The 233,842-nt window shown below is 41.4% G+C and overlaps 9 protein-coding genes and 1 long non-coding RNA gene across 24 annotated transcripts; 7 read left to right on the forward strand and 3 right to left on the reverse strand.

Moving 5' to 3' along the window:
* The first annotated feature begins 5,761 nt into the window (after positions 1-5,761).
* Positions 5,762-13,379, forward strand: LOC139825591 (C-type lectin domain family 2 member B-like). 5 transcript variants are annotated; one of them, XM_071799006.1, is made up of 7 exons: positions 5,762-5,798; positions 6,749-6,970; positions 9,968-10,321; positions 10,561-10,656; positions 11,068-11,240; positions 11,627-11,727; positions 11,886-13,379. In XM_071799006.1, the coding sequence occupies exons 3-7, from the start codon at positions 10,222-10,224 to the stop codon at positions 12,007-12,009; spliced, it is 594 nt and encodes a 197-aa protein (XP_071655107.1). In that variant the 5' UTR covers positions 5,762-5,798; positions 6,749-6,970; positions 9,968-10,221; the 3' UTR covers positions 12,010-13,379. The 5 variants fall into 5 exon arrangements, with proteins under 5 accessions (XP_071655107.1, XP_071655118.1, XP_071655108.1 ...); XM_071799007.1 differs by lacking the exon at positions 5,762-5,798 and adding an exon at positions 7,500-8,001 and having other exon boundaries at positions 6,675-6,970; XM_071799017.1 differs by lacking the exon at positions 5,762-5,798 and having other exon boundaries at positions 6,673-6,970; positions 11,071-11,240.
* A 7,328-nt stretch (positions 13,380-20,707) lies between these two features.
* LOC139827129 (uncharacterized) lies at positions 20,708-26,591 on the forward strand. The gene is made up of 7 exons (XM_071803844.1): positions 20,708-21,206; positions 21,431-21,562; positions 24,431-24,784; positions 25,024-25,119; positions 25,531-25,703; positions 26,090-26,190; positions 26,349-26,591. The coding sequence occupies exons 1-7, from the start codon at positions 20,708-20,710 to the stop codon at positions 26,470-26,472; spliced, it is 1,479 nt and encodes a 492-aa protein (XP_071659945.1). The 3' UTR covers positions 26,473-26,591.
* Positions 26,592-36,465: 9,874 nt separating this feature from the next.
* Positions 36,466-62,157, forward strand: CPSF6 (cleavage and polyadenylation specific factor 6). 6 transcript variants are annotated; one of them, XM_065838349.2, is made up of 11 exons: positions 36,466-36,625; positions 44,658-44,867; positions 46,772-46,875; positions 47,503-47,648; positions 48,361-48,534; positions 49,651-50,155; positions 51,348-51,440; positions 52,440-52,555; positions 52,891-53,044; positions 53,901-54,095; positions 61,728-62,157. In XM_065838349.2, exons 1-10 carry the CDS (start codon positions 36,566-36,568, stop codon positions 54,088-54,090), a joined length of 1,752 nt encoding a protein of 583 aa, XP_065694421.1. In that variant the 5' UTR covers positions 36,466-36,565; the 3' UTR covers positions 54,091-54,095; positions 61,728-62,157. The 6 variants fall into 6 exon arrangements, with proteins under 6 accessions (XP_065694421.1, XP_065694430.1, XP_071655132.1 ...); XM_065838358.2 differs by having other exon boundaries at positions 53,904-54,095; XM_071799031.1 differs by lacking the exon at positions 61,728-62,157 and adding an exon at positions 56,580-58,714.
* Positions 62,158-71,911: 9,754 nt separating this feature from the next.
* On the reverse strand, positions 71,912-102,020 carry LOC139825608 (uncharacterized). 2 transcript variants are annotated; one of them, XR_011735773.1, is made up of 3 exons: positions 101,822-102,020; positions 76,046-76,107; positions 71,912-73,794 (listed from the first exon to the last, which is right to left on the reverse strand). It is a non-coding gene; the product is annotated as an uncharacterized lncRNA (long non-coding RNA). The 2 variants fall into 2 exon arrangements; XR_011735762.1 differs by having other exon boundaries at positions 71,912-74,255.
* Positions 78,087-82,241, forward strand: YEATS4 (YEATS domain containing 4). The gene is made up of 7 exons (XM_065829309.2): positions 78,087-78,249; positions 78,406-78,525; positions 79,121-79,187; positions 79,289-79,383; positions 79,954-80,046; positions 80,124-80,211; positions 81,632-82,241. Exons 1-7 carry the CDS (start codon positions 78,199-78,201, stop codon positions 81,799-81,801), a joined length of 684 nt encoding a protein of 227 aa, XP_065685381.1. The 5' UTR covers positions 78,087-78,198; the 3' UTR covers positions 81,802-82,241.
* A 64-nt stretch (positions 102,021-102,084) lies between the features above and the next one.
* FRS2 (fibroblast growth factor receptor substrate 2) lies at positions 102,085-157,764 on the forward strand. Of its 5 annotated transcripts, none has more exons than XM_065846003.2 (8): positions 102,101-102,225; positions 115,242-115,310; positions 139,723-139,829; positions 142,282-142,373; positions 144,199-144,385; positions 147,472-147,630; positions 148,513-148,676; positions 150,266-157,764. In XM_065846003.2, the coding sequence occupies exons 4-8, from the start codon at positions 142,308-142,310 to the stop codon at positions 151,214-151,216; spliced, it is 1,527 nt and encodes a 508-aa protein (XP_065702075.1). In that variant the 5' UTR covers positions 102,101-102,225; positions 115,242-115,310; positions 139,723-139,829; positions 142,282-142,307; the 3' UTR covers positions 151,217-157,764. The 5 variants fall into 5 exon arrangements, with proteins under 5 accessions (XP_065702067.1, XP_065702075.1, XP_065702081.1 ...); XM_065846009.2 differs by having other exon boundaries at positions 115,242-115,278; XM_065845995.2 differs by lacking the exon at positions 115,242-115,310 and having other exon boundaries at positions 102,085-102,225.
* Positions 157,765-161,697: 3,933 nt separating this feature from the next.
* Positions 161,698-174,958, forward strand: CCT2 (chaperonin containing TCP1 subunit 2). Its single transcript, XM_065844521.2, has 16 exons — positions 161,698-161,855; positions 163,102-163,176; positions 163,651-163,716; positions 163,815-163,926; positions 164,833-164,909; positions 165,880-165,992; positions 166,512-166,714; positions 166,917-167,017; positions 167,104-167,231; positions 169,097-169,200; positions 170,963-171,082; positions 171,666-171,794; positions 171,882-171,985; positions 173,049-173,148; positions 173,823-173,964; positions 174,635-174,958. Exons 1-16 carry the CDS (start codon positions 161,853-161,855, stop codon positions 174,663-174,665), a joined length of 1,608 nt encoding a protein of 535 aa, XP_065700593.1. The 5' UTR covers positions 161,698-161,852; the 3' UTR covers positions 174,666-174,958.
* A 1,210-nt stretch (positions 174,959-176,168) lies between these two features.
* On the reverse strand, positions 176,169-178,422 carry LRRC10 (leucine rich repeat containing 10). The gene has a single exon (XM_065829733.2). It carries the CDS (start codon positions 178,327-178,329, stop codon positions 177,493-177,495), a length of 837 nt encoding a protein of 278 aa, XP_065685805.1. The 5' UTR covers positions 178,330-178,422; the 3' UTR covers positions 176,169-177,492.
* A 1-nt stretch (position 178,423) lies between these two features.
* LOC136108635 (cathepsin E-like) lies at positions 178,424-192,402 on the forward strand. The gene is made up of 9 exons (XM_065850666.2): positions 178,424-183,046; positions 183,216-183,393; positions 185,387-185,504; positions 186,003-186,121; positions 186,541-186,740; positions 187,365-187,487; positions 188,197-188,341; positions 190,970-191,068; positions 191,162-192,402. The coding sequence occupies exons 1-9, from the start codon at positions 182,991-182,993 to the stop codon at positions 191,339-191,341; spliced, it is 1,218 nt and encodes a 405-aa protein (XP_065706738.1). The 5' UTR covers positions 178,424-182,990; the 3' UTR covers positions 191,342-192,402.
* A 3,515-nt stretch (positions 192,403-195,917) lies between these two features.
* On the reverse strand, positions 195,918-218,937 carry BEST3 (bestrophin 3). Its single transcript, XM_065853728.2, has 10 exons — positions 218,809-218,937; positions 214,995-215,164; positions 213,202-213,296; positions 212,298-212,531; positions 206,311-206,465; positions 205,534-205,611; positions 204,978-205,130; positions 201,642-201,755; positions 200,179-200,330; positions 195,918-198,041 (listed from the first exon to the last, which is right to left on the reverse strand). Exons 2-10 carry the CDS (start codon positions 215,144-215,146, stop codon positions 197,135-197,137), a joined length of 2,040 nt encoding a protein of 679 aa, XP_065709800.1. The 5' UTR covers positions 215,147-215,164; positions 218,809-218,937; the 3' UTR covers positions 195,918-197,134.
* Between the last annotated feature and the right edge of the window lie 14,905 nt (positions 218,938-233,842).

Below are 233,842 nucleotides of genomic sequence, written 5' to 3' on the forward strand. Positions count from 1 at the left end.
TTCATTTTTAGTTGCCATAGAAACAGCCATTAGAACCATTTTATATCTGGCTGACAAACCTCATATTTTATGATCTTGCTTTTCTGATTTCCCTTGCTTTTCTTTCTTTCTTTTTTTTTTTTTTCCTTTCATGTCTGATTTTTATTCCAATGCTAAATGATTGACAGAAATATTACTTCTTCTACCTGTAAGACAAATAAAATTTAATCTTTTCATCCATGAAGTTCTCCATTGCTTCCCATATATAGGTGTTCTGTTCATAATAAAAATAGATATTTCTAATTAAAACAAACAAAAAAAGGAATAAAAACACACACATGAAGTAAAATTACAATTATGGTTACTTTTCCTTTGCTTTTCCTTTTCCTTTTCTCCCGTCTAATTAGTTTAATATAAATTCTCGCTTATTCTCCTAGGTTGCTCATCTTCAATCATCCCAGATAGGTTACAGACACAAGACAGTGATTTGTATTTACTTACTTGCATTCTAAATGAGTCAAATTATGTTATTTTTGTGATTGTTTTCACCCATTGAGACGCTCATCCAACATTTCTGAAATTTTCTACTTTTTTTTTGTCTGTTTTAGTGATGATATCTTGTAACTTCACACCTGCAGGAAGAGAAAATCAATGTATTTTAAAACGGCCACTGAATCTGAGCAGCTCAAATACAAAAAGGTGCTAAATTCCATCAGTATTTGCCAGCTTCAGCTGTACTGCACACTAAATGCCAGATTCTCACAAATTCAGCAGGTAGAAATTTGAACCCAAATGTTTCCTTTCAATTAAAATAAATATCATGGTATATGTACCTAACTTGCAGAGAGAGAGTTCATGAATATATTTTAGCATTTGTAAACTATGTAAAAAACTCAGATTGAAAGTGTTGGGAAAATAGAAAATAATTACAAGCACTTCATGTATTCTCTGTAACACAAACATACATTGGGCTAAAACTGATTTAGAATGAGACCTTCCACACCAGAATTATTACATAGGAAAAGTATTTATTCCTGAAATACCACTAGAGTTCCTAAAGAAATAGCTTTGTCGAGGGATGACACAGTATTAGAATCATAGAATCATTTTGATTGGAAAAGATGCTCAAGATCATCTAGACCAACCATAACCTAACTCTGGCACAAAACCATGTTCCTAAGAACCTCATCTACATGTCTTTCAAATATCTCCAGGGATGGTGAGTCTACCACTTCCCTAGGCAGCCTGTTCCAATTCTTCACAACTCTTTCAATGAAAAAATTTTTCCTAATATCCAATCTGTACCTTCCCTGGTGCAACTTGAGGCCCTTTCCTCTCGTCTTATCATTTGCTACTTGGGAGAAGAGACCAACACCCTCCATGCTACAACCTCCTTTCAGGTAGTCATAGACAGCGATCAGGTCTCCCCTCAGCCTCCTTTTTTCCAAGCTAAACAGCCCCGGTTGCCTCAGCCACCCCTTATAATTCTTGTGCTCTAAACCCTTCACCAACTTCATTGCCCTTCTCTGAACTCTCTCCAGCACCTCCATGTCTTTCTTGTAGTGAGGGGCCCAAAACTGAACACAGAATTCAAGGTGGGGCCTCAGCAGTGCCAAGTACAGGGACACGATCACTTCCCTACTCCTGCTGGCCACACTATTGCTGATACAAGCCAGGATGCTGTTGGCCTTTTTGGCCACCTGGGCACACTGCTGGCTCATGTTCAGCCGGCTATACACCCAGGTGGCACAGGTATTTCTATAGGACTGTGTACCTCTGCATCTGCAGAGCCTCCTTCCTCCCCTTCATGCTTTCAGCCAAGTCCTACCCACTGCCCCAAACCTCTTTCCTTCCAGATACAGATATGGCTCCTGCATCTCCTTTCCACTCCCCCCATCTCTTTTTTTCTCCAGCATAGTAGCAGAAAATGGCCCAAGACACACACACGGCCTGTGTGGACGCAATGCAGACATGGACAAGGTGCTGCAGGTGAGAACGTCCTTGCTGGGACAGTCCTCAGGAGCAAGAAGGGGAGCTGCGTTAGACACAGCCAAGGAGCGGCGTGAAACGAGTTGGCATGCTGAATAAGATTGCTTTCTAGTTACAGACAAATTCTGCTCATTTGTAACACTGTAACCATAGATATTGCCACTCCTAAAATCTGCAAGTGCAGAAGTTTAAAAAAAACCCAAACCTGAACGTGAATGGAGGGAGCTTCTCTTGAGGAAGCCTGGAGAACAGTGTTGTACCTGCCTGGGCTCAGAGTGCGGCGATGAGGAGCAACACATCCAGGTGCAGACAGAGACCCACAGAGCTCTTGTTCGTAGCAAGAGCGGAGAGAGCTGAGCCAGGCTGAGCTGAGCTGACTTTTACTAACAGTTCTCAATTTATAGGTTTATAGACATGGGTCTGGACCAAGAGATTAGACAGGATGTTTTTTCAAAAAAAAAAGTTACCCAAATGCACCACACTCACGTTGTGTCTGTTTTCAGTCATGTTCCCATGCACATCTTGTGGGCAGCATTCCGACCCGCTCATTCACACACCCAGGCCCAACACTCACACATCATACACATGGGGGCACTTCTCTGGCCTGAGATATCATTCTCACCGGCCTGGGCTATCGCTCCTTACACTCATAAAAATCTTCTGTATAACCTGCCCAAGGCCCTTTAGCTGGAATGTCAAGTCCTGCTGTTCCCACACACAGTGCTCCGGTAGGTGCAATATGTGAATGAATAGTGAAGATTTTTTTCAAATTCGGAGTGATTCCTGATATCAAAAGTAGACAGAAATCAGAAAGGAAAAAGAAAATTAACAAGACCCCATGCAATTCTGTTATCCCAGAGCTTACATTCTTCAAAACATCAAAACCATCTGAAAGAGGTCTTGGGAGAGTTGTTCCTTTGTTTGTATAAGCATATAGCCCATTCAGAAACATATGTTTGATGCGTTTAACACGTCTAGGAGGCTTCAGTCATTTCAGAAGAGGAGATTAACTGCAGAAAGGTATTGCAAAAAAAAAATAGATTAGTGCTGATCATAAGGGTAAAACTGAATTTTAAGAGAGAGGTTTGTAAGCAAAGAGACAGCGAAGCCATTAAAAAAGTGTGTGATTTAAAGCTGACGATCCACTTTTATACTTTTTCTGGAGGTAACTGAGCCTTCTGATTAACAGCTCATACAGAAATGGATTCAAACGGGGTACCTGAATTTATTATCACCTCTTGCACTACACTCACCTCTAATATACCTTCCTGCCTTGAGGGCTGGGATATTCATGCCATTTACAAATGATCTTCTGATTACCTCTAATTTTCAACCTGGCTCTGAACCACAGAGTGAGCAGCTGAACCAGGAGAATTAACAGGCTGATGGACAGTTATGGGGGGGAGAGGGGGAGAAAAGGAACACTATGGCCACAGGTATGAGCCCAGAAAAACTGAATACCTACACAAAGACAACTCTGGGCAAAAGATGACTAATACCAGCTATTTTCCTTCTGCGACTGATAGCGGCGGGGCAGAAGGTTGAACTGCGATTAATGGCGGTGACGCAGACGGCGGAACCGCGATTGATGATGGTGGAGCAGACGTTTTAGCCGTGATTAATGACAGCGGAGCAGTCGTTTGAACGCGCTGCTCTGACTGGTGCTCCGAGGGCCCCTCCCGAGATCATATATAACCCAACGCTGGTTTTTTTATGTGAGTCTTTCATAGCTTTTATCTGATCTCGGGGCCACACGTACGCTCCTCCTCTATTCCTTTTAACTTTCCAAGAAAGTGTTGCAGATCCTTATCCGTAGCAGGTAATATGGACTTGGGTGGTGTTGACGAATCGTTAGTAACAGGGGAGGTCAGAGTAGTACTTAATCTTGCCTTTTCCTCCGAATCTGGCCCAGGAGAGCCAGGAAGACCATCCCTCCCTGCTATTTCTGCATGTTCCCGTTGCTCTTTTAATCCTCTGAAAGTCTCTATCAACAAGTGACATGTTGTTAACAGTTCAGTTGTTTCTTTGCATCTTTCACTAGTGCTTTGCCCCATAGTAACACAGTCCTTCCTTTGTAAAATCAGTTCCAGAGGGCTAATACCCTGCTTCTTCAGAAGCAACTTTCATGTAGATAATATAATACCCTCTTCTTTAGATAAGTTCCACCCCCACCCTGTTCTCGGTAGCTCACCAACTCTTAGTGTGGTGTCTTTTCAATGATCCGGATCTTCGGCAGCTCTCCTCGGCTGCTCTATCAGCTGTACCGGGCTCCGTCTCCACAGCTCTTCTTTGGCTGTCACAGCTTCATGCTGTCTCCTCTTCATGCGAGATCCTCTTCAGGCAGGATCACGTCGGGGTCACCATATGTCGTGGCTGAGACGGACAAACGACATGGACCAAGTTCTTCCAGGATGAAAGTAGGAGATGCCATTTACTGCCACAAGTGCATTTTCATACAGTTTCACCAATTCATGTGTCTCTTCGCTATTGGTTACAAGTTACAGCAGTAACATCTCATTGGCTAATTTTGCTATCATCAGTGTTACTCTTCTACTCCCTTCTCTCTCATGGGTACATCCTTACATCTCCGGATACTCCTTTACGCACAGGTAGGCCTTCATATCTTCAAGGCTAATGTCTGTTCCCATGCCCTCCGTCAGGGAATCCACGGACCCACCGTAGTCCCCCACAGATCAGTAGAATCCTGCTCTCAGCACAGGCAGAGACTGCGGGATGTTGCCGAGATTGTCCGCATTTCTAGATCCAGTGTGGAAATTGTCCAACACTCTCAACACAATGCACATTGGAGCTGTGCCAAGGAGAGAGGCTGGAAAATAAGGAAAGTTTTTCCTGTGTGTGAGTTTACGTCAGGCAAGCTGGCACTCTCAAATTTGTTTTTACAGCATTTTTTTTGACATCCTGTAAGGATTGAGCTACCACAACAGTGTCACTCACGAATAACACCCACACAAAGAATTACCTCGCAAAGTCACCCTATTTATGTATATTCTCACTGCTTGTCTGTTGATCCCCATGTGCCTGGGCTCCATCTTGCTGTAATTAATTCTCAACAAGGCCAGCAGCATTTCGAAGGCATATCAGAAGACCTGATGGATACACACCCTTCCCCACCACCCCAGTCTGATTTAACTGAATTTATTTGTCCAGGAAGATTTTTCGCTGAGTAGATACGACCTGCTTGCATGATACAATCCTATTAATCCAATTGCATGATGCAATCAGAAAGAACTCACCACCACGGCACAAAAAAACCTCCTCTTTACCCGGAGACCAAGTGGACATACGCACAGTGGTAACCCAACACCTCTGAGTTACCTTTGAACTCCCCTGCTGCCCAGCAGGTGGGGACACGTAGTTGCACAGGTGGATCCTTTATCCTCCATGTGCAGCTCCAAACTCCTGAGAGCACAGCTCTTATTTCCAGGGATGTGCCACTCTTCAACTTTCTTTAATAAATACCAGAATCTCCAGGACAAATCTGCTACCCCATTGCATGGCAGCACAAAACGTGAAATAATACGTATTGACAAAGGTAATACGCTTTGGAACTCTAAAGGCCGACTGATATAGAGGTGAGGGAAGGGGATTTTCATAACGACTCCCCTTTTCCCCGCCAGCTCAAGCAGAACCCGGAAAAATCTGAGGCAAAAACTCTAGGAGTCCTGCTGATTTATGCTGATTGGCCGGAGCGCTGGGCGGGCTGTGCAAGTCTCTATGAGGGCGGGAACAGCATAAAATCCGCTGACTTGCGTGGTGCTGTGGAGCGTGCTGGTGTCTGTGCAGAAGCGGAACGCGGGTGCGGACCTCCGGTCGGTGCTACTCGGGTTCGGTCGCTCACTGAGGCGCTTGGCCAGTGCTGTCGGTGCGAGGAGAGGCAGGGGCGGGTCGGGCGCGGTGCTTGGCGCTCCTTCTCCTCCGTGCTGCCGGTCGGGCGGTGCGCTGCCCAGCGCAGTGGTGGGCGCTGCGGGGAAAGGACCATGACGGGCTCGCTCTCCTCTTGGCCCTCCCTTTTCCTCCGTGGGGAATGGCGTTTTCTTCCCCCTGGTGCCGACGGAGAAGCGGTTGTTTGTGCCCCCCCTACCCTTCCCCCCCGCGTTGCCCCTGTCCTCCCAGTGGTGGTACAGGGAGGGTGAGCGGAGGGAAGGGGGATGCTGCCAGCCGCTGAATGCCTTGTGGCCGGTCTGGGCAGGGTGCGTGCAGGGTGGTGGAGAGAGGAGAGGGAGAGGAGAGGCCGGGCTGGGTCGAAGGCGACGACGACGAGCGGGCGGGTTGCGGCGACGACGACGACGACGAGCGAGCGGGTCGGGACAACGACGACGACGAGCGGGCGGGTCAGGGCGACGACAACGAGCGAGCGGGTCGCGGCGACAACGACGACGAGCGGGCGGGTCGCGGCGAGGACGACGACGACGAGCGGGCGGGTCGCGGCGAGGACGACGACGACGAGCGGGCGGGTCGGGGCGACGACGACGACGAGCGGGCGGGCGGGTCGGGGCAACGACGACGAGCGAGCGGGTCGCGGCGACGACGACGACGAGCGGGTCGCGGCGACGACGACGACGAGCGGGCGGGTCGGGGCGACGACGAACGGGCGGGTCGCGGCGAGGACGACGACGAGCGGGCGGGTCGAGACGACGAGCGGGCGGGTCGGGGCGACGACGACGACGACGACGAGCGAGCAATGCTACCCCATTGCGTGGCAGCATAAAATGTGAACTAATACATATTGATAAAGCTAATATGCCTTCGTACTCTAAAGGCCGACTGATACACTGCTGAAGGAAGGGGATTTCCCTATCCACCACCCCGTTATTTGGTTTCTGCCCAAAAATGGGGAAAACCACGTGAGGGGGCGGAATTTCCGTGGGCCGCCCCTCCAGCACGAGCCCTGTAAAAGCGATAACAGCACTAAGGCATCTGATCTGCGTGTGGCTGTGGAGCGTGGTGGTGTGTGGAAGTGCGCCGCCGGTGCGGATCTCCGGTAGGTGCTGCTCGGGTTCGGTCGCTCACTGCGGCGCGGGGAGAGGCCGGTGCTGCTGCTGGCGGCGCGGGGCGGGCCGAGTCCCCGCTGGCTGCGCGCCTGCCGCTGCCGGGGCTGGTGCGGTGCTTGGCGCTCCTTCTCCTCTGTGCTTTTCTCCCATTTCTCCGTGTTCCCGGTAGGGCGCTGTGCTGCGGGGGAAGGGCTTTGACGTTCTCGCTCCCCTCTTGGCGCTCCCTTTCCTCCGTGTAGGATGGCGTTTTCTCCCGCTTAGTGCCGACGGAGGAGCGGCTCTTTGTGCCCGCCCCGCCCCCCCCCCGTTGCCGCTGTTCTCCCAGCTGGGCAGAGAAGGGAACTGTGATGAGCCAGTCGGTGTTGTGAACTGTGGGAGATCTGAGGGATTTTCTTGAGGTTGTTGTGTGGATAGGTTTCTATTAGATGGAGACTTATTTATGAACTAGCCAGGCTCAAAGGAATTTCAAGGTCAGCTCGAAAGCTGAAAACAAGGTCTCAACATTGCTTCAATCAACAGACTTATTAGCAGTGAGACTCGGACGCTTGGACAGCTCATGAACATGGACAATATCCAATCAGCTAATGCATGCTTGGAGCGTGGACACGTGATCAGGAAATAACTGCATATATAAGGAGGCTTGTTTCTGTAATAAATGGCTTCGCTTGAATTCATATTGGATTGTGTGGAGTCCATGAGTTTTCGCTCTCGCAAGTGGTGATTCCGACGTGATCCATAAGGAGAGTTTACAGAAGGGGGACGACTGCTGTGGGAAGCGAGCCCCAGCTGGAACGGCTCAGCTGGACCGTGACTGCGACGCAGTCTGCGGGCTGCGCGACTCCTGATTGATCGCTACAGAAGTGACAGAGGAGGGATAAAGGATCCGATATCATTGCAACGGACACCCAAAGCGATGAGCAGCTGGGGGTGAGAGGAGATGGGGCAGAATATTTTTCAAGAAGAAGAAGAAATACTGCGGCTCCTCTCGCATATTCTCTCTAAGAGAGGGGTGAAGTGTGAGGTGAGTAACCTCAAAAGACTATTAATTTGGTGCAGAGGCAATGGGTTTCCTGCTGACCTGTTAGGAGTTTTTCAAACAGAGACTCGGGAAAAAGTGGGAACTGTGTTGTGGAAGGCAATTAGTCACAGTGAAAAATATATTCTCGGCCTTGTAACCACCTGGAAACTGATAATTACTGCAGTGAAGCAATTAAAATCTGAAAAGACTGTTACGAGCATTAGTGACTCAAAACTTGAACTTTTTGATGATATAGGGCAGAAATCATGAGATAAAGTCAGCAATGGAGATAAAGAAGCTAAATCATCAGTAACTACATGGAAGTTTATAATCTCTACCTTAAAAGATCCTAAGGCTGAACGGTCTGCCGGAATTTTTGCAGCGTTGCAGCCTGATAAGTACCCTGAAAGCCGCTGTGAAGTTTACCCGGTTCGTGTCTTTGATACCCTCCCTATTCCATCCCCTGCTGTGCTTTCGGCACCCCCGACAGTTCAGCACTCCGGGGCGAGGGGAGGAAAAATGCCGAGCGGGTGGCCTCCTGTACCGTTTCCCAACCGTGGTGAGAACAGCAAGTCCAGAGGATTGGAGTCAGACAACTTGCCCAAAGAACCTGTGAAAGCTGAGAATACTAAAGTCGTTAACAAGTGTACTATCAGTCCTTTTACCAATTTGTATCTGCCTTTAACGTCTTTTAACCCTCCAACTTCCACGAGAGAGCAGAAGGAGTCACTGGATAAGAACTGGACAACAGAACTGTGTGACAGATTAGATCAGCTAATAGCGAGTGAATCCAGCAGTCGGTAATACGGTCTTGATGATGGTGCGCCTGGGGACTCAGGTAATACGGATAATTGTGATGCTAGAAAGTATTGGCAAGACTGTTCACTGTTCCGAAGCCCCTGTTACCAACGATTCTACAGCACCATTCAAGTCCGCGTTATCTGATGACTTGGATGAGGATGGGGGTTTGCAGCTATTTTTTTTTTTTTAAACCTAACAGGAAAACGAGTATGTGTACGTATTGCCCCAAGATCAGATAAAAACTATGAAAGACTCAAGCAAAATTAGACCTATGCAATGTAACAGCTCTAGATCATTTAGGGCGGAACGATGGGGACTCGTTGAAAGGGGCAGGTATCCCACAGCTCTTGGAACAGACACTAACTGACACACCACAATTACAGGCGCTATTAGTTTCTGAAATCCTGAGGCAGTCAGCAGATCTTGCATATCAAGCTACAGTAGAGGTATCTGAAACCAACAAAGCAGCCAAATCTTTTATAACTACTATCAGGGTCCCAGTGAGAATTACATGCAATTCATTGACCGTCTTCAAGAGGCCATCAATAAGCAGGTTGAAAACTTAGAAGCTAAGGAAGCACTGGTGTTGAAATTAGCAGTAGAGAATGCTAATGTTTGCTTTCAATGTGTTATTTGTGAGTTTTACAGTACATATTGTATGCTTCTGTGTATTGCCCCTCTGAAAATCAAGCAGCTTGTCAGGAATGCGAGTTAATTGTTTTACTGGTTGTTGTCAGAATTGTTTCTTTGTGGTGTAAGTACACCGTAAAACTTTCTCCCCACTTTTCCCACTCGCACTGCAAGCAGCCCTGTGCTTCCCCCCCTTCCTCCCTGTTCTCTCTTGGCACTCCCTTTCCTCCATGTAGGGTGGCGTTTTCTTCCTCTTAGTGCCGATAGAGGAGCGGCTGTTTGTGGGCCCCCACTGTTGCCACTGTCCTTCCAGCTGGGCCGAGAAGGGAACTGTGATGAACTACTTCATATTGGGAACCATTACAGAAGAGGGCTCAGCCCTGGAGCCCGCTTTCCCATGCAGGGGCGCTGCTGCCGGTGGTGGTACAGGGAGGGTGAGCGGTGGGAAGGGCGCTGCTCCCAGCCAGTGAGTGCCTTGTGGCCGATCTGGGGTTCAAGGGCTGGTCCCTCAGATCACTGACTCTGTTTATATCTCCAGGTGCTGGGAACTGTCTGCAGTGTCACAGGCAGAGCAGAGACAGAGTAGGGTTGTGCAGGCAACACCTTCTTGAACCGGTGAGTCATCCAGGACTGGCTGTGGCTGATATTTGTGGCCCTGCTAGATATGCAGAGTTAGACATCTGGATCTACTGCATCATCATTGTGTTCTCTGCAATCCGCCAAGACAAGGATAACGACTGTTGTCATAGAACTGTGTCCAAGCTTGACTGGAAAGAGGTTTTGCCATCAGTTATGATGCCTTGGACACAAGACCATGCTTCCTCCCAGGAAGAACTGAAGGAGGCCTTGGGTTCCCAGGGCGAAGGGGCGTCCGTTCACCAAGAGATGCCAGGTAATGCAGGCAGAAGGGTGTGCAGGGCTCTGGGTGAGTACAGGCCCTTATCAAGTAACCTGTAGCAGCCCTCACCACATATCTATCCCTCTGGCAGCTCTCCTGTGGCTGGTTGTCCCCTGGGGCGGGTCCCTTCTGCCTCCCTAGGCAGCTGGTGTTGGGGATGGTGGGGATGTGAGGGCCAAGTCAGATCTGGGACAGCACGGTTCCTCACTGCTGGTGCTTTTTTCCTCCTCCAGACAAGTGGTGCACGCTCCATCCAGTGTATGTTGTGGTGCTGGCTGTGCTCGTGGCTTTGGTCCTGGCTTTGGCAGTGGCTGTTGCTGTGCTGTCAGGTAAGGGATCAGCAGCTGCCTCTGTGCAGCCCCTCAGCACAGAGCCGTGTGTGCTGCCAGGCTGGATGTGGCCCCTTCCCCTCTGGGCTGGAGCTGGTGTTGCTGTGTGAGGTTAAGGCTGGTGGAGGGGAGCGTGGTCGGGTCAGACCCTCAGGCTGGCTGTGCCAGAGCCTCAGGCTTGCTGTTCCCTTGCCCTGTCCCAGGGGTCCTGGGGAGGGGCAGGGACACCCCCAGCTGTGCCCTGGGGCAGGCTGTTAACCTCTGGGGTGTCTGCTCCCTGTGGGTCCCTCGCAGCAAATGAGGGATCCCCATGGTGGGAGTTTGGGACTGCCCCCTTCCTTGCCCTATAGAGCTGTGTGCCCTGGTCCCTGTGGAGTGGAGTCCTCTGACCTTTTCCACTTCCCTCTCTAGCAGGAAGAGATGGAGCGAGTGCAGCTGCGGGGCTGTGCTGTCCTGACAACTGGGTTGTGTACCGCAATGTCTGCTACTACCTCTCGAGAAAAGAGGGGAGCTGGGAGTGGAGCCAGGAGCGGTGCTCCTCGCTGGGGGCTTCACTGGCTGTGATCAAGAGGAAGTGGGAAATGGTGAGTGAGGGGCTGCTGTGGCTATGTGGGGGGTCTGGGTTGGGTGCAGACCTCAGGGTTGGTGCTGGGAGGCTGGAGGTTCTTCTAGGGACAGAGATGCAGTTCTGGCCTGTGGCCTCAGAGGGAGGGAGGCACAGGGTACAGTGTGGAGCCCAGGGAGCGTGTCCTCCCGCATGGAGGCCAGGGGGACCACAAGCACAGCAGAGCTCCAGCAGAGCAGGACCAGCATATCTGGCCAGGCTGGGGAACTCTTGCAGAAGCTCTGGAGCTTGGTGGAGCAGCTGTTGGGTGGGAGGTGCTGCTGTCTGGGACCTCACATGGGGCCGGGACAGGGACTCTGGGGCAGCAGCAGCTCCTGACTGTTGTCTTCTCTCTTTCCTCTCCAGGAGTTTCTGTCACACCTCAGGGGCAACATTGATTACTGGGTTGGGCTGCGCAGACAGGATGGGCGCCCAGAATGGGTGGACGGCAGCAGCTTCAACGACACGTGAGTCCCATTGCAATCCAGGGTCCCGGGAGACCATCTGGTGGCAGGGACCTGGTTACAGGGACTGTCACTTGCAGGCAGCCCTTGTCCCCTCCAGGTGCTTATGGGGAGAGCTGCTTCCCCAAGGGTACTGACAGTGTCATTGGTTATTCTTGCAGGTTCCCTTTGAAGGGCCGAGAGCCTTGTTTCTTGCTGAATGACCATTATCTCTGGAGTTCAAACTGTTTCCGGAGCCACCATTATCTCTGCAGCAAGGCCCAAGCTGTGATGTCAAATAGTTGATGGGGAGAAAGGACCTTCTCCGTGCTGGGAACTCCACAACTTTGCCACTTCTAGTTTTATATTTATATTTACTAGTGGTGTATTACTATTTTTAGTTTTTTAAACTGTATTTATCTCAATCCAAGTTTCTCCTGTTCCTTTTGATTCCCTGCCCTGTTGGAGGGGTGGAAGAGAGAGTGTCTGTCGAGGTTGTATTGCCAGTTCGGGTTAAACCACGATGGGGGAAAGAAGTTTTTTTCCTAACTTCTCCTTTTCCTTGCAAGCAGCATGCCTGTACCTTCATTTTCCTTTCTCCAGAGGAAAAGCACCCCTGTGGCTTTTACCAGGTGTTGGGGCTGTTCTCCATGGCAACTGGGGCTGTGTAGCTGCAATAGTGGCAGGAAGCTCTGGCCCTGCTGACAGGTCATACCTTGAGAGTGGTCATCAGTGGTTTGGTTTCCTGTTCGCCCCTCCATGTCCTCAGCCCTGTACCTTCCTGGTTCTTCTGTGACATGGAGGATGAGGATGGTTACATGGTCTTGGGGAAGCGGGGAGTAATGGGGAGCTCAGGTTCTCTCCAGGATGCAGGTAATGGCGGGTTGTGTCTGTTGGTTTCCCCCTGCAAAAGTGGTGTCAGAGAGAGAAAGTATGGGAGGCGGGGTGATAATGGGTGTGATGAGAGAAGCAGGGTGATGCCACTCATCCTTTCTCCAAGGGCTGCTCAGGACAGGGAAACTGAGGCCTGGGGCTGGTGGTACCTGAGAAGGGGTGGAGCCTTGCCCCAAAATATGGGGTCAGCAACCAGCCCTGTGCCCAAACCTCTGCAGGGCCTTTGCTGGTGTCAGAGTGTGGGGGACACCTGTGGGGCTTGGTCCTGGGATGGGTCTACATGGGGATGAAGATGGCCATCAGTGACACTTCAGCATTACCACCTGCCCTCTCTTCCAGTACAGGATTTCCTAAGTAAAATCCTCCAGAATCTCACCTGCTACTTCTGGATTGGCCTCTCCATGCCCTCCGCTGGGAAGGGCTGGGTTTGGCTGAATGGCTCCTGCCCATACCAGAGCCGGTGAGCACTTCTGGGTGTTGGGGTGGGGACATCCCCATCACCCAAGTGACCCTTGTGGCAAGGCACATGCTCACACATTCCCACCTGCATCCCCAGGTTCCAGCTGAGTCCCTGGGATGCAGGCAGCAGATGTGGGGTGCTGAGAGGGGACAGGATCATCTCTGATAACTGCAGATGGGCCTGTCAGTGGGTCTGTCTCCTGGTTTTGTTAAAAAACAAGTTTCTCTTTTAGTGAATTTTGCCTGTCAGCTAAAGCCTTCATCTCAGTTACATTTTCCTGGAGAACTCAGAGATTTATGAATAAAAGGTATGAATACAGAGACCCAAGGGAATGCCGTGCAGATGTGCCAGGGGAGGTTTAGGTTCAACATTAGGAAAAGGTTCTTCCCCCAGAGGGTGGTGGAGCACTGGAACAGGCTCCCCAGGGAGGTGTCACGGCCCCAAGCCTGGCAGTGTTCAAGAAGAGACTGGACAAGCCCTCAGACGCATGGTGTGAACTGTGGGGTTGTCCTGTGCAGGGACAGGAGTTGGACATGATGATCGTTGGGGCTCCCTTCCAATACAGGACGTTCTGTGATAAGCAGAAGGGACATCCAGACTTACAGCAACAGAGTCAGAACATGCTATGTCACAGGACACTGATAGCACATGTTTGTTAGACCAGCAGTTACTATTTTCCAGAGACCCTCTACCTTGATGCAAACATGTAGCTACATCACATAGCACTATGAAGAAAAAGGTGCTAGCACTGCCTCTGCATCAGGCTTCCGTTTTCTAAATGCAAAGAAAGAAATCTTCACTCCAAAGAGTGAGCGAGCATTTGTAGTCTTGGATTTCTCTTCATATTTCAGACAACATTAATTGAGAGGTCATCTCCTATAAAGTCTGGTGCGAGGCAGTTGTCCCTCAGATGTGGCTTCCTATGGATTTAATTTTGCATTAGCCAGCTGAGTTTGACACAGGGCATTTTAGTAAGCCTGTGTGAAAACACTTTACTTTTGAAGGCACTCTTCTCTGCAAGTCCTTAGTTCAACACATTTATAGCACACACAGCTGGGAAAATGGCTATTTTCCACTGCGTACAGCACCAGAACTTCTGGAAGCAAACAAAAAAACCCAAACAGACCAAACCGAAGCCAACAAAACCATGTAAAACCCCTCCAACCTTTAGCAAACTAACAGGCAGGTTAAGGTGCTAAGCAAGGCCACAGTTCCAGGGATTTTTTGAAGTGGCATACACCAGAATTGCCGCAGAAAAAGGTCACCCTGTCCTTCCCCAACCCTTGCGTACCATGGCCCCCACCACTCCCGTTTGCTCACACAAAGGCTCATACGGCCTCATGTCAGCTTTATGCTTTTTACTATGGCAATTTCAAGCCAAACCAGTGCTCTGACTGCGTTTGCCATGGTCTACATGGGTTATGACTTTATCACTAATTAAGAGAGTGCCAAGCGGTGCGGAAGGACTTGCAGCTACCCTCTTCCCAGCTGGTCACCTCTGGAGAACGGCTTCTTCCCCCCAACAAGCCACCTGGCCCTTGGTCTTCTATAGATCACACATAGTGCCATTGTGGCCCCAAAACACAATTACTCTTTCATGTGCTTATTTTTCAGTTCAAAGGCCATGAAAGAATGGGTTTGGCGTAGGTAAAAGATGAGTGGGCACTGCTGGGCCCACTCCACTGGTTGGAGGGTTCAGAAAAGAAATGGGTCAGGGCTCTGGTTACGGCTCAGGGCAGAGCAGCTGGGGCTCAACCAGAGACTGGGCCCTGTCCATAGAAGTTGTTGCAGGTCATCTGTGTGAAATTACATGATGGTAATACCGAACCTTTACACGCTCAGATTTGGGGCAGAGAGCATCGTTTGGAGTGTGCATCAGTAGACAGCAACGTCCCTGCTGAAAAAAAATTAAGGAGTTCACCTTCAGAGCTATTCATTTTTAGTTGCCATAGAAACAGCCATTAGAACCATTTTATATCTGGCTGACAAACCTCAAGACAGTGATTTGTATTTACTTACTTGCATTCTAAATGAGTCAGTTTATATTATTTTTGTGATTGTTTTCACCCATTGAGATGCTCATCCAACATTTCTGAAATTTTCTACTTTTTTTTTTGTCTGTTTTAGTGATGATATCTTGTAACTTCACACCTGCAGGAAGAGAAAATCAATGTATTTTAAAACGTCCACTGAATCTGAGCAGCTCAAATACAAAAAGGTGCTAAATTCCATCAGTATTTGCCAGCTTCAGCTGTACTGCACACTAAATGCCAGATTCTCACAAGTTCAGCAGGTAGAAATTTGAACCCAAATGTCTCATTTCGATTAAAATAAGTATCATGATATATGTACCTAACTTACAAAGAGAGAGTTCAGGAATATATTTTAGCATTTGTAAACTATGTAATAAACTCAGATTGAAAGTGTTGGGAAAATGGAAAATAATTACAAGTACTCAGTGTATTTTCTGTAACACAAAAATACATTGGGCTAAAACTGAATCAGAATGAGACCTTCCAAACCAGAATTATTACATATGAAAAGTATTTATTCCTGAAATACCACTAAAGTTCCTAAAGAAATAACTTTATTGAGGGATGGAACAGTATTAGAGTCATAGAATCATTTTTATTGGAAAAGATGCTCAAGATCATCTAGACCAACCATAACCTAACTCTGGCACAAAACCATGTCCCTAAGAACCTCATCTACATGTCTTTCAAACATCTCCAGGGATGGTGAGTCCACCACTTCCCTAGGCAGCCTGTTCCATTTCTTCACAATCCTTTCAATGAAGACATTTTTCCTAATATCCAAACTGTACCTTCTCTGGTGCAACTTGAGGCCCTTTCCTCTCGTCTTATCATTTGCTACTTGGGAGAAGAGACCAACACCCTCCATGCTACAACCTCCCAGCCTCCTTTCAGGTAGTCATAGACAGCGATCAGGTTTCCCCTCAGCCTCCTTTATTCCAGGCTAAACAGCCCCACTTCCCTCAGCCACCCCTTGTAATTCTTGTGCTCTAAACCCTTCACCAGCTTCATTGCCCTTCTCTGAACTCTCTCCAGCACCTCCATGTCTTTCTTGTAGTGAGCGGCCCAAAACTGAACACAGAATTCAAGGTGGGGCCTCAGCAGTGCCAAGTACAGGGACACGATCACTTCCCTACTCCTGCTGGCCACACTATTGCTGATACAAGCCAGGATGCTGTTGGCCTTTTTGGCCACCTGGGCACACTGCTGGCTCATGTTCAGCCGCCTATACACCCAGGTGGCACAGGTATTTCTATAGGACTGTGTACCTCTGCATCTGCAGAGCCTCCTTCCTCCCCTTCATGCTTTCAGCCAAGTCCTACCCACTGCCCCAAACCTCTTTCCTTCCAGATACAGATATGGTTCCTGCATCTCCTTTCCACTCCCCCCATCTCTTTTTTCTCCAGCATAGTAGCAGAAAATGGCCCAAGACACACACACGGCCTGTGTGGACGCAATGCAGACATGGACAAGGTGCTGCAGGTGAGAACTTCCTTGCTGGGACAGTCCTCAGGAGCAAGAAGGGGAGCTGCGTTAGACACAGCCAAGGAGCGGCGTGAAAGGGGTTGGCATGCTGAATAAGATTGCTTTCCAGTTACAGACAAATTCTGCTCATTTGTAACACTGTAACCATAGATATTGCCACTCCTAAAATCTGCAAGTGCAGAAGTTTAAAAAAAACCCAAACCTGAACGTGAATGGAGGGAGCTTCTCTTGAGGAAGCCTGGAGAACAGTGTTGTACCTGCCTGGGCTCAGAGTGCGGCGATGAGGAGCAACACATCCAGGTGCAGACAGAGACCCACAGAGCTCTTGTTCGTAGCAAGAGCGGAGAGAGCTGAGCCAGGCTGAGCTGAGCTGACTTTTACTAACAGTTCTCAATTTATAGGTTTATAGACATGGGTCTGGACCAAGAGATTAGACAGGATGTTTTTTCAAAAAAAAAAGTTACCCAAATGCACCACACTCACGTTGTGTCTGTTTTCAGTCACGTTCCCATGCACATCTTGTGGGCAGCATTCCGACCCACTCATTCACACACCCAGGCCCAACACTCACACATCATACACATGGGGGCACTTCTCTGGCCTGAGATATCATTCTCACCGGCCTGGGCTATCGCTCCTTACACTCATAAAAATCTTCTGTATAACCTGCCCAAGGCCCTTTAGCTGGAATGTCAAGTCCTGCTGTTCCCACACACAGTGCTCCGGTAGGTGCAATATGTGAATGAATAGTGAAGATTTTTTTCAAATTCGGAGTGATTCCTGATATCAAAAGTAGACAGAAATCCGAAAGGAAAAAGAAAATTAACAAGACCCCATGCAATTCTGTTATCCCAGAGCTTACATTCTTCAAAACATCAAAACCATCTGAAAGAGATCTTGGGAGAGTTGTTCCTTTGTTTGTATAAGCATATAGCCCATTCAGAAACATATGTTTGATGCGTTTAACACGTCTAGGAGGCTTCAGTCATTTCAGAAGAGGAGATTAACTGCAGAATTTTAAGAGAGAGGTTTGTAAGCAAAGAGACAGCGAAGCCATTAAAAAAGTGTGTGATTTAAAGCTGACGATCCACTTTTATACTTTTTCTGGAGGTAACTGAGCCTTCTGATTAACAGCTCATACAGAAATGGATTCAAACGGGGCACCTGAATTTATTATCACCTCTTGCACTACACTCACCTCTAATATACCTTCCTGCCTTGAGGGCTGGGATATTCATGCCATTTACAAATGATCTTCTGATTACCTCTAATTTTCAACCTGGCTCTGAACCACAGAGTGAGCAGCTGAACCAGGAGAATTAACAGGCTGATGGACAGTTATGGGGGGGAGAGGGGGAGAAAAGGAACACTATGGCCACAGGTATGAGCCCAGAAAAACTGAATACCTACACAAAGACAACTCTGGGCAAAAGATGACTAATACCAGCTATTTTCCTTCTGCGACTGATAGCGGCGGGGCAGAAGGTTGAACTGCGATTAATGGCGGTGACGCAGACGGCGGAACCGCGATTGATGATGGTGGAGCAGACGTTTTAGCCGTGATTAATGACAGCGGAGCAGTCGTTTGAACGCGCTGCTCTGACTGGTGCTCCGAGGGCCCCTCCCGAGATCATATATAACCCAACGCTGGTTTTTTTATGTGAGTCTTTCATAGCTTTTATCTGATCTCGGGGCCACACGTACGCTCCTCCTCTATTCCTTTTAACTTTCCAAGAAAGTGTTGCAGATCCTTATCCGTAGCAGGTAATATGGACTTGGGTGGTGTTGACGAATCGTTAGTAACAGGGGAGGTCGGAGTAGTACTTAATCTTGCCTTTTCCTCCGAATCTGGCCCAGGAGAGCCAGGAAGACCATCCCTCCCTGCTATTTCTGCATGTTCCCGTTGCTCTTTTAATCCTCTGAAAGTCTCTAGCAACAAGTGACATGTTGTTAACAGTTCAGTTGTTTCTTTGCATCTTTCACTAGTGCTTTGCCCCATAGTAACACAGTCCTTCCTTTGTAAAATCAGTTCCAGAGGGCTAATACCCTGCTTCTTCAGAAGCAACTTTCATGTAGATAATATAATACCCTCTTCTTTAGATAAGTTCCACCCCCACCCTGTTCTCGGTAGCTCACCAACTCTTAGTGTGGTGTCTTTTCAATGATCCGGATCTTCGGCAGCTCTCCTCGGCTGCTCTATCAGCTGTACCGGGCTCCGTCTCCACAGCTCTTCTTTGGCTGTCACAGCTTCATGCTGTCTCCTCTTCATGCGAGATCCTCTTCAGGCAGGATCACGTCGGGGTCACCATATGTCGTGGCTGAGACGGACAAACGACATGGACCAAGTTCTTCCAGGATGAAAGTAGGAGATGCCATTTACTGCCACAAGTGCATTTTCATACAGTTTCACCAATTCATGTGTCTCTTCGCTATTGGTTACAAGTTACAGCAGTAACATCTCATTGGCTAATTTTGCTATCATCAGTGTTACTCTTCTACTCCCTTCTCTCTCACGGGTACATCCTTAACATCTCCGGATACTCCTTTACGCACAGGTAGGCCTTCATATCTTCAAGGCTAATGTCTGTTCCCATGCCCTCCGTCAGGGAATCCACGGACCCACCGTAGTCCCCCACAGATCAGTAGAATCCTGCTCTCAGCACAGGCAGAGACTGCGGGATGTTGCCGAGATTGTCCGCATTTCTAGATCCAGTGTGGAAATTGTCCAACACTCTCAACACAATGCACATTGGAGCTGTGCCAAGGAGAGAGGCTGGAAAATAAGGAAAGTTTTTCCTGTGTGTGAGTTTACGTCAGGCAAGCTGGCACTCTCAAATTTGTTTTTACAGCATTTTTTTTGACATCCTGTAAGGATTGAGCTACCACAACAGTGTCACTCACGAATAACACCCACACAAAGAATTACCTCGCAAAGTCACCCTATTTATGTATATTCTCACTGCTTGTCTGTTGATCCCCATGTGCCTGGGCTCCATCTTGCTGTAATTAATTCTCAACAAGGCCAGCAGCATTTCGAAGGCATATCAGAAGACCTGATGGATACACACCCTTCCCCACCACCCCAGTCTGATTTAACTGAATTTATTTGTCCAGGAAGATTTTTCGCTGAGTAGATACGACCTGCTTGCATGATACAATCCTATTAATCCAATTGCATGATGCAATCAGAAAGAACTCACCACCACGGCACAAAAAAACCTCCTCTTTACCCGGAGACCAAGTGGACATACGCACAGTGGTAACCCAACACCTCTGAGTTACCTTTGAACTCCCCTGCTGCCCAGCAGGTGGGGACACGTAGTTGCACAGGTGGATCCTTTATCCTCCATGTGCAGCTCCAAACTCCTGAGAGCACAGCTCTTATTTCCAGGGATGTGCCACTCTTCAACTTTCTTTAATAAATACCAGAATCTCCAGGACAAATCTGCTACCCCATTGCATGGCAGCACAAAACGTGAAATAATACGTATTGACAAAGGTAATACGCTTTGGAACTCTAAAGGCCGACTGATATAGAGGTGAGGGAAGGGGATTTTCATAACGACTCCCCTTTTCCCCGCCAGCTCAAGCAGAACCCGGAAAAATCTGAGGCAAAAACTCTAGGAGTCCTGCTGATTTATGCTGATTGGCCGGAGCGCTGGGCGGGCTGTGCAAGTCTCTATGAGGGCGGGAACAGCATAAAATCCGCTGACTTGCGTGGTGCTGTGGAGCGTGCTGGTGTCTGTGCAGAAGCGGAACGCGGGTGCGGACCTCCGGTCGGTGCTACTCGGGTTCGGTCGCTCACTGAGGCGCTTGGCCAGTGCTGTCGGTGCGAGGAGAGGCAGGGGCGGGTCGGGCGCGGTGCTTGGCGCTCCTTCTCCTCCGTGCTGCCGGTCGGGCGGTGCGCTGCCCAGCGCAGTGGTGGGCGCTGCGGGGAAAGGACCATGACGGGCTCGCTCTCCTCTTGGCCCTCCCTTTTCCTCCGTGGGGAATGGCGTTTTCTTCCCCCTGGTGCCGACGGAGAAGCGGTTGTTTGTGCCCCCCCTACCCTTCCCCCCCGCGTTGCCCCTGTCCTCCCAGTGGTGGTACAGGGAGGGTGAGCGGAGGGAAGGGGGATGCTGCCAGCCGCTGAATGCCTTGTGGCCGGTCTGGGCAGGGTGCGTGCAGGGTGGTGGAGAGAGGAGAGGGAGAGGAGAGGCCGGGCTGGGTCGAAGGCGACGACGACGAGCGGGCGGGTTGCGGCGACGACGACGACGACGAGCGAGCGGGTCGGGACAACGACGACGACGAGCGGGCGGGTCAGGGCGACGACAACGAGCGAGCGGGTCGCGGCGACAACGACGACGAGCGGGCGGGTCGCGGCGACAACGACGACGAAGAGCGGGCGGGTCGCGGCGAGGACGACGACGACGAGCGGGCGGGTCGCGGCGAGGACGACGACGACGAGCGGGCGGGTCGCGGCGACAACGACGACGAAGAGCGGGCGGGTCGGGGCGACGACGACGACGACGAGCGGGCGGGTCGGGGCGACGACGACGAGCGAGCGGGTCGCGGCGACGACGACGACGAGCGGGCGGGTCGGGGCGACGACGAACGGGCGGGTCGCGGCGAGGACGACGACGAGCGGGCGGGTCGAGACGACGAGCGGGCGGGTCGGGGCGACGACGACGACGACGACGAGCGAGCAATGCTACCCCATTGCGTGGCAGCATAAAATGTGAACTAATACATATTGATAAAGCTAATATGCCTTCGTACTCTAAAGGCCGACTGATACACTGCTGAAGGAAGGGGATCTCCCTATCCACCACCCCGTTATTTGGTTTCTGCCCAAAAATGGGGAAAACCACGTGAGGGGGCGGAATTTCCGTGGGCGGCCCCTCCAGCACGAGCCCTATAAAAGCGAGAACAGCACTAAAGCATCTGATGTGCGTGTGGCTGTGGAGCGTGGTGGTGTGTGGAAGTGCGCCGCCGGTGCGGATCTCCGGTAGGTGCTGCTCGGGTTCGGTCGCTCACTGCGGCGCGGGGAGAGGCCGGTGCTGCTGCTGGCGGCGCGGGGCGGGCCGAGTCGCCGCTGGCTGCGCGCCTGCCGCTGCCGGGGCTGGTGCGGTGCTTGGCGCTCCTTCTCCTCTGTGCTTTTCTCCCATTTCTCCGTGTTCCCGGTAGGGCGGTGCGCTGCGGGGGAAGGGCTTTGACGTTCTCGCTCCCCTCTTGGCGCTCCCTTTCCTCCGTGTAGGATGGCGTTTTCTTCCCCTTAGTGCCGACGGAGGAGCGGCTCTTTGTGCCCGCCCCGCCCCCCCTCCGTTGCCGCTGTTCTTCCAGCTGGGCAGAGAAGGGAACTGTGATGAGCCAGTCGGTGTTGTGAACTGTGGGAGATCTGAGGGATTTTCTTGAGGTTGTTGTGTGGATAGGCTTGGACAGCTCATGAACATGGACAATATCCAATCAGCTAATGCATGCTTGGAGCGTGGACGCGTGATCAGGAAATAACTGCATATATAAGGAGGCTTGTTTCTGTAATAAATGGCTTCGCTTGAATTCATATTGGATTGTGTGGAGTCCATGAGTTTTCGCTCTCGCAAGTGGTGATTCCGACGTGATCCATAAGGAGAGTTTACAGAAGGGGGACGACTGCTGTGGGAAGCGAGCCCCAGCTGGAACGGCTCAGCTGGACCGTGACTGCGACGCAGTCTGCGGGCTGCGCGACTCCTGATTGATCGCTACAGAAGTGACAGAGGAGGGATAAAGGATCCGATATCATTGCAACGGACACCCAAAGCGATGAGCAGCTGGGGGTGAGAGGAGATGGGGCAGAATATTTTTCAAGAAGAAGAAGAAATACTGCGGCTCCTCTCGCATATTCTCTCTAAGAGAGGGGTGAAGTGTGAGGTGAGTAACCTCAAAAGACTATTAATTTGGTGCAGAGGCAATGGGTTTCCTGCTGACCTGTTAGGAGTTTTTCAAACAGAGACTCGGGAAAAAGTGGGAACTGTGTTGTGGAAGGCAATTAGTCACAGTGAAAAATATATTCTCGGCCTTGTAACCACCTGGAAACTGATAATTACTGCAGTGAAGCAATTAAAATCTGAAAAGGCTGTTACGAGCATTAGTGACTCAAAACTTGAACTTTTTGATGATATAGGGCAGAAATCATGAGATAAAGTCAGCAATGGAGATAAAGAAGCTAAATCATCAGTAACTACATGGAAGTTTATAATCTCTACCTTAAAAGATCCTAAGGCTGAACGGTCTGCCGGAATTTTTGCAGCGTTGCAGCCTGATAAGTACCCTGAAAGCCGCTGTGAAGTTTACCCGGTTCGTGTCTTTGATACCCTCCCTATTCCATCCCCTGCTGTGCTTTCGGCACCCCCGACAGTTCAGCACTCCGGGGCGAGGGGAGGAAAAATGCCGAGCGGGTGGCCTCCTGTACCGTTTCCCAACCGTGGTGAGAACAGCAAGTCCAGAGGATTGGAGTCAGACAACTTGCCCAAAGAACCTGTGAAAGCTGAGAATACTAAAGTCGTTAACAAGTGTACTATCAGTCCTTTTACCAATTTGTATCTGCCTTTAACGTCTTTTAACCCTCCAACTTCCACGAGAGAGCAGAAGGAGTCACTGGATAAGAACTGGACAACAGAACTGTGTGACAGATTAGATCAGCTAATAGCGAGTGAATCCAGCAGTCGGTAATACGGTCTTGATGATGGTGCGCCTGGGGACTCAGGTAATACGGATAATTGTGATGCTAGAAAGTATTGGCAAGACTGTTCACTGTTCCGAAGCCCCTGTTACCAACGATTCTCCAGCACCATTCAAGTCTGCGTTATCTGATGACTTGGATGAGGATGGGGGTTTGCAGCTATTTTTTTTTTTTTAAACCTAACAGGAAAACGAGTATGTGTACGTATTGCCCCAAGATCAGATAAAAACTATGAAAGACTCAAGCAAAATTAGACCTATGCAATGTAACAGCTCTAGATCATTTAGGGCGGAACGATGGGGACTCGTTGAAAGGGGCAGGTATCCCACAGCTCTTGGAACAGACACTAACTAACACACCACAATTACAGGCGCTATTAGTTTCTGAAATCCTGAGGCAGTCAGCAGATCTTGCATATCAAGCTACAGTAGAGGTATCTGAAACCAACAAAGCAGCCAAATCTTTTATAACTACTATCAGGGTCCCAGTGAGAATTACATGCAATTCATTGACCATCTTCAAGAGGCCATCAATAAGCAGGTTGAAAACTTAGAAGCTAAGGAAGCACTGGTGTTGAAATTAGCAGTAGAGAATGCTAATGTTTGCTTTCAATGTGTTATTTGTGAGTTTTACAGTACATATTGTATGCTTCTGTGTATTGTCCCTCTGAAAATCAAGCAGCTTGTCAGGAATGCGAGTTAATTGTTTTACTGGTTGTTGTCAGAATTGTTTCTTTGTGGTATAAGTACACCGTAAAACTTTCTCCCCACTTTTCCCACTCGCACTGCAAGCAGCCCTGTGCTTCCCTCCCTTCCTCCCTCTTCTCTCTTGGCGCTCCCTTTCCTCCATGTAGGGTGGCGTTTTCTTCCTCTTAGTGCCGATAGAGGAGCGGCTGTTTGTGGGCCCCCACTGTTGCCACTGTCCTTCCAGCTGGGCCGAGAAGGGAACTGTGATGAACTACTTCATATTGGGAACCATTACAGAAGAGGGCTCAGCCCTGGAGCCCGCTTTCCCATGCAGGGGCGCTGCTGCCGGTGGTGGTACAGGGAGGGTGAGCGGTGGGAAGGGGGCTGCTCCCAGCCAGTGAGTGCCTTGTGGCCGATCTGGGGTTCAAGGGCTGGTCCCTCAGATCACTGACTCTGTTTATATCTCCAGGTGCTGGGAACTGTCTGCAGTGTCACAGGCAGAGCAGAGACAGAGTAGGGTTGTGCAGGCAACACCTTCTTGAACCGGTGAGTCATCCAGGACTGGCTGTGGCTGATATTTGTGGCCCTGCTAGATATGCAGAGTTAGACATCTGGATCTACTGCATCATCATTGTGTTCTCTGCAATCCACCAAGACAAGGATAACGACAGTGGTCATAGAACTGTGTCCAAGCTTGACTGGAAAGAGGTTTTGCCATCAGTTATGATGCCTTGGACACAAGACCATGCTTCCTCCCAGGAAGAACTGAAGGAGGCCTTGGGTTCCCAGGGCGAAGGGGCGTCCGTTCACCAAGAGATGCCAGGTAATGCAGGCAGAAGGGTGTGCAGGGCTCTGGGTGAGTACAGGCCCTTATCAAGTAACCTGTAGCAGCCCTCACCACATATCTATCCCTCTGGCAGCTGTCCTGTGGCTGGTTGTCCCCTGGGGCGGGTGCCTTCTGCCTCCCTAGGCAGCTGGTGTTGGGGATGGTGGGGATGTGAGGGCCAAGTCAGATCTGGGACAGCACGGTTCCTCACTGCTGGTGCTTTTTTCCTCCTCCAGACAAGTGGTGCACGCTCCATCCAGTGTATGTTGTGGTGCTGGCTGTGCTCGTGGCTTTGGTCCTGGCTTTGGCAGTGGCTGTTGCTGTGCTGTCAGGTAAGGGATCAGCAGCTGCCTCTGTGCAGCCCCTCAGCACAGAGCCGTGTGTGCTGCCAGGCTGGATGTGGCCCCTTCCCCTCTGGGCTGGAGCTGGTGTTGCTGTGTGAGGTTAAGGCTGGTGGAGGGGAGCGTGGTCGGGTCAGACCCTCAGGCTGGCTGTGCCAGAGCCTCAGGCTTGCTGTTCCCTTGCCCTGTCCCAGGGGTCCTGGGGAGGGGCAGGGACACCCCCAGCTGTGCCCTGGGGCAGGCTGTTAACCTCTGGGGTGGCTGCTCCCTGTAGGTCCCTGGCAGCAAATGAGGGATCCCCATGGTGGGAGTTTGGGACTGCCCCCTTCCTTGCCCTATAGAGCTGTGTCCCCTGGTCCCTGTGGAGTGGAGTCCTCTGACCTTTTCCACTTCCCTCTCTAGCAGGAAGAGATGGAGCGAGTGCAGCTGCGGGGCTGTGCTGTCCTGACAACTGGGTTGGCTACCGCAATGTCTGCTACTACCTCTCGAGAGAAGAGGGGAGCTGGGAGTGGAGCCAGGAGCGGTGCTCCTCGCTGGGGGCTTCACTGGCTGTGATCAAGAGGAAGTGGGAAATGGTGAGTGAGGGGCTGCTGTGGCTATGTGGGGGGTCTGGGTTGGGTGCAGACCTCAGGGTTGGTGCTGGGAGGCTGGAGGTTCTTCTAGGGACAGAGATGCAGTTCTGGCCTGTGGCCTCAGAGGGAGGGAGGCACAGGGTACAGTGTGGAGCCCAGGGAGCGTGTCCTCCCGCATGGAGGCCAGGGGGACCACAAGCACAGCAGAGCTCCAGCAGAGCAGGACCAGCATATCTGGCCAGGCTGGGGAACTCTTGCAGAAGCTCTGGAGCTTGGTGGAGCAGCTGTTGGGTGGGAGGTGCTGCTGTCTGGGACCTCACATGGGGCCGGGACAGGGACTCTGGGGCAGCAGCAGCTCCTGACTGTTGTCTTCTCTCTTTCCTCTCCAGGAGTTTCTGTCACACCTCAGGGGCAACATTGATTACTGGGTTGGGCTGCGCAGACAGGATGGGCGCCCGGAATGGGTGGACGGCAGCAGCTTCAACGACACGTGAGTCCCATTGCAATCCAGGGTCCCGGGAGACCATCTGGTGGCAGGGACCTGGTTACAGGGACTGTCACTTGCAGGCAGCCCTTGTCCCCTCCAGGTGCTTATGGGGAGAGCTGCTTCCCCAAGGGTACTGACAGTGTCATTGCTTATTCTTGCAGGTTCCCTTTGAAGGGCCGAGAGCCTTGTTTCTTGCTGAATGACCATTATCTCTGGAGTTCAAACTGTTTCCGGAGCCACCATTATCTCTGCAGCAAGGCCCAAGCTGTGATGTCAAATAGTTGATGGGGAGAAAGGACCTTCTCCGTGCTGGGAACTCCACAACTTTGCCGCTTCTAGTTTTATATTTATATTTACTAGTGGTGTATTACTATTTTTAGTTTTTTAAACTGTATTTATCTCAATCCAAGTTTCTCCTGTTCCTTTTGATTCCCTGCCCTGTTGGAGGGGTGGAAGAGAGAGTGTCTGTCGAGGTTGTATTGCCAGTTCGGGTTAAACCACGATGGGGGAAAGAAGTTTTTTTCCTAACTTCTCCTTTTCCTTGCAAGCAGCATGCCTGTACCTTCATTTTCCTTTCTCCAGAGGAAAAGCACCCCTGTGGCTTTTACCAGGTGTTGGGGCTGTTCTCCATGGCAACTGGGGCTGTGTAGCTGCAATAGTGGCAGGAAGCTCTGGCCCTGCTGACAGGTCATACCTTGAGAGTGGTCATCAGTGGTTTGGTTTCCTGTTCGCCCCTCCATGTCCTCAGCCCTGTACCTTCCTGGTTCTTCTGTGACATGGAGGATGAGGATGGTTACATGGTCTTGGGGAAGCGGGGAGTAATGGGGAGCTCAGGTTCTCTCCAGGATGCAGGTAATGGCGGGTTGTGTCTGTTGGTTTCCCCCTGCAAAAGTGGTGTCAGAGAGAGAAAGTATGGGAGGCGGGGTGATAATGGGTGTGATGAGAGAAGCAGGGTGATGCCACTCATCCTTTCTCCAAGGGCTGCTCAGGACAGGGAAACTGAGGCCTGGGGCTGGTGGTACCTGAGAAGGGGTGGAGCCTTGCCCCAAAATATGGGGTCAGCAACCAGCCCTGTGCCCAAACCTCTGCAGGGCCTTTGCTGGTGTCAGAGTGTGGGGGACACCTGTGGGGCTTGGTCCTGGGATGGGTCTACATGGGGATGAAGATGGCCATCAGTGACACTTCAGCATTACCACCTGCCCTCTCTTCCAGTACAGGATTTCCTAAGTAAAATCCTCCAGAATCTCACCTGCTACTTCTGGATTGGCCTCTCCATGCCCTCCGCTGGGAAGGGCTGGGTTTGGCTGAATGGCTCCTGCCCATACCAGAGCCGGTGAGCACTTCTGGGTGTTGGGGTGCGGGCATCCCCATCACCCAAGTGACCCTTGTGGCAAGGCACATGCTCACACATTCCCACCTGCATCCCCAGGTTCCAGCTGAGTCCCTGGGATGCAGGCAGCTGATGTGGGGTGCTGAGAGGGGACAGGATCATCTCTGATAACTGCAGATGGGCCTGTCAGTGGGTCTGTCTCCTGGTTTTGTTAAAAAACAAGTTTCTCTTTTAGTGAATTTTGCCTGTCAGCTAAAGCCTTCATCTTAGTTGCATTTTCCTGGAGAACTCAGAGATTTATTCATAAAAGGTATGAATACAGAGACCCAAGGGAATGCCATGCAGATGTGCCAGGGGAGGTTTAGGTTCAACATTAGGAAAAGGTTCTTCCCCCAGAGGGTGGTGGAGCACTGGAACAGGCTCCCCAGGGAGGTGTCATGGCCCCAAGCCTGGCAGTGTTCAAGAAGAGACTGGACAAGCCCTCAGATGCATGGTGTGAACTGTGGGGTTGTCCTGTGCAGGGACAGGATTTGGACATGATGATCGTTGGGGCTCCCTTCCAATACAGGACGTTCTTTGATAAGCAGAAGGGACATCCAGACTTACAGCAACAGAGTCAGAACATGCTATGTCACAGGACATTGATAGCACATGTTTGTTAGACCAGCAGTTACTATTTTCCAGAGACCCTCTACCTTGATGCAAACATGTAGCTACATCACATAGCACTGTGAAGAAAAAGGTGCTAGCACTGCCTCTGTATCAGGCTTCCGTTTTCTAAATGCAAAGAAAGAAATCTTCACTCCAAAGAGTGAGCGAGCATTTGTAGTCTTGGATTTCTCTTCATATTTCAGACAACGTTAATTGAGAGGTCATCTCCTATAAAGTCTGGTGCGAGGCAGTTGTGCCTCAGATGTGGCTTCCTATGGATTTAATTTTGCATTAGCCAGCTGAGTTTGACACAGGGCATTTTAGTAAGCCTGTGTGAAAACACTTTACTTTTGAAGGCACTCTTCTCTGCAAGTCCTTAGTTCAACACATTTATAGCACACACAGCTGGGAAAATGGCTATTTTCCACTGCGTACAGCACCAGAACTTCTGGAAGCAAACAAAAAAACCCAAACAGACCAAACCGAAGCCAACAAAACCATGTAAAACCCCTCCAACCTTTAGCAAACTAACAGGCAGGTTAAGGTGCTAAGCAAGGCCACAGTTCCAGGGATTTTTTGAAGTGGCATACACCAGAATTGCCGCAGAAAAAGGTCACCCTGTCCTTCCCCAACCCTTGCGTACCATGGCCCCCACCACTCCCGTTTGCTCACACAAAGGCTCATACGGCCTCATGTCAGCTTTATGCTTTTTACTATGGCAATTTCAAGCCAAACCAGTGCTCTGACTGCGTTTGCCATGGTCTACATGGGTTATGACTTTATTACTAATTAAGAGAGTGCCAAGCGGTGCGGAAGGAATACCCTCTTCCCAGCTGGTCACCTCTGGAGAACGGCTTCTTCCCCCCAACAAGCCACCCGGCCCTTGGTCTTCTATGGATCACACATAGTGCCATTGTGGGCCCAAACCACAATTACTCTTTCATGTGCTTATTTTTCAGTTCAAAGACCCTGAAAGAATGGGTTTGGCATAGGTAAAAGATGAGTGGGCACTGCTGGGCCCACTCCACTGGTTGGAGAGTTCAGAAAAGAAATGGGTCAGGGCTCTGGTTACGGCTCAGGGCAGAGCAGCTGGGGCTCAACCAGAGACTGGGCCCTGTCCATAGAAGTTGTTGCAGGTCATCTGTGTGAAATTACATGATGGTAATACCGAACCTTTACACGCTCAGATTTGGGGCAGAGAGCATCGTTTGGAGTGTGCATCAGGAGACAGCAACGTCCCTGCTGAAAAAAAATTAAGGAGTTCACCTTCAGAGCTATTCATTTTTAGTTGCCATAGAAACAGCCATTAGAACCATTTTATATCTGGCTGACAAACCTCATATTTTATGATCTTGTTTTTCTGATTTCCCTTGCTTTTCTTTCTTTCTTTCTTTTTTTTTTTTTTTTTTTCCTTTCATGTCGGACTTTTATTTCAAGGCTAAATGACTGACAGAAATATTACTTCTTCTACCTGTAAGACAAATTAAATTTAATCTTTTCATCCATGAAGTTCTCCATTGCTTCCCATATATAGGTGTTCTGTTCATAATAAAAATATATATTTCTAATTAAAACAAACAAAAAAAGGAATAAAAACACACACATGAAGTAAAATTACAATTACGGTTACTTTTCCTTTCCTTTTCCTTTTCTCCCGTCTAATGAGTCTAATATAAATTCTCTCTTATTCTCCTAGGTTGCTCATCTTCAGTCATCCCAGATAAGTTACAGACACAAGACAGTGATTTGTATTTACTTACTTGCATTCTAAATGAGTCAAATTATATTATTTTTGTGATTGTTTTCACCCATTGAGATGCTCATCCAACATTTCTGAAATTTTCTACTTTTTTTTTGTCTGTTTTAGTGATGATATCTTGTAACTTCACACCTGCAGGAAGAGAAAATCAATGTATTTTAAAATGTCCACTGAATCTGAGCAGCTCAAATACAAAAAGGTGCTAAATTCCATCAGCATTTGCCAGCTTCAGCTGTACTGCACACTAAATGCCAGATTCTCACAAGTTCAGCAGGTAGAAATTTGAACCCAAATGTCTCATTTCGATTAAAATAAGTATCATGATATATGTACCTAACTTACAAAGAGAGAGTTCAGGAATATATTTTAGCATTTGTAAACTATGTAATAAACTCAGATTGAAAGTGTTGGGAAAATGGAAAATAGTTACAAGTACTCAGTGTATTTTCTGTAACACAAAAATACGTTGGGCTAAAACTGATTCAGAATGAGACCTTCCACACCAGAATTATTACATATGAAAAGTATTTATTCCTGAAATACCACTAAAGTTCCTAAAGAAGTAACTTTATTGAGGGATGGAACAGTATTAGAGTCATAGAATCATTTTCATTGGAAAAGATGCTCAAGATCATCTAGACCAATCATAACCTAATTCTGGCACAAAACCATGTCCCTAAGAACCTCATCTACATGTCTTTCAAACATCTCCAGGGATGGTGAGTCCACCACTTCCCTAGGCAGCCTGTTCCACTTCTTCACAACTCTTTCAATGAAGACATTTTTCCTAAATTCCAGTCTGTACCTTCCCTGGTGCAACTTGAGGCCCTTTCCTCTCGTCTTATCATTTGCTACTTGGGAGAAGAGACCAACCCCCTCCCGCTACAACCTCCTTTCAGGTAGTCACAGACAGCGATCAGGTCTCCCCTCAGCCTCCTTTTTTCCAAGCTAAACAGCCCCAGTTCCCTCAGCCACCCCTTATAATTCTTGTGCTCTAAACCCTTCACCAGCTTCATTGCCCTTCTCTGAACTCTCTCCAGCACCTCCATGTCTTTCTTGTAGTGAGTGTCCCAAAACTGAACACAGGATTCAAGGTGGGGCCTCAGCAGTGCCAAGTACAGGGACACGATCATTTCCCTACTCCTGCTGACCACACTATTGCTGATACAAGCCAGGATGCTGTTGGCCTTTTTGGCCACCTGGGTACACTGCTGGCTCATGTTCAGCCGGCTATACACCCAGGTGGCACAGGTATTTCTATAGGACTGTGTACCTCTGCATCTGCAGAGCCTCCTTCCTCCCCTTCATGCTTTCAGCCAAGTCCTACCCACTGCCCCAAACCTCTTTCCTTCCAGATACAGATATGGTTCCTGCATCTCCTTTCCACTCCCCCCATCTCTTTTTTTCTCCAGCATAGTAGCAGAAAATGGCCCAAGACACACACACGGCCTGTGTGGACGCAATGCAGACATGGACAAGGTGCTGCAGGTGAGAACTTCCTTGCTGGGACAGTCCTCAGGAGCAAGAAGCGGAGCTGCGTTAGACACGGCCAAGGAGCGGCATGAAAGGGGTTGGCATGCTGAATAAGATTGCTTTCCAGTTACAGACAAATTCTGCTCATTTGTAACACTGTAACCATAGATATTGCCATTCCTAAAAGAGAGTTTTGTAAGCAAAGAGACAGTGAAGCCATTAAAAAAAGTGTGTGATTCAAAGCTGAAGATCCAATTTTACACTTTTTCTGGAGGTAATTGAGCCTTCTGATTAACAGCTCATACAGAAATGGATTCAAACGGGGTACTTGAATTTATTATCCACTCTTGCACTACACTCACCTCTAATATACCTTCCTGCCTTGAGGGCTGGGATATTCATGCCATTTACAAATGATCTCCTGATTATCTCTAATTTTCAACCTGGCTCTGAACCACAGAGTGAGCAGCTGAACCAGGAGAATTAACAGGCTGATGGACAGTTATGGGGGGGAGAGGGGGAGAAAAGGAACACTATGGCCACAGGTATGAGCCCAGAAAAACTGAATACCTACACAAAGACAACTCTGGGCAAAAGATGACTAATACCAGCTATTTTCCAACAGTAGCTGTGTCAGCAGGAGTTTCTGTAGGTGCCCTTCGGATGCAGTTTCATGTTATGCTTAATCCAGGGGTGTCAAACTCATTTTCACATCAGCCTCACAGTTGCCTTCAAAGGGCTGAATGTAATTTTAGGACTGTATAAATGTAACTACTCCTACTAACCTCTGACTTAATCCAATCTAACTGTGAGCCACAACTAAAAGAAGAAGTAATATTCCCTCTTTCCCAGCACAGGCTTTGCTACCTTTCTTTGGGAGTGGGAATGTGACTGTCCCTCTCCTTGTCAGCCTGCAGTTACATTAAAGGTAATAAAACTTGACATTTCAGCCTTTGAAAGCAAGTACATAGTCAAGGATTTGTGCCTATTTGCCACTTTATTTGGAACACAGCATGTTTTCTCAGTTGTACAGAGACACTTCAGTGGAAAAGACAATTTGTTATAGTTGGGAGCATACAGACTTTAACCATTTGGATTATTTTATTATTCTTTGGGTTATTTAGAACAATAAAAGAATGTATACAGTGGCTCCAGGCAGCTTTGGATAGACCAGAATCTTCACGACTACAACTAAAGAAACAAAACATATCCAATGCAGTTGGACTAACATACCTAGGACATAAGTTTATACAACAAAACATGCATTGCAAACCTCAGCTAAGCTGAGGCCTCTTCTGATTTTGAGTACTATCCTGATTAACACAGTATTTTTTCTTATCTAATATCTTATGCTTTCATTTCGTTGTCTACAACATTCATGCATGAACAGTTTACTCTGATATTAAAATAAAAAGTTCATTTTAAAATTCCTGTACCATTCTCTGTCTCGATTACTCAGTGAATTTTCTAACAAAAATTTATTTTTAATATAATTTTTGTTTGTTTGTTTTCAGCAAAAATAGATTACTTTTTAAAAACGTTGTTATATTGAAACTGGTTCTGCCACTCTTACTTAAAGCAACACACTTAAATGTATTTTGAAGTAATCAAATACAATACAAAGGAGTGGGAACTGCATTCTGCTCCCCTTTGTCTTGCAGCAGTAACTTCCTAGCAGAAAAGGTTCCAAAAGGCCTTGGAGAGAAAGCATGGAGAGGTCTTGTGGGCTAACACAACATGTGTTATAAGATTCTCAAAGCACCAGCTGCTGCTTTTATGTTCAAAATTAGGATTATACTTGAAATTCCATTGTTACAGCACAAGAGACCAAGGGAACACTATACAACTAGAGAGGCTCTTGTGGATACATGAGAAATGGGAACTTAATGTATAGGCCACTTTCTTCTGCAGAGCTGTAAGCATCCCTTTTTCCTCCTGCTTTTTAAATTGAGGGAGCTCCAGCTGTTGCTGTCACATGAAAGAGCATCTTGTGATGTGAAAGAGGAACTGGTAGAAGACACCAATTCATCTGTTGCCACTTGTTCTTCTGATGGGCTGCGGCTTTGGAAGGTGTGCAATTACTTCACAGCTCGTGGCTTCTGCTGTCCCAAACAACCCTTATCAGGACCCTTCTCCCAGACCAAACCGTACCACCAATAACTCTCTCATGACAGCACTTCTATTTTAGCTCATACTCCACCTCGGCTTTCTGAATTTTTCCGGGTGAAGGCAACATACAGTCTAAATAATCTTGATGTGTGAAAAGCATGAAATATTAATATTTTAACTGGAGTGGATCAACTCTTACAATGCTCCATAGTGAGATAACAGACCACAAAGAAGCTATTGCTGCTCACAAGAAAGATAAAGATATATTCAGTAGGTCTACTGGTGAAAAGAACGAAAACACAGCAAAAAGTAAATAGAGCAGCTTGTGTAATATTTAGTCTGCTGCACTGTTTACAGAATTTGCTTAATGGCATTTATACAAGAACAAAAATGATCATAGCCTCTTCTGCAAATGCCCCTGAGCAGTAAATCTAGCCAGTCCGACTATTTAGCAAGGCTCCGAAGTGGAAAAGCCTCCTGAGTACAAAACACAACAGCGGGCTGAGGGTCTAAGGGATTTGCTGATCTCCCTTCATTATCTTACAGAGCAAAGAAGAGGCCACATCTTTTCCTCTTCAAAGACCCCCAGCGGGGTCCTTTAAATGCTAGTGGCAATCCCCGGGATGGTTTCTGAGGTGACTATAATGACTTTCTCATTCATATTTTATTCCTTTGCCCTTTTAAGCACCACTACAATCCATGTATAACTTTAAGATATTCAGATGCATACAAAACAATCACCTGCACACAACCTGCAAACTCTCCTGTGAATTTTTGTGAACTCACTCAGGTAGTAAGGGCTAAGTTTTCTTGACTTCACCAACTTTATTCAGTGCAGGAAGAAATATTAAGTGCCAAAGCGCTTCATTTCATTGTGTAGAAGACTAGTCACTTAATCAGTTCATTGTTAAATAAATACATGAACTCAATTAGATCCCAATACTTCAACGGTATCTGCAGGCGCGGTGGCAAATCCAGCAGTGAATCTTCCTTGCAAAACCAATGAACCATTTAATTCACGTGACTTGTGCATTCATAGATATGAACTTGTACTTTTAACCGGTGATCAAACACAGTATTGTCAATCACAATTGTAAGCAACACTAGAAGTTTAATTAAGGCTATTTGTTTGTTCCTGATTATCATCTCTAAAATGTTTTCTTCAGGTGATGCTCTGAACTTTTCTGAAGGGTCAGAGAACTGCTAGTTTCTCTAACAAGGAAACTGCAATGGAGTGGAAAACAAACTCAGTTACAGAATTTCTGGCTTCCATTAATACCAGTAATGACACAAAGTCTGCAGCGGATAACTGTTAACACGACACAAGCCAGATAAGAACTCCAGGAATAACGCCCAAGCATCTCTATGCCTGAGGTAGATCTGGACTGTCAGCAGGCATGCTCCACAGCATATCCGTTGTTGTGGTTCTCTGATTTTTCAGCTCGTTTCCACTCTGTTCATCTTTCCTTCCAGTGGAGACTACAATGTGGGGGCAGCAAGTGGGACAGAGATGGTCTGCACCCAAGTCCTGGAACTAACGTGAAGTCAGGACAGTTTGGGACATGGATGCTGATCCAGGAACTAAGTGCTCCCAGTCATGGAAAAATAAGTTTAGAGTCAAGCTAAAAATAACACTTAGCATTTTTATTCATTGCAGTGATGTGTTTACATTATTTTAATTCAGCCTGAGAAAGCCAAACTTCTTATTGTCAGGCACAAAAGCAGCTTTATTTTTGGATGTGCAACATAATGTACAACACAGAACATAATCTGTGGTGTCAAACATCATGCACATTTCTCATTATGCTCCAGGAGACACTCACTGGTTTTGAAATCAACTGGAGCTTAAATGTGGATCTGGGTAAGAGGAACATTCATCCAAAAATAATCCAAAGCTGTCTTTGCAATCCTAACAGATCTGAGTGCATGACAAAATCCTCTTCAATGCTAATTTTCTTTACTTTGTGATGTTAAAACTGAGCTCTGCAACAGCAGTGTATTTTGGAGTCTAGATAAACACAGAACAGTGTGTGCTTGTTCATGTCCTTTCTGCACAGTATGGAGTGCTCCTGAGACCAGTGTGTGCACTCCTTGTGTGATGATCATAGCATCACAGAACAGTTTCGGTTGGAAGGGACCTTCAAAGGTCACCTAGTCCAACCCCTTGCAATGAGCAGGGACATTTTCAACCAGATCAGGTTGCTCAGAGCCTCATCCAGCCTGGCCTTGGATGTGTCCAGGGAGGGGGCATCTACCACCTTTCTGGGCAACCTGGGCCAGTGTTTCACCACCCTCAGTGTAAAGCATTTCTTCCTCACATCTGGTCTGAATCTTCCCTTTAAGTTTAAAACCATTACCCCTTGTCCTATCGCAACAGGCCCCACTAAAACATCTGTCCCCATCTTTCTCACAGGCCCCTTTTAAGCACCGAAAGACGACAATAAGGTCTCCCTGGACCCTTCTCTTCTCCAGGCTGACCAACCCAACTCTCAGCCTGTCCTCACAGATGTAGCACTCTGCTCCGCTTTACAGACGTTAATTAAAGTCCTCGGCTATTAAGCAATCAACACACTTTCCCTCCGCTGGGTAGCACTTTCCTCGGAGCTGAGGCCTCGAGAAACACGAGTGAGCTCCCAGCATGAGCCCCATCCCTGCAGGCAGAAGAGGCCCTGGCAGCCGCCTACCCCCTACACCCGCGGGGCTCAGCGACACCGGCACCCGCGGTGCTCCCGTCCGCTGGGGAGCTACGAGCCCGCGGCCCAACATCGCCACGGAGGGGAGGGCAGAGGCGCGGCGGGAAACAGCGAACCATGAGCCTCAAACACCGGGAGCAGCCCTGGGGCGACCCCGGCGGGGCGGAGCAGGAGAGACCCCTACCCACAGACAGCCGCCACTTCTGCGGCGCCGGAAGCCTCCCCCTCCCCGCGCGGAAGTGACGGCTCGTGTCCCGCCCCCTCTCTCGCTCCGTACCTCCCTCCCTCCCCCCTCCCGGCGGCGGCGGCGGCTCCGGAGCCGGGCGCGGTTGGCGACGGCCCGAGACGCGGCCGGGCGGGATCATGGCGGACGGCGTGGACCACATCGACATCTACGCCGATGTGGGCGAGGAATTCAACCAGGTACGCGCTGCCGGCGGGCCCGGCGCGGCCCCTCCCCGCCTTTCCCTTCCCTCGCCCGCCTTCGCCGCCGCGCCGCCTGCAGGGCCCTCAGCACGGCGGCCGCGCCGTTGACGCCGCCATTGTTCGGCCGGCTCCGCCGCCGGGCCTTCCCGCCGCCGCACGCTGCGCGGCGTACAGGCCGCGCCTCGGGCCCGTCCTCGCCCGCGGGGCCCCTCGGGGAGCGCCGCCCGGCCGCGGTCTGTTAGGGGAGGCGGGCGGGGAGCGAGAGTGGCCGTGGTGCGCCGGGGCGAGCGGCTGCCCTCCCTCCTTCCTTTCCTCCTCAAGCGCCCGCACAGGAGCGGCTCCGGATCCCGCTCCTACCGCGGCGCGGGCCCGCCCGCAGGGGACGGGGCCCTCCCGGATGCTGAGGGGGGAGCAGCTCCTTCCCGGCGGCCGAGGGGAAATACAGCCATTGTTCGCAAACGGGGGAAAAAAGCCGCCGAGCGGTAGCGGTTTCTCGGTCGATCTCTGCGGGGGAGGCGGAACTAGTGCAGCTTTATTCTTGCAGCGTTGGAGAAACTTATCTTCCTTTTTAATTTTTTTTAATTTTTTTTTTTTTTTTAATCGTAGTTCTCCACTAGTTAAAAGTTACGCGGCCCTTCTTTAGAGGAGGAGCTCTATTTTGGTAAGGAAGTGAGGGTGAAATAAACAGAACTTCCTTGTATTACAAGCAGTCTACTTTTCTAGTTTTTTTTGTTGTTTTGTTTTTTTTTTTTTTATCCCTTATTTTTTTCCAAAAAGCTTTGTGCCTACTTTCCTACCAAAACCTAAAACCTGATGATCGTATTGGTTTTGTGTGCCATCTGTCCTGTTTGTGACTCTTGCACTTGCACGATCCAGTCGTGTTGCCCCAGATTGCATTGTTCCTGCCCTAGAACATAAATAACCGAGAACAACTGCACTCACACGTTTACTGGGAGATAGGTAATAAGTTATGGAAGTCACAGTTAATTTGGATAGGAACTTATAACGATCTCAGGAAACTTTAATTCTTTAAATATCTATTGATAGAGCAATTCAGAAGTACTCTCAGGAAGGTATACTGTAAAAGAATACCAAACTATAGAGTAGATGACTGAGTAGGACTGAGTTGCTCTTAGTTTGTCTACCTGCTGAAGTTTCTCCCTTACAGTTGAAGACCCGTTATATGAATCTAAATGGGGGTGAACCGTAGCACAAATATCATTTAGCGTGAGAGTTCAGCTCTTCAGTTTTTTTAATAACTTGGTTTTATTTTGATCAGTTCCAGGTAAAACACTGATAACAAGTCAAGTCTTTCAGGGAAAAAACCTCATTTGAATCCAGTCGTGTTTGTGTATATTCCTGTGTGCAGAAGCCCTCCGCGTAGAATAGCGTTGTGCAATGAGTATGGTGCAGACAGATGCTGCTAGAACAAAAGTGTCGGGGATTCTGTTTCACTCACATGCTTCTGGTCTACTCAGGTCATGGTTAATATTAAAATTCTGTGTAGCCACGATGCACGGAAGGATGGTGGTACGGATGAGGGGCTTGTAATAATTTGGTGTTGCTTATTCCAGGAGTTAGAAGAGCCTTTGCTCTTTTCGCTGTATTCACTACTGTTGCTGTCCTGCTGCATCTGTGTTTCTGCATTCTGCTTCCTCAGTTTGTGAACATTGCAAAAATATAGGGCAGAAAAGCGAGAAGAGGCTAGTGCCCCTTTTCCCTTAGCTCATGTAGGTTGTTTTTATTTTTCTTTTTTCTTTTTTTTTTCCAAAATTTTGCTCTTTGTTTTTCGTGGCTTTCATTTTGCCTCAGGACCTGATCAGTTGAACTATATTACTTAAAAATAGAAAGTTTTACTGGGAGAGGCTGACACCTCTGCACTTACCTATTTCCCTCTGTCAAGCACAAAAGAAGGCTGGTTGTTACTGTCTATGGTATTACTTACTATTCTAATTCTGACATCTAGAAGCTTCTATTTGTGAATTACTGTTCCTGATTTGAAGATGACAGCTTAAGTTGATAAGGCAGCCATGGTTCTGCATATCTGTGGATAGCTGAAGATGACAATTGAGAAAATGCTGTAGAGAGAAAGTGATTGGCTTTTTTTTTTTTTTTTTTTAATGTAGCAGACAGGAACACATATTTGTAAGAAAAAAATAGCTTTATGTGTAAAGCACTAAGCTATTGTTTTTTGATTTTGTTGCGCTGTGTTAATTCGACCTGCCAATATTTGTTTGAGTTGGACTATAGGAACCAAACTTTCCATTAGTTTTACCAGTAAGCAGGGACTGAAAAATATACTGTGTAGTTTTGTTGTTCTTATGGGTACAGTATAACTGTATTTATACCCAAGCTGTGACAAAACTTTTGTTTGCATCTGTAGCAAATGTGTCATTCAAGACTAGAAGCTGGATGAGCTTCCCTTCGTTGTTTTGTCTTGTTCTGGGCCTCAAGGTACTCATCCTTGATGTTCTTCTGGGATATTTGTAAAGCCTTTTTCCAGGAGAAGAGGGGAAGGGGTGTTCTGCTTGATTAGCGCTAAATGAATCATAGGTTGTAAGGGTGAAATAATGACCACAGAGCCATGGATTTACACACTGGCAAAGATGGATGACAACTGAGAACTGTCTTGGTTGCAGTGAGCTGGCTAACTTGACTGGAAGTCAGATCTTTTTAGTGAGACTGCATCTTTCCCATTCCATCTGGAGCTCATCAAAACTAGTCTGTGTTGCCTCTTACCCGTTCGTTGACTTACTGTTCATCAGAATTGTATTCTCTGTCCTTAGGCTTACAGCCTTACTGAAGTTGGCTCCCACTAGTTTTTTTTGTTTGTGCGTTGTGGTGTTTTTTTTTTTTTTTTTTTTAAATTGTGCTTTCCTCTTTTTGTTTTAAGAACTTGGTTGAGTCATTTTCCATTTTCTTCTTCTAGGCTGGCTTCCCCATCCAGTGATCTTTTGTATTTAAAGTCTTGTTTTAAAGTAAATTAAATTTAATTTAATGCTTCCTGCATGCATTGCTTGTGACCTGTAAGAAATAAGTATTGCATGGTATGTTTTACTTTGGCCATATCCCTACACGTTGTACCTCTTGCTCTTCAAGAATGAGAGATAATGTGCTGCACATGAGAACTGCATTATCTGCATACAAGTGGCTGACGCTGGCATTCTCTTGATGCCAGAAGACCACAGACAGATTACCAGATTTTAGGATGTCTCTGTACATGAAACCTGAGTATATCCGTGCATGATACAAAGATAATGAGGAGCCTGTGCATGAGGCCAGCTTGGGTCTCAAGGTTGCCTGCATCTTTGGCCAGTAAGCTCTGCTACTTTCCTACAGTCCTAACAATGTGAACCATCAAGTTCTCTGATGCTCTAATAAACTTTATATTTCCCAGTGTTTTTTTTCTTCTTTCACGTGCACATAACTAAATGATAAAAAACCGCTTTTATTATGCATTATAATTTACTGTCATCTTATGCAGTAAAATAAATTTTATATGTATACATATGGGAAATTTTTTATGGTTTCGTATCCTCTGCTTGGTCAGAAGGATCTGTTATTTTAATGCTATGGAAAAAGTGCTTGCTTTAGTTTATAGTCTAGTGAGTACACTCGCATAGTTGTGTTGTGGATATGTCTAAACATGCCTGTAGTGTTCTAGTTTGATATTTAAATACTAACAAATTAGAAATGAAAGAGCTTTGACTTTGTATTATGTAACTGGATAATAAAAGTGATTTAGATGTAGTAACCAGCGAAGAGGCTAATTACCTGGAAACCTCTGTGGCTACAGATTCTTAGGAATTTGTTAGTTACTCTCTTGATTTCTTTTCTAGAACGCAGAGGGGAAAATATTTTTGTGTAATTAATAATAAAAGCTAGCATTTAATTACCACATAAAACAAGCTGTTTTAAATGGCCTTTATATCAGAAAGACAGTCAAGTCATTATGGAAGGTGATGTACACGTTGTGGTATAATAAATTTCCCCTCAGATGGGCAGAGCTGTCCTGGTCATAACAATCATAAACTGGCAGACCTGCATTTATTATAAAATGTATGTGCAATACCTTATTGCACATGAATTTCGTCAGTACTGTTTATCTACTGAAAGGGGCCTGGGAAAGAGATATCCTTTATATATTTGCAAATATCAAACTACAAAGAAAACCTGAGACCATCTCATCTGATACCTCTTTGCTTCATTCTAATGCAAACAGCAATACTACTTACATTTAATCTATGCTTTTGACTACTCGTGAATTTTTAGTTACTCTATTTGGCAAGGGATCTGATTGCTTAAATTTTAGTGGTGTGCCAGTTGCAGAGCTGAGGGCCTTTGGACTTAAAGAATAAATGTGAATCTTATGGCCTAACAAACTTCTCTACCGTGGTGGATGTTTCTGCTACAGGCAGTGTGCTATTTTAGAAACATCAAAGGCCCGCTGTTCTGTTAAAGGTTCCAATCTGTGTATACAGACAGCTAATTGAGACCAGGAGTAATTTTTTGCTTATCTCTTTAACTTGTTATTCTTCAGGACATACAAACATTTTTTTAAAAGTTAGGATGCTAACAAGCATTTAGAGTTTTTGGTCACATATATTGTAACTTGAATTTTAAAAGTGTTAAGGGAAAAGCTGGATAATTTGCTTCTTCTTGACTAGTTCTCTACAACTCAGAGGAGTATGGCAGCTAAGTTTGAAAAAAAAAAAAAGCCAAACAACAACACTCTTAATTTGTCCCTTCTGGACATGACCATGATGTTCCATGTGTTTATGGCTTTCATATTTGAATGTTGCAAAGCACTGCAAACAGTAATTGAAATACAAAATACTGAGGAAGGGTGTAGTAACTGGAAGTTAATAGCTAGTCTGGCATCAGTCTTTGAGAGCTTCTTTTCAGTACCCTTTTGATTCATCCAGTCCCACTTAATAGCACAGGCTGTAGTATTTCAGTCCTGATTTTCCAGAGCAAATGATCTAGTATTTCAGACAGTACTCAAGTTAAAACATGGGCTTTTGAAATGTCTTGCTACTCTGAGTCAATTGTGGAGGGGGCTGGAATAACGATGCTAACTTTGTTTCTTAACAGGTTGGTAACATTGTGAATTACTATAATCGAGCAGAAATAATTTCTCTTTATGCTTGATGGTCTTCTCTTAACTAAGGAAGTCAGAAGAGGTCAAAACTAATTCCTGGTACGGTCAGAAAATTTGTTGAAATAGCTAAGACTAGAGAAGTAATGCTTCCTGTATTTTTCATGCTCTTCTGCGTCTAGGAAAGAAGAGTGTGTTTAGGTAAATTTCCATGGTATACGTGTGAAGGAGGAAGGGTTGTTGGGTCTTGTGCAACAGCCATTGAGACACCTCTCTTCCATCTGCACTTGCAGTTGCTGACTCAGATCATTCTTAATCATTGAACCACACACCTTGTTGATGATTGGTAACTGAATTAATTCCATGCATGATGTAGGAAGAGATTATGGGGAACAACATTAGGTTTTCTGTTGTCTTTGTTGATTTAAATTAAGACACTTAGGTTGTTGGGCATTTTGGGCCCCCAAAAAATTATATGCAGATCATGCTGCCCTAATAATTCTCTCCTTCCTTCGATCATGACCTGAAAGTTCATGTGATAGAAACTTGATCTGTTTCAGAGGAATTTCTTGCCACTAGGGAAGTGCAGGAGAGCTGTGGACTGCTGCCTGCTCTAGTATTTTGGCAATTCTGACCTCAGCCTTTTCAGAGACATAGGTTAGTGTACAACTGCTCTAAGACCTGTAGCTGCCTACTTGGATCTGTCTTCCAAGACTAAATTCTACTTCTCTGAAGTCATCATCCATACACATAGATGACTAGAATCACTGCATGTTTAGTAGAGGATTTCTTAAATTGCCTTGTGACATCATCCTTAATCTTGCTGTAAGATGTCGTGTTGCAGCTTGTCCCAGGCAGTTCTTGGAGCCTGCTTTCATTAGCTAAGATGATAGGAGGAATCAAACTGAGACAGAGAACAGGAGAGATGAGGTGAAAATATGAAACTCTTACTTAATTTAATGATGATAAACTCGCATTAAGAGAGATTAATTTTCAGTTGAAGTTTAGAGTGTATTGGGACAGTACAGTTTACTGAGGATCAAATCTATGTAATTAACAATGCCAAAACTTAGGTTATCTGGTTTTTTTTGTGTGTGTGTGTGGGTTTTTTTAAATTTTGTTTTATTTTAATTTAATTATACTTTATGAGTAGCAGTTGATAATGAATGTGTTAGTATTTTCAAGACAGTGGATCATCTGATGGCTGCTGTAGATAGGTTGGGTTTTCAATCAAGATTGTTAACTTTGCAGCCTGTGTTCTGTGGAATCCAACTTGATTCTCTCTAGTCACTTTATCTAGTACCTTGAACTATTGAGGATGCTTGTTTGGGTTTCTAGAGACATTTTCACAAGATGCTGAATGCTGAAATACGCCTTGATATCAAAACTTGATGAGGGGGTTTCTGTTCTGGATCAGGATGGAAGAGTCCAGGAACCCTCTGCAGGCTTTTCAAGTCTCACCTTTTGCATGTGGCAAAGTCAAGATATAAATGCTTTGAAGGTTAATGTTAAATACTGCTTGTTCACTGAGAACTTATTGCTTTCCTGTCAACAGAAATGTAAATAGTGCCTCTTTTTCACACAAATTGGGCTGGTCTATCATAAGTAGTTGCTATGGTACTAGAAAAGGGTAGCAGCATCCTGCTGCAGAGTTGATCACCATTAAATATGATGAATGACAGTGTCTATGCTGAAAAATGACAACTATCAAAAGTCTTTGTTTTAAAAATAGTTTCTTAATGCAAATATATAGCACCCAACTTAATTCATGTTTGGAATTAAGCAGTCCTACTGATTAAGATTACACTGTTTTAAAAAGGTTTTTTGCATGTTTTTAAGGAGATTGTTGTCATTTACCATCAACGTTTTACCTTTCTCCTAATGGTCTGTCATCTGTGATGATAGTATAGTTGTCTCTAATAAAAAGTAATATGATTTGGTAATAGCACATCAGCAGATCAAGGCAGTCAGTGCTCAGGCCCCTCTGTCTGCCTAACACACTGTTTGCATAGTCTACTTCAGACTAAATTTAGTCTGGCCTTTTGGACCAAATATTCCTAGCACACTTACAAATCGAAGCTGTCTGAAGCATGACTGATTGATCTTGACCTGTCTGTTCCCATTTAGGAGCTAGGATGCAGTTGTTGAGTACATGAAGCAGAACTTCTGGAAGGAAACTCTCATTTCCATTCCCTCCAAAAGAATTCTTCTTCACTTGGCCAGAACTGTCCTGTAACCTGTACCAGCCCAAGGGAGAAGGGAGTGATTCACTCCAAAACACCTCAGTGCTTTTCTGAACCAAAATGTTTCAGAGGCAGCTGTGATGCTGTAGAATAGTCTCTCTGTAGCCCAAGTTGTATTTAATTCAATGAAACAAAATGAAATTGTGTCCCTGTCTTGTCCCTCTGTAAATGAGGATATAAAAATCAAGTTAGGAATGCAGTAGAAATCTGAAATATAAAGAACTGTGTTTGTCAGTGGGGCTCTTGTTGAAACTTGATCTGTTCACTCTGTTAAATGTTTTGATGGAAAGGTTTGCTTGAGAGTGGATGTTAGCCTCTCAGTTTGCACATCGCTTGCACTTGCTAATGTCTATAATTCTGGGAGTAGGGCTAGTGCATTTTGGATTTCTGTTTATGTTACAAGGGCAAAAGTATTGCAGTGCAAAACAATGACCAGAGGTATCTTTGTTTTTGTTTTGTTTTGTTTTTTTTTTCCCTGTCAGTTTAGGATATAATAGAAGTCATAAGAATCTTATATACTTTTAATGTGGATGAAACTGGGGGTTAGCTTTTCAGCGGGGATGTTATGTAGGTGTTGTATCAGACTCACCAAGTCTGTGGAATGTGGCAGTTATCACAGCATTTTGTTTCAATTAAGTTTTAAGAATGTGTAATGTTAAATATAATCAAGGTGGTTTTTATATTTTAGGAAGCTGAATATGGTGGACATGATCAGATTGATTTATATGATGATGTAATTTCTCCATCTGCAAATAATGGAGATGCCCCAGAAGATCGTGATTACATGGATTCTCTCCCACCATCTGTTGGGGATGACGTAGGTAAAGGAGCTGCACCAAATGTTGTCTATACATATACTGGAAAGAGAATTGCCTTGTACATTGGAAATCTTACTTGGGTAAGTGTCTTATTACTATTTAGGTATAGCCAGGAATTTTAAAATTATGAATGTAGTTCTTTGTAAATACTTTTGGCTTACAACTTAGTTTATATGGAATATTAAGAGTACAGCAAAGCAAGTTGTGTGTTTTGGTTGTTTGTGGGTTTGTTGTTTTTGTTTGTTCGTTTTCATTTTTTCCTTTTATCTGAAATTTAGTAAGCCTGTCTGGAGCTGTCTTAGTATCTAAAAAAAATCAAGGATCTCTTCAGTAAATATGAGCTGTGAAGTTTCCTGCTGCGTTTGAAGTATTATGAAGGGGTGTTTGTGTTACCGTCTTGTTAAGGTTTTCAGAGAACTAAATGAAAGAGAACAAGCTTAAACTACCAAATACTTTCTGCCTGCAGATACTTTAGGGCTAGTGAATTAACCCATTTATTAGTAAACCCTTGCTGAAGTTTTGTGTTTGAAAAGGAACTAGAAGGTTCTCTGGGATTTTCTCGAAATTACTTTTCCCCTTCTTCCAGGGCAGTGACTCTTGAACAAAACTGTTTTCAGGTATTTGCCTTGAGGCTTATTTCTGCTGTTCTAGGAGTAACAGGTCAGGGATAACCCACTGAATTACAGTTGTGCTTAAGACAATTACTTTTGTTAGCACTATGGCATTTTAAAACAAAGTGCAGTTAAGCAAAGTGCAAGAGCTGGTCTGTAGTTGAATTGACTGGAGTTTATGTATCTGTTTACCTGAAGTCAAATTCTTCCAAGTCCATGCATGGAAAGTTCACATTCAAGGTTTTTTTCCCACCTGAATTTCTTACTATCACTAAACTTGGAAAAGAATGCTTTATGGGTGCTTAGGTGTCTTTTCATTACTTATTACAGTATCCTAATTTTGGGAGCTAATAGGTAAGTAAAGGAGCAGTTGACTTAACAGTTGTACCATTTCAAAATACGTGAATGGAATGGGTAAAATGCACATGAAGTAGCTGAACTCATCCAAGTCAAGTGTCAAAATTCCTAGAGCTGGTGGCCCAGTGTGCAGCGATATGTACTTATTGCTCATTATTTGGCTTCACAAGTGAAGTTGTCCACAAAAAGTGCATTTATTTACCTTAGTGTTGCTATTGTGTGGGGTTTTTTTGCATGTAGGTCTCAGGAAAGTAATTTGTTGAATTTTTTAAAGAAGCATTCGTTTGAGAGAGAGCAGATAAGTTTAGAATCTTAAAAGCCTGATTTGCACTTCCCATATGAAATTTAAAGAGGTAATGGAGTTACAGAAGTAAGAAGAAAACTATAAGTATTGGTCTATTACTGTACCATCAGATATGAGTGAAATTGTTGAATGTTACATAGTAATTAATAGGAAGTTACAGCAAGTAGGTATGGTTAATTGGAAGCAGTTGTTTCTAACCATAGTTTCTGTTTTAGTTTCCCTTCTTTTGTCTGGGAATTGTGCTATTTTTGTGAAAATAATATGTAGTTCACTAAACTCTCATTTGTCAAAGCTCTCATAAAGAGCACCTAGTTAACGAGGCATTTAAAATTTACTTTTGTATTAAAATAATAGAATCAGTGGGATAAAAAATGGTTTGGGTGTTGAAAAAGTAATTACTGAAGTAGTTCTGTTGAAGCCTTGTGCTCTCAGCAGACAAGTGTTACTGAAATACAATGTTTTTTCTTTGGTAAACTATAGCTGGTAAACTGTGTGGAGGGGTTGATGCAGTATAACAAATGAAGAAGTGTGTATGTTTTTTAAATTAATTTTCTGAGAGTTGTAAAATATAAATGACTGCTCTCCAAAAGTCAGAAAATATTGACAGCCTGAATAAAATATTGCTCTTGACCAAGTTCACACCAAACATAGTTGCCCTTTTCATGGTGTTGTAGATAAGCTTTCATAGTTGAATATTAAAAATATTTTTCAGTGGACAACAGATGAAGACTTAACTGAAGCAGTTCATTCACTGGGGGTAAATGATATTTTGGAGATAAAATTTTTTGAAAACCGTGCTAATGGCCAGTCTAAAGGGTAAGAACTTGTCATTTGTTTTTTCTCTAAATGGACTGAAGTTTGGGAGGGTAGAAGAGGGGAAAGGGTAGTCAATTTTCATAACTGTCAGTACTGATAATCTTTGTTTATTCATATCCAGCAATGATTTGGTATATGGTTTCATACTAATGACTTAAATTTCAGGCATAAATTTTTATGACAGTATTGTGTGTCTTGTTATTTTGTGAGTCAGATCTTGTTGGCCCTCTTGTGAGTCTATTCCTTGATTTCAGTTAGTATTTTTCACTGGCAACTTAATCTTCCTTGCATGAATGTGCCTTTCTCTCTCTTTAGTAGTAATGAGAAAATAGTGAATGCTTATGATAACTTGGTCGTATGAATTCAGAGAGAGAATATTGATACTCTACTAAAAAACTGTCTTTGTTGTGATATATGTTGATGTGTCTTGTACTTGTGGTGGTTTTAATATGTCCTAGAATTAGTTATTGTATCCGTTCTGAAAACTGGACTAAGACCTGTGAGACAATTTCTGTATTTTGTTTTCAAGTATTCTTTTGCTTACTGTGTGTAACCTTTTTCATGGTCCATCAGGATATCCAAGAAACAGAAAAACTGGTCTAATTTTTTTTTTCTTCATTATTTCAGGTTTGCCCTTGTGGGTGTGGGATCAGAAGCATCCTCCAAAAAGCTGATGGATTTATTGCCCAAAAGAGAATTGCATGGGCAGAATCCTGTTGTGACTCCATGTAATAAACAATTTCTGAGTCAGTTTGAGATGCAGTCAAGGAAAAGTAAGCTTTTCTCATGTGCTGTCTTGGAAAAATAGGAGATTATTCCAACTGTTTTTCTCTTAGCGTCCCATAATTTCTACACAGGTTTAAAGTAGCTATAGAGTACTTCCAGTAAGGTGAATAAAGTTGCAGATTTATTTAAAGATGATCCTCTTAAAAGTAAAAATTAAAAAAAAATTAAAATACTGAAGGTCTTTTGTTTTAGCAGGAGAGAGCACTCACTGAAAGAAGGTTGCAGCTTTCTGAAACTCCTGTTTTACAGTTGGAGAAGCTTTCTCATCTTCTTGCAGATTTAATTAATTTTTTTAGAAATTTAACATTAGTAGACAAATTGGACTAAATTCTGATGTCTGGTTAAGCTGTGCTTATGATAAAATGAGGAAAGGGATTCTGTGGTATTCTTTCATCCAGCACCTTGTCTTGTGCATCCCAGTCCTAATGTGTGAATATGTTCTGTTGTGGCCTTGGGCTGCATTGAAGGAAGGACTGATGGTCTCCCCAGATGCTGTTCCATCAGTGTGGGAGTATTGGACCACTGCCATATTTTAGCAAAGCACTCTTTCCTCCCGAGATAGCTTTGGGTTTGGTTACTGAGGAACAAGTTGATGCTCATAAGATCATGCTTTAGCACTGAAGAAAATTTCAGGTGAAGAGTTGAAAAGCTGTAGCCTATTTTGATTCATATAATTACACTTTTTTTTGCTTTTTGCAGCCACACAATCTGGCCAGATGTCTGGGGAAGGTAAAGCTGGTCCCCCAGGAGGAAGCTCACGAGCAGCATTTCCACCTAGTAATAGAGGGCGAGGTCGTTTTCCAGGTGCCATTCCAGGTGGAGACAGATTCCCTGGACCAGCAGGGCCAGGAGGGCCACCACCGCCTTTCCCAGGTACAGTAATTCATTTCTGGATTTAGAGGTTCATTTGCACTTTCTTGTATTAATGTGGCATTATTTGGGGAATTACAAAGATCAACGCAATCCAGTAATGTGCTATAATCAGTGCTCTCAGCTGGATTGTAGGATTCTACAATACTACTTTGTCAATATTCAAACAGGGAGTTTTACTTACTAAATTTGATAGCGATGTAATAACATTTTTAGCTACAGTCTTTGCAATGTGTCAATGTATGTATTTTCAAAGTATGGAAAAATTAAGATCATGTTAGCAAGCAGACTTGTTTTTAGTGCAGTGTAGTTCAGATTTTCTGATCTGCTCTATGGGGTGAGAATGTGTGTTTCACAGAGTGCAAATTAGTGATTTTTCTTACTGCATTACAAGCTTGCACATCATCAGAAATTCGGTTTTGATTCATGCCCATTGACAAGCCAGTTAGCTGGCACTTAGAATACCACAGATGTGAAGAGGAGATGTTCATGTTCAGTCAGGTATCTGATATGGGAGAAATCTCTGTTAAACAGTCAGGCTTGCACTGCAGTGTAATTCTCATTTCAGCTTAAGTATTTTTAATAAATGTTATTCAGTAGTAGATTGTCTACTAACAAGCAAAGGGATGTGGTCAAATTGAAAAAACACTGATGAGGACCTAAAAGTATGTTTGGATGCTGCATTTACCTTCTGCAATATAGCTTTCCCCATATTTTTAATGTATATTCCATCTTATGCCCTATATGAAAGACTAGCTGCAGATATAAGTAGGGTGCAACATTTCCTAGTTTTTGTAAGTTTTTTGGGGGGTTGATAAGAATAGCAGGTGATTAAATTAGTGAGTGGGGTGGGTTGTCAGTTTTCCAGTTAATGTTGTTCACTTTAGATATTGTTAGTTAAGCAACTGTTAAAAATTTTCTAAGCTACTGGAGCCAAAGTGGGACCATGCATGTCTTCTGTAAGTTGCAAATTATTCAGTGAGGGTTGTTTTCAAGTTTTTTGTTGTTTTTAAGCATTTAAAAAAGGCAAAAATTTTAATTATTCTGCTAAGTCTTTTATTTCTTTATATTTCTTAACTCTGTTTTTTAAAAAAATTATTTTATTTCTTTATATTTTAGCTGGACAAACTCCCCCACGTCCACCTTTAGGTCCTCCTGGCCCACCAGGCCCACCAGGCCCTCCACCTCCTGGTCAAGTCCTCCCACCTCCATTAGCTGGACCTCCTAATCGTGGTGACCGTCCACCACCACCAGTTCTGTTTCCAGGACAGCCCTTTGGTCAGCCTCCACTTGGGCCACTTCCTCCAGGCCCTCCACCACCTGTTCCAGGCTATGGGCCACCACCAGGTCCACCACCACCTCAGCAGGGTCCACCTCCACCTCCAGGTCCATTTCCCCCTCGTCCGCCTGGTCCTCTTGGCCCGCCCCTGACTCTTGCTCCTCCTCCACATCTCCCTGGGCCACCTCCAGGTGCTCCACCACCTGCACCACATGTGAATCCAGCTTTCTTCCCCCCACCTGCCAATAGTGGCATACCTACTTCAGACAGCCGGGGCCCACCTCCGACAGACCCGTATGGCCGACCTCCACCCTATGACAGAGGTGACTATGGGCCACCTGGAAGGTGAGTGCCTTTGTAATGTGCTTGGTAGCAAATTTTACTTCTCTTCTAGGAAGCATTTGACTTTCCTTTTGAAAGCAAATCTTAGAAATAATGGAAAATAGGGCTGGAAGGGATCCAAATGGTCTTCTGATTTGTCCCTTTTCACTTCTCTTGATGAAATATCTCTCAAACGCATTTGTAGCAGTAAGAAAATCCTGAAATGCAACATAAGTAATCTCATTTTCCCTTTTCAGCTCTGAACTGTTTTGCCTTCACTGTTTGTATTTGCAGTGTCATCATTCCATTTGTCCTGTAAGCAAACGTGTCACTTCTTATGCAGCAGCTTCTGGTTGTGCTTCTGTCTTAACTTGAAATTCTGACCATACCATTACCATTGTGCTTTGCGCACCGTCGTTTTAGAATGCTCTGGAGTTCTGCTTTTTGAATGTGTGTGTTGAGTACAGTGCCACATGAAGCTTATACCATTTTCACCTTCCAGCAACTCTGCTTGTCCCTTTTGCTTTTGGAATTCAATTCAAAGTTAGTCTTTGTCTCAAGAGCCAGGTGTGAATTTACTGGAAGATATTTGTCTTCCTTTCCTGTCAAGATGCTTCTGCTCATTTGGTGCAGGCTTGTAGCGGTGGCTTTTCCTTTGGTGAATCCTGTCTGGGATAGTGGTTTTTTTGAGTTTCTTTGATTTGACTCGTCAAGTTTTTCATATCTTGGTTGAAACATCTTTTACATCTGTGCTTTCAGGAATCTCTGTCTTGCTCCTGTTTCTTGATTTTCACTGTATTTGTATTCATCACAGAAAATTTTGGGATAAATTGTAAGAAAGACACTTTATACGTAGTTACATTTGGATTTTTCAGTTGTATTTTTACTACTAGCGTGAGAGACACTTCTCTTGCTTAAAATGTTTTCTGCAAAGGCACTTTCGTTCTTTTATGAATTTTAAAAACCCCATGCATCTGTACCTACTGTGTTCATACAGAAACTATAGAAATTCAAGAGTTTGGCTTAATTGCCTGAAATAAAATGATAAGGTGTTGGGATTTTTTTGATGGACAAAATTCAGGTTGTCTGCAGTTTGTAGAATGTCTGGGGAGGGAAGGAGTGGGAATAGGACAGTATAACTTACTGTCCAGTATTTTCATTAATGTTAAAGCTATTATCCATAACTATTTAAATTGTCATTAATTATATATCATAGGCGTTTCACTGGAAATAACATGTCCATAAGAGAAAAATTACATATTCCATTCTATGGGAGGCACACGAAAAATAATACTCAAAACTCAGGGAGGTATGAATTTTTAGACATTTCCTCTTATGCTAAACTGGCTATAGGATCTTGTTCCACTTCTTGCAATTAAGAGGATAGCGTTGCTTATTATTCTGCATTTTCCTTCTACCAGAAGAACTAACACTGTTCTAGAAATATCACGCAGTGGGCCAGTTTAATAGTCTGAACATTTGCCTCTAACACATTTCTCCAAATTTTCTGTGTGATAAAGAGACTGGCTAGTAGGACACTGCAAAACTTTTGGGAAAATTTTTGGATAGGTTAATTTATGTTACTTTGGAAGCTCTGTATAGGTAGCTGATAGTTAAAGTAAGAAAGTGTAATGAGTATGAGGATTCTGCTTTATCACTTCCTCCTTACTGTGACTGGTTTGGAGATCAAATTAGAGAACCTTGAATTAAACCAGAAAGTTTAAAAAAAAAAAAAAAAAGAAAAAAAAAATGAAGGAATTAGCTGTGGAATGTTGAAGTATCGTTCAGAAAATTGAGTGGTTTAGAGATTATGGACTATATTTGCTTTTTATGAGTTATAGCATTCTGATCTTAGTTAGAATCTGGGAAACAGGATCATATAGTTCTAATTCCAGTATTGTTATAAAAATTATCTCCAATTTTCCTCGAAGTCGCGTTGCCTACGTACACGTATTTCGATATCCATTCAATTGGGATAGTATCTACTTACATACCTTCAAGGACTTTATGAAAATTATAAATATTTGTAAAGCACAGTAGTAAGTGCTGCTTGAATCTTCAAAATAGATGGGATAAACAAAAATAAGACTATTTATACAGCAATCTCTTAATTGTTTTTTACCTTTCTTTAAATTTTATTTTTAGCTTTCAGGATTTTATACTTGTAACATGGTCCTTAACAAAAACCAAAACCAAACCCAGATCCCCAGATCCTGCTTTCTTTTCTGTTTGTCACTTTGCTTAAAGTTGCAATATCATCTTCTGAAGTTTTTCTTAACCTTTTAAATACAAGTTTCATTGCTTGCAGAGAAATGGATGCTGCAAGGACACCTCTAAGTGAAGCGGAATTTGAAGAAATCATGAATAGAAATAGGGCAATCTCAAGCAGTGCCATTTCGAGAGCTGTATCAGATGCCAGTGCTGGTTAGTAAAACTTGATCAACATGCTTGCTATTCTACCGTACTGAAAAGAGTTTATCGTTTTTTCTATTACAAAATTGGTAGCCCTGAAGCTACATTTTCCTAATACGAGGCTGAATTTAGGTACATCCTGTGTCTGGTTTTGTAATGTGCTCCAGTTAGTTTCTGATAGTGCCCTCTGAGTACTGATCTGGACAGTATTTTAATACCTGGTTCTACAGTAAATTATCTGGATGGCTGTTGAAGAGAAGATGCTCAAAATGGTAGTACTATTTACAGATAAAAACCTTTGGTTTAATTTGCATAATTTTCTGATTGTGATCTTATGTAATTTTCAGGGGACTATGGAAGTGCTATAGAGACCTTGGTAACTGCAATTTCCTTAATCAAACAGTCCAAAGTATCTGCAGACGATCGCTGTAAAGTGCTCATTAGCTCTCTTCAGGACTGCCTTCATGGAATTGAGTCCAAGTCTTATGGCTCTGGATCCAGGTAAAACTTTCCTCTTCCATCTGCCCTTAGTTATAAGTGCAGGACTAGTTCACAGGGAAGAAACTAAGTCATATAAGAAGCTTAGTGATTTCCTGAGCTGCACAAGGAAGGGGTGAAAGAACCAAACAGGGGTTTCTCAAGCTACCTATTAATTAATGCTCTTTTCATTATTGATCTGACTAGCTTAAATTTAATCAGTTTAATTTAGTATCCTTTCCTACATGGTACTCTTGCAATGTGTAATCTTCAAAAAGAATGATCTTTCCTCAATTTAGATGTCCAGTGCATAATTTTTATTAGAATTTGCTATTGAAAATTAAGATTGAGCATATTTATGCCATTTTTCATTTTGTTTAAAACTAATTTTCTCCACACTTGTCACAGTAGAAATACACTTGAGTTGGGGAAAAAGATAAAGTTGGGCAGAATTATTTTGCCTGTTGTCCTTCGTCATACAATTTAAAATTGAGAGTAGGTAAATTTGAAATTCATGGTCTCTTCTACCTAGTACAAATAAGAGATGGGTATTTCTTTTAAAACTTAAATAATGCCCCTTTCAGAGTTGGGACTGACACTGATCTTCTGGTTCGTTTGGATACTGTAGGAGTGGCGTAGTTTGCCTTGAATACTAAAAACATAAAGACAGCTGGTTTTGGCACATACTTTCACTATGCAGATTAGCAGCCATGTTATAGTGATTGTTTGGGGTTGGTGCATATACAAAAACATATCTGCGTCACAGTGAACAGATATTTCTCTCATATAATTTTTTGATACAACTAATAAACAGAATACAAAATCGACATACAAATGGCTTGTATTTTGAAGAAAAATTTAATGAAGTAATTTCTTTTAGAAGACGTGAGCGATCCAGAGAGAGGGACCACAGTAGGTCACGAGAAAAAAGTAGGCGCCACAAATCACGTAGCAGAGATCGTCATGATGACTATTATCGGGAAAGAAGCCGTGAAAGAGAGAGGCATCGTGATCGCGACAGAGATCGCGACAGGGAACGAGACAGAGAGAGAGAATATCGTCATCGTTAAAGAAGGTGAGCATTTGTTTCATGTTCTTGAGCTTTAACCACAAGTAACTACTCTAGGTTGGGATTATTTACACCGTTAATGTCTGTATTTCAATGGTCCTGCAGTATATACTGAATCACTTTCTTCTTGCAGCATCTGACGTGAAAATAGGTAAGTAACAACAGGTAACTGGTCTCGGGAGGGTAAGAGTATTTTGTGTGATTATCATTTGCAGTTCAGATGCCACCTTTTTAATTTTAGGTGGTATTAGTGTTTGCAGTTTTTATGAAATATGATTAAACCGATTCTTCAAAAAACAGTAAGCCAGACTGAAAAGTCTACTCATTGTAATCATAGTAGATTATATAAAATTTATGGGTTTATTTCTTATTTGTATTTTAAAATACCAGTTTTGTATTTTAAAAGCTACTTGTGTAAGGACTACAGAATTTATACCTTCACATGTCATGTGTGGATTATTTCAGTTTACGGAACACATGTACCTACAGGTGCTGTCCTTGCACAAGTACAGTGGTGGTTTTGTGTTTGTTTTTGGTTTTGTTTTGTTTTTTTTTTCTGGTTTTGTTGCCCCCCCGTTCCCCCACCCCATCCCATGAGTTTTACTCAAATACAAGAAATACAGCGAGACTTTGCTCTTTATTTTACGAAATGTGACCTGTCAGTATCTTCTGCCTTCTGGCTAAATTCAGGTGTTATATTCAACAAGATTTACGATCAGTTGTTCCCCACCACCCTGATTTTTTTCATTCCTTTCCGCCTCTGATAGCCAAGTCACTCTCTGAAGACTAGTAAACAAATGTATGACACAAGGATTGTTTCTTTTCTGGTTGTTCACAAGCTAATGTGTTGTTTTATTTCTTATATCTGCAGTCTTGAATGCATCAAATGTCTAGGTAGCTACAGAGTAGCATGCTAAATAGTATTTTTTTCATTGTACTGCTGGGAGCTTTAAAATACATAGAAGTGTTCATCACATTACAAAATATATCATTTTAAGGGTTAGGAATTCAAGCTACACATGGTTCTCTATATTTGAGAATTGGAAAAAACACACCACACAGTGATATTTTCCCTTTTTGGAAGAATTTCCCACTACATCTACAGTAAAACTGAAGATTGCAGGCTTGCCTGTCTGACCAACTCCCATTTCTTATGTTTACCTTCAGATTTAATTTCCAGATTTGTATGTGGTATTTATTCATGGAAGTTCATTTACAGAAGTGAAATAGAGCAAAACTATTTAGAAGTCATATAAAATGGAATGTACTCCTAAGTGAAAATATTATTTTGTATTAGTTAAATGTCAGTTTTTCAGTCAGGCTTTTGTGTCACTGATTCCTTTGGGGCAGAACAAATTCTGATACTGAATGCTCTAGTCTGTTGAGTGTTAAGTGGGATGTTGTCTTGGATTCATATACAAATGGGACACACAAAGCAGTAACCAAACTAGAGAAAGGGGAATCAGCAGCTTAAATAGGAAGGTGAAACGTGGCAGCTGAAATAAAGTTGGCAGTATGTATCTGTTAATGCCACTTTTTGTCATAAAAAATGGATTGGTAGAAATATTGCTGAAATTGCATAAAAATAGCTGCTCTTGTTCTTAATTTGTAAAGTATAAGAACATAAAAATGCAGATTTAACAATAGCAAGTGTTGTTTCTTGTGTTGAACTGGATTTTTACCTTTTATGATAAATGAGTATTTGTGATATTTGCAAATAGGTGTTATTAAGAGGAGGTAACTATTGAGCTGAGTGATGGGTGCATTTCCAAAGTGTTTTCCTTCTGGTGGAGATAAGCAAGCCATACTAAAAATCAATAATAACCTTGAATTTAAGATAACTTCTTTTTGTCCTTGGCATACTTTATTAATCTAGCTTCAATTTTTGTGTGTTTAACGTTGTGGATGTAGATGCAGAGTTTCTGTGCCGTGTACAGATCTCCTACCCTGTCACCATACCAAATAGCATTAGGTCATGTTTTACAATTTCCAAAGCACAGTTTTAAAAATAAACTGTGGCTTCAGTCTCAGTTCAGGTGGGATTTGTATATGCAACATCCTTCTCCTTTGTCGTGTGCTGGGACCCCTCTTTCAGAGGGGTTGCATGGGTAAAATTCCCTTATGCAAAAAAGAAAATAGGTCCTAAGAACTTGATTTTTAAGGGCAAATTTAGTATTCTGCATGTAAATGAAAGCATTTGGTATTTTTTTCAAGTTAAGTTGTAAACATTTTGTCTCGTTGCTGTCTTAATGAAGAAAGGCTTTATTGTAGTTTTGTTTTTATATATTTATACACACACGCGTATAAAAGAAATACAGTTATCTCCTGGTTTGTGTGTTTCATTTTCACTAAGATGTATGTTGCCATACATTTTTTTGTTTCATTCTTTACATTGATTAATATTCATAAGTGGATTTAACAGTCTCAGTCATTTAATAAATATCAGTAATGCTGAAAAGAGTTACTCCCCATATTACTGTGTTTTGCCAGATAACATGAAGTTGCTTCTGTGCCTGCACCCTATGAATGGCACCTATACTTCTCCTTATTGTGTACCTATAGTCATAACTGTGATACTGTACTGGCATTTTTTAAAGTGTTACACATTTAGTTTAGAAGGGTTTTAAAGATCCATTGTGAACATTTTTGTATACAGCAAAATTCAGTTTGTACTGTATTACGTTTATAGAGACGGGTTAAATTGGAATAACTTACTAAATGTGTTTATAATAATAAAACTCTATTAAAAAGTTTAGATGTACCTACCTTAGCAGGTATTTACACTTCTGTTTGTACACTTCATGATTTAACATTAAATTATTGTAAGATTTTTTGTACCGTCACCTGAGTAAGGCTTCATGTCCATTGATAATCCATTTTCCAGAATTACTGTAAGCTGAACGTTTCCTTGAAACATCTTGCCTGCATTTGCTTGTACAAAGCCTATAGATAATAAAATAGAACAATGGATTTAAGACAAATGTCTAACCTGTATTAGTCAAAACCAAAGAATCCAGTAGAATGATATTTAGAAGGATTAACAGCAAAAATATTGTGTACAAACAGAATAGTAATGTAACTTAATCAGCATGAGTCCTGACTCTTTTTTAGACAGATTTTTTTTTATTTTAGTATAACTGATACTGGATGTATTTCTAGCTGATACATTGTCCCAATCTTAATCTGTCTGAATTTCTATAACTGCTGAATGTTAAATTTTTCATTTTATGTTTTTGTTATTGGGTTGATTATTTCCTATTTAAACTGGATTTGGACTGAATTGCAAAGACAAAACCACACTAACGTTGTAACATTTGATATGTATGTAGACTTTGTACTCCATATTTCATGTTTTTTCTCTGATTTTTCTGCTCTCAAACCACTGTAAGCAAAATAATTTCAAATCTAATGCACTTCTGAGGCTCATATGCTTCTTTCAAAACTGCTCTCAGCTCTTCTGAAGTAGTTTTAGTTTTGGAGTGATCTAAGAACTAACATGGTGGGAATATTTTTGATGTCAGTAGGAGGGGAAATGGTGCTGATAGTTGAAGTGAAATTCATTATATTTTTGCTTGGATAAGTGGGAACTGTCCTGTAACAGTGTGTTGGCAACCACTTAAACATCAGTCGAAGTATGAAATTAGCCTTTTAAGAAACCTTGTAAATTAATAGGAAAATGCCTATTTTTGTAAGTTATTTTAATAATAAGCTTTTAGTCAATAATGCAATTTTAAATGGATCATAGTAGCATGGTTTAAGACCTGGGTATATGTACCTGTCCAGGGTTGTTTCAGATCTTCTTAGTATTAAGCTATTATGAATGTTATTTACCTAATCTCTCTTTAAAAAAAAAAATCTGTATTATTGAGGAAGCACATATTTGGGGCTGGCACTATTCTATTGCATTTAGCATTCACTAGAGAGATAATGACTTGTGCATCTGTTTTGGTATTGGAAATCCACCACAGAGTGGAAGAGGCGAGCAGTGCCCTTGTTTTGTGTGCTTCTTAAAATCTGTTTTGTGGCTACTCTGGTGCGTTACAGAAACATGTAGTTTGTTTCTTAATGTTCAGTAATTTCTTTCATTTTATCGAGGGTAATAAGATGATTGAAAAAATGAACTGAAAATGTTCTGCTCTTACTTTCAAATGCAAAATTTCCTAACCTTTATTTTTTTTCTGTGGACATGGTGTTGTAATTTTTTTTTTTTTCCTGGGATGTCTTTAGACACTTTTATATTTTTCTGTTTACCACATCCTGTGCTTTTTTCTTTTGTTTGTGAAATCAGTAGTTTTGACAAAATTGAACTGTGTGAAAGTTCCCCGAGAAACCTTAAGGCTTCATGTAGCATTTGAAAGAGAAATAATTTACTTGCAAGTGAAAATGTTGGCTCGGTGCAGTGTTCTGCAAAGAATGAACAAATTCATTTTTCTCCTTTTGCTCATTGTGGTTTGAGAACTAAGATTTCATTTTATGAAAAAAGAGAGAAATGAGATACTCATTTTTATGTTTTCCTGTGGCAGCCTGACCTACCTTTTTGTGTCTTCCTCATATATTAATGTGAAAGATACTTGCCAATAATTCAAATATTTTAAATTTGTAAGCTAAAGACTGAGTTTGCTGAACACGTCTCTGTTCATCCATTATTTTTGGTGAATAGAAAGGCTGGGATAGTAGGAGAAAGACATACGATGAATGAAACTAGTTTGGGGGGATTCTTCCTTTGTAAAATTATATATAAAATCAGCGAATTGTTCTGGTGTTGATCTTAAATTATACACCAAGACTTGAACAAAGGTACCAGGTAAGTACACTAATAATAGGGGGGAAAATATATGCAACAAATGGAAGAAGGTGCCAGTGGTGTAAAATAGTCTGTTTGTACGTGTATGATGAACAAAATCACATATATATATATATCTCAGCTTACATGCAGAAAGACACATATAGAGTCAAGCTTAAAATTCATTCATTCTTGCTGTGTTATAGCTAAAGCATCACAGTATTTGGAGGTGTGTGGTGTTCTGGAATGTAGGTTAACTTAAAACAAATTTTGGCTTTCAAACTGATACTTTGTGTGGGATTTTTACTTTGTGTATTTTTTTTCTTTATGTATAGAATAAAATAAAAATAAAGGAGAATTACATGAAGTAATTCTTAGGAGCTATTAGGATATAGTGACAAATGTTTATCGTGCATTTTACTGAAATGTGAACATGTTGGGAGATTTAAATTTGGAGTCTGAAAATAGCAGAAATTATACTACTATAACAAAGCTTGATGAGTGTATGCACATACAGCTTTAAACTGCTGTAGAATTTTCACACTTCTAAAAGCTGTTTAAAGCTTTTAGATACTTATTTGGATAATTGGAATTAAAGGGAAAAAACAGAGTTGCCACTGCAAGATGCTTTATATAATAAGAAATCTGTTGGATTTTGTTGTAAGAGACTGTCTTCATGAAAAAAAAAGCTTAAGTTCCATCTTGCATAAATACAAAAATACTTGATCACTTAAGTTCTTGGATTTCATTTGTGAAATGTTCTGGCATAAACCCCTAATTTTTAAACCACAAAATAATTATTTAAGAGATAAGCCTGAAATTTGGGGTTTATTAGTAGAAATGCTGAAAAACTGATTGCTGTATGGTATTAAATTGTACAAACCTAACACGCTTGGGATGGGTAGCTTACATGAGCTTGAGGCAGATGGGAAACAGCATCACTGAGAAGTACTGACCAGAGATTTAATCTTATTTTTTTCCCCCTTAAAAAGTTGTTTCTTGCTTCAATATTCTACTTGCTCGTAGAATACTGAAAAGGGCTGAGCATTAAGGTATAATCCATACAGATTTATTTCTTCCTTATGGAACCACAGAGGTTTGCAGTTTTTCCAAGGTGCAGTGGTAGAATACTTGGAACCAAAATGTGCACCACTTTGGATTTTAGTTGCTCGTGTTCTTTAAAATGAAGGTTCAGTGTGGTGCTGACCATCTTAAGAGCCCTATAATGAAAAGTATTAAGTCCAGTTTATCGTGCATTCTTTAAAGTTCCTGTAGTTCTGTTAAGCACCCTTATGGAGCTAGTGAGTGATTCCCAGGAACTGTAGCTGTTTTATGCTAGTATTATAAATCATATATATGGTGCTTTGGATCTGTTAAGTGTTGCCATAGAAGTGATGAAGGTCCTTAACTCTTGCCACAGCAATTGTGTATGATGAGAGCAGCAAATTCTGACACGCAGTCTCACAGCTGTCACATACTTACATTCTCCACTAAAAAAACTGAGATTGTCCTGTCTGTGCTGACTTGGCTCCCAACTCCGAACACATCTTGTGGAGGCGGCACTGCGTCACTTGGCTACTAATTAACTTTAAAAGTGCATAACACCTATGGAAATTTGGGTTTCTGGGGAAGGAACTTCTGAGAACTTTCCCAGAATTAATTACTGGCTGATACATTCATGACTTGGGAACAAAGGGAAAAGAAATTCCAGTCAGTACTTTCAATGTGGATTACTTTATGTGCATACTGTAGTGTTTAGAGCCTACTTGGTTATACATTTCTGAAAAAAATATTGTTAAAAGTCACGTTGAGGAAAGGAAGAAGAAATGTGTTGGTTGCTCATGCAAAAATTGAGTACTTAGTATTTCCAACTGCTTTGAAATTATTATACTAGAAGAAGAGTATTTGACAGCTGTGTACCGATGTGTGTTCATGAAATTGCTCCTCTAAATGTCTTGTTTTTCAAATGAACCATTTAATGTGTTGGGTTTTTAACCGATTTGATTTAAGCTATTTTGAAATTATTGAATGTTGAAATTGTTAATTATTAATGAAATAAAGATAGCTAATTTGTTTCGTAATGGAATTCAACTGAAATCCAATGTATGGAATTATACCATCCCGAGTATTTTGTGAACTCTTAGAGTAATTAACACTGGTGTGGTTCCTTAATTTGCCAAAAGAGATGAGAGTAGGAAGTAGGGCTTGGGTTTTTTTTTTTCTGGGGCAAGTAGATGAGGAAACCTGAATATCTATATTGTATTACTTGAAAAGTGGGTTCTTGTGATTGAACTGCAAGCGTGTATTTTTAGATGCGAAGCCAATTCTGCTTGCCACTAGTCTGAAAATTCTGAAGTACTGGTATCAGATTCTGTGCACTTCTAAATGTTACTGAGCTGTGAGCCATCCACTTCATTATACAAATCAGTGCATTAATTAAATATCAGACCAGCTTAAAACTTCTGTAAGTGGGCAGGTAAAAATGTAAAAATCTAGTGGCAAAATTACCTGGTGCACTTGTCTGTTTATTCTTGCAGAATGCATACTTTAGGAAATGTTCTCTATAAATGTTTCCATCAGTCACAGGAACAGTAGCTATTTCTTACTTTATCATTTGATAATTCAACTGCGAAATGTGTATTCTTTCAATTTTGTTGTACAACATTTATTTTAACTATTGAATTGGAAAACTATTTCATTCACAAACAAGTAGCTACTGCTTCTCGGTATGTTGTGTTAGTTTACATTTATGGTGAAAGTAGATGCACGACTTGTGTATGTATAGATAAGCCAACAATTTTCTGTGTATTATGGGGACTAGCAAAATCTACATCACAAATTTTGACACATTACAGCTGAAGGAAGAGGAACAGCGTCCAAGACAAGATACGTTCTTCAAGGAAAGATGCTTGTCCAGCAGTTTGCTTCATGTGATTGAACTGAGCCTGTAAGGATTCATGGATAAAATGAACAGGAATAGATCTGAATAAAGCAAATCTGCATACATGGTAACCAGTAGCTCTTTTACTTTTTTATGTTGCTTAACTGTTTTATTTGAGGGAAACCTGTGTGATTTAAACCTTATAGCTTTTGCAACTTTATTACTGGTTATATACATTTGGCAATTATAATGTGCAAGCAATTGGAAAACGTCAAGTAAATGCTTGTTTTTATAGTAGTTTGTTCATGTTAGACTGTTCATATGATAATGTCTGTAAACAGCACCACTCTGATTACAGTAGATGTAGTGTTGTAATAAACTGTTTAATGGGGCTGATGTGTAAAGCTGTTCAAGTTATTTGATGTTTACACCTCAGGGAAAGTCTTGTGTTCAGCAATATTTAAAGATAATGTTACGATGAAAACATTGATGCTGTCTTTAAAAACATTGCAATAGTTCTTGCATATGCCTCAGCCTAATCTTGCATTCGGTGAGTTAAGCATACTAATGTTGCTCTCACACATTCAGTTTTGATATGAAAATAGGTGGTTACATAAAACCTTTAATGCTCTTTTGCTTTCTAGCAGTGTTTACCTAGGTGGCTTGTGAATTTGCGAATTGACGTGTAAAACTGTAAAAACTGCAGCTCTTTGTGGTCTGTTGTTTGGAGGAGAGGTGGTCCCAGGTCTGTGGCTTCAGCATGCTGAAAATTCTTTCTTTCACACAGTCTTGATCCCGATCGATGCTACAGTTTATGTAAACTTGAACTGTCCATAATAAGGGGTGGAAAGGTTAGGTTTAACGAACAAACCAAAACTCTGCAGTTGTTTACAGTTTTATAGGAACAGTGCTTGTGTGTGTTCCCCTCTGCCTCCAAGGCCGTAGCAGTCTGTACATAGTTGTATATTAGAAATGTGCCAGAAGAGACCAGGTGTTTCCATTTTTCAGACTTTATGGGTTTGGTATTTTCTTAATACTCCGGGGTTTATTCACACGTGCATATAAAAGAGAAGGTGCACTTGTATGTCCTTGTTTAGTGATGGGCAATATTTAAATGTCTTAGCAAAAAGCCCTAAATCTGTCAGATGAGGTTTTGTAAATTTACCTAAAAACAAGTTATTGGATCTCACAGTGGAAGCTGACTTCAAATTTGAGAATTGGTTTTAAATTTCATCAAGTGTGAAATGCAAGCGAATAGAAAGTTCATACGAGTTGCAAAAACTTAGTTTCTGGCAGCCTTGCACAAAGGCTCACTCTTAGTATGTTGTAAATCGTTATGTAACGGATTTATTCTTGGAGTTTTCAGTTGTTCAAATAGCTGCACTTAATGTTTTAAGTTAAGTTTCAAGACCTCAGATGGCTTTAAGAGGCAACTCTTAAGACAACTCTTGATTTCTTTTTTCACCCGTTTTGAAGATTTTTACAGCAGACCTGAAGTGTTACCCTGTTCAGGAAAGCACTTAAATGCAATTGTTTTTTCCAGAGCATTTAAAGCAAGTGCTTACATTCCATAGATTTCAGGGAATGTAAACATATGCTTGAAGTACCTCATTTGCATATGTGAGTGATTTTTATGCTTTACTGAGTTGGGACCAGTAGCCTGTGCAACCACAAAAGTTTTGCCTAAGTCTGAAATTGTCTAATATTTTTGTCACCTACGACTCAGCCAGGTTTCCTGCAGCCAGGTTGATGCTGTTGGACTTGGTTACAACTTCAGCCCCCATCCCCCTTTTTCTTTTTCCTTGAATTGTGTACCTCAGTTCCTCATGCATGGGATCACTGGTGTTTACTGAACTATTTGCTACTGAGAAGCTATTTGACATGTTTGTTTAATCCTGTTTGAAAGTGGAAAACTGCCTTTTAAAATTTTGTAAAACTGAAAGTTGTATCGAACAAGTCATGACTCATTACCTGCCTTTTGTGAATAGGTGTTGGTTACAAACAGTACTGTTGTAATTAGTTTGGGTTTTTTTACTTAAAAACATTGTTTATTGCTGTGTGTAATAAGTTTAAGGAAGAAATAACCTGCCTGTAGCTGTTACATGGGGAATAGCTAATACTGGAGAGGCAGCAGGTAAGTAATGTTCCATTGCATAGATATATTAAATCTTAAAATTAAAAAAAGTAAATTTACAAGCATTTTATGCAGGAACTGATATTTTACTCCACACTGACAAAGATTTAAGGAGACTGTTGCTCCTTTTACACAGAGTGTATTTCTCACTCACATCTAGATTTCCATTGCTGGCAATGGAAATAGGGAGGGAATAGCAGGGGGAAAATAACATAAGTTAAACTGAGCGATCATTGTGACTTGAGAGATGAGGTCCCTGTATGAAGCCCCTTATTTCTGCCTGTTCTCTGAACACTTAGTTTTAACTGATAGATGTACCGTGTTGCAATTTAGATAATATTCCCTTGTTATAGTGAATTTCATTTGTTAGATTTTTTTTTTTAATGAAACAAAGTGTACAGAAAAAAATCCAAAGACCTTGACAGACACCAAAAAGGAACATGTCTAATGCACATCATGTATAACTGGATCTGTAGTAGAGTTTTTACCAGCTTTTGGTTTATTAAACATTACTGGCAATTTCCTGTGCACGCTCAGGATATAGCAGTTTGGTAATTTACTGACTGGTGATGATGCCACGATGGCTACTGCTGTCCTCTTTGATATTCATCCAGTTTTATTTCATCTCCTTTTGCTGATGGAAGGACAAAATAGTCTGTGAGGAAATACTTTGATTTCTTCTAAATATTGATTTTTTTTTTAATAAGTAACATTGAAAATAATATTTTAAGGCTGTGTCCTTTATCTTGAAAGACAAAATCAACAAGCGTGGACTTAAGGGTGGCAATGCTTTAGCAACAGAAGTTGTTTTACTGGAGGTTTGTTTTTTAGCAGTAGAGTTGATTGGTTGGGTTTTTTAAAATAAAATTTCTACTGGACTGTATGTTTTGATAGGTCAAAAATACTTGTCCAGAAGAAGAACACAGCATTTTGGAAACTGTACATAGTCTTTTTTCTTCATTCCCTTTTTGCTTTCTGTGCCAATAATTTTGGTTCTGATTGCATTTTGACAAATGTTTGGTCAGAACTTCAATTGTTTTTTTTATAGTGTGGCTGTAAGCTTGGATAGCCATTGTTTTTGTGGTAAAGATGATACGCTGTTCAATTTAGGCATTAGCTTGACTTTTTTTTTAAAGGACTGAGTTTTTTCTATTTTTGTTCCTTTGAAATTGGTGAGGCTTAGTTTTTCTAACTGTATTTTTTTACCTGATTGTTCAGTTGCATATCCAAACCCTTGTAAATGTTTTCCTAGTTGTATGTGGATAATTGGCGATATAAATGTTGTATATACTTGTCATCCATGTTTGTAGTAAAAATACATGACATTCTTTACAGAAACACATAATTCCCGATTTCCTTTTCTTATCCACTTGCTCTCTCTCTCTGTACAGGTTAAACAGACTTTGCTCCTGTTTTTTATTTATAGACTTTTATACATAGCCTCTTGAAGTTATTATTGGTTCTTGTGTGAACTGAGATACAGCCTTAAATTTCCTAGCATAACGCTCATGAGGATACTGTTAGTCATATAGATTCAAATATAAAACGTGCATGTTTAAGACTGATACTCCTCAGAGATGCAAGACACTAAATTGCTTCTGCATTGAAATGCAAACCCTTCAAGATCTTGGAGGAGGCAAGTGCAGGTCAGTGTGCACACACTTAAAGAAGATTTCATTCTTTCCAAATAAGTATTTTGACACAGGAAAGAAGGAAGGTGGATTTGTTTAGGTTTTAAATTGTTCTGGTAATTGACCACATAAGTCTTAAACATAATGTTTGCAGCTTGCTAATTAGTCATGTTTACGCAGAAATATTGTCTCTTGCACCCGTTTACTATGATGCCTTGCAAATAATATTGCAGGCAGGCTTGGGCTGGGTGGGGGTGTTCAGGTGGTTTGTTGTTGTTGCTCCCCACCCTGCCCCCCCACTCCTGAAATTAAGATCTGACATGCTCTGTACCTTGAGGTTAATTTTAGCTTTAGACTGTGAATTACTAAGGAGCAGTTTCAAGCATAAAAGTTCTTCAATTTGATGTTCTCATGGGATTTTTTTTTGTTGGACAAAATATAATGAAGCATCTCATTCTATTTGTAAATTATGCACCTGTTAGTTCTTGCATCCTTTCTATAGCCCCAGTTATCGCAGTGGGTTTTAGATTCTGATATGACCTATGTCTGTGCTTAAATCTTTTACTATATACTAGTTTTATTGAAGTCTCTTGAAATAGTAAACAGTATACCTTTGATCCCAATCAAATGGAGCATTTAAGTTGTAAAAATTCCCGTCTATTCATACCATGTAATCTGATTTTACATGATTCAGCACGAACACTCTGGGGTATATTCAAGTAATAGACTTTGACCTCACCCTCTTATATACTGTATTTTGTATTAAACTGTGCATATTATTATTATTACATTACGAAACAGACATTCCGTTGATCTTCAAATGTAAGAAAATGAGGAATGTGTGTGCTTTTATAAATACAAGTGATTGCAGATTAAGTTTCCTTACTACTGCAGGTGCCCTCCTTTAACAAAAAAAAAAAAGCCAAGTGTTTTAAAGGTGAAATACATTCCTGTTTGGTAAACCTTAACATTTTTATGACAATTACCAGCACTGCTGACTAGTTCTAAACAAAAGGCTGTGTTGTCTTCCTGTACCATTCCGTTTCCCGATTCCCATTTTGCACAAGGATGTACGAGTAAGCTTTTGAAGAAATGGTTCTGAAATACAGCAGGGAATGCAGTATTGCAATGCAAAATGTAAGGAAATGGATGCCTGTCAGAATGCCTGACTCCGAAGGATTTTATATATGTATAGTAAACAGTTTCCTGATACCGGCAGGCCAAAGAGTCTGTTGAATACTTGAGTTTCTGGAGACCTATATTTTTCAACAAGGTAAGATGGTATCCTAGCAAATGTGGATTTTAATACATTTTCAGCAGAGGTACTTAGTTAAGTGTAGGGATCATTTCATCTTTTTTAGATGTTATACTTGAAATATTGCATAACTTTTAGCTTTCACGGTTTCTTTTTTTCCAGCCTTTAGGAGACTGTTAAGCAATTTGCTGTCCAACTTTTGTGTTGGTCCTAAACTGCAATAGTAGTTTACCTTGTATTGAAGAAATAAAGGCCATTTTTATATAAAAAAATACTTGTCTCTCTTCATTTCAGCTTGTCTCATTTCTCCTCAGTGCTCGTTATGTCGGTCTTTTCAAATATTCAGACATTAAGACTTTAAGCATGGATGTTCTAATGTCATAGCTAGATTTGGTGCTGTAATTATTTCTGAATTTAAAAATAGTTCTATTATTAGCTCTTGTCCTTCTCCTCTGGTCTTCAAAGACTTTTTTTGCAGAGTTTAAAATCAGTGAGAAGTGCAGACCTCTTTTACTAAGCCAACCTCTTTTTTTGGTCAGGCATTTTTGTGTAAAATGCGGTGACCCACACGTGATGTGTCAACTGAAGAACAAAAGGCGGCTGCGTAAAGCAATGTCAGGCTCTTAAAATTGCGTTTTCAGACTCAAATGTGTAGTAATGCTTGGAGCGGTGGGCTTGCTATATAGGAGGCATTAAACCAGTGATGATAAACCTTTTTACTTTAATCTGGCTTCTTGACCAAATCTGGCAAATGTTGGTAAAGCAGCTGGATGGCAGGTTGAGCTGTTCACGCAGAGCTGTCTGGTACCCCTGGCAGTTCCATCCTGCAGTGATTTGAAATCACTTTGGGCACTGAGGTTTTGTGGCCAAATGTTTCACTCTGTTCCTAAAATCGGAACATTGTATGTGTAAAACACACATCTGTGTGTTATACACGAAAAGTCATTAGAATTGCCATGCTTTGCCTCACTGATGGTGAACTTTTCATAATATTTGTTGAAAACTTTTCATAATATTTGCTGAAATTAATTTACTGTGGCACAAAATGAGCTACATCTGTTGTACCACCTTAGCTTTCTGGTGGCATTTTGCAGTGCTGTCAGCTCTGACTTCTGTCTGTGACAAGCCTCCAGCATCTGGCAGTCATAAGATTATTTGAGAATGCTGATTTTCATTTAGGAAAAATAACTCTTTCTAATCTTTATAGCTTCAAAAAAGCCTGAAACGCAGTCTGATTGGCTTGGAAAATCACAACGTTCATGATTTTATTTAAACATTTTTGAGTGAATGAGGGGGGTGACTGTATGGGTCTGTGTGGAAGAAACAATATCACTCATTAGAAAATGAACCTGAATTTCTTTGATTAGCGCCCTAAACCTGTGATAACAAAAATGACATTTGCTTACTCTAAATGGTTGAAATTTTAATTGTTCAAAACAGCAAGCAACAGGATAGGAAAACTAACTTGGCTACTGATTATTTACTGCACTATGTCTGAATTTCACAGTTAACCTGGGTTTTTAACCGGGTGAGCATGGCTTATAGCTCAGCTTCATTGACAGTGTGAAAGTCTGAACGTGGTGAAAAGAGTGTTGGGCTCAGAGGACTCCAGGCTTCCTTCTGGGTGGAGAGCACGTGGACAATCATTGCTAACTCGTTATTTTAAAATACCTCTCTGGAATTTTCCTCTGTGTTAGGGTGTTCAGCAGTTCCTGTTGCTGAATGGCAGAGAGTTGTGTTATAAAGCATCCTGTCCCCAAAAGCACGGGCTGTGTACTCAGAGATAAACACAGTGAGGATTCAGTAGCACATGGATGAATTTGTTGTGGAAGCATTCAAGCACAGGTTAACTAACCAGGGCACTGGATCGTCAAGGTCTGATTTGAAACTGTATCAGAAGAATGAGGAAAGTAAACATTCTGAATATGGTTTGGGTTATTTTTCCTTTCCTGGAAACTCTCTGAGGAAATATAATCCCTTGAATTATTGTCCTTGCTTGTTCTCCCTGCTCCAGTGCCCAGCAATGTGGAAAGTGGTACGGAACCTCTTCTCTGCCACCACTTCATGCTGGCGGATTGGCTGCAGAACAAAGCTGACCCTTCCCATCCATCCTGTCCTCTGAGGGCTACAGGATTTAAAACAAACAAAAAAACCCATGACCAAAAGAAAACACAAAAGGACCCCCACCAGGATGAACCTGTTTCTGAGCACAGCGGTATTGGCTGAGTAACATCCCTGTGCACCCTGTAATATTGACTGGCAGTTTTTTGGGGAGGAGAGGGAGGTGGAAGGCATTTGTGAGGTTTAACAGGGGGCTTCAAACAGTCGCTTCCATGAGCTGTGTGTTCTTACGCTGCAATGGAAGGGCGATCTGTGGACTGCAGGAGCTGTTCCTGTGAGGGAGGCCTGGAGACCTTGTGCAGATGTCGGGCTATGCGTGGAGCAGCCCAGGCCATGGGACAGCGATGTCCCCAGGGTGTCTTTGTGCAAAGAGGAAATCTTCCCTCATGCTGCTGCACCCGTTCTGGCGCAGCCTGGCTGCAGGCACCGCTGAACTTTGGCAGAGTGGCATCCTGCTTCGTTTCTTGTCAGTAGAGGAGTGTTGCCGGTTGGGGACAGGCTTGAGTTACTGAAATCTGTGGAAACGAAAGACACCCAAGTGCCTACCGGGAAGCAGACCTTGAGTAAATAGTTAGAAGTGTCCTTTTTGACCCCTGTTATATTTGGGGAGGGAAGAGATGCTCAGAGTATTATTCCTGTTCTCTTTTTACTCTCCCCTGGTTCGTCTTTCAAACCTTTTCGTCATTTTGCAGCTGGTCCAGGAGAGATGGTAAGTTGCAAAAGAGGAGAGCAGCAGAATACAAATCGAGTTCCAAAAAAAGTCAACAGAGCAAAGTGTATGAAGATGTGAAAGGTAAGTTTGTGCAGCGCAGGCCGAGTAAAGGAAGGCCCGCATATATGTGTAGGTTATGATCACAAAGATACCTTTTTTACAAACATTATTACGGGGAAGTGAGATGCAAATACCTGAAAGTCTGTATTCCCAACTTATCCTGAAATGCTGGACTATAACTAATCATGACATGCCAGGAAAGGAAACATTGACAATAATTTTGGGGACAGAGCCTGTGTTTTACATTTGGGAATTAGCCAAGTCCTCTTGAGGGCCTGTAGCATCACGCTCTCAGAAATAAGGCAGTCAACTGGCAAACATGTTTGCCAAGTTAACATCTGCGTTTTTCCACAGATAACCACCTGGTAGCATAGCATATTTGTTAAAGGAGTGTGGTCTGCACACTTGACACCCATGACAGTGGCTTTGGCATATCCTAAGGTGGTTAAAGCATGACATGTCTGCTTAACTTTCTGAATGCACCTTGACTAACAACACAGGTTACCTCAAACGTGCTGAAGAACTTAGAGTTGATGCTCATTCATGCTCTGAGAGCAGGTAAGGCCACTGCTGCTCTGGAGAGCTTGCCATGTAAGACATGAATGTTTAACTGGGAGTGCAAGAGGAAGGAAGTGTATCAGTATAATCAAAATGTATCTGTTTTAGCTCTTAGAAGGCGCACAAGCAAGCGGTTTATTCTTAAAAATGCGAGTAAATGGCTGGAGATGATAAACCTGCCACACATACAAGAAAATTAAGTTGTTGGGAGATGTACAAGAGGGAGCCTTTAGAGAGGCAATGGAAACAAACCAAAGTGAGAATGAGGTGACAATATGTTAATGTATTTTATTATTATATTAATAAAATGTATTGATATTTCCTTTCTTAGAATGGAGGTGAAAAGAGGGGTTTTGGAAAGGCACAGAAGGAGTTTGATGCAGCAGCAAGGGGAGGGCAGGATGTTTATTTTCAAGGCTGTTGCAAGCTGAGAGTGTGATGGGCTGGGAGAGGGAGCTGGTGCTAACCAGACAGGTGGAACTTTTACTGGTTAAGGTTGAGGTGGAAGTAAATCAGAGAAGAAACTCCCTTTTGGTCACATAACATAATGTATAATATTATAGAAAACAGTGAGATGCCAGTCCATGTTTTTAATGCAGAGACACAGAGTGGATGGTGTTCAAAAGTGATCAAGAGTTCTCTGCCTTTCTTACTCTGCTCTTTTAGTGCTCCTAGAGAGACAGCATGAAAAACTACTGCAGAACACATTTATTCATAGAAATAAGAGTCTTTTTGCTGCAGGTAGAAGATTGCTATCCCTTTTAATTATTTTTTACAAATGAGGCATTGGATAGTAGCATTGTTATTTGTCTGGGACCCTAATTAATGTGATGTCCACACATTGGTCGTGCATCCCACATATCCACCTCCTTATGAGTTACAAGCTTTGTCAACAGAACTAGATGTAATAATCCCCAACTGCTCGAAGTTTAAGGAGATGGCAGTTGCTTCTTCCCCTTTTTCCGCAGAATAAACAAGCTCTACTTTTCTTGTCCTTACCTTGACACCTCATGAAAAAGTCCTTGTTTCTTTCCTTATTTTCTGCATCTTATTTGAATGCCTCTTCAGTGCACTGCTCTTAAATTCCTGTGCATGTTTTCCCATATAGTACACTTGGAGTGAAAGCAATATTTTAATGCTCAAAAGCCTTTGACACTGAAAACACTGGAAGACACTGTCCGCACAGAAAACGTTGGCTGTAGCTGAAGGTGTCTCCAGAACCCGGCAGAAGATGGGTGGGTTCCCAGGCAGCATTTGCCTCTGAAGGAGCGGGGAGCTCTGCAGAGTTACTGTATTTCAGAATGGTTAAAATGATGCTTAAAACCGGTTTCCAAAGCTCGCTGGTGTTCCCTTTCCCTGTTTAGCCATCTACTTCTTTTTGACAGACAGGCAGCTGCCCTCAACACCTTTTACAATCTGCAGACTGTGCTTCATTTTAAAAATATGTGGTTCTGCCTGGATGCGTTACAGATCCACGCTGGTGGGAGGGGATTAGAACAGAGACCATTCATCCCAAACAGAATCCTTATTCATGGATCGAACTGTACAGGACTTGGGCTCCCACCTCAAAATGTTAATTGCAGCCTATGCGTAATTAAAACTGTAGTTCTCACTTTCCTAAATCATTTTAGCCAGGAATCTTTGCGAGATGTAGGTCCGCAGCTACCATTTTCTCACAGACCTGCAATGTAAGCGTAGTGAAAATGGTGAATGGTGTGGAACAGCCAACAGAGCTCTGCAGAAGAAACTGTTGGAAATAATGTCTAAATTGTGTGCTGGGCCCTTTTTTAAATACATAAAATACTTTGAATGAAAAGAGTCAGAGAAGACCAATGTTTTATTAGCAGCCATTTAACCAGATGAGAGCGATTAGCCTTTTACTCTACAACAAAAGCTGTATTTTGAGCTCACAGCTCACTATAACTGACATGAAAAGGAACTTTAAAAACTCTTAATTTGAGAGGAGTGGGCTGTTCATGGGAATGAAGCCTGTAAATAAAAATTCTCCATAATGATTAAAGCTATCTGCTGGCTGCCTTCCATCTCAGCTGGAGTCCGGAAAAAATTTGTTAGTGTTTCTTTCACAGTGGTAGCAAACAGTATGATACTTCAGATTTAGTTAGTTAGTTAGTTAGTTATTATTTGTCATGTGGGATCCCTACTGTGCCCTTCTCATTTAGGTTCTCCCCTGACTGTTCCATTCAGTTAAGCTATTTGGGGAATAAAAATAAAACAATAATTTTATGCATTTTACTCAAATTAATTTAGAAATAAAACTTTTAACCCCTCTACGTTACCACCTCCCTCAGCATTTTTTTTTGTTATAATGACAGCACAAACTAGCTCAGATTTTTCACTGTGTGGGGCTTGGGTGCATTACTGAAGAAGGAGGGAAAGTTTATATAAATTCACATCTTTATTTAGAAACCTGACAAGCTGCCAAAACAACAATTAAATTAATAGTCTGTTAAAACCATGGGGGCCAACGTGAGAGACATTGGTTTGGTGTCATTGCTGGAGCCAGATCTGTGCTGCCTCCAGCTGTGCCTGGTCCTTAGAGCTGGCGGCCTCAGCGCCCACTTGGGTTCATCCTTTCCAGGAGTGGAAGAAGCTTGGGGAACATCTTACATGACACGTGTGAAGTCAGCTCTTGTGAGACTGTATGTGACACCCTGATAAAGAATAAAACTGTTCCCACCTCTTTTCAAGTTGGGAAAAATTGGCAAATTTAAAAAGCACAAATTCTGAAATTAAATCTTGGACTTGACCTAGGTAAGGATGCTATGACACCTGGTCATTTTGCTGGGAGTCTGGAGTTGGGAGTTGTTCTTTATTTATCAAAACAGTACCTGTGTGCTGTCTGAGGGAGCTGTAAAACAGGTGAGGGACTCAGGTCTGTGAGGAGCTGCCTGGACACGGCTCGTTTCTTTCACAACAGGTGCATATGATAAAGCTTCACCTAAACCACATGCCTGGGCAGAGGCTGGGCTCAACAGTTACATCACATGAGCAGCAGCCCCCAAAGATAGGCTGGTAGAGCGGGTTCAGCACCTGTGTTCTTCAGGGCACTCCCCGCCCTTTGCTGTAGGCAGGAGCCGTTTCCAGTCCTTCCCACATCATCTCAGTGCGCAGGCTTTTTCATTCCGCTTTTGTTCCTAAGAAGGTTTTCCCCCATAGCTGGCCATATGCCACGACTTACTTGTGACTCTGAAAGTGGCTGCTTTGAAAACTGCTCCATTTAGGTGATTTCCTTGATTTCAGTAGGTGCAGGCCATGTGTCTGCTGCCTGTTTCTCCAGGCTACTTCTGTTAGGTCGTTAATGGTGGTAGATTCACGATGAGCAGTAAGTGCATTAAGACCAGGACTTTGATAATAATATTATAATAAATCTGAGTAGCAGAGTTTAGATAGCCAACTCCCCCTTTGGTAGGTATTGTGAGGGAGTTTAAACAAAATTCTGAGATGATGTTACTTTGGCTGTGGCTTTCCACATCATATATGTACAATTTTGTAGTGATGCTTTAAGTATCAGGAAATGCCCATGTACTGAAGAGGCTGCGCTTCTTGTTGCTACAGAGCAGAGGAACCAAAAGGGAATGGGAGAAGGTTAAGAGATGTGACAAGTGCAGGAGAGCTGTGGTTTCAGTATTAAGAACCTGTATGCACCGTGAAGTCTTGACTAATCCTCACATTTTGCTTTCTACCCCTGGCTGCTCCAGGGAAGGTCCATGAGAGGTGTCAGCTGGCAGCAGCTCTGAAGCATCTTGGATCAAATAACCTTTGGGGACACAGCCTAGGATTCTCCAAGTCTGCTCTTGTGACTTCCAGGGGGCACATGGGGTGGGAATTTCCATTTTAAGAAGTTTTGTTAAAATGAGCACCTGAATGCCGGAGTTTAGTGGTTAGGATCCCATCGTCTTAGTCCATCTCTGCTGACACAGACTTGCCGTCACTGTCTATAACTTTTCTCTTCACCCTCTCTAGCACTGCCACTCTTCCACAGTCTAATAGAGCTGGGCGGTGGGTTCAAACTGGAACACAGAAGGTTCCACTTAAATATGAGAAGAAACTTCTCAGTGAGGGTAACAGAGCACTGGAACAGGCTGCCCATGGGGTTGTGGAATCTCCTTCTCTGGACACCTTCCTGTGTAACCTCATCTAGGTGTTCCTGCTCCGGCAGGGGGATCGGACTAGATCATCTTTCAAGGTCCCTTCCAATCCCTAATGTTCTGTGATTCTGTGGTCACCAGGAAGCTTCTCCCAGAAGCAGCCTGTCTCATCACACCTCCCCCGTTCCTGACTGCGCTGCTTTTCCTTGCTGCAGTTCCTTCTCCTGCTGATCATCTGCCTATGGTGGCAGATGGAGTGGGGCAAGCAGGTGAAGCTGTGGAACAAACTGGAGTGGGAGTGGAGGACAGGTACTGCCGGGGGACCTGGGGACATGGAGGAATGGGCAGTGGCAACAGGCTCTTGCTAAACCAGTGTCCTTCGGAGGGAAGTACTCACAGGCTCTGATTGTGGGTCTTGGGGATATTCCGTGTGTTGGCCATGGGCATCTGTGCTGGTTTGACTGAAAATGGGTTAATTTTCTTCATGCAGTTAGAAACCTTTCTTTTTCCTAGCTAGCTAGTTCAGACATATTGCATGTGTTTTTCATATTTGGTTGGATTAAAGAATAAAAGGACCACTCCCTCTAGCGTGGGCATTCCCCATACAGTCATATTTTTGATTTTCTGTATCAGAATCATGGATCCTACAGACCAACAGCTGCTGGTGGTGCAATGGTGGCAGGATCCTGAGCACCAAGCAGATGCGTAATAGCCCGTGCTCAGGCGAGCACAGTTTCTCCAGGTGCTGCTGTGGTGGGCTGCTCTCTCATCTTCCAGTTGCAAATAGATTAGCTGGTTACAGCTCTGTCTTTAAAATACACAGCAGAGCAACATTCAAGCCCATCATTCCCCCTTTTCCAAAGGGGGATCTGCAGTGCAGTCCTCACACATGGGAGGAAAAGATTTCTGTACAGCAGGAATGGCATCATTCTTCTTTTTGTCTGTCTTAATGTTTACAGAGTAACGAGGTTAATGTAATAAGCAATTACGTTAACCTCAGGAGATTTAATTTTTTCTTTGAAGACAGTGAGAACTTGCAAAAGACTGTCCCACATGCCAGTGTTGCCAACTTACTTCATTTTAACAAGAAGAGCTACAATACTGCAGAGCTGAGCAGCACTGTCACGTGAGATCTAGTTCATGCAAAGAAAGAGGTAGGGAATTTTTGCTTCCCAGGAGTGGGTTAGGCATGGTATTCATAGATTCATAGAATCATTTTGGTTGAAAGACACCCTCAAGGTCACCAAGTCCAACTGTTAACCTAACTCTGGCACTAAACCATGTCCCTAAGAACCTCATCTAAACACCTTTTAAACACCTCCAGGGATGGTGACTCAACCATTTCCCTGGGCAGCCAGTTCCAATGCCTGACAACCCTTTCCAGGCATAAATTTTTCCTGATATCCACTCTGAACCTCCCCTGGTGCAAATTGAGGCCATTCACCATATTCTTGTCCACCAGGAGCCCTGGCACACACTGGAAGCCATGGGGGGGGGGCTCTGGAGAGCGGTTTGCAGGCAGGGTCTGGCTGCAGCTCCCCAGAGGAGTTCCTTGGTCCATCATGGGAATGGACACAGCTGGGCAGATTGGAGGCTGCAGCTGGGGCATGAAGCAGGGATGCCCTCAGACTCACCTCCTCCTGAAACGGAGAAATTATTGGTGGGCTCAGCCCACCGTGTGTCACCCTGCATGGGCATCACTCCCCACTCACCAGCAGTTCAGCAGTTCCGTCCTCTGCTGCTATTTGGGTACCGTGGGATGCTGACTGCCTTCCTACAAGAACAAGGAAATATTTAGATCACGTACTCTGTTATATCCAGCTGCTCAGGAAAACAATGTAAATAAAGGGTCCTGCTCAGCCAGCTCCTTTTGATGAAGACAAGGACAGCTGACTTAAGCTGCTCACACCTAAGCAGGGTGAAACAGTGTCAGTTAATTTTTAATACCTTGTTCACTCAAAGAACCATCAGGTTCACAGAGTAAATAAAATGGAAACTACTGGAATTGGGCAATTATGGGTGTTACTTACGTACAACTTTGAACCAGAGGCATAACTCGTTAGCTTGCAGCATGACAACCCTCCTGCTGTGCCAGAGCACAACTGAACAGTCACCGGCCAAGAAGCTCAGTTATTTCCCCATAGGCAAAGGGCTTTTTTGCAGATTAACCATAAAATAGTGGCAGAAACTAGTTCATTGTCACCCTACTAACCTAGTTCTGTATTTTAACTTTACCATCTGAAGATAAATGCATGAAATACAGCATCCTCTTGCAGCCTAATTTACTTTGCATCGTTTGTGGACTTGCTTCACTAGATTTATTCTGCTTGTTTTCTGGTAATTGAAAGTTGCCAGAGGAAAGTTCTTTGCTTTTTCTCAGAAACTACAGGGTGTTTCAAAAAGACAGACCCAATTTCACACTGAACACACAAATTGCCACACATCTCAGCCTTTTGGTTTGTGTTGCCTGGAAGACAATGGTATGAAGCTTACTAAAGGTGATATCCCGTATATTCCAAAGATGTACAAAGATTTCTGGACCGGTCAGCCCACAAACTGAATATTTTGAAGCTTGGAGTGGCTGTGCAACTTTTAGCATGCTTGCAACCTTCCTTCCCCCCCTCCTTTTTTTATTTTAGTAGTCTTTTCCCTCCCACCCTACCCTCCTTGCGACCGCTCTGTTTGTGCAGGATGCTTCATTTAACCAGGCACTGTGTGTGTCCATGGGAATGGTGCGCAATGAGACCGGTGAACACCAGCATATGCTAGTTGAGGGTGTGTTTTAAGGCTACTAAGTAAAAATATGAAAAGAAGAAAAAGAATCGACATAATTCCCTGCTTCTCTTTTTTTTAAGCACTGCTGAGCTCACAGCAGCACCATGACCGGCACGCAGAGACCTGTCAGCCGTGGACATGGCGTGAGCGTGGCGGGTTTTTCTGTTTCAAAAAGACTAAACCATGTTTGTAAAACACAGCCAAGAGAGGGAGCATCATTTAAAGTTAACCAGGCTTAGAAAGGTCACGTATTTCAGAGGGGTCCTTTACATATCCATTTCAATTTGGAGGATGCGAGGAAGACAAGGAATTATTGGAGAGAGTCTAGCAGAGGGCTACAAAGATGATGAGGGGTCTGGAGCAATTTTCTTATGAGGAGAGACTGAGAGAGCTGGGTCTGTTCAGCCTGGAGAAGAGAAGTCTGAGAGGGGATCTCATCAATGTTTATAAATATCTCAAGAGTGGGTATCAAGAGGATGGGACCAGACTCCTTTCAGTGGTGCCCAACAACAGGGTGAGGAGCAACGGGCACAGACTGAAGCACAGGAGGTTCTATCTGAATATGAGGAGAAAATTCTTTACTTTGAGGGTGCCAGAGCCCTGAAACAGGCTGCCCAGAGAGGCTGTGGAGTCTCCTCTGGAGACATTCAAAAGCCCCCTGGACACATTCTTGTGCGATCTGGTCTGGGTGACTCTGCTTCAGCAGGTGGGTTGGACTGGATGATCTCCAGAGGTCCCTTCCAACCCCAACCACTCTATGATTTTGTGAAGAGCGGTGACCAAACCGTGGAGAGGTGAGACAGCGAGGCTGGCCAGGAGCGCCTCACACCGTCTGCCAGTCAGTCAGTCAGTCAGTCAGTCAGTCAGTCAGTCAGTCAGTCAGTCAGTCAGTCAGCCGGCCCAGCCCGGCCCAGCCCCGCCCCGCCCCGCCCCGCCGTTCCCGCCCCGCCGTGACGCGGGCGCCGCCGGAAGCCGCAGGGGATGGCGGTCGCGGAGCGGCGGTGGCGGCGGGGCCGGGCTAGGCGGCCGTGGCGCGGGAGTTGAGCGCGGTCGGCGCGGCTGCGGGCGGCGCCCCCCCTGCCGGGGCAATATGTTCAAGAGAATGGCTGAGTTCGGGCCTGACTCCGGGGGCAGGGTGAAGGTGCGGGCCCGGCCCGGCGCGGGGGATGGAGGAGCGATGGCTGCGGCGGGGAACGGGCCTCGCTCCGCGGGGCACCGGCTTCGTTCGGGCTACAAGGAGCAGCGCGGCAAACGCCTTTCAAAACATGTCGTTGGTTTTCTTTTCTCTTTTTTTAAGGGCGTTACCATAGTGAAGCCGATCGTGTATGGAAACGTCGCCCGGTATTTTGGGAAGAAAAGAGAGGAGGACGGTCACACGCACCAGTGGACGGTTTACGTGAAGCCCTACAGGAACGAGGTGCGCGGGGAGCGGCGGCGCCTTGTCCTTGCTGTATCTTACGTCTTTAAACTAAAAGATGGGAGATTCAGGCCAGACATGAGGAGAAAATATTTTACACCGAGGATGGTGAAACACTGGCACGTTTCCCAGAGAGGTGGTAGATGCCCCATCCTTGGAGATGTTCAAGGCCAGGCTGGACCTGAGCAACCTGATCCAGTTGAAGATGTCCCTGCTCATTGCAGGGGGGGTGGACTGGATGAGCTTTGGGGTGTGAGGAGAGGGCAGGAGGGTGCTAGGGCATAAGGGGAATGCACACACAGGCTGGGGGGGGCATCCAAAAAAGAGTAAGAGAAGGAAGATGCTTTTCCACTTATGCTTGTGGAGTCATCTTTCCACGCCAGGGGAGAACTGGAGAGCATTCATGAGGACAGAATACTGACAGACCTGTGTGCCTGTACTAATCACTGGATTTACTGTCTTGCTTTCCTACTCAAAAAATCAGAAGAAATACTGTATTTACGTCAGAAGAAGTGATAGGCACGTAGGATGGATGAATAAACAGTAGTTTGCTGTGTTGTCTAAATAATCAGAAATCATGGCATTTCTATTTCAGGATATGTCTGCCTATGTCAAAAAAATTCAATTCAAGTTGCATGAAAGCTACGGTAATCCTTTACGAGGTGGGTTTTACATTTGGGCATTTGTTCCTGGAAACGGAATTTTGATTAGTTCCGATGAGGAGTTATCACCTGTTTTAACACTTCTGTGTTTCCCACTGCAGTTGTTACCAAACCGCCCTATGAAATCACCGAAACAGGCTGGGGTGAATTCGAAATAATCATTAAGATATTTTTCATTGATCCAAATGAGAGACCTGTAAGTACACTGAACTTTTAACAACACTTAATTAATTATGGTGGCATCAAGCTGTGCCGTAGGATATTTCTGGTCAAAATAGATCCCATCAGCCATGGAAGTAATAAAGCCTGTTCATGTAGGAAATATATTTAATGGTTGGCCACGTTTTTCTGTTTCCGTGCTTTTCTACTGGTGTTCATGACGGCTTTTTCTGTGCTTGGCTTCTCTGATGTTTACTGGTAGGTGGCCGCATGTTGCACCTTACCTGGGCTGAGCACACACCAAGACTTCGTCTTCCTAGTTACAGGATTTTAGAATATTTTAATTGTCTTTTTTCAATGGTACTGTGCTAGCATCAGTGTCTTTCCTAAGAAAAACACAAAGTATCAAGAAGCCTTTGGATAGTTGGTGTGTTTAACTGTCAATACTAAATGTAAGTAATCCTGTTGAAGCTATATGACATTTAGTTTTGCATTCCTAAAAGATTTTAAATCTTACACAATTAATGTAAGAAAAAATACCACTTACTGATATGTAGAAGATATTTCCCTGCAGTCGTCAAGCTAATAAAATTTTGTCTTTTTATAGGTAACCTTGTATCACTTGCTGAAGCTTTTTCAGTCTGATACCAATGCTATCCTGGGAAAGAAAACTGTAGTTTCTGAATTCTATGATGAAATGGTATGTTAATTTTTAATGTAATCCTCACTTTATGTTTAAGAGTATTGTTGACACCATGTATTTTTCTCCTTCGTTAGATATTTCAAGACCCTACTGCAATGATGCAGCAGCTGTTGACAACATCTCGTCAGCTAACGCTAGGTGCTTATAAGCATGAAACAGAATGTAAGTTGAAAAGTAAAATATTTTCATTTTAGGAATAAAAAATAGTTTCTTTTGGTTTTAGTTGTGTGGGTTTTGGTGTTGTGTTTTGTTTGTTTTCTTTTTCTTCTTTTTTCTTCCCCTGGACTGTAATAGTACAGAGGATTTGGATGCTGCTCAAAAGTCGTATTTTTCCATCAAATTAGCTTTGACTTTTGCAAAGATGTTAATACTTATTTGAAAACTTCCAAGATTTTCAGGTCTGTATACCTGCTGAAGAAAACTATGAACAATTCAGTATTATGAGTGATGGCATGCAGTAAAATCAGATATAACAGAATAAATTTGTGATAGTTGGTTTCATCAGGATTTTAAGTGCAAGCAAAGATCCCACTTTAGCACTGAAATCCAGAGCAATTTGTACTGTGTTAGTCAAAGCAGCAACCCTTTTGAGATAGAGCAGTGTCTGAAAGCTCTTCCTATCTTTTTCCCTTCTAATTCTTTAGGTCATTTCCTAACAATTCTTCTTCAGTATATCTGAATATTCTTCATGTCCTTCCTATTTAATCTGTCTTTAAATATAAACTAGAATATTAAGGGAATGAAAGAAATGGAAATACATTGATTCATAAAGTACAATACATTTAGTGATGATGTATGTTCTGACCTTCTGAATTTCATCTCTTCCACTCTCAGAAAGTAAATGTAATATGTGTTAAACCCAGTTCCTGCCATGTTAGTTACAAACTCTGGTGCCGTTGCAGTCTGGCTCACCTGGCCTTTGGCTTATAGGCAGATTCCCCTAACAACAAGTATTTTTAGACAGTGAATACTTCAAACTAAGAGCAGTTATGTCTTTGAAGCTTTACAAAGTTATGTTCGTCATTTGCCTTATGTCTGTTTGGGTGTGCGGACTTGTATTTTCTACCTCAGCTTAGCCAGTCTTGAGGTGGATTTTTGGTATATTTCATGTTGTTACCGTTTATGTGTAGAAAATGTTTAATAATTTGAATAATAAAAAGGTCTTGTCCAAACGTAAACTTTTCTCACTTAAAATTTCTGGATGTTTCTCTTGAGCATAGATAAAAAACAAACAAACAAAACAACAACCCTAAAAATTTCTAAATATATTTCCTTAATATGTGCTACTGAAGCAGATAAAAAAAAAATCAGTGTTTTGTTTTGTTTTTTTTACACTGCCCACAACTCTATAACGTATGAGATATGAAGGGATATCTGTGGCCTCCTTAAATTTGTTGGCATTACCAGCTTTGCCCAAAAACTCGTGCATGAACAAATAATAAAAAAAATAATTAGGACATCTCAGTAAACCATATTTAGTGAATTATAACTCCGTCCACAAAACTGATGAACAGAATGGGGCCACAAAACAAACTTTCTTGCTTTCTCTTTTAATATTTATTTTTCTTTATCGCCACCACAGTTGCAGATCTTGAAGTAAAAACCAGGGAAAAGCTGGAAGCTGCCAAAAAGAAAACTAGTTTTGAAATTGCTGAACTGAAAGAAAGACTAAAAGCAAGTCGTGAAACCATCAACTGTTTAAAGAATGAAATCAGGAAACTTGAAGAGGATGATCAGTCTAAGGATATGTGACGAGCGTTGACTTGATAAAGAACCTTTCAGGATACTGAAAACAGAAGGACTTCAGTCCTGGAATTGTATTTGTCCTCTCGAGTACTGTAACTGAGACTAACATGAATTTCACTTGCAAGTGATTGAAGTACGTGGCAATTGACTTCATAAATGGAAGAAAAAAGAAAGGATGTATCCTAGTTTTATAGTTGAAATCTGTGGGTACTTAATCATTTATTTCAAGTAGAAGGGGTCTTGGAGACCGGACTACTTTTTTTTTTTTTGTTTAACTGCATTTGAATGGTATATAAAACCTTTGTATTAAGTCTTTTATTAGTTCCATGTGATTTTACAAAATGCCGATGTTTACTTTTTTTACTTATGTTGTTTTTTTTTTTCTACCGATTGTTTAGAGATGCATCTTTAAAGCTGAAAATAAAATATGCTATTTTTTATTTTAATATTCTTTGTCTCTGTCCAGTTCTGATCTTCAAGGACAATTGGAAATAGCATGCCCTGATTTAAGGTAGAGGTTGACATATAATTGTATGCAAGTTGCTTAAGTCTAGTTACAGTGATTTCTGCATGTCTGCCTGTGATCAGCACAATGAAATAACTTTCTGAAAACAGGATTTTAAGTAACTCATATATTTACAGACAAGAGTTGCTAGCATCACATCTGCTTTAACGTGCAAAGTTATGTGCAGAAGCAGGAAATTATCCTGGTCTTGTTTTGTAGAAGTTTGTTTAATAATTTTACTGTACTGTGTTTAACATTCTTAATTAACTAGCAAGTGTTCCCCCTGAAAAATCAGCAAATCAGTACATGATCTTTTGCCTGGGATGTTTTTTGGTAGAGGTGAAAGAGTGTAATAGAGATGGTGCTACTTCAGGTTTTGAAAAGGCCTGGCCTTTTCTACTGCTTCAAGATACTGTGTTGCGATAAACTTTGCCAGAGAAGCAAAAACCCCACATCCTTTCTCCCAGAGAAAACAATATTATCAGTGCTTTGGGAGGCTTTTACCGCAGCTTGGTAAAGATTTAGCACTGAAACAGTTTCAACACTCCAGATGCAGACTTAAGCTTTTCATCAAGAAAAATAACTGTTAAAACTTGGCGTGTTTAGTTTATGGTATTATATAAAAACATAGGTCGAATATACACATAAGTTGAGGAACAGCTTCTAGCACTGGTGTCCACACAGACTCTTCGTAGCACTGCAGACTATCCACATTTTTCTGGCTACTGAATTGGTTTGTTGATTGAGTAGCCAATTTCCTTTTAAGCAGTAGCCTAAGAAGAATATGCTAGGCAATTTCAGTATAGTGGAATTTGCCATTTTCAGAGGTCTCCAATGAAATAAAGACTTGCATGGGCCACAGTGTATTACATATTTTAAGGCCGAAAAAGCACTTTTCAGTGAAAACGTACAATTTTAATACAATTTGATTATACCTTATTATTCAAACTGTTTATTTGACTGCTTCCTTGTCTTTGATGACCATCAGCAGATTTTTAAGAACAAATGTAATAGTGTTAGCATGAAGTGACTCTTTCCATGTGTATTCTCTTAGCTTCTTGCAGATTTATTCCATTACGTGAGGAGGTTTTTAAGATCCGTTTGCATGCTGAGACAAAAATGGGAATGGAAACCAGAGTTTTGGGGATAACTAGTTGTATTCAACATTGTTATCTTCATATTTGACAGTTAAAATAATAGTAATGTAGATTAACTCAGAACATTAAATGGGTTCTGCAGGAGCCGTGACTAACAACAAAGTTGCTGCCACAGGCTTAAACAGACCGAAAAAGAATGGAGTGGTACCTTTTGAATGGAATGTTTTTGTAGGAACCTAAAGTATTATTTTTGTCTACATTTTAAATAACATCCAATAATCAGTGTAGTATTCAACTTTCTGGAAGCAATGATGCTGGCTCTACTGTTAGTAGCCATCAACATGCTAAACCACTGATGTAATTTTTGTTTGTGGTTAGTGGTTCTCCCCCCCGCCCCCAGCTTTTTCTTTTGACTTTGTGGACTGTGTTTTCTTCTGCTTCATGCTCTCTGTAATGATCGTACAAGAGTCATCGTGTTCCCCTGTCAATACTAAGGCAAGAAAATAGCGCTAACATCTGTGCTGAGCAGTTACTGTTGAGAGAAAACAGGAAGAATATCTTCTGCTCTACAAAGTTCCTTGTTCTGTTCTGTGTTTTCATTAGGAAATACTTTCTTCAGATGCTGAGAAAGCAACTGAGTCCTCTATTAATAATTAAATTCTGGAAGAAGTTCATGAGAATTAAACTGTTTAAGATTTTGGCTTGAGAATAAAATGTGGAAAAAAAGCAAACCAAACCAAAAAAAAACCATCTTCCCGCATTTCACAAGTAAACCTGTAGCTGCTTTCTCCATGAACAACTGCATGGTTCTCAGTTAACACGTTATGTTTGGACCTATGGGTCATTAAAAGAGTTGTTGACACAAGAACCTGACATAGCATGTTTACACTGTACATGTACAATACAGTGTTGACCTTCTAGTGCGTATCATTTCCAAAGTTATTAGAACTGAAATGGAGTCTGGTGCCCAGGGACACAGTTGCATTTGACCCCTATTGCCTTGAAGAAAAAGTGGCTACACTCTGCTTAATTTTTGGTAGCCCTACAAAGATGTGATGCCAGAAAAATAGTTACAGTTTCTCCGTGATTCCAGACAAATAGTTACAGCTTGTCTTTGCCAGGGGTGCTAACTTAAATGCTAGTTACTTATGTTGCTGAGACTGACTTTAGACTGTGGTCTCATCCTAAGTTATAATTGTGAAACACAGATGTATTTAAATTCACTTTGCAAAGGAGAGAAAAAGAAAATCCCTCATCGTGCTTAAGTACAGTTTGGTATCACTGAATCGCACAGTAATTTGTCCAATTGCCTACTCTGAACCTTTAGGCCCTACTTGAAGTAACCCTTAGGTAGGTAAAGATAAAACATGGTTTATCTCAGTTTATGTGTTTACTTGCATCAATTTTACCAACAAGGAATGTTTACTTCATAGAATCATAGAATCATTTTGGTTGGACGAGACCTTCAGGATCATTGAATCCAACCATAACCTAACTCTAGCACTAAACCATGTCCCTAAGAACCTCGTCTAAACGCCTTTTAAGCACCTCCTGGGATGGTAACTACACCACTTGCCTGGGCAGCCTGTTCCAATGCCTGATGACACTTTCCATGAAGAAATTTTTTCTATTATCCAAGCTAAACCTCCCCTGGCACAACTTGAGGCCGTTTCCTCTTGTCCTATCACTTCAGGCATCAAACACACAAAACTGGTAGTTACTGTCATTGCTGCTTCATAAAGACTTCAGGATTTTAAGTAGTTCAGCTGAAACGCATTAGTAGTCATCACAGTAATTTCAAACCCTGACTGCTTACTACCCAGTATTATTTATTGCTAGTCCTTTTTTTTACCTAGCTCCAGCTCATACAACTTCTTTGCCTCTGGTTTTGGCACACTGTAGTTTACAGTTAGGCTGTGAAGCTGTATAAGGTTGTGCCTGGAGGTTTCTCATCAAAACTGGGAGATGATGTAAATGGAAGATGTGTAAATACACTTAATTCAAAGATGTACTTGAGAGTTTTTGTGGTTAGTAGAGATGGGACTCAAAGGAATATTAAGTCACCCTGTTCCTTTACTTTCTAGACAGATGCTGGTAGTAATACTAACCTAAAGACACTTTTGGTGCTTATCCATTTAATCCACATTAAATACATCAGTGTCTGCTTGCTTCTTAAGGGGAATCCAGATTTAAGAACATTTCAGGCTGTTTTCACACACAAGGTTGTTTTCCGAACACCAGGTGGCAGGTATGTCCAAAATATTCTCCAGTCTCAACAGCATTTTTATTACTGGGCTTTTGGCAGATCTGTGATATCTTCAGTTGATCTTATTTGCTTTGAGACTTGATCATCTGATTGGACAATTTGTATTTGTTTCTATACAGATGATCAAATTATCTCGTGTGTCATGAAACTGTTCAGCAGCCTTGTGAGCAAATTGAATGTACTGTGCCAGGAAGAAAAAAAAAAGTGTGAATGCTTGTTTGCAATTTTTGTTCATTTGGCAAGGGAAGCAGCTTTCAAATACAAATCTCTGGGGTCTCTGGGGTTGTTTTTAGTGTTGTGGGATTTGGTTTTTTTTTGGTTTGTTTGTATTTTCCCAGAAATGAACAAAACATAACTTGAGTATTCCACTGAACTGCATCCTTTGCTTGCACTCAATTGCAGGTGCAAAATGGTGGGATTTTCTACAAGTACCTACTTTTAAAAACTTAATAGAATTAATAAGCTTCTTTGACTACTTACAGCTTAATAAATACTATGAATGAACCTCTGTCTTCCAAGTATATAAAAACTTTTGATTTTCCTGAATAAAGTAGGGAAGAACAGCCTAAGTCCAGTAAGGGGAAGAAGAGAGAATGTGGATGGTAAAAAAAGAATAGCAACAATGAGAAATTATTGTTATTTATGCATCACAATATACTTGGTTTGGATTTATTTTAACATTCACTTATGATACATTTTTACTATTTCTGTTTTAAAATGTTTTAAGTTAGAACATGAAATCATGTAGTTTCTAGTGAAACAGTCTTGCAAAAAGCTAATACACATGCAAAATTAAAATTCATATTTCAATTTTCATAGGAAAAATCTCTTGAAGGACTAGTGATTAGGCCAGAAAAAGAACTTGCTAGCATTGGAACATGCACTATTTGTCCTGCTTCCTCCCTGATAATTACTATACTTTTCAAAGTGTTAATGCATTAAATGAGTGGCTGGCACTTTTTATTGCCACTGTTGTGGAGAATTCTGTACTTCAGGACAGAAACAAATTTCATCTGATCTGCCGGCTTCTGCTTTGTGAATACTTTCACCTGAAGTGATCAATAGTAGTTTTTCTTCACCAGCTACTTCTACGACATCTGGCAAGTCTCACATTTTTTTCACACTCTACAATTCAGCTTTATTTCAAATTTAACTTCTGATCTAGAATGTTATTAAAATGCACGTGTTTTAATTAAACGTACTTCTAAACTTCTCAGTGAAACATTCCAGTATCTTTATTCATAGGATCAGGAAATAAGACATATAGTTAGAAAGGTCTCCTGAATTGATCAGGCAAAAGTGCAGCTCAGTTACATGACTCCAAACAAAAGATTTGAAAACCTTTCACAGTTAAATCAGAGGCTCCAACCTTGCAACTTTAAGCATGAGCACACTGGGTAAATACAGGTATTAAGAGTTGTCAAAACCAACAAGGTTTATGTCTCCATACGTGTAACAAGGGTGACAGCTTTTGGACTTAAAATCTGGAGAATTAATACCGCTGCAGCACTCTGCTGTTCCACGTGCTGAGGCTGTTCAGTGTAGCAGGGCCAGCACGTGGCTCCTTCTTCCTGTCTGTTTATCAAAGCAAAAATTAATCAAGGTCATTTTTGTTTTCATTCCAAACCTGATTAGGGTGATAACTGTCCCACCTAAAGCTCCATTCAGGTCCTAAACCACCTGAACTCTGAGTAAGCAATATGGAGAATCTTGGAAAGTCAGGTTTGAGGGGCTTGTGGTAAACTTTGGTGTTATTTCCTGGTTTCTGTATGGAAGTCTATGTAGTAGTTAAAGCATTTACCCCATGAACTAAATATACCTGAGGAAGACTGAATTTGCATCTCACAGTTTTAGAAGTTCTCAACCATGAGGACATGAGATCTCTCCCCATCGCTGCTGGTCACAGTGAGTTTGTAGACAGACAGTTCTGCAAGACTTCTCCAGGACTGGGCAGGGAACAGGCGAAGGAAAACCATCACCTCGCTTAGTGGTCAGGGCATTGGAGAAAACTAATTGAGCACTTTTGAGCTGAATAAAGCCACCATCTCAGAAAAGGGTAAATGAACATATTGAAATTACATGGAATTGATTTTCTGTTGCCTTCAGAAATTACACACCTTTTTAGTGACCATAGAAGAAATACATATATTGGACAAATAGGAACCGATTTTTTTCTTTCTTGCTACAGGTTAAGCACATTTACATGGTGAGGAAAGACACAGGATAGGCACTTAAACTAGACAGGCTGGACTCTACCATGTTCCTATGTAATGTTTGGAAATGATCCAAGCATTTGCTGCTTTGCAAAGCTTTGTGTTTGCTTTGAATCTTCCTTTTTCAGTCCTTATCAGCAACAGCCAGGAACTGCAGTGTTAAATGAACACGAGCATTGCCTTGGATCGTGACAGAACGTTGTGGGCAATGTCAGAGGGTGAAAGTGATTTGGTATGAACTCAGCTGCCAGGCCTGCAAGTCAGCATGTGGCTGCTCCTCTCGGGTACTAGTTCATTTTAACATGGAAAAGCAGTGAAACTTTTCATGGTTTCGTTGCCTGAAAAGTGAAATTTAATTAAAGTTTGTTCATAGTCTAACGGTACTGTGTGGTACTAAATGCTAGCAAGTGCCCTGCCTCTGCATTTGGAGCTGGAAATGCATAGTACTTCAGTAAATAAACCTTCAGTCCTCATAAAGCCAGTGGGTTTCAATCAGACCTCTGGTGAATGAAGGTTATAGATCAGTAAATGAAGAAGCCACATTTTCATACTAGAAAGGCCACTTGAGAAAAGGGCTACTTTAGTAATGTTTTATATTTCCTGATAGTTAGGCTTCCCAGCATTCCTTTGTAACTATTAATCTAAGGCTTTTGGAAGTCTGATAGATACCTGTGCATATATTTAAACAAAGTATGTTTTTCAGTTTATCACCTAGCCGTTGCTACTGTATGCCCTCTTGTTGATTTTGCAGTAAAATAATTTTCTTGTACTGTATTTTGTACATTTGCTATTTTTAAGTTCCTTCTCCTCAGTTTTGTGCTACAGCTCCTTTGCCACTCAACAAGGAGCACTAAAGAGAAATTATCTATAAGACAAAAAGCTGTTTTGATTCAAGAGCTTTATTTGACACTGACGCTGTCGGGTGCTCGCTTCAGACCTTTACCTAAATCTAGAGATAGTTTGCGTGACAACTCTGAATACACTTTGTAATTGTCTAACAGCTGTCCCCATGTTGAACTTGGTTAGCGGCCATCATATCTGTGTTATCTCTCTGTGGTCTTGTGTAGAAATATCCCCCAAAAACCAGAATCCTGTTGCTGAACATCTTTCGTAGTGTCCTTGACACAAAAAAAGTTTGCTGATCTATAGTATTTTAACAATTGTAACATTTTGTAAACTGGCTCTAATGCTAAATCATTGATGCACTGCGTCAGACACTTGTTTCATTTCAGCTTCAGTTGAAGTTTCTGCCTAAAAAAATCCCACCACCAATCGACTCAGTTACTTGGGTGCCTTCTGATCTCTTTACTGCTCCGTAGTCATATCTGTTTTTCGAGGATTGTGGTTTACTCCACTTGGAGTAGAACTGCATCCAACTAACTTCAGTAAAGATACTTTGTAATTGTGAAGCAGAACTGGATTTGAAATAACATTCACATGATCAAAGATCTTAAGAAGCTTTTGTAGTAATTGGAGAATAACAACTACATAAAATGTGTTTGCTTCTCATATTTAAATTAAGCATAAAGATAAAATGCATGTGAGGCTTATTAAATGAACATACAGATACTGCGTCTGATAAGATCAAAGCAATTGAGTGGGATTTTAATTTAGGCATTTGACTGACTTTGTCTGAAAAAAAAATGTTTTTGAAGTAATGCTGGCCTTATTCCATAATATCTGAGAGGTTCACTCAGTTGTGGATTGCTCCACTGGGCTATTCCCTCTGCTGCTGATATATTATTATTTATATCATATCCTGAGAATACTGTACATGCAAAATGCACGGGCAAAGCTCCAGGCCTGAAGGCCTTTAATGTAAATGGGCAGTATAGGATGGGTGGTATAATAAACTGCAGTTCTTTACTTGAACTGTAAACAATGTCTTTCAGCTCTAAAATTATACCCTTAATTCCCTTTGAACTGAAGAAGCATTCAGTACAGTTCTCATCCCATGGCAATATAATTCAGTGTGACTATAGTGGATAAGTGAAGCGACTGCTGTCTATGGGTTTCACCATCTTTAACAAAACAGGCTTCTTTTAAAAAACCTGGAAGTCACTTACATGATTTTTTTTCTTATGGTTTTAAAAAAGGAGATGGAAATAAGACTCGAGCCAAAATTATCTGAAAATCTCCTGTTTGTACAAAAATGGCTTTGATTTGAGGGTTGGAGTGGGCATGCAGTTGTTTGGTACAGAACTAAGTAGCCTTGGGAAGAAAACTTAAGAACAAAACCTCTAAGTGTCTTCTTTACTTTGACAAAATAAGCCTCTATCTGCAATTGTGAATGCAGAACAACAAAAAAAAAGGACAAATACTTCAGGCTGCTTCACAGAGGTTTCCACTGACAAGTGAGTCTTAAATAAGACCAGGATACGCAGCCTGCCCTGAGCTCTAACACAAAAGGCAACTATTTGAATATCTCAGGAAAGGCCAAGGTTATGACAGAGAGAGAAGGAAAAAAGCATCAAAGATCGCCTATGGTCCACAGTTACCAGTTTGGTTCTTCTGTCACAATGAAGCTCTCTTCTGTGAGGGGGTCAAAGCTTTTTTAGCAGTGGAATTAACTTCCACAAGACTCATAAACTTCAAATTTTCTCACTTTTTCTTGAAGATCTATTTTTTTTTTGGAGTTGTTTAATATAAGCACGAGCTATTTTTTAAATGCTTCATTACAGCACAAAAGCCGTTCTGTCATCTTTCTCTCCTCCTGCTAAAAGGCGTACGGAATAACACGGTTGGGACAAATATCTGTCTACAGTAGCATTAGCTCATCCCACCTGAACCAAACTGTGTTGAGAAAAATTCCATGAGCAGGACTTCTTTGGTCTCCATCCTTCAGACTTTCCCTATATGTGTTTCTGCATGAGAGAATGATGTTGGTATACATTTTGATTCTGTCCTCGATTTGGCTTTAAAAATATGCTACTACACCTAATTGAAGGAAATACAATTATTTCTGCTTAAAATAATTAATGCTTAAAATACCATTAAATTAACAAGTCTGCTTTTATTTCCTTTGTTTCAAGCAATTATGTAGTTTGCTTCTACTAGCTTTATGTGTGAATTTAGGCAGTCCAAAATAAGGCACTGCAAAAGCAGCTTTATATTGCATTACCAATATTTCCGCTTTATCATACTTCATCTTTTCTTCTTCCATGCCTCTTTGAAGGGAACATGCCCAAAGTCTTTTCATAGACCATTATGTTGGCTATATCAGCTCTAATTCTGAAAGTTATTTTGCAAGGGCTGGAGTGGTTCCTCACCTTGGATGGCCTGTTACCCTCATTCAGTGGTTTCTGCCCACATGGTGAGAAGGCTTTTGCTTTCCTGAAGAAGCCCACTCCTCATATACTGGGGAGAAATAAAACCCCCTGGATTTTATGTTTTTCTTCTCTTGAAATGTTAGGCTGTGACCAGTAGTTCAGCAGTGGCTTCATAAGCTGAGCCTTCCCCCCAAGCAGGGGAGAGACCCTTCAAGACAAGGGTAGGTGATACCTTTCGCAGTCCTCCAAGTTTCATTTGTCTGTATAAATCACGATGCTCCGTTATCCATTCACTTCTAGATGTGATTCTGGAGTATGTGGCACAAAGGCACATGCATGAAGGAGAGTGAAGCCTGCTGTAACAGTGTTCAGAACTGTTGATCTTGCACTTTCTCTGACCACTGCTTTCACTAACAAATTATGATTAAGAGGCAGAAAAGGAGAGTAATCTTGCCAGTGGGAGCTTGTGTTCCCTGTGCAGATTTACTGCTGAGCAGGCAGAGCTGTTTTGGAAGACAGAAAGAGAGTGTGTTTCACTGTTTGTCAATGTGACAATCTGACTTCTTTAGAAAAGCTTTTATGTCTTGCATAAAGTAATACTTCTACCTCAGAGAAACTGCACAAGGTCACTGTGGGTCCAATTTACCTCACTATTTACATCAAAGTCAATTTGAAGGAATGTATTTTATCTTTTCTACTCCAGCTAGGAAAAACCATGGATGAAAACAAATACAATTATATCTAATATTGCTAAGTCAGATGTATCACTTCTATGGGGAAAAAACGTAGGCTGCAACTTTAAATGTTCCTTTAAATGTTCTTCCTGGGCACACCAAAAGTTAATTTTCTTGAAAACGTTAGGGTATTTCTCTCATTGCACAGGACACAGTAACTTGAGTGTTAGAGGAGAGAGTTTCAGAAAGGCAGATACATAACTCTGGTATGTAATGTAGATTATGGCCAGACTTTCTGCTACTGAAGTGCTTTATCTGACTGGAAACTGTAGCAGGACACACTGTAAGGATGCAGGCCGAAGGAAAAAGTGGTGTTATTTTTTGACACCTTCTCTCTAGTAGTCACTGTTCGTAACTTACAATATATACTGTGAAAAGACCAAGAAAACCATTGATTGATTTAAATCTGTCTTAATTTTTTTACCAAAGGCAAAAACTCCACACACTGGTGCCTAATCATACTTTGCATCATGTACAAGCATGCAGTTTTCCATACAAATTCCATTAGGTGTTTAATCTGCTATTGCAAAAATACTCATTTGCATACAATCACACCCTGCTGTGGTTTTAAATGTTTTCTGAGAATACATTTTGAGCCTATTATCTTAACCTCACTGCCTTTCTACCCACATATAGACTAACAGACATGCAAACCCTTTAATTTTTATTCAGGCCTAACTGCAATTAAGTTGAAGTGCATTTGTTCTTTAAAACTATAAGACTCAGCTTATTCCTTAAGTATTGTTGGTGAAAACACTGTCATTCAGCTGCTGAGCTGTAGCAGAGTCTGCATCTTACAAATGAAATTTCTTTCTACAGGAGGTAACAGTTATGGGCAGTTTTGGGTAATTTTTATAGCCTGAAATGTTCGCTTGTGCCATGCATGCCAGCTGTTGAACAGAAGCACTCAGTGACAAACAGCACTATCTTTATTTCAAAAATTTTAACCCAAATACCAAGAAGCACTGACCCTAGTTAGAGAAATCAAGGTGAAGAAGAACATCTTTTTACTGGCTTTCCTGTGGGAGACACATTTCATCCAGATGCAGAGAACACAAGCTTATGCAATCACATTGTGTGACATGGCAGCACATGCTATGCCAGGTGTACTCTTCCCTGTCATTCAGCATCTGACAAAGTAATTATTTATCATTTGTGTAAAGAAGACATCAGAAGACCAAAACGTCTAAGCATGGACAACTGTGCCATTTACTGACTCCTGCTATTGCCGTACCCTGACTAACAGCTCCTTTCTTGATGCATTTTTATGAAGTATTTTAACGACTACTATCAAGCAACAAGACAGAAAGTACCACAGCTGACATTTGATGACAAATGCAAAGTGTTTTGTCTCCACTATGTTCTTGCACTGAGTTTTAATATGTAATAGTTAATGCTGATCAAATCCACCATATGGAATAATGTATGCTTTGGGTACAAGCACATGGTAACAACGTACCTGAAGAAGACAGAACCATGCCTCTGCAAGTCACCTGGGACCACCTACTGCTCAAAGTGTGACCACTTAGAGCAGATTGCTCAGGACCATGTCTAGTCAAGCTCTGAGTATCTCCCAGGAAGGAGGTTACACAACTTCTCTGGGCAACTTGTTCCAATCTTTGACTGTGTCCACGGTAAATATAAACAAACAAACAAATAGATCTCCGTATCTAAGCAGAATTTCCTGTATTTCAACTTTTGTCCATTCCCTCTCAGTCTCTCTGAGCACAATCTGACTTCATCTTCCATACAAACAACAGCAGTAAGTTCTTCTCTTAGTCCCCTGCTTAAAGCTGAACAATCTCAGTTCTCTCTACAATCTCAGTTCTCTCTCTCTATTGTCTTCTACAATATACCACTTTTCAGTCTCCTGACCACCTTGGTGTCTCTCTCCAGTACGAGCTGCACAATGGTCATATCGCGTGGGACTACACAGGTATCCCGAACTTGCTTCTGATCCTAATGACCAAGACTGATCAGTCAGGAAGAGAGTATAAAGAACAGGTCGGGTATAACACCATCCTTCTAGATATATAATCAGAGTTTTCAGTAAATCATTGGTTGGCGAAAACCTGAACCAAAGGTTACTGTATTCCATTCCATTTACTAGCTGCCAATGCACTGCATCCCTCTTGAATTTAATCCCTTTTTGAAAGTAATGGTAGCTTTAGCTTCCACATTTTTGGAAGCAGTGAGCTCCATACTATAGTTCTGCAGCATCTGAAAAATATACTACCTTTTGGTTGTTTTAAACCTGCTGTCCATGATTTCCCCTATGTGCCACCTACTAGAAAAAGTGAGTGAGAGCTCCCTACCTTCTTTTCACAAGCCACCATTCTATATAATTCAATCATCTTCACTTAGTCACACAGACATTGTCACTTTTGTCTTTTTCAAACAGAAAAGTCCAAGTGTTGATAGTCATGCTTTAAACAGAAACCATTCTCTATGTTTTTTTATTCTTTTCTACCTTTACCTTCTTTCTGACCTGGGAAACCAGAGCTTCGTACTGTTCTCTAGATGTGGCCATACCACTGATCTACACAAAGATGTCACGATTTTTTCTGCTTCATTCTGTCTTCCTTTTCTAATAATTCCAGGTATTTTTGACTTGGAGCTGGAAATGAAGTTTCCAAAGAATTACCTATAGAGACTCTAAAGACTCCTTCTACAGCAATAATAGCAGATGTAGAACATACCACTAGGTGCATAAAATTAAGATGGGTCTTGCTGTATGCATTACTTCACATTTATCGAGACTAAATTTCAACTTCTAGTTTAACATCCATGCTGTGCAGCAGAATAACAGCCTTTGGAACTCCTTGCTGTCAGCTTCATTCTCCACTACTGTAAAGCATTTTGCACCAGCAGCAAAACGTGCTGGTTCCTTTCTCACTCTCTTTCCATGACAATTTCTGAGTATGCTAACTAGTGCAGGTCCCAGCATGAATCCCTGTAGGAGTCCAATCGTAACTCTCCCGCAGCGTAAAATATGACTATTTATTGCTACCTCATTAACCCTTCTCTTTCAGCTAGTTACTAATTCACAAAGCAGGCTTCCTAACCTATGACAGCTAATGTTCTTTAGCAGCAGTAGTAAGGAACTGTGCCAAAAGCTCTTTTGAAATCACTACAATGAACGTACCACTCTGGTTTATCAGTTTGTTGATTTCATAAAAGAACTTCATAACTATGACAAAGCTTCTCTACAAAAACTCGTGTTGATTTTTCCATAGTCTGACGTATTTGTCTGTATGCTGAAGCCTCACCCCAGCTCTCTGTCACTGATTTGCTTGTGTGACCTGAGACAAATCTTGGTGACTAAACCAGTAAGAGGACTCAGATGCTGAAAACAAACAGTTATGATCCTTGAATTCAAAATGACGGTCTTCAAAATTCTCATCCAGTTGCTTTCCAGCTATGGAGGTGCTTACGTTCCATAAATTCTTATTTCAGTGAGGTTCCCAAAATGTCTCTGATTGCTTTAGCATATACGTCCTAGCAAGCTAAATCTACTCCTAAAGGTTCGGCCCAGACAGTCACAACTAAACAATTTCAGTAGCTAAGATGACAGTCTGCCCAGGGAGGTTGTGGAGTCTTCTTGTCTGAAGACACACTTGGACATTCCTGTGCAACCTCATCTAGGTGTTCCTGCTCTGGCAGAGGGATTGGACTAGATGATTTTTTGAGGTCCCTTCCAACCCTTAACATTCTGTGATTCTGTGATGAGGGAAGCTGTAATAACCACATTATCGTTAGAGCACAACCTGAGTGAAGGAAAATATTAATCGTTATGTTCACAAACAGAGGATGAAACCAAACCCAGGTCCCCCACAAGCAGAGTTTTGGGGTTTCTAATTACTGAACTATAGGAAAAGGACAGAGTGGTTTCTCCTACCCCTTAAATGTTCACATTCTGTAATAAAGGGGCCCCCTCAGGCATCTAACATGAAATAGTTTACTGAAGTAAATTCCAAGTAGAGCAAGCAGCTCCTTCCAACTGAATTTTGAGGGTGCTGAGAGACACAATTGTACGTTTTGCAGCTGTACTTGCCTGCATGCTCTGCCTCTGCATCGAAACACCTCCCATGTACCTGTGTGGGCAAAATGGACTATTGGTCAGTGTCCTGGTTATGAACTTGGCAGTGTGGACCTAACTTAACATTCCTGAATAAGCGCTGTAGAGGATGAGGCGAAGGCGCATAGTCCATCTAGCAATTTTTCAACAGCAGTTGTAATACCTGCTTATGGGACACAACAGACAAACCCAGCATCTTACAAGATTCTGCAGCACTCAGGCCTGGTCACTGTGACTTCAGTCACATAGATGTCATTGGCCTTCCACAGTGAAAAGCTGAGCCAGGTTCTTGTTCATAGTGGATCCAACATCAGCCTAATTATTCCTCTACTTGCTTCTGCCATGTACTGTATAGGAAACATGGACAGAGAACTAGTTGCAATTGATTTCACCCAGCAGCAAGGTTCTTCAATGTTAGCTGCCACAAATTTGAGCACGGCAGCACCAAGACCCTCCATGGACCTAATCCATGCTCTCTTCTAAGTAAAATGAAACTATATTTCTTCTCTCGTACAGAAAACACAGCAATAATTCCACTAACGCTAATGAAGTATCAACTAACATAATGATAAGTGCCTGAAGGACACCTAAGTTGTTATTCACTGAATGAATAAATAAATAAGGCAGAGGGCACTTGTTGCATGCAGAGATTTAAAATAACCAGCTGTTTTCTCTTGTGAGAAGCACCTCTTCTGTGTCTGAATAAGGAAGGGGAAAAACAGAAAAATGGTCTATGTTACATTACTTAAATTTATCATACTTTGTGCCCACAACAGAGTAAAAATTACAATTGCACAAGTTGCCTAATTTTTAAAAGTCTGACATTGTGACAAAGCTCTTTGAACACTGTTTTGTACACAGTCAAGTGTGTAGTTTTGAGGCACTGAAACTCTGAAATACAGAAGGGTGAAGTAAGAATGTAGCAGCAATCTTCACTTGGAATTTCCTTGCTTTGTCAGTGGAAGTCTGATCTTGAATGTTGTTGCAACACACTGTAGCTTTTTTTTGCATTTAGTTAAATTTACAAACCACCTGGTTATCACAGGCTAGTTGGAAAAAGACATGTACATTCTACCATCAATACATTGATGCTCTTCCTGGCAAACAGCCTGCAAGAAGTTACAGGAACTGCAGCCTTTGTTAGGGGAATGAAAACAGCTCAATTTGGTTAAGCAGAACATTCATTTGTGAGGAGAAATGAATTTGTATTTATATTTTGGAGGCCCAAAAGGCAGCTTCACTTGCAATGATGTTTTTCAGGCTTTCAATACTCAAAGGGTAAGGGACCAAATACCTAGTATCTCAGGGAGTAAATACATAGTATCTCAGCCAGCAAGCTCAGCCTAAAATCAGGTCAGAGAAAACAACTAAGTTTCAATTTATGTTCTTGCAGCTCATTGTATTATCTTTAAAAGTCTATCAACCCTCACAGTGAGAAGTATCCGCTTCTTCACAGTATGTTACTTAGAGCTCATGTATCCTTTAACCATATCAGTGGTATATTTGTTCAAGAACAAAACATCGGAGGAAAACAAATTATAATACAGTCACCTGAGGAATTCCTGAATGACCAGTTCTGGTCCACTTTTCCCTGGATATCACAGGAATGAGAGCAGAAGATTTTTCATATTCCAGGAGTCATTTCAGGAAAAGTTTCACTATGTGAATTCAAATGTCCATCTGCAAAATGCCTTTATTCACTATTGGATTGAAATTTCTATTTTAATATTTACCTGAAATGTTGACAACTTAAATAATTTTGACAGCATCCAATGACGTAGTGAACTAGTAGTTTAAATTATTGACTCAATCTTGTACTTCCTTCTGAAAAAAGAAAAGCCTACTAACTTTACAGGGGAGGTGTTCTTTCTTAAGAAATGCAGGATCAGGCCATAAGCGGCTGCTATATAGCCCTTACTATATGCGAGGGCTTTGTTCAATTGTGAAAACAAAAACTTCTTGATTTGATATACAAAGGGTCATTCCACTTAGCATGCCACATGAGGAGGCAGAATGCGATGTGATTGGCATTACTCTGTTCAGCTAGCATACTAAAAGCAACTCTCTCTCTTTGTAAATCTGTTTTCTAGCTCCTGAAATGTTGTTATAGACTGAATGTGTTTGTTTTGTTTTGTTTTGTTTTTTAATAAATTTTGTTACAGTGTCAAACGGATTTTGGAAAGGGGAGGTCAGGACAAAATCACACTCTAGGTAGCCTCTTGCAGCAGGGAAAGAGAGCAAGCTTCTGTACCACATTTCAATCAGAAACATGCTTTCACTGCTGAGTCATAAACCCTGAAAGACAGTATTTATAACAGAGCCCTCACCTATAGCTGGGTTTGGTGGTGCCTATAGCAATATCAAAGGCCTTCTTTATCACAAAACAAAATGACTGCAAAGTTCTATCATTTGTCACGAGGCTATTGCTATTTACTCTCTTATGTTTACTTCAAGAGTAGAATTTATAGTTGAAACATTAAGGATCTGAATCAGTATCTATCTCCAAAAACACATCCAGGCTCCCTGCTGAGGGATACACATTTATACTGATCACAAAAGACTTCCCTGCTGTGAAGACAAAATATACATGAAATGGGATAGGTTCCAAACTTCTGGAAAAAAAGAAATGTAACTCCTTCTGTGCAAACCCTTGAGAAGTTTGTTGCCATTAATCTCTGAACAATGTATGAAAGGAAACTGCAGAAACACAACACAGAATCTGGCATTGTATTCCCCAAGAGTCCCCTCTTTGTCAGACCAAGGCATTAGGAAAGAATACAAGATAAACAGAGAAGCGCTTTCCTAATCAGATAAACCTGCTGTAATTATAAAATGTTGGATATGACTGGACTGCTCTCTTGCTTACAGAATTGAATACTGCCTAAATCAATGTAGATCACAGGCATAAGCACTTGATCTGTAGAGTTCAAATTTTATAATAAAACCCACCACAAAATGTTGTTCCCATCTTGTAAAAATCCAGGAAATGGAACAAGAGGGGTCTACGAATCCATACTGAAATACATTAAGACAGTGAAATGAGAACTTCTGGAAATACAAGCTACAGTTTATCTGACACAGTTCAATCTTATTTCCTCTTCGAAAACTATTTCCAAAATACTTATTTGACCTTCTAATTTTTAAACAGAAAGGAGGTGTTAATATGGAAATTTTCATTTGTTGTGAAAGTTTCTTTATTAATAAAGGAGTTAATTCCAAACAGTAATTGGGCAGAACAGTTACGAATCGCAGATTGGTAAAATATATGATTACTTTTGTTCCAAGCAATTAGCACACCTAGTAGCCACTCTGTGAGACCATATAAGAAACGCCCAAGCAAACAAGTCGAAATGTTTAGCTACTAAAATAATAATTTTACAAATTTTAGCTATGGGTTAACCACTTATGGAAAAGCTTTAAAGGTGGCAGCAGCATCCAATCTTTAAGGAGAACACGAATTATAGTAAAACAACAGAGGAGGTCTCTGACTTCAAAGTTGATCTAAAGAAAGTTTGGGAAGATGTAACAGAAATGAAGATGCCATCAAAGGACTTAAAGCAATGTAAGTTTGTAATTTGCAGAAGTCTGCAAGCAGCTATGTGATCTTTGAAAGACTAGTAATTGATAGAGCAGCTGAGCAGAGCTGCAATAATCTCAGTGCGGGATGACAGAAATGATTGTAGCTATGACCAGCAACCAATATGCCATGGATCCAAAACATCTATGAAGTGAAAAAGAGAAGGAACAACGTGACCAGTCAGAAATTCCCAGCAGGAATGAGACACAGCAAGGTCCTAAGAAGCCAGAAAACCACATGAAGAAAGATACAAAGCAGCCACTGATCACCACAGACTTCTAGTATCTAAATGCAGAATTGGTCTGGCAGTAAATCTGGGTGAGCTGGGTAAAATAACACTTAGGTAAATGCTGAATATGACCAGTTTGACAAGCGTGCTGGATTGGTCAAGACGGGGTTAATTTCTACACTGAAGAGATCTGGGTATTCTATACCATATAAGGTCAAGCTAATTTATAAAAGGACAAATCAGGGGGTTGGTATATGTGTCTATGTATTTAAGGTGGTAGTAATTAGTTGAAGCGTGTGGGTACATGTAAGACCCGAGCATGACATAAATGGTACAGAATAAGGGGTGGAATGGCTCAGCTGGTCAAGATGGGGTTAATTTCTTCACTGCTAGGACATCTGAGTATTCTATACCATATAAGATCAAGCTCACTTATAAAAGGGGGTGGTCTTGACTGACCCAGCACAACAGGTGAACAGAAACAGCACTTCACCTTTGATGAAGACATTGAACTTGACTGTTGAAGAGATAACAATCCAAATTTAATATAAATCCTGACATGCAGTTTAAATGCAGCCATTCACAAGAGCTGGTAATGGCATGGTGAGAGGTAGAGAGAGCAGAAAAAGAAATAAATGACCCAGCAGAACAGACACGTGGAGGCTTTGTTCCCTGCTCATCCAGACGCTGCTGAGAATGCTATGGAAAAATTGCAACGTACAAATACTTAGTTGGATGTGGACTCACAGATTGAGGTCAACAACTGGAGCCAAGCAGACTTTATGGCAAGTCTGCATAACAGAGGACCTGAAGGTCATAAGGAATCCTGCAGATGTTTGTATTAAGCACAGCTCATTGCTTTGTAGCCCACTGATATATTACATTGATAGGATATAAGCATGTACATTATGTTAGATGACAGAGTTTGCTATGTGATTTTTGCATAGTACATGACTCAGCTATAGGAAAATCCCATTCCCTTTGCTTTATACATCCAGCTCTCTGAGCACTGACTCACATGCACAGAAGCCAACAGCTGCAATGGTACAAACGTTAAACCACAGTTGTGTTCGCTCTACCCTTTTCCTTCTAGATATTATCACCTTTCTAGCATGTATATCCGAAGAAAATATCTGCATGGACTTCAGCTTCTCCAGCTCACATACATCCTACAGATTAAATGAATATTGGAGTATATTGGAGACTATTGGAGTGGCTTCTGTCACTTCTGCTATGAAGCAGTAGCCACCAAGGGAAGTGAAGAGTGAGTGGCTATCATCAGAGCAAGATTCTCCATTCTCCCTGTCAAAGGCTTTAGATAACTGAAACAGTCAAAACATGAGTTGCACAACCTGTGAGAAAGTAAGATACATGAACAAACCAGTTCTGTGAAGTAACTCAGTGCTAGGGATTATTTGGTAGAGAGGACAAAAGCTAGAGCAAGGTCAAAGAAGCCAGACAAAAAGAGGGAGCCATATATAGCATGATCTCAGACAAAGCTGAAAGTTTTGTGCAGGCTGCTGGCTGCTCTAACTGCGAGCAATGCGTTTGATTTTTGCGTGTGTTGGGACACTAATTACACATTCGAGATTAACTGTAGATTACAAGGTGTTCTAGTGCAAGACCTGTCACATGCATTCGTCTGCAAACAGGCGCCAGCCAAGATGACGTCTGGGCAGCAACAGTACGACCAAACGTGTGGCCTTTTGTTGCTGTGGTTAACAGAAGCGCTCAGCATTTCCACAAATCACAACACGCAGGTGTGGCATCTTTTCTCACTCTTCTTTCCCACACTTCGTTTTGCAGCATCTTTGGCTTTAATATCTACTCCGTCTACCTTTGCTTCCAGCTGCATGTAGCGTAGTTTATGAAGAGATCAGCTCCCTTGGCTGTAGCTGAACTCCCACAGCAGCGGCGGCAGCAACACCGCGTGCAACACAACCCCCAGAAATAAAGAAATTTAGAAAAAACCACACCAAACCGACTGAGCCAATTCTTCCCAAAGCTATGCGCGCAATTACAGCTTTAATTCTTTATTTTTTATTTTTTTTTTTTTACCTGAGAAACCAGTAAGACCCGCTTCGTGGCCGCCTCCCTGCACCGCTCTGGGCCGTACTCTTTACTGCCTGCCGCTTGCCAGGAGAAGCCCTGCCGGTTCTCCCCGCCGGGCGGGTGACGGGCTGGGGCCGGACCGGGTGATAGGGCGGGTGACGGGGTGACCGCCGCCCCCCTCACCGTTCAACGGCCGCTGCCCCCGCCCCCCCGGCCGTTGCCCCCGGAAAGCGTTCTCGCCGTGCCCCGGAAGTTGTCGCGGGCAGAGTCCGGCCCAGAGCGAGGCCCTGTTGCTGCCGCTGTCGGGAGGCGCAGCCGTTCCCCGCGGCGCGACGCGGGGCCGCCGTCTCGCCCGTCAAAGGCGGCCCGGCGGGCTCGGCGCGGCGGCCAGCGCGGGGCTCATGGAGGAGGTGGGTGTACTGGTCCTCCCTCCCCTCCTCACCCCGATTCCTTCTGGCGGGGGATGCCCAGCCGGCTCCGCGGGGAGGGGGCGGCAGCGGAGGCTCCCGGGGCCGGGCCCGGCTCGCCCGTGGGCGGGAGCAGCCTCGTGTTTCGCCTCCTCCCGTGGGAGCCGAGCTCGGACGTTCCCCGCGGTAGGACCTGCCTTCCCTTTCCCCGCCCGAGGTGTGGGTCCGGTTGCGGGGTCTCGCTGTGCCGGTGGCGGGAGCTGCCTGGCAGCCGGGGGCCGCCTGGGGCACGGCGGGGGCGGGGGGCTGAGGCCCGGCGGTTGTTTGTGGGCGGGGAAGGCCGTGGGGGGATCGCCGCCTTGCTCGGGGGCGGGAGGGAGGGGAAGAGCGGGGCTGGGTGAGTGGAGTGTGAGTTCAAAAACAAAAGAGGAGCCGTTGGAGTTGCCCTGGCGGCTGGTTTGCGGGAGGCGGGTCTGGCGCGGGGTGCGGATCCCAGTGGCCCCACCGTCCACCCGGCCTGGTGGGCGCTCGGTGTGCCCGGCGGTTCGGTCTCGTCGTGTGTGACCTGTCAAGCGTTTGCACCTTCCTCTGGGTCAGCTGCTTCTGTCACATGCGTCTCCAGACGAGTGCGTTTTCTGCTCCACGTCGCCGAGCAAGTCCAGGGGGGGCTTCGGAAGTGCGAGCCCTGAGGCTCGTGGAGAGCTCTGCCGGGTCGGTTCATAAAGAGTCACTCCAGGGGAAGGGGGTCCCCCGGGCTTCTCAAAGTGCTGCTGTGTGTATGAATGAAAGCGAGACTTGGCTTGCTTGCTCGTCGTTTTAAACTCCCCTTCCTCTGACGTATCTCTGCATGCCAATGTAGTAAGGGTAGGTCTGAGGAATCACAAAAGGTCGAAAGGTGTCTCTGTACTGGTTTGACTCAGGTCTCAGTCTGAACTTGATTTTCTGGAAAATGAAAGTGCATTTTCTCATCTTCCTGGTCACTGCATCTTGTTCAGCATTCACGCATGAGACATGATAATTATGGTTAGAAATCACAAGGAATGTTGTTGGGCTGTGAGTTGAAAATAATACTGTTATTGTAATGAATATGTACAGTAGAAATGTGTGTTGATTTTAGTAAGTGTTGAAAAAGTTGCCATCTGTGATTTGATGTTCATTATATTTTTAAAAGTTTTTTCATTTGTGGCTTTTTTGAATAGTCTGATTTTTTTTTTTTAGCCTTTTTTTTTTTTTTTTTTTTTTACTTAAAGTTCTAGTGATAAAGTGGCATTTGTTGTAATGAGCAAAAAAGTTTTCTGAATAAGTACTTTTTATCTTTAATGGTGTTAATGTCACCAGTCATTCTATATTATTAATCTGTCATTAAATCTGCTCTGCTAGTTCTGCAACATATTCCTATTCAGGAGAATTAAAAACTAATTTTTCTAAGATTTATCGCTGTGTTAGAAGTGATTTGGTATTAAGACACATGGGTTCAGATCCGATAAGCATCCTGTTTTCTTGTTGAAGTCAGCAGAACTGCCAGGGAAGTTCATTGTCTGTTTTCCTTGGTTAGCAAGTGCATTTGAAGAGCACACCAGTCTGTGCCTACTTAGAAAGGAACTTGTATCAGTGCAGCTCACCAGTTTAAGTCCAAAAACTGTTAACTCCATTCCAAATGGAAAGTGATTAATAATGTTATTCCTTGACTGAGATTCCCTGAGTTTGTCTCTGTGTCAAGATTGCTTTGAAAATGCTTGTTGAAACAATGCACCAACAGTTCTATGTATATCTGGTTAAATGGCTTTCTAGGGTTTTGCTCGCTTTCCAGTTCAGTGTGTTGTCTTAGGTGGTAGTGGTGAGTTGAAGTCAAAATAAACTGTTCTCATTTCTAATTCTTACAGGTAGAGTAGTTTGGAACACTTTTTCATCATACAACAAATTGCTCTTAAAGCAAATAATGCTTATCTTAAACTGTTGCAATGTACAGGTGGTAGTTTGTGGAAGTATCTGTCTTTCTAAGAAAAGGAGTGTTTCACGAACTGGAAAAATATAATATGTGGCAGTTGGGAAGACTGATTTGCAGATACATGAATCTGATCCTGCACTTCAGTTACACAGTTCTTGAACTGTGATGTTGATATGTTTTGCCTTTTGAATTGATATGACTATGTTTCTTTTCTATGTTAACTGGATGAACATACATATCTTTACTTCCCATAGAAATAATTCACTGCTAAATCTAACGATCCAGTAACAAGTTCTGTTGTTTGGAAGTTAGCAAGATTATTTCTCCTCCTTACAATACTTTATTGGCAAAAAATAGCTAGAAAGTAGCATGTTTATTAAGGGTCTGATTCTGAACTCACTGAAGTGAATTTTGTTCACTTCTGTGACCATCGGGTCTTGTAGCTTAAACAGAACAACTTTTTGAATAGTGGATGAAATTCACTCCTGAGCAGAGAGGTTTAGAAGACCACTTTAATCTCCTGAACCATTGTCTAAATTCCTTGCAAATAGTAAATTACAGTAAATATAATACTTAACATGACAGCATTGGTTTTATTACATGTATGTTCTCCTGTGGAAATATCTGAGGTGATTAAATTAATGATATTTAAAAGAATATTTGGTGAAAGTATCATTAGAGTAACTAATACTCTGTTTTACTAAACATGAAGAGTGAAATTTGTTAATGTAGTGAAGTGGCATCACTTCCTGCTACTTGTGCCCAAGTGGACTATGGCTGCTTACATTTCTGAAAAAAAAAAAAAAAAGGGACAAGCTTTAATCTTAAGAACAAATTAATTAAAAATAATCACATTCAGCTGCTCTGGCAAGTTTAAATTTAAAATGTGGTGTACGAGTGTTTCCACGTAAGGTGATCAAAACTGGACCTTCTGCCTTCCCAGCCTCTTTCCTCCTCTTTCTTCCTTGTGCTGGTAGCAATTGCACCGGGAGCTGGTTCAGGGAGCTGGGCTGGCCGAAAACTAGCAACTTTTTCTTTTGGTAGGGTTAGTTTAGAATTGACTCAGCACCCTGAACCGACTCACCTCCCAGTCACATACCTGTCAGTGGCCACATGAGCAAAGAGGTGGGATCCAGGAGAGGGAGGGGAAGAGCTCGGAGGCAGTGAGGCTGATGTGACGGGACTCCAGCCTTCAGCCTCCTGCTTTGCACAGGCGTACAGCTGGCATGGACCAGCTCCACCATTGAAAAACACCGTCCTGCTTGTTTCCACCCCGCTCTGCTGCTTCCTCCTTTGTGCAGGCAAATACTTGTAGGGTTATGTGGTGAACTGGGTTGAGGTTTGAACTAACTTGGGGGAGGGGCAGGGAGGGGAGGGTTAGGTTTAAGCTGGATCAGTTTGCTGCACAAACATTTGTGCTGGTGAAAAGATGGGGGTGGAAGCAAGCAGTAAGGGGAGCAGCGTGTGTCTGTTTCTTTTGGTGACAGTGACACTCTATGCCAGTTTAAAGCATGTTCAATACTGGGCTAATCCAGTGAGGTTAAGCTCATATGGCATTGATGGGTTGAATATGTTGTTTAGTTATCATTCATGGGTATATTTTACATCTAAGACCCGTGGCACTGCATCTCTGATGTCATTATGTACTTTGAGGGAATTTTGAGGGAAGAATCTGGCCTTTTGTATAGTAACTCTTTTTTTTTTGTTTTGTTTTGTTTTTTTAGTATTTTTATTTGATACCTCTTGTTTCATTTAGTGGTACTTAATGGGAAAAATATGCTGTTTTTAACTGCTATTCATCCATCAAATTCTTGAAACAATGGATTTGTTCAGCATATATGTTGAGTTTTTAAATTGAAAAGTCTACAATCGGAAAAGATAGTGATCAGAGCATTCACTAGGAAAACTGCAAGATATTTTGCAGCAATAAGCAGATTAAAAAAAATAAATGAACACACCTATGAAAATTATGAGGCTGACCTAAGACACATATTATAACTTCAGACAGTTTCCTAGGAGGTAGTGTGTGACTTTTCTTCTTAAGTAACTATTTAACGGTTAGTGGTTTTCAAAATCTTTCTTAAGGGTTTCAGGCTATCACAGAAGTTGTACTTAATGTTTCAGGATATGGATAGGCATTGAGATTTTTTTTTTTTTATTTTTTTGTTTCAATCATCCATGACAATTGTAGATGCTCTCTCCCTTTAGCCATTTGCCTCTACTGCTCTGACACAGATTGCCGTACTTAATGATCCTTCTCACCAAAGAAGCTGGATGCAGTGTTATGTGCTTTAGGCATAATCAACAGTTAAATGGGCAGTATAATATCAATCTACCTTCACTGGTCGGTTACCTTGATTAATTTTTCCTCAAGTGGATTAGTGTGCTTTTACACGATTCAAGTCTGTATGGGTGGTAACCTCTCTTTGCTGGGTGGCAATGAGTAACTGTGGGCAGTAGCTGCTGCTGGAAGAGGTTGACCTATCTGTAGTTTTTCAGTGACGTTTTTTGAAACAAATGTTATGGGTTTTATTTTTGTCTGCTACTGCATAACGTTTTTTATCAAAGCTATCTGAGGCGCTGTTGGCTGAAAATTGCTGTGCAGATATGTGTAATTTCATGCAGCATATGCAGATGATATTTTGGTTGTATATTGGTTGTAGAACAGCAGTTGTAACATAACAAACTTTGAATTTTCTGCTCTTAAGCATAATCTTTTCTTTTTGGCCCTTCTGTGTAATTTGTGTTAGAAGTGAGCATTCTTTTTGAACTTGAACTGGTGCTAAAGTAGTATGTGGTGTTTTCTCATATAAGTATCTATGCATATAAATGTGTGTATATGTCATGTATTCTCCAAATATAATGTACTTTTCAAAGTTTCTTCTTCACTGCTTCTGGCAAGGTGGTAATAATCATGACAACCAATTTAGTTCCCTCTTTATTTAGGCATATCTTCCTGGAGCTGTGTGATTCTCCAGAATTTCAGTCTTTCTCTCAAGCTTGAAATGACAACAAAAATAGTTATCCCTTGGCTTTAATAAAAAGAACTAATAACTTATTTCTGATGTTTATACAATAAAATTCCATGATTATGGCATGTTTGGGACTGATTATTGTGCATTCTTTTCCAATTAGTGGAAATGTTGTTGTGATTACTGACTGTTTCCTCCTCTTGTCTTAGAGTACTTTAATTCCATGTCTTATTTGTTCTTTTTTCTAAAATGTTTTCATGTCTGTATTTGGGTAGTGAGATGGGGAGTTTCTTGTCACATGAGCAATACTTAATCTGTCACTGACTTCTCAGGTGGTCCAGGATAATCCCTGAATTTTTTGCCTGAATCTCAGTCAACAAAGTACTGCTAATATCTGTGTAAGGCAATGTGTTTCCCTGAATTACTGACAAGTGTGAGATGATTGTGTTGCGTGTCGTTGCTATCATAGCTGCCCATGCTGGACAGTCACCTTTATTCATCTTCCAAAATTGGTCACGGTTATTAGACCTGCCACTTACTCTTGCAGAACTTTTCTTTTAGTGTAAATGTTCAGGTTCCGTATTGGCGGTAGAGACACTTCTGTGTTGGTACGTTTTTGAACAGGGCTTTTAAAAGAAGATCCCACTGTAGGTTTGAGCTTATCCTTTTTCTTTCCCCTTATTTATGATAAATGTGTATCTTACAGCAAAGGTAGTCAAATACATCTTGCTGTTCAGCTTTTTCTTGTACATATGTCTATTACTTTTCTGTTGAAGAAAACATGGTTCAGAAATACTGTATGAATTGTCTATTCTTGTGATAAAAGCTGAGAACTGTAGGACAGTTGGCATGTCTGAAATAGTGATGGTTTTCCTAGACTGTGCTCCAAACTCAGACGAGGCACCATGTTTTCAGTCAGGAGAGCTGACTACTTTCCCTTGGCTTTTCTTCATAGTGATTTTGGTCCTGGCAGGGCTGAGATGCTACAGCTGTCATTCATACAGTGGTGACGGTTACTGTAAACCACTGATCTGTTACTGTGTGCTGACCCAGTGGTGAAAAGTTGCTTTAATTCTTTGCCTTTTCAAGGGTAAAATAGACTCTCTATCCAGTGTGCACCTGGTACTTAGATTCCTGTGTTTCTAATGGAAGATACAGAACTTTCATCTATCTCTCACTGGAGCTGCAGTTTAAACTGGTGTGTTGATGTTTGCACTGTTTTCCTTTGGCTGATGCCAAAGAAGTCAAACTGCGTAGTAGTTCTTATCTGCTGGGATTACTCACCTTGGCACAAAGGAATCATTTGTCTTTCGAGCAAATTTTCCTAAATGCTTTGGACAAGGATATTGTGTTTTTGTGAGTTAGTATGGCATCTGGCACAATATGTAGGTGGGGACATTTTATTCTTACCATAATTCAGTCAGTAAAAGCGATTGTAGGAATACCATTTTGTTTATTATGTGAACATTGGAAAGATAATCATCAGCACAATATTAGATATATTTCTGAGATGGAATGTCTTTATTTCATTACTTGCAGGATATTTGGCAGGGTGAAGAGTTGACTGGTTTTGCCATGCTTTAGCACAGCCTGGCATCTTTTTCCCAAATGGAGATGCTGAAGTGGTAGCTTTAAAGGAGAAACTCCCACTTTTTTAATTTTATTTTTTTATTTTGCAGAAATGCAACCTCTGGTTTATAAGTGAACTCCCAGTGGAAAATGAACCATCTAGTACTAACTGTGTTCCATCTTGGCAGCAGTGTATCTGATGCTGAGCTTTTCTGGAATGACAGCAGTAGCTTTTTGCTTAGTTGCACAGCAGAGCAAAACAGAGCTGACTGTGCAGCAGTTATCCTTCAGACATGTCTAAATTTTTCAGTCTATTTATGAGTATCAACAAACACTTTGTGCATACTTTTGCCATGCGTTGAATGCTTCTATTTTCCTTTAATTTCGCTTAAAACTAGTAATGGAATTCCTGAGGTTTTGAAAGGAATAGCTCTTGGCAAGCCTAGAGTTTTGAAACCAAACGCAAATTAAGATACCAAGCAAACACAGGGAGGGCTACTTCAGGGAAGTATGTTAAGATTCTTCCGACATCTTAGAATTTGTTGTATTTATGTTTAAAAATATATATCTATATATCTTTTAATTACTCCATTAAAGCACAGTTGTTGTTATTTTTCTTTTAAAAAATTCTTATGGGAACACAAGGGGACTTTTTTTCCCCCTTGATGTCACTCAACAAGTTTAGCCTTTTCAGCCAGCCATTGGAAGCAGAGGTTGTAATACTTCTTTCTTTGTACCTGTCTGTATTTTTCAGTAATTCCAACATTCATTGAAACATGTAATTAGATTACTAGTTTTAGTTTAAATAAAATATACTCTTGCTTTTAAATCACCACAATAATTGTAATTGAAAATAGTTATTATTATGCAGTTATCAGGTAGTACAATAATGCAATCAAAACACTTATTTACATTTTCAATGTATAGTTGTGCTTTTTCTAAAGCATATAGCTAAACTGCTTTACCTTTGTGGGGATAAGAGGAAATATGATGCAGGGAAACTTGCCTGGCTGTCACAGCCTTGTCCCTCTTCGGCATCCGTTGTGTTGCTTGCTGCATCTTCCCTCTTTTGTTCCTTCTTGCCACTAATCCTGAGGTGTACAGTGTTCGTAGAAGTCTTGCAGACTATCCTCTTTATTTAGGTTACTGCATTTCTTGGTTGAATATCGTGGCTCTTTGTGCCTTCATTCAGTCCTGCATTTCCTTGCAGTGTTTCTAATTTTCATAAACATCTAAAATATGTCTCAGAGCTCATTATCATCTCTCTCAAACTTAACTCATTTGCTTGCCATTTGTGATGCTGCTGACAGCAATATAATCTTCTGTTTCCCAGGGCAGTTGTTTGGGAGTAGCCCCCCCACACCCCCTTTACCTCTTCTTGAATCCAGAGTCATGTTTTATTCATGTCCTTCTTCCTTTTCCAAACAACATTTTCAAGACTACGCTTTCTGTCTTTACAAATGAAATTTAGGCCTGTATCTGTCATCTGGAGTACTTCAAGTACCTCCTCCCTCCTCTCCTGATATTTGTATCTCTGCAAGCTGTTTAAAATACAGCTGGTATGATTTTTCAGTAGTCTGTGAGACTGCTAGTTTTCCTCATCAAGCTAAAGCCTATTGTCTTTGAATTCAAAGATCTGCATCTCATATTTCTGCCTCCTACTCTTCTTTTTTTTTTGTGCTACTCTTGGCACTCAAATTTATGTGTTGTGTTTTTTTTTTTCTTTCCTTTCTCATCCCCCAATCCCCATCTTTACTTATGTTTGATGTCATATTCTTCACTTTGATTTGGGAAACCTTTGAGTATAATTGTATGTTATATATGTTAATACTACTAGAAGAGAAAAGGATTGCACCTCTGACTTCATGGCTGTTAGAGTGTCCTGTTGTCTCTCTGCTTATACAAATGAACTATATTTTTATCTACTAAAGCTGACAGAGATGCATGTTAACTTCGGATCTTTTTTTATAGATACCTGTGAAATGTATGTTGCTGTATATCTTCCAAATCTGGTTCACTTGTCTGATGACTATACTTTTTACTTTGGGATAAGCAACTTTACTGTATTCTTAGAGTACGATGTCAGACTTTGTGGTCTTTTATTATCATATTTGATTTCAGTCAGTAAATAATTTTTTTTCTGCACTTGGCAGGTTTCTTTGGTGAGGCAACTCAGATGTGATCTGCAGCTTTTATTTAAATAATATACAAATTGAATTAAATTAGCAATAAAAGTAGTATTAAGTGCCGTGTCCTATACTTGACTTATTGTAGAACTAAAACTAATATTAACAGAAGTAATACTTTTTAATAAGGAAAGCCAAGTGACTTACATTTTTTTTTCATGTCTCATGAAACTTTGGGTCACAAGGTTCAAGGTTTTTTGAGCCATTGACATGTGTTTCAGTTTTTTTTGTTTGTGGGTTTGTTCCTAAAAGCATTTAATTGGCAAATGTTTGGATGCTTCTGTGAATGCCTACATTCTTATCTTTTTGATACCTCTCTATTTCTTCATTTACTGTATAAGTTTCAGGCAATGGTGTTCCTGAGAGAACTTCCTCGGCACTTGCAGTTGTGCTGGGAGGGATACCATTACATGAATCTTTGTTATTAAAAGGCATTTGGTTAAGACATTTTAGGTCTTAAAAAGTCATAGAATCATTTTGGTTGTAAAAGACCCTCAAGATCATCGAGTCCAACCATAACCTAACTGTGACACTAAACCATGTCCCTAAGAACCTCATCTACACATCTTTTAAACACCTCCAGGGATGGTGACTCCACTGCTTCCCTGGGCAGCCTGTTCCAATACCTGACAACCCTTTCCGTGAAGAAATTTTTCCTGATATCCTATCTGAACCTTCCTTGATGCAACTTGAGGCCATTTCCTCTCGTCCTGTTACTTGGGAGAAGAGACCAACACTCTCCATGCTACAACCTCCTTTCAGGTAGTCGTGGACAGCGATAAGGTCTCCCCTCAGCCTCCTTTTTTCCAGGCTAAACAGCCCCAGTTCCCTCAGCTGCCCCTCATCAGACTTGTGCTCCAGACCCCTCACCAGTTTTGTTGCCTTCCTCTGCACTCTCTCTAGCACCTCAATGTCCTTCTTATGATGAGGGGCCCATGAAGTAGTGTCCATGCAGCTTCAGTAGCCAGCCAAGCAGTGTACTACATAGGCTTCAGATAAACTGTTTTCTTTTGTCGTATTTCTTCTCTCCTTTTTTTAATAGACAGGTATATGGTTGAACCATGATTATTGAGTGACTTACATCTCCACCCCAGGTTGCAGAACTTTTTCTGATTATAGAGGCGGGGAGAGCATTTCCAGCTTGTCCTCTGGGTCTTTGGTTCTAGAGCAGTGTGTGTTTTGTCTTAGAGGCACAACATATACCAAAAACTTAGATAAGCTAGTTTCTGTTTAAGTGTATATTATGACTGTTACTTTAAGATACCTATGGCCACTTAGGATCTTGAAATATTTCTGCTAGGAAAGGACAAAAAAGTGTCCTTCAGAATCTAAAGTTCAAGTTATTTGCCTTGGATTTTCTGTTCCTACAGTGAATGTAGATCATCTGACCTTCACAAATGTGTTTTATTATTACTTTAATTCATTAGTGTCAGTACATTTGCTTAATAAATACTTATTTCTTCCTGCTTCAGGGTTCCTTGTTCTGCTAAGTCTCCATAAACTCATCCCGTAGAGCACAGCTTTGTGTATGTCTGCAATTTACTTCTCTTGCAGAGTTTGTATTTCTTACTGTTAGGTCTAATATATAATTCTATTTGTTAAATGGATGTAACTTACTAATTTTAGATGCTATGTTTTAAAATAGTTTCATATTAATGTAAAAAGTAGTTTAATGTTGTCAGTAGTGTGAAATCAAAAAGAAAGCCAGCTTTCCAGAGGTTTGATTGTGCCAGTACTGTATCAGTTTAGCATTTTTTTCTGTGAATTCTTCACTGTTGATGTTAAAATAAATCAATAATGCTTATTTATACTGAGCTTGTCCTGTCTCCCTCCTCCAAGAACATAAGCACCACTAATTTACACTTGGGCTTAGCGTAAGGCAAGCTGTGAATGTTTGTGTCCAGGTCTGAATATTTGTGAAGTGTTAAGGTTCACAGGTACAAGTGTATAAAAAGAAAAGAAAAAAGTTGGCAAGCAGTTAAATTATGTTTTATGTTCACATCTTGCCTCTGATGACTTCCTGTACTCTTCATCTATTGATAAGTAAATTGGAGCACAATTTTGAGCAGCTCTTTATTTATTTAGATTCAGATTCATGTAGTTTTCACTTAGTGTTTTGAGTTCTTATTGAACTATATGTGACAAAGCTCAGCAAGATATGTAGGAAGAATAATGTTCAACTTAAGCATATGCTGGTCAGTTTGGAATTTTATAAGCTCTCCTTAGGAAGGATGATTTTTTTGTAGTTGAGAGTAGGATGATGTCTGAAGAGGGACAGACTGGAGTACTTAATGATGAGTACTCTAGGGAAAGCTCTTAATGAAGGGATAAAATGTTGACTACCATGAGATACCTTATGTGAATGAGTAGAGAGATATTAACCAGTTTTTATGTTATGTGATATGTCAATCTGCTCTTGCACTGATTATAAGGTGACTGGTTGCAGTGGTACTCTTGGATTGATGGGATCTGGTGCTGACTTGCAAAGTGAGCTGTGTGTTAAGGATGGTGCATTGGATACTTATGATGTGTTCTGTCATACGCACAAATTTTTGTTGTACATGAAGTATCTAGTTTTAGGCTTTTGCACTATAAAAACTAAGTATTTGTTTCAACATGCTACACATTTAGTATGTAATTATTTTGAAATTGTCCGACACTTTTTTTTTATGAACTACTGTAGTGCTTGATTACATATAGTTCTATATTTTTTTCAAGAAAATAAATTTGAAGTAAGACTGTTTTCTAATCCAGCTGTCAGGTGTCAAAATGTCTAGAAGATAGTGTTTCTTCATGTTGCTTTCCAGTGCCCCACATAAAAGTGTCTGACCTACATGTGTGTGGGTTTTGTTTTTTCTTTTAATGGAGTTATGCAAGTTAACATAGCTTTTATTGTTGATTAATAACTGAAATTATTGAGGGGGTAAGATGGGGAGGGGATGGCTAGTGTTCATTCTTTTACAGAAAGAAATTCTTCAGCTCTTCTCCATCACTTGGGTGCATTTATCTTTGTTCTGCTCCATCCTTAGTCTGTAGAAATGCTAGCAGTCAGATTGTTGGAAATTGGACATAACCCAGGAGCTGAAAAGAATGTAAACTCTTGTATAATTAAATATATAAAACCTCCTTGTCAGTTAAGGAGAAAAAAGTGAAATACTGCATTAATGAGGGTTTTAAATAGTAAGATTTTACATTTGTTCTGTATGAAATGTTATTTCTTAAGCGTGCTATACCAAGGAAGTGTAGCTTCAGAAAGCCTTCTATATTCTTGATTTCATAAGAAGGAAATATCACAAAAGAATGCTTGACATGATGGAATAATAAAACCTAGCAGCCTATGGTCAACAGTAGAAGCATTTTACACATTACTTGAAATAGTAAATATTGTGGGCTGGCTGTTAGTGATTTAAAAGAGGTCTTGGTTTACATTAATTGTAAAGGCTTTCTATGAATTAATTCCAATACCAAATACAAACTCAGTGAAGTTACATCATTGATTACCTTTTGCTATGAATGGACTACTTTGAGGTGGGTGGTTATAGGAAAATCTGTAACTACATAGGGACACATAAAAAGAACATAAAACTAGAAAGAATAAGAGGGTGTTGTCTAGAGTTATGAATAAAATGTAACTAAAACTGTCACCAAAATGTTTGATGTTAAATTTTGTATGTTAAAAGCCACTTGCCAAGTTGCTCATAGGCTAACCCTAATAACAACCTTTATTTGAGCTTTCTTTGTGTTTTGAATCTGTATTTCTGAATATATTGCCTTTATGCTACTGGTGAGAGTAAAACTATTGTTGAATGGAAATTTGGCAAAAATCTGAGAAACCTAGAAGCTGAGTTTCTTCTGCTCTGTGCTAAAACCCCATAACTTTTTCCAAACCGAGATATAGAGAAGAAGCAACTTACACTTCTTTTTTTTTTCTTCCCATAAATAGTGTATCATTAGGGACTAGGCACTTTTGCCCCTTCCTCCCTCCCCCTTTTAAAGTATTTTTATAGAAACACGTTATTACTGAGACTTGCAATTTTTGTGCTGGTGCAGATACACAGTGAGTAGATCATTTCCACATCCACTAGATACATTTTAAGTTGTTTGAATGGCACAGTTTTGCTCAGATGCTTTACACTTGAGGGAAGTGGTAACAGTTACATTGGATGTCAGTAGGTTTTGGTTTTTTATTTTAACTCAAAAATAGTGACAGCATAGCTTGAGGCAGGCAGTGCACTTTTTTCTATAGTTTGCTTTGCACAATCATCTTGTACCTGGATGATTAAACTATTTGTAAACCAGTTTACAGTATGTCTTACAGTATTTTTTGTTTGTTTGCTTTAAAAGGCCATGATGTGAACTGCAGCAGTTTAACAGCTGATTCGTGAGTGGTTCAGTGTTTGTCTTCTGGATGAGGTAGGGATTTTGTTGGGGGGTTGGGGCCTTGTGAGGGTAGTGAATTTATCCCCTGGCTCCTTGGTGATGGTGGTTGCTGCTTCCCAGAATTTAATTTTATTTCCAAGAAAAGTGTAAATGCTTCCTTATGAAGTGTGTGCATTCATAGGCACACATTAGACCTGTGCCTGATGTAATGAATCATACCAATAGGTTATGTGGTGCTGTGCAATTTTTCATATAGATTTTATGGATTATTTGTACGCTTTTTTTAGTATTTTTTTACTAACTAAGCTACTAGATGTGTTTCATCTAAGATTATATTTCGCTATTGATGGTGTAAGTCTATAGTAGTGACTTGGCAGAGATTTTAAACGCTTGCAAATGTAATTAAACCGCTCAAAAGTGTCAACTATAGGTGATTCTCTAGGGAAGTTCTCAAATGAGTCATGTATAGTACCACACAAGTATTAGACTGAGTTCTGAGGACCTTATGATTATTTCTTGTCCCCTAGGCTATCTGATGACAAGCAAGGAAGCCTAGATGTGCTGGAGATTAAAGAACTCTGCTATTGTTTCAGCACATAGTGAGTTACATAAATGGCTAAAATTAACATCGCCATAGAAATTTGTTCTGTCCAGTTTGGCCCTAGTTCAGTGAATATAACAGACAAAATGTATCACCTCAGCAGCCAAGAATGAATGCGTTTTAGATTTAATAATATAAAAATTACACCGCTGAGGCTAACTGATCCATGTTGCAGCTGTGTAGGGATGTTAGAATGGGGAATGTTAGCGTGTTCATGATCCTGTTCAACATAGGCTGGTGCGGTAGGACTGACTGCGAAGGCCACTGTCTCTGCTGCAGAAGAATTTGCATCAGTCTGCAGCACAAGGCAGGCTTTGGAATTTGACAGCAGCCCTCCTTGCAGTATACCACAGGCTTTCAGTTGCTGGCACAGCAGAAACGAAGGATTAATATAATCTGGCTGCGGTTCCATCACATACTATTTAAAAGTTTTCCAACTGTTTGTTTTTCCCTTTTGCACTATACTGTGCTGCCCTCTCACTTGGGATGTTATAGATGTATATAGGGTGACTGAAAATTAAAAGTCCTCTTTCCCAAGGAAAGTAATATCAATATATGTGCTTTGCATTATGTTCTTGCTTCTCTAGTTATTTTCCAGAACACTTGTATTGACTTCTAAATGAAAACCAACAATTTTTTCCTACTGTAATTTAGAGGGTAATATACAGAAATTTATCTGGATATTCAGATATTTAACATAAAAGGGTTGGAATTTATGAAGGAGAGTAGGACTGTTAGGCTAATAATCTTCGAAATATTCAAGGTTAAATAATTTACTTGAAGTTGTACAATAATATCAAAGCATGCATAGATGAGGTTCTTAGGCAGATGGTTCAGTGGTGGACTTGGCAGTGTTAGGTTAACGGCTGGACGCCGTGATCTTAAAGGTCTTTTTCTAACTGAAATGATGCTATGATTCTATGATTATGTTTAGAATAAGCAAATTATTAGTGTGTTGTAATGATGAGGTATTACAGAGAGAATACATCCAATTCAGATGTAAAACTGGACCTGTGGAAAACGGAGGGTGGGGTTGAACAGAAGTTGTAGGAGCTGGGCAAGATAAGATGAGGTAGTGGATGAGTACAGGGAATTGAATGGAAATGAATAAAGAATGGGGACTAAAAATCGTTTATGAAGAAGCTTCAGTTTTTGAATATTTTTAATTTTGTGTGCTTGACTGAATTTATTCTAATACCACTTATTACATATAGAATTTGAATTGCAGTGTTTTACTGTCTTAGCAGTAGCTAATTATCATGTTTCTTAGTTCTAAGTTACTTTCAAAATATCTGCAGTATTGCAGGGATTAAGTGGCTTCTGTGCCTTTGTTTTGGGGTGTCTTCCAGTGTAGGCAAGGAGGTTTCAATAAACGGATGGAGTATCTGGGATTAAAGAGCACCATAATGATTATTTCGCACTGCTTCTGTAACTGTGTCTAAATTTTCTTCGTAGAATCACAGCATCCTTTTGGTTGGAAAAGACCTTTAAGATCATTGAGTCCAACTGTTAACGTAACACTGCCAAGTCTACCCCTGAACCATGTCCCTGTAAACCTCAGGTTAGTCAAGCAAGGATCATACTTGTTTGGGGCAAAGCACTCGACTAACGGCCCTGCACGTCTTTTGTTGTACTGCAAGCTCACAAGACTTGATTGCAAAGGAGCAAGGTCTCTCTCATTTCTGAGGGAACTTCAACCCCACCAAAAGTTCTGCTAGGAGCTAGAGACACTCTCATCCTGAAAACAGTCATGCCCAGAGGCCGCCAGGGGACTGTCATTGCCTTGCAGCAGGTGGTGGTGGAGAGGGTACCTCATTAATTAAGCTTATCCTCATATAAGGTTGTAGCTTTATTTCTAACTCAGTTCCTAGGGATGCAAGGTGAAGCACCGAAGCCCTATTAGCAACTGCCCTCTGTGAAGCAAAAGACCCTGTAGCAGCATACTGCATGTACTTATAAGACACTGAACTATGGAACACCAAAAAGAACAGAAAACATGGCTTTTGTAGGATTTGCTGTATTAGTTTCTCAGGAGATTCACTGATGTGCTTTGACAGAAGCTATCTTTTCCTTGAATATAAATACCAGGGTGCAGTCAACAAATCCCCTGCTAACACTGGCTTGCTGGAGCTGATAGACAGCCAGTTCTTTTCTATTTCTGCTCTAGACAGTAATGTAGCTTTTTCAAATTTCATTGTTGGATTGCAGTTTCTGTAACATAGTCTTGTTGACTAATTCAGTTATTGCTGGATGTAATGTGTTGCTTTGACAGGAGCTTTTGTTTTATTTACTTGTACAGTCTGAGACACACAATTTTCATTTGCTTTTGAATTTTCTATATTAACTGCAAAAGTACAGAGAGAAAGGATTCATGGTTTATCTTGGATTATCCAAACTTGCTTTGGAACATTATTGCCAAAGGCCATTACGCTTAGTGATTATTCTGTTTATGAAGTTGTTGTATTTTCTCAAACCACAACTCTTGTAAAAGGATAATTAAGTTAAAGCTTGGGCTATTCTTTGCAGATTCTGTGCCGGCGCCAAAATATTTTCAAACAATGTGTAGTTATCATTTCAAAGATATCCTTTTAACTTGAAGTACTAAATAGTGTAATAAGATTTTTAAACATACTACTGTCTTTCTAGTTTACTGAATATTAATTTTAAGGTGAAAGCAAGCCATTTGTCTTGCACTGCCATGAGAAAACAGATGTGAAATGTGCTACTTCATATGAAGGCTTCAACTTTATGTTCTTGCTCTAAATTAATCTTTATGCCATTGATCTTTTGGGGGAAGGGGGAAACGACATAAGTGTTGCTGTTTGCAGCTGTTGTTGTTGAACACTTTAAAAGTCAGTTTTAGCGAATCACAAACTTCCAAAGGTTTTGTGCTGTGTGTTTATGTAGAGTATAATTTAATGCTACGGCGGATAATGCTTGAGCTGGAGTTTGTAAGGATGTTTGTTAGTAGTTGACTTTTTGAAAAATGAAGGGAATTACTTCATCAGTCCTACAGCTTAAATGTCAGGTGCTTAATCTTAATTTGCACACTTAAGCTTTATGTTCTTATTTTAAATAAAATGCTAAAGTAAGATGACTTTTTTAAAAAACCAAAATCTGTACTGGCTAAGTGGTCACTAATCCTATTCCTAAACATATAGTAACTTTTGAATATGTATTTGTGTAGAATTTTTGGCACTTGTACTGCAGTGTAAATGGAAGTTAGAAATAGCACTGTTAGAAGTTGTATAATGCCAACATGCTGCTTATGTAAGTCTAGATTTAATAAGCCTTATCAATACTGTTCTTAATGTTGCACCTGAAGTACTATGCTTTTTATAAAAGCCCCATGTTTCTCAACTTTTAAACATGCTTTAGTATTTGCTTGAGATTATACTTCACATACATAACTTAGCTTTATATGAACTTACATTTGTGTAAAACAATGTTGAAAGAAAGCTGTTTCAGAGTTTACTGACGGTTTTCTTTTCCCTTAGGTGTTCTATAGGTTTCTGTAAAAGTGATGTACAAGATGATATAGTTGATCTGTAATATCTCTTCACATTATAATTAAGCTGTATTTTCATGACCACATGCCAAAAAAGAAGCACATGATTTCTCCTTAGGCTTCATGGTCTAGCCTCCCTTTTGTTGGCACTAATAATAGTGTGGCCTTCTGGTGGACAAGATCAGCACAGTGATTTGGATTGAAGCTTGTCTGGCTAAATAGAAGATTAGCCAGAGTAGGATAGACCAGGTCTTTCAGCTGCAGTCACCTTTAGATCAGCTGAAGGTAACACAAAATAGCATTCTGTGAAAGGAGGGCACAGCAGTTAATTTAAAATATCCTGTCTCATGATGGCTGTTTCATGCATGCATGAAGGGTGTTGGTCTCTTCTCTCAAGTAGCAAGTGATAGGATGAGAGGAAATGGCCTAAAGTTGGAGCAGGGGAGGTTCAGATTGGATATTAGGAAAAAATTCTTCCTCGGAAGGGTTGTTGGGCATTGGAACAGGCTGCCCAGGGAAGTGGTGGAGTCACCATCCCGGGAAGTGTTTAAAAGGTGTTTAGATGAGATTCTTAGTGACATGGTTTAGTGCCAGAGTTAGGTTAGGTTATGGTTGGACTCGATGATCCTGAGGGTCTCTTCCAACTGAAATGATTTTATGAAAGGAACATTTCACACTACTTGATAGCTATGCACCTATTTTCTGTACATGGCAGGAAACAATATGTCCTTGTTATAAATTGAATTTGTATTATCTCAAACACGAGCTTCGTTTTGAAAGGGGTGTTTTTGTTATCTCTTACATTAGTCTAGTAGAGAAATACAAATTTTTGGCATTTTACTGGGCTTCAGTGTGAACATATAAAGAAGAGCAAGTTGAGTGGGATGTAGACATGTAAATATTGGTATTGAGTCATTTGAACCTCTATGTGACTTCACAACAATAGTAAGAAATAAAAAAAAAAATGATTTTCAGGGAAGCAAGCAGGGGTTGGAAGTATAAAAGTTTATGGAGTAGCCCAATATTTAATCTGTAGTATTTTGAGTGACCTTCAGTGAGTGTTCTGTAACTGTTTTAATTATCAATATTAACTGTTGGGTTTTTTAAGTTTTACAGCCATCTTAGTTATTCCCTTTTTTGTAATTAATATCAAATGCTCTAGTTAAAGTGCAAAGCTACTACTCATAATGGAAATCATATATGAACAGAATACAACGGTATTTCTTCTGTAAACAGGATTTTCTACATCCTTTTTCCCACCTCCCAGTCAGTCCTGTACCACACATACTTAAATAAGGCTATTGGGACACAATTAAAGGAGTGTGGTTTTTTAAATTGTGCATGAGAATATTTAAGAGAAACTCAAAACTTTAAAAAGTTTGAATTTAATTTTGAGTATATGATTAAAAGAGCTTTCACAATTCCAACTGTTCTGAAAGCTCTCTGCCTGTAATTTAAAAATCTTTTATATAAGCTGTGACCCTGATTAACATGAGCATCTGCTTTTAAGAGAAGAGAAAGCACCCATTTTCTTTAATCTTAACCCGAATACTTCCTTTTCAGTGTAAATACTTGTTGCTACCTATAAAATAAAATAATTGTTCACCTTTCTCCTATCTGCCTGGAGTACTGCTGTTCCTTTGATGTACAGAATAAATTAAGATGCAAAATAATTTGGGATTTCTCCTCACTGCTAAATTCAGGATGATGGAAAGATTATTACATGAAACTTAAGTTCTTAGTGCTAACTTGTAGCTTCACTAACTGTGAGGTGTGGTCTTAGACACAGGTGGTCAAAGGATTTTTTTTCTCTATTCTCCCCAGAAACATCCTATCTGTCCCCATTGCCTGAAGACAACAGAAATGCCAGGTTTCTAGGGTTGCACTGAATCAGTAGCAAGCTTGTGATGTTAATTGCATATTATTAATAACATCTTGTTTTGCTATTCATATTGCTGTCTTCTTCAGGATAGACTAAATTAGCAAGAACTCTTAAATACTTTGAATTGGAAAGCATCAGTTTCTGGTAATTGAAGATGTGGCTTTTAAGGAATTACTTGAAAAATACATATAAATCTTAATGGCACCCTTTAGTGTTTTATATTTATCTTGGCGTTGTTTAAAATATTATGTTGTGTATATAGGTAAATTTCTATGGGAAAATGCACACAGAGTATGATATACATGCCCGTGCTATTGTTAATTTGTTTGACCGTTTTTAGTAGTGGTTTGAGGGGGCATTTGTCTGTTAACTCAATATGAAATGATAGTTTTTGTGTTAGTCCTGAGAGATCTGTTAACTTTTTGAGAGTCTGTGTTTATTTCTACAAGTAGCATGATTTATCTAGCTAGCCCAGGCAGCAATAGTAATGAAGAGATGGAGGCACATGCAGGCAGTTAGGGCCTTAAGGTTTTGAAAAAGCTCAAAGAGAGTATTCCTTTCTACGGAATGAAGACTGGCAACTGATTTCAGGGTTAGTGGAGCAAATACTGTATTTCTGTGTTATGAGGCCACATGTCAAGTCCATCCTGCTGAAAACCAGTCACACTGGGTAACTCGGGGCTTCTTGTGCGTAGTAAAATTTGGAAAGTAGAAACAGCCTGCTCAGGAACTACCTGTGTCTGTGTTACTGTGCCAATGGGTACAAATGGTCATGTCCTCCTGCCTGGTTAGTGTGTAGCTTTGGTAAAGATTGACTTTTTTGCCTTAGAGACTCTTAACTGGGATAATTCTGTGTATTTTGGGACTAGATAATTACTGGGTGTTTCAATCCAACTGATGACCCAAGTTGTTTGAAGCTGTCAAGCGTACTTGCTGATGTATTTCCAAAACATGCCGATATCCAAAATTACAAGTTTGTTGGGCCGCTTGGGGAGATTGAGATAATTTTTGTGCATTTGCTAGAAATAAGTTGCACCATCCTAATGAGTATTTATTCATTGATGTTCTCACTGGTTGCTTATGGTGTAATCCATACTGACATACACTCAACTTTGTTTACCATGCAGCAACAGGTTTTTTTTAAATGTTTGATGGGTAGATGTTCTGCTGACCCATCTTCTCTCTTGCCACACAGACTTTCCCTTATGTAGCCTTAAGGTTGTAAGGGAATGGTGGGAGAGCTTTCAAAAAGGTGCCCTCTTTGGCTTCGTATATGAGAGCAACACTGTAAAAATGGTTATGGAAAATATTTTAGTCTCACATAATTGAGCCTCCTATATATGGATCTTTGGGCTCACTAGCTGTATTGTTTCTAAGAACACAGTTCCTGCAGGAAAAGTAAACTACTTTTGGTGCAGCATGTCTCAAGAATGTCTTTATCTCAAGGTCTTCCACCATTACTTTTTCTTCTCTTGTCTTTTGTACTATTGCAGGCAAAAGTTTAAAACATAAAAATAAAAAAGTGGACTTGTCAGTGCTGTGTGCTGACTGTAAGTAAGGTATAGCTGGAGTTCTTTAGGAACTTTCATGCAAGTCAAGGTTACTGATAAGTTGTACGCTTTCCCCCTTCCAAGCCTGTACCCATGTTTGATGTCTTTACAGTTGTTGGTTTGAGGGGTTATAAGCAGTACAATATCAAATAATTTCTCTGTAAGTACAGAATTGCACGTAGAATCTCGTGACTTCTACTCAAATTAAGGGTGAAGTGCAAGGCACTTACATTGTATGATAAGCACTGTTGCAATGTCATTGAAATTATTCTACTTGTTGCTAGTTTTTGGACAGAGAATATTTTCACTGCATGGGAACAGACAAAAGCAACAAGATAGCTGTGCCATAAAACAGGGATTCCAGTTTGGACTGGTAGAGGTGTTCCTGCCAAGGAATTGTGGTTGGACTGACAGTTTTCATGTCTGTTACAGTGTGTGTAATGGTCAGCTGAAATTGCCTCTCTCTTGTGGTAACAGCAGTATAAATATTAGGGCAGGGATTACCAACCGTTTTTTAGAGTTTATAGTCTAAATGGATGAGACAGGCATGCAAAAGAAGAAAAAGACATGTATTCCATAAGTGATTGTAGATTGATAGCAGTGGCGGTAGCAAGGTCCTGGATATGGACTAGGGATGAGTTCCACAAAGAAAATGGAATGAGAGGCAGCAGAGATGAGATGTGGTGAGAGGAGAAGGAGCAAAGAAGCGAGATGAAGGCTGTAACAGAAAGAAAATGTCAAGCCAATGTAGGAAACAGAGTCAGTGAGATGTACAGAGAAGTGTCCTGGAAACCAAAGGTCCTGGCCTTAGTCACCTCTGATCCTGTCACTTGGGGTCCTTGCCTGGCTTCCTCTGAGTGGCTGTTTCCACTGGACACAGTAATTGGCAGCGTGGTGACTGATACTCATCAACTTAGTGATTCACTAAACCCCAAAGCTGGTGCAAAAGGCCCAGTTGTTATTTTCAGGGTATTTCCCAGCTGGCAGGAGATGGAATGCTATAGGAAAAACAGGAAAAAGAAATTGAAGTAGACAAAACGTTGAATAATCATGCTTTACAAATCGATTGTCATATAAAATTATTACCTGAACAGTATATTTCTAGAAAACCTTCTCTCATACATACAGTGAGGGTTGTTTGGTTTTGATTGGTTATTTTTTTAATAGGTGAAACTCATTATCAGAGATAGTAGATCAAGAATACCAGTTATGTTAATGAAACCTTAAAGTTTACGTTTTGGACTTCATAGCTTTCTACACAGCAAACATTTTGATTTTTCTATCTGAAGATGCACATACTTTCAAACCGTGTGTGTTCATTGATGTTATTACCACTGTTTCATGTTTTAAGATACTCAGTAATCACTTCTGCAATTTATACCAGTCTTATATGTAACATGGTGATATACTGAAATGCAGCCTTTGGTAGGAATATATTTCAACACCAAATTCAAATGTAGTTTTTATTTTAAAACTACTTTTGAAAATCTTTAAATATTGGAGAAAGTGGTTGTTTTTTGTTTCTTGGTTTTTGAATGCCAACATTTATTCTTAGTCATAAGTTGCTTAAGGCTAGAATGGAGGAACCTAGTCTGAGTCCTTTGTGCTCTGATAAGTTGCTACATCTCACCCATTTACTTTTGAATTGAAAGCAGTTAACTTTCTGCTTAAAAAATATATTCCAGAAAGTTTTCTGACTTTGATTTCAGAGTTACTCAAGACATCAAAGCTCCACCAGTTTTCTTGTCAGCTTATTACAAACATTAATTACCATGTATTTATTATATGTTTAATTATTTGGTGGTTTTTGTACCTAATGTGTTTTAAAAACATTTTAAAGTTATTTCTCAAAGGTTCTATCAAGTTATCTCATCTTGAAGTGTAAACTTTTTTTTCCCCCATTTGACCAATGATTTTTGGGTGTAAATATTTATGAAACTGTAACTTCTAAACCTAGAAATTCCATCTTAGTCCATTTGTAATGAATTTACTTCCTTAGGATAGTATTGCTCAGGTGACAGGGTGTTCACCTAATAAAACGTATATGAAGTAGCTCCTCAGAAATTACTTTTAAATTGCTGTATTTTGTTATGATAGCTGGTAAAAACAGATCCTCTCTGTTTTGTGGCGGTTCGGTGTAGCTGGTTTAGACTTTGTGTGTATCATTCTCTGGCCTTTCTCTGGCAGTTGAAATGTGCTGTAGGGATTAAGAAGATCCTTTAACGACAGGAGTTTGAATATTAGCAATGGTAACAAGCAATTTCCCTTAAAAATATATATTTGTTAAAAAGTGTAGTTCACTGCAGAAATGCTAATAAGCTGGAGCAGGGAATCATAACAAAGGAAGTCATTACTTTATATGAATATTTTACTGCTTTGAGTTTTTACCTACAGAGTAAATCTAGACAGGACTTAGTAAGTCAACTTAAGTATCTGTTGGAATTGTATTTTAACTTGGATTCATCTGTACTTGAAATCCGGTTTAAGATGTTGAATCCTGTACATTAATACTAATTTTAAAACACAAATCTAGTTCTTGGAATTGATTGAATTATAATAGATTTTTGTTTTCTTTCTGTTCTTGTCTAAATAAGTGCTAGCAGGCTTTATGGCCTTGTTATTTAAATGGGTTTTATGCCAAACATTTTACATCCCGTGTTCTTAAATAAATTGTGCTGTTTTGCTAGAGATCACTGAGTTTTCATCCACAAAATGCTGTAGCAGAAACTGTGAATTATTGGGTTTTATATCATCTTTACACAGACTTGTAATACCCTGAAGCAGCAAACTGTCTGTTTAAACGTTGTAACTAAAGTTATCTGTCCTCTTCTAGAAAATTGCTGTATTTGGGTATTATCCGTTTTGCTTGTTGCACTTGTTTTAAAATTAAGATAGAAGTGCCGTTGATGGGTCAGAATCATAAGATTTTTAATGTGTCTGTTAAAAAACTGTGCCTAAATCTGAATTCTTCTGTGTTCTGTCCTTCCTTTCAAGTTTTCTGCGACTTTTCATTGACAGTAAGGTGTGGTTGATTATATAACTGCAGCACTGAATAGAGTAGCTACAAAGCTGTATCTGGGCATAGTTTCCAAGAACATTTGTCTCTGTGGTGCTGTTGGTATAAACAGTGCCACCCCCTTATTTGTGTGTGGGTGTTCATGTAGTGAACCTGACCAGGAAGCTGGTCCAGATTAAAAAAATACAGCAGAGCAAGGAAAATAATGATGATTTTTAACCCAAATCAGGTATGAGTGACATACCGATGTTTGAAAGTGAGGGGTAACTGAAGAAGTATTTCTACAAGTAAAACCTGAGAAAGCTGAAATTCAGGTAGGTACGGGGTTTTCTTATTAGGTTTTTTTGTTTGTATTTTGTTTCTCAGTAGCAATAAATGATGTTTTGCATACATTTAGGCAGAGCTGTACATATTAGCTGGAGGAGGAATGTAAGTCTCTTTATCTCTGGTCAGGTAGTGCTAATGAATATGATCTGGATATGGCTCTAAGTCCCAGCTGAGCTAAGCATGCAGCTCGGTGCCCTCCCCCCTGCGCATTCCTGCCTGCTCTTGATTGTGCCAGCTCTGTCACTAGGCCAGCAGGGGGGCAGTTCAGGAACCTAAACTGGCTGAAATGTAGCCTTCCAAAAATATATTTTCTGCTGGCCTTGCTCCATGAAGCAGCTCACCAGAGACCAGTGAGAGCCAGAGCTCACCTGTGGCCAGGAGCAGCAGGAGAGCCCATTGCTGTGCCTCTGATTTGTGTTATTGTGTAGCCTCTGGACAGCAGGAACATGACCTCCTGAAAGGTGGCTCCACGTCCTTCTTCTCCTGCTCTTTGCACTGCCTGTCTGCCCCTCCACACCGATTTTTGCAATCACCTCTCCCCTCTGCTCCCCTGGCATCCTTGCAGTTCTCCATCACCTCCTGCAAAATGCTGCTTGAACTGGAGGGGAGGAAGGATGGGAAGGTGAAATGAGCCTTGAGCTTGTGGACTTCAGTTTGAGGAATGCTGGTTTAGAAGTGGTGGCTGGTGTATGAATAGGGACCCTTCATAAAGGAGACAACTTGTCTGCTTTAGCCAATAAAGCCATTAATGTCAAGAATACTTCAGAAACAGTGACTCCCATGGAGGTCTGCAGGGCTTTCAGAGCATCAGTAATACATTTATTGTGGTTTTTTGTTTGCAAGGCCTTTTTGAAGTTTAATAATAAAAATGCAACAGAAGAGGCACTGTTTGTACCTTGTAAGCTAATGTACTCTACCAATTGGTACTACTTCAGTATCCATTAAATAGCACAGCTGGCACAGAATAATGAGAGTATGATCTGTTTGGGTAGTGTTATTGACTGAAGAGAGTATAACATAAATATGAAGAATTAATGTAGTGTACCCTAGGAGCACACATGTTGGTTGTTTCTCCTCCCACCCCCACCCTTCAATGTATATGTTCTCCATTGTGGAAGATTATCAGCAAAAAAGAAAAAAGCATAAATTTTAAAGGCTTTAGTCACTAGTAAAGACAAGAGGCTGTTATGAAATTGATATACTTTTCAAAGGTTGCTAAGGGTGTTGCTTTGGTGTAGTCATGGCTAGTAATGGTGATAAAGTCATTGCATCTTCATCAGTCTCTACAATTAATATTTTATGAGAGAAAATAGGCATTCAATATAGCCATCAGATGCTAGCAAAATGGATGGGTGAGGACAAGCTTGTCCATGCTAGCGATAAACTAAATCAGTTGTTTTCCGTATGCAAAAGTCTGTGAAGTTTTAGTGTGCTGTTTTAAACTACATCAGCCTCACTCTTAATATCTAGTAGTTGCAGAAGTTTGCAGCACAAAAGATTCACTCGCAAAATAATACAGAAACATAAAACCGATGTGAGCTCGTAGGCAGAGATTACCACTCAATGCAGTTGGTAGAGAAACAAAAAATCTATATGAAGGCTTTGAGGGCTACAGTATTTCAGGTAATATTTAACACTGTACAGTACTCTGAATTCCCATAGCCAAGGAGGGGTGAAAGTGTGTGTGGTCTGGCTGAGGATGGAACTTAAGGCTACTGTCTGAGCACCAGGAAAGTTCAGTGCACTTCTCAGGCCTTTCATTTAAGATTTTAATTTTTATTTTTAAGCTGAGTTCTATCACTATTTAGCTCATTCGGAGAGGATTTTAGCTGAGTCTTCTTATGTACAAGTAGATCAAACTACAGTTTTTGGTAATTTCCATCTCAAATAGAAAAATATTTTTTAGGGCGTGAATCAGCTAAACTAATGGGGGATGTGTTAAATCACTGACAAAGGAGTACTCAAAGATGTTGTAGGGTGGATGACAAGTTATTTTATTGCATAGAAATTGACTGGAAGAAATTCAGTCAGCAATGAAAAGAAGGAAGTGATTGCTTGGATGCACAAACATTATTATACTTGGGTTTTATGTAAACCTGCTGGGCAGATTCTAATCGTCAAAATTTTGATCAGTTGATGTAGAATCAGAGAATCATAGAGTACCAGGTTGGAAGGGTCCACAAGAATCATCTGGTCCAGTCTTTTTTGACAAAAGTACAGCCTAGACAAGATGGCCCAGCACCCTGTCCAGCTGAGTCTTTAAAGTGTGCCATGTTGGGGAATCCACCACTGCCCTGGGGAGATTATTCCAATGGCTGATTGTTCTCATAATGAAAAATTTCCTTCTTGTGTCCAATTGGAATCTCCTCAGAAGTAACTCAGTCTTTGCCCCTCTTGTTTTGGTAGCCCAAGGCACAGACAGGCATCTATGGAGTAAGGTTACCATAGTTTAACAAATCAGCCATGTTAACTAAATATTCTTATGCTCTTTGTCATTGCAAATGCAAAGAAAAAAAAAAAGTAGCGTAAACCTGCTTTTTGGCAGATGCAATTCAATGTTGACAAAGAGTACCCTGAGACTGCAGATCTTACTTCTCATCAGCTACCAGGGAATAACATACATAGTTTTATTTAGAGGAATAATTAGCTGTTGTTAATCTTCCCCTTTTGTACAGTGAATTGGGGTCACAGGGGAGGTAAAGATAAATGATTATTAGAATTCCTCAAAGTGGGAAGAAAAAATGTAGAAGAAGCATATGAGGAGGCATGTAAACAGAAGTAAGAAAATCATGTGTCTTTGAAATGTGATGAAGAGAATTTTTTTGCAGAAAAGGGAGAAATGGTAAATGCAGGAGCCAAACTGTTTTGAAAAGAGCCCAGATATAATGATATTTTGGGAGGATGGGATTGTCAGTTTTTCAAGCAACATAAAAAATGTATAAAACCTAGATGTTCAGGTAAGGCCAGGTTCCTTGTATTCAAGTGCTAAAAACTTGCTGATAGCAAAAGAACAGCCGATGGATGGATGAAGAAGGGCACATATTGAGAACACATACTGATAATATATTTATCCATATTTCTATAAAAGACAGTGGCATGGTCTTAGTTTTTATAGCATCTTACTAAACCCACTTAATATTTTGGTAAGAAAGACCTTGCAGGCTTTTCAATGTTGTTTCTATTAACATATCAGAAGACTGTGTGCAAAACACGTCAAAAACGTAAGAGCAAAACTTAACCTTTCCTGAAATGTTTGAATGAACAATATTTCAGAGATTAAAATATTACCAAATATAAACTCAGTGTGATTTACTTAATTACAGAATTTGGAACTTTGCTGGCTTTGAAGACTTGGCAAGAGCTGTGGGCCTCAAGTTTTAGGAGGCATTTGTGGTTAAATACTGGAGAGCTGACTCACTAGTTAAACAGTTTCGAGCCAGGCATCCTTTTCAAGAATTAAGCTTGATTCTCTCTTCCTCTTAGGCTCCATTACTTGGCTTAGTTATTGTAGATGCCTACTTTATTTTCTCATCACCTTGCCTTTCTCCTTGATTCTACATCCAAAAATATTTTCCATGGCAGAGATGCTTAGAACTTCAGTCGCATTTCTGCTGTTTTGTTGTTGTGTAAAAATGATGCTTTTTTTATATGCTGTTCCTCAGAGGACATTTTTTTTAAGAGGTTCAGAATTTCCAAGAATAAAATAATTTAGTTGTGCTTGCTTGTTTAACCTAATGTCACGGTTTTGGAGCTTGATATTCTGGCTGTTTCTTTTAAAAGGATGTAGTTAATCTGGCAGATATTCACAGAAAACAATATGGTGGTGTGGATCTGGAGAAATGGTTTTAGTAAGAAATTGAAAAATATTTGCATGTGTGTAAGTTATTTTAAAAATGATACCAAGTAAAATATAAGTGTTGTTTCTCTGGAAGTTTAGAGGAAGAGGATTGTTTTTTGGAGAGTGATTAAAGAATCAAACAAGGAATGTTGTTCCACATCCTCAGAAGGATTAATGGAAATGGTGGAGCAAAGAGCTTGTGTGTTCCTGTCCAAGATGCACATGGATTTAAAAACCTAGAGTTTCTGAAATGTGCTGAGGTGAAGATTTGAAACTCCATCTAAGGCCACATATGTATTTATACACCTATTGAACAGAGCAGTTGTGTCACCTAGTACCTGGAGGAAATGTGTGATTACCTTTTATATAGCATTAGGATAGGTCAAAATGTGGGGTGTCACACCTCAGGATAAGGATGGAATGCTGGTTTTAAAATGTCATGCTAGAGTGGAGAGGTGTAGGATCAGTGTTGTATAAATCAGTCTTAAATGTCATGAAGTATGTAAGTGTTGACACAACATCGCTGCCTGCAGCCCTTCTCTCTGCTTGTCTAACTCAGCTGTTTAAGTTGGTCTTTAATCTTAACTTCTGCTGTAATTGTGGTGAATAGAAGAGCTTTTCTGTCAGAATGAGCATGGTTTTTTAAGGTATTACTGGTGAACAGTGTTCCGACAAACGTTTAACTAACTTACCTAAATTTGAGCATTTTGCGAAAATGATCTCTTAAGGAGAACTGTAGAAAATAAATTTAATACTAAGGTGCCATTTCAAAATTTTACGTAGTGACTCTTCAAGATCAGTTGGCGGTCCTGAATTTAAACAGACAAGGCTCCTAGTTTTGGTTTGGTTGGGTTTTGGGTGCTTTTTTTCCTGTGTTTTACATGGCATTAGGTATTTTTTATACAGGACCAAGGCGAGGTGGGGTGGGGAGAAAGAAGCAAAGAGTTGCTGATGACTTTGAATCCAAACATACTGAAACACATACAGCAAAACAGATGGAATCATGAAGATCTGTGTGTTCAAAAGGAGGAGGAAGAAAAGGGAAGAAAGCAAGCCTGTGAGGCTGAGGAGCAGGAGCTTAGCAGTGGCAGGAGGTGCTGCTGGAGGAATGTTGCTGAGGGCCATCGTGCATCGGTCTCCTTGCCCTGTGTTCAGAGGGCTCGGAGAACAGCACGCTGAAGTGGCAGCCTTGTGTGCTGCAGCTTGTGTGTTTTCACAGGAGCCAGAAGGCTTTACAGTTTAGCTTGGGGTTTGCCAGTTTTGTCTTCCCCCACCCCCTCCCCCTTGAAAACGGCTGAAGAGAGAAAAGGAGTGTACCTTTATTACTGTATTTTAATCATAAGTCTGACAACATGCTCGTTTATTAAAAATCTTGAGGTAAAACTCCACCTGCTAGCATAAGCGAAGTTAGAAACTAGATTCTGCAACTTCACCTCTACCATTCATAGTTGGTTTTCCGTAATTGCAGCCAGCGGCACCAAACTCTTTCTCAGCATGTTTAGTTTCTTGGATCTCCTTCATTGTCGTTTTTAACTCTGTTATGGTTTGTTAGCACTGTTGCTTTTTCATACTTACAGTACTTAAGCACCTTCAATATTAATTTTCTCAGTAATCGTTGCCAAGTGGATGAAGGGCAAGGATTATGTCTGACATTAGTGGAGCTTGCTTTACAATTAAGATGCCATCTCCCCAAAATGCGTTTGCTGTTTGGGGGTGAGTTGTTATTATGCTGTTGTTTACCAGACTATGCAATGCAAGGGCTCTCCAGGACACCTGAAAGAAGAAGAGTTGGTTTGAAGGATGGCAGCACACATGGGCGGGCAAGGAGAGCATTTTTGCTGTATATCTCAGGGATTTCTTGCTGTTCTGTTGAATGCTCATATCCCTTTAAACTGCTGTGTTTCCATGGGAGAGTGTTCCAGCTCTGGCACCTCTTACGTCTGTTCTGTCTCCAAATGTTAAAGTGAATTAGTCAGTCTTTGCTGATGCACAGATTTCGCCCCCCCAATAATTATAAAGTGAAGAGGTCCCTTTTGTGACCATTGGGGGAATGAGGCTCTTGGAGCTGACCACACTCAGTAATAACTAGTTCAAGGCAAATGCTTTATTTTGGTGCTACATCTCTTATGTGCATGTGAGGTCTGGTACGTGGGAGTCCCATGTTCCAGAAACCTAAGTTTTGTTTTCCAGTTGAAAGAACTTGGCTTCATGGTAGTGAAGATATGCTAGCCAAAATAAATAGAAGGTCAAAGTATGGGCTATTTTAAGTCCTAAGTAGGATACCAGGATTCTTAAATCATATAGAATTTGCCACCGTGGATTACATCACAACACTGAAGACACAGGATTTGCCACATCAGATAAAATGATTATCCATTTAAGTCCTCCTTTTAGTTAGTGATGAGATGGGCAGTATTTGGCTACCAGCAAAATTCAAAGGACCGATTTCAGTACCTTTTCTGCCTTCTTCACTTATCTTCTGGAAGGAATAAAATGGCAATGAACCAATCATTATTTTACTCGGTAACAGTTTTCCTACATGGTAAGTTGGTTCATCTGTTTATTAGTCTGCTTGCTGTTTCGAATGCCTGTAGGACTTCTGCTTTCATTCAAAAGCTGGTTTTTGTGCAGAAAAATTAAAGCTGCTTTGCTATAGTGACAACTCCGGTTAACAAGCAGAGAATGTAATCAGTTACTTAGAAATTGTCTATATATAACCTGAAACACTCAGATTTATACTCTCAGTTTGTACTTAATCTCTGAGGTGATGGTATCTAGGTGAAATTGTTCCATGATCTAGAATAAGCATTAGCATCAAGTGCTCCAAAACCCAGCTGAGAAAATTACTTATCATAATGTATCCGCAGGGATTTGGCTGTGCTTTCTTCAAGTATTTCCAATTGTGAGAGTTTAAAGAGGAGAAAGATGTACTGGAATGAGCTTCAAGGAGGGGCAGGTTCAATGCTGTGTGGCTCATCATGGGGCAAACAGAAAAACAGAAACCAGAATTTGAGCGGAGTTGCTAACTTTCGAAGGAATTGAGTATGTAAGCTTCGGGTTTTGCCATAAGAAGATTTGTGGGTGGTAAAGGTAGTGCAAATCTTGCCATCATTTGTGGTGAATTTTTAAATAGAGTTCACAGTTCATGCAGTATCTCTTAAAGTATGTGTTCCCTTTGACATATTAGGTCATCAATGTTCTCCATGAAGGATCTAGAAAAATAGGCTGCTTTATAAATTGCATCTCAGCCTCGCTGCTTATATTTTTGCAGGGTGGGAATTCACTGTTAAATCTAATTACACTGGCTGTAGTCAAATATCAATAAATATTTAACATGGTAATGCGAGGGTGGAAATGATGAAACATGAAGGATGTGAAATCTGAAATGAATCAATTTATAGTTAGTAGTATTCTGTAAAAATTACAGGGGGGAAATAGGTCCTTTAGGAAAAAGCGTGGGAGAGGGAGAAAGAAAAAAAAGTACGTTGCGGAGAGCAGTTTCTTTCTGTAAATGTTTGATATTGTTTCTGTATACTGAAAGCCAGAAAAAGAAATAAAAATATCATTGATTTATTTTAAAACAGAAGACAAGATATCCGTAATGTTCCTATAAGAAGCCACTGATCCAATTGTAACGAAATTAGGTTTCTTGTTTTGAATAGGTCACCTCTTGCCAAGTATTTTGTGGTGTGAGATTTGTCCTGCAGCACTTGCCAGGCAGGTGTCATGATGGGGGCTGTAATACCCACTCTGAATTGGGGATGCTGATTCTCTGAGCCCCTGTGTAAATGTAAACCTGCAAACACTTGGGGGATGTGAATTTTGAACTTTGAGAGGAAATTGTCAAAGTTAGTTTTCCCTATTCCAAGGTGTTCAGTTGCCTAGCAAGTTATTTGTGATGTCTACTGCTACTGTCTATTGTAGATGCAATTTAGACAACCAAAATTTGAACTCTGTTTCCTACATACCAAATGGAAAGAGGTCAGTCTCTGCGGGGTGAAGGCACTGATTGATGGTGTTCAGGTTACTGACCTAAAATACAGGATTAATCTGGTGCCATACTTCAACAATAAAAACCTTTCCCTAGGTTTTCCTTCACACAGGAAGAATTTAATAGTAATAGTTTTGAGGAGAATAATGTTAATTTTTAAGGAGTTTTATAAGAGGTGACAATATCAACATGCTTGGAGGAAGGGAGAATGGGGAGTTTTACTTAATACTGAGCAGTTTGTGCATATTTTTATATAGCTATTAATAATTTGCCATTGCCATAACTTCTGGTAATTCCTGATCTCCAAGGTATCAGGAGAAACAACCCTTGGCACAATTTGAGTTTGAAACAGCTTGTAGAGTCTGTTCTTTTGAAGTTTTAAGAACTTAGGAAGAAAATGTGCTAGGCACTCCTCAATTTTCTAGCTCTCACACACACTGGTTTCAGCAGAATACTTTTTTTGTTTTTAAGTAAGAGTCATCTTCTCATAGATGTATCTCATGTTCCCAAATAACTTCAATGTTTAAAAGGCCAGAGAGGACCCAAAATGGGGAGGAAAAGAAATTAATAATCTGCTTTGTAACTGGTAAGATCATGTAATACCAAACTGTAGCAAACAAAACTCTGCAGCAAAAAGAACAATTTGAAAAAATGAATTTGGAAATATCTGAACCTTTGGGTTTTAAAAAGAAGTAAATGTTTGGCATTCTGACTGTTCCCCAGGCAATAAATTGAATTTATTTAGTAGAAGGCAGTTATGATATTGAAACCTTCCTGGGCTTGGTACAGATGACAACCATTAGATTGTCTGTTCCCTCCACACCCTTCCCAAGTATTAGACTTTTCCCTTGCAAAAACTTAAGGGTTTTTCCAGAAGCTGTCAAGTACAACTAATTCCTCTCCCCTCTACACCCCCATCCCATTTTTTTTTGTTTGTTTACTGGATTGATCTGAGCATTTATTATCAAGTTAAGAAAGAAGCAGGTGTTGAAACAATTCATAGAACTTGCATTCTAAGAGTGTGTTAATAAAATTTCAAGTTGAATACAGTCTCTTTGTTCTTTGATAGGAAACAGCTGTGAGAACCCAATTCTGTAGTTCTGAAATACTCAAGTATTATAGTGTTGGTACAGCTGAAAAAAATCTTAAATTGACTTAATTTTTGTGCTTTCTGAATTTTAATGATTCATTTCAGTGTTGGTATAGAGCACGGCTGGCTAACTTGCTACAAGCTTAGGTAGACCATGGTTAACTCTACAATATTTATGGAACACATTTTGAGAAATGTATTTTAGGAAGTGGCAGAGTTTGAACTATGAGCGTAAACATCTTTGTGTTGTTATTGAGGACAAAAGAAATATGAAGTCTTGGGCAGTTTCAAATTTTAAATATAATTAACGATTTGAACAATATTATTCTACTCAGTATGCTAAATAGCATTGTTAAAATAAATTAATGAAAAAGGTGAAATACTCCTGATTTTGATTTATCCATGTGTCAATAAGTTTGCAATTTTAATATACCTCCAAACCTCAGCATTTCTGTTGGTTTGAGTTCTATCATAACCGCTTTATTTCCACAGAAATTGATGTTAAACGTAGAGGGTTTGATAATGATTTTTTTCTTCTACTCTACCTTTTAAACTAAATCTTTAAATAAGAGTAGGAAATAAGAGTGCATAAGAGTTTGGTGTTCTAGTGATTTGGATTATGATCTTATTTTTTTTTAATACCACAGGCCAGACAAAAACCAAAATGGTGGATGCTTATGCTTCAGGATTTTAAAAGTAGACAGAATCTTCCAAATGGAGTGATTTAGAATATTACAGGCAAACACGGTAGTAGAAGTGTGTGTTTATATAGTCTAGCTGTGATGCAAATATTATGAATTCTTGATTCTATGCTTGATAATACACGAACAAATAGATGCAAGTGCTTGTTAGCCTGAGTGTGAACAATCTGCCACAGGCACCTTAATCCATTTACTCCATTAGATTAATGGATCTTTCCAGATACTACAGTTTCTGGAGGAGGAAAAATTCTCAATCATAATCTTAACAACCTAAAGTTCTATTAATGCACTTCAGTATATTTTGTACTTGTAGGTCTGAGAGGATGACATATCCAAGATCTAGTAATGTGGCAGCTAGTGGTTCGAAAGGCTACTTTTTCTTTCAAAGAGAATATGTGGAAAAGATCAGTTTACAGACAAGGTACCTTTGCTCCTCCCCGCCTCTTCTGAGGTTTGCTATGGTTTGGGGTTTTTCCTTCCCTGATTTTTAAAGATATGGGCTATAAATTAACACATACTGAAAATATCCTCCAGAGTTAATGTTTGATTCTGCAGCCAAAGCATGCAGAACTTAGTGAATGCCACTTTCTAGATCAGCTGTGCAACTGTGAGCCCACTTCAATGGGGTGGCCAGTTACCATGAATGAAAAGAGAAGTTGCAGCTTGTCCACATGGCCTTTATTGCAAATGTTAGAGTTTCTACAAGCTTTTGACTTTGAAAAAAAAATTATTTTAAAAAGGTACCTACTGTGTTTACACTGGTGCCATGTCTTCCTTGACTTTTCAGAGATGAGCAGAACTTGTTGCCACTGCTTAGTCTATGAGGGAAAGAGATGTGTTTTACTTGACAAAGCCAAATAATAAATCTTACTGAAGTTATGGCAGTTCCTAATTTTCACTCCTGTTAACAAGGTTTAGATAAGGGCTGGTCCTCATTTGTCTTGCCTGGGATTTTTACCTTGCAATGCCCTAATGAATGTGTGTTAGGGAGAAGCAGAAAATACTCTCCATCCCCTTCCCGCTCCTTGCTTGACTGCACCCAACCACCACTGATACTTCATGAACGGGAAATTGCAGCTCCTAAATTTGACATTGTAGACATAACCGCAACTATTAACTTTGGGGTTATAACTGTGAAAATGTCTACTTCTCCTTGTATGTGTAAATTTGGGTAAATATTTTGCCATCCGGGAAGATTTAAGAAAATCCCAAACGGAGTAATTAGCCAACTTGTAATTGGAAACAACTGGTTGGAGACTTTTCTTATTGCTTTACATTTAAAAGAAGTTAGGTGCTGTAAATTTGTGTGCTTTCTTTTATCCATCAAAAACTCTGTTTAAGAATTATTCTTAGCTAACTGAAACAGGCTAGTCTGCTTTAGGTAGCCAAACCATGTGAAGGTTTTAAAACTTTGCTAGAAAAATATCAGGGTAAATACCCAGTGCAAACACACCTGCATTAGTGTAGCTTGCCTGCGAAAATTTTTGATTTTATTATTTTTCTAATGACTACCTGCAAGATTCCACCAGATTGAGTAAATCAGGCTTTCTGCTTTCTCTTTCCTTTCCCCTGTCCTGAAGGTTTTAGCAGGGAGTTTAGTAATCTGAGTAAACTCCAGTAACTAGCCCCAGGGGTCACATTTTCTGAACACTGGGCAGAGGTGACTAAGGCTGTGATTCTGTCCCCAGCTGGCCCTGGCACTTGCCAGACTCTGTGCTGTGCTGGGTTGGTGTGCTAAGCCAACAAAAATCTAACTTGACCAAAAAACAAACTAGATAATACCAGCTAGATTGGGTAGGGCTGTCACAGAACCAGAACCTGTGTGTGGTGCAGAGGGACAGATCTTTAAGAGAACTGTCTACAACTTTGTCCAAGATCAATAAAGCTTATGGCAAAAGGGCAAATGTATTACATGAAGGGCTGGTGACTTGCTGCAAGTTCCTGATCCTAAATACCACTTATGCACAGCAGAGGATCTTTACGTTAAGTATGTGTTTTTAAATATACATATCCATCAAACAGTCAATAAGGTTATCCTCTGTACCTTTGTGAAATCTAGGTTATAGTTTCAAGTTAAATACTTTTTTTTTTTAATCTCTTATGACACTGCACTAAAAAAATGTGCTGAGTCTGTCATCATTTTTGATTAAGTAGGAATGGCTTTATTGGATAGGTTTGTCTAGGATCCTGTTTCTGGCAGTAAATAGTAAATTCTGAGAGCCAATAGTAAATATATAGGGAAGGGAATAGTAAGAAGAGTGTTTTAAGATCATTCTCTAATACCCTTCTAAGAATCTGCAGTTTAAAGACTTTTTGAGCCAGATGTGACATCCTTGAGTTTAAAAGCTCTTCATGGAGATACATACATACATATATATATATATATATATATATATATGTATTTCTTTCTTTGCCCAGTTACTTTCTGAATCTTTAAATTTTTGAACTCATTCCCACAAGATGTGGATGACAAAGTTTAACTACACACCATGTGCAAAAACGACTTTTGTGGTGTTTGTTGTGGTTTTGTGTGTGTTTGGTTTATTTTCCACCCTACTCCTTAATGTCAGTTGCTGCTCCCTAAAGCTTGCATTTGGAAAATAGTCAGGCTTCTTTTATCTTTTCCACATCACCTATAATTCAGTACTCATCATTTCTGTGCCCTGTGTGGTCCCTTTTTGCATGTTGAGCACTTCTAGTAGCATATTTCTGGTTTTACTGTATATTTTTTATGGGGAAGGCATGATTGCATACATTAATGCATACGTGGATGCACTGTGGATTCATTCAATATAATTATATTTCTGTTTTCACTCTTCTTTCTGAACAGTTCTGCTTCATGTGCTTTATGATAATTATTGAGCTAGTGTTTTCACTGAACGATGAGACTCCATGACTGATCTGTCTTCCTGACAGATAAAGCTCCTTGCTGGGTGCATTATTTTGCATTTACCAGTACTGAATTTATGCTCTTCTCTTGCACAATCCCTCTACAGTAAGAACATTCTGCAACTCTTACAGTAATGGGGCCTGGGATGAGCTTGGGACTATGTTACATTTGATACTACGCAGAGAAGAAGAGTGTTATAGGTTCCCAAAGTGCTTTTAGTCCAAGTCCAAGGCAGAGGACAGCAGATGAATACAAAGAATTCCAGCAGCCTTGATAAGCAGAGCTGCAGTGATCTCAAACATGTTGGCACTGACCTCCTGAAAGGCTGATAAGGAAGGCTAATAAAGCCCATTTTAGCCCTTCTCTTGAGTTCAAGAAGCAGCCTCAAAGGAAACACCAAGTGCTTGTTTGGCAATTTTACAAATGGAGAATGGAGGCTGCTGACTGTCAGCCTGATGGAAGCAGGAGTTGAACTTGCAGTGGTAAATGTGAGAGGAGAAGGGAGTATGAGAATGATCAGGGGTGGGGGGGCTGGGGAAAGCTGAAATCAAGCAATTTATGGTTCAAGTCATGCAGCAAGAATCATGAGAGGGAAACAAAGAAAGGGTGAGGTGTTAGCCGTACAAGTCAGCATTGGTATACGTTCAGCAGGAGAAGCAAGAGGGAGTTAAGCAAAATTGGATGTATTCTATTTGTCTGCTGTGGTTTGGTTGATAAGTGCTAAAGATAATCGGAACTTCGCATCTGTCATGTCCACACACTACATTGGGTAAGGTGTGAGTAGAGGATGAGTAGAGTTGCCAGTGTGACAGGCTACACTGCAGAAAGGGACACCAGATTATTTTCTTCCAAGACTAGATAAGCAGAAAAATGCCGGGAAAGCTCTAAGAGATCTGTTTCTTGTCTGCAACTCCACTTAAGATGCACTCTGGCCATGAAGACCTCACTTGACATAGTATTGCAGAATATAAAAAAATTATATGTATTTTTATTAGTTTACTAACTGGCATCTTAAACCCAAGAAAAAATACATTTTTATGTACTCTTCTAGTTCTAGGTCCAATGATTAGTTCTGTGACAAGACAGCATGACACTTTGAAGTATGACAGAAGCCCTGATGCTGCAGCAGAGCCTGGGAATATTAATGGCCAAATCTAGGTGAGTCATTTTTAACTCTGCCAGTTCCCTACCTATTTAATTTCTTTCTGTTAGCCTTGGTTCACATCTCTCCTTTGAAGCAGCATTACAGTTCTTGGTTTTCTGAACTATTACCATTAGAATGTATTGGAGACAAAATAACGAGCTTTTACGATTATTGATCACATGCCCTTTCTTTGTTGTTGTTCTTGGGATACAGTAGCTATATTTCCTATGCCTTCACATACTACATATTTCCACTTGCATCTCTAGTGATTACTCCTAAACTACTTCACAGTAAGTTGTCTCTCTGAGTTTGCTAGCACCTGCCTCCAGCAAATTTGATCAGTTATCTTTTTGTCGAATGCAAAGGAAATCACGATGCTGTAACAGCATCCTGCTATCTAGTTTTGTTTCCACTTTGACAAAAGGTTTTGGGAGGTTTAAGATGGGGCTTTATTAAGTGTAAGCATCTGTGCTTGAAGGCTAATAGAGGCTTCTGTTTTGCAACCCTTGAGTGCTGTATGGACCAGAGCTTGAAAAATCTTTGCTGCAGATTTATCTTATATTTGTTGTTAATCTGCATTGCAGGTATTTTCACACTTTGCTGTCTTGAGCCGTGTATTCTCAGAATGAGGAGGGTAGCATGTGGATGTTACTGTAGTGAGGCGTTGGGTGCCAGGGTAGGAAATTAGTGATAGAAGTCCGTAGCTGTACCTACCTGTCTAAATAAAACAGGCAGAATTCTTCAGGGGAAAAAAATGAAGTAGTTAAAATAACAATGAAATATATGTGTGAAGACTCTTATAAGTAGTTTGTAATTGAGAGACACAGAAAATTCAGAACCTCTCATCACTGTGCAAAGAAACACTTGTGTGTAGCATAGCTCTCTGCAAGAGTAGAAGCAAACAACCAACCCCCCCGTTCCATGTTGAGTTAGGGGAAAAAAGCTTTGTCATATTAATGCATGTTTTCATGTTATGGCCAGGAATGACATTAAAGAATCCCTGATTTTGACTGTGTCTGTCTCTTTGTTACTGGATTAATCCAAGCCATGCTGTTACTCTCTCTCTTCAAGTTCTAAATTGCACCTCTGCAGATTTGTACAGATTTATCCAGTCTCTAGAGCAGCAGCATTGCTTTTGAGTGGCTTTTCTGATCAAGAAGAGGAGAAGAGCTAGATGTGCTTCCTTCTATTTCTTGCACCTTATTTTTCAGCAGACTAAAGAGCTACTTGGATACTACCATTGCATGCTAATAATACAAATGCCTGTCGAGAAAGCAAGTCCCAGTTTTCTTAAAGTGACATCTGATTTTTTTTTTTCCCCTTTAGTCAGGAAAAGTTATTAACCAGTTCTGTCTTCCTTCTTCTTGACTCCTAATGTGTCTTTTTTTTTGACTTACTAGCTCTCTGCCAGGATTTTGCCCCACTTTCCATTTGTGTAGTGGAAATTTTAGTTCTTAGCCAATACCAAGGTCATGTAAATGCGTTTTCTTTTGCCTCATATTCTTATATTTAGGAAATACAAAACTTACTACCTTCTACAAGGTGGTAGAGGGAGGAGAAGCAAGTTGTGAGATTTGGTTCTATGAACATTTTCTCATACTGTTTTATGAAAGTTTTGCCATACATAAAAAATAGATGAAAATATCAAAAATATCAGATGTGTATTTTTTGTTTCCTTAATTTAGCTATGCTGTTCTGTTAGTCAAATATTTTACTGTTTCATGTGTGTAACACAATCCAAACCTTAATAGAAACAAAAACCCCCAAGTTTTAAAATATTTGTGTTGAATGTGGATTTTCTTTTTCCTTCCCTGGACTTTGATTGCATAGTTTTATGTACATTGCTGTATGGGAAGCATTTAAAAGTGGAAGCAGAGAGAGCCTCGCTGCACAGCTGCCAGCACAGGGCTGCCTCCAGGCCTGGAACGCCTCCACGCTCCCCTGCAAACCAGCCCTGGAGCTGCCAGAGCCAGGGAGCCTTTCAGGAGCACCGTGCTGGCGATTTGTCTTGCCTCCAGCAGCCCAGGGCTTGTGTGGGCCTCACAAGGACTGTGCTCCCCAGTTTAAGCTTGGGGAGTGCTTGTTCAGATGAAACCAGAGTCCAGGTATAAAGTCCTTGTATAAAGGCCCTGATTTAGGAGATGAGAATCGCACCCAGTAAGTTTTTGGGTTTTGTTTTCCACCAAGCTGCTACCATGGGAATTAAGGTGACAACTCAAATGGGTCTGTTTGGGAGTAATGTCAGGTTGAATTATTGGTAGGACTTAAACAGCTTGGTGTTGTCGCCCCTTCATGCCAAATCTAACTTCACTGTTTAAAAATATTTGTAATATCAAGTTTATTTTTTTAATTACTTGTCACTGCAAAATTCATCATGAAGACTTGTAAATTCAGGGTTGTTTTGTTGATGATACTGTATTTTTACTTAACTAAATAATAATTTTTAATTTTTTTAATCTCCTTTAGACATCACATGGTCTTCTAAAGAAGTCATGGGTAGCTGTTGTAGCTGTCCAGATAAAGAAACTGTCTCAGATAACCATCGAAACAAGTTTAAGGTAAGCAGCTGACATGGTATGCTGTGAACTGTTTTGTTGTTTTCTTGTAGAGTAGGTCTGTGGTGGAAAAAAAATAAATGAAAATAGGGTGAGCATTACTGAACGGTTGAAACATTGCACAGTTGCAGATGTGTCTGTGGCTACAGGTTTCTCTTGCCCCTTTGAGAAATACTCTCTTACCTGCAGTGACAGGAATTCTCTAGACAGTCTGGGTTTCTTTTACGGCAGTTTTAATCTTCAGGAAGGAGAAGAGGCCCTGTGCTTTGGGTCCATCTCCATGTCAGCTGGTAGGGACCAAGTAAGTGTTGTTGCCTCTGGGAGGTTATGGAAGTTAGGAAGGGAGCCATAAGCATTAAGGAAGAGTTGTTGGAGAACTGGGATTATGAGCCTGGATATGGGGTCAGCAATGGAAAATTTTGGGGCTGCTGATTTTACTTGAACATCACTACCGACTGTAGCATTTTGAGAACTTTCATCCTTTACTTGAAGAAATGTTATTGATAAACATGCTTCTGTCTCTTACATCCCTGGAATTTGTAAGCTTGTGAACACTTGTTCATGTGCTTAACGTGCTTAATGTAAAGCCGCTGACGTCAGTGACTTTAAGTAAATACACCTTTGCATAGTCACACAAATAAGATTTGCTTCTGTGCTCCAAACTGTCTCTGTGAGTTGGCAAACGAATGTAATGCTTCCATGGTGAAAAATGATTCATGCGTTGCCTTAGGGCAACACTGAAATGAGCTTTAAAGCCATGGGAATTTCTGGAAATGTTTAATATTATCAGTACAAAAAGCTGAAGGATAGAATATTTTTCTGGTTTCTTGCTTTTTATGCATTTGACATCACTTTGTGTAACTAGTTCCTATTTTTTTTTTCTCCTCGCAGAATTTCTCTATTGTTTGTGTGGGTTACTGATTTAGCAGCAGGGGGGAGTAGATGAAAGAATGTAATTTGCAAAATGAAGAAAGTTGGCGTAATCCTCAGGGGCAGATGAAACTATTCCTAATTCTTTTCAGTTTACTAGATTTCAAGTTGTCTCTTTAAGGAGTAACATTAATTGATACCATAGGGAAGATTTTTTGATAGCCTTTTTATTGAGTAAGAAAGAATCCCACTAAAAGAGTATTGTGAGATAAAATACATGCAGAGGAAATACACATTGTCCGAATTCCATGAAAGATGTGGATGACCTCCAACTGGTTGAAAAGCAGAAAGAATAAGAGTTTAAGCTTTATACACATGTTTTCATGCCAGATAACCATAGGGTATTTGAATTATTTGTTGCTGTTAAAAAGGCAGGGGAAAAAAAATCTAAAACAGTGTGGTGATTCAGCATAGTGCAAAGCTATACAGGTATGTGAAGGAAGCTTTATCTTGGAGCCCCTTATCCTTTTTCATTCCTTTTCCCAACTGTAAGTGGGGTTATATGACAAAGCAAATATTTATTTTAGGAATGGGGCTCTGAAAGATTCCATTAGCTGGGGTATGCCTTATCTGTGTGGAAATACTAGAATACGTACATAAAGCCAATTCAAAAAACCCCCCAAACTTATGTATCTCTTCTATTTAAAATTTTTCCTCAGATTTTACGATGATGTTATGCAGTCTCATTCATATTGCTTTAAAATGTCTATTAATTCTGCGCTGGGGGAGGAAAGGAACTGGTTTGGTGAGGTTTGTTTTTTTTAAAGACTTTTACCTAGGATCATAACTCATACTGCAAGGCAGATGAAGCGCATAGGTGAAACATTAACATTATTAGTAATGGTATTGGTGCTCAAAAGAGTCCTTACCTAATGCTATTCAACTTCTCTTTTTACAGGTCATTAATGTTGATGATGATGGTAATGAACTGGGTTCTGGCATAATGGAGCTTACAGATACAGAACTAATTTTGTACACCCGTAAAAGGGACTCTGTAAAATGGCACTACCTCTGTCTCCGTCGCTATGGCTATGACTCAAATCTTTTCTCTTTTGAAAGTGGCCGAAGGTGTCAAACTGGACAAGGTATGTGGAGTTTTTGCATATAAAGCTTTTTGGAAAATGATTTGGTGGTGGAAGACATTTTAAAAAGTCCATTTACGTGTTCTTTGGCAAGGGTTATAAAGGCTATAGTTTGAATGTGGTTTCTGAAAAGAAAAAAGTAAGTTACCTTATGACGAATGGTCTTATGGTAAAATCAGGATAGGAGTTGCACGTAATTTTTGGCATTGTCAGTCTGGAACACTTCATGTGTGTGTGGATACTTCTGGTCAACTTGGGAGATGGTTTTGACAGGGAAATTCTCCTACCTTAGGGGCTGACTTGACTTTCAGGGAGAGGCAGTAAAACCTGAAACTGTGGAGGAATCTCCTCAGAATTCAAAGAAACCTCTATTTTTAGATTCTTAAAAGACTGGAGCATTGGCATGGATTGGATGTTCCTACCCTTCAGTAACACACTTGGGTTTCATCCTCTTCCTAAAACAAATACCACTTTCATTTCTATCAGTGACATCATTCTCAAACTTTGACACATTTTCGTATGAAGTGTGTGAACTCCAGCTACGCTCTGTTATTTTCTGTGTGGCTTTAACTGGGAAAAGGTGGTTACCTTTCCAGTTCCCAGATCATGCCTGCCTTGGCCAAGGTTGGCTCCCAGTGAGAAAACTGAGGCTTTTCTCTCTCTTCACTGCAGTGCTGAGGAAATAGCTGTTTTGGCTGAAGTCTCTGCCTCTTTTTGCATCTTTTTGCCTCGATGTAGCTGTGTGTGGTTGGAATTCTTATGGTTCACACTTTGTGAAATGAAGTTGCATTTTTATTTTCTTACAGTTTTTTAGCATTTACTAGTGGCTTTATCAATAATGGTATCTAGCAATTGCATTTTTTTAAATTTCACTGTGAAAAATCAGGAAGTTGAAAGCACTTGATAATAAACAATCTTCATTGTCCAAGTAGAGGTAAAGACAGGTGTGTTTTGGTGTTGTTTTGTTTTTAATAAGAGTTTAGAAGGCATTCTGAACTCATCTCCTAATGAGAAATAGAGATATTTTCAAATGTTGTGGTATACTCCATACTAAACTAACTTTCAGACTTCTAAGAAGAAAGCAATAAACTTTGTTTTGAAGAAAATCACTTTATTTGATTTTACTAATAAAATTCCATCGAAAATACTATTTCGAAGGTTCTTTTCCATGGCCTATTAGCACATTTGCAAATTTTTCCACCAAGTCTAACTGACTTCCCTGCTTCCCTCCTGTTTGTTAATAGAGAAGATTAAGTAGGCTGTGTGAGCAGCAGCCCTTTCCTCCCTCTTTTGTTTCTTGCCTGCCTTATGTAATATTAAAATACTGTGAATATTGAGAAAAAAGAAATCTGGGAAAAAATGTTCTCTTTGCTTCCATTTTGCAATGGAGCATTGTTCCTCAGACCTACACTGGCTTTTGTGGGCACAGTTGCAAAACTTCATCTTCACTTGGTGAGATGACTGAGAAGTTTTTCATTTGAGAATACTCTCAATACTGCCCAGCAACTTTTACTGATTGCATTAGCCAACAGTCTTGTTTGTGTTTTCCATTTAATCTCAAATTATATCTATTGATAAGTTGTCAGAATGCACTGATGGTGAAACATTGAGTTTCTGCTAGGTATTAAAAACCTCCAAGACATGTTTTGGGCACATAGCTAATAGATAATTCAGGACAGAAAACTTGGAGGAGCTGGTGTGTCACCATATTGTGTAAGGGACAGATCACATTGTATTTAATGTGACTGTATTTAATAAAAATGAAGGTTTCATCACGTTGTTTTTGCTTGCAGTTTCAGTTCCAGTTTGGTTCATCTCATATTTTAAGGAATCAGCAATTTGGAGTCACTTTTTTTGAACAAAGGGATAAAGGCAGCTGAATTTCTCAGAAACATACTGGGAGCTTTTTAAAGCTTGTGAGCCTTTTTTTCTCCATTAAGATTTAAGTATCCAGTGTGAATTTTCAGAAATAATAGAAAAGTTAGGTGTGGAGTATTGCACTTGAGCTGGATCATGGGTTGGGGAAAGCAGCAGAAGCAGCTCTACAGCTGCTCTGTTGCAAGTATGAACCTTATTCACTGCACCAGCAGAATACTAATTGCTGAGTGTCGTTCCTCTTAGCCCATTTGGTATCTTCCCAACTGCTTTTTTATGAACTTCTGCCATGTGAAGCATTTCTTCTGGTTCTGATCTGTCACAGTTCTGCATCCTTAAATAAAGATACGATGATAGTAATTGGCAGCGTATTATCATAATTGCACTTAGAGAACAAACTATATGGGTAGGTAGTTTTTAGTAGAGAGTGTTTTAAGACTGTAATACTCACTTGAAAAAACGAGCACCTGCACCCACATTTAACAAGCATGTCAACTTTAACTTCATGCTTTCAATGGAAGAATAATCCAAAGCTGCGTCTTTGCTGGTGAGGGTAAGTCGGGGTGCTCCCTGCTGTTTAAAGGCAAAGTGGCACAATACACACTCAAAATAGCTGGTATTGCTGCTAACTTTGTGTTCTGTGTTTCTCCTTTAGCCTAAAGCAATTAGTTTGTTACCGTCTGTTTCACACAGTTTGTCTTAGTAGCTTTTCATTTTAATCTTCTTAAAGAAACTAAATTTTACCCAGTGTTTAAATCCTTCTTTCCAGTTGTGCAGGTTTCTTATTTTTATGGTAATTTAAGAGAAATCTGGTTTAAAAAATATGACCTTGTAGCACCACAGTAGTTTCACTTAAATATGTGTATATATATTTATTTAACAGGTATCCTATATATCAGCTTAAAAAAAGAAAAAATCTTGCCCTGTTGTTTGTTTTGGTTTGGTTTTAACCCCTCATTTAGCACTCAAAACTTAGTTTTGATTTCAACTGAATCATTTTTCTAATTTAACTTTTCGTGCATGGGAATCTTATTCCTCAAAGATTCTTGTAGTAATTTTGTGTGTTTTGATGCAATAAAAAATTCTTAACTTTTTTGCTTCTTTAACAGGTATTCATTACATGGATTCCAGTTCTATTGTTTGAAAGTTATATACGTTTTAAGGCATGTTTCTTATGTTAAAGGATTTTGATTTTTTTTCTTGTGCACTTATAGGAATTTTTGCCTTTAAATGTGCACGTGCAGAAGAGCTATTTAATATGTTGCAAGAGATAATGCAGAATAATAGCATAAATGTGGTAGAAGAACCAGTAGTAGAAAGGAATAATCATCAAACTGAGTTGGAAGCTCCAAGAACCCCTCGAACGCCTACCAGTAAGTATGGTTACACTGTCAGATGACATACCTGAATGTAATGTGCTACTTGGCTTTAAATTAGTTTCCTTTTTAATTACTTGAAGATTTAATGCAAATTAAATGCTATTTTCAGCTAAGAGGCTAATTACCAGTAATGCATACTCTTGAGGTACTTGCTGAGGATTCTCTTTTGACAATCCTAAGTCTTGGGAACAAAATTGCCATCGTCAAGTTCTTCAGCTTTAAGAAATAAGTTTTGGGAACTTAGTTGTTGCATAAGAATACACTGCTTTAGTGCATGCCTGTTGAGTTGCTTTATCACCATATTTTACTTGTAGGATTTCTGAGAAATGTTAATATTGGGTGATATTCCAACCTTTTTATTAGGAAAAAAAAGTAATGGTAATCTCACTTATATAGTGGTTTTGTAATCTTTCTTTTGCTGTGGGTAGACGGACGAGTAGAGTGAAGACCTTGTAAAAATACCAGAGGATTTTAAGTAATCCCAGGCATATGGCTTGATATTTGAAATTAGGAATTCCAGGTTATTGATTATTTCAGGGAAGGCTTTGGAAGTAAGTCCCTCTTTGTTAGGGAAGCATGTTGTTAATGGTACAAGAAGTTGAACAGGGAGTTTACTGGGAGGACTGTGGTATGTAATAAACCTAGATTTCAGCGGTTGCTTCAGATGTTTCCTAGTAAATACTGGGATGCTGTACTCTGGCATTTGCTTTCCTTTTCTTTCCCCTCAGCAAAACTGAGTCTTGTGGATATTTAATACTGTTTTACATATTTTAATTTCTCTTTTGCAAATTAAAAATGAAGATATAAAGCATCTTGCTCATATGCAGTAAAATGTCCTATTTTAATATGTTTTTGCTTGTTTTCTAATTGAATCAGCTCCTGGGTTCAATGCACAAAGTCTACCTAACGGCTATCCCAGATACCCATCTTTTGGAGATGCTTCATCACATCCTTCCAGCAGACATCCTTCTGTCGGAAGTGCACGCCTCCCCTCTGTTGGTGAAGAATCAACACATCCTTTACTTGTAGCAGAGGAGCCAGTGGGTATTTTCCCCCCCCTTATATAATTTAGGTTCTACAGTACATCAGTTTTTTTCTAATGCTTGTTCTGTAGGCTTTCATTTGTGTTTATCAGTAGTAATGTATTTCTATCACATCTTAACTACCTCAGAATAGTATTTGCTTTTCATCTTTAAAATTATACTTTGTAGCATGGCTCTTCATATTTATATACAAATAAAGATATAGAAGGCTCGCATAGACTCTTCAACAATTTCCGTAATGATTTTTAAACACATAAATTGTGCTTTTTGCATATAAGTCTACTATTTTGCAAATAGAAATCATGGAATAATTTAGGTTAGAAGGGACCTCTAGAGCCCTCAAGGCTGTTTTCAAGTCCATTGGTGCGTAGCCTGTGCTGTTGGTGGCGTTCCATACTAGGCACTGGACTTTGCCTTTGCTGTTGCTGAACTTCATGAGGTTTCTATGAGATCAATTCTTCAGGCTGCTGAGATCCCTCTCAGTGGAAACCCTACCAATCTGGGATAGACTGAAAACTTTCAGGTGGTCTATTCTGTCTCTTCATTCAGGTTGCTAATGAAAATGTTAGTCATGTGTAATAAAATGTAATGTGGTTTAGGAAGACTCCCATGTGTGACAACAAACAGTGTTGGAAACGGGAGAAGGTAACCAGAGCAAAGTGCAATGAGTTGTCTTGTGGGAAGGGATTTGTTAGGAGCCCCCACAGAAAGAGTCAAAGTGTTATTGTTGGAGTTATTGAAGAGTAAATAAGTTTAAAGTATCAGTGTAGGAGTCACATAAGCTAAGCTGTAAATAACACTTCAGCTTGTAGAGCTTGACAGAGAAGTTGGGAAAATTAGATGACTGCTGCTATAAAATACTATTTTTGCTGTTTGGATATCCAGATATAGAATTAAAATGTAGAGAAGGAATCCATTGTTCCAGTCCTTCCCTTTCAGCCTTGTGTTGATCCACCGTGGGAACTTGGAGGGATAAACTAGCGGTGTATTTATGCCTTTCTTAGTGGCATCTGGTGCCAACTCCTGCTCCTTTTTAATTCTGAGTGCCACAGTTCATACGGAATTGTGTATTTTTTCTACTTCAGTTTTTAAATGGACCGTAAATTTCCTTTGTGGTGTGGAAGTTACGAAGATAAATTTAGCCAAAGTGACTATTGTCACTGTCTTGGAAAGTAGACAGCAAAGTAGAGCCCTGCTTCACTGATTTGTCCAGGTGATCTAATGAGCTAAGTTGGAGCAGCCCAATGTTTCCCTCACCAGAGCAGAGCTGGAATAGACCCTGAAAAGCTGTAACTAGGACACAACTGAGATAAAATAATTATTAATGCAGTATGTAAATTCTGTTTTTTTGTTAGAGTAATGTTAACAAAACCAACAACAAAATATCAGGGGTAGAAAAACCCCAAACCAAACTGTGCACAGTTCAGCAAATTTGAGAGGGACAACCTTTACTTTTAAACAGCTGTTATCACAAGATTTGGTTTTCAGGTATTTTTATTAGAGAAGTAGGGTGTTAAGGAAAGCAATTTGGAGGGGAAAAAAGGTGCAAATAGCATTTGAATTGCCTCTTTTTCTTCCCCCTTCAGGTGCACACTTACGTCAACACTACTGGGGTACAAGAGGAAAGAAAAAATCGATCAAGTGTGCATGCGCCACTGGAATCAAAGCTTTCCAACACTGAGACAACTAAAGAGAAAGAAGATCAGATGTGTACTGATGACAGAGATGCTCAGGTTCTCCTGGAGCCTGAGGGAGTCAAGTTTGTTTTAGGACCAACACCTGTTCAAAGGCAGTTAATGGAAAGAGAGAAACTGGAGCAACTTGGGAGAGACCAAGTCAGTGGCAGCAGCACAAACAACACTGAATGGGACACAGGGTACGACAGCGATGAACGTCGAGAAACACCATCTGGTAATAAATTGGTGTATGAAAATATAAATAGGTTATCAATCCCTAGTGCCTCAGGGGTCAGGAGAGGTCGTTTGACATCAACCAGTACCTCAGACACCCAGAACATTAACAACTCTGCTCAGAGGAGAACTGCACTGTTGAACTATGAGAACTTGCCATCCTTGCCTCCTGTTTGGGAAGCCCACAAGCTGAGTAGAGATGAAGATGACAGTTTAGGACCAAAGACCCCATCTCTGAATGGCTATCACAATAACCTAGATCCAATGCATAATTATGTCAATACAGAGAATGTAACAGTACCAACAAGTGCTCATAAAGTAGAATTTACACGACGTCGGGACTGTACCCCAACAGTCTTTAACTTTGACATTAGGCGTCCAAGTTTAGAACACAGGCAGCTCAACTACATACAGGTTGACTTGGAAGGTGGTAGTGACTCCGACAACCCTCAGACTCCAAAAACCCCCACCACTCCACTTCCGCAAACTCCAACCAGGCGCACAGAGCTGTATGCTGTGATAGACATTGAAAGAACTGCTGCTATGTCAAGCTTGCAAAAAGCACTGCCCCGAGATGATGGTACTTCTAGGAAAACTAGACATAACAGTACTGACCTGCCTATGTGAGCCTGGGAAGCATTAAATCATTTGCACCTTTTGTGAAGTTTATAAAATTGAAGATGCAAATACTTTGCATTTCTTAACACTAACGCCTTTTATAGACTAATAGAACTTTTTCTGCATACTTCATGTACTTGTCTAACTAAAGGGAATTAATGTAGAGCAAGTATTCATTTAGGTAACACTATTTCATTCTACAGTAGTAGTAAGTACTGCATAGCAGCATCACCACCTTTCACAGTGCCTCTTTAAATTGATTAGTCTGAGTGACATGCCAGTTTTGAATTTATAAATATTCTCGTCTGGTGCCTATACTCGTTAATGGCATTTATAACACTTTTTAAAGCCTCTTGATATGTGCATTATTAGCAGGTAAACCTAATCATTCAAGGTATCTATCTTATGTTCATTCCTCATTGAAGTGTCTCCGCCAGGATGAAATGTGTGTAATGCATTAATTCACTCAGTTTGACGTACACATGATGCATTGGTTCATCTCAAGGGATACAGACACCACACCTTTTTTGTCTGTGTTTGGTTGTTTGCCTTTTTTTTTTTTAATACCACATGGGCAAGAAGGCCTCTAATTCCCAATAGTTCTCTTAACTTGTGTGACATTTGAGAGGTCACATTGAAGTTCATTGATCAGAGCTATAAATGCATCTAAACTCAGCCTTAAGCTTCGTCCTCTAGAAGAGAATTCTAAGCGGCATATCAAGTTCCCTGTGAAATCTGACAGAATTTTAATCTAATTAGAGTGGTGTTTTTTTGTTTCTGTTTTTTTGTGAAGGAATTCACAGGTTGACTGTATGAATTAAGGCTCTATCGTCATTTCTTAGTTAAGTGTGCCTTCCTTTCTTTGCATTTGTGTGTTTCTTTTTTATCTGTTCCGTAATGTCCTGTTTTAAAAGTAAAAAATTTGTACATAGCTTTAATTATTGTTCAGGGTCATTTATGTGTTTGTCTTACTCTCCACATTTGACAGACTCTTGAAGGTCAAATGGTTGTCTTTGTCCAGTGTTCTGCTTTTTTTATGCCTGACAGAAATACCCCAGCTCTCCAGCAGCATGCATTATTGCACAACTGGAAAGGTTTATTATGCAGTTATTGTCTTCCTCTAAAGCATCAGACACAGGTTACACGGGAGGCAGGGTACTGGACTTGATAGTTCTTAAAGAAAATTGTACATGCTAGCAATGTGCATCCATAGTCAATAGTATACTTTAATTTAGAAAGATACGTACTAAATTATCTGAAGGTAGTATTATCTACAAGCGTACTTCTATTCCTTTTGCAGTTGGTGAACTTGGTTACAATGATGGCTGCTCAGTGTTACAGGTACATCTAGGTAGAATGTTGTTTGTTGAATATGCCAGATGCACCCTTAGCAGAAGTTTTGGGGTTTGTTTGTTTTGTTTTTTTTTTAATACTCTGGATACTTTTAGAATTCTGGCAGTATTGCAGGTGCACCTTGGTACTAGCAGCAGAAGAGATTATTCTTGAGCCTGTGATTGCAAAGGAACTGACACTTGTGTGAACTGGTGTGATGTAAAATAATCCTTGAACTGTGATTGAGAAAAACATGCAAGAAAAGCCATTTGGAGATCTGAAAAATGAATTAAGGTCTTCATGCAATATTTTAATTGAAGTTTTATAAAGAACTACGATTACTTTCAGTCTTTTAAATTGGAGTGTATTCCTGTTCCTTTGGTAACTTTTTCTTTGGTCTTCTCTCAGCATAGTAGCGGCGACAGTGGCAACACCTGAAGTATGTGCCACATCATCAAGGGATATTGGGCAACTCTGACTTTCATTATTCTTTACAGACTGTATGGTACTGAAATACCAAATGCACAGATAACACAATTTGCAGAAGTAAAAGATGGGAGTCAGTGAGACTGTTATGAGGAACTTCAACGAGAGTAAAAAAAATCCAAAAACCAAAAGCAACTCATTAGTGATTTCATGGTCAGATTATGCATACCCTTGTAATAGACTCATTGACTTGTGGGGACACCTTGGTACTCAAGAAGGTAATGATGACCTAGGGCTAGACATTTTACAGGTCTGCAGCATTCATGCTCCTTCACATCTTTGCCATTGCCTCACCTTATGCTATGGACCAGTCTTGGTCTGTACGGGAGAGAAATTACCAGGTACTTTAAAATACTTACTGGGTTAATGACACTGGTGTGATTCTTGTTCTTAGCTTATAATTTGTGGGCTGAGTAATGCTGATGCATGTGTTTTGAGGCAAACGTGTTTGATCTAGCTAGCTGCCTAGAAATATTTGGTCCTCATCTGTATAATATGGGGTTTTTAGAAATACTAATTAACTGGACCTTTCAAACACAGCTGTGAGGCAGGAAAGTAATATTCTTAATTGAGAAATAGGGAAGCAGAAGCCTCAGGTAGAGCCCAAGTGACCCGCCAAAATTACACCAACCAACCATATCCCTCCTTAGTTCCGGTGCACTGTCCTATGTGTTTATCCTGGATAGTCTCAGATGCAAGGGATGGTCTGAGTAACTTTTTATATTATTGCAAGTTTCACAGTACTTCATAGGGGGAGTTTTCTTAGCTCTGGTCCCCCGAACTGAGAGCATGTTGAAATACCAACTTTCTGTAGCCTTATATTAACAAGTTATGGCATATTTCCAGGACTATTTTTGTTTTACCCTCTTACACTTTACAGGTGGGATGATGTTTTCTCTTTTTGTGTACGCTGCAAACATACTGGGTAATCCCTGTTACCCATGCTGTTTGTCTTTAGCATTCCTTTTTGCCCCTCGAAGTAGATGTAGTTGCAATGCACTTTACCCTTTGAGACTCAGTAAATATTTTTTCAATTCAGTCTCTTTAAAGGCTGTGATGTTAGGTTTAGTGTCTGTAATCTAGATTCGGTTTCTAGCTGAAATCTCTCCACAGTATTTAGATCATATTTATTTTGGGCCCACAAGTGTATAGTCTGAGAGATGGTTACAAATATGTGACCATTTTCTGTAGTAACTGAGACATGTTAAGTTTACAGAAACTAGGTCCTGCAAAAATGGCAGCCTCTCCGTCAGTTATACTTTTCATCTGTAACATGCAGTTGGCTGCTATCCTTCATGCACATTTGACAAGGGAAAGCGATAATCTGTAGGTACGCCTTTAGCGCAATGATATGGGGAAGACATACACTGGTGTATCTCTGAAACAAGGAAATCGAGTTGATAAAGAAGGTGAAACAGCAACCAAAAGTACATAATAAAGATTGTACTAGAAATACAGTTAGTGATAATTTAATCCTTAGCAGGAAGATGTTTGGTTATTTTTTTTTTCTTCAAATTGATGTCAAGAAGAGGACCAATTTTAATTTTGTGGTGTTCCTTGGTGACTCCATAAAACAATATGAAAAAGACCATTCTGAGAAGCTGATAAGTACATTTTGCTTATGAGAGGAGTTGAGCATAATGGTGGGCGTTGAAGCACACCTCTTCATGTTCCTATTAAAGTCTTTATAGACTTTTATAGACATCTTAAATGTTCAAATAGACATACAATAAACTACTTGATACCTGCCCCCCCTCCAGATGTTTGGATTTTGTGTGTTTGTTTACATCTCCGACTAGGGCTTTGGTGTAAAAAGGGCCACAGAAAGGTCTAAGCTGTACAAAGTCCAAACCAATGTCAAAACAGGGCTGCTCTTTTGCAGGTGACAGACCAGTAGCTGATTTTGCTGGTTTTTATAATGGTGTGTTTTCGCTCAAAATCTGGCTGTCCTTGTTTCTGTTTTATACTTAACCACTTTTCAATGAGAGAGAGTCAGGAGAGAGCAGATTGTCTTTATTCACTGTTGGTGAAGTGAAAATGCAAGTTCTGATTAATGTCGGTTACTACTTTGAGCATATAATGATGGATCTGATTTGGACCTCTATTTCTAAGCAGTATTCTCCTCTTTGTGTAAGGTGGGATCTATGGTGAGATTCATTTCTGCACTGTACTAATTTATTTAATGGCTGCAAAGAAGATAAACGGATGTAGTAGGAACTAATAGTGGACTTAAATCTGGAATTCTCTTGTTTCCCCTAAAGAACTTTGGTCCTTCCGTTTGATAGATAGAATTATTGTTTTTTTGAATTTAATGATAAGATCTTTCCCATCTTTTCCTTAAGGTAGCAATTCAGGCATTTATATTTGACAGTATTTACTTAATATAAACATAAGTTCATTTACGATATTTTTATTTTAAATTCACATACACTCCGAAAATAAAAAGTACATGAGAAATTCCATCACAAAAAACTGCGTTAAGATGGAGTCAAGGTTGCTGATGTCCTTACAGAGCATATATGAAAGATGGGAAGTCATGAGTTAAGGTTCTTTTGCAATCTTTAGGAATTACTTCCTCTTTTGGACAAGATAAGTGAATAAGAAAAAAAACATAGCAGCTGTAACTCTGACCATGTATATGTTATTTCTTGTGATACTGTGCTGTAAGTTGTGTGACCAAATCTGTCAGATGTCTTAAGAGGATATTATCCTAACACGGCGTTTACTCCAGATTAACGCAGTATTTTGTTTGGAAATACGTAGGTGTACAGATAGAATATGAGAGATAAAGTTACCTTTAAAGTTGATGAAACAAGTGTTGGACATTTCTATATTTTTATATATTACAAAGGGCATTTTGAAATTTTTCTTGCAGTTTTCGTAATTATTTAGTGTGGTAATATACATATATTGTGACAATGTTTTCAGCTATATCCATTACTTCGGTGTAATTCTATTTTATGTAGCAAATATGTGTATATACAAAGGAGATTATGTAAAAAATATGATTAAGAAACAGGCTCGAGCCCTTCCGAACAGGGACCGTCTTCCTCTGTGTTTGCAAAGCCCTTAATGCCTTGGTGTCCCAGCCGTAGCTCACGTCTGAGACCCGTGGCGACCGAATTGCCAAGCGATGAGCATGGAGGAGCAGCTCCTCCACTTTCCTCGAGAAGCCTTAGCCCACAAGGTGCCCCGAAGCTCCCTGTGCCGCTCCCTGGTGCTGGGGCTCTGCTCTGTGTGTTCCCTCCGTCCTCAGCCTGGAGAGCCCGGAGTTCCTGTGTCCTTTGCTCCGGTCCTTCCCCTTGGCAGGAGGAAAGGAAGTGTGAGGGTAGTAGCTTTGATGGCATCAGGGAACCTTCCCTGGTAGCAGGGTGATCCTCCTGGAGCTTGTTTGGGCCCCGTGCAGCATCCTTTGAAGCCAAATGAATGATTCATGTTGACTTCGAGGGCCGCTGGATGCGTTTCCTACAAGATCAAGTTCTGCTGATGTAACAGCTCTGTTACACCTGAGGACCTGGTTGGTCAAGTTCTTCAGGAATGGTCTAAAAATACTGTAAAAATATAAATATATTTAAATACATGTACTGAAAAAAAAAATCCTATTTGTGGTCAGAGTTCAGATTATTATGTGAATTTTGATTTCTTAGTCATACTTGCATATATATTGCTTTAAATATTATGTATGAAAGAGGAAGTGATTCTAAAGTGTGTGAAAGATCAGGATTACACCTGTTTTTTAACAGTTATGTTATTTAGGAATGGATGTCAGCAAATTTAACTCCATATTAATGCAGTTTTTTTGCATTAGAATATGTGTGTATATCATACACCCACATTTTATATATAATATATATTTGGTACTAACTTTGTATTTTCCCTGAGATTTTGCCAAATCTCGAACACAGATGTTCTCACTTGTAAGACTTTGGTACTTAAAAACTGAATGTATAAGAAATGCTCTGGTATGAAAGGAAAGAGTGTTGTCTGGGGTCCCACAGCACAGATGTTGCAACCAGCGGGCACGTTGCCTTTTTAACATCTTGTGTCACTGCAGCATCACCTTTCGTCTCCTGAAAAACAGTCTGAGTTCCAGCTCACCTGCAGACCTGCCATTACAATACAGCCAAACGCCGCTCTAGCATGAAAGCCGACTGGTAGTAGTAAGAATACAATAGTCACCAGTGTGCCACAAATGCATTTATTAAATGCAGAAATAGACATTTCTACAAAGGCCAAAATCTTATGTTGTATGTTCCTTTCTTGTCATTACATTGTATGATATTGTAAGATTATTGTATGTCCTAATTTGCATTATAAAATGTTTTTTTTCCTACTTAAAGGCATAAATATAGCAACTTTGTATAAAGGTAGCTTTCTAGATTTTTATTTCTTTTATATAAAAAAGTCTAAACAGTGGGAGTACCATTGCCAAATTGTTTCTAAAATTTCAATTAATTTGCCCTGTTCAATGAATTTGTTTTTACAAACATTCCATATTTCTTTTATGAAAAAAGTGTTATTATACTATGCAGAAAGAGTGTATTTTTATGCCATTCCACATTATTCTTAAAAAAGTTTCACTTGTTTTAAGCTGTCCTTGAGAAAGCTTACCAAATGTGCATTTTTTAAAAATGTGTTATGTACTATGACAACATTTTTCCCCTTTACCAGTGCCAACTTCACTTGGAAAAAAAAAAAAATTGTAGCATGGCAATAAACTATTGATTTTACATTGAAAATTGTCTGTGGTTTACTTAGTATTTCCCAATGTTAGTGTCACTCTATTATATTTTGTTAGTAAAACTTTTTTTTGCTTTTCTTCAAATCCTTGCTTCATGTACCTGTCTATTCATCCCCCTGGCCCTTGTATTTCACTCATTACTCAGTGGTTAAAAACAAACAAACAAACAAAACTCCAACAAAACAAAGCAAAAAAAAAACCCCAAAACCAAACAACAACAACAACAAATCAAAACAAAATCGGATGACCTGGAGTCTGTAAATATTTTTCCAAGTTTTTGCTTCCTTTTTACTGCTGTTCTGTCACATGTTTCTCATGTAGGTAGGCTTAGAATTTTTTTGTTGTGGTAGTACTGCATACCAGCAATTTGAATGTGCTCCTTTCTCAGTTATTAAGTGACAGAGATTCGACAAACCCCAAATGGCCTCTATTAGCGTAGTACCAATAAATTCAGAAAGAAAAGTAATAAGAAAATGCAAGGTTGAAGTTTTGTCCAGATGGCCTTTTTGCTTTCTTCTGAAGACTATATATTATGGTGGTGATTTATCGAAATTCAGTATTTCCTCTTCTTCCCAAGCAGAATGTAAATAATTATGTCATCAATACCAGCCAACAAATGAAAAAAAACCCTAGAAGTGTCAGGAGTAGTTCTGTTTTCAGAATCTATTGAGAAACAACATTAACTGGTCCTTGCACGATTTTGGTTTGAAAACTTTGATGTCTGAAAACTCAGTTCTTAAGAAGCTTTTCATACCCGTGGCCAACAGCTTTGCAGCTTTCCTAAAGGTAACGGCTGCTTGGCCATCCATTGTGCTTTCCACACTAATGTGATACAGAGTTCTGTAGAAACTTTGTACCTTCATTTCAAATAGAAGGTTTTCCAGTTATGTTCGTTGAAATGCTTGAGTTGTACCGGTGCTGATGTGTGACAGCATGTAAAGTATATGCAATTTAGAATTAATTGCCAGCAATATTATGAATAAAACAACCTGCAACTGATAGAAGTGAGTCAAATTAAAATATGTGTATGCCTCACCTTCTTGGCCTAACAATGCTTTGTTTTGAAATAAAATTTTGAAGCTGGCACAAAGTAGGTGGCATTAAACAGCCAACATTAAAGAGCTGACCTTCCAGCCAAATGTGCCTAGTGCTAGCATTGCCAGTAATTACGTAAACTGGCCCGGGTAAAGCCCCTGTACATAAATCACAATAACACAGCTGTTTTCAGTTGGGAGCACTTGAAGACTTGAGTTGTATGAAAAGTTCCTTTTCCTTTTTCCTTTTCCTTTTTTTTTTCCTTTTTCCTTTCTTTCTCAGAGGCTTAAGTGGCTGGTTTGACTGAAATAAGCCTCAAACTAGATGCTGTGATCCATGCTTGAATTATCGTCAGTCTTGGAGAAACCAGGGAACAGTTGTTGCTCTGCTGTTTCTCCATCATCAATAAGTCAGCTGTAAGAGAAGGTCTCGGTCTGAATTAAAGCACTATCAGTAGATAAGGAGATGGGCAGAGGGCTGATTGAGAATTCATCCCTGAAACAAGGCCTGTGCTTTGCTCTGAGCTGTCTGACATGTCAAATGGTCTTTGGGACTGAAACATACTCAAGAGACGATGTGATTTACAAAGCATATGTGTTTATGAAAATATTTAAATGTGGCACTTTTACTTTCTTTCTCAACTAATTCACAGCATGACCTTACAAACTGCTGTCAGCCAAAACTAGTGCTGGGCTGCTCCTATTCGGGTGTTGCTGCTTTTACACATTATAAATCACACTTTAGCAATAATCAAAAGCCCCTTAAACCAAACTTACAAATTCTCTGTAGTAAGCTTTTCTATGAGCATTTCATCTTTAAAAGGCCATAACTTGCTAAATTGTCCAAGGCATTTAATCTCTTTTCCCCCAGTTCACATCACAGTAGAAAATGTGAATTAATGCTCTGATTCTGAGAGAAAAATAGTTAACATTGTTTTAATTGGGTCATTAGCCCTAGCCAAAACTTAAGATACTTTTCTACATAACTACAAGGAAAACGGAAGGTGTTAAAATGCAGTTAGTAGCCCAGTTTTCAGAACAAGTTTAGGAGGGGAAACATCTAACTCTCTGAAGAAAACGAAGCAAAAAGCCCAAAGAACTCGAGAAAAAAGCTAACCAAATATTGACTTATTTACAAGCAGAGATGGATGTGAAAGTTGGCAGTTTTAGTCATGGGTTTTTGCTCTCTCTACCGGGATAGGTACCTGTCTTTGGCCAGCTTGACTCTAGAACAAACAGCTTTGCATATATTCCAGGAGATTTGTATCTGGCAGCAAGATGAGGAACACCAGCTGGAATTAACCCTTGAGGAAAAAGTCACACAAAAAGCTGATTTTTTTTTTTTTTAATACAAACATAACTAACAGGTTTGGGTTTTTGTGGTTTTTTTGTTTTGTTTTGGTTTTTTTTTTTTTTTTTTTTTTTTTTTGTGGGGGGTGGAAATCAACAACACCACAAGGCTTGCATGTGGTCTCACACGTCTGCAAAGCTGCCAAGAGAATAGTTACCAATTAATATTGAAATGAAGAGTGTATTCAGCATGATTGTGACAAGGTATCTTCTATTCACTGCTTTGACTGGCTACGTGGATGATGCAATAGCAGATGCCTGGGATGGACTGGGAAGTGCACTGGAAACCAGAAACTGTAACTTAAAATAGTTTTGGCCAGTTTTGAGAACTGACCTTTGGAAATACGATTAAATTAAATGGGGGGCAACTGCAAGCTCCTTTGCTGAGGCAGAAACAACTCTAGGGGTACAGCGGCAGCTCAGTGCCTGCATGGCAGCTGTCAGGGGAATGGCCGGTGCACTGCCAGGCAGGCTGCTGTCAGGTGCTGCTGAACAGAAGCTGCCAAACTAAGGTATGCTGTGATTAAGTTACAAAAGACATACCCATCATTAACCAATTGACATGATAGATGCTTTCTGACCACCTGCAAAATGAGGGGATATTTTTCAAGTTTTAGATCCCTCTGCATGACAAGAGGGAGACAGAAGGCTAAGTGATACATTGTTTAGGAGCAGAGTGCCTAGTTTCTATTTAACTAATAATTAATAACTATAACTAACATCATCAATTATTTCTTAGCATAGAGGTATGTCAAAACTTTCAAAAATTGTAATGCATATGTAATAATTATGTGAATATAAGCAAATCAGGAGTGTCCAACCTTCGGAGCACTTATGGAGGATGATTCCCAGTGTTCCTCACCACTGTCAATAAAAAATGCCACTTAACAGTATAACAGACTCTTTTGCTAAGTTTATTCCCTCCCTTCAAAAAAAAAAAAAAAATCCTGTTAGTTACCCGTTCGTATTAATAAAAAAAAAAAACAAAACAAACTTTTGTGTGACTTTTTCCTCAAGGGTTAATTCCAGCTGGTGTTCCTCATCTTGCTGCCAGATACAAATCTCCTGGAATATATGCAAAGCTGTTTGTTCTAGAGTCAAGCTGGCCAAAGACAGGTACCTATCCCAGTAGAGAGAGCAAAACCCCATGACTAAAACTGCCAACTTTCACATCCATCTCTGCTTGTAAATAAGTCAATATTTGGTTAGCTTTTTTCTCGAGTTCTTTGGGCTTTTTGCTTCGTTTTCTTCAGAGAGTTAGATGCTTTCCCTCCTAAACTTGTTCTGAAAACTAGAGTACTAACTGCATTTTAACGCCTTCCGTTTTCCTTGTAGTTATGTAGAAAAGTATCTTAAGTTTTGGCTACGGCTAATGACGCAATTGAAACGTCTCCCTTTCACCGCTGCACCATCGGCGGGCGTTACACAGAACGGGGCAGAACACCTCCATGCCATCTCACTCCTTAAAAACCAATATACAGCTCTTGCACCGGGGCGCTCCCTCCGCCGCCCCCGAGCCCGCCACTCGCCCCCAGCTCCGAGGTGACGGGCGGCGACTCCCACAACGCCGCGCGCCGCCGGAAGCGGCGGTTCCTCTGACGCCAGTTCCGCCAGGAGCTTCGTCAGGGCTTGCGGGGCCGCGCGGTGTTTCAGTGGTGGAGCAGGAGGCGGCTGGTGGAGTCCCGGCGTCGGCACCGGCATCATGGTAAGCGGCGGGGCGGTGGCCTCTGGGTCGTGCGGCGTGGCGGCGCTTTGTGCCCGGGTTGGGAGGGACGCTGGGGTGCGGCAGGGCAGGGCGGGACAGCAGTCGCGCTCCCCGTAGACACGCGTGCGAGGGCCTGGCGGCCGCACCCCTCCCCCTCCCCCCGCTTTGTCCGGCGGCAGTTGCAGCGCTCGCGTGGGGGCGGCCTCGCGCTCTGCCCCGCGCGCGCGGGCGGAGAGGGGCGGCGGCGGTGGCGTGTTGGGCCTGGAAGGTTCCAGAACGCGCGCATGGAGGGTCCGTCAGGGGCCGGCCGGGCCGGGCCCAGCCCAGCCTGCAACGGGGCGGCCACGGGCGGGTGCCGCTCCCGCCGGGGGCGCCCCGGCTTTCCCAGCGCATCCCCCCGCCCAGCCCGGCAGGAGAGGCCCTCTCCGCCCCGTGCCAGGCGCCCGCAGCATGGCTGACACGGTGCAGGCGGCAGGGCGGCCGCTCCTTCCCTCCTCTCGGCTCCAAGAAGACCGGGAGAAGCCGCCCTGGCGGCGTGGGGCGTCTGCTGCCGCAGCCTTTTGGTTTTCCTTGTCCAAGCAATGATGGAATGGTCGTGAAGCTGGTAGAAAATCGTGGGCTGATCACGCCGCAAAGTGAAAACTCACGGAGCTCTCGTAAGAGGGTTAATGAATTTTTTTCTTTTGGCTTCTGATCCTAGTTAATTTAAGTCCTTGAGGTTTTTGCAAGTGTTAGTCTTTATCAGTGTGTATTCATTACTGATATAATTTGTATGGAAACACAAAAATGAAAAGGCGAGTGTTCAGTACAAATATCAAAATACTAAATCCCCAATGTGGTCAGTAACTACATTTTTTAAAGTTCTGCGGGTTGTACTGATATTTAGGTTGTCTGTACGTAAGGGTTGGCTACACACAGCAGCCACAGTCATTTGCCATGAAGTAAGGTACTGGTAACGGCCTTTCAGGCTCATAGTGCTTATCAGAGAGTAGGGTATGAAGTCTTTAGGAATAGATTACGATCAATCTTGTAATCTCTTCACGTGATTAAGAGATTGCAAGATAAATTCACCTTGACTCTTTCTAAAAATTTTATCGTGAATATATTTATGCAAACCAAATGGGCTACGTACATTAATCATTTTAATAATAAGACATTATTTAGATTGTTAATTTCAGGGATTTGGTTTTAAAATGCATTGTTTTATTAAAGCTAAAGGAATGTTCTTGAATTAACTCTGTTGTAGGCATCCCTTTCCCTTGCTCCTGTGAACATTTTCAAGGCGGGTGCAGATGAAGAAAAGGCAGAAACAGCTCGCTTGGTAAGTTTAGTTCTCTAAGAAAGTGGTAGTGCTTGGCATAATTGAACTTTACCTTTTCTCCTGTTACGTGTACTTGCAGTTTATGGTGATGAGGAGCTTAATCTGTCTCAATGTTTTTTCTTGTTGCATATCTGTGAACAGAAGGTAGGAGGAGTGTTGTTTGTACTAACAAATAGAGAAACTCCTCATAAGTGTCAAAAAAATAAATACCTTAGCTCAGAAGACTGATGTTCATTGGAAGGCGATTCTTTTGGCTGGGAGACAGGGTTTTATGGTTTCTGTGAGAATTAAGTGTATTTGATCAGGTTATAAAAATGTAGCAGTTAAGAAACTTGCACCCAGACTCTGCTGAAAAGAGTGCGGCTGTGGAAGGGTTGGGTTAAGACGTCCTCTGGGAAGTTATGGGCTAGCATCTGCTTCTTGTATTAAAGCGGAAATGAAGCCTTTTCTAAGGTATGTTTGTCTTCATTTCAGTCATCCTTTGTTGGTGCCATTGCTATTGGTGACCTGGTAAAGAGCACTCTGGGGCCTAAAGGCATGGTAAGACAGCTGCAAGTTTTCTGTGGTCATACCTGTTAATTTAGTTTTAGTAGTTACAGTATATTTTAAAGCAATATTCTAAACCTTACATCTTGTAGGACAAGATTCTTTTAAGTACTGGGAGAGATAGCACGGTAACAGTTACAAATGATGGTGCAACCATCCTGAAAGCTATTGGAGTTGACAACCCAGCTGCCAAGGTCTTGGTTGGTGAGTTTTTAACAGCTTGTCATTGGAGTACTTGGCATTTCTTAATTTATAGCTGTATTATGTAGTTTTGATTCGTTCTTAGAAAAGTATTTTTCTAATAATGCGAAAAATTGAAGGGAGGGGAAGCAGAATTCCTGAAATAAGGAGGTCAGTATGTTCTAAGAGTTGTGGAATCTGCAGAAGTAAAATTGAAGTACATGCTGCTCTTGCAAAATTGTTCTGATGTCTCCTTGTTTTCCCTCAATCTTGATTTGTCCCAGGAGTCAAAAGGGACAAAAGACAGCTGTGTGCCCTTCATTTTTTTCACCAGGAAAATTTGAGACAGGAATCTACTGGGTTAAAGAGATTCTCTCTGGTTGTCCCTGATTTAAATCTGTCTTTTTCACTTAATCACCATTGTACTCTGGACAGAGTTTACCTGTGTGATCACCTGTCTCAGTGTTCAAATGGTCCAGTTCTAGTGATAAGTAGGACCCTGAACAATTTGGTGTCAAGTTTCTTGATGGTTTTGTGCTTGCTGGTTCCTTGTTTATCAACAGTTCATGTGGCCTGCTTGGTTATTATATTCTGTCATGCTGTATGTATACCTTTGAGCTTCCATCTGGCACTACTTCGTTTTGTTGACTACCTTGAGGAACGGGAAGAGAGAGGAGTAGCACTTGACCCTTGCCAGACTGGAGCTGGTTTCTAGGTGGCAGATGAAGAGCAGGAATTTGAAGGATACTGAATGTGATTTGCATCTTGGGTTTTTCTGTGACTTACAGAGTGACCTCTAAGTTATTGAGGAGTAAGGTGCTTTTTTTCTTCTCCAAACTAACGTGAGATAAAAGCATTTGTATGTAAAGCTGGTGTGGGTGAGTGTGGTATTTTGAATAAAAACATTAATGCAGCGGCTTTTTTCTTTAGATATGTCAAAGGTTCAGGACGATGAAGTTGGTGATGGAACTACATCTGTCACAGTGTTGGCGGCTGAATTACTGAGGGTGATGTATTACAGTTTTTCCGATATGTTTCTGTTTTGCAGTGTACTCCTGTGATATCAATAGGAGGTTTATTATATGATGTTTATGAAGAGGGCTTCTAAAGTATAGGAATATCTTGCTCCATTGCCATTGAAATTGATAGCAAAGAGACCCTTAGGCATTGCGTCATCAATTTTTCATTATAGACTATTCCTTATTATTTATAAAATCATAATTGTTGTAATTTGGTACACTTTAGAAAATTATTTCCTCTTATTTCATATGCGAGTGAAACAGAAAAGTATCACTCTCACAGTTTGCTTCCTAGATTTTGCACTAGGCAGCATGCAGCATGGTCCTCTGAAATAATTTACCATATTATTAAAGAAGAAAATTAAAAAAAGAGACGTGCAAAATTCTGTTCTTTTGTATACAAGACCTGAATTTGTACTGTTCCTTTAAACTGTTTACACTGCCAAACTCTGAATCTGAAATTACTGTGAAAGAGACTTCAGAGATGAGGAAGTCTTGTTAGCAGAGCTGTGCCAGTATATCTGATCATCTCAGATCCAGGAACTGTGATCAAGAGCATCTGAGAAATGGTCCATCAGCTTGCCAAGTTCCTCACAAAAATGGCATTTAAAGATTTTTTTTTTCCAACTACACTTTTAAGTTTCAGCTGTAAATGAACAGGAAACTGATCTAAAACATAAAGTGAAAGATTGCTGTTTTGAAGTGTATGTCTGCTCACTGTTCCTATTTGAGCTAGAATATTTTTTAAGTAATCAAATTTTTTGATGATATTGAGGCAGATCATATTTGCCTAGATTGGAAAAAAAACCTGCCAGTAGGGTGACTTCAGTGTCATTGTTATAGCTCTCTGGCTTTTACTGCCATTCAGAATTTTCTGGTTACTTGAAAGTGTATTTCTTAGTCAGTGTAAGTGTACCTTGGGCAGAAAAAAAAATTATTACTAATTTCATTTAAACAGGAGGCAGAATTACTGATTTCAAAGAAGATTCATCCTCAGACCATCATTGCAGGCTGGAGAGCAGCCACAAAAGCTTCAAGAGAGGCACTTCTCAAAGCAGCTGTGGATCATGGGTTAGTAATGTACATTTGCTTAACACTTTATAAATCAGTGAAGATTAAAATATCAGAATTATATACCATTGGGAAGTTCTTTGCTCTCTTTTAAGTACTGTAAAGACTGAATTTATTAATTTTAACAGTTAAGGAAAAAAGAGTACATTTTCTTTAGATGAACTACAGAAGCTTTATGCAATTATTTAAATTTACTTATCATGTGCAGAAACAAAATGTGAGCAATAACTTGCTCCCTAGAATGAAAATCTGAGCTGTTATTTCAGATTTCAGACTCTGATTTTAAATGTGACTATTTCCTTTACCCAGCACTTTGAGAGCACAGGCTTTCTAAAGCTGAATGTAAAGGTTCTCCTACTTGAATTTGTGTTTCGAAGGCTGTATTCTGGGATGCTGGAGGGATTCTCTGTGGCATTCCTCAAAATGGGACGTGGTTCACCTAGAAGTGGGGCAAGACTCAGTGATAGGTTAATGATAGTTAAGACTTTCAAACTCTCCACTTTACTGACTTCATTTCAGTAATGATGAAGTGAAGTTCCGTGAAGACTTGATGAACATCGCAGGAACAACTCTTTCATCAAAATTACTTACTCATCATAAAGATCACTTTGTCAAACTAGCTGTGGAAGCTGTTCTGAGGTTGAAAGGTTCTGGTAATTTGGAGGCTATCCATGTCATTAAGAAACTTGGTGGAAGTTTGGCTGATTCTTACTTAGATGAAGGTAAGTCTTTGTATGTTGTTGTCTGTAAGTGCACTTCAGAAATGAAGCTGTTAGAAGTCATGCATCTCTATACAAATTTGTTCTGGCAAACATTGCAATGTTATTACTAAGTTCAATAATAAATATAAGGAATTCGGGTAACAACGTAAATGGATTTTCTTTTTTTAAGCTCAAGTCTTACAAGACCTTTCTGTTACTACAGGTTTTCTACTCGACAAGAAGATTGGTGTAAATCAGCCCAAAAGAATTGAAAATGCAAAGATTCTTATTGCAAATACTGGTATGGATACAGACAAGATTAAGGTACGTGACAGAGCTACTGTTGTGAAATAATGTTTTTGTAAATGGAGTTCCTTCTGAGGCTGAGCTCTTTGTTTTCTTTGATTTAGATTTTTGGCTCTCGTGTTAGAGTGGACTCTACAGCAAAGGTAGCAGAAATAGAACAGGCAGAAAAAGAAAAAATGAAGGAGAAGGTAGATCGTATTCTTAAGCATGGAATAAACTGCTTTATTAACAGGTATGTATTTTCTGGGAGAAAGGGTAGACTTGACCGTGCAATTAGAAGGTGGTAAGATTTTAATACTGTGAGTGTGAGGAACATAATTTATGCTTGCATCTGTAAAATTACATGATCCTACCTAATGTTTAATTTATTCCTGTCAGTAAGGCCAATTTTTTTTTTTCTGTGCTTCCCCTTGTGCACCATGCCCTCCTCCCTCCTGTTTTGGTTTTGTATTTTAATGAGGAAGAAGTGACGTTACTTAATCATGTCACTGTGCTTTTATACTAACAGATTTATTTAGTTAGGAATACCAGCAGCATTGTCCATATCTATATTCCCACTTTTTAAGGAAAATGGGTGCTGAAAGAGTGTACTGCTGAATTAATTTAGTTCAGATGAAACCTACTGTGCTTTCTCCTACATTAAAATTCTGGTGCTGGAGTACTGCTCCACATTCAAGTGTGTTTGAGAGGCCTCTGTGCTCCCTGTCATGAGCCTTTTATACACATCTTTGAAAGTATGCAAGATAACCATTTTCACTGAAGATACGTCGTAATCTGAGTTACTTTTGTTAGCAGTGTGCTTCTCTTCTAAACTGTCACAGCGCAAAACCCATTCAGTTTTTTAATGATGGAAAAATGCTTCTGCCTTTCAGTAATTCTCATTTGAGTGAAAATGGCAAACAAGCAGCTTGGCACTCGGTGGTTTGGTGTGTCATGTAGTCTACGAGGAAGTGGATTAGTAATAGTTGTAAGAGTAGCACTGTTTTTTGCAGTAGCAAAGATATACTCTTTAGGACAGAGTGCGTCTTAGAACTCACTTTCAAAGTTTGTGTTCTGTAAAAACCACTGACAGGCCCATGAATCTCATAGTCCCTTCATCTGTGTCATGTTTCACATATGTTATATTCTAGTGTAGGCAAAATGAGTGTCCAGTGGACATGGTATGAATACAGAGTCCTAGAGTCAGGAGTCCTGTTGGAAAATTGCTGGAAGAATCCTTTGAAGTATGAAAAAAAAACCCCAAACTTTGACTCCATGGCTGCTATCCAGTATGCCCGTAATGCAGGTGGTTGCCCTAAGGAAGCTCAGGTAGCAGTCACTGTAGTCAGGCTAATGGTATTCCAATTAGATTGACTCTTGACTTTCAGATTTATTCCCTGATAAAATTGACCTCTGCTTATAGGCACACTGTAGATCCACTTCACATCTGATACTGTTAAACAGTGTTAAACAGCCAGTTAAATACCGCTGAGGTGATGCTTGACAGGGGTCAAGGCTATGAGGATCCAGAGTAGGAAGAATCTTCTCTGCATGTACCCAAAAGTGCCAGTTGGCTCTTTTGAAAATAGATTAGAAACTTCTTGTTAGACAGAGGTGTTTTTTTCCAGCTCTTGCTGAACGTCTACAGCACTCGATCTGTAATTCGGAAGGGAAAAGTAATTTGGCATAGCACTCCTGAATGGTCATTGACCATTCATCTTCAGATGACTACTTTGTTCTAGAGACAGCAGGATACGTATTAATAAGGGAGCACATACTCTTCTCTGTGGTAGCACAATTTGTATACCTTCCAAGACTGGCCATTTATTTTTGCCATAGAGTTGTCTGCTGTTTAGATTTCGTATTGTTGAAGGAATTAAAGATGTTACTTAATGTGTTGTTCTCTTGCCCTCTGCTAGAATAGGCTGTTAGTGCCCAGCAGGCACTTAGGATCAAAGGTCTTAAAATGTAAAGCATATGGGTCCCTGTGTATTATTGATAGTGTGTCTTCAGGGGAGGGTTTGCACTTCAGGGAAAGGGTATATTGATATCCTTTGTTAATCTGGTATTTTAGAAGGTTTATTCCATATGTAATGGGAAGATGTATTTTAATTGTAGACAGTTGATCTACAACTACCCTGAACAGCTCTTTGGAGCTGCTGGTGTCATGGCTATTGAACATGCAGATTTTGCTGGTGTAGAACGTCTGGCTCTTGTTACAGGTATGTAGAGTACCTTTGTCATATGAAACTTGCACGGTCACATTATTTGTTCTTCAGTAAATATTAATGCTTGTTCATTTAGTTTGTACTTTTTGCTATTAAGCAGATATTGTAATATGAAAAGTACTCAAAATAAGCTGTGTTTTACAGTACTTAAATAAAAACATATATGGAGGACCCTGTGAAATTGACTGTAAGAAATTTGTGAATTACTTTGTTGATTTATCAGCTGCTATATAATAGTCAGTATTTTTTTAGAAGCAGGTATCTCAGTTTTCTGTCTTCAGTATGTTCACATGTAAAATATCTGTTTTGATTCTGAATCCTCTGCATAATGATTTAAATATACTTTTTTTTCCCCTCTAGCAACTGTGAATAAAGGGTCATAATGCTAACTGTGGAACGTAATTTAGCCAGTTAGTAATCTGCTTTCATATTTTAAAGTATTAAAGCCCCTGCTTGCTAAACTGTTGAAAAATCAGTTTTCTAGTGAAGAGATTAATTTTAGCAATAGAAAGAATAAGATGATGAATCCACAAGTTAATTAATACCATCATGTTATAAATGGTGGCTGTTTGATTGTAATAATAGAGAAGACTAAAGAGTCATCCTTGGTTAAAAATGTGGGCCTGAGTCATCAGATTGAGGTTGACCTCAAATAACATGGACAACCTGGATTGTCTAAATGTGATTCTGGTCACTAATAAAAATGAAACATCTGGAGTGTTACGAATGATTCTTATTGCTGAAGTTAGAGATAGTTAAGTGGAGCATCATAAAAAGTTGATTGTGAAAGTGGTCAGAAGAATGGAGAGTTTGCTTTGCGGGGAGAAAGGGAGAGATAGTGACTTGTTGAGCTTAGAAAACTGAAGTAGCGATTGTGTATAACTGGCTGTAGACACACTGACATAGGCACACGCTTGATTGAGAGGAACGTTGCTATGTTCTGGAGTAAATTCAAAGCAAATTTTGTAGACAGAGCAAGGGGACCATATCGGAGCACACTGGATATAAAACTATAGCTGAAAAAATAGACAAGCTTTTAGTAAGCACAAACTCTACTACAGATATTCTCTTTCCTTGTACCACTACAGCTACAGCAGTGCTGCAAGCTGATGTGGAATCATTGAGTATGCACTGGGAGTGAATACATCTAAATGGTTTTCTCATGGGAAGAGCAAAGTACTGGAACAATGTGCCGTTCAGAGACATTTTGGTCTTTGTAGTATCTGTTTTGTTTACAGTCTGGGAGTTTACACATTGGGCACAAGGTTGCTGCTATGACATAGCGTGAAACTCATGACTCAGGTGTGGTGGCCAGTGGTTCTCAGCCATCATCAGGAAGGCAAAATGAATAATGACACAAGGTCAAGTTTTAAAACATAACCAACTTGATTTAGTATTTTATAAATACTTCATCAGTAAATACTATGAAGACTTTAAACAGATTGACATTTTAATACTGGCAAAGATGAATATTTAGTCTATTATCCAGACAGGACTCAAAAGTATTACAGGTGTTGTAGTTCTTGTGATATGAAACAAAATATTAGTGTTTTAAGACCTTGTCATTATCAATATCAATGGAAGGTTTCTGGTGCCATGTGCTGATGGGAAAAATTTGGCTTAGCAGTATTGTTAATTTAAATTTATTTTGGGGCAATTATGAAGGTGATTTCTTAAATATTTTTTGCTTAGACCTTGCCTAAATGGATGCTTTCATCCTAAGCTCTTTGACTTTTGTATGATCTTACATTCGTAGGCGGTGAAATTGCATCAACCTTTGATCACCCTGAACTAGTAAAACTAGGAAGCTGCAAGCTTATTGAAGAAGTCATGATTGGAGAAGATAAACTCATTCATTTCTCTGGAGTGGCAATGGGTAAGTGTTTTAGCATTAATAGCATGTTGTAACATTTGGGTTAACCCTTTGCTAACACTTTTCAGTTACCAGCATGGTGTAGGGATTTTCTAATGATTCATGTAACCATTTTTATTAAAGCCTTTCTCTTAAGTAAAAATCCTGCAAAGACACATGCCCATGGTTGAAACCTGGCATGTTTAATGTTATGTGAATTAACATAGACATTTGTAAGGATGAGAACCAAAATTTCTGCTTTAGGAGATTAACTTGACAGAAAAAGTAGCAATGTCATACTTCAAGAACTTGAGAGCTTGTTTTAGTAAATTCTGATGTAAGTTTCCAAGGGGTTGTTTTGAGGTAACATTCATTTCCTGTTAAATTAAATGAGGTGTTGTGGAACAGTTCATTGATAAAAGCTACAGCAGCGTGCATCATTTCATTCTACCTGTGAAATGTCATTGTGCTTTCCTTTCCCCTCAAAATTGATCTATGTAAAACTTGACTGCAGTGATACCAAAACCATTACAAATGCTTTGTGATAGCCTCTTTTTGTATCTTTGTATCTTTTGTTTTATTATCCTTTTGCATTTGTGCTTTTTAGGTGAAGCTTGCACCATAGTTTTGCGTGGAGCAACACAGCAGATTCTAGATGAAGCAGAGAGGTCTTTGCATGATGCTCTCTGTGTTCTTGCGCAGACCGTGAAGGACACTAGAACTGTGTATGGTGGAGGTGAATATTATATTCTTTGTATGTGAGATAAATTTTGTAATACTGTTCAAGTCAGATATAAGACATCTGTGTGTCTTCAACGAATAGGTTGTTCAGAGATGCTGATGGCCAATGCTGTTGCAGAACTTGCCATGAGAACACCTGGTAAAGAGTCTGTTGCAATGGAGTCCTTTGCTAAGGCTTTACGAATGGTAAGTTTGTTTAATCAGATGGCTGGATTCATACACAAAATGATTCACTGAGTTTGCTAACTTTTGACATCAGATAGTTGCTTCTCTTTCGAAGTTTTTGTTTTCTAAAAGTAAAAAAGTGAAATTTAGCAACACATCTTGGATATACAAAGGGGAAAAACATCTTGTTTTCTCTCCCAGAAAAAAAATATTGGTGTTCTAATAATGCCAGATGTTGTAGAATTCTCAGTGTTCGTATGCTCACACTCTTCTAATTGATCCTTGCTTCTCTTATCTGCAAGGTTAAAACTGCAGCAGAAATAGCACATAAAAATCTCAGCTTATTCACTTGACAAATAATTTAGTAAAGAGCAACCCTTCTGTTCTATTGATATTCTAGTGCTGTTTGTATTTATGCTCTGGTACTATGTAGAAATTTCTAGACTTGCACTGGAGATTGCATCTTAGTAGGAAATAGAGTATCACAAGAAACATTTACACAGTTACTGTGCTAACAGACTTGTTAATTTGTGAAAAAATGCCTCGCTGTAATTTAAATTGGGGAAAACCTTTCTTAGCAAATGAAAGACCATAGGAAAACATTTCTTCACAAGAAAATTGAAGAGCACGGTGACTTGCTGTTACTTCTTCAGTCAGCATGTGCAATTTGCACTGCTGTCACTTAAACAGTGAGCAGAATGATCTGGTGGTTAATGCTTACCAGCAGGCTGGTGTTCTTACAATGAAACCACTTTTCCAATTGTAGTCTGAAATGTTAAGAAAGACAGATTTCCTTCTGTTCATGTAAAATGAACTGGCAAATCTGCTAGTGCACGTCTGTCCTCTCAGCTACTCTCTTATAACAAGGTCTTAAACTACCTTTCTAAAGATTTAGCTTGATTTGATTTTTTTTTTTTAATAATTTTTCCCTGTCTTCTGATCACTGTAACAGATCATCTGCCATGTTCTTGAAACTTCCTCTTGTTGCGAATGAATAGTAAATTAGTAATATCAAAGTATGTTTCATGTTTACTGGGGATCAATACCTGCATTAATTAAAAACAACCTGTGTTTATCCCCTTAGATCCCAACCATAATAGCTGATAATGCTGGCTATGACAGTGCAGATTTGGTTGCTCAACTCAGAGCTGCTCACAGTGAAGGGAAGACTACTTATGGACTTGGTAAGGGGCTTGATGTTACTTCTGTCATTGGATTGTTGTTTGGGAGGGTGATTAGTCTTATTAAACTTGGTCACATCTGTTTGTCACTGATATATACAGCTGGAAGAGTTGAGTATGTTGATTTCTGTTTGCTTGGCAGAGAATTGTAGGCATGCAACGTTAGGTTATTTTATCATTCTACCAGACTTTTCACAATAGAGTGGAAAGCTTTGGTTTTGAAGGGGATGGTCTCCACCTGTAAAAACCACTTTCCTTACTTAAATCAAGCTCAGTTATATAAAGCTCTAAAAGAAGGGGATTGATTTAAAAACAAACAAAACCCCAGCACAACCGAACACCCCCCTGCTCTGCCCTGAAAAAAACTTAACAAAAAGTTGTGGAGAACTCTGAAGTTGATGTACCTAAGGAAACAGTTCTTAAAGCCCTGTTGGGATCTTGTCTCCTCTTCCCAGTGTATAGTTTTCATCATTATTTTTTTTGTATGTAAGTGCAACGTGTTAAGCTTAAGTCAGCAGCCTTGAGGTACAAGACTTTATTTAATAGTTCCTTTATTAGCAATACGGTTTAGTTGAGCATCTGAGTTTAGCACACTGTCAGCTTCTTGTAATTTCCTGAAGAAAATACCCCAAGTTAAAAAAAACCAAAACAACTGCTTAGTGTTTCTCTCCTTCCAGATATGAAAGAGGGTACCATTGGAGACATGGCAGTCTTGGGAGTAACAGAAAGTTTCCAAGTCAAAAGACAAGTTTTGCTGAGTGCAGCCGAAGCAGCAGAAATGATTCTTCGTGTAGATGACATCATTAAAGCAGCACCAAGGTATGATCTGAGTATCTACATGGCCAGTGACAGTGGGATAGAGTAACCTCCTTCTGTGGGAAAGTAACTGTGCAGAAAAGTCTTGTTCTAAAAATACTTCATTTGACGTAAAGACTGATATCTGACATGCTAACATTCATGTTACAAGATTGTTTTTGCGTTATGAGTAGAGCAGGCCTTTTGAGCCATCGGTGCGCTTAAATTAGTGTATTTGAACAACGCCTAGTTCATCTTAGGTCACCAGCTACTCGTGCCATTTATAGTACTGAAAGATCTGCAAAAGTGGCTGACCAAAATGTGAGGGTTCATGCTGCTTTTTTTTTTTTAAATTTTGGCAAGAATTGTAGTGAAGTGGCTGCTTCTGAAGTAGAATCAACAGCCAAAACAAAAACATGTTTATTAAAAAGTTTGGGTAGAAATGCCACTTGTGGGCAGGTTATCCCACATGTGCCTATTTCCAGGTAGTTTGACTATTTTGTGGATCATGGGGGTTTTCTACTGTGGTCAAAGGTGGCGTATTAGCTTTGAGATGATAACTGCCTTTTGTGCTGTGGGATAAAGCCAGCACTGAACACAAAATACCAACGGAAAATTAAGAATAAGGGTGAGTGGGGAGGCTGGTGGACATCGGCGTGAGGTGGACTTTTCTGATTTTTCTTTTTCTCCCCAGAAAACGTGTACCAGACCATCGCCCATGTTAAATTTTCTTCAGTGCCTGAGGATGTGTGGACCAGATCTCACCTAGTAATTTTTTTCAATAACCTAGTTTTCGTAAAGTTATGGAACAGAAGCTTGAGAAGGGCAGATCTCCATCAATGGCATGAAATAACTGTCTTCATTTGGTTTTAACTTATTTCAGGTCATATGTGTTGTGGGGAAGAGTTCACTTTCAAGTAAAACATGGGTTTTATACAGCCCTATTCCCTTCTGTTCCTCTCCAGGCTCCACTTAAAATATGCAGAAATAAAGTAAAAAAAAAAAAAATCCAAATTCACTGAAGTTGTATTTGTCTTTGTGTAGAACGGGGAGGGGCAGTTCCATCAGAAAAGCAGTGGTGTGCATCCTCAGTCCTCAGGTGCGCACCCAGGGCAGGGGATCGTCCTCTTCAGTCTGTGCAGTTCACTGGTTCACGCTGGCCTGGTACATTCAGCATCAGTGGTTTATTCCAGTCCTGGCTGTGTAGGTTTTGAGTTGGCGCCCTAGACATAGGCTCTGAAGTTAAATGTTATCCTTTCCTAGTGATACTGGAGTACTACTCATTTTTTTTTTATGCTGAAGAGGAAAAATCTGAAGAGGAACCTTAAGCAATGCCCAGAATTACAACTTAAGGGATTTTACAGCATTTACATTACAAATTTTACGTAGATAGGTGTTCTTCTGAGGGGAGGTGAGAGGATGGTGCACTTTGGGGGAGATACCAGCATCCTGGGCCAAACAGTATGTGTGTTTGACTGTGATGTAGCAGGCTCCGGGCAACTTTACAAACACTGTAGAGGGCAGTTAGTAGAAAATGTGCCGAGCTGCTCCCTTTTAAATTTTGTTTTCCTCATTCTTGTCTGTAGTAGCCTGTCTTTATAATTCTCTTCCCTATTCCAGTAGTTGCTGCAAAGGCATTGTGCTGCTTAATGGGACTGGTATCTTTATGCTCGGGTGACAAGGAATTCCATCATGCCTGCAGCAATCTTCATGCGCTGGCTGTATGGGACCCCCTTAAGGAGGTGCCAACTCGGTACTGTCACCCTTCTGGCCCTTGCAAGGATAATGCAACACCTTGGCAAGCACCAGGACAAGTTTACCATGGCAGGGAGATGAATTGGAAATGAAGAAAGTATCTGTACAAACGCTTTTCTCTTGTAGGTTTCCTGAATTGAATGTTCCCCCAAACTCTCAAAACAGACTCACTTCAGATCTCCAAAAGTGACCATACTGGGCACAGAGTGCAGGGTTAAATACAAACCATTGACAAGCAGGAGAAAGCACCTTCTTCTTTCCCTCCCCTGCCACCCCCCTGATAAATCAAGTACCAGGACAGTTCTGTTGGCAATGAAACATTGAACTTGGGTGTTACAAAAGCCCCAAACTCTTGTCCTGATAGATAGTCCTGGTTTGTAGGAAGTAATAGTTGTTTGGAACAAAGTTAGATACAGAATTTGGATAGAGAGAATTCAGCTAATTCCGAAGAAGGATGACTTAACTCAGCGAGGCACTAGTACACTTTCTTTAATTCAATGAGTAAGCACACTGCATGGGTGCCAGCCAGATCCAAATTCAGACTTCATCTAACAAGACAGCAAGTGCTAGCAGAGTTTATATATATTTCTAGATAATTTTCCAAGCATGCAAATGACATTAAGCAGTCACAAACTGGCATTGGATCAAACCTTTCCTGGGCAGTCAGCTGCCCCTGCTGCAGGCTGCACTGGTGAGACAGTTCCATGGATGAGTGAGGCAGAGGGAAGTGGATGTTGTGCGCCACCAAGGGCTCCTCACCCTTTTAAAAAAAGCTCTTTCACCAAACTCAATGATCCGTGCGATGGAATCAAAAGCTAAAAATGTCATTTTGAGCCAGATTTCTGTGTTACACAATTAAAGTAAAACATACTTTTAAAAAAAATTAGTTCAGCGCACTTCCAAGGGCATCTGAACTGGTCTGAGTTGCAAGCTGGAGAAACACCCTGCTGAGGTCAACTGAGTAAAGTTCACCTCAGCTTCCAATTTTGTGCAAGCCTGTAGTAGCAGGCTCCCAGCCCCCAGGTTATATTCATGCAAGTTTACCTTTGCAGGTCTTGTGGTTTTTCCGTTTTAGTCGGGCTTTGGTTTTCTTCTTTGCTACTGCATGAAAACTCAGCCTGTACAGCTGCCCTCACAGGTGGCATTGCTGGTTACATAAAAGCTAGCCGCAAAGCCTCCAGCTTTCCTCACCATCGTTTAAAATGCTGCTTGGCGATAAGAAAATAAGAGTGGCCACTAATTTTCCAGGAGGAAGGCGGCAGCGGTAAGATGAGAGATCGCAGGTACCTACGTGCTGTTTCCTTGATAGCGCAGCCAGAGACCTGCTACTGCTTCCCACACGGCTGGTGGGGAATCCTTCAAGCTGCTGCGGTGGCATTTTGGGTAAGTCATTTGAGATGAATGTTGTGGGTTACTTCATCATCACCTTGAATGATTGCTTCCAGCTGAGCTGAGACACCTCAGCAAGGTAGAGAGGAGAAGAGCCAGCCCACAGGTGAAGAGCAGTGAGTCCATACATGCTCTGGATAATCCACCTAAACTGTGTCTTCATCTCTACTGCAAACTGTGGTCCCCGCTTGGGAGGAAGTCTTTGCTCTAGAGAGAGTGCTGGGTGCTATGTAAAAGGGGTGTCTATACAAGAGAGTTCTGCAGTCACATAGGGCTAAACCGCTGCACCTGCTCCTGAAGATGAGCCAGGCGGTGTGGTGCTCCCTGGACACCAGCAAGTGAGGGAGATGTAGATGTTGGGCAGCATTGTGGTTGCGCTGTGCCATTGCCAGCATGAGCAGCTGAATATCAGCAGGGCTCGACTTCTGGCTCGGGCTTGACAGGGGGAGGTGGCAACGGTATCTCATCGAGTGTGATTTCTATTACTGCCCCAGACCGCTTGCGAGGCTCAGGGCTCTCCTCTGACCACCTTCCCACCCTGCGCACCCCTTTGGCCACCTTAGGTGCGTTCCGGCAGGGGTTGTGGTCATAGATCACCAGCTTCAGGCCGGGGAGGTGAGCCAGGCTTGGGAAGAACCGGATGGAGTTGCGATCCACGTCGATCACCTCCAGAAAAGGCATGTCCAGGAGCACAGGGGGGAATTCGGACAGCAGGTTGCCAGACAGCCAGATGGTGCGCAGCTCCTGCAAGCACCGCAGCTGGGGAGGGAGTGTGCGCAGGGCGTTGGAGCCGGCGTGCAGCGTCTTGAGCAGGCTGAGCTCGCACACAACCTCGGGCAGGCACTGCAGGCAGTTGGACTCAATCCAGAGGGTCTTGAGGTTCTGCAGGAGCCGGAGCTCAAGGGGTAGGCTGCAGAGCTTGTTGTTGCCCAGGTAGAGGATGCACAGCTGCTTCAGCGTGCACACAACCAGGGGCAGCGCTTTGAAGTTGTTGAAGTCCAGTGCTAGGATCTGCAGGTTTTGCAGCTGCTCCAGCTCGGGGGGCAGGTTGTTCAGGTTGTTGTCGCTCAAGTACAGCTTGACCAGTTCCCTAAAAGAGCAAATGTGCAGAGGCAGCCGCCTCAGCTGCCTGCCACTCAGATCCACCATTTTATCCACTGGCATCTCTTCTAGGTCTTCCAGGAGGTATTTCTGGCACTCATTGGAGGGCACAAAAGCAACTATGGCTTTCAGACTGTTGCCCATCCCGGGACTTTGTTTGGGGATCGCCGGGACTGCAAGGGACTGGAGCCCGCCTTGGTCTCCTCCTGCTGTGCACTGTCCTGCCGGTAACTCTGCTGTCGCAATATAAGGCTCTGTTTACTTGGCACCAGCCATTCATCTCAAGGGCTCTGAAACGTTTTTGATAACTGAATGAGTGTTTGGTGACAGGGATTACAGACAGGATGACTTTGAGCACAGGTCTCCCTCTCTCACTCACATTCGCCGCTCCCCAAAAACATTCCTTCTTGCTTCTTCCTGTACACTGTCAATGTTCTCTGATTTTGCCCCAAACTGCTGCCGCATACCCCAGCCCCTCACCTCTCCTTCTGTCTGTCCTGGCTGTGCAGCCACTGCTGGCTGCGGGAATTGGCTTCGGAAAGTAAACACCACGGAAGACCAAATTCTTAAACTCAGATGTTTAGCTTTCGTGAAACTTTCAGCGGAAATGTCGGATGTAATTGAATTGTTGTTTAAAATGCCTGTCAGGACTTGACTGACTTTCCAGACGAGTGGCACTTTCAGGGATTTACTTTGCAAGGTGCCAAATACATAATTTCAGAGTGTAACTTGCCACCCAGCACTTATCTTAAACCTTTAACACAAATACTTGGCAAACTGCTATCTTGAGCTGTTCTACTATTTATGTTCCTAATTTAACAGTGTTTACTACAGCCTCTGGCACTCTTGACTGTGTAGGGCCTTTTTCATTACATTGTGTTTTGCTTCTTGTCTGAATCCCTGTTTAATACCCCTACTATCACAGCCTGCCAAGGCTGCTCTCCAGCCGCCTTCTGACCGTGCTACTGCAGCTCCTGTGTCCATACCAAAACCTGGCAAGGAACCGCCGTGGATTTAATTCCATCAAGGTTATCACTTGTTATGAGTGAGATTAATATGATGTTAAAAGTTATGACTATTTAGATGTACCAGTGTAAACTGTTCCTCTCCTCTCAGCAAGATCCAGAGGTCAGGGCACCTCTGATTTTTAGGAAGAACTTTCCCACATGTAGGAACCTCTGCATACTTTGACTTGTTAAGCTGCTGCTGGCTTAAGCTTTCTTGGAGATTGTCCCACCTGCATGTTGGCCATAGCTCTACCGTGATCTTTGGGTTCGAAAGCTGGCAGAATGTTTTAAGGCAGAATAGCCTTTCCAGCAGCTGTCTTTCTGTTATACTTTGATATCTACAGCTCATTTCTGTAATTTTCCACACTTATCGCAATTTAGGGAGGATACTCCAAACAATCTGCAGTCGGTTTCTGGGCATTAGGTGCTACACAACCAAAATACACAATTGCTGAGAGCCACGTATTCTGGGAAAAACCAAAGGCAGGACAAACAGAAGACTGAGGAAAAGGCAATCTCAAACAGTTAAGGTGGCCTCTGGATCTCTGGTCAAATCTGGTAATACAGATTTGTATTGCCATCACTTGCTTTCAAATGTAAAGCAGCTGTTAGCTATCAATTGTGTATAGGCTATAGGATGTTTAGTAGTCTTTTCCCCACAAGATGAGTGGCTATGGCATGCAGCAGTGGTGGTATGAAGGATTTATGGAGGTTTCTTGCGGGAGGAGAACAACAGAGAGGGCATCTAGGGGCCAGTATTGCAGCAGGATGGAGAACAGCAAGTGCTGTGACCCGAGTGCCATAAAATAGGTTTTGGACGGAGAAGCTGGGCAGAATACCAAACCTGGAGAACAAAGATACGTCGCAGTCATCTGTGGCCGTGCTGTGGAAGAGAGGTGCTGAAAATCCTCTCTCACGACAGACAGCAGGACATGTTGGGAGCAGCATCCCAGCAGCACAAAGCAGTTCACGTGGAATGAGCATCTCAGAGCAGCCACTTCTTCACTGCTTTGACACTGCGCTGTGGGGAACGAGTCATTAGTGGATTTCACAGGGTGTTCTTTTCCAAGCTGTTACCCTGGAATGAGGTCTGGCTCTTTTGAAAATATTTCCATGGCCCTCAGCAGGGTTTTGTATGTGTTTCCGTTTCTAAATGTCTGTGGCACCTTCGAGAGACAAGGCTCCCTGCTCTGTTGAGACATTCTGTGCTTCAGGTGTGGAAAACCAAATGCATTTGGTGTAAATAATAATGAATTTAAACCATGGCAAAGACAAGTGCCTAATCCTGCTGATTAGAACAACATAAAAGCCTGAGTAAGAATATATTAATAATATAGTTTAGGTACATTTTTCTTAATAATCCATATGGAAAGAAATAACTTTGCAGTATACCTTATACACATATTTTTCCTAGTTGAATTATTTCTGCGAATTATTTCTATGAAACTTCTAAGCTTCAGACAACTATTTCTTAGGGATCCTCTGCATTGTAGTTTAATCATTACTCCAGCTTATCAAAAAGAGTCACAATGACCTTTTGTTGCTGTATTTTGTACCTCTGTTGGCTAAATGAATGTCTGCTTGGAACACACTGTGAGATCAGAGTATTTGGGGAAAAAAAATAACCTTCGTATGGTGGGATAATAAAGGGCTACATTTGCAACAAAATGAACAATCGTGATCCGTCTGAGGATCAGCGACTCAGTGGAGGCTCTAAGGCAAAGGCAGTCCCCTCAGTACACCCAGGGCGGTGTTTTGAAAGCCACTTCATGTCTTCAATGTTATCCTGATGCCCTCCAACACGAGCTCTAATGACTTCCCAGAAGCACTTGTGGCATTTGAGGAAAAGTTCAAGCGATAAAGGCGCTCGGCACAGGCGTTGTCTTGCTCTTGTCAAAGCGACACTGCCCTACCAGAGGGCACGACATCTGCTCTGCTGCGCATCAGGTGGCACGTGCGGGCCCCTTGAGAAACGCCTTCACTTTCTGAAAGTTCACAAGTGACCGCAGCTATTGCTCACCATTCTCATTTCCAGCACCCAGCTCCTGCAGCTCTGTGGCTGGGACGGCTGTGGGACAGAAAAAGTGGTTGCTTGCTGAGAAGTTGTATAAAACCTCTGAGTCCAGAAAAAAACAAGGAGCACTGCTCAGAGCTAGGCAATTTAAAAAAAAAATCACAGTATAATGGAAATCAACATAAAAGCAGTGTGTTATTATTCCTGCATTTCTGAGATGTTATTTTTTTTTTGAAACAAAAGATTAGACTAGAGATGCTGGTGTTTTTTCAGATCCAAAGCACTGCATACAGCGGTGTTGTGACACCAGTGGGTTGTGTAGCCCTCACAATTTTGCAGGTAAGTTTGAAAATGCAAAACATGTATTTCAAAATTCAGGGGGCTAATAAATAGAGGTCTAAATCAGTTGATTTTAATGTTCTCGTACCTGTCTTCAGTCAGCCTGACACAACAAGAGAAGAGACTTAAAGGAACAATTTTAAAGAATGTGTTCAGTATGTGCTACTGAAGATTTGCTTTACATTTATTTAAAGGCTGTGACAGGTCTTTAGACCCATTCTTCACTCACAAACGCTGTGTGGTTTGTTTGGTTTTTTTTCTCCTGTTGTATTTTCTTGACTGGAGCGTTGCTGCTAGAGCAGACAAGGCCTCCTATATGATCTTGACATTCATTCTTTGCCATGCGTTCTCACACACTGGGTCTCTTTTGGGTGATTTGCTTGGTTCCAGTTCACTTTCGCATGGTGAGCAGTCTGTTTTAAATAAGCGAGGTACTGCAGGGGAAACATCCTCATTGCTCTTTTCCCAGCATCTTAGCATAGTCTTTTGAACAAAAATGGCTAATTATTCAAATTTAGCCTTAATGTACACTAGGCTGCGGTAATTGCTCACCAAAATTCTTGCGCAGAAGGAAGATTCAAAAAGTCTCATAATCATAAGTAAATTGCAAACTCAGTGCTGAGCTTCCTCCCAGGCAGCTAATGGTTTTAGGGCTGCTCTCTGTCAGAGCAGTGCCTGTTCTTGACACCATTATTTTTCTGCCAACTTGACTTGAAACCAAGTGCCAGGCAGGGGTGGGAACTGCTAACACGCAGGAAACTAAATCCAAGCGAGCGCTTCCAAATGTCTGGCTGAAATATGTACTAAACCACTGGCTGTTTATTACTGTGTGTTGCAGGCTGTCATCTTTTGGACTTTTAAGACCCGTTTTTTGAGGAGTGGCAATCACATTTATGTTTGGACTAGAGCTCTCCCATAAATAGGGAATCAATTTTCAGTTGTTAGGGGATGACTTGTCAGAACCCTATCAAATGTCCATCTGCTCAGTCCTGCTGAAATGTCTCCACGTAAAAGGGGAAAGTTTATATATTACGTTCTCTTTCTCTGTGTCAGACACTTCTGGACCACTTGTTACTGAAACAAGATTAAAAAGCAGCTTACTTGGAGGGAACCAGTCAAGTCCTCAGACCATCACCTCCTTCCCATGCTAGTGGGAGCCAAGCTCATCCCATTTATTATGTTTATGTAAAATACATTAAGGATTGTTAGTAAAATATCTATTTGGTCTACACTGTGCCCTGATCATCTGTGCCTTAGTAGTTCCACTGGACACCAATATTTGCACAATCCAGCAGTTACTCTGAGAGCAAATGAATCGGTTTTCTGCCAAAGCACTGACCTCCTGTGATTGATTGACCTGGCGTGTGGCCCTCAGCTGACAACAGGGTATAAAAAAGGGACTTCTGAGTAAATGAGTGTCATTAGATTCCAAACTGCCTGGAGCCATGAGGGTGATACTGTTGGCTGTGGTTTACATCCCGTTCACCGTGGCCATAGAACGGTAAGAAAACATGTCTGGCATTGCTGGCGCATCTCAGCTGGCTTCCCGGGGTGACCTGTGCTTGTTGCTAACTGACGTCTCAAAAATGAAAAAAAAAATTAAAAAAAGAGTATATGAGAGCTCTAGAAAGGAGAACAAAATAATTTTTGTGTTTATTTTATTTGCATAGTATCCCCCTCATTCGATTCAAATCTATCAAGAAACAGCTGAAGGAAAAGGGAGAATTGGAGGAATTTTGGAGGAATCACCACCCTGACGTTTTTGCCCGGAGGTACCTGCATTGCTTCCCTGCAGATATTGCTTTGTCAGTAGGAACAGCTTCAGAAAGGCTGTATGATTACATGAATGTAAGTACAGTTTTGGTAATGCAATCATGAGGACTCATCGTTCTCTTGAAGGCAGATTTTTTTCTCAACACATTTGAAACCTAGTCTCTCAATGAAATTATAGGGCTCGAGATGGCTTGTTGCTCTGTGCTATAATACTAGATCATCAAAAGCTAGTTTACCTGTCTGCAAAACAAAGCACATAGAGATCTAGGTTAGCATGGCACCTGGGTAGAAAGCTGATGTAGTGCAGCAGTGCCAAGTCCTGTGCCAAGTTTTATTTTTGTATAGATGTGTATTGGGCTTGGTTGCATCTCCAAACAAATGTGGAAGGTTTGCCTGTACCAGTCTTGGTTCAGGACTGGGTTTTTAGTAGCAGAATCTGGTTACTTCATTTAACTATATTTATTTATCAGAAACTTGGATGTTTGCATGTTATAAAAAAGTCTCCTAACTCTCATTTATTTGATCATGTGGAATCACAAATCAGTGATAACAAAGACCCAAGTAGAGTTTTCATTTTTCTCTTACATCCTGAGCTTAATATGTACTAACGATTTGAGACCAACTTGGGTCTCACACAGACATGGCTGAATTTGCCATCTAAACTGAGAAAAGAAAAAGGTGGGTTTCATTGGATCTCAGACGGGAAAGTCAGCAGGTCAAGCATTTTTGTAAACTGTCTTTCCTGGGTTTAGCATTTTGTCCATTTGGTTGTCTCTGTTTTCTATTTTCTTTCGTTATTCTGTTATGTTTCTCTAAAGGAAAGCTAATTTGTAGACATGTTGTGGGGGCTACATCTGAACGGGGAAGAGAAAGACAAATTAATTCAGCAAGAACTTCCTGACACTTAATAGCCCTAAAGAAACCTGTCAAGAGGAGCTAGAGATGTGTGTGAAGAAGAACAAAGTACACTGAAAAATTTCAGCCTGCTTTAAAGCTTTTCAAAGAGGGATAAATCTCAAAATATCAACAACAAAAAAAATCACTTTACCAGTGCTTTTTTTTTTACCAACATGTCTTAGAGCTTCCTCACTTTACAGATTAGTCAATGAAAGTTTGTTTAATATAGGAAGAAATAAAATCCTGCTGTACAGCTGGATGTTCTCTGAAATGGTGCACTTGCTTACCTTCTTGTGATTATCCCATTCAGACCATAAACTTCAGGGCCAGAAACTATATTCAGTGCATTAATTAACAAGTACGCACTTGAAGTTACATATTCAGACATTTGTATTGCCACAAAAGGCTTGGCACTGGGTATTGCTTTTCTATCTGAGTTTGAATTCCAGAAATGCTTCTTCCTAAAAATAGGTCTCTTAATGCTGAAGTGCTCTTCCAGGGCCAGATAGGGGCACTTGGACACTTGCATTGGATAAGCTCTTCACTTCAGCATTCATGTGTTCATAGATTATCTCTTGCTTCAATTGGCATCTGAGAATGGTCAGTGGTTTTTTTACCCAGTGGATGTGAACTTTGTTCAGTACATCACATTCAGTTGGTGAAACAGAATTAATTTTCTGACTTGCTAATAGCTGCTAATGACAAAGGAAAAAGCTCAGACGCCTGTGGTAGCGTTGATGCCACCGGTCAGAGCCCTCTGACACTGGCAGAGGTGGGTTGTGCTGTCTTTGCGTCATTGATTTCTCACTGACATCTGTAGGGAGATGCCTGGAAGCCTGCGTGGCCGTGTGGGAGCTTTGTCTTGGGGCTGACCTTGCCACCACTGAAGCTGGTGCACGAGAGCTTGTTGACTTCACAGCGAACCCGACTGAGTGTTTGCTTAAATGGCTTCAAAAATGCTGCGTTGTTACGCATGCAGCTGGAGTGAAATCTGCTGCTCGCAGCCACTCATGGAGCCAGACACGCTTCCCTGTGGCGTGCATTTACCTCGAGATGAAGTTGCACCAAACCCCCCTGAGAAAGCATTGCATGATGCTCTCAAGCCTCCTGTTTCCTCAGGAATGGCTCACCAGGAGGCAGGCTGGGGCTGACCAGGTTGTTCCTCCTCCAGGCACAGTACTACGGAGTCGTGAGCGTTGGCACACCGCCACAGAGGTTCACCGTTGTGTTTGACACTGGCTCCTCCAATTTTTGGGTCCCTTCTGCTTATTGCATCAGCGAAGCCTGCAGTAAGAAACGTCACCCTCCCTTATGCTCCTCGTGTTTCGGGTACCTCAGCCATTTATCCTTTCCCAAGGAGAAGCAGGGCTTTGGTGGTGGTGGGAGGGGTGGTTTGGAGCCCCCTTGAGGGCCACTCTCCCCTTCACAGCTTGATCCTCTGTCTTTGCCTCTCTGTGCCACCCCACAGCCAGGACAGGTGCTGGCTGCAGCTGACAAATGTCCCTCCACACCATCAGATGCCTGAGGTGAAAGTCACGAAAATAATTTTGAGAGAGCTACAAATAGTGGTGGAAATTCCCATTTTAGTTTTGATTTACATTTAAAACCCAAAACAGCCTTCGGGGTACAGAAAAACTGGTCTGTCTGCGCAGTAGTGGGCATGTCCATCAATGCTTGTCTCATAAGACAAGCAAAGATCTGCCTTACCTGCACCTCGACTTGCACTGGGGAATGGGTACATTGCAGGGACCTCCCCTCCATGCACAAGAGTGATTTCTTTTCTGTAGGAGTGCACCAGAAATTTAAGTCCTTTCTGTCGGATTCGTACGAGCATGGAGGGGAAGCCTTCTCCTTGCAGTATGGCACGGGACAGCTTCTGGGCGTTGCTGGCAAAGACACGCTGCAGGTGAGACTCTGCCTAAAATGGGTATCAGCCTCCAGGTCTGCCAGGTTCTCAGAGCAGTTCAGATAGTGGCCTTACCCTGGAAAACCTTACCTGGTTTAGGTAAGATCAGGGCGAGGTCTCACCAAGCTGTGTGCTGAGAAGTTTGGGTGCTTCTCTAGCTTTGGGCTACCTAGACAAATCCCTGACATTTTATTTCACATTTCTGCTTCTCTCCTTGGGTCTTGTCCTGGGTTTATGAAGAAACACGCACGTAATTAAGGTGTTAAAAGCCTTCTCACAAAATGGTCACCTTCTTTCTTGGTGCAAGTCACACAAGGATATTCAGACTTTACAGAGAGAATGAATGTATTGATCTGGAACTGAAATGTGGCTAATTTCTTGTAACTGATGGTGTCTTTACTTTTACTTGTATTGAATAGATAAGTAACATCTCCATCAAGGGACAGGACTTTGGAGAATCGGTGTTTGAGCCAGGATCAACCTTTGTCTTTGCCCACTTTGATGGTGTGCTGGGCTTGGGCTACCCATCCTTAGCAGTGGGGAATGCTCTGCCCGTGTTTGACAGCATCATGAACCAGCAGCTGGTAGAGGAGCCGATCTTCTCTTTCTATCTGAAAAGGTCAGTCTTTAAAGTGATACTGCCAAAAAAGAAGCAAATGTATTTTAATTGTTGAGACAACCATACATCTGTAGAAATCTTCAATTCTGGAAAGTAACTTCCCCCTCCCCCCCCCCTTTTTTTTTTCAATTTGACACTGAAAAATATGGAGTGAAAAGGAAGAATGTGCTGGAGAGGACCATGAATTTTTGGACAGACAGTTATTATTTTTGGAGCTGGTCAGAAAATGCTCCCAGCTTAGACTCACTGTATCTGAGTTGCCAGAGGTTTCCTTCTGGCCAGTGGAGATGAACAAAAATGCCATACTACATCCAAGTAGCCACATTTCAGGAAAGAAACGTTGTTACCTCATCTGGATCCATCCGCAACTCCACCATTGTATCTAGTCTTTATTCTGAGGTGGGAGCAGCAGCTGGCTCAGTCTGTTCCTTATGCTTATCTCAGTCCTCAGCAGCCTACAGTGAGTCTTCTCAGAGATTGTTTGGAGGCTCTGAATTGGGCCTTACGCAGCTATAACTTAGAAATGATCCTTTTTAGCCATCCAAATCTGAATTTAGAAAGGGCTGTGGTTTGTCTTTTGCTTGTACATTCCCATGTCAGTGTTAACCTGTCTTCTGCTTTCAGAGAAGATGATACCGAGAATGGTGGTGAGTTGATCCTGGGGGGGATAGACCATTCCCTCTACAAAGGTTCTATCCACTGGGTCCCAGTCACTGAGAAAAGCTACTGGCAGATACATCTGAACAAGTATGTATGTATGTATGTATGTATGTATGTATGAATGTGTGTATGTGTGAAATACCTGGTGGAATTGACCTCCCCAGGTGAGACCTGTGGAGGCAGAAACACCTGGTGATACAGCTGTAGGAGGACTTGGGTGCAGGGCTTTACCCTTGTGCCTCTCACAAAAGGAGTTCTCCAGGATCAGACTAGCGATTATTAGCTCTTTAAAACTGCTGTGACATGGGGAGCTGGTTTCTGGGAAAGCATTTTCATACATTTTAATATGATACAACAATGGTCAAGTTGACTCATGGTGGACTATTTAGTGAAGAGGTTAAGGCACCCAGGAACTGAAAGCAGCTCCAGGTCCTACTCTCATCTTTCCTGTTAAACTTGGCCCAAGTAGTCAGTGTCCCCTCATTCCTGCTCTGCTGCATAAAATGATGAGGACACATGTCTGTGGGTGAGGACAAATTCATCAGCAGGCAGCAAATGATTAGGGCTGTAGGAGTCCTGAGAGAGGAAAGTGGGTCCACAGATGAGACATCTTCCTTTTATTAATTTCTTGTCTCCTAAAGACATTCTTGTCTTTTAAGACTAGCAAAGCTTGGCAGCTAGTTTTAACTTCAGTCTGCACTCTGGTACTTTAGCTAGCAACAATATGCTGCTTCAGTCACAGTATACACACATATACATGCCATTTGCCTAAAGATGTTTTATTTTTCACTTACAGTATAAAGATCCAGGGCCGGGTGGCATTTTGCTCCCATGGCTGCGAAGCCATCGTTGACTCAGGCACTTCTCTTATCACTGGCCCCTCTTCACAGATCAGGCGATTACAGGAATATATTGGGGCAAGTCCGTCGCATACTGGAGAGGTAAAAACTTTACAATCAGAAAACAGCCAGAGGGGATGAGAAGCTGGTATTTGGTGCAAAGGGCTTGTAGGGTCGGAAAACTGAGAAAATAACAAAACTAAGTTAGGTCTCAGAGAGAGCCTTGTTTCCAGGATGGCACTGAACTCAGAGCCAAGCTAGTTTTGACCCATCTGCCTTGCCCCAGCCCTTCTCCCAAATGTCCACCTCCTCTCCCGTACTTTTCAGTACTGACATCTGTTTGAGGAATTGATCCGTACTCTGTATGAGAGATAATTTTCTTTTGGAAAAAATCAGAAGAGCATTTGCTTTCAAAGTCACTGGCTATAGCCATTGGCTCACTCAAGCCAGGAGGGTTTCGGTGCTGATGACCAGCCCTGCCACCATCAAATGGAAAATAAAAAGTATCATAATTGCAGCCCCACAAAGGCTGCATTGACAGGACCTCTCACTGTCAGCTTGCTGCAGAGCAGGCGGTGTCGTGCCAGGGCTCCCCAGAGGGATGTACAGTGGTGTTGCTCACAGTGCTGACTCCTGGCAGATGGGCCACAGGGTGCGGGACAGACCTCAATTTCTCTTATTCTTACTCCTGAACCTTACCCCTCTGTCTCCTCACTGGCTTTCCTCTCTTCCCTGCTTCTCTCTCCCGCATCCCCCTTGTTGATGCTCCCCATCACTCCTTCCCTGCCTGCCCTCCAAGGAGCACCCCCACCTCCTCCAGCAGGCCAAAATGGCCTGGATGTACTGCTTCATAGCCTCTCTGGCCCCAGACATGTGGTTCTCAGCTCCCTCTGCCTCTCTGGGGGGCTTGTGTGAGCTGAAGTTGCTCAAGGTAGGTCAGGCTTTCCCACCACCTTGCCTGTGGGATGGGCTGGGACGTCTCTCTGCCACCTGCCACCCTTTGCATCTCCTGCTGGCAGCTTTCAGACAGCATGACCAAACCCTTGTAACATCTAAAGCACTGAGATAACAAGCCTGAGACAGATAAACCCACCCACTTCCAGGGAAAGAGCAGCTTATTTTTACTGTGCCTTATTGCTGGCCCTTGGCTGACTCCCCTGGGTAATTATCACGTCGCCACAGCTCCAGTGCCCCAAGCAAAGCTGCTGCCTACTGTTGCTGTTAACTTCGCAGTTGTCTTGGTCCTGACGCTAAAGCACATTTGGAAGAGAATTTAGAGTGTTACGGTTGCCTGGTGCACTGGGCAATGATCAAAGACAAAGTGGACTTTTAATCTGCATCCTTTTGCAGGAGGAGGGCCTGGAGTTCCATCTGTTTAACTCCTGAGGTTTCTAGTTCTTTCTCAACTAAACCTTAAATTTTGTTTTGATTCACATTTTCAGGTAAATGTCAAACAGTGTGCTTTAATAACAAGTTGATTTTATAATAGCACATACTATTGGATATGGATAAAATATGTATTCCCAATGTATTTATATTGGCATAATATAAGCAAGGAACAGGTCATTGCAGTATAAGTTTATATACTCCAGTGCTGACATAAGAACACTCAGTCAACATCTTAGATTCTACAAGAAAGCATCCTGAAAATAAGACTTTCTATGACTGTTTTGGTAGCAGATACAGACAAGATAACTATTGACTCAAAATTATCCCAGTATAGGTGGGTGCACCTATCAGTGATTTTACCAGAACATTTATCTCTTTCCAGCAAGGTTTAATTTGTTCTGGATGTACAAGCTGTGTAAACGAATGATATCTTGCTTCTTGTCACCTACAAACCAGTATATTGGATTTTTTTTCTTTTATTCTCATCCTCTGTATTCCATGGTTTATTTTGTTCTAATGCTATGATACTTGATAAGTACACACAAATTTCAGGTCTATGTTTTCATTAACAGATTTAACAATAACAACAAAAGTAGATTCCTCCTTATAGGAAGCTCTAAAGCAATGACTTTAAACACTACACTTTACAACAAAGATCTTCCTGGTGCTTAGAGCATTCTGCAGGACAAATTAACACACCAGTTGTTTCATGAAATAAGTAGAAAGGCCAGGAAATGATCTTCTGTGTTACTGTAAGTGAACATATTATTTATGGAAATGAAAGACTATGCCAGAGTTTAGTCTTTCTTCTGCTCTTTAAATTCCACTCCAAGGTGGAGTATAAGTATAAAGTGCTGTATTCCATACTGGCTTGTTTTTCCCTAGAACAATGATGCTAGGGGAGGGAGTAGGGTGAGCAGCAGCTGTAGGGTGCTGGGCTGGAGGCAGCTCCCTCTACTCAGTCCCAACCAGGGCATCAGAGGACTTTTGCTCAGCAAACCTTGCTAACAAGGGTTCACCAGGGCTCACACACTCAGTTTTGCTTCTGAGCTGTACAGGGGGGACATCAGAGTGCTCCTTCACCTTGTCCCTTGTGGGGGTCATGAGGGTTTTCATCAGCCCTGGGTCCTCAGGGGTTTTGCTGCAGTGGTCTGGGCTGCTGGGCTGGTTTGACCCAGGGCAGGAGCTGGACAGCCGGAGGGCAGTGTTGGGCCATAAATCAGTCTGATGGTGTTTCCCTGTATTAAATTCACTATTGCCTGCCACAAAAATCTTGAATCCAAAGAGCAATATTTAAAAAGAGGCAAACTGATCCTGTCTCATTCAGTGCATCGCATACAGTTTCTTGTAGACTGTAGAAGACTATCCAGCTTGCCTCACATAAGCTTCACGATCGGACACCACGAGTACAAACTGACAGCAGAGCAATATGTCGTAAAGGTGCGTATTTGTGGGCTTCCCGCTCCCCGTTCCCTGCTCCCCCAAGCCAGGGCTGGAGCAGGTGGCTGCAAGGACATCTGCTTTCCCTTCCAGGAGTCTATTGAGGACCAGACCTTCTGCATGAGTGGCTTCCAGTCTCTCGACATCACCACTCGTGCTGGCCCACTCTGGATTTTAGGAGATGTCTTTATGTCTGCATTTTACTGCATTTTTGACCGTGGCAATGACAGAGTGGGATTTGCAAAATCTGTTCATAGGAAGGATTACCACTGAGTCATAAGAGCATTTACTCTGCCTTAACCCAAATTTTAATGTAATGATCTTCAATGCACGTGTGAAGAAGGGCTTTAACTGAAACTGTGGACCTAAATGCAGTCATGTTGTCCCCTCACAGGTTTTAAGGGCTTTGGGGTAATCCTTGTCCCAGATTATATAGTTTGGTTCAATCTCTATATGTTTACAACCGAGAAACAATTTTTCCTGAATAACTGATGAACACTACAGCTCTCAGGATGAAAAAAAAAAAAAAAACAAACAACAGGTCAGCATTCAGATTTGCAAAATAGGAGGAAGGATAAAAATGCTGAACAGTGTCAGGCTGACAAGACAGCAGTTACTAGTGGAAGAAGCCGATCCCAATCCAGTCTGGTCTGGGTACCCTTTTTAATTCTCATGTGCTAGTTTCCTCCTCATTTCCTACTGCTTTCCTTTTCCTCACTGTTTTCCACATTAGGGGTTTTGTCCAATACTGTTTCCTAAGTGCCATGTAAATTCTCTTTATATGGGCTTGCTTCAACCAGTTTATATAAAGGGGAATTTGACTGATGCCTGTATGGCCACTAATTTCGCCTGCTGTTCCTTGCACACCGTCTCTCAAACCTGCGTTTTGCCTTGGGTTCATTCTTGCTTGGCAATTTTTTCCTCTTTTGGGTCTCAGTGTTTAATGTTCATGTCTTAGGTCAGATGCTGCTTTTAGTGTCTGACACCTCTGTCCCCCGGTGTTGCGGGCAGCTGGGAGCAGCATTTCTTGGCATTACAAAACCCAGACTGTGACCCTTGCAAAGGAGCTGCAAAGGAGTACTGCAGTGTCCCTCCACCTCAGATGAGTTAGGAGACCAACATGCCAGCACTAAACATCTACTGTCCCTTGCTCAGCCACTTCTTGTCACCAGTGGCAGCAGCTTCAGCACTGGCAGAGGAGTGAGTCACAGGTTGCTGTGCTGGCAAAAGAAGATGCACTTCGACTATACCCATTGGAGTATTTGTTTGGATAGCTAAAGCTGACACTGCCCCCGTACACGTGAATAAAACTTAACCAAGCAAAATCTGCTTTGGACTTTGTGTTGTTTCAGCCTCATTTTATGTTTTTGTACAGCGGTTTCTGTGTGGTGAGGCCAGAAAGTAGGGGGAGGAGAGGGTGTAACAGTGATCGAAAATCCAGGTTGCTCTGTGCTTTAGAAGGGAGAGATGGGATGTGTTAGGGTGTTGAGACTGCTCATTGTCCCCTAAAGTTAAAAAATGTCTACAGCCACAGCCCCAGGCACCAGGCACGTCCTGGGCAGGGCAGTGGGGAGCTGGAGGCTGGCGCTGCTGTGGCATTGTGGGGCAAGGGCAGGAGGCCCCAGGGAGCTTGCTGTTCCTGCCCATCTGGATGTGCTCAGCACAGACCAGACACCACATCCATCACTGGCCTTGGCAGTGTTACGATAACAGCCCTTAGATTTGAAGGGCTCAGTTGTAAGACTCAATAAGTATTACTAAAGCGAGACGGTTTGCCTGGAGGTATCTCTGAAATACTGACCTTGCCTTCCAGTATGAAATAATCCTCTCTCCGGTGTGTGTTTTCACAAATCTGTATTTGCAGCCACATTGTGTTACACATTTGGCATCCAGGTGATGAACTTCTAGCAAGGGGGACCCTGCTGCCAGCCGTCTCTTTTTGCAGACAGGACTGAGTTGTACGAAGTTACTGTGTATTTCAGGCCAATCTTGCCTTGTTTCCCCATTGTCCACATTACTTTTAAAGAACAGAGTGACCACAAGCTAACTTACTTGTCTAGAAAATGTCATTTATTTGGTCATAAACCAAGACAAACAACAATCTATAAAGCCCTATCACTCATTTAACAACAACAGGGTATTTTTGTTTTCTCAACTATGCAGCAGACTTAACAATGTGGCACATTTCCATTATTTCTGAAATATGTATGTATTCCTCAAACATGAGCTTACAGTCAGAGTTAGACACCTGTTATTTATTATGGAGGATTTTAAGGGTGATGGGACATGTGCCTGCAGATGGTTGTTCCCTGCACTGGCATCTCAGCTCTATGAACTATGAAGTCCAGCGCAGAGCGTGAACACATCCTAGAAATAGGTGGAAAGTCAGGCACTGTGTGCAGAGACCAGCCTTCTCTTTGTTCTGATATATCCCATCCTGTTCAAAATTAACATCATTTGATAGGGGCAAGCTTCTGCTCTGGCCTGTTTGTCTATTCTGGCCCTATTATCTCCTCAGTCTTTTCCAGCTTTGCCAGCTTTTGTAGGTCTGCCTCACTGCTCCTGGTAGACATCAAGTTGACTTGCATGGGAGGTCGAACCTTTGCCAGAAGTGCTTCTTGACAGTTTAATACAGTCAAGATGACTGTGTTTCTCAAAGCGCCTTTATTCATGCAATAATTCAACATTGTTTATACCTATGAGCATGAATTGTAAATTGTTGGGTTTGCTAAAATAGCCCTTTTACCACGCTGAGGCAAATAGTTTACTGAGAGAAGTGCCTAGGAGAGTACATAATTCCAAAAGATAACTTAGTACGAATCAGAGCCCACAGATGTTTGTAAAAGTGCGAGAACAGACTAAATAAGGAGAGGAAATTTTTCTGATAACTCATCCCAGCACTGGCTTCTTTACAAGCAATGAACAGAATATTATAGCTGACCTGGAGCTGCCCACTATGTGTGAAATGCTATTTTTGTATCGCAGATTACTCTGTGGGACTTCAGAGCTGTCATTCCTAATTCAACATGTATCTACATGTCTAATAGACACCTCCATGAAGCTTTTATCTACCTAATGGCTACTGTGTGGCCACCCTTAATCTCCATCAAAGAATGAACATGGTTGCTGGGCCAGGGCATGCTGGCAGAGTCAGTGGGACAGGTAGCAAAATCACAGCTCATGAGATGCATGATGTCCTGGTGGAAAGCAGCAGTGTGAGTCCTGGGTGGTGGCCAGGCTGAGAAGCAGATGATGGAAGGTGAGCAGAGCTGGATGATGAGAAACTGAGAAGGCTTCTTCAGGCTTACAGTGCCAGGATGAAACATGTTGATGTCTGGGTTGGAGGAGATGAGCACTTTGGTCCAACACCTTAATCCCTAGTGGAAGCTGCATGAAGGAGGAAAGTGAGAAGGTGTGGTGGAACTGGACCCAGTGCAGATCTGTAGTGAGCACTTTACAGTCATATGTAACTTCTGGCTTAAATTCCCTTACATAGAGAAGCACAGTTCCTGAAGTTTATATGTTGTGAGGAGAGAGCTAGATAATAGGCCAGACTTCCTCCAGAGCTGCTGGAAACCCTTACTACACATGTGCAGCTGGGAGGAATACGGCCAAACTCTCCTAAAACCTGCCCCCCTGACTTTTACAAAGTGTTATAGAAGAATGTTTCAGGCTCCCAAGGAGAGCAGCAGTTACTTCAACTTTGTGTCTAGCTGGGTGACTGGAGCGACCAGAGTATCCTTCAAATGTGTTGTTTGTCCTTAAAACTAACCATTTGTTAAAGTTAAGCTTGTTGGTAACTGGAGTTCCTTGACAGTTGCCGATGCAATTAAATTGAGAATATATTGAATTGAGAAGTGTGGCTTCAGCTAAAAGAAGAAATAACAGGGAAGAAAGAGAGAATGCTGGAGGAAAGTATTTTTTCTCCCCTGATGTTGAGAAAGGAAAACTATGTGTTTCCATCATTGTCACAGACTAACAGAGTCCTGTTCCTCAGGAAGAGTCAGCAGTTTGGAGCTCTGATGACTGAAAAGCTAGAGGATGCTGCCAGAAGCCAGGTATTGCCTTGTAAGGGCCATCCAGAAAACAGGACTGCTAGGCTAAGGTGCTGTTTATTTCAATATAATTTCACTTTGCTGAGGCTCTCACTTAGTTGGTCAAACCTGAAAATAGGAAACTGATTTGCCTGAGGACTCATTGCAAAGAGGCAAGGGTGAGGCTGCACCAGAACGCCTTACTCCAAAACTGTGATCAAACCTCACTGCTCAGCTGCCGTCAGACACTGGCATAATCTCATCTCATGGTGTGAAGAAGTGACTTCATAGGTGCCTGGGAAACTTCTGCTTGGCTTTTCTTCATACCCGAAGCTCCCATAGTATGAGTTTGAACAGCTCTTCCTTGCACTAGGTGTTCTCTGCTTTGTGATGGGGATACATGTGCTTTTGTCTAGTGTCTTTGGAGGGCTTGAAAGGGTGGCCCTGTTCAGTCCGTGGCTATTCCACACCAAGAGGAGCTGGTTCCCAGATTGAAACAAAGCTGGAAGAAGTTGAAGTGGGGAGGGCAGATGAGACAGCAGAGTCCTGCTGTACGTGATAGCCTACTGCAGGGGCTCCTCACCTAAGCTGCTGGCAAAAGGAGACGGAGCAGGTGGATCCGTTCATTCCCTTCCTGGCTTCTTGGGGTCCTGAAGACTCCCACCAGCCATTGGTGCTACAAGTTACCCTGACAGAGACACTGGTTTGCTGTTTGAAGTTCAGTCTTCTGGGCAAGAGAGCGGTGTGGACTTGCTGTCCAGACAGTCCACACGGCTTGCTGGCTGCTGTCATTTTCTGTGTCTCCTTCCCCCTGTCTCTGTTCTTCCCCACCCCTGATCTACCTGGTCTCTCCCCTGTCTAAAAGGAGCCCATTTACTTGTATACTCCCAAGTCGGGGAACACCGGCATCACACTCTGGACTGCGTTTGTGTAGATATGGGTGAGTCACTGCTGCTTTTGGGGCCCACTTTGAGACTTCTTGCAGGAGCAACAACAGAAAGGCCAGGCTGCTACCACGGAGGTGGCTTGGCCACCACTGGAGCAGCAGGAGCCATCGATTGCTGTCTTGGGTTTGGGTTAATTGACAACATGTGTGGTACATCTGGCCAGCATGGGAATGGGGGACACAGGAAGGAAGCAGAGAGCAATTTTTACTAGCAGTCCTGGGCCATTTGGTTGTCTCCCTAGGATAAATACAACCTGCCATCTGAAGATCCCTTCAGAGTGGAGCTCTAAACTTAGTTGTCTCTGCAGCTCCATCACCTCTTGAGAGAGTGCCACAGCCCTGTCATCACCAAGGAGGCCACCTGGGAATGGCGTTTTACAGTGAGCAGCCACTCCGTACACCACATAGATACTCCAAGGAGCAGAGACCAATGCTTAGACCTCACATGCCCAACTCATTTGCAGCTTTGCCTCTTCTATTTTTCTTAATGAAGTTAACCATTGAATCCTTTTATTTTTCCACTCGGTAGTGTCACAGCTTCAGCAGAAGTGGGGCAGGCTGTTGCCCCATACAAGTGAGGAGCTTGATTTTTCAAGTATTCCTCCAGGCAGTAAGAGATGTTAGGCTGAATCTCTACAGGCCCACACATCCCCTTCCAACCACTTGAGCAAAAACCAAAACTGTTGGTAGGTCTTACAAGGCTGTCATGGGCCTTAATCTGAAGGAGCAGCCAAAGGTGGTGATGTTCAGGGTGGATCCAAAGTGGGAAGAGCCACCTCTGCTCTTCTGACAGCCTTAGTGTTTCCTCTAGGTGACTCCACACAGCTCCTTGCCGTGTACGCTGGCTGGTTTGCATCCACGCCTGAAGCTTCCAGCTCTCCCCATTTTCCCCACAGGGCCACAGATTTCAAGTGGCTCAAAGCATGTCACCACAATGCCTCCTATTTAGGTGCCCAAATCCTCTGCTGGATCTTGCTCAGGACTTGTCTGAGCATCGTGTCTGCCTTTCTGCACTTTCAGCAAAGCTGTGCGAAAACCACTTTCAGGAGAAGATAGGAAGTTCAGTCAAATCCATAGGAATCATGGTCAAAGTTTCCTTTCACTTTTCTCATTAGAAAATTCTACTATGGCTGTTTCTTTACTATCCAAGTTTTCCCATAAGTGCTGCATCTCAAATGATTCTGGAGCAGCAGCAGACGTAACATTTTTTCCATCATTGACCGTCCTTTGTTGTGAAGTTGTCCCAGAATCTGTTGAAGGCAGGTCAGCATCGGCATTTGCCACCGTACTAGGACTATGAAAGCTTGGTAAACTCCATCGTTGAAGGTTTCTCTCCGGATCTGTTATGAAACCGGCTATGTTACTACCAGGGGGTTCATGTTTGGGCTCCCCTATCACAGTAGGAAGCGATTGATGCACATCAGAGCTTGAGAGGTAGGTAGTAATTTCTGGGGGGAAAAAAGGATGGTCCAGAAGAGACACATTTGCCTCAGTGAGGCTCCTCTGGAGCTTCTCTTCTGGCATGCTTGCCGTGTGCTCTGTCTGCAGATCTGGTCTGCCCAGCACATCAGGTGCTTTCTCCTCGGCTTCAGAGATGACGACCTCAGGAACTGGCTTAATTGTCTCAGATGAGATGTCACTGTCACTGCACTGTGTCTCGTTCCTTGAGGTTTCTGTTATGGGTCCAAGATCTCTGCTACTATGAAGTCTGTTACTTCTGTCAACTCCTTCGTGTTTCTTCTTGAAGCTTGAGGTAGAGTGTCTCCCTCTTGTGTGCATTTCCTGCAACCGTCTGATGTGGCCCTTTTCATCTGCTGGGAAAAACACTGAATTCTCGCTTGTCTGCCGACTGTAGCGCCGGTGAGATGGTGACGAAGGACCCTCGTGGACACTGAGGAATCTCTTGACTCTTCTCAGCACTGATCGTTGTCTTCGGTGTTTCTCCTCTTCCCAGGGCCACTCTTCCCCATAGAGGAATTCAGTATCAGCCAACCTGCCAAATAAAGCCAGATAGTAGGTGTCATGTACAGACAGGAAGCATGCGGTCTATGTACACATATATCCTGTTGTCTCAGCAGGAGCTCAAGCCCTAGTGTGTCCCCAAGGAAGGGCATGGAAGGGGTGAAAAAGGGGCAAGGGTGTCAGGAAATAGTGCTTGAGCTTTTGGACTGGCTGGATCACCCAGAAAGCTCTCATGTCTTGGTGTCTCTTCTCCTGACGACCAAGCTGTAAGGGCATTCAGGCAGGCACCTGGTCCCATTTCATATTTGGGCTGCAGCCCTCTGCAGCAGCTCTGCATGCTTAGGTTTGTATTTATGGTGAGTGAAAGGGGAGAAAGAAACCCTGCTCAACCTATAGGTACTTTTTCACAAGAACCTTTCAGCCAAAAATAATGACAATGGAAAAGCTGCTCCTGGAAGTATAGTGTGATGGTTTCAAAAAATGTTGGAATTACTCAGATGGCCAAATCTCACTTACTTCTGGGGCATGACAGTGTGTTTGAAAGTCCCTCCTGTACCTGGTACTCTTCTCCTGCCCAGCTTCTTTGGTCATGAGAACAACTATTGCTTCATCTTCCAGGCAATTCAGTACATATTACTGACTTGGTGCACCCCAGAAGACAAAGCAAACTGGCCCACTGGGACATGTCCTAAGGGCAAGGATGGCAAAGGGGCTTGGGCCAAATCTGAGGTGAGAAGCACATGGAGGCTTCATTGATCTGGAGGGACAGAGGAAATTCTTCCAGCATATGTGAAGATGTTGGCTTGAGGGGACTGGAGAAGACTTTGGATTTGGGCTCAAGTTTTATATATTTGCTTTGGACTTGAATCTTGTTTTTAAAGTCTGCATAAGAACTACCTGCTATTTTTAGAGAGATGAACAGAGAAACAGTTCAGAGAAGAAAATAATTAATAAAAAAGTCAACACATCAGAACTGCTTGCATTTCACAGGGCCTAACATGGAGCTATTTTTCATTCACTCCTCCTTCGATTTTTTTGTGTGAAATGCTTCTTACTAAAAAATTGTTTGCGGAATTAATAATGTTTCTTCCTTTCTTCACCACTTTTTCCCCTCCTAGGAATTGCAGTAAAGCATTTTATATTCTATGGGCTTTTCTTCCTTACTGTTTTACTTCTTTTCTTTTGGCCATTTTATAGTTTTTCCAAAGGGAAATAAATTCTGAAAAGGCTGTGTGTGATAAAAGGAACTCGTATAAACCATCGTTCTTTGTACCAGAATGCATGCAAAAATGGAAAAATGAAAGGAATAAAAATAAGAAAACACCAGTTTCTAAGCCAAACGAAGCAAAAAATTAAGCACCTTTTATTTTGACAAAGGCTGGAAAACCTTGGAAAAACAGAGAAATTCTTGAGATAAGTTTTAAAGTTAAAAAAATGGCTACTCTAAAGTTTTAAAAAAGATTTTCAGATGAAAAGGTCTACTTGCCCTGTTGTTTGTTCAGGCAGTGGTATTTGGTTTGTGGTGGTATTTGCACTTGCTGGCCTATTCATACAGCATGTCATGAGTGTTTAAACTCAACGGCTTCTTAGCTGACTGGCCTATCACTGATTTCTGATATAGGTCCTGACAACATGGGGAAATCCTGTATCCTCTATACGTTTCTTTATAATGATAGTTCTTGTGTTGATCTCTGCAATTAACTGATTTTCTTTATCTCTTCACAAAATCTGGTTGCTCCAACTTCCATGCCTAGATTGTTAGCCAATGAAAAGTCATACAGCATTTAAGATAATTTCTTGTTTATCTTCACAAAACTCTGGACTGGTTTTAGCCATCATCTGCTGACAAGTAAAGGAATATCTATTTTGCTAGTTAGAGGATGTATGAAAAAGAGGTAGTACATAAAAAATCATTAAGGAAAGTCAGTCGCTGCCTTAAGGTACCACCCTGCACTCAGAGACTATCAACAAACCCGCCCTGCAAACGTACTCTATTTTTTAATTACACAATTTAAGCAATGGGTGCACAATTTGTATGAGCACATGGACCACTGGAGACATCATCACACCCACACCAGCCTCTTCACGCCCTCCCAGTAGCATCACTGGTGATGATGCTGAGGGTGGTGATTTTTTTGACTGTGTTAAGGACCCTTAGTGCCACTCACCCCATTTCAATAGTTGATCCAAGGAATGAAGGAATACAGTAATCAGCAGCTGCTTTTGTGTAAGGTGGCCGGGCAGAGGAATCATTCCAGTAAATATCTTTCTCCATCCTTGGTAAGTTCATGTGCATCTCGTCCACCGCCAGAAGTGAGACCTTAGATTTTTTTGGTATAAATCATGTCACTTTCAACATAGTACAGTATACAAAATAATCTGCTTTGTATTCCTTGGGTCAACACTTCTTTTAGAAGCCCTTTAAAATAAGCTGTGTATGCTGGCATGGGCATTGCGAAAAGACTCAGTATTATAAAATACACCCCTTATACCCTCCTATATTCACCAAAGCATAAATTTTATTGTAACTTGAGTCTTCGATGCTGCAAAGATATTTGTGTCAGATTTAATTCCTTTCCTCACACATGATGTAGTTAAATGGATTTATGACCCTCCATGTTCTATGGGAAGTCTGTGTAGAGTATAAGCTGTGCTTCTTAAAATGTCCAGAGTTTGAGAAGCTTTCTGACACACTTTGTCCCCATTTTAAGATATTCAAAACCAAATATATGGCGATCCTGTTCTAGGGCCTTCCAATATATTTTATACGAGGAGCTCTGAGGCACCATAGCACAAGCAGCCTGAAGTGGTGTTAAGCCAGAGAGCATCTTCAGCAGCAAGGAGGCCTTTCCCACCCCCATACATACCTGCATGACTTGGTTTGCTTCATATGCTGGTTTGTTTGCCCTGCCCTGGCTCTCTCTAACACCTGGGCTCTGCTTTGCAGGCTCAGCGGTCCCCAGCAGACGTGGGGTCTGAGAGCAGCTCAACCTTATGTTTGGTTCTACCTGCAAGGGCAGCAGTGGGTGCCATGGGACCTCTTCATGTCTTTGGGCTCCTTCATGACACGACAGACAGGGGCTGTTTGGGAACTGGGGTTGTCTGCAATATATCTGTACCCTGGCCACCTCACAGCTCCTGTCACTGAGGACACTGGCTCCTGCGCTGCCCACAGATGCTGCTGTGGGCGGCAGCATCTCAACACAAATAATGATATGTGCCCTGCTAATTAGTTCAGGGCCCTGCTTGTTTTTTTTTTATCTCTTTACTGCATTTTTTAAAAGTAAGATTCATATGCAATATTGTAATCTCTAGACATTTAGATTAGCAAACCATGTTTGCATCTCTGTGGGAATAGATGGCTTTTGGATTTGCAGGATTGACCTACATTATGTGTTTTTCCAAGCATAAAGTGAGCTTATAGTTTGAGGTCAGCTGTTTGCATGTTTAGTCAGGCATCAAGAAATGCCAGATACCTAAATCAGAATGCATTATCTTGTAAAAATAAAATCTGGGGATCACAGCCATAGATACTCCTTTGGGGAAAGAATTTGTTTTGATGGTGTTTGTTGCCCTTAATTTGTACCATGATATAAGAAATAGGGTTAAATGTAATGATAATCCATGGTACCGTAAAGCTGCAAGAAGCAATAACAACAGCAACCTGTAAATTTCTATCGATGCACCAGTTAGTTTCAAAATCATCATCATCTTCTCCAAATGGATTAATAAGTTGTTCAGCAACCTGAAAGGAAAATGAGATAGTGAATAGAGGTTGGCATGCCATGTCAGGACCACTGCTGCAGAGAAAATAGGATCTGATTTTTCTCTCTCTCCCTGCCTGTCACTTGCAATCATAGCATGAGCTCCTGTCTGATGATTTTGCCAGCCCAACGAAGGAACAGCTTGCTTTCCCTATAGATTCATACCTTGCTGCCTTGTTGATGCTGTCAATCATGATTGTCTGTGCTGGCCTACTGGGAACGGAGACATGTCTGGGCCACGGTAATTGTCACATAAGATAGTCATTACCTTTCCTTACTGTTGTCTTGGGCTGATTTAAATGAATGGTTTAGCAACTAGGGGCTCTGTTATTGCATTGGTGTCTATGATACTCCACCAGGCCATTCCTGAGCCCTGCAACTGGAGTCTGCCAGAGGGAGCACAGCTCATCCCTCCAGCTCAGTCCTCAGCCCCTGCTTCTGATGCTGATGGCATCCGTCTGCAGGTTTTCAGGAAAAGCAGCCCACCAAAAGACTTGACTCAAGTGGATGCTGTGCATCATGCTAGCCAAAGCCAAGAGACAGGATCTGAGTTTGTTCTTTAATGAAGCTTGCTGTTTTGTTTTTCTGTACATGAAGTGATTAAAGCTGCAGGGCAGAAGCCCATTCTGTGGAGGAAACAACTAAACAGTGAGCTCAGGCACCTTTGTGGTGAGGCACCTTAATCTGGGAAAGGAAATCTCTCTGGCTGCCCATAGCCTCATCCAGTCCTGCTCCCTCCAAAGGAATAAATAAATAAATGGAAAAACAACCAGAGACTTCTCTACCCCTGACATCCTCTCCCCTTCATGCTTTTCTCCTTCTGTTTGTCTTCTTAAACCCTGGTTTTTAAGCTGATCATGCTCTTGCTGACCCTACCAAGCCTTCCCACTGGTCACCAGGGTCATGCACAGGAGCAGTGGCCAGGTCCTTGGTTTGACATGGATATGGGTAAAGCAACTGTATGATTAAACAGCTCTGCTCATAAACCTAGCTATGGACAGCTGACTTGTAATAGTAAGGCAGTCACTCCCTGGCTGTTTATTCCTATGTGCCTCTAGGTTGTACCAGTGGGTAGGCCTTTGCTAACTCTCCTAGGCCAGCACTTCCCAGGTCAGTGGTGGAAGATGATGAATGAGCTGCTGAGCAAACATGACAAAACCCCCACATAAGGCAGAAGGAATGAAAAGGAGACAGGGGACACCTCTGCTCACACTCATTGGCCTGCCCCATGGCATTAAATTTGGGGTGAGGCTATAGAAGTTCTGCAATAGGAATAAGGCAGAATGCAGAAGCCAGGGAAGATACTGGACCAGATCAGTGTAAACTCAGGGATCACTGCCCAGAAATCTACTGCAATACCTGTCACATGAACTAAAAATGTCAGCAGGGCTGGGACAGAGAGAATGGCAGTGGTGGCCTTTTTCTTGGCTGACCTGGTCCTGTGATATAAGATAGGACTTTGTTTTCTGGAAAGTAAAGTAGTACTGGGCAACTAAGCCCTGTATTTGGACAGCCCATGTATCCCTGTAATGAAAATGGAGATTTAGAAGTGTCTCACGTGATGGGAAACTTTGCCCCTGTATTGTAGGTATAACAAACCAGGCCTGAGGCCAAGCAATGAGCTCAGTTTAGCCATCATTTCTGAGGAATTGCCAAGTTACTGGAAGTCAATAGCTGGGGGCCATTTCTGCAGCCTGGCAGCCAAAGCCCAACGCACTCAGCAGGAAACCGGCTGTAACCTTCAAGACAGAAATATCCTGACTCAGGGGCACTGCAGGCTTGGACAAACCTCCGGTCTGAGTGAGCACCGCTGATATTAAATCAGCTTTTTAAAACCACCTCTCCTCCCGTTTATTTTCTTATGCAGAAGGTTTTTCAATTTCAACGGCATCTTGTACCTGCCATAGACAGGAGCTGGCTGGGAGCCCTGAGCCTAACTGGAAGAGATGCTACTGACAGCTTTAGGTGCTAATGAAGGGGCAACCATTCCCCCCTCAGTAGCACCAGCAGGGCAGTCAAGAGAAACAGCGTAGAGTTTTGTAACCCGTTAATAAGAACCTGGAAGACATTGCCTGGAGATAGAGCCCCACATTTCTGCAGGAGCAGTGCACTTCCCCAGCCCTGCCAGCCTGCCTTCCTCTCTCCTGATCCCTGTGTGGCAATCCGCTTTTCCACCCCAGCCCCCACTCCCAATTTCCTGGGACACAGGACTAGAGGAGCTTGCCCTACAGGCACTTTACTGTCTCCTGTGATCTGCCAGCTCAGTGTGCTGCCCTCTCTATTCTGCTGTTTGGAGTTGGCTGTGGGAAGGGAGCTCTAAAACTGGCCAATTTTGTGCAATTATAACCTAACAGAAAAGCTAGCTCCAATTTTCCAGCCATGATTAATAATCCCGAAGGGAAACCTTAATGCACATGGACTCTAATGTACCAATTTGCTTTTTGTTCAACACTTTTTTCCAGTTAGCCTACCTTGATACTTATTGCAGAGGAGAGGACCACCGTGGGGTATGTGGCTTAATTACTCAACTATAAGACTGATGGCGATACGTTAACTGACCAGACATCAATTGGCTGATGGGTAGCATCCAATTCCTTCTATAACTCTTCTTTTTAATGAACGTTTTTATGTGGCGGGGTTGTAACCAATATTGGCTGTCACTGTTTGATAGCCCTCTGGAACTGGAGACCTTTAATTGCGTGCGCCTGATGAAGTTAACAGCAGATACTAAAGTCTGGCTTTGATCCTAAGAAGAAAGTATGATTCAGTCCCTTTCAGCCTATGTCAGGGCTGCAGCAATATTTGCCCATCACACAGCAGAGTGGAAGAAAGTGAGGGTTTGTAGTTTCTTTTTTTTTAACCTTTCATCTGTCATTTTATAATCCAAGTCCTGGGACCCAATTTTGCTGGAGTAACACTTCCTTAGGGAGATATGGCTGCACTGGTCCTACGAAAATGGTCTCTTTCAGGTTCTCAGCTGTTTCTTACTGTAAGATCTGCCAGGTAGAATTAAAAATGTATTTGGATTATGTTTCCTTATAACCACAGGACACTTTGGGCTCAATGCAGCTTTTCTGTAACTCGATTAATCTTTGGTGATTTTACAGTGTGCCACAAATCTGACACTTTGACTTCATCTCTGACACCTTCCCCAGCTTCCTTAGGGAGGTTTCCCCCATGGCCTTTCCAGAAAGCTAGTTTACCTTGAGCCATCCAGCATAGAAGAAGAACTGCAACAGCGTGAAGATTGGAATGTAAAGATCTAAGTCATGTCCCTGATACCCTTGGTCAGTATCCAAAAATTGACGCCCTATCAGGCAGGCAAAGAAAAAAGTATAGACTGCGAGCGTAACAACCTGCAGAGAACAAAACTTCATTGAAATCATGCAATCATACAATCTCATGCATAAGGCAACACATAACCAAAGGCGTCTGGCTGCCTTTCGCCATATAATTTACAAATCTGCAGTGAGATATTGCAAATAGAGAGGCCACAGGAACACTTATAGCCAGGAAGAACACCCAGGAAACATAAAAAGATTTCAGTGCTTCCCTCCCCTTTCCAAAATTACTCAAGGCCTTCAGAAAATTTCCACAATAAATATAACTTAAATAGTTAGCCAGGCATCCATAGTCCTGTGGGAGTCAACAAGTGCTCAACAGCTCACAGGCTCTGGTCAAGTCTATGGATGTCCTGCACCAAACTCCCCTTTTATGGAAACTGTGTTTCAAATATTGTAAAGGATAATGTCTCAGTACCTGGGTATAGACCAGTGGAATTCCAACCCAGTCATAACCAAACAAAAGACTACACCAAGATCGGTACTTGTTCATCTCCTACAAGGAAAAAAAAAAAAACAAAACAAGAGAAAAAACAACTCCCAACAAAGTAAAATTGCATCAGATTAAATTCAAAATTATAAATATTGTTTTAGATTCATTTTTGCATATGTAAAAAGATAGATAGAAAGATAAGAAAGTGTAGTGTGCATAAATTGATATAATAATTATATCTTGTACCGTACTGTCATGTTTGAATATTCACTTACTTTATGGAGTTGGAGAATAGCATGTATTTATTCAGAAATTACCTTTTGTTTCTATCTTATCTATGTTTTAGTGATACATGAAAGAGAATATATTATAGCATAAAAAGATGTTCGACCACTTCATGAAATATTCAGGGAGATTATCTTCCCTGAAACTGATACTAAAGTCTTCAAAATGTCAAATTCTTCTCATTTTTTTCCTGCAGCAATGGAACAAGTATAAATTTACAATGATGTCACGATAATTTTTTACTCATCAATTTGTTGCTTCAGTTAATACCTTCTTAGTCATATAAATACAATCCCAGTGATCTGCTGCTGTGTGTGCTTGAATGTATACTGGTACGAAGAAAAATGGTGCAAATCTTCAGTAAGATCATTTTGATGACACTGGAGAGCTGTGTGCACTAAATCAAGCTATGTAAGTGAAAAGCTACCGCATAGCAATTTCAGATTAGTTTTCTGTAGACTTACTTTCTCTACTTACGTTCATCAGTGTCTGCAGATCTACACTGTCTCGAATTCTTCCCTCTTTTCGTGCCTTCGATGCCAAATTTCCAAACCAGACAAATGGAACCCAGTATTTAAGGTGGGGAGACTTAAGGTCATCAAAAATTTTTCTTTCATATCTTGTCATAAAACCTAGTTACATAAAAAAAATATTCAGTCATTCTGTGCAGTCAGTGCAACCGATGTTTTAAATTTTGAATATGTTTGAATTTGATTATGAGTTATTTGCATAAGACTATGCAAAACACTATTTATAATTCTAACTAGTAGCCTCCTCCTTTTTTTTTTAGTATTTCTGTCAGGATAGATCTTGCTTGAAACAACTTATTTTTGCAATGCACAAAATCCCTCTTGATCAATATATGCAATAATTTGCTATCACTGTGATCTCACATCTGACTGCTGACATATTGTAGGTACATATAATACTAAGAATTGTACAAATTACTCCCTAGTTTCACACTCCCAGAAAAGGAAGGAACTGGATACATCAGTCAAGAAACTATCACTTTTCAAAAATGATGGCTTTTAGCAACATTTCAACATATGTTGTAAGGGCAGTTACTTGACCTTCTGATTGTGATGATTTTTGTGTTAATCCGCAAAGCAGTGAACAAGCAACAGAAGATGTAAGTGCATGCATGAAACAGAGCTCAACAGAGACTGTACCTTCTGCCAGCAAAACACTTCCCTGCCAGATTGTGTTTCATGTTTTCTTTGGGGTTACGGAGGCGTGCAAAGAGATGGAAAAGGAACCGTGTCCAGAAATCCCACTGGTAGCAGGACACAGGGCCAGACGACGTGCTGAGGGGCTGCAGGCTGGAGCTGCTCTCTGCCTGGCGGTTTGCCTGGCCGGGTGCTGGGAAGGTGTGATGTGTCCTGCAGAGTTCCCCTGGCCCTGCGAAGCCCCATTCCCCCTGCTGCGAACAAGTCCAAGGTCAGAAAGTAGGGTAGACAGGGCTGTGTGGGACAAAACCTGCCGCCCAGCAGCTCGTTGCCCAGGACTGACACAGAGGCAACTGGTTTTGGAGCAACACCTCTACTGCATTGGGCTTTGTGGTTGAGAAAGTTCAGCCCTGCTGTCCTCCTTCCACCCAGCCTTTGAGAAAAACAACCTCGGAAAATTCACGAGGGGGAATGTCACATTTTTCTTGGTCAGAATCCTGGATTTTCTGGGGTTGGAGCAATCTTCAGGTTTGGGGGATCTGAGCTTTTGCTCATGTGTTTGTGTGTCAGCTACTAGGGTGGGTATAAGGCTTCTTTTGTTGTGTCGGCATTAGCTCCAAAACAAGACAAAGTTAGTAATAAGGTAGCCCCAAAACAGGTGCCTCAGCCAACTAATTACAAAGTTTGAGTGCTGAAAATTCAATAAAGGAACTTGAAGCAGACAGGATTTTTTTTCTAGTCTCCAACTAGTAACTAAGTATTGGCCTGTTATTGCTAATATTGCTAAAGGTACATGAAGTGACAAAAAGAAAAATATACACACACACAAACTCAGTTATGTTTTGTATAAAAATGTGAATAGGGTAAAATGAAAATGCCACTGTTGTACAGTTGCAACAAGTCAAGGTATGAAACACTGCAGCTACTGGGAAGGAACACAAGGACAGGACAGAACATTCTGTGGAAGATGAAAAGTTCAGCAGCAAGACACAGTACTCCTGCAGTATCCTGGAATTTGAGAACAGAATAAGATATAGCTTTGAAAAGATCCTTCATCAGTTTGCAGCCAGTTCTCATAAACAACTGCACAGAAATGATCAGACAACAAGACAAATCGACCTGCTTGTCATGACTCCTGACTCCTAAAAGTCAGTCTTTCAGGCTGCCTTTGATTTTTGGCTGCCTAGCCTGCTCATTATGGGACAGGAGAAGATGCTTCTATCAGGCTGGAACAGAGAGAATAGCAGAACATTGACAGTCTGGAGTAAATGCTGGACGCAAGTCACTTGAGAGGCTCTGGGAAGTCATTATCTGGAAGGACACAGCCTGAGGGGGTCACAGAGAACAGCAAAGCTCCAGGGATCACTTCAGCCCTCCACTTACACAGGGTACCTTTCTGTTAAGAAAAGCTCAACAAAGCCTTGTTCTTTTAACAATAACATTCAAATTGTAGGTATTTTTTAAGTTAAGGTGCTTGTCTTTATATTAATTAAATATTATCTTTGATGAATATTACTAATGCCTAGTATTCTTCTCACAGAAGATATTAAACAATTCTAGATTGCTCTTACTTCTGATTAAGGTTATAGCAATACAAACAACGTGCGCTTCAGAACTGCTTGCCGTTATTGCAGTGATAAAGAAACACTTCATATTCCATCAAATACAAGGGAGAATGTTAAACCTCAGTTATTAAAAATAAATGGTTTCTAAATATGGTCAGGCTATTTTTGTTCGAGAATATTCAAAGAATTAACTGAGGAACTCTCCAAACAAGACTGTTGGTTTTGACAAGCGCTGGAAGACTGGAGCAGATCCAGAAAACTGAAAATATTTGACAGATACTGTGCCAAGATCTTGAAAAGGATGATCTAAAGCATGACAAGGCACTGAATCCTTGTGAAAGCATGAAAAGCTTGACATGGGATCTAATCAATAAAGAATCAAAGGACACTAATGTGAGCAGTGTCAGCCAAAGCGATCTTATGGGAAAATCATTGACGAGAACGCAAGCCTGTCTGGAAAAGATCACTTGTGTTCTCCCTTAAGGGTTTTGAAGAGTATTCAGTTCTCCCATCAAAACTGAATAGTTTGAGAAGTGACTGCTTCAGGGTACCCGCATCAAATACTCTGAAGACTCCTGGTTTGAGAAGAAGGAACTGAATAGCGGTCACCTCCCACATCTCCAGAGTGTGCTAAGAACAGTCAGGCAGATAAAAGATTCACTTTCTGCTTCTGTGTTTATGTGGGAAATAATTAATTTCAGCCCTTCATTCCAGTAGAGGGTTTGGAACCATAAACTTCAGCTGTCCGTAGGTATTCATGTAGTTGGGCTCACACCTCGTGTTTCTCTTCAGTATTTCCCGTCAGCTGTTTGGGGCTGCTCTCTGCCTGTCTGCTGACTCATTACTCATGTTTTTTGAGACTTGTGTTCTTGAGCATCCAACTTCCCTCTGGCAGCCAACAGGGTTGGTATGCTCAAGACTGCTGCTAGTCATTTGATGCTTACGCCATACATGCCGCAGTGCTCAACATCAAAACATCATGAATCTATGTGCATCTGCTCCCTACAGCTCCATAAAGAATGCTAAAAAATGGGAAAGGGTTTAGAAAAGAGTGAGAAGATCCAGCGCTGAAGACTGTAGCTTGTAGTGAGAGACTACAGAAGGTGGTCAGCAGGACAAGAGAAGTGATCATTCGCCTGTACGCTGCATTGGTGAGGCTGCACCTGGAGTATTGTGTTCAGTTCTGGGCCCCTCAGTTCAGGAAAGATATTGAAGTGCTGGAGCGGGTCCAGAGAAGAGCAACAAGACTGGTGAAGGGACTTGAACGCAAGACCTATGGGGAGAGGCTGAGGGAGCTGGGGTTGTTCAGTCTGGAGAAGGGGAGGCTTAGAGGTGACCTCATCACTCTCTATAATTACCTGAAGGGAAGTTATAGCCAGGTGGGGATTGGTCTCTTCTCCCAGGCAGTTAGCAATAGGAGAAGGGGCATGGGCTTAAACTCTGCCTGGGGAAATTTAGGCTGGATATTAGAAAGAAATTCTTTACGGGGAGAGTGATCAGGCATTGGAATGGCCTGCCCAGGGAGGTGGTGGACTCACCGTCCCTGGAGGTTTTTAAACTGAGATTGGACATGGCACTTAGTGCCACGATCTAGTAAACGGACTGGAGTTGGACCAAGGGTTGGACTTGATGATCTCTGAGGTCTTTTCCAGCCCAGTCAATTCTGTGATTTTGTGAAGCTCTTGTTTATTCAAGTCTTTATGCATTCTGCTAACAGGTAGCTTTTGAGAGAAAACAGTGTTTTCATATAAATAAAAGAATAACCCAAACCCATTAAAAAAATCCAGTGATTAGAAGATGACTCTGTGCAAGTTCGGGCTGCAAACAAAATTGCATTTTTCAAGAGGGAGTTCACCGTTGTGAATGTCGGTTCATCCAGGATGTAGGGTAGTCTCCTTTATCCTCAGCTGAATTTTAAATCAGGGCTGGTTATATTCCTAGAAGTTATTATAGCTCAGTCAGAAATTGCAACATGACAAAGAATGTTGTGAGTATGCTTTTCTGCCTTGTGTTACGTATGAGTCAGACTAGATTGTCATGATACTGTTTTCAGATTTGAAATCTATGAATTTAAGCAGTTCATTCACTGAAAAGGGAAACGTGAAGCAATAGTTATGCTGTGGCAGTGCTTGGTTTGATAGCAAAATGGAAAACAGCACAAGTGGTTTCCATGAGGACTGTGCTGTAAGTATCGGATCCTGCCATTCAGCTTCACATTAGATATTGTGCTCCCATGCAGTCTGACATGTAATTCCATGGGGAGCTAGAGAGGGGATAATTGCAGAGTACTTAATCACTGGATGTTAATAGGAGCAAAATATACCCTCAAGTGCTCCGTACTGCATCGACAAAGATTCTGTGGCACAATGTGCATTAAAACCTACAGAGTAAGTACTGAAATCCACAGAGCTGAATACAGTGTCAATACTTAGTTATACAGTTTATAGTAGAATATTTTCTACTGCATAGAAAAAAAAAAAATTATCTTGTTTTTCTGTCTACAATTTTTGTACAACACTGCGACATTTTGTCTTTTTTGGAACAGATTGTCTTTAGCAATAGGGAGGCAGAGCTGGATTAGCTTGCTGGAAATGTTGTAATTTTCCAGTGTGTACTAGAAGCAGATTGCTGGGGAGAGTGACAGAAGCTTCCTTGACCTCTTACAGGCTCAGGTAAACAGTTTTGTTGAACAGCACAAGGAAGAGAACTTCAAAATACAATTGAATCCAACACAAATGATTTCCTTTCAGTAAGAGCAGTGCATTCTGCCTGGATATTTTTTAATGCTCGAAGCTTCTCACACATATTTGAAATGCATATATACATATACACACTGCATATTTTAACCTGCTACGACTTTGCTTACTAACCTCTGCCAAAGGAATAATTGTAAGAAATGCAAGATATTAAATAAAAATGTATGACTTCTCCTATTTGGAACAGATCCGCACATCTCTGCACTGGTGTCCTACCCCTGACACTGACCATGCCATTTAGAAGGCACAGAATCACACTTTGCCTTTAAATACTCAGTAGTCAGTTCTTCATAGACAAGCAAAGTCTTACATGATTCAACTCTTCTTTCCCATCATCACACTCGCTGTGTTATCAAAACAATCAACAAAATAAAGACATGCTTAATACTTATTTATCTCTAAAAAACTGAACTTCAGTTGAGGAGTTAAATTTAAAGAAAACACCTTTGCGGTTAGGGGTTTTTAAGTGTATCATAATAAATATACAACCTATGCAATCTGTTTACAAATAATCGAGATAAAGCTGTACTTGCAAAATGTCCGCAGCGACTCTGATACTCAAGACAAGGTTATATCCTAGACAATGAGGCAATGCCGTATAACAAGCCACCATTCCTCCTGTATCCTGCTACAGTGCAACTACATTATTTTTCATCCTTTGGAGAACTTTGTACCGTCTCCATGTGCCTGTGTGTTCACAGCAGGCCTATTGCCTCCATGATATCTGAAAACAGCTCCACATAAGAGTCTCAAACTTGTTCTGATTTCTGTAGTGTCACTAGATAAAGACTTTAAGAGTGTTAGAGATGCACACTTAAGGGCACTTCATGTAAGCCAAAAATGTTGCAGCTTTGATATGGGTTAGTTCGAGGGACATACAGGGACAAAGAGGAAAGAAAAAATGAGTCCTGCTCCTTCCCTCTCCTCCACCTCTGAGAGAAAGGAAAGAAATTCTGGAGAGAAGGACTTGGCGGTACCTGCTCCTACCACGTGGTCCATGGTGGGAAACCTTTTGTACACGGCTGTGCTCACAGAGCGAAAGATCAGCAGAGATGTTAAATTCACATAACGCATGAGAGTCCTCCTCAACAAGCGCCCGTATTCATCTCTGCCCTGGACACAGCTGGAGATGAGGAACATCAGTCGATCTGGCCATGGTAAGTTCACAAACTGGTTCCACCAGCGATTCACCACCAAAGTAACATAGAAACCTGGGGGTTAGAAGGAAAAAAAAGTCCAGTGCCTATCAGGATTTCTGTTTAGGTTACTTTAAGTAAGCAAGTTTGTAAAGTGTTATTAATATCACCAAGCAGCTACATATCCCAGAATAAATGCAGTAAGTCACAACAAAAAAAAAAAAACAGGATGCAATCAATGCTTATCATTTAGTGGACACTGTAACTTAATGGCCTATTCCAGCTGAATATCTCATACTCATGAACTTCCAAATATCCTCTTCTGTAGCAAATACTGAGTGGATTTAATGCTTTAAAAGATCGGGCACAATGTGTCAGTGTTAGTGGGTACTATCAACTACAGCACCTAGAGACATAGTTTAGTGGTGGACTTGGCAGTGTTAGGTCAACGGTTGGACTTGATCTTAAAGGTTTTTTCTGACCTAAATGCTTCTATCCTATGATTATATACATATGCACATATGGAAACCTTAATCTTCTGTTGGTATATTAAGAACATGAACATAAATGTTGATGTAATAAATGCAACTCAAATTTAAGGAGACCTGTTGGAAGCTGATGATTTTATTGTGAGCCTCTAACCTCCCATATACCCCTCAGCTCTGAAATATGTCCATGCATGGAGATTCAGAAAATGCCTGAACCAAGACAGCACTGGAGAATGTCACATTTAACCAGTACTTACCAAGAACAAAAGTTACCGGGATTTGTTCAGCATATTTGTCACAGTAAATTGATAATTTTTCAAAGAACCGTTTTTGGCTACCTGTAAGAAAAAATCTGCAGCAAAAATAAAATGTATATGTCCTTTCATAATACTCTGTCACTAACTACAAAGTGCAAATATGTATAAATAATCAGGCACGTGCAATTGGGAGCAAACCTGGCTAATGTTTTCAAGAGAATTCTTAAAGTGCTGAACACTTTTGGCATATCGTAAAGAAGCTGGAGAAGACGACAATGTTATTCCCTGGTCTTTGCAGTTTTCTCATGACAATTTTGACTGGCACTACTAATTAGGATTGATATACCTGGAGAATTAGCTTGCCGTCTCATACAGACCAAAGCCAACAAGAAGCCATATGTCTGCAGGTAGGGCTTGCTCATTTTTCAGAGGGCTACTTAATAAAAAGGCTCAGGGCTGCTTCAATTGCAAGAGATTACTAATCTCTAATTGCTCTTATTTGAAAATGCTACGTTGGTGCAGTAGTTATTACTCTTACTCCTACAAAAATTTTCTTTTCCATGAGATTAAAAACACAACAACAATATTTATTTTGCACTGAGGACAATATTCACCAGGTGATAAAATACGAGTGGAGCATGCAAGCTTCTGCCCATGGAGAATGATACACAAGCTTAAATATAAAGAATTATTTTATTCGTATAGATGAGTATTACAGTTATTCTTTGGTTTCACATAAATGGAAGACATGACAAATTTTTGGTGGGTTTTTCTTACAATTCTGAAATTAAAAGTGCACATAGAAAGCTTTCCATGGTGTACTTACCATGGTCTTTAATTGCCTAGCATTTCAGTAAAACTACTAATAGATTAATTTAAATAAATATGTGACTCTGGTGTTTCTCTACATATTAATGTAATAATCTTCTTTCCAAATGCACAGGTATAGATTACTGAACAGTTTGGAAAATTACTGGTTAGTCACAGTCAAACTGAACCTCATTTTCTCCTTGCTTCACATAAAAAGCAAGCACTGAGGTCTAACTACAGATCAAGGTAAGAGCTGAATCATGATTTTGATACTTCTGTGTAGTGTACTTCATCAGTTTAAAGTTTCACTGTACTAATTGATGCACTGTGTCTGTCATACAGGTGTTTAATTCACACCTTGGTGGACAAAGCAACTCTCCTTCTGTGACCCTCCCAGATGCTGGGTGACACACAGGTAATAACCATGTCTGGTTTCCATATAGTTTTGCTTGGCCCTCTGCAAGCTTAAAAATAAAGTTTGCCACACTGTCCTAGCTTTAAGCATAACTTTGTGTTTCTTGACTATATAACCTGTCTCTCAAATTATTACCTTTCAGGATTGCTAAAGAAATTACCACTGAACAACAGAAGATACAGTTCTGCAAGTAGAGTGAAAGCTCTGTACTTATAATTTAAAGCAGAGACATACTCACTGCTGCCAACTTGACATCAGAACGATAAAAGCTATATAACATCATCTAGCTATGGGTGTTTATTTAGGCTAACTTCAGTAGGACAGTTCCTCAATACTGGGCTGAAAGTAGAATCAGCTGAATACAATTTTATATTTCATTTATACACTGCAGGCTTTCCCTTGAACATTAAAGTAAATGTGAAAAGGAATGGATATTAGAAAAGGTCCAAGGAAAAGACAATATTTATGTAGTAACGTCCCCCCGGCAACCATCATTCATCAGCCTAACACTATGAAGTGTGAAACTTCAGTATAACATCTATTGAGATGTGAATTGGAAAGAGTGTACCTGTATAATACACTTATCGCTGTGTAAAGAGTAGCAAAAACAATAAATTCTCTGTACAGCAATTTGTAGATGCTGCCTTTCCACTTTAGGAGTAATCTGTGAAATCCAAAGAAAGTGGCATTTGCTACTTTGCTGGAGTAAGTGACTGTCATCGTCCTGGCAGGCTGTGCCTAGAAACAGTAGAAGAGAAGCAGGAAACCAACAACATTTTAGACAGCGTATCCTAACCTGAATGCATCATTTTACAGATACATAGATATATACGCACATTTATGCATATAATAGTATATGTATACATAAATACATGCTCTGTGTATTTATACATATAGAAAGAGAGAGAAATAAAAACTTGCAGTAACAAGCCCCATTGAGACATGCAGATTGACTGATGCAAGACAGCACTTGCACTTTATCTCAAAGGCTACCCAAAACCGAGAGCCAGCGCCAAATGTGGCCATCGACCTGGGTGGTAGTGACAGGGACATTTTCCACCTCTGAAGCCTCTTCTTATTCCCCGTTTGCTTCAGTCTGGTGTGATCAAAGAAAAAGAAGGAAGTTTGCTTGGATTTTTTTTTCAAACCTTTGTCAGCCTTCCAGCAACAGGAGTAAGGCTAAATTTCACAAATGCACCTTCCTTTCCAGCCAGTATTTTTAGCTGGCTTTGGTAATTATGCTCATCTAAAGCCAAACGAGATTTGGAGACTGCCTCTTTCATTAGCGGTTACGACAGCAGCTGAGATCATCTTGGGAACCCTATTATTTCTCGGCTTGGCAGTTGGATGTACTCATCGATACTTCGGCATTGCATGGCCATGCAAAAAAAGCCACAGGGTTGCTCAGGTAGGCAGCATGCGACACAGTGTAATTACAGCAATACTAAAAGTATACAGGTAAATATTTTACACTTGTTTTGGTACTTATTTACCCAGTGTAGGGAGATGTTACAGGAACTTTCATGTGCTTACAAAAAAAACCCAAACCCTAACTCCAAATGTGGATGAAAGCAGTCTAAACAGCATGCATGAAAGGGAGTAACTAAGAAAAGCACAAAGCCTCAGGGTAGTTATTGTGCACCATAAATGTGATTCTTGCCTATATTTTCTTGATGTTGCTGTAGGTTATTTGCTCTTAGAAAAAAGAATGAACTCATAGTTAATCGATGGAAGAACACAAAGTAAATCGTTAAAATCCAGCTGTAAAAGTGCCACTTTTTCTTTAAGTCACCAAGGGAATCAGCAAAGACACGGGAAGTCTTCTGTTGCTGACAGACTGTCTCTACTTGTCTGCAGAAGAGATTTTATTTTTTCGTTCTTGTCTTTTTTTTTTTAAGATGCATGGATTTTATTCTTTAGCATCCAAATGATAGTTTTCCTGTTTCTGAGACTTGGCACAGGCCATTACATTTTCTGTTGTTGTTGTTGAACTCCAAAAAGTTCAGTTCAGGAGCCAAACTGGCTGACTGGCATGCAGCAATGCAGTCCTGTCTGCTGTAAAGCCTGTGGTCAGAATGCAACGCTTAAGAAAATGGAAGCAGAGCTCTCCGTTCTTCAGCAGAAACGGAGCCTTAAAAACAATGGGAGAAGCCTGTGGCTGGGCTACAGGGGAGGAATGGGCTAAAAAAAATGCTGTTAATGATACACTGCGTTTCCTGAGATCGCTGTAGGAGGTTTTACTCCTTGCCATTGATGTTGGGGAGCACATATGTTCAAGCATTATTGTCAAGAAGTGTCTCTCTATCTCCCCGCTAATATCCAATTCGTAATGGAAACTTCCAGTGGGACTGCGGGTGTGTAGGGACTTAGATATAGAGAAGATACCTGATAATGTGAGGACTTACAGCTTGGTGGGAACCCACACCCCCAGTGTAACATGGTGCAATGATTAGAGGATGAAGTTAGACAACTGCAGTTGGAAGTAAAACTTAAATTGCTAACTGTGGGAGCAACCAAATATTGGGGCAGGGGTCTGGACGGACATCCTGTGGTTTAGGATCTTTAAGATGACAGCAGACAGTTTGACAAAAGATGATCTTCAGGAAGAACTCACATAGCTGGGACGTCCAAGGGATGGGGCCAAAAGGCTTTGATGATCTCCCCTGATATCTGGGCATCTGTGAAACTTTCTGTTCAGTCCTTTCTGTCATGGGCCATGGAGGGAACAAGATTGCCTGCAGCACTCTCACAGCATCTGCAGTGGTTAGGGTCAAACCCATGGCTCTCAGTTTCTGCATATGGGGTTCAGGAAGGAGTCATCCTTCCAAGCATCAGTGACTGGATGATGCCAGAAACTGGCCACTAGCTGAGTTGGACAAAAGTGTCCACCTTCTCTATGAAGCTGCATCAAATCCTGTCTTGAATTGCCTAGTGGATGGGATTTGGCCACAAATGCAGAGCTGTGATAATGATGGGACTAAGAATATTTCACCCACATTAGACTGGGAAATGAGAGTTTTCTCCAAAACGTGCAATTTGCCTGCTTGATTCAAGCAACTGTATTTCACTTGATCAGATTCCAGCCATCTCTCTTAGCACTTTACTCAATGCCCTTGGTTCTGAATAGAAACTTCCTATTAGCTTGGGAGGCAGCTTTTTCTTTCTGTCTCTGAAGTGGGCAAATAAAAGTGGGACTGATAACAGCGATATTTGGCTTCAGTGCCTTGTTTTCCTTGCCTTGCCCCTCCTGTGATGCACTGTGTTTTAGTTTACTGCTAAGCAAATGCTTTACTGAACATTTATCATGGGGTTCATATAGGGACTTCAGGGTAATATAATGTAATATCCTAAAATATACATTAGGTCACATGAGGTGATCTAAGAACCCTTTAAACTATATGAAGCTATGAAAGAGCTATGTGTCTGCCTGATGACACTTGACAACATACCAAGCACAGATTTAAACCTGCACTTGTGTTTTTTCCTCTGGGAACAACTACAACCACTTGGGTACAGCTCCCCACCCCTCCCCAGTGGGAAGTTTTGGCCTAAAGCTTTGCGCTGGGTCTGGTTCTTGCACAGTGGTCCCAAGCCCTTGGTTCATGGGCAGCGTGCTGGCTGAGAGTCCTTCTAATGTTACTTATGGTCACAGGAAATTAAAAAGCTAAAACTGGGATGAACAGGAAGAGCAAAGCATAATGATGCCCCCCCAGCACATTCCTGCCTGACTGCTGGTTTGGCCCGAGCCACAGAAGGACAGAGAGCATTAGATTTAGATACCACAGGCACTGGTGTCATGGAAGACTTTCCTGTTAATCGTGTTGCCCTTAACTTCATTAGCAGATACAGGGCTAGGCTTTCTGCTGGTATGGATATGAAAGTTTTGAGGACATAACAAAAACTATGTCCATTTTCCACCTGCAGAGACTTTGGCTCATATCTATGATGCTGCTTTTCCTTTTGTTCAGAGTTCATTCCCCCTTTGAAACTTTATCAAGTACAGGCTGAAATGTGAGTTATATATTACACCGCTTTTGCTAAGATCATTAGAAGCCTTTAGGTATAAACACCTAAAAATAAAATATCCCCACCCCCAAATATTGAGCCCAACCGTAAATGGGATTTTTGCCCGGCTGAGAATTTCAGGATGCATTAGGATTCAGAGAGAAACCACAGTAAAAAATAACAGCCATCAGTTTTTCCTTACTGACCATGAAAGGAACGTTACAGAATGTATAAATAAATAGTGACTCTGCGCAGACCTACCCCTTGTCATTGTATCACCTTAATTCTTGGTTTATGGCATAGTAGAGAAATTGAGCAAGAGAGATTTGAGTTAAGCCACTACAAAAGCATATTAAGTTCACGCTATATCCACTGACCTGCTATGTTGATTCGGCAATCCAAGCCTGAAGACAAATCCCGGACCCTTTCTCTTTCTCAGACGTCCCAAACAAAGTCGCCTTCAGGTCTGCAATAGTCACCTTGCTCTTCCCTTAACCTGAAGCAAGGGGTTGCTGCTGCCGAGCACCAGGAGGAGTGGACTGACAAGAACAGGGGTTAAAATGTGTTTCCACTTCTGGAAGTCTGTTTTTGCCAAGTACTCTGCCCTGTCAGTTACAGAGGGAACAAACACAAGCAGCAGCAGCAGCAGCAGCTGCTGATCTTGCTCTTTTCTAGTCTATAATTATAACGCCACTTGCCATCGGAAGGACCCCTTTCATTTGCATGAAGAATCTTGTGACGGTTTGGCTGGCACCTCTAAGTTTTCTACATTTTATTTCCCATCCCCAAAGCAGGACAGACAAGAAGGGAGTATTTTTCTCTGAGACTTCTTTTGAAAAGGTGGATCTCTTTGAGCCAGCCCTGTGAAGACACATCAGTGACCAGCACTGACTACATCTGAACGGGAAAACTGGTGACGATTCCACCCAACCTGGAACTGTGCCCCAGGTGCACCTTGATCCCACCGTGGAGCACACCTTTGCTGCATTGCTGATTCAAATTAGGAAACCAGGACTTCAGGGTATGCTGCAGAAATTACCCATCCCTCCAAATAAGCAGAGTTGATGCTACCAAAAGTCGCATCAGAATCTATGAACCCAGTCATGATGATACATTTCAGCATGTGAAAGCCTTTCTGTAACTGGATGAACTGCACAGGGCTTCTTTGCCTCTTTTTCTCTGTAAAAGGAGATGAACTCCGTCTTTTATGACCCATGGCATTAAGAGGGAGCTGTAAACAGTGATAGACTGTGAAAGACCAGGAGATGTCGTATAATGTTGCCATAAATCTCTAAGGAGAAAGAAATAATGTGACTGTGAAGTAAATAAAGAAAATTGCAGGGGAAGAGAGTAAGCAAGATTTATAGATTTAATACATTTTATGATGAAAGGTTTTTTCCCCCAGCCTTCGTCCCATTCAGCTATTTGAGACCACTTATTTAATTAAAACTCTCGGAAAGAAAATCAACTGCTGCCATTGTTTGCCTTTCTTCTCACTGACAATGGCAGAAGGAAGACACTTTGATGTCAAAGCAGGCGAGACATTAGACTCTGGCATGTGTGTGTCAGGCAGTGGCCTGTGGCAAAAGATGACAAATCATTTCAGCATTCAGTGACTTGGCATGAAGAAACATACTGCCTGATCCTATTACAGTCACTGCCCTCTGCAAGGAAAACTCCTAACAACGGGGATATTTTAAGGTCACTGGTAAAATAATTACTTAGACCTAAAACATTTTTCTTTGCTGAGTATAACAATTTGCTGGTCTCGCTGAGCAGTAAATAATAGCACCTCTCTGTGTCAGTGGGTATCAGGTGTTTTTTTTGGCAGCTCTTCGGTCTTCCTGCAGATAGGGTGTCTGACATTGCTCCACTGGCTCAAACTGTTTTGCAGAAGATACAAGATTTAGAGCTCCTGTGTGTTCAGAGGCAGAAATAAATACAGGTTTCCAGCTGTGTAGCTCCATTGTGACCAGTTCTGTAGGAAATACTCCTCTTTTTATCACAAAGGTGCCCCTATGTCCTTGCTGGGTTTTTCTCAAAGGCAAGAGAAATTTCTATCTTTCTTTCTCTATTTTCCCCCTCCCCAAGAGAAGCAGACTTGGTGTAGAGCCCTTGCTAACAGAGGCTGCAGTGTGGCTTTACTGCACCCTCTGACTTGGCTAGGCACATCCTTTTCCAGCTAATGGTCCTCCCATTTTAAGCCATCCAGCCCCCACAGGTTGCCTTGGTCCATCTGAATGGGGGACAAAATAGGGGGAAAGAGTGATGGGTTGTAACTGCTGCTGCATCGTCTCCAGTTAATGAACTTACTGCCTTTTCTAGCAGATGCCACTATCTGTGTTAGCATGAGTGAGTGGAGACCTTCACTGTGAATTTTAAGGCAGTCTTACATTTTGACTGAGCTCTTCAGTTTAGCTTTATGTCGATATTTTGGACCCACAACATTAACACCACATTGGTAGTAGGCTCCAAAAGTGTATTTATTACAGGAGGGCTGTGGAAGCCATCAAAATAATTTCTTTGGTTCAGCGAGGACTAGCTAGAGAGTTCTGCAATTTTTTTATTTTTTTTTCAAGACATTAGGAGCTTCCTTAAGCTTTAGGGGCAGAAGATAAAGAAGGAGACTTGAGAGGAAGAAAACGGCAGCGAATGCTTTTCGCAGTCTTTGACACAAGCATCAACTAAGGCTAAGGACTGCAAAAATACTGGTTAATGACAGCCACACTCCTTTGCTTCTGGGTGATGCTGACATGGCCGTGACAGTCCTGCTGTATAAGAAATGCCTGCTGGAGGTTTGAGATGCTGATGGCAAGGAAGCTGTGTGCTAGACATGGCAGTAGTGAGCAGAGCTGTAGAATAGAATCATAGAATCATAGAGCATCCTGAGTTGGAAGGGACCCACAAGGATCATCGGGTCCATCTCCTGTCCCTGCATATGACAACCCCACTGTTCACACCATATGTCTGAGGGCTTGTCCAGTCTCTTCTTGGACACTGTCAGACTTGGGGCCATGACACCTCCCTGGGGAGCCTGTGCCAGTACTTCACCACCCTCTGGGGGAAGAACCTTTTCCTAGTGTCTGACCTAAACCTCATCTGGCACATCTTCCAGCCGTTCCCTTGGTTTCTGTTGTTGGTCACCAGATAGAAGAGATCAGCACCTGCTCTCCTCCTCCCCTTGTGAAGAAGCCGTAGACCGCAAGGAGGTCTAACCTCAGCCTCCTCAAGGCTGAAAAAATCAAGTGACTTTATTCACTTCTCATACAGTTTCCTCTCCAAACCTTTCACCAACTTTATAGCCCTCTCTTGGACACTTTCCAGTAGCTTTATATCATTTTTGTAGTGTGGCACCCAGAACTGCCCACAGTGCTTCAGGTGAGGCTGTAGGGAGGGTATACACCAGGTGAGGCTGTAGGGAGGGTATACACCAGGTGAGGCTGTGGGGAGGCATTGGGGCAAAGGGTGGCCCATGGCACCCATTCGTCTGCCCTTCCACCATTGGGCTGCCTCTCACAGGGGAGTTACAGCACCAGGGATGGAGAGACACTGGGCACAACTGTCCCATGTCCTCCTCCTCCTCCTCCTTCCCTCTGCTGTTGGCCTCCACATACCAGTGGCCAGAGACAACACGGCTGTGGTGGCAGTGGAAGCAGGGTGCCCAATGGTCTCCTTGGGGAGAAGAGATGGAGCTGGCAGACAAAAAGATGAAGGGAGCAGTTTCATTGACAGTGATGATCGCCCAACCTCCTCCTGGGTAGCAGTGTTGACTGGTTGAGGTTGCGTGAGGTTGCTCCCTTAAGGCAGGGGTGTCAAACTCATGTTCACCAGGGGCCACATCAGACTCACGGTTGCCTTCAAAGGGCGGAATATCATTTTAAGACTGTATAAATGTAACTACTTCTACTACTAGGAGTTGCCTCCCTTTGAAGGCAACCACAAGGCTGATGTGGCCCCTGGTGAACATGAGTTTGACACTCCTGCCTTAGGGCAAATCACCATCCAGAACAGGGCTGTTTTCAGACAGCCTTCCTCCAGTGTGCCTAGCAATACATTCCTGTTGTTGCATGCAACATCACTGATGAGCTTTCAACAAGGCTGGGTAAATACATTGTGTTGGGCCAGTAGGCACTGGGTGGGCAAAGCAGCCTTGGGCAATTCAACAGGAAAGGGGACACAGGTTTTCTGGAGCATTGTCTGCCTGGACTTATCAAGGAACAAGCCTGGACTAGTTCCCAGAGATTCAACAGAAAGCTTTTTTTAAAAACAATTCTGATTATTTCTTCCAAGCTGGTACAGTAAAGACTACTTAGTCAAACAGTGAGCTTGGGAACAGACTCTGAAGAACAAAGAGACCTGCAGTCTGTGACCTGTTATTAGGAACCGGAACTCCTTTCTCGTACTTTCCCACAACCCCCTCTTTTTGCCAAATTTGTCAAATGAGCAAATCTATGCTACGAAGAGACACTTGGGCAATCTGAGTGATCCCCCAGCACTTTAATACACTATTTAGTGAAGAAGCACATTCAAAAAGGGTGCAAACTAACTGACTGACTAATACACAACTGATGTGTACAACGTGATATAGGAAATAAATATGTATTTTTGAAGAAAAAAAAAAAACAAATTCTGTACAGATTTACAATTTTATTGCCTCCCCTGTGCTATGTGACTGTTTCTACCATAACATATTTATGATCATGTATTACATTTTTAAAGATACCTGAGTCCACTGCAGCAAATGAAGTTTTACAGCAAATTCTTAGAATCTCACAGTGATAAGCAAAGACCTGCAAACTCTTGCTAGAATTCTGATGCTCTTTATAGCATAAAACACCGATATTTTCACCTTCATATATAATAAATTATTTTGCAGACCTTGGAGATCATTTAAAATCTAGACGGAGCATTATTACAGACTATTAATTCAAATGAAGATCTCTTCAAGCCACGATAAGTAATATTTTGTGAAGATATTCACACCTTTGCTATCACATGCAATTATCTTTAATGAGTGTCATATTGCAGAACGCATGCAGAAATCCTGTTTGCATACACTGTGTTCCTAAAAAGTTACCAAGAAAAGGATAGGTTTGCAAAATGTGTAATATAGTATTTCACATTTGCAATTAATAGTTTAATTTTATCTCTTCTTGTCCTTTTCTGACCTTTCCCGATAAACGTCCTTAGAAAAAGTTTTTGTATCATCATGAAATACGAGCAAAAGAGATGAATTTATTTTGCAAGTGTATATGGTAGAGAAGAATTCGAGAGGTCTCATCTACAAAAACTGATTTTCAGAAGGTCCTCTGTATATGCAGGTCTACTAATGATCTCTGTGCTAGCAAAGCTTCAAGTAAGCACTTCAGTAACAACAACGCATAACACTGATATCCAAATAAATGCCATAATAACTAGGCTAAAATGTGGTCTGAACAACATGAAAGAATTTTCTTGTTGAAAAGAAGTGAATAATTAAAATACTGGGAAGAGGGCTGTATTAAAGAAGATCCTGTCAGATTTTCTCCAGCGAGAATATATTGAGGTTTTTTTTATTTTTCTACTTACTGTCACTCGCTCCTAGAATTCCTGTTTTAAACAAATGAGTAAATTAACATAAAATATCCTCTGCTTGTAGAATGGATGTGTAGAGAGCTGCTGTGATATCTTACAGTCTCTTTCATGAGAGAAATTGCAATAATTAAAAGTTAATCTAGTGGGAGAGATACCACCGTACTTAGCATCACTCAGCGTGGGTTGTGGAAATATATTTTAAAGGAGGCTCTTTTATCTCTGGAAGTCACATGGTAGAATACTTCAGAGGATTACAAATGAATTTGTCTGCAGGATAAAGCCTGCTGCCCCGACAGATTAATTCTCTGAGTACTGTAAAACTGTATTCAGAAACACTTTGCTTTGCAACTTCCTTGTAATGAAATAAACATCATTTGTTATGCTGTAGTGCTGAGTTTGGTATTAGAAATATTATTATTACTGTGACTGTTATCAACCTCAACAATCAATCCTTTTATTGCCAGAAGGCACAGACACACGAAAGGAAACTGCTGTCACAGCGCCGGACTTGTCAGGCAGAAGATGAGATTAACAAAACAACCAGGAATAAGGTGACCAGGAACTAGGCTCAAAAGTCAATACCTGGACTGACTGGGACAGCTTTCTCTTGACTTAAGACTTACCTCCCCAAAGTGCTACATATCTTGCTTGATTTTGCTCTATGGACTGGCTCTTCTGAAGTCAGTGTCATCCTACTTGGCGAGATGACCAGGGTTCCAAAATTTCTTGTTCAATGTTAAGCATTTAACACTAGATAATTTCTTTGCTTGCCTAAAAATGCAGCCCATGGCTCAGCCACGTGCATAATCATCCTTTTGTACACATGAGATCCTGCAAATCCCTGATTTCTCCTCTTTTTTAATAAAGAAATCATGTTACCAGAATTTTATATTGTTGTGCACATTGAAGAATATTGATGGTTGATAAATGGTCTGTGCTTTATAATACTATCTCCTGCACTTCTTAGTGAGGTAGATGTGAAAAACAGGGATCTTTTCTCACATCAGAAGATTTCATTTATAAGAATACCAAAAGTGTTTACATGTATTAGAGTTAATAATGCATCATTGTTTGTACAACAGCCATGTTTGTGCTCTCGGTCAAGATTTTTGAGGTATTACTGGAAACACCATAAGCTCATGTTCTTTATGGCTTACAAGGCCAGGTTTTCAGTAGGCAGTGTCACATCTTTGAAAGCAGTAAATAGTAACTCTCGCTCCCTGCATAGAAATATAATAGTAGTATTAATAATAATACTAGTAATACATAATAATGCACAACACTCACACCAGTACAGTGGAATAATTCTGTTTCTCTCACTTAATAATTAACCAGGCAGCTTTGCTTATTCTTTGAAGAAATTCTCTGTATGAACTTATTTTCATTTGTGTATAGGAAAAATCACCTGTAAGAATGGTGATCCAGATTAGTGCCTGAGTTTAAAATATTAACACTGTGCAGTAATGACTGATGTAAAGCTGTGTTGCAGTTTACCATATATGACACTGTTAGAGGCATGTTCAAACCAAGCTGCAACTGATGGAGAACCTATACCCTTAATTATCTGTATTCAAATTAAAGGGGCGCTCAAACCAAAATGCAGAGATGTGTTACCGCTGAATGCCACTGGGACTGTGAGAATGGAGAATTTTCTTGAGTTGTATCTCGGGCAGAGAGATTTGTGGGAGTATCTACTTGTGTGAGAGATAAAGGGAAAGATGGGACAGAAGAGATTCAAAGAAATGAGCAGAAGACAAAAAACAGACAGAAAAGCATTTGCAGGAAAAACTGTTTGGAAAAGGGAAGTTCTTTTGAGTTAGGTATTGTCTGGAAAGGACTTGGAATGGTTGTTGATGCATCTGCAAGAAAAGGATTATTGGCATTTGTGCATAAAATAGGATTACATCAGGATGGCTGAACACCATCAATTTCTTTTTGTAAAGGAAACAACTCACGAATTCCTTTTCTTATTTAACTGGCTCTAGCTGAAAAAAAAAAATTAAAAGAGTAATACTTATTGCTATTAAAAGTGGTGCCTGATACACATGTGAAAAGGATAAAACTGAGGACTTTAAGCCTTGATGCAGGTGGTCCTGCCAGTCCTGTATTAAAGCTAGGAATGGCTTTCCTCCCTTGAATACTTCAATGCTAGATATTTCCCTCAGAGCTTTATTTGTTCTCTTTGCAGATATTAATGAAGAGGGGAGAAAAAAGTATAAAAGGAGAAAGTAGCATCCAGGAAAGAGAATAGTGAGTTTAGTGCAACAAAGTTATAACCAGTCCTCCCTTTTTCTATGGACAAGTCAAATCATTTCTACATGAAGTGCAACAAACCTCCTCTTTCTCTTCTTTCTCCAACTTTTCACTAAAAAAAAGTCTAAACAGCCTAAGTAGCTTTTGCAAAATATACACCAGAGGTGCCAAACTCATTTTCACCCAGGGCCACATTCACCTCACCATTGCCTTCAAAGGGATGAACAAAATTTTAAAACTGTATAAATGTAGGAGTAGTTACTAGTGGCCCCCAGTGAAAATGAGTTTGACACCCCTGATATACATTATGCTGTGTTTGTTTACCTTTGTTTAAAATTGAAATTCTCCTCGTTTCCCCGGACCTGAGGTTTAGACTGTGAGCTGAGAGCAGATAAAGCAAACCCTACGCTTGTCATGTCGCTGCTGAGCCAGCACACGGCCCAGAACACACAGGAGCATCAAGAAATGTGGGTTGGGGAATTTATCCCTCACACTCCTCTGGGCAAATCCATGCTTTGATTATTTTAGTGAGGTGAAGGAAAACTTCTTCTGCCACAGCGAATACGGGTGCATTTCCAATCAAGGTAATGCAGATAAAAATGCTAATAGAGACAAGACTCCTGGGTGGCTGGCACTTTTAAGGTCACTTTGGGAGGTGTAACAGAGTAATCCCTCTCTTTTGTGGAGCTGGAACTCCTCTGGCTTCAGTATTATTCCAGCATTTTTTACCATCTACGCAACTGAGTAAAGCATTCGGATTACTTTTCAGAAATGCCTCTTTGCTGTGCTGAATTCGCCGAGCATTGTCACCATGAGTGTGCCAGCTCAGGGCACAAGGAGAAAAAAAGGCCACTCTAAACTGGGAGGCATTCCTGTGCCCAGCGGAGTGACGCCTGTGCCAACTAGGTAATGCTGGAGAGAAGATTAATGAAACAGTATTTCTATCACTTAGGGAAACGTTTCGTACCTGCAAAAACTTTTCCAGAAGACGAGCAGAATGTAGCAATAACTGGCAGCCTTGATCAAAGACTGGTTTTGAATGGCTGTGTCATTGAGCAAAAATAAAGAAAAATCAGTCCATTAAAGCCACATCTTCCATTTTTATAGCAACTTCAATCTGAAAGAATGAAGCCCTTCAAAAAATTAATTATTTAAACTTTATCATGTGAACACATGTTACAAGAAAGGAGGAAGAAAGCTCACAATTTTCAATTTAGAGATGGGTAAATTAAAGCACAGAGAGGGTTACCAAGGTCCAAGGCAGAACTGTGAATAAAACACAGAATTCCTGAATCCTCACCCTATGCTTTTCATTGTTATTATTTGGAGTATTTGGTGGAGCTATTTTCGAAGTCTTATCAGGTAAAAGGATTATTGAGTTTTAACAACACATTTGTCAAGGCTACAAAGTTTGTTTGTCTTGGTGGGGTGCTAATTTTCAGGTGAGAAAGTATCTTGTATTTTTATTTTCCAATTTCTGAATTCAGGTTTGGCATCTCTGCTGTCTTCCAACTAGGACTGAACATGTTGTACTATTTTTAATCGCACTCTGGATCCATCCCTGGCTTGCTTCTAAAGATAAACGAAACCACATGTCAGTCCTTACATAAGTTGGTAAGGTCATTTTATTTTTTTTGTTTCTTCCGCTTAGTTTTAAGTTACATTTATAAGCACCTTCAAAAAAATCTAGAAGCATTATTTATTGTATATGCAACAGCTGAACGTTGGGCAGCTTGTTTGCAGAATTGGCCCTATGGTCAAAGTGGACAACTGTAAACTAACATATTCAAAGGGGAAATTTCTTTTTCATCCTTGTCATTGAATAGTTGTCAGTTGATAGTTAATAGAGAGTTGATATTCTTTATTCATTTTTATCTTTCCTGATTAGGGTGTGTTCTGTGTAGAAGTATTTTTTTTTTTTAACATGGTAAAGAATTTACCATTCTTGTTATATTGTGTCAATCAGTTCTCCAGGTTGTGTATAGATCTATGTTGTGTATAAAAGGAAATGATTCCCATAATTTATTTTTCTGTATTCAAGCCCTGACTTCTAATTAAGGAATGCAGGGTACTTACTTCTTAGGCATAATTTTAAGCTCTTCTTTCTGACACTGATTTAGTGCATTGACAAGGCTGACAGAGGAGAGAACTATGATCTTGTTTGAGGTTTTGATACTGCAACAGATTTGTTGCATGATTTGAGCACATAATTTGAGTCATTCCATGACAAATAGGAAAGAAGCAATATATGTGATAGAGTTCTGTAAGGCTTTTGAAATTCCCTCCTATGATATCACACAAAAAGAGAGGGATACACCGCCTAGCACAAACTACTGCAAAGACAATAAAAGGCTGATATGAAAACCATGCTCAAACCATGGTTTTGGATGGCTAATTGTTAAAGTAAAGCATCTAATCTCAGAGGAACATTCTCATTCTATTAATGTGCAATACTTTAATTAATGGCTTGGCTGACAGAGTAGAGAGTGCACTTGCCAAATTTGCAAGATGCGAAGGGCCATAAACATTTTTTATTCAGGACAAGATTAGAATTCAGTGAGAATCAATGGACACTGAAGAAAGTTCACAAGTGAAGTCACACGCAATTTGGAGAAAAACTGGTTAAGCAGCTTTCTGCTGCCATCAGAAAAAAAAGCAAGGGATTTTTTCTGGGATATATGATCAGGTGTGATATGTTAAAGCCAGAGCTGCTCAGACCTCAGCTGGAGTGCTGTGTCCAAACTTGAGCACTGTTCTACAAAGATGAGGACCCACAGGAATAAGCCCAGAGAAAATAATAAAAACAACCAAAGGTCCAAACCCCGTCATCTATGAGGAATTATTAAAATAACTGTTTAGGCTTTGAGAAAATAGAGGGGATAAATGGTGCCATCAAATACCCTAAAGATTGTTGCTTCACACATCCACTGAGATAAGCTCCTTATCTCTTGTCCTGCATTGCAGCAAAGGAGATTGGGCTAAACTTCGGGAAATAGTTCTAACTCTAAGGTTAGTTTGGTACTGGAATGCACTGCTTGGGGTGGCTGTGCTGTCTTCCACCACTAGAATTTTTGAAAAAGAAGTTCAGGAGCAGTTAACACCAATCCTGCTGCCTATTTGCTGTTGTTTTTTTAGTGGGTATTCTCCAAGAAAAATACAGAGCTCACTGGTTTTAACGTTAAATCAGGGAAAACACCAAAAAGATAAGAGCTGTAGTTTTAGGACTTCTATAAGGTAGATGTTTATTTATACCAACTTTATATAACTGAGCTAGTAAAAGGAAAAAAATCCTCTAAAATAGATAAGATTTATAGTCTATTTATTTTTTGTACACAGTGGATCATTCTTTGTTTCTTTTCACCGTGCTATGGGATTGCAATGAATGTGTGACTTTATTAACAGATTAATCCTTTGGTTTGCTTGAGTTTATTGTTTTATAACATCTTCATTGAAAGGGAGGTAATTACAGTTTATTCACTGTTAAAAAATTTAAAAAGCAGGAAATACCACAGGCAAGTAGAAAATAAGATTTCAAAGTTTATCTGTTTTATTTATCCATGAAATTGTTGAGACATCCTCCCCCACCACACACTTGAGCATCTTCTATAAAGAGAACAACCATCTCATTCTTTTATTCCTCCCAACCTGCAGGAGGAAAAATTTGATTAGCTGGCATTTGTATTTGTGCGTACAAATGAGAAACCTTAATTAAAGTCAGATCAAAGAAAAATGATGCACTTGATTTCTTTAAAGTCCTGCAGCTATTCTTGCCTTCAACAGAGAAGTCTGCCATGGTCTGGCACTACCTTCTGCAAAACACCTTTGTCTCTTGAGCTTTTTCCTCCCTGAAACAGATTTCTTCGGTCCAGTGGATTGTAACTATCAGTGAAAGAAACAGGCACATTTGAAGACAGTCTTTCAGATGGATGGTTCAAATGCAGCAGGATACCTGGACAGACAGAGGTGCAGTTCAAGGGTCTCTCTGCAGTGAGGGAACTGTTTGCAATGATATTTACCATATTTTACATCAGTACAACTGGAGAGAAGCTACACAAGCAAGGCTATCCATTGCTAGTACACGGACTGCTGTGGCCAAGTCTGTGGCAAGATCCCTATCCAGCTTTCTATCTAGCTGGAGAACAGGAATCTCTGATTTGGGGCATTCAACCACACCGAGGAGTTTAAAAGGAACAGGTGAATTGATTTAACAAGCGGAGTGAATAGATCTGGTGGGTGCAGCAAATGCTGGTATTCTTAGAAACAATGCAGTTTCAGCAAAGCCTGTCCTCCAGATTTTGTACATTGCGCAGTTTTGTTGAATGGTCCTGTCAGATTACATCTATTTAATCAGTGATGGCACCCATGGCATATGTTATTCCACCAAAGCTCCAAACTGTACATCACTTTCCACTGGCAACCGTGACTTCGCACATTTAGATCAATGGAGATGCATAGCTTTGTTTCTGAATGGACTTTCAGTTCTCCTGATTGCCAGGGATCTGAGGGCACCAAAAGGCCTTAATTGCTCTGATCAGTCTCATCTGAGACTCTTAGCTAGGCACCTTCTTCCCATAGTGGGAGGGGACTCTGGGGCTCCATTTAAGCTGAGGTCCAGGCCACCAGCATTTGCCTGTATTGTGTCTTGGGTGATTCTTTCTTGTTTTTTTCCCTTCTTGGATGAGCCTCAGGTATACATTGTAGGTGTAGGTCTACATATAGGTCTCTAGTTCTGTCTCTTGCTGCTCCTGACAAGACTTTCTGGATGGATTCTGGACCTGATTTGATATCTTGCCTTGTGTGATGGTCACTCAGTGTATGACAAAACATGTAGCTGTGAGCAACCTCGCATTGCTCTTGACTGTGTCCTCATTTGTTGGGTTACGCTTGGCTCACAGCTCACGATGCCGGCAGGAGTAGTCCGGCTCTGACGTGCAGCTCAGGAAAGAACTGAGGGTTGGATAAAAGTTCTCTTTTAAAATAGATTTTTTTTTTTCAAATAAGTGCTTACTTCTTTTATTTATGTCTCTGGATTCAATCCAAATTGTTTCAACTTTTATTTTTAAGCATGTAAGTTATATCTTCTGCGGTTTGTTGCTGCCTGACTTTTAAAGTATTACATACAACAAAATATAGGAGTACTTTAACAAAACAAATCTGTTGGTGATTAATTTTAGCACAGTCAAATGTCTTTGGAACTGTATTGCTTTTATTTCTTGAAATGCAAGATGTCTAATCTGGTTAAGACAGCAGATTGTCATGTCAAACACAGTCGTCGTACAGGATTAGGAACCACAGGATTACAGATTCTAATTATAGTCTCTTGTCAGCTTACTATGTCTTAATACATTGTTTTCAACTTCTGATTCCACTTGCCATGTCTCCTTTGCAATCATGTTTTTAATGAACTTTCTGATGTGTCTTCTAATTTGGCAAACCTGTATTCTGATAGCACTGCCTGGGTTCTATTGCATGTCAATATTAGCAAATCAAATAATTTTAAAGGCTGGAGTTCCTCAAACTGAGGATCTCTGTTCTATGAGGCTTTTCACAAAAAACTTCATATTATGCTACTATTTGAATAGTCCCCTTTTCGCACTGCTTGATTTCTTGGTTTTCAGATTGCTTCCAGAAAAGCTGTAGATGTTGATTTTCTGCAGCCATTTTTGCTGCCTGAGCTCCCTTGTAGCCAGTGTAGATTTAGATACTGAAAAGGAATTTGTATGGTCTTATTATCTGTAGGTAATGTATTTACTTCATGATGAATGGCATTGATACATTTGCATTTTGACATCCTTTTTGTCATATTATTTTGCCCTCAATGAACTTCGTGCTTGGGAGATGCTACAGTGAATGTGCCACAGAGAACATTATTTGTCTGTGGCTACATCCTGCAGGGCTGGCCAAACAGGATTCTTTCACATTCAGTGGAAAGCTATCAAGATAATTAAGGTTTCAATTATTGACTGGAATGTGGCCTAGATTCCTTAACTGATGAATGGGACAAGATCTTGTTTACATTAGCTTTTTGCTAAAGTTCCTCACCATTGCAGCACATGGTTCAGTTCAGCTGCACTAACAACGAGGAAAGTGCATCCTTCAGCCAATATCGCTGTAACTTGAAGCATACTTTTTTGGCACCATAATCGGACTGGTGGTAAAACAGAGTCTTGTTTATAGCAGCTTTCCAACACTTTGCCTACTGTTTTTAAACACAGAAAGCGAAACAGGAGAGATCAGGACATCAAAAGGAAAAACGTGAAGGTTGTGTGTTCACCTCTGAAAAGCTGGAAAATTGCCTGAACTGCTGTGGTTGTGTCAGGGGGCAGTAATGATGGCTTAAGGACAGAGGCAAGCCAAGATGAGAGGTAGCAGTGGTATCTCTTTTTTGGACAAACTAGTAGAGCTGGAAAAACACATCTTTTTAGCAGACGAGCCCTATTTTTAGGTCTATATGTAACCTTATTTCACAAGTCTTTTGCACATAAATTACAGTTCAGTCTTTAATTATTTCATACGTTATGCAGGATCAGAACCCTCAGAACCTGATTTGGGGCAGTGCATGCCCTATGACTGAAAAATCATTGGATAATGATCTTGCATATATTTAATTTTTAAATTTTTAATTGGGTAATCCCGTGCTTTTGTTACTGTACACCAGTAAATATAGAGTTATTAACTTGTGTTTTTTCAGGGCAACAAAACATTCAGGCTTTAATAGCCCTGTCCTTGAGTGCCCTAGAACAGAAGCCATGTTTTGTTAATGGCTGGAAGATGTGCCAAGGGAGGTTTAGGTTGGACATTAGGAAAAGGTTTTTTCCCCAGAGGGTGGTGGAGCACTGGAACAGGCTCCCCAGGGAGGTGTCACAGCCCCAAGCCTGACAGTGTTCAAGAAGAGACTGGACAAGCCCTCAGACACATGGTGTGAACTGTGGGGTTGGCCTGTGCAGGGACAGGAGATGGACTGGATGATCCTGGTGGGTCCATTCCAACGAAGGATGTTGTATAATTCTATGGTTACTAACATCTCTTTCAGGTGATGAGCAGAGGCACAGCCGATGTTGGCTGATCTCTCCCGAAACCAGGAGTGTTTGCAGCCTCCCTTTTCAGGAGATGTGATGCCTGACAGTGCTCGTGCCCTGTGCAGTGTCAGTCTCTGCCACCTTTCCAGCCAGGCCCTGATGAAACGATCTAACAGCATTTGATGGTCAGAGCATTTGCCCTGGGCCAAAGAGGAAGGGAGGTTGCCCCTGACCCACCCCTCCTGGCCATGCAACCTGTTTGCCTTCCTTTAGCCTCAGGTGGCCTTCTGCCAGACCTTCTGGCTCTCAAAACCCCTCTTCTCCCAAGTAGCAAGTGATAGGGCAAGAGGAAATGGCCTCAAGTTGCACTAGGGGAGGTTTAGATTGGACATTAGGGAAAACTTCTTCACAGAAAGGGTTGTCAAGCATTGGAACAGGCTGCCCAGGGAAGTGGTGGAGTCACCATCCCTGGAGGTGTTTAAAAGGCATTTAGATGAGGTTCTTAGGGACATGGCTTAGTGATAGAGTTAGGTTAGGTTGGACTCTATGATCCTGAGGGTCTCTT

Source organism: Patagioenas fasciata, chromosome 1 (genome assembly GCF_037038585.1).
Source record: "Patagioenas fasciata isolate bPatFas1 chromosome 1, bPatFas1.hap1, whole genome shotgun sequence".
Lineage (NCBI taxonomy): Eukaryota > Metazoa > Chordata > Aves > Columbiformes > Columbidae > Patagioenas > Patagioenas fasciata.

Coding starts and splice junctions, on each gene's coding strand:
- LOC139825591 (XM_071799006.1), top strand. CDS start 10,222: ATGATGCCTTGGACACAAGACCATGCTTCCTCCCAGGAAGAACTGAAG. Junction 10,322..10,560: donor CGTTCACCAAGAGATGCCAG/GTAATGCAGGCA, acceptor TTCCTCCTCCAG/ACAAGTGGTGCACGCTCCAT. Junction 11,241..11,626: donor TCAAGAGGAAGTGGGAAATG/GTGAGTGAGGGG, acceptor TTTCCTCTCCAG/GAGTTTCTGTCACACCTCAG.
- LOC139827129 (XM_071803844.1), top strand. CDS start 20,708: ATGCCTTGTGGCCGGTCTGGGCAGGGTGCGTGCAGGGTGGTGGAGAGA. Junction 21,563..24,430: donor GCCGCCGGTGCGGATCTCCG/GTAGGTGCTGCT, acceptor TTATATCTCCAG/GTGCTGGGAACTGTCTGCAG. Junction 26,191..26,348: donor GGCAGCAGCTTCAACGACAC/GTGAGTCCCATT, acceptor TTATTCTTGCAG/GTTCCCTTTGAAGGGCCGAG.
- CPSF6 (XM_065838349.2), top strand. CDS start 36,566: ATGGCGGACGGCGTGGACCACATCGACATCTACGCCGATGTGGGCGAG. Junction 50,156..51,347: donor GACTATGGGCCACCTGGAAG/GTGAGTGCCTTT, acceptor TATATATCATAG/GCGTTTCACTGGAAATAACA. Junction 52,556..52,890: donor TGTATCAGATGCCAGTGCTG/GTTAGTAAAACT, acceptor TGTAATTTTCAG/GGGACTATGGAAGTGCTATA.
- YEATS4 (XM_065829309.2), top strand. CDS start 78,199: ATGTTCAAGAGAATGGCTGAGTTCGGGCCTGACTCCGGGGGCAGGGTG. Junction 79,384..79,953: donor TTGATCCAAATGAGAGACCT/GTAAGTACACTG, acceptor GTCTTTTTATAG/GTAACCTTGTATCACTTGCT. Junction 80,212..81,631: donor TTATAAGCATGAAACAGAAT/GTAAGTTGAAAA, acceptor TCGCCACCACAG/TTGCAGATCTTGAAGTAAAA.
- FRS2 (XM_065845995.2), top strand. CDS start 142,308: ATGGGTAGCTGTTGTAGCTGTCCAGATAAAGAAACTGTCTCAGATAAC. Junction 142,374..144,198: donor ACCATCGAAACAAGTTTAAG/GTAAGCAGCTGA, acceptor CTCTTTTTACAG/GTCATTAATGTTGATGATGA. Junction 144,386..147,471: donor AAGGTGTCAAACTGGACAAG/GTATGTGGAGTT, acceptor GTGCACTTATAG/GAATTTTTGCCTTTAAATGT.
- CCT2 (XM_065844521.2), top strand. Junction 163,717..163,814: donor CTCTGGGGCCTAAAGGCATG/GTAAGACAGCTG, acceptor TACATCTTGTAG/GACAAGATTCTTTTAAGTAC. Junction 165,993..166,511: donor AAAGCAGCTGTGGATCATGG/GTTAGTAATGTA, acceptor ACTTCATTTCAG/TAATGATGAAGTGAAGTTCC.
- LRRC10 (XM_065829733.2), bottom strand. CDS start 178,329: ATGGGCAACAGTCTGAAAGCCATAGTTGCTTTTGTGCCCTCCAATGAG.
- LOC136108635 (XM_065850666.2), top strand. CDS start 182,991: ATGAGGGTGATACTGTTGGCTGTGGTTTACATCCCGTTCACCGTGGCC. Junction 187,488..188,196: donor TGGCAGATACATCTGAACAA/GTATGTATGTAT, acceptor TTTCACTTACAG/TATAAAGATCCAGGGCCGGG. Junction 188,342..190,969: donor GTCCGTCGCATACTGGAGAG/GTAAAAACTTTA, acceptor CATCGCATACAG/TTTCTTGTAGACTGTAGAAG.
- BEST3 (XM_065853728.2), bottom strand. CDS start 215,146: ATGACAGTCACTTACTCCAGCAAAGTAGCAAATGCCACTTTCTTTGGA. Junction 206,466..212,297: donor GGACCACGTGGTAGGAGCAG/GTACCGCCAAGT, acceptor TTATGTAACTAG/GTTTTATGACAAGATATGAA. Junction 200,331..201,641: donor TTGCTTCTTGCAGCTTTACG/GTACCATGGATT, acceptor AAAAAATCTAAG/GTCTCACTTCTGGCGGTGGA.